General features: G+C 36.2%; 2 protein-coding genes across 4 annotated transcripts; both read left to right on the top strand.

The window, feature by feature from the left end:
* Window positions 1-55,925: 55,925 nt before the first annotated feature.
* Window positions 55,926-211,375, top strand: LOC149580306 (zinc ion binding/nucleic acid binding/hydrolase). 3 transcript variants are annotated; one of them, XM_089790281.1, is made up of 16 exons: window positions 55,926-55,979; window positions 56,144-56,236; window positions 81,177-81,393; window positions 98,186-99,024; window positions 99,127-99,231; window positions 99,665-99,932; window positions 100,027-100,089; window positions 116,864-116,938; window positions 117,129-117,250; window positions 117,784-117,883; window positions 118,591-118,685; window positions 118,767-118,907; window positions 122,418-122,638; window positions 122,727-123,000; window positions 210,076-210,312; window positions 210,415-211,375. In XM_089790281.1, exons 2-16 carry the CDS (start codon window positions 56,144-56,146, stop codon window positions 210,976-210,978), a joined length of 3,414 nt encoding a protein of 1,137 aa, XP_089646407.1. In that variant the 5' UTR covers window positions 55,926-55,979; the 3' UTR covers window positions 210,979-211,375. The 3 variants fall into 3 exon arrangements, with proteins under 3 accessions (XP_089646407.1, XP_089646412.1, XP_089646410.1); XM_089790286.1 differs by lacking the exons at window positions 55,926-55,979; window positions 210,076-210,312; window positions 210,415-211,375 and adding an exon at window positions 126,398-126,866 and having other exon boundaries at window positions 56,015-56,236; XM_089790284.1 differs by lacking the exons at window positions 55,926-55,979; window positions 56,144-56,236 and having other exon boundaries at window positions 81,260-81,393; window positions 98,130-99,024.
* Window positions 211,376-275,860: 64,485 nt separating this feature from the next.
* On the top strand, window positions 275,861-278,722 carry TMM (Leucine-rich repeat (LRR) family protein). Its single transcript, XM_089790279.1, has one exon. It carries the CDS (start codon window positions 276,982-276,984, stop codon window positions 278,464-278,466), a length of 1,485 nt encoding a protein of 494 aa, XP_089646405.1. The 5' UTR covers window positions 275,861-276,981; the 3' UTR covers window positions 278,467-278,722.
* The last annotated feature ends 9,636 nt before the right edge of the window (window positions 278,723-288,358 follow it).

Genomic DNA, 288,358 nt, shown 5'->3' with positions numbered 1-288,358 from the left:
ATCAAAACCTATATGGATGCTAAATCAACCAGCAAGGTCAAAAAATCATGGATATCACTACAATTGGGACTACAACACCAAGCATAGTTGTCACTACTATCAAGAATATGGACACATCCCTAAAAATTGCATAACAACACATTTCAGTGGAAACTATAGCAGATGGTTGAGGAAAACTACATGCTTCAGTTGTTTGAAGACTAGACATGTTAGCAAGAATTTCCCAACAAGGTCAAAGGCACCCAACTTAGAGTTCAACAAAGGAAAAGGAAAGGTGGATGTTGAACACATCAGAGGAGAAATGAATAAAACATGGAATAAGAAAGATGGAAGTATCACATCCAATGAAGGGATCACTTCACCCAAAAGGTCAAGTGGTCACACTTCATCCAACTAAGCAAAAGAAGGTATGTGGGACTGATATTTAATGTTTTATCATACATTAGTTCCAAGACAAGTAAGTATTGAAAAGGAGAGATCGACATGAATAGAGATGCAAAGTTAAAATTTAAAGTTTTCACAAGTGTTGCCAAGTTGCCTTCAGAAGCCGAGTAAAAACATAGTACAAGTCGAGTTGTCTACCAAAGTTAGTAGAAGCTAAGTGATTAGTTACAGTCAAGTTGGTAGTGAATGTTGAGTGAAGGTAAATTCTAGTCGAAGCCAAGTAAAACAAAATTGCTTAAGGAGCCGAGTGGATAGCTATAAATGCACTAAGCATTAAATGCTACAAAATAAGGGTATATGATTGCATTTTGAATCATTTTCCCCCATCACGAGCAAAGAGAAAAAGACAAGAAGAGCATAGAATGATTTCCAAGTAGTGTCCCAAGCATTTGAGTAGATTTCAATAGAGATTCAGCACAATTTCATTGATTTCAAGGTATTTATACTTGTGTCAAGCTATGCAGTTTCAAAATTTCTTCATGTTGAAATCCTAGATTGCACAAATGGCCTCTAGTTCTAGAAAACCCCAAGAAAAAGAGCCATTTGAAGTTTAGTTAGTATCAAATGAAGTTCAATTTTTTACCTATCCCTAAAGTTTCTTACAAGAATGACTTAGTTGAAGCCCTATCCATAATTCCTCCTAAGGTAGTAATGGTCCAAGATGTTAGGAGATGCTATAACTACAAAATAGGTGCTATTGGAGACATAAAAATTAGGGAAGCATATGATAGATTGTGTGAGAATGGAGCCTTGAAGGAAGAATATAAAATCATTGAGAAGAAGGGCTTAACTTGTGCCCTAGAATTTCCTACTGTCTTTAAGACTAAATCGATTAGAATTGTACTCAATAGGATACATGATGATAGTTTTTGGTTAGAAGATGGGCCAGTTAAAATATCAAAAAGAATTGTTCATAGGGCAATAGGGTATCCAACCCTAGATCAACCCAAAACCCAAAGGAGTGACTCCAAGGAAGCTATTGAGAAGAACACTGGAGCCAAGTGGAATAAGAGAGGCATGACCATAGATACCATTAAGGATCCTCTTGTTGATTTTGTTTTCAGAGTCATTTCCCACAAATTTTGTCAATCAAATAGACTCAAAAATGTACCATGTATTGTAGTAGATGTTAGCTATAAACTTGTTAAAAAGGATCATACCTATGATCTAGCAGAATTACAACTACAATAGATCAATAAAAATTTGGGAGCTATAAGGAGAACAAAGGGAGCTCAATGTAAATTTGGAGCAATTTTGATATGTATATTCTTCTATGTATAGAATGAATTCCCATCTTTTGGAAAGGTTAGCTGGAAAACTAATAGGTCCATAACAGCCCAGGTGAATGAATATGTTGAACAAATGGGTGCAAATTTTGAGACACTCATGACTAGTTATTTTGAAGATTTCAAGAAATCTATGAAACAAACACTAAGGATGCCTATTTCATTAGTGGAGCAGCATACAAATGACATTTGTTTTCTTGTTGATATTGATTACACTTACATTCAAGCAGCCATACCAAAGGTAAGATGGCTTAGACCACTTGGGTATGAGATAAATATTGATGCGACATTTGCAGCAATAACAACACTACTTGTAGAAGTGGATAAAGATGCCCAACATTTTGGCACATATGATGCAGTGAGATCCAAGGTGGATATGGAGCTAAAGACTGCTTCCACACTAAAGAAAAAGGATAAACTAGTGAAGAAGCTCCAAGAAAAATTTGGAGAAGGCATAGCAGAGGAAAAGGAAGAAGAAGAAAAAGAAGAGGAACAGTGGCAAGGACCACTAGCACTGACCCAAGGCATGGGTGAAGATGTTGAAGAAGAAGAAGGTGCTAAGCAAGAAGAGGAAGCACCTAAGGTAGAGCCTAAGAAGAGGAAAGCACAAAAGTGGCTTGCAACACAGCCTAAAGGCAAGAAAGTAGCAAAGCTAAGCCCAGAAAAGCCTATCACAAGGGTAGATACAAGGGCTACAACTAAGGTGGCCAAAGAATAAGAGAAGAATAAAACCATAGAACAAGGAGGGCCACTAGAGAAAAAGAGGAAAAAATATGTGGCACCGCCAGAATTAAATGAAGAAGGACAGAGTCTAATGATAATAACAATTTAGAGTGGTAAGTCACACCACAAAATAAGATTTAGAAAACATTTGTGACAACATTAGGGACAATGTAGACTTGTCAAGGCTAAAAGGAATTGATTTTAATAAGATGAAAAGAGAAGAGCAAAACATAGTGGAAGAGTCAATTTACACTATGATGGCCAAGTTCAAGAATACTCCACTTGAAATGGATAATACATACTCCATTGTAGAGAATAAATGGAATTATTGCCTAAATATGGAGAAGGAAATAAGAGAGTCAACATTGGCTCGTGTGATGTCTAACCTCACAAAAGCTCAAATAAGTAAGGTAAGTAAAAAGCAAAAGAGAAAATTTGCACCCAAATACAGAGCATTCAGTATTTTGCAAAATAAAATTGAAGATGTTGTGAACAAATCCACTCTTATGTGCAAAGTGATTTATGGCCTCCAAAAAGTCAAGGAAGGACAAGAAGATCCCTTTGAGGAAGGAATAATGATGAGGAAGAAGAAGAAAATGAAAAAGAGGAAGAAGGAGAGAAAGAAAAGGAAGAAGTTACAGTGGAGAAAGAAACACAAAAGGGTGATATGACAACAGCTGAGGAGCAGCAATAGCAACAGAGTGTGCAAGACACACAACTACCACCACCTAGTCCTCCACATGCAATACCTACACCTAAAGAGACAATAATTGTGAAGGATGTTCCTGACACCTCTAGTTAGAACATTAACCCATTGACTATAGAGGATCTTAGAAAGATTCTTCACCAGACTACCTTGCAATCACAATTGTGTACCAATCCAATCTTAGTGAGTGTAGAGGAACTTCAGAAGGCAGTAGCTGAGATAACAAAGGGGAAGGTGAATCCACAAGAACCACCTTCACAAACTCCAATAGCTACAAGTGGACAACCATAAGAGAAAGCAACACAAGATGCAATTGCTAAGGTTTATTCCATAGTCACAATGACTTCAACTATCAAGGAGCAAGCAAAGGAGCAAATAAGACAGAAGGATACCTCTAATCCTATAGCACAAAGTGAAGGTGCACCTCCTCAAATAACTATAATTGACCAAGGTAGAACTCAAGAGGACAAAGAAAAGGAGAAGACCCCTAAGGAGAAAGAACAAGAGGCAATACAAACATTAGTTAATTTGCCTACTATAGGGACTCCCACTAGAACAACACAGTAGTCAAGCACTAATGTAGTACCTTTACAAATATCAACACTAGGCTCGAGCTCTACCAAGGTAGCAAGGGTACTTCACTATGGAGACCCTACACTTGACGAGGAGATAGTCATACCAAGCTATGACTATAAATCAATGAACATAGAGCAAATCAATGAAGTGCAAGAGGCACTAGAGAAGAAGAAGAAGCAAGAGATACTCAGGAATGAGTATAGGCAAAGGCAAGCATTGATAGAAATTAAGGACATCTTTTTAGATTCTTTCAGCTTGCAAGTACTTGATGAGACAAAGCCCATAATGGAGAAATTATCCAACATAGTGGACCAAGTACAGAATGAAGACGTAGATACCAATGCTAAATTGCTTAAATGGTTTGAAAAGAAATTCCAGATGAAGTTAAATGAGAAAATATCTAGTGAAATAGCAATATTACAAGTGGAACTGGTAAAGAAAATAGAGAAGGTGAAAGTAGTACTTGAGAATATATTCTCATTATACTCCAAACTCTATGATTCCTCATACTTCACACAAGAAACAAGCCAGAGGATATTGAGCTTGGAAAGGAATCTCAAAGTATCTAGCATGTAGTTGCCAAAGGATCCATCTCAAAGTGAAAAGCATTTTGCTACAATGCTTCACACATAAAAGGAATTAGTTATACTCACAGCAGATGATGCAAACACCAAGGCCAAATTAATACAAATCCATTCTACCATAACCCCTCACATGGAATTTTTGCATAAAGAAATGGCCTATGTAGAGAATATCTTGAAGAAAGATCCCAGTCTTTCTACATTGGAAGGCCTGGTACACCTTGTAGCAAAGATAGCTATGCAACTTAAAGCACTGGAAATTGCATTAGACAATTGGGATGCTGCTCTAAAGATCATAATGGAGGTAAATAAATCTTTTTTGGCTAAGTATTCAATTAATTCATAAGAACCCTTTGACATAAGTGTCAAAAAGGGGGAGATTAATATTAATAAGACCCAAAGGGGGAGATACCCAAAGGGGAAGATAATAAAATTTTGAGTTTTGAGGAGAAATAAGGAGATAAAGCCAAAAGGATACAAAAACTACAAGGGAAGATGTATGAAAGAGGGAGTAGAAATAGAGTAGACATAAATAGAACAAACAAGGGAAAGAATGAAAAGGCAAAGATAAAGAGTATTAGAATAATCAGCATGAGACAAATCTAGCATAAGGAGTTTTGGATATAGAAATGGCACATCAACTCAGGGGGAGTTTACAAGTTTTAAGGTATATAGTCTTCTACAAAATTTTGAACAATTTTTTGAAGTTTTGTACATATACCAAACAAGATATATATTGTACTCATAGAGATTAGATTCATAATGCTTAGTAAAGTGTTTTTCACACTCATGTCAAAGGGGGAGATTGTTGGTCTCAGATTGGTTTTGACAATTGAGTGTCAACACACTTAAGAAAATTCTAAATTGATGTGGAGTATAATATAGATGTTGAGCTAGAATATGTGCTGAGCCAGAAGTTCAACAGGTGCTAACTTATTCAAGTGTCGAGCAAGTTTCAAGTGTCGAGTGACAATTGATGTCGAGCAAAGTATATGTGTTGAGCTAATATATGTGTCGAGTAAAGTATAGGTGCCAAGAGAGATAGAGTTACTATAGGAGCCAAGCAAGACAAAATTCCTATATGTGTCAAGCATCAACAATTAGTAAGTGTTGAGTAACACAGAATCAGCATATGAGTTTGTGCCTTCACAAACTCGGATATAAACCATTTTTAAGCCAACTCAAGATGAATCTCAAAGGATCTAAAAGATAAGTGAATCTATTACATTTCCTATGTAATCAGCATGCAACCAACCAGAAAAATGGAGAAAGCATGCAACCAATCAGGAAATATGGAAAGAATTGAGTGGGAAAGATGGATGAATCTCGATTGTAGATTGATACCTAACCCTAATTCTTGTAGCCTTTGTAAGGAGGTCAAAACCCCATAATTTAGTATTGAATGAGAGTGTAAGAGGTCATGTGGGAATGCATGAGTGAATGCTAGCAAATTTTTGGAAGGGGTAAGAAGACTTAGAGGTAGAATAGCTTTGCAGAATCAAGTTGATTAGAATAGAGCATCAGCACTACAAACAGAGCTATTAGATTAGGAAGGATTAGATCAGATTGGACTGAACAAGGATCTGGAATCAGTAATTGAAGATTGTAAGTCATAAGGTCAACATATTCTACTATACTTTCTAACCATTGTATTAGGAGAATGAAAATCCTATGAAGATAGGTTGGCTTAACGACTATTTTGTAGAACCTTTAACAAGGTGGCATTCCAAGTGAATGTTTGTAAATGCTTTAACTAGGTCACTTTTAATAGGGTGTAAAGCCTTTAACAGGGTAGGCCTTTCATGGGGTAGACCATTGATGGTGGTCAAACTGTGTAACCTTAACCAGTTATATATTGCTGCAGTGATAAGTTGTGGGTGTCATCCCCACCCCAGTTTTACCTTCTCATTTTGGAGAGTTTCTAGGTGATCAAATCTTGTGTTGTCTATTTTCATGCATATTTTTACTTTCATATTAATTAGATATGTTAAATGCATGTGATTGATCTTAGTTCAAATTTTGATACTTCTAATTCACAACCCCCCCCCCCCACCTCAAAAGTAAATCTTCCCACTTGTAAATTCCAACAATGTGGTTCAAGTGAAGAATCTCTTGCACTACAGTTGCCAACATATCCACGCTTTGAAACAACTTTCTACAAAATCTATGAAATCTTCTCTTCTTAAGAATAATAAATCAAAAACTATTAGGCATTTTCTTAAGTGTAAATATTATCTTTAGGAGTAATCCTAGCCACTTTTAAGGTAGTAACTTCTACAAACATTTTTTACAATGTGTGCCTTACAATCTAAGTAGAATACAAGGTTTGGTATTCATTATAAATTGATGCATTAGGGTAAGTGTAGCAAGATGGTGTACAAAAACGAGGGTATAAGTGGACACCTTTTTATAAAATCAGATAAACTTGAACTTGGATGAGACGTTTGAGGGTCATCCACTCAATATGAAAAAATGTGTAAAAAAATACAAATTGTTGTACTTTAAATCTAGTTTCTAAAATACTAGATTTTTTACATAATGGATAATATTAAGTGGGTCAAAACCTTTGCACATGGAAAATAGTTCCTAATTTTTTTAGAAAACTTAACATAAATATTTTCATGTATAGCACAAAAGACCTATTTATATTCAATATTTTGAAAATCCCTTCAATAGGATGATATTTAAGAGTGATATCTAGAATGTTTGTATTTTTCTATAATTTTCTTATGAGTATTATTTTTATGCATTACTGAAGTGACTGCATCCCGGAATTTTGGTACATGTACGTGTGTTGGGCATTACTTGCATCAAAATAATTGAAAATGATTTTTTTAAGTGTATAGAATGAAGTGTAGAACAATAATATTTATTTTATTTTTCATTTGGTTAATTATATTAAAATTCATTAAAAAAGTTATACATATGCATTTGAGGACTGTGAAGATAGTGATAATACTAATTAAAGTTTACAATATTAATGTTGTTCAAAAAATTTTTAAAAAATTATATGTTCAAAAAGCTAAGAAGATGTGTAAGATTATGGTGGTAATTTCAAAGATGTCCACTTTATTGTTTGGAAACCTAATGAAGGAAATACAAGAATTCATCTTAGAAGATGAAAAAATGTCTAAAGGATTGAAATTTGAGGGAAAATGAGCTCCCAAGCCTTTGGGTTAACTCCCAAGGCTATTACCAAGCCATAACTTGATATGGATTTAGATTTTCAAATAACTCATTCTAATTACTAAAGAAAAATTTGTGTTGTCATGTTTAAATAACCCAATTGGTTATATCTATCATAAGTTAACTAAATATTTATAATTTAATATTTATAAGTATATATTAAAATTCATATGTAATTAAATATTATATATGTATTTATAATTAAATATTTATAAGCATATAACTAAATTCATATATAGTAAAATATTATATATTTGATTAAATATTATATATAGCTAAATTTTTATAAGTATATAACTAAATTCATATATAATTAAATGTTTTAATTCTATTTTTGTATATATAATTAAATATATTCATAACCTCTCTCTCTCTCTCTCGTGTATGTTCTCTTAGTAACCCCTAACACCCACTCCCTCTAACCTGCAACCCTTCTCTCTCCAACCTAACCCCTGACCCCCTCTCCTCAAACCCCTAACCCCTTTGTCTCTATGTATAACTCATAATCCTCATCTCTCTATATTACTCCTAACCCCTAATCTCTCTCTCTCTCTCTCTCTCTCTCTCTCTCTCTCTCTCTCTCTCTCAAACCCCTAATCCCTAACCCCCCTCTCTCTATGTGCCTCCCTACCATCTCTATCTCCCAATTCCTTAACATACCTCTCTCTCTCTCTCTCTCTCTCTCTCTCTCTCTCTCTCTCTCTCTCTCTCTCTCTAACCCCTAATCCCTAACCCCCCTCTCTCCCCATGCCTCCCTAACATCTCTATCTCCCAATTCCTTAACATACCTCTCTCTCTCTCTCTCTCTCTCTCTCTCTCTCTCTCTCTCTCTCTCTCTCTCTCTCTCTCTCTCTCTCTCTCTCTCTCTCTCTCTCTCTCTCTAACCCCTAATCCCTAATCCATCTCTCTATCTCTTATCCTCCCTCCCTAACATATGTCTCTCTCAATCCCTTAATCTACTTCTCTTTGTCTCTCCTCTCAAGCCTCTCTCTCTCTCTCTCTCTCTCTCTCTCTCTCTCTCTCTCTCTCTCTCTCTCTCTCTCTCTCTCTCTCTCTCTCTCTCTCTCTCTCTCTCTCTCTCTCTCTCTAACCCCTAACCCATCTCTATATCTCCTCTTAAATATTGGCCCCTAACCTCACTCCCCCTCTATTTGTCTCTCTTTATCTATCAAATTTCTAACCCTTAATCCTTCTCTATTTAACTCTTAACCCCTAACATCTCTCTTTCTCTTATTGACCCCTACCCTCTCTCTAACCCCCCTTGTTCACTCCCTCTCACTCCCTTTCCCTTCCACTAAACCCTCATCTCTCTTTTCATCTTAGTTATACATAACTCAATCAAACTTTGTAAAACCCGATTGGGTTATGATATCCTATGGACATTTTAGTCAAGACTTAATAACCTGATTGGGTTATGAATAACCTAATAGGGTTATTGAAAAATATTAATATATAAACATGACAACAATTATTATACTAATTCATTATGTCCCACAGGGTCCCACTATTGTATCACATATTTTCTTGTAATAGATTTACATATGCTTAGTCTTTTTTGCTTGAAAATGATTGAATTGGTCTATTTTCTTGTCTTTGTATTATTTTATGTTTGTATCTAGTCATTCACCATAAGTTTATCTTATTTTTCACATTGTTAGTTTACTTCTAAGTGTTGCAAATTTTTTATTTTTTGTATTTTATTGTGTATTTTATTGATATTATTATTTATAGGGTGATTTGGATCTACAATGGGAAGGAACAAGAGAGGAAATATTGAAAAATAAGAGGTAGAAAAGGCACAAACATGGGAGCATATGAGGAGATTACATTAATGTACATCATCAAATGCACACAATGTAAGTGATGAAAATATAAAAGTTTAATTTGAAATAATCAATGCACCTAATGTAGAAAATAAAAATTAAGAGCATGCATCTTTTGATATTGATGTGACAAATGCACCTAGTTTGACAAACAAAAATATTCAACATACTACAATTGAAATTATTCTAACAAATACACCTACTTTAGCTAGTGCACCTATTATGGCATCTCAATTTGACATTGTGAATGCATGTAATACAAGTGATGAAAATATTGAGCATGCATGTACATTTACATCTCTTAGAATAATCCATGGAAAATCAAAGTTTGTAATTGACATTGCTGAAAATATTTTGAAGCTAGTGCATGATAAAATGCCAAAAAGAAATTGTAGAAGAATAGATTAAAATATTTGGGATAACTACTTTGAAAAATTAAATCAGAGTGGAAGATGCTAACTTGTTGTTTAAATGCTTAAAATCTAAAATTTAGAGAGACGGTGAGAATTTTGGTGTTAAGAAAATATGAAAATAGTAGTGAAAGAACTATTGTCAAAAACATTTTTGATGCATACTAATCAATTTGTTCAAAATTATGCACTAAATATGTTAATGTAACTCTACATGTCCTCACATCAACCATAATGGAAAGGAAATAAAACAAACTTGTATAATAAGAATTATAAGTAAATCATGAAGGATAAGTAGAACAATGCTAGTCAAAGCCTTCAAGAGGTAAGAGAAACTTGAGAATCCTAATGGTAGGTTTTTTTCATTCTAGATAACTAAAAACTTTTGGCATGAAAACAAAAGGGATTCATCAAACAAAAAAGATGTCATCAAAAGGAGAATTGGAAAAACAAACCATAATCCAAATGTAAAAACTTATTTGGATATGACTCAAACACAATTTTATGAAATATTTCTTCAAAGATTTACTCAAATTAAAAATAGTCAAAGGTTTTTTTAGATGACTAAACCATTCTATGTTAAGATAAATCATACACACACTACATATTGAAGGGTTCATGTTGATTTTTATGTGGTACAATGTTTATCATTATATAAATTATAATTTGAATAATAACGATGTATTGTAGGAATTTGATCTAAAAGTACTTCCTAAGTCATCAAGAGAATTTATTGCAAGTGTAGTATGTAAACAAGATGATGGGTGTATTTATTATAAGACCATGTATTTTTTAGAATGATTAAGAATAAATGAGAGTGGAGGTGAATCAATTATCCAAGGTCCATATGTACCAATTGAAATTTTAATCACTTCAAATACATCAAATCTAAACATTCAATATCTTGGTCTCTATAGAAAACAATCAGTATTATAAACTTGCAGTCCACTGTCCTAATAGTAACAAACTTGAAGAATGTAAAACATTAATAGTAAAACATCTTAGATAACATCCACACAAGTATGACAGTAGGATTTTACATGGAAACTCAATTTGGAAAAAAAAACTTGTAATATGTCACCAAATGTTCACTCTTGTGAAGTGAGATTTGTTAGGAGCGAACACTATTAAATGTTACAAAACACACTATTAAATGTGACCTTGATAAAGGATTTAACCACCTTGTTAGAAGTGGCCTTGTTAGAGGGATTAAGAACATTCCATTAGAATGCCTTCTTAATTAAAGGATTTGCATATGATTGTTAGGTCAACCTTGATTAAAGGACTTCAATATTGATACAATGGTTAAAAAGTAACAAAGGATTTGATCTGACAAATATAACTCACTTTGAAAATACATACCACAATTGGTTCATATGTTGATCCACTTGTTGATCTCATTTTGGTTTTGAAAAGGCAGTGATGAATCACTTAATTGAGTAAATAACAAAACTTTGTATGTGATGAGTAAGTAGTGTATGTCAAGCAATATATGTAGTTAGTGTCAAGCACCAGTATGTGCTAAGTCACTCAAGTGTCGAGAAGTCATATATGTCGAGTGATTCATATGCCAAGTAAAATAGTAGATGTTGAGTCATTCAGGAGCCAAGTTATAGCATTAAGGATATAGTGAATGTCGAGCATCAGAGCTTTCAAGTGTCGAGTAAATAGTTTTGCGCATAGTTGTTTGTAATGGCACAAACTCCTATGCAAACTACTTTTAGGATGACTTAAGGATTTTTTTAATTCTAGAAGATATATACCAAGGTATATTTAGAATCCCTATGTAGTGCATGCAACCAATCAGATTAAGGGGTGTTCTAAGTAATAAAATGGGTGAATCAAAATTGTTGATTCCTACCTAACCCTAGCTCACCTAAGTCTTCTTAAGGAGGGAAAACCCAAAAGAGTTTGTATGTGTAGATGAGAAGAGGAAGGTAAAATAATAAATGCAGAGAGAGAATTCATTGTAATTATGAAAATTATGATAGAGATATGAATTGCAAAATTAGTTAGAGAGAACAGAGCAGAGAAATTAAAGGACAGAAGAGATATATCTAATCAGGAGGATCAAGTAACATCAGGAAATAGGAGATCTGGTGTCTAGTAGAGAGGTGCTAACCAAAGGAACAAGGCTGAAACATTCTAACGGGTGAATTAGTGAAAATCTCTTAACCAAGTAGTCTTAACAGACTTTTGTAAATCCTTTAACAAGTTGCTTATTTTATTGAAAGTTTAAGTCCTCTAACAAGACACACCTTTAGCATGGTGTTGAAAACCTTTAATAGGGAAAAATTTAATAGTCTTTGTAAGCCTTTAATAGGGAAGACCTTTCACAAGATAGATCATAGTTTATGATCAAGCAGTTGTAACCTTCATTGGATACACTTTACAACTGTAGTAGTGAAGATTTATGGGTGTCATCCCCAGCCTAGTTTTACCTTCTCATTGGAGGATTTCTGGGTAACAAACTTATTGTGTTATGTGTTATTTGTTTCATGTTATGGATGAACATGTGCAGCTATACATTTCAATTTACATGATAAATTGTTAGATGGATGTGTGGTGAATGTTTTATGGTTAAAGTTTTGAAGTACTGATTCACCCCACACACCCCCCCCCCCCCCCCCAACTCTTAGAGTTTACTTTCTCATTGTTAATTCCAACAATTGGTATTAGAGCCTTGTTCGCTAAAAAGGAAAGCTTTGCAACTTTGAGGAAAGATCTTAAAGATGGAAGTCTACAAGTTGGGAAAGACCATTGAGAACTAGAAGATTGAAATTCAACTTGCCCTACACCAACTCATGGAAGCAAGAGATGAACTACATTGTTCATTGAAGAGAAGAAAAGAGATAGTTATTAAGCAAAATGACACTCATTACCAAGAGGAAGACACTACTAAATTGTTTGAAAATGGAGAATGGTGCCCTAACTAAAGAGGTTAGAAATCTTAAGATAGAACGAGAAGTCCAATTAGTATTGCTATGTGTAGTGACTGAGAAAAAAAAGAAGGTTGAGGAAGACAAAGTCATGATTGAAGATGACAAAAGAACACTAACAAAAAAATTGGAAAAGAAGACATCAGAGATACAAAGGATTACTAACATGCAACTGGATACAATGACTCAATTAATGATTTCAAATCATGAATTAAATGTAAAGGATATCGAGATCACAACCTTGAAACTACATAATGAACAATAGAGGAATAAATTGAGAAAAGAAGAATTTGTTGAAAGTTTCAATAAGCTTAATGAAGCCATCAAATACTATGAGAGATTGATGAGATCTCCTAGATATAACAATGATACTACTAGATTAGAATATACCAGCACCAAGGAAGGAGAATCATCTAAAAGTGGTGAAAAAAGAAACAACAAAGGTAAGAACTACAAACCCACTTGTCATAATTGTGGAAAGTTGGGTCACACAAAAAATGTTAGTAGGAACAACAATGCACATTAGAACCCCAAGAAAAAATTCAAGGGTTACTTTCATAAGTGCAACAAGCAACAACATCAGGCACATGAAAGCAAGACCAAGATCTTAAGCACATAAAGATTTGAAGGATATTGCCATAATTGTCAAAAGTATGGACATAAAGCATATGAATGTAGATATAATGCCAAGTGGACATCAAAAAAGTAGACAAAGGTATAGCACAATGGAAAATCCTACAATCAAGATTACAACACAAGTTGTAGTTGTCACTATTGTCAAGAGTATGGACATGTTCCTGAAAATTACATTAGAACCCATTTTAGAGACAACGACAATAGATGGTTGAGTGAGAGTATGTGTTTTAGCTATTTGAAGACTAGTCATATCAACAGAAACTGTCCAACCAGATCACCAGTGTTGAGTAATAGAAACAATAAAGGCAAAGAGAAGGTCAAAGTGCAAATGAACAAATCATGGAAGAAGAAGGAAGATTGCAGCACATCAAGTTTAGATGAGGTGACTTCATCCAATGAATCATGTGATCATGTCACCCCCAACTAGGAAATCAAAAGGTATGTGTGGGACTGATATTTCAAAGTTATTTCAAAGTTATTTCGTACATCAGTTCCAAGAATCTGAGTTCTAAAAAGATAATAAATGCATGAATGAAGATGCAATGTATTGGTTAGAACCTTGAAGAAATCTATAGTTTTGTTAGTTTTCATGTTGTTGCCGAGTGATGGAATCATGTTAGTAGTGGCCAAGCTCACTATGGTTGTTGAGCATAGTGGAAATCATGTGTAAGTTGAGTGAGTGGAAATCCTATGATAGTCGATCTTATAGTTGTATAAGCATTAAGCATTTATTGTCAAATATCGAGGGTTATATAATCAATTTTTGACTCATTTGCATTCATCAAAGATTGAAGAGTGCACAAAGAACATAAGATGAACTAAGGAGAAAGATTCTAGTGTTTTCAAACTTGATTCAACTACTACTCATCATCATTCATCATATTCATAAGGTATTTATTGAGTGTCGAGTTTCATTGTTTGAATTTTCGTGAACCCTAGATACATAAAATGGTGCCTAACTCTTATACAAATGTTAGGAAGGAAAAGAAGTTTTAATGTGCAATTAATTGGTAATCAATATCTATAACTATGTTGGATCATCAAAATCGAGCCTCTTTGATGCAATACATGGCTCGCCAAGTTTTTGCACAAGCAAAATTAAAATGCTATATCAATTATCCTATCTAAAAATAATATGAAAATAACTAAAAATTGGGTTGTAAATTGTTGGTAGCCGAGTTTTTTATTACCTCATATATTTTTCCCACACTTGGAATAAATGATAATAGTATTGGCCTCCTTTGTGGACAAGCAAGACTCCTAACAAAATGATGAGGTAGAGAGATGATGGATAGTCCTAAGGTGCCTATAGGAAGAAATGTAAAACAAATTAAAAAGTTGTAGAATTCAATATATACTAATAAACCAAAAAGGCATGGACTAATAATGGAATGTCTATCAGAGCCTCAGATGGATTTCCTATGCTGATAGAGGGAACAACTAATGATAAATTAGTGGTGGTGGGAGGAATGACCACTAATGAAACAAAGTTGGTATGAGGCACAACCTGTATGGTAAATAATAAAATGTTAGAATTGTAGACGTAGGTGTTAGGGATTTCTAAATAGATTAAAGAAAATAAATACATACTAGATCCTAAGATAGATCTCCAATGCTAGTGGGAGGCACAACTACTGATGAAACAATGCTAGTATAAGGCATAGCCTATATGGTAAGTGATAAAATGTTATATTTGTAGATGCATGTGTTAGGGATTTCTAAATAAAGTTTTTAAAAAAGTACTAGAGCCTAAGTTGGATCTCCTGTGCTAGTAGGATGCACAACCACTAATGAATTGGAACTGGTATGAGGCACAACCTACATGGTAAGTGATAAAAATGTTAGCATTGTAGACGTGGGTGTTAGGGATTTATATCACACAAAGAAGCAATGCAAGATGAGATCACAAGAGGGCTTCAGCTAAGAATATACATGCATACCACCTGCCTCTATCATGTTTGACCCCATATTTGAAGCTTTTGACTCCTAAAAAATGAAATGATAAAAGATTTGTAAGAAGTTGCAAAGGGTGCTATAATAAATAAAAGTTAATTAACAAGTGTTAATAACCCAAAATTATTGATAATTATTATAAAATTGAAATATACATATATTCATGTGTAAATGCACCTATTTAATATGTATATAGAATAATTGTGTGCCATAACCTCATATGCTTGTCCTATCCACGAAGGATGCAACACCACTAATGAGGCAGATTTGACAATTTCCCAGATTAAAAAACATAACATGCTATGACATAATGATGAAATTTAATTGAAAGAAAATATAAGATTTTTACCTCTTTCTTTTTTTGAACATTAGCAGTGTCAGGTGCATTCATTAACTCTACAAAACTCAATTTTTTCTACATTTATTCAACCAAAAAATCAAAAAATATTCATTAACATTGAGCACATGTATATACACTCATTCATAATTAATTTCAAAATATAAACTTAACTTGTATTTGATATGTTTTTGCATTTGGGTGTGCTTGCTAATTTCTTTCACTATTCTCCTGGCCTCGAGCTACATGGGGTACCCTAATATAGAAACACAAATAACATAAGATAAGTGAATAAGATACAACATGAGTTCAACTCAAGTTGTAAACTTCATAAGTGTGCAAAATATGATACCACATAGTTCTCAAGGCCAAACTTAATAGTAGAAAGCATGACAACATCAACTTGAGAAATTTCAGCCCCCGACAAGCACTATGAAATAGTAAAGAGAATTGTTATAAATAAGAAATAATGTTATAAATAGAAATAAGACGCAAGAAGGACTTGAATTTCATTGAATGTTTTATTGATCATTCTTCATCATGAGCATTGTTGTGTATACCTTGATATAAGGGATTTGATAATAGTGAGTTGATTCTTGTAGTGGATGATTGAAGGTGCAAATCAATGTTCAAAGATGTTTAATGGAGCTTAGACAAGGTGTGAACAAGATTGGAAAGATAGGAAAAAGGTAGTAAAAAGGCTTAATTGGGGCCCAAAAAGGCTACAAGGTCTAAATGAAAACAAAGAGATTGAAAAGGAAAAGAGAGATGGGAATAAATTGTTGGCACCTTGTCATGAAATAAAAGCATAGATTCATGACCTTCACACTCCCGTAAGACACACTAGGTGATATAAAGTTTGATAGGTTCTTCAATGGGAATGGGTATATGGAGGATAGACTCGTGAGGTTCACTGGATGGGGTTTGGGTAATGCTAGGAGCAAGAGATGTGGTTGGAATTGGATGGATTTGATGAATAGGAAGGTTTCAATGATGTTGGAAGATGGAAGGGGACCTATAAGATGAGTTTCAATAATGGTAGGAAATGGAGGTGGATATATAAGTAGGGTGAATAAAAGAGGGATGATAGCTATGAGAGGTGGAAGAGGAATGATGGGTGTCGGTGATGGAAAGGTTTCAGCACTAGCAACTTCACCTAATGCAATTAGATGACATGACTCATCAACTTAAGGATATGGATATTTGATTGGCTTCCTTGTAAAACTCCTTAGAGACTTGGGTGTTAGTTGATAAGGTGAAGGATTGGAAGATGTAGATGGTGGAAAGCTATATAAAGGTGAATTATATCTTAAGGCATATGATGGATGGAAGGCTTCAAGACAAGTCAATTGGAATATTTTAAGGCAAATAATGCCATATTGGAATAATGGGAATGATGTAAGGTTTCAAAGTACAAAAGGTCCTGGTAAGGAGCCTTGGATTGAATAGGGTTGGATAATGTAATAACAATTGAGAAACAACATTTAAGGAACTATGTATTGTTAGTGTCATAGAAATTAAGAAAAAAAAAATTGAAGTGAATGTATTATTGTACTTTTAAGAATATTTAAAAATATTTACCTCCGTTATTCTTTCTCATGGCCTCGCACCTCTAGGAGTGATGCAGGAGCATGTTGGGTTTTCTCGGTGGCTACTTTGAAGTTCATGGAAGGAGGTTTAGTAGTTTCTTTAGAGGGTGCTTGGACTGGTACTTAATGTAAGAAGAGGTGCTTAGTAGAGGTTACTAAGTCATCTCTTGGTAGTTCTTGATTGAGAACTCGGTGGATGTATGGACTCGGCGATCCTGGAGGTGCTTGGTTGTCAAAGGAGCTTGGCATAGCTTGGGGTACTTGGTCATCGAAGGAGGTCGATGATGCTTGTGGGAACTCAACACACATTGGGAGCTTTGTGTAGCTTGGCTATAGGGTTTCCTAAGTTGCTCAGTCATTGAAGGGACTTGGTCTACGAAGGAGGAGCTCGATAGTAGTGTTGCCTAAGTTGCTTGGTTATTGAAGGGACTCAGCATATACTTGCGAGTTTGGTTTGGTCTGCATGGTTTGGTTGTAGTGTTGACCAAGTTGGCTTAGTCAGTAAGGGGCTTGGTTATGCTTGGTGGAGTTGTTGATGCTCAACATGGTTTCTCTAACACTTAGTTTGGTCTCGACCTTTGTGGTGCTCGAGTTGTCTGTAGTGTGAGCTGGCCTTGGAATTTAATTTGTGTGTGGGGATTTAATTTTTGTAGTACCCAACTTGTGGCTTGCATGGGCATTTAATGTAAGGGTTTATTTTAATTTGCAATGGGCTAGGATGACTTGTGTCTTAGTTAGGTATAAGTAGGAGTGTTTTATGGAGTCTTAGGCATTCATTTAGAGGAGGAGGAGGAGTGAGTCAAATTCATTCAAGGGGAGTGGATCTTGAGTTCAGAGTGGAGCAGTTGAAGGGTGAGTTTCCTTAGTCTTTGGACTGAGCACCGAATGTGAGGTAGTTTACGATAGGATTATGGTGGAGTTGTGAGTTTGTGAGAAGGGCTAGTAGCTGAGACTTGGGAAATAAGGAGATTAATTGGTGGACTTGAGAACACAAGTTGTGATCTTCCTTGGAGGTTTCTACTAGAGCATGGATCTGGACTAATTAGTGTTGAGTTGGATTTTGAGGGATCTTGTATAACTATTTTTGTTGTAATTGCTTTTTTATTTGGTCGTAACCCGAAGGCCTTATAATCAGGCACATTACATGTAAACACTTATATTTTATGAATAAAGAGTTGCATTTGGTATTAGATTGTATATTTTTTGTTGTGTTTCTGTTGTTTGGTTATTTACAGGGATCCAAATTACCTCCATTAGGAGTACCCTCAAATTCTTGTTGCATCAAGGAGAATGAGTACTATGTAGTGTTCTTTTACCACTTGTTGCACCTTACATTGCATATTGTTCACATATCAATCTAGAGCACTCTATAAAATAAAGAATTATTTACTTTTACAATACTTAAGTGATCAAATAATAGCATGTGAAAACTCAAATAAACTTGTGTCTCCTCTATACCAAAGACCATCACCATGAATCATCTGTGAGCATGAAATCCCCACCTCTAGATGCATAACAAGTCTTCCCACAATGAATACATAGATGGGATGTCAATCCATCCTTGATCGCCTTAGTATCCAACCCATTACATAAGTGCTAGCAACTAAAATACACACGTTGATCGCACCCCAAAGACTCTAATGATGCACATGATGATGATGCATGTGGCATAAGTGGGGATGACACTGGTGGTCTAGGTGATAATGATTGAGTTATTGTTGTAATCACCCAAAAATAGTCATCTAGACTATGAGCCCCCTTTTTATCAATTTTGCATAATTTATCTATTGCTTATTCTTGATCAAATCATCATTTTTTCTATTTTAACCTATGGTTTGACCACTTTATCTTGCGTCTCTTATTTAATTAAAATAACTTGCTCCATTTTAATTAAATAAAAAGTGTCACTTCCAACTTATCTTAAGTGTGCACACATAAAGCATTACTCCTATTTTTAAATTTAAAAAAAAAAAAAAATTTGTCCCACATGAGGTGAGTACTTTCCAAGGTGCGTGGAATCTCCATTCTCCTCCACACATCTCTCACCTTTTGAATTCCACTGTTGATATCAATTTGGTGAGATGCTTGTGCACATGGATAACTCAATCTGCATCCTCCACCCTTGATTAAGCCTATCTTGGCTTTTTATCTTAACCGTCCATTCATCTTTAAAAGAGAGGGATCTCTCCTCATTCTCCATCTCTTATTCTTTATACTAAAGTTATGCTATAGGATTTCTAGGTGACTTTGGAGCTTTGGATAAATTGGAGCATTCTTGCATTTGCACTCACACACTTGCATCTCACATACTTTCATCATGAATTACTTGCATGTAGCTTATTTTTCTTTATAGTTTAGAATAGCTCACCTAGTCTAAATAAGAGGATTTGCAACATTTTCATCTTTCTAGCTTTAGTTTGAATCTTGCATATCACTCTAGTTTAGCTTGCATTTGCATTACATTGTATAGTGATTCTAGGATGCTATAATTCTTTCTCCCATCTTTGAATCTTCCATAATATGGTGCACCTTGCATGGGTTGCATAAGCTAGGTTCATTTGAGAGTCATCATCTCATAGCCTTTGATTGTCATAGATAGGTGTCTATGTGGAATGTGTCCTCTATTTAACACACACACTTCAACACGATCCTTGTATGTGAATTCATCCTAGAATGAACATGAGATTGTTCACCCAAGAGAAGTCCTACAAGATGACCTGTTGCCTTCTATCTAGATGGAGTTTACCTGCTTATGCTCTCAGATTTGAGGTATAGGTAATCAGACCATGCTAGAACAATGGGTTTTGAATGCAACTATATGATTATGCAAATTAATCTATATGTTATGCAAGAATTAATCTAAGAAGTAATAAAAGGAATTAAGCTACATGTATGCATTGTTTAATCTAAATGATACTAAGATTTTAAGCAAAAGCACATAAAGAGCCGTGAAAGTGGGTATGCAATCTGATAGCAATACAATAGCATAAAATTTCAACCCCCGTAATGAGGAATTATGAGCCCCTTAAATAGAATTCCTAGAATCCATCAACAGGTGAGATCAACTTGGATCGACGATCAAGATTGAAGCAAAGATCTAGTCAAAATGGAAGGTTCCTAATTTAGATGTAGTTAACTGCCTCAGATCTTGAGTACTAGAAATAGTTAACTCAATTTTACTTTAGTGTGAGAGTGAGTGATTTGAGTCACTTCTAATTCGAGAAGTAGTTTAGCTAAGAACTTCCATTTTGAACTGAGAAGTAGAATTTAGGAAAGATATTTAATTCAATAAAATGAGATATGATCTCATAAATACCCTTTTTATTTAATTGAATAATTACATTCAATTAACTAAAACAAGCATAATTATTAAATTAAATAAATTTAATCCCTTAGTACATTAGTCTTAGGAGATAATTTAATTTAATTAAAGTATAAATACTTTAAATTAAATTAAATCTTAATCAATAGGTTTAATGTGACTAATACGAGTCGATACTTTAGGAATTAAATAAATAGCATGATTAATGCAGATTAGAGTCTTTTGCATTTGACAATTAAGTCAAGTAGCAAGTGGTAGAATAAGAATTGCCTAGTGACATAGGACTTAGGATTGATAGACTGAAATTGGTGATCATGGCAATGAGCCAATTTTGGGGTATTACAATAGGAAGCTATAAGAAACCTCTTGGGATGCTCTTCATCATGGGTATTCTTAAGAACAAGGGTTTATAGAAGTGTGCTTGATTTTTGGTATACATTTTTGGCGCCCACCATGGGGCTAGAAAGCCTTGTCTAGCTCTTATTTTTACATTTTTATCACTTTTTTGCTTGTTGTTTCAAGCTTTTTTATTTTACACACAAAAATATTGTATGATACTTTCTCTAACTGTGGTGTGATATATTACTAGTTATTTTTTCATACTGATCTATGTATCCAGTCACCCTTCTGTTATGCACTTTATCACATTGTTTGGTATAGAGTATCACACCAAATAGAACTATAGCCTAGGCATACAGGGAACTATTGTACATTCTTGTTGTAGCTAGAAGTATCACTTGGTCTATTTTAGTTTGTTGGTTTGGTTCTCAGTTTGCATTTTTTGTTTTAAAAGATTTCTATTTCATATTCATGGTTTTCTAACAGTCCTAACAAGTGGTTGTGCATGGTATATTTCAGATTTCACTTACCTTGTTGTGCCCTAATGCTTGTTTTGTAGGTGATATTGCTTGCTTTTCTGAAAGGAGGAAAATTTGTAAAAAATGATAATAAAAAAAGGGGCTACTAACATTTGTTGCAAGGCTACCTAAACAAAACAAGAAATATTTTTGTATGCCTTCTTTCATTTTCAAGTGTGGCATTAAACTAGTTGTTTCTTTTCATTATGCACATAAAACCAACAAGTAAGGTTTCATTGTTGGTAGGAGAGTATGCTCTTCACCTTTAAGGTGAATAAAAAATCTTGGCCCTTCATTGAATTACAAAAGTGGGTGGGATACTCCACTCTTTAGTGGTTTTAATTAACTTTCTTGGTGTGTTTGGGGGAAACATTAGGGAGTGGGAGAGTATGCACTTCACTTAAAGGGTGAATCAAAAATATTGACCTCCTTGGTGTGGGTTCATTTTTTAAAATCTCCTAGTGAGATTCATACCTTTGGAGGGCCTTCTATTGGTGAAAAGATACCAATAGGAATGACTCAAAGTGGGAACAAGCAAAACCTAGCTAACCAAAACCACTATAATCACAAACCCCTTGAAAAAGGCTAAAGCCTTGGGGTGTGTAACACTTGACTTCACTCAGTGAAATTACTTGTGGGATTAAGACCATGAGGAAAGTACTAGGTGGCTATTCTTAAGGCACTCTTATGGTTGTGAGGCCTTCATCCTATATCAGGTGCAAGAAGGGTGTTACAAATGGGACCCTTACTAGACACTCTAGTATTTAGAGGCTAACTATTTTAGCTACTCAATATCTTGGTGCAAGGATTGATTCTTGTGGACTACATGGATCACCCCAAGATTTTATAGTCACCATGTATAACTTTGGTTTTGTTAATAACACTTCCATGACAAAGCCGATAACTATTGTGAACAATCACTTTGCATGAGGTGAGGGGGCATAAGTGTGAGCCAATATAATGAGTAATGGATTGTGACATTTAGGTAGATATTTCTTGGCATTTTTTTTCTTTGTTCTAGACATGTAGAAATCTATTCAACATACACATGATGATAGTCTCCATAGGATTTTTACGTTAAAACCTCTTAAGTGTTTGTATTGGAAAGGTTGCTTTGTCCCTTGTCCAATTGCTTGAAGATGTGTGTTTGTGCCACCAATTGCTTTCAAAATACTACATTTTTGTTAAAAATTAAAAACACTCAGCTACAACATTCATATTTTCCTAAAACAATAAAAAAATTGAGTCAAATCATAGGTATTTTAGGCACAAAGTCACAAAATATTGTCTCTATTGAACTTCAGTTGTACTGCTTTTCTGAGAAGTATCATATGGTACTTCTGGAATCTAAAAACTATTGTACTATCATACAAACTATATTGTATGACTATACTACATTATGCCATAATATGTCTAACAAACTATCGCATTGTCCTATTCTATCACACTGGTATTCTGTAAACTATTGCATGATATTATTTGTTGAATTTGTATTGCTTGGTGTTTTGAACACTATTACTTGAATTTTTTGCTTGCAAAATCTGAATTTTGATTGTATTTTGATTAAATAGGGGTGTCTACACTTAGTCCTATTATTTCCCTAAACTAAAATCTACACGTTTGGCTATATTCTAGACTAGAAAAATTAGCTTGGCTCCTTGGATGCAAACTTAATTTCATAGATTATTCACTTGTCAAACCCATATATTTTTCTTCTTTGGCTATTTTCTATTGGATTTCTTTTCTAACTCCCAACTTGGGTTGCTAGTGTCATAAATTGCTTAGACACTTTTGAAAAGCTACTATCTTTGTTATATTTCTTGACAAGTGAAGATCTTGACTTTGCAAGTTTAATTCCAAGTGCTTTATGTCATCTTATCAAGATAAAAATCTGCTATTACATGTTGGTTACAACTAGGCTTCAATTTGGTCAAGGTAGTCATCCTTCCTTTAGTTTCAAACAATTGGCTTCTTCAACTGGAATCCACATAAGAAATTTATTGAAGGAGAACCTATTTTTGATAAGGTTGAGGAAGACAAGTCCACCACTTTTATAACCATATTAATCACTTTGGTAGCTCCTTTGATACCCCACTTGATACTCCTAGAGTTTAAAACAACATGTCTTTCACCATGAACCAAGGGGATGGACTTTGTCATTTAGATGAGTTCTTCAATATTAGGATGGATGACATTGAAAGAGGGAAAAGGGGTGCTCAAGATGAACAAACTAGACTAGAACAAGAGACACTTGAACAAACTAGGTACATAGCTCTAGGAGAGCTACACATGATCATGAATAAAATGATGCTCCCAACAATAACACTCAAGGATTTGAAAATACTTACACATGTGGCTTTGAGAATCAAAATTCTAATGTTGCCTTTAGCAACCCCTTTGCAAATCATGCATACTTTGAAAACAATGGAAATAATACCCCACCAAGAACTCCAAGATCACATGTTGAAGGGTACATATCACCACCTAGATGCTCACAACCTTTACATCATGAAGTGAAGTAGATAAAGAAGTTACTAGTTAAGACCTCATTAGGTTCCAACAAGACAAACACCTACAAAGGCTCATGCTCAAGGCACTAGCACAAAACGATGATCAATACTTTGCATATATGACAAATAGAAGTTAGAGGATACCACATGACTTTCACATCCATCAAATCATTCAAAAAAAATAATCAACTAAAAATGAGATCCTAAAGAAACAAGTCCAATATATATAAAATCAAGTTATATGCATGCAAATGGAAAAAGAAAAACCTAAGACCTTATTCGTTGAGACTATATGTCCTCTTCCCTTTGAAAAAATTATTTATGTGATGTTGTTTCCAAGGGATATAGAGGCTCCCAAATATAATAAATATGATGGAAATGGTGATCCCCATGATCATGTTAGACAATTTTATGCACTTAGCATGGACTTTGTACAAGAAGACAATATCGCATGAGGTTATTTCCAATTATTTTAAATGGACAAGCCATGGATTGGTTTGCTAAGCTCTCCCCACCTCTCAAATATTTTGATGACCTTATACAATGATTTATGCAACACTATTTTTATAGCATACAACACCCCATCACCATGCTAGAACTATGCAACATTAAGCAAAAATAAGGGGAGTATTTTGTTACCTACTTGCAAAGGTAGAGAAGATTACATGCTAGATATCCATGACAAATCCCTGAGAATGATAAAATTGATATCTTTGTTAACACTCTTGTGTCAGAGCTATCCTACGACTTACAAAATAAGTGTTCACCACATTCAATGATATGATCGAGAGTGCTTATCGCATTGTGGATGTTGCTATCAAGAAAGGTGAAATAATTTTGAATAAATACACAATGGAAATGGTACTAGAAAGGATAAAAATAAGTCTTGGAATAAAAACAAATATGTTATCAATGATGGGGTGGTGGATGTTCCTAAGACAAAAGAACTCGCTTTTTAGTTGGATAATGTTATTCTTACCACCAAAAAACAATAGGAAACAAGATATAATGACTCTAACAAACCTCAAATGTATGATAAACCCAAGTTCACAAAGTCATCTAAGTCTAGGAGTAGCTTTACCCCATTGGTGGATTCATATGATGTGATCTTGAAGACATTTCATGACAACTTGTGGCCCTATGATCCCACTGTCAAACCTTCTTGGTGGAGACATGATCAATTTTGCAATTATCATAAAAAAAAGGGTCATAATATAGATAATTATCTTAAGCTTAAGGATGTGATACAAGATCTCATCGATGGGGGAAAGGTTGTTACTTGTGGGTTAGTTAACAACTCTAATCATAAAGCATTCAAGGACCCTATCCCACATTATGAACAAGGAGAAACTTTGAAAGCAAACAAAAAGGGTATTGATGCTAAGATCAGTTATGCATATACCAATACTGAAAATTTCATAAACACGATTAAGCCTATTGAGGAGGGTGTCTACATGATGGGACCTAAATTCAATGAAGAACCTAACTATGACAAAGATGATGAAAGGCCTAAGGTAATCTTGAGGACCCATGATCCCTTTCAACACTTTGATGGAAATAGACCTATGGTTTCACTTAAGGTAGAAGACCTCTCTTTTTTTCATGGTAAGACATTAAATGATGTCACTAGGGGGAATTCCAAGGTTGTCCTTAAAGTTGCAGATAATTATAAGAAAGCTTCATCTTCTAAGAAACTTACCACTTCTGCCATATCCAATTACGATCTTGTGAGTTAGTTGCAATGAAACCTCACTCAACTATCCATCTTCAAGCTACTATAATTGTCTCCTCTTCACAATGAATTCTTATAAAAAGCCTTGCATACAATTAGTGTTCCTACGAATGTTGATGTAGATAAGTTCTAAGCTATGGTGAATCATATATCCTCACCACATTACCTTATGATCTCTAAATAAGATCACAAATCACTTAGTCACTTGTACAATCTTGCACTATACATCAAGGTTCAAATCTACTATACCCAAGTCAAACGAGTATTGATAGACAATGGTGAAGGGTTGAATATTATTTCTTTTAGTGTTGTTCAACAATTGGGGTTATCCAAATTTGTTATTGACCCTAGGTGCAAAATCAGTAATAAAGCTTATGATGACATTGAACCTTCTTCCCAGGATCTTATTATGTTGCCTATTTGAGTTGTTCCTATGGAGAAGAATGTGGTGTTTCAAGTCCTTGACATTCCACTTGCATACAACCTTTTGCTAGGGAGACCATGGATACATGACATGCAAGTTGTACTATCAACCTTTCATCAATGCATGAAATTCCCCTTCAATGGTACTGAAGATATGGTTCTAAGGGATAATTCTATTTTCATAAACATGCTTATTGCTGCATAATCACTAGTTCCAAATAACAAACCTACTAATGAAGTTAGATCCTCACTTGTCGCATATGAGAAGAAGTTAAAGATGATGATCATTGGTATAAGGGAATATAATTTAGACTTTATTTTTGCATTGCCAATTTCCCCACGATCTTATGGCAAATCATCTACTGGCATGAAGCCCACATCCTTAGCTATGACCATCTATGGTACATTTTTCCAATCCTTGGTTCCCTTAGAAGATGGAAAAGAAGACCAGATTGTTAGGGATTGGATATAGAGAGAGGAAGATCTAGTTGATGAGGTTATACTTGCTACACCAGTTTCTCCCAAGAGATATGGAAAAGGGTATCAATTCTTAAGAAGATGGGTTACCCTTGACATGGGCCTTTGAATAATGATAAGCATGCCCTTGTTGAACCTATGAGTCATACCGAAAGACCACAAGAGTAAGGACACAACTAGCTTAGGTTATAGGGTTAAGAACAAACTTCCTATCTATGATGAAGACCCCCCCCCCCCATAGCTAGAAATTCAAATGACAAGGCTTAACCCATAGTTATTACAACTCTAGGGGGTGATTTCATCCCGTCCACTTCCATTCTTTGGGGAGAAGACAAGATACTTAATGATCACACTGTTGAGGCTTCCACTTCTAGGCAACCTAAATTTGATGAGACTGACACAAAAGTTCCAAATAGAGAGAGTTAGAAGAAATATTGCTCATCTTTTCACTCATAATCAAAGCACTAATTCAAATGAATATAAGTGGGACTCTCTTTCTAACACATCTCATGAGGTGGGAATATATGTTTTACATGCTTATACTAACCAAACCAATGTAGTAAATGATTCTTTCATAGGGTTTGATGAGTTAGACTTTTAACTTGCTTTAGTGGACCACATTAATGCTCCTAGGTCTTACCCCGATTTAGGTACCTTTGGAGATTTCCTTATAAAATTAGGCTCTCTCATCACTAGGGACAATTCCTTCCACATCAATAACCTTGAAGATTCCCTATCATTATCATTCATACACCCCAATCTCATTGATTGGTCCATAAAAAACTAAAGACTCGAGCTGCCATCCTTTCAAAATGACTATGAGATCACTTGTTATCTAAATATTATTGAACGAATAGTCTCTTCCACTAGCAAACCAATAATTAATATAATTGAGTTAGATATCAAGTAACTTAGTCGTAAATTAAAAAGAAAAATGAAAAAGAGGGGCTCTAATGGTGAAAACTACTTTGTAGCAATGCCAAAGCCAAAAAATAGTAAAAATCAAGATGTATCTGAGGGTGAAAATATCTTTGAGGCATCTAAAGATGAGGTACTTGGTAGTTTACCAAGATTTTTCTAAGATAGATCATCAATCTTAATTGAGCCTATACAATTTATTAATCTGGGTACAGAAGAGTCTCCTAAGATCATTTGTCTAGCTCAATCACTATCAGCTAAAGGAAAGACACAATTCACTCAATTCTTCCAAGAAAAGAAAATCATTTTTTCTTGGATGTATGCCAATATGCCTAGTCTTTATACGGATCTCATTATGCATCACCTTTCTATAACTCCTAGTGTCAAACTCATTAAACAAAAACTAAGGAAAATACATCTACATGTTGCCCTGCTAATGAAAGTTGAACTTGAAAAACTCCTAAGTGCAAAATTTATCAAAGCTATAGACTATGTTGAATGGATATCCAATAGTGTCGTAGCTTTAAAGCATGACAAGTCCATTCAAGTTTGCATATACTCCCAAGATTTAAATAAGGCTTGTTTTAAGAATGACTTTCCACTTCTAAATATTGACATGATAGTGGATACGACTATGGGCTATGAAATGTACTCCTTAATGAATGGGCTCTTTGGATATAATCAGATAAAATTAGCTTCTAAAGACCAAGAAAAGATAGCTCTCACTTGCACTTGGGGTAACTTGGGGTAACTTTTGTTGGAACATTATGCCACTTGGTCTTAAGAATATGGGTGCTACATATCAAAGAGCTATAAAGACCCCAAGTGGGTGTTTCCTTAGTTGAACATAGTCATTTCTCGTCCTACGCCTGAGGGAGAAAAAGAAGAAGATGATGTTGTTGTTGATGACGGATGGGCTCCCCCTGAGCCATCTGCACACCCCACCCCTAGGTGGGGATCTGATGATAAGGATCCTCCTCCCTTGGCTGGCATTGCACTAGCAGCATGAAGCTTTTTATTTTTTGAAGTTTTTTTTTTTTAGGGATAGCTAATATCTGACCTTTGGCCATATGAACTTGTGGGGTGATCTTGTTTCCCCCAACCCCTTTTTTTGTGAATATGTAACTTTATTGTATTTTTTAATATAAGGAAGGGAATATTCATAAAAAAAAAATATATAGGTGCTACATATCAAAGAGCTATGACAACTATCTTTCATGATATGATGCATAAAAATATGACATATTATGCTGATGACACCCTAGCTAAGTCAAAATGAAGAAGCACTCACTTAGATTACTTGCGTTTGATATTGGACCATGTGGAACAATTTCAACTTAGGATGAATCCTGAGAAATGTTCTTTTGGTGTCACTTATGACAAACTACTACGCTACATCATATCCTCCAAGGGCATTGAAATTGATCCAAAGAAAAACCAAGCTATAATGGGAATGCCACCTCCTAAAAATATAATTCAATTGTGAAGTCTTCAAGGACATTTGCAATCTATAAGGAGGTTTATCTCTTATATGGTTGATTAGTCTCAACCATTCAACAAGAATCTACATAAGGGATCTACATGTGTGTGGAATGATGAATGTGAGATCCTCACTCAAATCAAAGAATATTTGGCTAAACCACCTATTCTCGTGCCTCTTATTCCTAGAAAACCCTTGATACTATACATCTCACCTACAAACACTTCTCTAGGGGCATTATTAGCATAGCATGATGAGAATGGAAAGGAATAGGCCATATACTATATCAACAAAACATTGGTTACTTATGAGATCAATTATAATAACATTGAGAAAGCTTGCCTTGCTTTTGTATTTGCCTTTCAAAAGCTATGAAATTACATGCTTGATCATACTACCTATTTAGTGGCAAAAGTTGATCCTCTTAAATATATTCTAAGTAAAGTTGCACTTATAGGTAGACTTGCTAAGTGGATGATGATTCTATCCAAATTTAGCATTTGGTAAATTAAGCGTAAAGCCAACGAACAAGTTATTGCAGGCCAGCTCGCTAATTTTCCACTCAAAGATAATGTCCCTATACAAATATATTTTCCACACTCATCAGTGATGTATGTCACAAATAGAACTTGGAAAATATTCTTTGATAGGTATCACACTCAAAATGGTACCAGTATTGGTATTCTAGTCATTATACCTAATGGCTACACGATCCCTAAGTCATATAAGATATTGTTTCCATGCACAAATAATATAGCGAAATATGAGGTTCTTACCAATGCTATCAAATTGGCTATTGAATGGAGGATAACTGAGCTACACATTAATGGAGACTCACAACTATCATAAACCTTATCAACAATGACTATCAAACCAAGGATGGCAAATTGGTTTTGTATAAGAAATTGGTTGATGCTCTAAGGAACTACTTTACCTTTGTCACATTTCAAAAAAAATCTAGGATTGAGAATTAAGTTGTAGATGCTATGGCTACTTTGGCATCTATCTTATGGTTACAAGAACATGAGTCTCAGTTTGAATTCCTGGTGGAAGAGCCATGTTTCCCTACCTATGATTCCCCTGACAACTATGTCATTTGTAATGTCATTGGTCATGAATCTTCCCACTATGCTACCATTTAATCATACCTTCATGACCAAGTTATCCTTGATAATCTTAATCATGGCAAAAAAATGTCAACTCATCCACAATGCCTCTCATTACACCCCTGTCTCTAGTGACTTGTATAGGAAGGGTATAGATGGAACACTCCTTAGGTGGTTAGAGACAGATGAGTACGAATGGGCATTGCTTGAAGTCCATGATGACATTTGTGGGTCACACTCTAATGGCCTTGTGCTTGCTCAGAGACTACCTATGGTTGGTTATTATTAGCCTACCATAAGAGTAGGTGGCATACACTATGCTAAATCCTATAAAAGGGTCAGCTACATGGTAACCTAATTCACACTCCTAGATAAGAATTGATTCTATCTATCACACATTGGCCTTTTTATTAATGGGGCTTTGACCTAGTCAGCAAAATAAACCCTAACTCATCAAGTGGACATAAATTTATCATCACTATGATAGAGTACTTCACTAAGTGGGTTGAGGTTGTTTCGCTTTCTACTGCTACAAGAAAACACATTGCCCTGTTTATTTTGAATCACATCATTTTTGGCCATGGAATCCCCTCTTCAATAGTCAATAATAATGGAGGGAAGTTCAAAAAATAATGACCTGTAAAAATTTCAAGGTCAAGTAACATTGGTCCTTTGGTCCTTTGACTATTATCCCTAAGGAAATGGTCAAGTTGAGGCTTCTAATAAGATATTGCTAAAAATCTTGCATAGACTTGTACACAAGTCTAGGAGAGATTGGCATCTAAAGATTAATCTCGCACTTTGGGCATATCAGACTAGCATATGCGCTCCTACTGGAGCTACTCCATTTGCTCTAGTTTATGGTTCTAGGGTTTTTTTACCACTTGAGGTTGAGATTCTATCCTCGCAGGTCTCCTTGAAAGAGTTGATCACTAATGAAGATTATAGGGCTACAAGAATACATGAGCTTGAGGTCCAAGTTGAACGTCACGAGGATACTTTTGATCATACGAAGGCTTACCAAAAATGCATGTCTACTAGCTATAATAAGAAATTTCACCCTAGCTTTCAAGTTAGAGATCTTGTCCTTAGAGAAAATCCAAAAAATCAGCAAAACAGAGAACAAAAGGGCAAGTTCGAACCTAATTGGTTGGGTCCCTACATTATCACTGCTACATTTGGGTCTGGTGCATATCAGCTCTCTATACCCGAGGGAGAACAACTCCTTGAGCCCATCAACATATTGCACCTCAATAATTTCTATGCATAGTTCTCTTGTTGCTCAACACTTGTACATAACTTATGATATTGAAAAAAATACAATTTTTTAAAATAAGAAGTCCTAAAAACAAAATCCAAGAGGTGAAAACCTAGAAATGAGAACTACTTGAGATCCTTGCACCTATGTCTATCAGTGTCTCGCCCACACTCATGATCCCTTCATCTCATATTGCTTTTACCTTGCCTAGCTTGGACCTAACTCTCACCTAGGTCTAGGGGGTAAAAATTGTATAGCTTATCATGTGTCTCCTTTTTGCCTAGGTGTTTCTTTGGAAACTCACTAAACAATATTTTTCAACACTTCCCTTGATGTCGAGTGTTTCTCAACACTTATCAGATACTTTAGCTATAGTCTAGGATGTTGTGATACTTCTTGTTTACAAACTTAAGTCCTAAAGAGGTAGTCATGTGACTTCTACACACACACTTAAACTAAAACTGACTGAGACTTGTTGGCTTTATTTTTCTTTGTGTGTTGTCTATGATGATTTCTTTGCTAAGTGTTCTCTCCTTGATAGTCTCTTGAAGATATCATGGACTAGAAGACTAGGGGCATGGGGCATGCTTTCTTTTGCTTTCTGCTTATGGATATACCTTATTGATCTTGGGTATCTTGAGCTTCTTGCTTGTCCCGCTTGACACTTAGGATCTATAATTTATCATCCTTATCTATTTTGAGAGTGCGTACTATGGTGATCTCAACATTCTTTGTCTCGATGCAAGCATAATCTTGCTACATTAAACCTAGGGAATCTAACTGCATTAGTCATATTATCCTACATATCTTTGATGAATAGGTTGGATTCCCACATACCTATCTAATATAGATCATATTCATATCCTCATAGTTATACTAGTAATGATTGTATGATCTTCTTATGTCCCTAGTAAGGCTTGATGATAAAAACTAGGACCTATCTATATAACCCTTGCAATTGCACCTTTGATATTAGCTTACATTTTAGGGTTCATTTTAACTTAGCATTGAATTTGAATGTTTAGAGAGTACTCACTATCTTCTTATGTATGTGTCAAATAAGTGTTTTCACTTCCCTTTGCTTCTTCCTAATCATTTCTTTCACTTTTTCTTCAACCTTATCAACTTAACGCTTCTTTAATTCATGTCATCACCAAGGGTTAATCTCATCATCACATCTAATCTATCGATGTGATAAGTCTCAAATAATAAGTCTACATAATCATATAGAGATTAGTGTATAAGAGAGATATATCCATACATCCATGAGCATATAAACATAAGATGAGCATACATAAACATGAGCACACATATCAAAACCACATGAAAACATAAACACAAATGTTGAAATATAGATACATCCATCACATGAGCATGAAAAGAAAAGAGACAAGTACATAACACTAATCCAAAATCTCATATATATAATGGGGAAATATCAAGTATACATCCAACATGAGTATAAAATATGGATAAGTATCTCTAAAAATTATACATCAAAATGTTGCAAGGACATAACACTTAAGGGACCTATGAATCCATCACTCCCTCCTATGTAGAATGTGGCTGAGGAGGAGGTGTTTGTGCCTTATCTGGTCATTGTATAGCTCCCTCTAACCTCCCTGCTCTCTCTGAATAGAGAAGCACCTACTGATCTATTAACAGTACAACTATATACACACCCTAGTAATAGGCTACCCACGCACCTCGACACTCTGCCCCCTGTCGGGCCTCTACTAAATCATCTCGTAGGGCCCTCTATTGACTATCTACCTCCACCCTCACATCAATCAACTATTGATCTTGCATAGCTATAGTCATCCATACCTATTATAGCTCTACCTCTAGGGCCCTGATCCACTGATTCCTAGGATCCTACCCTCCATCTGGTACTAGCTTCTCCTACCTCTTCTCTCTACATCACTCTCTCTCCACCTGAGGCCATCTGATGAGCCTCTCCTCCTTTGTTGGCTCTATTTCCTCCTCCTCCTTTGCCACATGTGCCCTACTCTTACACCTAGTTTAACTATTGGATGAATCCCCGTAGTCTCTAGGCCTATCCCTGCCTCTCCCCCCTCTCTCTCAATCCCCTCCATCACCTCCCTCATCCATCATCGCCTTGTCACCCATCGTCCCTTGATAGTCCATCTAGAATTGTAAATCTGGGGAGGGGCCTCATCCTCATCTCTTGCACACGATCAGGAGATATTCCTACATCTATCATCATTGGGAGATAATCCTTGGCCACCCATTGTAAACCCTATGTCTCATGCAAACATGAAACATAATCTAGCATGGGTATCCATCCTAGATCCTCCTCCTCTTGGAACTAGTCATAAGGCATCATCTTTATAGGCACTCTCTGCCTCTGACCAAACTACCTCCACACATGACTAATGACAAATCACTACATGATCCCTACTTTCCTCCCTACTAGAGGCCTATTGTAGAACATATATCCTAACTCATTTTAAGTGTCTTACCATCCCTCATGCCTAACATAGGGCCTCCACTTGAATGAGGCCATCTCATCTGGTATCTACCTGTAGAATGACACATTGCCACTATGAGGTTGTGTAATGATCCCTGAGTACATTTATATATACAAGTATCTCCTCTCACATGGTTGCACCCATGGTTGGATCATTGCAATTTGATCCCAAACCTAGAACTATGCTAGTATGGCCTCGCATGTCCAACTCCTACCATCTTTATACACAATCTCACAGAGCTCATGGTACATATTTGCCAAGATGGTTGATCTTAATGCCATCTGTCGTGACATCCCCACTAGATCCATAACTAATCTTCCCCATCCACACGAGAAGTCCTTCTAGCTCTTATCTACAACCAAGGCATGTGTTATCATGGAGCACACTATGCATTTCATTAGATATTGATCCCCTTAGTCTATGATCAAGTGCTCCCAAATAATATATCTATCCAAGATGGTAACATCCTGAAATACCTCACGTAATATGACCCTGCCATATGTTGGAGACTGATCAAAATAAACATGTGACGCATAAACTTCACATTAGTACTAATACTCATGAGACTAAGTATATATGCAAAATGGACATGCTCAACACACCCATTGGATCTCTATAACATGATACTTGTAGGATTCAATATATGTCCTCTAATGTGATGCTCACCTTGCCAATCAAGAAATGGAAGGTGTTACGCTCACTATGCCACCTCTCTACTAGTGTTGTTAAGAGGCCATGGTTTTCCCGTATATAGGGAAAGCATAACAACCATCCAAATCCCATGGTCTCCAACTGCCCTCTATTGATGCAATCTAACTAGGGCACTAGTCGTAGCCCTATCACCTCTAGTGCTCTAATAAACAAGGCTAGAAATACCTCTTGCATAGAAAAATGTGTCCAAATGTTAGCACCTATCAAATGAGAATCAAAATGAAAAAAAAAAGATCATAACTCAACTACTCAAGCAAGAAACTAAGCCTTACAAATGATGAGCAACGTAAATTTTTCATATTACTCATAAAGTAGTTAATCTAGTATCTTACAATACTTTAAATTATACCTGTGTGATACTTTTTGTTGGTGCAATACTTTGTACAGTATCCTACGATTGGTGGGTGGGTCCAATGCGATACAACTCATAATAGGGGTGTATTGTGATATGGTTGCCAGAACTATCATGTGATAGTTCACATAATAGTGGTGTGATACATAAAGTATTGCATGATGTTTTTTAAAAGCCTATCGTAACCCCTAGAAGACATGATAAAATTCTAAAAGACACAAAAAAATGTTAGGATGTCACATACTTACTGGTGGACCATACTGCGGAGGCTGGTTGTGCAATCTGTTGCACTTGAATAAATTTCTCTTAGTTGAAACTCTCCTTTTGGCCATAGTACTCTCTCTCTACTCTAAAGCTCTCAAAATTAAATAAGACAAATGATTTTAAAATGACCCCTTGGGCTCCTTATATAACCTTTTGACCCTATTTTGACCTAATTTTTTAACTTCTTAGATTTACACAAAAATTGGACCCCTAGCTAATTTCAACATCTTGGATCCATTTTTGGGATTGAAATTAAAATCTAAGTTTATCTTTATGGTCAAAATCACATTTAAAAATTCTTCCTTTTTCTATGCAATTGGTTGACTTTTTGAGGCTTAATCTTTGAATGTGGCTGGGGCAACCATATTTCTTCTTTTCTTCCTCCTTCATGCTCTCTTCCACTCCTCTTTTTCATTTTATTTTACCTATTTGTCTTGTTTTGACCTATTTATGATGTTTTATATTTCTAGTCAAACTTAGTCAAACTGGGGCATCTCGTCATTGCTTGGTGGTTTCTCTTTGATTTTATTCGCTTATCTATCATCATGGACTTTGCTTTCTCTTGATTTGATCATATCCATCTCATTTCTACATCTCCTCTGTCTCATTTCAATTTTGATCCCGAGGGGGCAAGAATATCTTATCATCATTACAAATTGCTTTTCTACTATGGCTACCTATTTGCTCTTGATTTACCTGCTTGTTTTTTGTTGGTGTAAATAAGTATTTACTATTTACACTTTACTTAAGTTTACTTAGGATAATGTATATTCATATTAGTTTTCATGTAGACACCTAGGAGTTTGCACATTCATATGAGTTGTCATGTTGCCAACATAGTAGTTTGCACTCCAATTGAGCACATGTTGTCTACTACATCTCTTTATGTGATAAACCTCTGCATTCTTATCCTCTCATTGTTGCATGTACATTCATATACAATGGAAGATAATCTACTCTTGGTGGACATGTGCTTATTTTTTATGCTTATCTCTTTGCTAACTCCTAGTCATATCAATTACCTTTATATATAAGGTACTTCTATAATGTATTCATCCAATTATCTGATCAATCCATTCTCATTTAATCATATCTTGTCTCTCTTGTGTTGTGCTATCTCTTGAGCTTCTAGATCTTGGAATTTCATTCTTGCCTTAGGAAAATTCTTTCATGGTATCACAGGTATACCAAATTCTCACATGGTATCAGAGCCATAGGAGTTTCATTGCATAGCCATTGGAGATATTTTTTTAATAGGTCAAGATTGGAGCTTGCTGGTGCAATTTAGATGTTGGCATCACATTCAGAAGGTAAAAAAAACCCCTACATCAACTTTTGTTTCATCAAAATTGAACATCTAAGGTGAAATCTATAATCATTTTTTTTTTAGGGGCGATGGCGACAATTTAGGAAAAATAATTACAAAGGTGATTTTCAAACAATGATATCTCCCTCATATAGACTCCTTTTTTCGAGATTTTTTGTTTTTTTTTGGGTTATAATTTCATGATCTACACATTGGTGCAGGTTGGTTGTGATCTTTGTTCCTGAATTTTTTAGAAAAATTGTCAATCCCAATTTTTACAACTTTAGAGGTTTCATTCAAGCTCATATGGACACATATTTAGGTTCTATTTTTTTTTTGAGAGTGCATGATTTTTTTTCTACTTTCTAGATCTGATATCAGTTTGGAGTAATTTTGAGTAGACATAGTACTTTCAAATTTTGGTCTCATTTTGACCTATTACCACTTATAATTAATTAGATCCTTGAGAGGTCTTGTGTCTTATCTTGTTGAGTCTGATATAGCTTCATATTTTTTGTTGTAATCATCAAAATTAGAAGTTCACTTTGGTTTATTTTGACAAGTGACAATTATACACACACTTACTATAAAGTGCCAAAGCATCTATTTGAGGGGGTTGCATTGATTAGTACATCATGGATGAGGAAGATTTATTTACCTTGACAACACAAAACTATAAGCAATGGAGTGAATTAGTTCTCACTTATCTTAGTGATAATAATGCATTACCATATGTGAAAGGACTTTCATACAATGGTGACACTATTACAATCATTTCTCTCTCTTGTGCTATCTACTGAGCTTCTTGATCGTGGTGTTGAATTATTACCTTATGCTGATGTAGGAGCATCTTGCATGGGAAATTTTATAATAACTTAAAAAAATTGTGGAGGGGAGAGATTGTGATGAAAATAGAAGGAAAAATAATAAAAATTGAAATAAGGGAAAAAGGAGAAGAAAAAAAGGAATTTCTATTTTCAAAGTGCATAGGTGGCGTAAATAGAAAATAAAATAAAAATGGTTGCCATTCCATTTATCGAGGTGTGTAGGTGGAATTCTAGAAGGTTGTGGATATTGTGCAAGTGGAATCCTAGAAGGTTGTGGCTATTGTGTAGGTGGAATTCTAGAAAGTTGTGGATAAATCATGCATTGGGTGGTAAGTGCCTTTTTAAGCAAGGCATATGAGCATTTCTAATCAAGCTTTGGAAGGTCAAGCTTCAAGGTGTGAAAGCTCTCAAGGTGTAGCTCTTCAAGCAGAAGTTCAGGAAGTAGAAGTCTTCAAGTGTAGTTTCTTGTAGAAGCTCTTGGTGTACAAGGTAGTTAGAAGCTCTTGGTTCGAAAGCTCGCTCATACTGTAAGAATTTGGAGTTCTCTCATTTGGAGAATATTGTACAGATTTTCAAGTATAATAAAATTGCTTGGGAAGCATTTTATCTCTCTTTGTCTCCATATTGTTGCATTCTTGGTTATAAGTTGGTAGGGTGGTGTGGCCCTTCATCAAGTGGTATTAGAGCAGGAGTTCTTGCGCGTGTAGATAGATCACCGAAGCTGAGGTAGTTTGCACCAAGACTTGGGTTGGAGAAGTAGATCTAAGTTGGTCTTGATCTGGTAGTGTTGTGAGGTGGCAGACAATGGTTCTAAGTTGCAATTTCAAAGGTCTTACAAATGGATCAATGGATACGAAGATGGAAGACTGATCTTGTTGAGGCATGATTGTAGAGAGCTTGTGGATTGCAGATCCGTGGTCCTAGACTTGTGATGTGGTTTCTGATTGTTTATGTGAGGTGGCAGGTTGCGATTTGACTTGCAAAAAATTTGAGGTTTTCACAAGGAGCGTGGGAAGGATTTGTTGCAAAGGGTTTATGAAGATCTTAGGAGATGGCCCTGAGAGGATTGGACCCTAAGATGATTGCGAATATCCATGATATAGTGGAGAAGATTTTTTCTAAAATATCTACTAGGTTTGAAGCTAGATTGCCTGATCAAACTAAGGAGGTTGCTCTAGGTCAAGATAAGGACAAGATGAGGAAGGCATTTCATAGATGTTTGTGGAGCTGGAGTCTACCAATCCGAAAGAGAGTTGTTTGGCTAGTTAAGAGACTTGTTCGAGAGAGAAGATGGCATCACAAGGTTGAGGTGGAAGAAGTTGGTTTTGTTGATCAGATTGTGGAGCTTGATACATAACCTATAGAGCAAATAGAGGTTGTTGTTGAAGATGTTCCTAACCTTGTTGATGTTAGGATGGAGATTGGTTTTCATGATCAGTTGGTTGAGTCTGACATGGAGATTGTGGAGCACTCAGTCATGGATGATCTGGTTACTGTTGGTGGCAACTTGTATGTTGTAGAGCATCTTGTTGTGAGCAATGAGATTATTGGTGTTGTGAGTTTGAGATATGTTGTTGCTGATATGGAGTTTGTTTTTGTTGGTGTGGATTCACTAGTTGTTGATGAGGGTTTGTTGATGAAGTATTATGTTAAGTTTGTTCCTAAGAGTGAGCATGTTGATTGGATGGTTGAGATTCTAGTGTTTGACATATGGATGCAGATGTGGAAGATTTGCATATTGGTTTTCTTGTCCCCATTGAGGTGGAAACCTTTATTGAAGATGAAGATGGTTGTAGATCTTTCTTTTTGGCATCAAAGTGTGGGACACACTTTTCTATCTACCGGGGGATTCTGATGCAAGAGCATCTCGCATGGGAAATTTTATAATTAAAAAAAAATTGTGGAGGAGAGAGAAAGTGACAAAAATAGAAGGAAAAATAATAATCAAATAAAATAAGGGAAAAAGGAGAAAAGAAAAAAAAATGAATTTCTATTTTCAAGGTGCATAGGTGGTGTAAATAGAAAATAAAATAAAAATGGTTGTCATTCCATTTATCGAGGTGTGTAGGTGGAATTCTAGAGGGTTGTGGATATTGTGTAGGTGGAATCCTAGAAGGTTGTGGATATTGTGTAGTTGGAATTCTAGAAAGTTGTGGATAAATCATGCATTGGGGTGGTAAGTGCCTATTTAAGCAAGGCATATGAGCATTTCTAATCAAGCTTTGGAAGGTCAAGCTTCAAGGTGTAGCTCTTCAAGTAGAAGTTCAGGAAATAGAAGTCTCCAAGTGTAGTTTCTTGTAGAAGCTCTTGGTGTACAAGGTAGTTAGAAGCTCATGGTTTGTAAGCTCTCTCATATTGTAAGAATTTGGAGTTCTCTCATTTGGAGAATATTGTAAGGATTTTCAAGTATAATAAAATTGCTTGGGAAGCATTTTATCTCTCTTTGTCTCCATATTGTTGCATTCTTGGTTATGAGTTGGTAGGGTGGTGTGGCCCTTCATCATAGGCAAATTCTTACATGGTATCAAAGCTATGCCAAATTCTGGAGATAGATGAACTCAAGAACCTTCTTAAGAAGAAGCAAATTGGTCTACCATCAAGAATGACTACTTCATCATCTTCTTCACATTCAGATTTTGATAAAGGAAAGGATCACATGGGCAAAGATCAAGCCTTAGTAGCTACTTCAAGTCAAGATTCAGGAAGATGGCTTCTAGATTCAGGGGCTTCTCATCATATGACATCTTCATAGTCTATGTTTTCATTATTTGATCCTTGTCATACTCCACCTATTTTGATGGGCAATCATACTTACATGAATTTTTTTGGTAAAGGAAATATTGATAAGGGGGAGAGATACTTCAAAGATGTGTTGTGCATACCTTACCTAAGTCATAGTCTTCTTTCCATCTATCAGCTCACTCATGGAGATAGAGGAAGGACTATCGAATTCACACCTAATTTAGTTTTTATCAGAGACTTGGAGATTAGAGAGCACATTGCTACAGGGGTGGTTGATCATGCATCTAGGCTATACTACTTCTCAAATTTTTCTCATGATGATGACAGTGATTTCTCAACAGAATCTTCAGTAGATTTTGATCACACTTCTAGTGTTCATTTAGACTTTGAGGAGAACTTTGGCTACTTGAACTTCGATGTTCTCACATGCGATCAAGTTCTTGTGCCATCCATTGCTTCTCCTCCTAGTGATATTCCATCTACTATTGTTACTGATGATAGTTGTATTCACATAGCCATGGATTCAAGTGATTCAGTGCAATAAGATATTCATTGTCTTCCAGACTTAGTTCCATGGGATGACTACTTGACAGACATTTCCAGTTTGTTTGTGGAGTCCTACATTGTAGATTTGGGAGACACTGTTGATGACATTCATCTTCTCTTTGGTGAAGATGATCCTTCTTTAGTTGTTGTGAGGGAGTATGCTAACCCTCATCTTCATTCTCTACTTGATCAGTCTTTTGAGTTTGACATGATGGTAGATCCTTTCATACAATAGTTGAAGGAGGTCACTTTATTTTTAGAGGAGATATTTTAGTCTTTGATACATGTTCTACATTCATCCTCAATTGAGCCTGATTTGTCTTTTTCAACAGAGTGGCATAGTACACATGATTTGGAGGAGGCACCTTTCAGTATTGACATGGGGACATTTGAGCAAGTTTCAAAGATTCCATATATTTTGAGGTTTCTTCCTACAGGTGGGAGAGGCTTCACTGGTACACCTTTGGTTTGTTCCTTCTTAAGGGTAGGAATGTTGTTCTACACTCATGGCATAGTTTCTGCATTGATCCTAGAGCATCTTCTATTGGTGTACATTCTACATTGAGGGGAGGTTACTTAGTCTATCTTCCTCTTCTTCTCTCTTATGGGGGGGGATCTTTTCCTCACGTGAGGTCTTCTTCTCTCTCATTTTCTTTTATTGTACTTATCTCTCTTTTTGGAGGGGGTTTTTTCCCATGTGGTTTTCCCTCTTTCTCCACTTTAGGAGAGATAGCATTGTATATCTTTTGCACATGCAATTTGTACATGGGTACCTAACATGGCCTAATAACCAGGACCCATCTTGCATTATTATCTAGGTTTTGTGAGCTTAAGTACATTTCCCTGAGTTGCATTTAAGGGGGGGTGTTGGTGTAAATAAGTATTTACTATTTACACTTTACTTAAGTTTACTTAGGATAATGTATATTCATATTAGTTGTCATGTAGACATCTAGGAGTTTGCATATTCATATGAGTTGTCATGTTGACAACATAGTAGTTTGCACTCCAATTGAGTACATGATGTCTACTACATCTCTTTATGAGATACACCTTTGCATTCTTATCCTCTCATTGTTGCACGTACATTCATGCACAATGGAGGATAATCCACTCTTGGTGGACATGTGCTTAGTTGTTGTGATTTTCTCTTTGTTAACTCCTAGTCATATTAATTGCCTTTATATAGAAGGTACTTCTACAATGTATTCATCCAATTATCTGATCAATCCATTCTCATTTGATCATATCTCATCTCTCTTGTGCTATCTCTTGAACTTCTAGATCTTGGCATTTCATTCTTGCCTTAGGAAAATTCTTTCATGGTATCACAACTATACCAAATTCTTATACTTTTGACACTTGGCTTGACATATTGGTGCTCGTCTTGAGTATTGATGTTTTCCATCTCTCTCCAAATTTTCAACCCCGTTGGTAATAGGCCAAGCATTCCAGATTTTCTATCTCTCTATGCTTTGTTCTTCAGAAACAAATCTATCTATCTGTTGCATATTTGGCTTCTTCATTCTTTTACTTAATGTGCTCCTAGATCAATCACACATTAATCAAAGATGGGCAAATGTAATCATCAAAACTTTTTCAACTAGACTATGAGCCCCCTTTCTAGCAATTTTGCATAATTTATCTATTGCTTGTTCTTGACCACATCATAATTTTTCTATTTTAACCTATGGTTTGACCACTTTATCCCGAGCCTCTTATTTAATTAAAATAACTTGCTCCCTTTTGATTAAATAAAAGTCCCATTTCCCACTTATCCGAAATGTGCACACATAAAGCATTATTCATATTTTAAAAATAAAATAAAGGAATTTTTGTCTCACATAATGTACACATTTTCCAAGGTGGGTGGAATCTTCATTCTCCTCCACACATCCCTCACCTTTTTAACTCCACCATTGATCTTGATTAGGTGAGATGCTTGTGCACATGGATCATTCAATATGCATCCTCCACCCTTGATTGATCCTCTCCTGGCTTTTGATCTCAACTATTCATTCTTCTTTAAAAGAGAAGGCTCTCTCCTAATTCTCTATCTCTTATACTCTGTACCAATGTTGTGCTATAGGATTTATAGGCAACTTTGGACCTTTGGAGAACTTGGAGCATTCTTGCACTTGCACTCACACACTTGCATCTCACATACTTTCATCACGGCTTACTTGCATGTACCTTGGTTTTATTATGCTTTAGAATAGTTTACCTATTATAAATAGGAGAATTTGTAACACTTTCATATTGCTAGCTTTATTTTGAATCTTGCATATCACCCTATTTTAGCTTGTATTTGTATTGCATTACATAGTGATTCTTGAGTGCTACCATTCTTGCTCCCATATTTGAATCTTCTATTCTATGGTGCACCTTGCAAGGGTTGCATAATCTAGGTTCATTTGAGATCCATAATCTCGTAGCCTTTGCACGTCATAGATAGGAATCTATAAGCCACCTCTTGGATGCTCTTCATCATGGATATTCTCAAGAATAAGGGTTTATAAAAGTGTGTTTTATTTTTAGTATATAGTTGTAGGTTGCGATAACCCTAATGGCACATTTGATGATGGTGGAGATGTCATAGTTGAATTAAGACCACCTAATCATGTGCCATGTTGAATGCTAACATCGATCAATGATGCAACTGCATGAAGAGTTTGTAAAGTAATAAACCCCTCTACAACTGTTGGGACCACACCATGAGACACAATTTTTCATGTTGTATGTCTCCTCTCATGTGTTGGTACCACCCTATGAACCCTAGGTCTATCCTGTGTAGAGCATTTTCCCTCTACCCTAGAACTTGTAGATGTTAAAGTAATTTAGCTTCTCACGAAGGACGAACTTGTAATGTAGCTTTATCAAAAAATATAAAAGTACCACATAATTATTACACAATGGTAGGTCAAACACCATATGCCACATATCCCAAAAACTTGATCTCATCCCAATGTGAGTGCACCAATGAATAGGAAACATTTCAGTTATTTTTGATAGGGGTTTGCCAAACTTAGGATTTACGAATATATATAGAACATATAATACCTTTTTTTATGTCCTTGTGTTTAACTTAATAATATGATAATCCATCAGTATAAAGTGCACAACAACTATCCCTCCATGAGACCCCATTTTTTAATATCCCTAGACATCTCATTCGCATTTTGGGGCATTCCTTCAACTGGATCTGTCAGGGTTGAGTGGTGAGCAAGACTAGATGACCTGAACCTATTGGCCATTTGGTTAATGTGAGAGATATTTTGTATAAGGTGATTTGTGAGGTCATCTTGTGTATCATCTACATGATCTAATGGTATGTGTGAGGGGTTTATGGGTGGATGTGGTTGTTGAAGGGGAACATTGAGTGGAGGGTTTTTTGCACATGCTGCAACAAATGGAGGGTTTTGTGCCTATGTCACAGTGGGTGGAGGGTTTTGTGGCTGCATCACAATGGGTAGATGGTTTTGTGGTTGTCCTATAATCAATGGTGTGTGTGTGTGTATATATATATATATATATATATAGCAAACCTTAATTTTTAACAAATGGAACAATACAGAACCAAATAGAATCATAAACCGAAATAATGAAAAATTACCTTATTTACAAGGCAACATGGTCGAAAAAGGCTTAAAATATCTTTAAGCCTGATTGAGTTCTACAAGTTCCCTTCTCCTTAACTCATCTTTGCATTTTTTTAGGCATCAAACTGAGGCAACCCATGGATTTTTTTAAAAACTTATAGCTTTCATAAACTTGATTGGGTTTTTTTAAGTTAAAAGTTTTTAGTAACTCGATCAGGCTATTTATAACCAAACTGGGTTATTGTAGATTTGATTTTTTTTTGTGGCTATCCAATATTTTGTATATTAACTTGGTCCATACACCTAATTCAAGTGGGAGTGTTTGGTGTAGGTTGATCTTGTCAACTCAACTTCTTCACATTGGCCCCCACTAATAGGTGAAACATATAAGATAAAAATAAGATGAGAAATAATTTATATTCAGTATCAAACAATAAAGTAATGGGTATGAAAAATAATGTACTTTGCAGGTCTCAAGACCAAATGAAATGCCCAAGAATGTGACATCCTCCACTTGTCTCATCTCCTCCTTAATCATTAGTTGAACATAAAGGAATCACATACATGTACATAAATGTATAGATTAAAAAAAAACTAATAACATAAAAATGTATTTAGAATTACTTATGTTGTGACAAAAAAATGTATAGACTAATCATAACAAAAGGGGTCCATGGCTCTACATATTCCTCCCTACCTCTCACATGAGACATCCCAACATGAGATGCTACAATCATTGTAGCCATGTCTATTGTATCCTTAACCCCAAATACAAATTGATCTAGCCAAAATCACTCAGGGGACCCAAACATAAATTCTTGCACATAATGCAAGTATGGGGTACACAGACATATGAACTACTAGTTGATGTACTTGCACCAAAATCATCAACAAGAGGAAGCAATATTGACCCACTCTAGGTGACCAATAAAGTACTCAATATGTGGATGTCTCTAATAGCTTTTGAGGTATCCTTTGCAACGAGATTAGGATGTTGTACCAAAGGAGAGGGGATACATCAGTGGAAGGTATACATGTGACAACTTTATTCTGCTAGGCAAAAGGTATATCTTGGGAGCTCATCCTCCTATGACCATATTGTGCCTCATGCTCCAATAGTTTAATTTGTGCCCATTGTTTGTGTATGAGGTGGTATTTCATGCCTAACTAGTTTCCTTGGTTTCTTTTATGCATTTGATTATAAAATTAAACAAAACAAAAATATATCACAAACCTTAATTTTTGAACAAATAGAACAAAATGGAACTAAATAGAACAATAAACAAAAATAAAATGCAAAATTACCTTATTTACAGGGCAACATGGTAAAAAATGGCTTTAAAAACCTCAAAACTCGATCGAGTTTTGCGAATTCCCTTCTCCTCAAGCTATCTCTACATTTTTTAGGTATCAAAATAAGGTAGCCCATGGATTGTTTTATAAAACTTATAGCTTTTAAAAACTTGATTGGGTTTTTTAAAGTTAAAATTTTTTAGTAACTCAATCAGGTTATTCATAACTAGATTGGGTTCTTGAAGATTTTATTTTTATTTTTTGTGGTTGTCCACTTTTTTGTATACCAACTTGGTGCACACACCCGATTCAAGTGGGAGTGTTTGGTGTAGGTTGATCCTATAAACTCAAATTCTTCACACTGACCCCCACTAATAGGTAAAACATGTAAGAGAACAATAAGATGAGAAATAATGTATATTCAATATGAAACAAGAAGTAATGAGTATGGATACTTAAAATTTTAGACACATAAGAGTATCATCGGAGTGAAGAAGGTGGATTGATATGGGTGTTGCACATGTTTGAGCTACGTGCTAGGGCCCGTGTACCCTAGCCTTTAGTCCTTGCTCCTGCTCGTAATTGCAGGTTGCAGTTTCAAGTGCATCGGGGGGGTTTATTTTGGTGATTAGGCTGTGTGGATAGGATTGTGAATCCATATTTTTCTTTGGCTGAGGGTAGATGCATGTTACTACATTTTGTGGTGTTTGTTAGGTTCTTGGTTGAGGGTCTTTTTGGCATTGGAAACCGTGGGCTTCCTATCCCATTCTTTTTTGCTAGCTGATTGTTGGGCTTGCCTTATGGTGAATCAAGGTTTAGTTTTATCTCAGATTGCCTCTGAGGATATGGAGATGGTTGACCCATCTTCTTCAGTGCATGTCAATGGTGAAGATCAGCTGGGTAAACCTACAATGGGAGATGGGGTCTCATCCTCAAAAGGGATGCCTCAAATTAAAAAAGTAAATGGATGTTTGGCAAGATCTGATGACCGACCTATTCTAGTTATTCAACCTAAGCAGATTTCAGAGGATGTTGAATACCGGCATAATCATGCCCTTATTTGTAAATTTTTGGGCCTTTTTCTCTCTCCCTAGTTGTGTTGGATTCCTGGGCTTGTCAGTTTTGGAATCTCGAAGGCAATATGGAGATTATATTGGCAGCGAATAATTATTTTTTGGTTATCTTCTCATGCATGTTGGACAAGAATAGGGCATTTGAAAGAGGCCCTTACTTCTTTAACTAGTTGGAGTTTTTCATCAAGCCTTGGCACATGGGCTTCAATTCAGCTGAAGAGATCCCCTTGCAAGTACCTGTGTGGGTTCACTTGCTGAGACTTCCTTTGGAGTTTTGGAGGGATGATATTCTCCACTCAATCTCATTACTTCTTGGAAAGCCTGTGGGAGCAGCTACACAAACTCAAGATCGTAAGGTAATCTCTTATGCTCATATTTGTGTAGAAGTTGATTTAACTAACCCATTACCAGATTTTATGGAAATATGCCTGGGATCCTCTTCTTGGATCCAACAGCTGGATTATGAGACCCTCGCTTTCAGATGCCAAATCTGTCATGAATATGGTCATTTACTTTGCAAATGCCCTAGATTCAAGCCTGCTCCCTTGGATGCTTCCAAACCTCATAAGGGGGACAACGGGAAGGCTCTTGCATCTATTGAACCTGTGGACAATGAGGACTTTACTCAGGTTAAATCTCGCAACAAAGGCAGAGTTAAGAAGAGAACCTGGCTGGATAGACATAATGATGGTACTTTCAACATATTTGATGTTCTTGAAGACCTAGTATAGGAGGAAGGTACTCTGGTTGAGCTTTCTTTTGGGGATAAGGGTCTACATGAAGTTCAGGAAGAAGATGCAAAGAAGGAGGATTAGTTGCTATCTTTAGAGGACCTTTAGAGTGTACAGATTGATGTGGATCTACCTTCTCAAGTTCAGGATACCAGGGATCACAGGTTTTGATGAGTTTGATTGTGGTGGCTCTAGATCCCCCTACTCCTAAGGGGGCCTCAGATTTGGCTAAGGGAAGCAAAGCCCATCCTACTTTAGGCCTACAATAGAAATCATTTAAAAAGGGGTCTTTTGATAAACCATCAAGGAGTGGTAGAAAGATTGATTAGGAGAAGGTCAAGATTATGGGGGATACTTTGGTTGAGTCTGGGTTTGTGAAACCCATTGATTCCCACTTCTCCCAACCCCATAAATGATTTTTCTACCATGGAATGTTAGGGGTTTGTACAACATCCCTAGACAAAAGGTTGTTCGTAGATTAATTGATTCTCAATCACCTGATATGGTTTTTATTTAGGAAACTAAGCTTACAGTGGAGGGTTTGGCTAATTGTGCTTCGTGCATCTGGCCCTAGGGAAATTGGAATGGAGTGGGAGCTTGGAATAGTTCAGGGTGGATTGCTTGCTTCTAGAACCCAAGATAAGTTCTCCCCTTATGGTGTATTTCTAGTCGATCCTCTATCTCTTTGGTTACATCTTGTTTAGCGAATGGAGAAAGGTGCCTTCTATCCAATATTTATGCTCCTACTAATATTTCAGGAAAGTCAAATCTTTGGGCTCACATTAGCTACATTCAGGTCTTAGACCCATATCTCCCATGGATTTTGGCTGGTGATATTCTGTTACTATTTTAGATGAAAAATGTGGTGGGGTTGCCAGGCTGGATCCCTATGCAAATCTTCTCAGGGACATGATAGAGTCCTTGAATCTCATTGATGTGAAGCCAAATAATGGTGTCTTTACATGGAATAATAGGATATGTGGAGCTGAGGCTATCTCAGAAAGGCTTGATAGATTTTTGGTTTCTTGTTATTAGATGAACAACAAGTTGATCACTAGTTCAAAAATCCTTGATTGGAGGGGCTTTGACCACTAGCCTATCAAGCTCTCAGTTACTGCTTATGGAGTCACCAAAAACCCTTCTTTTAAATTTTAGTTAATGTGGCTAAGAGATCAGTCTTTGCAGGATTGTATGGTGGATTGGTGGTATGAGGGGTTGCCTCTCCATGGGACAACAATATTTACTTTTTGTAAGAGGCTCCAACATGTTAAGTATAGGCTTAAGAAGTGGAATAAACAATAGGCTCAAAGGATTGCTGCTTAGGCTAAGTTAGACAATATCACTCGGTTGATTTGGGATCGGACCCTTGATCTAAGTGAAGCTAAGTCCTTAGCTCTTAAAGGATTAAAAGAGTGGGAGCTCTGCAAGGAGATCTTTTGGAAGCAGAAATCTCATGTTGACTAGCTTCAAGAGGGGGATAGGAACATTGCATTCTTTCATAATTTGGTGAAGGCTCGAAGACAGGGGAATTCTTTCTCCTCTTTGATCTTGCCTGAAGGGGCTCATCTCTCTTCCAATTCTGATATTGTTAGGGCCACGGTCAACTATTTTTCAAATCTCTTTTCTAAGGAGGATCTTGATGTTAGGGATGAGGAGAGAGCAATTTTGGATTGCATTCCTCACCTGGTCTTTGCGGAGATGAATGGGGCTCTCTTGCATCCTATTTTGCTACTTGAATTGGAGAAAGTGGTGTTTAACATGAAAAAAGGCAAGGCTTCCAACCTTGATGGGTTTCCAATTGAGTTCTTCTAGGAGTTATGGGAAATAATAAAGTTTGATCTTCTTGAGGTGGTTCAAGAATCTCACAGGAATAAACAGATGCTCAGGTCCATGAATTCTACTTTTTTGGCTCTCATACCTAAGTAGGAGGGAGCTAATAAGCTAGCTCAATTTAGACCTATTGCACTATGTAATGTTGTTTATAAAATCATCACCAAGTTGATTGTAGAGAGACTTAAACCTCTTCCCAGTACTCTGATTTCTCTAGAGCAAGGGGTTTTGTTGAAGGATGACAAATTTTGGATGGTGTTGTGGTTGCAATGGAAGCTATTCATTCTATGGCTAATTCTAAGGAGAAGGATATGTTTATGAAGCTTGATATGGCTAAAGCTTATGATCGAGTGAGCTGTGAATTCTCACAGAAAATTCTCTAGCATTTGGCTTTGATGAGGAGTGGGTGAATTGGATTCTTAGTTGTGTGACCTCTTCTTCCTTTTCTATTCTTGTAAATGGAGAACCATTAGATTTGTTCAGTGCTTCTCGGGGACTTTGGCAAGGGGACCCTCTATCTCCTTATTTATTCATTATCATGGCAGAGGGTCTTGGAAGATTTATTAAATCTCATGTGGGGTGAGGTCTTATTCAAGGTTGGAGTTGGAATGACTCTCTCCCTTCCTATTCTCACCTTTAGTTTGTGGATGATACTGCATTGTTGGGCATGGCCAGAGTTAGTGAAGTTGTGAACTTCATAAGAGCTTTAGACATCTATTTGAAGGCCTCATGTCAGTGTATTAATGATGACAAATCTTCCATTTACTTCTTCAATACCCATCAACCTATTCAAAATAGGATTGCTAGGATCCTTAGATTTTAGATTGGTTCTCTTCCCCTGATAAACTTGGGGGTCCCTCTAGCTTTGGGTTCTTAGTATAGAGTGTATTGGCAAGGGATCTTGGATAAGTTCTGGAGTAAAGTCCATCATTGGACTTACAAGTGGCTTTCTTCTACTGGGAGAGTGGTTCTTCTAAAGACTGTGGTGCAGTCTCTCCCTATTTATAGGTGTTATGTGCAAGTTCCCCCTTCTACCTTTGTGAAGGATTTTGATGCTCTTTCTCGACAGTTTCTTTGGTCTGGCACTCTCTTTCATCGAAGTGGAGTTTAGTTAAGTGGGAGTATGTCTGTAGGCCAAAACATGTTGGGGGCCTTGGTCTTAGGACGATGACACTTGTTGTCACGACCCTGGCTACTAAGCTGTATTGGAGGTGGTGTAATAATCAACAATCAGATTGGGCTAGAATTCTTACTCACAAGTATTTTCTTGGTTTTGATAACTTAGATGTGCCATGACTCGCTTTGTTGGGTAAAAGTTCTTGTGTTTGGAATACCCTTAAGAAGGGAGCTCAGTTGATTAAGGAGGGTCTTTTGTGGATTTGTAATAGAGGCTCAGATGCTCTGTTTTGGTAGGACTCTTGGGATAGCCACCCAACCTTGATTTATAGCTTTCCCTAGCTTCAACCTCTGTGCCACAATTTTACTAACATTAGTTGTTTTAAGGTGGAGGTGACTTGTTGGAAAGATTCTCAGGAGTGGACTGTCGGTGGCTCTAATGAGGATCGCACTTTTCTTTCTCATGTGTTGGAGAATAGGTTTTGTAGCTTTCTCGATGGGGGGGATGTTTTGGCTTGGAGTCCTAGCCCAAAAGGCAAATTCTCTGCGGCTCAATGCTATGCTATACTTGACAGGAACCTACATGGTCCAGTTGAAGTGCATTGGTGGAAGAAGGTTTGGAATAACTTTTCTTGGCCCAAATGTAATTTTTTCTTATGGTTATTGGTTCAGAAGAAATGTCCCACTTTGGAGAATCTTCGCAAAAGAGGTTTTTAGGGACCTTATGTTTGCTTCTTATGTGCATACAATGAAGAGTGTACCTCTCATTTGTTTTTTCTTTGCCCTTTTTCGAAGGAAATATGGTATAGATGGTGGGAGGCTTGGAGTCATGGTTGCATTCATGCCACTTCTCTCATTGATTTTTGGGAAAGCTTGGGCAGACCTCCTGTGAAGACTTCTTTCTTGCAGATTGCTTGGACGGTGGGGCTGATTTTTATTCTATGGAACCTCTACTTAGAAAGGAATTGTATAATTTTTTTGTGGCTCTAAGCTTGATAGCCTTCAGTTGTGGAGGAAGATTCTTAGTAGGCTTCAGGAGTCTATTTTTGCAAAGTGTGATATGTCTAAAAGTATAGATCCTGGGGATCAAACTATTGTGAGGAATTTGAACCTGGATGGTAATAGTCAGAGATACACTCTTGGAAAAAGGCCTTGCCATGGCAAGAAATGTGTTAGTAGGGATGGGTGATGGATTTCTCCCTCGATTGGGATCTTGAAGATTAATACAGATGGGTCTTCTCGGGGGAATCTTGGTCATGTTGGTATTGGGGCTATAGGTAGAGGTAATGATGGTGATGCGATTTCTCTTTTCTCTATTTACAAAGGTCAACATTCTAATAATTTGATGGAGGCCCTTACTATTAAGATTGCTATTGAGAGAGGATTCTCTTTAGGTTGGAAAAAGATCACATGTGAGTCTGAGTCTTAGATTGTTGTTGATATGCTAAATACCTAGAGTTTGGAGAATGTTAATTAGAAATTAGCCTCTTTGGCTAGACAAATTTTAAGTCTATGTAGTTCCTTGGATTATGTCTCCTTTCGTCATATCCCTCATGAGTGGAATAAAGTTACAGATTGTTTGGCGAAGTGGGCTTCAGAGAATGTGGATAGTTGGGATATTAGCAGAAGGAATGAATTACCTTCTAAATATCATGGGATTTTTGATCAACTATTATTGGAAGATAGGAATATGTAGTGTTGTTGTGGGCCTTGGGCCCTTGCTCTATAATTTGGATTTGACTAAATAAATTTTTACCCCTTTTTCAGAAACAAAAGTAATGAGTATGAAAAATAATGTACTCTGCAGGATTCAAGATCAAATGAAATGCCTGAGAATGTGACATCCTCCACTTGTCTCATCTCCTCCTTAGTCCTTATTTGAACATAAAGGAATCACATACATGTACATAAGTATATAGATAAATAAATTCTAATATAAAATTTTATTTTAAATTAGTTGTGTTGTGACAAATAAAATGTATAGACTAATTATAATGGAAGGGGTCCATGGCTTTGCATATTCCTCCCTGTCTCTCATGTGAGACATCCCAACATGAAATGCTATAATATTTGTAGCAATATCTATTGTATCCTTAACCCCAAATACAAACTAATAACCAAAATCACTCAAGGGACCCAAGCATAAATTCTTTTACATAATGCAAGTATGAACTACTAGTTGATGCACTTGCACCAAAATCATCAACATGAGGAATCAATATTGACCTAGTCTAAGTGACTAATAGACTAATCAATATGTGGATGTCTCTAATAACCTCTGAGGTAGCCTTTGCAATGAGCTTAAGATGTTGTATCATAGGAGGGGGGTACATCAGTGGGAGGTATAGAGGTGACGAAGAAACATCTCCTCACCAATGAAAATAAGCATTTTGTTGATCATAAAGTATATCAATGTTATCCACAATTATGTTTAGGTTGGATAGCATGGGAGTCAAAGTAGAGATTTTTATATGTGTTTTAGAAGCTTGTTAGTTTGTTTAAATTATCTTGTATCAAATCCTTAATACGATGAGGTTTTAAGGGGGTTGGGGATCATTTGAGGGTGGTTGTGGGTCATTTGGAGGTGGTTCTAGATTATTTTTGAGATCATTATTTTTTGTGTGGTAGTATTCAGAGGTTCGTTGGTATCAACCATGCCTGATTAAATTACAAAAAATTCCAAATTAAAAATTGAATTGACAAATTATAATAAAAAACACAAAAACTCTTATTTTCATAAAAAACCTAAATTTGAATTAAAAAAAATATAATAAGCAAAAAGATGATAAATTCAACTCACCCTCGAGAAAATAGTTGATTTTGATGCAAAACATGGTTAGGTACCCGAAAAAAATTGTATACTCGAAGCCCAAAGAGAGAAACAAGCATTTTGATAGGAGGAAATGAAGATAAATGATGTTCATTTTTTTTAGTTCATAGGTATTAGGTACCCAGTATGTATTAGGTACCTGATATGCTTTGGTATTTTATTTTGTTTTGGTATCAAGATGGGTGGGGAAAAAGTCAACACAATTTTTAGTAAGCTTTTGGATATTTCAAAACTTATTTATTTACATATCGCCACTTTTGGCCCCTCCTGATCTTGCACATACCCATAACTATATATTCCTTTTCATTCATATTTCTAAATCTTTTTATTTAATACTAAAATAGTTTAAATATTTCAATACAATAGTATTAACTAAATTCAATAAAATAGAAAGTTTTTATTTTAAATTGTAATTACAGGTTAATATTCATGTGAAAAAAGACATGTTATTTTTTTCTTATAATTATTATTTTATTCATTACAAAATATTAAAATTAAAATTAAACATATTAAAAAAATACTCTAAAAAAATATAAATTTAGTTCAAGTTAAGTGGAAATTAAATTTTTAAGAATTTTAAATATAATATTGAAGTGAAATAATCCACAAATATTTTGTACAAATCAATATTTATAGTTTAAAATATATTATAAAATTAATAATACAAATTAAAATGCTAAGTTTCTTTTAATTATGCCAACCATCAAACTTATATTAAAATATTTTGATTATATATTTTATGTCATGTACAATTTAAAATTATTGGAAAAACATTATGTTTTTGTTGTCAATTTAATGATGGAAATACAATTTCTTTAATTTTTTATTTTTTATTTTTTGATAAAAGGCTATGATCATATTTTTTTATATTAATTTACAAGACCTGGTTCAAAAGAGTGACAAGAGGAAAGAATCAAGTAAAGAAAACCTATTGCTAATGCTTGCAAACACCCATAATATAGATGCCAAGTTGTAGAACAAATTAGGTTAAAAATGGGTGCATTCCATTAGAATGACCCAAATCCTAAATAAATCTATCTACCTCTGATCTATCCGAGATATCAATTTCATGCATTCAGCTATAAAGAGATGATTTTCAACACATCTAAAGTCTTTAATGGCTATAAAATGTGTATGACATAAGCTTCGGTAAATGAAAGCAATTTTGTCATTCTTCCAAATAGGACAAACCCCATCTTAATAACTCATAAGGAGACATGATAGAGGACCTCAAACCACCATTAATATAGAATACAAGACAGTCTAGATAATTAAAGCAAAATATGATCAATGAAAAGTAGAAGCACCAACATTTTGAAGAGGACAAGCACAATAGGGGCAAGCTAACCCCTCTCCTAACATCTTAATTATCAACATTTTTCAAGGGAGGCACTTCCTCCTCCCTTGGATCTTGATAACTTAAAAATATCATGCAAGGGAGATTTCTCCTATAAAAGCAAATGATACATTGCCAGGTGTTGATTTAAGTGTTTCTTAAAGGGTTTACAATACATTTATCCTCTTGGTGCTCTTACATGACTGTTCTACATTGTGATGTTGCGAGGTCACAATGTACATTTACCAATCATCTCCTTTGTATCACATACTATCTTGGGTAAGATGTTGAGGGTTTCTTTTGAAACCCCTAACTATCATGGTTTACATGTAGTTTGTCTATCATTTCCAAATGCATTTTGGAAACCCAAATATCCATTTTCTTTTTGGGTATTTCACAATCCTTTGTTGAATGGTTCCTTTTCCTGCATTGTAAACATAATTGCTTCTTTTCATCTATTTCAATGGATTTAACTCAACATTCCCTTCCTAGTGCTCTCAACCTATTTTTGTCTTAAATTCTCTTTATTGCTGCAATTTCCATTATGGCAAATAAGTAAAGATCTCCATTAGCAATGTCAACATCCAAATCAACTGAGGTGCCCAAAGATCTACCAAATTTTCCTAATGCATCCTTCGCCAAGTACTCCATTGGAAGGCGATATAGTCATATCCAAATATGGGAATCATATGGACCAATGTCTAGAGTATTGGAATTTGATATAAAGTGACTTGGTATTCATCAACCATACCCCCCTTGCAAAATCCTCTCACGTTCTTCTTTAGTTGCAAGGATTACCATGGAAAAACTCCTCTGCAAAAACTTAGTTATATGTGGAGTAGCCCATGTTTTGTCAATCCATTCCAGAATATATTTTCTATCTGACCTTGCACCAATGAATTAACATACAATTCCTAATCTCAATAGCACCTTGACATCCTCCCTGATGTCCTCTGTAACATCAATTGTTAGCAATTCATTGTCATTTTCATCTTCTAAAATTTTATTTGTTCTGTGTGACAGATTTTGTTCCATGCATTTAGGGTTTACTAGAATCTCATTTTTTGTCCACGACTTGCCTTGTTTTTTTCTAGTCTCTTTGTGTTTTACACCCTCCATTCACCTTGGTTTGGGCATCAACAATGCGAACTAGTTTTATACGGTCTCCATATATCTATGTTGCCCTTATGCATTCCACTTCAAATAAGATTTCTTTATTAATATGATTATATAATTTTATACAAAATAAAAGTACACTTACTAAAATACAATAAATTTATTACGATTTTTAGATTTGACTGTGTATTGTTTTTCCATAACTCCATATCATAGAACATGATCTATTATAAGAATATAATAAGGTGAAATAAAAACATGAATAATTAAATCTAATAATTTCAATGAAAACTTATTATTTAATAGTTACATTATTTTTTCTCATTACTTTAGATCACACTAATGATCTATCATCAAACGAGAGTTAAAAAATAAACACTATATAACACTTAATTCAACCCCCAAAAAAAAGGTTTAACGATTTTAAGTTCTTAAAACGAATTACCTATTTTATAGTAATATTAAAATGGCAGTACCTTGTTGAGGAAGCTAAACTACCCCTTGACGACGAAGCACTCAAACCCTGAATCACTATGGAAAGAAGTAAAATAGTGTCTCTCCATTTTTTCTTCCCGCTTCTCCATATTTCTGGCTTGAATTTTTATATTTGCTATATTTGTATTTCCCGCTAAAGTACAATAAAATTCGATCAAAAGACTCCTTGAAAAGCTCATGAATATTTTTCATTTACAATTCTATTGCAAAAGATGCTGCGGGGCAGAGAAAGCCTGATTCGAATGGTTGGGAAACGTCGTAGGATCGAATCACACGATGAAATTCTTTTCCAGATTAACGCTCAGGTGCTTGTTCTTATTCTCTTTGTCAGAAGATGGAAAATTGTTCTCTGCATTTGCTATTATATATTCAATTCAAGCGAGCCTTGGTGTTTCTTGAACATGCAAAAGGTTAACATACATTGTGGCCTTATCAGACTATATGAAATAACAAATTACATCTTCTCCGGTCTGGCAGTTGTCCAGCTTTCGTGATCGATTATTCCGTGATTTTCTCAGAAAACTATACCATCTCACTGATGAATTCACCTCCTAAGCATTAGTTTACATTAAATTAAGGCTCTAAATCAGCGTTAACAATTAGTTGACTGTAATGACTAGGAAGGTTAACGGGGAAATGACAATCATATTCTCAGGAGCAGACTGAAACTGGAACACAAAAAAACTAGGACAGCAAAATCAGGTGTAATTCATTTCACCAGGGTCATCATTGAGGCCTTAAGGCTTCTCTTTCTTCTCAATGCTCACGAAAATGTTTCTTTCAAATTTCCGCTGAGAGCAGCGGGAATTTGCCGTTCTCTCCTTTTCCACGAAGGCGATGAGAACCAGCTTGAGGTGGGAGTTGTATGAGGGTCCCCCGCACATATGTGCATCTCGACATTTGTTCCTGTTAATGTGGCACATCTTGTTTGAAATTCTCCGTGAAAGGGGAATGTTATTTTTCTCTGAAATGCTTGTTGAAGCCTCACAGCGTCTTTCAGAGAGGTCTTCTTTCTTAAGTTCAATTCAGAATCAGTCAGGGTGGTTACATCTTCAGTGGGAGACCTTATCTCTTTTTAAATCTATTTTTTTATACTAAGGTAGTTGGTTCTAAAGAAGCTCAATACCCTTACCGGATTAAATTCGGGTATGGCAATAATATTATTATACACAAAGTGTTTGCCTTGGGTGTCATGAGGATCAGCAAGTAAAGGAACTTGCACGGAGGGGATTTTAAGAGGCTCACCGCTCAAGGCAGTTAAAGTTCTTATCCATATCCAAGTTCTCCACATCAGTGATCGCATCATGGTCCGTGCTTTTAGAAGAATTATGCTGGCTTGAAAGCATTTCATTTGGTTGACTGGCCGATTTAGAGTGAGGTTGAGAGGTCAAATTTGGATTTGCTTGGGTCAAAGCTTATAGGAGATTTTGTAGGTAGCCCAGGGCTGTCATTCTTGAATCTAGTAGGCTGGAAGGACCTTTTTTTCCCTAGTTGTGGTGTGCACTAGAAACACAAAAGAAACAAATATAGCAGGAGAGAAATGGAGATTCCTTCTAGAAAACAAGAAGAAATTTAAAGGTCACAGAAGGGAATGAACAAACCTATGAACGTTTCTTCAGGATATCAAAGCCTCTAAGCTTGTAATTGTCGATTGCTGCAATTACGAATTATGTTTATTCATCGACTCTGCTCAGAACATGAAATAAATTGTTGAAAATATATTTTAGATAAATAAACAAAGAATTGAGGTTGTCTATATCCATTTCAAGCTTGAAATGCAAATGAGAGTTAAAAGAGAGAGGAAGACATGGGGAATTTCTGATGTTGCTGGATTCAATTCAGAACTTTATGTCTATCTAAGTCTGTGTGGAGACAGGTGTGCATGAAGCTATGTTTATCTGGGTGTGGTAGTGCCCTCTATATGCTGGTGTCCTCTGAGGCATACTGTTTCCTCCTATGCATAACTATGTCATTTACATGTTTTTGAGCTAAACTTGCATATTGAAACCTTTAATTGAGGGGGAAATTGATCAAGGCTATCTTTGGACACTGCTTCATTCAGAGCCAATGGCTGATTCAGTTTTTTTTTTTGAAGTATTAGGTGCGTGAAACTAGATGCTGATGTAAAAGGGTGGTGTGTGCAGCAAGAATGGAGCTCAAATGAGTTGCCGCTGGTTTTTGTTGTCCATGGAAGCCTACTGAAAATTTTGCAGTGGAATACCCAATAGCTTCTATGTAGTCTAATTCATCCTTTCTTTTACCTTAAATATTTGTTTTTTCCATAAACATTCAGGTTGTTTCTCATTGTTGGAGGTGAATTAGTATTAGGGTTGTGTGAGAGGTGTTGATTTTCCGAGGATCACTGCAAATGTAATAGCACTGTCATAATGTCTGGTAGGTGTGTTCCAAATGGCAGCAACCTCTTATTTATAATTAGAAAAGGATAAGAAGAGACATGTCCCTTCATGAGACATGTCTATTCTTCAATTTGATAATTAATATAATAACACATATAGTCATAGCTTTATATATATATATTTCTCTCACATAGTAAACTTATATCTCATATATAATTATATGTAGCCATAGTTTTATTTGACTGAAGCTACCAAACATCAGTGCTCCCTCTTAGCTACAAAGGATAAACACAAGACAAATTACATCACTAGCAATCTTTAGGAATGACATATTAAGGAAATCTTTGGTCAGAAGATTTCCTAGATATTTTGATATCACATATGATATCATGAGTGTTGGCCTTCAGAATATCAACATATGATATTCACCAAATACTCTAAGTAATGGTCTCTAGAATATCAACACTTGATATTCACCATGTACTCAATAAAGTAATGGTTTGCAGAACATCAACATATGATGTTCACCATTTTGATATCACAATTGAGTATTGGTCTCCAGAATGTCAAAATATGATATTCACCAGATACTCTGAGTAATGGCCTCCAGAATGAGATGCAAGATAGTCACCAAGTACTGTGAGTAATGGCCTCATAACACCAAGTCGTATGATATTCACCATGTACTTTGTGTAATGTCCTTGAGGATACCAATTTGCATAACATTCACCATATACTTAAAAAATGTCTATAAGGTATGTGCATACACATTCTCATAATGCTTACAATATAAAGATCCACCATGCATGGCATAATCTATCATGATCTGCATAGACATTGTAAGGTATTCATCATAATAGAAAATTAAGTTATTGCAAGATTGTCACCTTTCAACAACTTCTGCAAATACAAATGACATCATTTGGAAGTCGTCACTTCCTTATGATGTACACAGGGGGTAGGCCCCTTAAAATCACATAGTCACAAGGTATATTCATGGATCACGGTTCTCTTGTTTGCTACAATTTATTGATCATTAGAGAATCCATCTTGTTATGGTTTACTCCCTCTGAATCAATATGACTAAGATCATCGAAGGTTGACTGAATTATATCCTCTATTTGCTCCTTCTCTTTCAAGGTTACCTCTAATGAAATGTCAGGCTCCCTCTGAACATCAATCTTTTGAGCTTCTTAACCAAACTTGCCTTTAACAAAGTGTGAGACTCCTTCTAAATCTCAATTTCCCTCTAAGTCTGATATCGGTCTTCCTTTTCCTGCAAGAACATCCTTGGAGAAGATCAAGGCAAATAACTCTTATAGTATAAAAAAATATTTTCAACATTTTATTAACATAAAAAATCTAAGGTGATTAAGTTCACTAATATTTTGTTATGTCCCCTCTATAGTTTGACTAGTAGAGTCATGAGAGTTGGCTTATTATTGGAGTCTCGTAGGCTAGTAGTTGTGGATAGAGACTTGTACTGGATACTAAGTGACCAGAGTTGGTTCTACAGTCAGTTTGAGAGCCAGTCGGGGCAATTCCTTAATTTTAGGGATTTTTCTAAAATTAGGAGGTTGTGGCAGTGATTAGATTTGAGGCTCCTTGAGACCAGCATACGGTTTCAGTTTCAGGGTGACAAGGTATATTCCCTAGTTTCTAGGAGCACCCCTCGTTTTTAGGGATGGGACTACTAGTTGGCCCACATTGCTTGACATCAGTCACAGGACCTGTTTATTGATTATTTGGTTGGTTTGGCTTTTCAGTTGAATTTGGCTCTCCAGTTGAATAAAAGGAAATATTTTTATATTTCCTAAATTTGCATTTAAATAAATTAAAATAAAGCTATTTATATAGCTAGTTGGAGTAATAAGGGGATTTTGGCTTCATTTGGTTAGGAAGGCCAATGTGTTATAGCTTGTTGGAAAGGTCTTGAATTATTATAACTTATTTTCATCCTCCAGAGACCTTTGGGCACCTAGAGTTATGTTATTTGAGGAAAGGGGTGTTTTTCCTAGACATAAAGGCCTTTTAATTGAGAAGCTGCCATTTTATAATAAAGGGAAAGGCATATTCTCCATTTAGGGTTCGATTGGCTTTGAGAGGGAGATAAAAAGAGATGTTGCCTCATTCTTTCATTATCTTTTACATCTTCATTCTTGGTATTTGCGATTTTGCTTTGAGGAGTGATTCTAGAGGATTGAGACGCAAACCCTAGATCCTGGCTATTGGGACGCAAACACTGATAGATGGTTTCAGCAGCATTCTACAGTATTGTTTCAGTGGTTGACAAAGATTGTTAAGTTCAACGTTTGGGGGTGCTTGTGCATTGCACATTGAGGGTCTTGTTTGGCACGTTGGGAACTTCTTGCTGCCTTGGCGTGACTATAGCAGCCATACGGCTGCCTTTCAGCTGGCATGTGATTTGTTGGTTGGCTTACATCAGCCATCTCTACCCTTTTGGTGTGTGGCTGGTCAATTCTTACAGCTGACGTCTTTATTCCTTGTTTGTAAACACCTTTGCTGGCATATTGATTACATATCTTGCCTGGTACGATTTGTAGCTATTCTGGTTGACTTAATATTATATTATTTGCTGCTGTTGTTAATTATTGTTTTACTTATATCTGAAAAATACAAAAAAAGAAGAAAATATCTTTTTGCAAATTCTGTCTAATTCTCTAAGATCACAAGGAAAGCACAGGAAAATCTATTATTTTAATTAAAATTTACAGAAGTTCAGTGAAAGGATCTTTTTGGGATCATTCATATTTATAACAAATTGTTTACAAAATATATTTTACTTTATAATCACCATATATACTAGAGATTATATCAATCTCTTATTCACCAGTTTCTCATAAAATGATATGCTAAACTTCTTTTTATAAAAGATTACAACAATATTTTTCTAATTGATAGTCATGAATAAATACTAAATGAGATATATATCTTCATTAATAATGTGAACAAGAGTTTTGTATATATGCAACACTTAATTTACCTTTGTAGCCGCTTGGGCCAATGATCTTTCACATGCATCCAAAGTCAACGTTGGTGGTGTTTTATTATTTTGAGTCTTGACCTCCTCCTTATTACACGTCCTTGGTACTTATACTTAGCCGCCTCTTATTTGTGATATAAATGTAGATGTTCCTTTATCCTATCTCAAAGGTGATTGTCCTTTATGATGAGTAATTTATTTGAATCAAATATTTCCTGATAATCTGGCCACCTCCTTGAAACCTGCGACTTCTGATGACATGTCATATACCTCCATGGAAAATTTCGACCAAACGATATGATTTTTCTCAATGCCGTTCTGCAATACTCATGATATTTGTGTTGTGCCAGACTTGTATGACAAAGATCTTGGCCCTTGATTTGGACAACTGGAACCACGCTCACAGATTGATATTAAAGGTTTATCTTCGTGAGTTGCAAAATCGTAAGTCATGCTCACTGTCATGCTTGGCTGCCAGAAGATTTGCTTCTGGATGTGCATTTACCGGTCATGCTCTTTACAAAAAGTTTGGAGACATGTATGTTTTGACAAATCCCACACTCAAATACTTATTACTAAAGGATCTGAAACTATTATGTCTTGGCATAATACAACACAGTTCAATGAATATAGGAAATTAGAATATTTAAAATATTCTATGTGTTGTATTTTTGGCCATATTGCTTTTCTATCTATTGTAGGATCTATAGGCTATCAGTCAACATCGTTCAATAATTTCAGTAGTACTCAACTTGCCTAACATTGATCCTAGTTGAAAGCTACTTATATTTGGGGTGCAGAGCATTGTAAAAAAGTTTGAAATATTCAACCCATAGTGAATTTGGCCCAAGGCCTCCAGCCTGTGACAAATCCATTTTCACTTTTTGTGTGCCTCTCACCACTTTTTTTTGTGTGTGTCCGTTACAAAGCTCTTCTTTGTTGTATTGTCTCCAGCTTGTTCTTAGAAGCTCCAATTTTTGGTAGATATGATCTGTTGAGCAGCTTGATGAAATAACCCCAACGGAATTATTGACTCTTTAAGCACCAAAAATCTTTAAAACTTCAATGGTTAGGTATTTCGTCAAACAGTTAGCCAACAAGCTATGTTGCCATTGTACTAACTCTTACTATATGGGTTATTCAAAAATAATAATGAACTGAGACAATTTGTCAAACGCTTGTTATGCAACCTTCAGTTTGGTATTATTCCCAATAGGATTCACCAAATAATATAGATGCAACAATAGGTAACAATACCATCGATATTCAAGGAAACATTTTTAATTACAAAGATTCTCAATGTCTAATCACAAATACAATAGAACAGACCTGGACGGAATTGGAACAATATCAAAACCTCAAATTGCCGCCTCCATGAAATTTGCCGAGTCTGTTCAAAGTACTCCACATCTAGTTGGAAACGTAGAAACTGATGCCGCCAACTGATCCCAACGGCTGTCCTGACCAAACTTGGCTGAAATTCTCTACGAGGGATCCATTCCTCCTTCCCTAGGGAACATATCTTCTCTCGCCCTTTTAGCAATCTACAAGAATTCCCTCACTGGTAATGTTCCCAAAGCTCTCGGCCTACTTCCCCCGCCTTACCCAACTCAGCATCTCATATAATTATCTCACAGGTTCCCTTTCGGCAGAGCTTGGGAATCTTACAGTTTTACAGCTTGCACGAGTGAGGGAGAATTCCTTAATCGGAAATATCTCGGTCGAGTTCGGTCGACTAAAATTCCTTCAACTATTTCAAGCGGAACACAATAACTTCAGCGGGAGGATTCCAATGGAGCTGGGCAACTGTTCGTCCTTAGGCCTTGTCAGACTTCAGGGCAATTGAAGCTAAGCGGGGAAATACCCCCACAGCTGGGTCGATTACGCTTCCCAGCGGAACTCAATTTGGAGAAAAATCAACTGTCGGGAAAGATACCAGGATCCCTTTCAAACTATACCAATTTTCAGGATCTGTCCCTCGGCTACAATCTGCTATCTGGCAACATCCCCCCCTGCTATCGCAAGCCTGCGCAATATTGTTCATTCATTTTCACTGCCCTGTAATATGCTACATGGAAACATTCCGGCAGAAATAGGCGGCATGCAACTGGTTACTGTAATTGACCTCGCCGGCAATCATTTAGGCGGCGACATCTCGGACAGCCTTGGAAATTGCGTGCAGCTGCTGCAACTGAACCTCTCGAACAATCAGTTCAATGGTCACTTATTACTCTTACGGATTTGGATCTCTCTCTCAACAATTTATCTGGTCCCATACCAAGTTACCTTGGCGACATGGAAACACTCCGTTTTCTGAATGTTTCTTATAACCATCTATCTGGACCTATTCCCAACAGGGGCGTCTTCAAAAACTGGTCGGCCAGCTCTTTCGTTGGGAATCCAGATCTTTGGATTCCAAAATTCCCGAAATCTTCAGCTCACTCCACTAGCGATCTTCAATGTTCAGGGAGGAAGTCTTATTTCAATCAAATGTTACTATGCTTGACTGGATATGTTTGAGAACGGGTAATAATTTTCGGCCCTGTCTACAGAATTGTTTGATCAATGATGTGCTACCGTTAATTCCTCCAAACTTGGGGTTAATGCTTTGGGAATTCTCTTGAACTCTGCAATAATTTGTGGAAACATTGATTAACTCTATCCTTGTTGATCAACCAATGAATAAGGATTTGCTTGACGCTAATTGATTCCACTCTCGTTGATCCTTCAATGAACCGTGATGTCGGAACCACAAAATTGGCTTTAAGCCACAGATAATTGCCTTGATGAAATGACTGAATGTCACTTCCAATTTGCAATAATTCGGATGATATTTCACACCCTCAAAATTGCGTACCGATTGAGAGTTATCGTTCTCAATGGCCAACTGTGACAATTGTAGAAAACCTAGGTTCCACAATGCACTTGTGATTAAATCACAATCTGAAAATCAAAGAGAGATAATCAACTGCCGTCATTCGAATGGAGCCCCGGGGTGCCTATTTATTCTTTTCTCTCCACCTTCTCCAGAGACTTCTAGAACATTTTTGATCTTATCTCATAAGTGACTTTATTAAATATTTTCCAAGTCACTTTATTAAATACAAGGTTATCTTTTAATATTTATTTATTTAATTAAAATAATTAATTAGTCGTCCTTGGACAACCAGTATTAATTAAATTAATTAAATCGAACTGTCACCAAAAAATTTGGGGACATGACAGTCCGCCCTTCTTGAAATTGCTTGTCCCCAAGCAATGGCTGAACCATGAACCAATCAGTATGCCTGGGTCCCAAATGTAAATCTGTGTATCATCCCAATCCTCATCATACTCCCGTGGAGAAATCATCAATACCAGTATCTGAGAAACTGTACTCAACATCCAAACAACTGACAACTCTGATGAAATCGTCTGAAAACCAACTGTAGATGTCAGTAGAAGAACCCATTCTGCGGAACTCAAGCCAACTGAAACATCAACTCTATCAAAACTCAAGCCCCTGTCAAAAAGACACCTGCACCCAACTACATTGTAGATATGACAATAGCCATAGGTACCTGAATTACTGCCATCAAATCCAATTTCTGAAAAACTGCTCCGAGTGTGTCGATGCTGCAGGCTGAATAACTTGCTACTACCACTTCTTTTTTCGAAAGAAGGTGCCAATCTATCCCCTAATGGATGGTAAGAAACTGGAGCCAATCTACATCTGCGTGAAATAAAATCTTCTATCTTTGTGTCAAAAGAGAAATGATGAGCGTACCCTACCGTATAATGCCAGTAAGAACCTCCAAATTCTGCTGCTAGCTCATCATCACTGAACTGGTAATCAACATATGGCTCCAATCTCCGACTCCGGGTGACTGTAGGCTGGATAGGATCCCGTGCATTCCGCTCAACAAACCCTTCCTCGAGATCCTTGTGAGGTAGCATAGTAGCAAGGACCCCTATAATCTTCTCAACCAATCTGCAAATAACACTAGTATCATGGATGAGAACACCTTCTGTCACTTCATGGGAGTCTAACTGAACACATGCGCTATCCAACAAATACTTCATGAACGGTTCAGTGCAGTAAAAATTATATGAGGAAACATTAACATACTCCCCTTTACACCACAACTGGTCCTCCTGTAAGGGTGGCATACTCAACTGTACCACACTATCAACTATCTGAGAAGAATCAATCTGGAAACTTGACTCTACCGGTATCCCGAACTCATTAGAACCAGCTACTACCAAATCCTGAATATGTGTGTCAGCTTCAACAATATGCTCCTTAGTAGCAACTGCGGAAGTGTACTTACCATCATCCACCTCAATAGTCAAACGAACTGGGTCTGGGGCTGGTTTTGACCGCAAATGCTCCAACTCCACGGTCACCTCCTTCAACTGAAACTGCGACTTTTGTAGATCTCGCTGTGTGTCCTCTAACGCCTCAGTAGTCGCTATGAGCTCTTGGGAAAGCTCACTCACCTCCTCTTCACGATCCAAGAGTGCCTCATATGCTGTACTCCCCCACTCAACCAAGTGATCACGGTCGGCTACCAATCGTAAATAATCCTGCTTCAATATCCGAACAGCTTCACGCAAGGCATGAATCTCTGCCAAAGAAAAGTAACCACCGCTGGACTCATCTGTCATAGAAGAACCCCAACCAGTAACAGCCAACAACTGACGAGCAGTATCAAAATGCTCACAAGCGATAGCAATGTCTCGCTCACTAACTTTCAACTGGCTAGTCACACGATGGCTCTGGCTGAACTGTCTCCAACAATCTTCTTCTGGAGCTCTTTAAGGAGTATCCTCAATATTAACATCCATATCTTGTGAATCATCTACAGGGTCCATATCAATATCCAATTTGTCAAAAATTGTAGTACTGCTGTCAAGCTCTTCTGTACCCAAAGAAACTGACAAAGAAGCTGTGTCTTCAAAACTGTCCATTTCATTCTCCTGGATGTCATCAAGGCCAAAATGATCCTGGGACTCATCTGTACATGCTTCTAAATATGAAAAACCTCCAACACCCTTCAGCAAGAATGGTCGACTGGAAATATGAACCAAACCCAACAACGGTGCATAAAGACTAATACCAACATTGGACAAACTGCTGGTACAAGGAAAGACAACACCGTGTATTCTGCTAATCAAATCCATGATAGCACTCAAACAAACATTGCTACTATTAAGTGCTCTCCAGTCAATTGAATCCCAAACGCTGCTGAAACATTCTTGAGTCCATATTCGTAAACAAGGAACAGCTGGTAACTCAAACAAACTCCTTACCTCAATACCAATTAACTTCACATACCTGTCTGTCATTGTCCTTGTATCCTGGATGTGAATGCAAGATGAACTCGTAGCATTATCAGCAACCTCACATGATCCCTCTTCTGTCAAAAACTGAGTGCAAGATGAACTTAAGCTCAGCTCCATGTCGTGCTCATTCCCATGTCTCTTCCAGTCCTGTAATGCCAAAGTTGCTCGAGTGTCCTCAAGCTCACAAGAAAGCTTGACAACTTCCTCCTCCTTCCTCCTCAAGGCATCTGAATAGTCTTTGGCAAGGCTTAGAAGATGGTCACGATCTGATAGAAGATGTAAATAGCTCAACTTCGTCGTTCCCATTCCTTCACCAATTGCATGTAAGTCACAACAAGAAGATTTTGCCTGAACTCCCTTATGTCTTCCTTGTAATTGAATCATCTGGATGTATTCTTCTAACATCTCCCGCATCCTGTCATGATGAGATAAAGAAGCCACAATACTATCTTTGCTTACCTTCAGCTGGCTGGACAAATCATGTGAAGTGCTGCCATTCTCATCCTCATGTGACGAAGCATCTAACTGAGCCTGGTACTCTCTGTCAGCAAAATCATAAATGCTCGATGTCTGCTCATTTTCACCAGGTATCTCATCACCATGCACAATGACATCTTCATCATCATCTGAACTCACTTCACTGTAATCATTGCTTGTCGGAACCAAACTACCCTGAGTACATGAGACATCACCCTTGGGAAACCTGTATTCAACTATCTCAACTTGAGTGTCAAGTTGACAGTTACTATCCATCAGCTTAATATCCTTCACCACTTCTTCCTGTGACCGAACTGAAGCCTCTGACTGGTTGCACACTTGTTTCTCGAACTCCCCATTAAGGTTCCTAGTAGCATCTCTCATTGTATCAGTCAACGCTTTGTGAGAAGATTTGTCAAAACGAAATCCAGTTGATTTATTCACCTTAGCTGGGACGGACAGCCTGTCAAGCATACGGTGGTGTTTAACCAACAGTTCAGACATGTTATGTTTGATTTTTCTGAGCTCATCCTGAATGCCTGAATAGTCCTCCTTTCCACAATTCCGACTCTGAATACTGCGTCTATTACTTGTTCGAGATTGTGTCCTTGGAGACTTTGTGCTGTACCTGTCCATCTTGGTTGAAGTAGAGTGCTGATCACTCATGTAATTCGGTTCTCACCCCACAGGATGGCAAGAAAACCGCTCTGATACCACTGAAATAACCCCAACGGAATTATTGACTCTTTAAGCACCAAAAATCTTTAAAACTTCAACGGTTAGGTATTTCGTCAAACAGTTAGCCAACAAGCTATGTTGCCACTGTACTAACTCTTACTATATGGGTTATTCAAAAATAATAATGAACTGAGACAATTTGTCAAACGCTTGTTATGCAACCTTCAGTTTGGTATTATTCCCAATAGGATTCACCAAATAATATAGATGCAACAATAGGTAACAATACCATCGATATTCAAGGAAACATTTTTAATTACAAAGATTCTCAATGTCTAATCACAAATACAATAGAACAGACCTGGACGGAATTGGAACAATATCAAAACCTCAAATTGCCGCCTCCATGAAATTTGCCGAGTCTGTTCAAAGTACTCCACATCTAGTTGGAAACGTAGAAACTGATGCCGCCAACTGATCCCAACGGCTGTCCTGACCAAACTTGGCTGAAATTCTCTACGAGGGATCCATTCCTCCTTCCCTAGGGAACATATCTTCTCTCGCCCTTTTAGCAATCTACAAGAATTCCCTCACTGGTAATGTTCCCAAAGCTCTCGGCCTACTTCCCCCGCCTTACCCAACTCAGCATCTCATATAATTATCTCACAGGTTCCCTTCCGACAGAGCTTGGGAATCTTACAGTTTTACAGCTTGCACGAGTGAGGGAGAATTCCTTAATCGGAAATATCCCGGTCGAGTTCGGTCGACTAAAATTCCTTCAACTATTTCAAGCGGAACACAATAACTTCAGCGGGAGGATTCCAATGGAGCTGGGCAACTGTTCGTCCTTAGGCCTTGTCAGACTTCAGGGCAATTGAAGCTAAGCGGGGAAATACCCCCACAGCTGGGTCGATTACGCTTCCCAGCGGAACTCAATTTGGAGAAAAATCAACTGTCGGGAAAGATACCAGGATCCCTTTCAAACTATACCAATTTTTAGGATCTGTCCCTCGGCTACAATCTGCTATCTGGCAACATCCCCCCCTGCTATCGCAAGCCTGCGCAATATTGTTCATTCATTTTCACTGCCCTGTAATATGCTACATGGAAACATTCCGGCAGAAATAGGCGGCATGCAACTGGTTACCGTAATTGACCTCGCCGGCAATCATTTAGGCGGCGACATCTCGGACAGCCTTGGAAATTGCGTGCAGCTGCTGCAACTGAACCTCTCGAACAATCAGTTCAATGGTCACTTATTACTCTTACGGATTTGGATCTCTCTCTCAACAATTTATCTGGTCCCATACCAAGTTACCTTGGCGACATGGAAACACTTCGTTTTCTGAATGTTTCTTATAACCATCTATCTGGACCTATTCCCAACAGGGGCGTCTTCAAAAACTGGTCGGCCAGCTCTTTCGTTGGGAATCCAGATCTTTGGATTCCAAAATTCCCGAAATCTTCAGCTCACTCCACTAGCGATCTTCAATGTTCAGGGAGGAAGTCTTATTTCAATCAAATGTTACTATGCTTGACTGGATATGTTTGAGAACGGGTAATAATTTTCGGCCCTGTCTACAGAATTGTTTGATCAATGATGTGCTACCTTTAATTCCTCCAAACTTGGGGTTAATGCTTTGGGAATTCTCTTGAACTCTGCAATAATTTGTGGAAACATTGATTAACTCTATCCTTGTTGATCAACCAATGAATAAGGATTTGCTTGACGCTAATTGATTCCACTCTCGTTGATCCTTCAATGAACCGTGATGTCGGAACCACAAAATTGGCCTTAAGTCACAGATAATTGCCCTGATGAAATGACTGAATGTCACCTCCAATCTGCAATAATTCGGATGATATTTCACACCCTCAAAATTGCGTACCGATTGAGAGTTATCGTTCTCAATGGCCAACTGTGACAATTGTAGAAACCCTAGGTTCCACAATGCACTTGTGATTAAATCACAATCTGAAAATCAAAGAGAGATAATCAACTGCCTTCATTCGAATGGAGCCCCGGGGTGCCTATTTATTCTTTTCTCTCCACCTTCTCCAGAGACTTCTAGAACATTTTTGATCTTATCTCATAAGTGACTTTATTAAATATTTTCCAAGTCACTTTATTAAATACAAGGTTATCTTTTAATATTTATTTATTTAATTAAAATAATTAATTAGTTGTCTTTGGACAACCAGTATTAATTAAATTAATTAAATCGAACTGTCACCAAAAAATTTGGGGACATGACACTTGATTTAGTCTCCATTGCTGACATTGTAATCCTCAAACCAGTTAGTGCCTGCAACAAACAATAGGCCAAGCCAACATTAACTTGAGGACTGTAATCCACCATTCTCATATCAGACCGCACAGTCTTGGTGGGTTTTATATTCCTGGTAACGTTGTGACTCAGACTACTTTCCCTGGCAAGCCTGTGCCCCACATGTCCATCTGGATACACTATACCATTCACATTCTATTCAATTCGGCACTCTATTTGTGCATAAGTCGATCTCAAATCAGCTCAACATTTGCTTCAGCGTGTAGATCAATACTCAATGCAGGCTCTTCCTTCATTGATCTAATAACATTTGCATGACCATGAAATTTGGCCTAATTGTGAGCCCCTTTTGCAGTCATCATGACAAGGCACGCTTCGGATCCTCTTTACCACATTTGCAGCATGGCTCTGATACCATGTTGATTTTCCAAGGATCGCTGCAAAAGTAATAGCACTGCCATAATGTCTGGTATGTGTGTTCCAAATGGCAGCGACCTCTTATTTATAATTAATATAATAAAAAATATAATCATAGTTTTATATATATATATATATATATATAAAATATAATCATAGTTTTATATATATATGTATATATATGTGTGTGTATATATATCATTATTATATTAATTTCTCTCACATAATAAACTTATATCTCATATATAATTATATGTAGCCATAGTTTTATCCAACTGAAGCTACCAAACATCAACAAGAGGAATGTGTCTAGCTAGGAAACATAAAGATGGAATGTCGGGGACACTAGCACAAGTGGTCCTATCTAAGAGGACAGGAGTGTATTCTTGGGTATCCGAAACAAACTATGGTCAGGAATAGGGTATGAGGTTTATTTTGTAATTGCTTAACATGTTATAAAGGATGAATGGTTAGAAAACAAGAAAACAGTTCCATTTCCATGCATCTCACATACTTACTACGATTAGGTCTTCCTCTTCCTATTGTTTCTAAATTTTTTTCTTGGGTATTAGTGTTCCTATGTTGAGCTTGATTGAGGCCCTTGATTGGTATTAGGTTGGAGATTAGGCTCAGCTTCTTCATAAGTAACGCTCTCACTTTTCCTCAAAGCTGCAATTCCAATTTCAATTTATCCTGTCTTTGTGTTAGAATGTTGCCCAATCCTACTAAATGTTTTAACACTTGCAATTCAAGGTTTGGATTTTGAAGAAGCCCAGGGCAAATAATAGTTCTAACCATGGTGCTAGATTTGTTTTGCCTAAAAGGAGATCAAGAATTGGGGTACTGTTGGAAATTTTATAATTGTCTTTGTTTTGCTGATTCTCACCGATTGACTCTTTTTGAGGAGGTTGACTTGTTGGATTGGTTCTCCCTATATCAAGCATCAACACTGTTTGTGGAGTGTAAAGCACTATAGGTCAGAGTGGGAACAAAGGGAGGTGGGGTGGAGAGAAGAGAAAACTTGGAAAAGGAATAGCAAACAAAACATTGACGAAGGTTCATGTTGGGATCATTAAATATTTGTCATCATGAAATTGAAACATGTGATTTCTTTAGGTCAAGCTAGAGCAAGCTCAAAGAGGCCAAATAACAACTGTTTATTAGCAAGTTTGCAGCAGGTGTGGTTGTTGAGGATCAATAGGAAGAGCCAGTGGTGGTTGTCCATGCCCAGTCCTTCATTCAGAGCCATTTCAAGGGACCTGTTGGACCTCTGTGCCTCTGACTTGCTTGATAAGAGTGTTTGACAACACTTTAGGTTGTCCTAGATAATGAAAAATCTTTGGGCCCTACAGAAACTTGTGCATATGTGCGAAAATGGTTTTGCCTAAAAAAAGCTCATTTCAGTTTTTTTAATGCATGTCTTGACAGAAATGAAAAATGTTGAACTCAACCAAAACTAAAGAAAGTAAATTTTGAGCTAGATGTAAAAAAAAGGATGGTAAGTAAAATTTATTACTATCATTGTATTTCTTTTCAAAATGCAGATGTTTATATGATGTAACTAAAATGATAGTTTTATCATTACACATGGAACAAATACTGCACTGTGCTTTTTGAAAATATCAAAACAATGCATAATTCATGAGATTGAATTTTACATTTGAATACATCAAGCTGTATAAAAGCCATTTTGCAGTTCAACAACCCAAACCACCATACAGGGAACTATTTCTGTACAACTAACCACTAATAAACATAATGCTAATATTTCTCTAGTTACCAATTATGCTAACTTAAAAGCTAACAACTTGTTAGATTAGGTGAAAAACTAATCTCCCAAGAACACCTGCATGCATAACCCTGTCACATGGATGAAGCAAAGAACAGAGGCAAGGAAAAATCAAGGAGGCCAAAAAGCCAGATCCATCTTATGGACATGCAAAGAGCAATATCTCATATAATCCAATAAGTGAATATTTAAAATACAAAGAAGTGAATCCTTATAAAGGAATCACGAAACCCGAAAAGGGAAACTAAAGCCTAAAAAAGCTAGGGTTGCACAATATAATTAATAAAATATTAATTATATGCACTTACAAGATAGCTTAAGAAAACTAGAGTAATTGGCAACTTAATTAATTAAATCAAAGTGATTTAATTAATAAGTTAGAACAAATAATTACTCTAACACCCCCCCTTAAGCGAAGCTTGGGAGGAAGCTAACCTAGCACAGCTATGAAAGAGAATTGGGTCCCGGCAACAGGGCCAGATCAGGTACCCAATCACAACAAAATCTCTATAAAGAGGAGAAATAGAGAAAACCACATGGGAAAAACCCTACTCCAAAAAGAGATAGAAAAGAATGTTCCAGAAGAAGGAACAAAGAGATCAAAAGAGAATCATTGAAGCATGAAGAAGTTGCAAAGCTTTGTCAAAAGTAACTGCTGATCTGAAAGACCTCCACTGAAATAGAACCTGACCAGGTAGAGAAGACTATAATCTGCATCGAATCAGGAGGCACACAAAGGCAATCAACTGAACTCGAAGATACAGATGGCATGAAACACCAAAGCCTGAAGAGCTGATCAATCGAACCAAGGAAGCATGAGAGACAACAGAAGAACCCCCCCTAATGCAGACAAGGGTGAGGTGACAGGCACCTGAAAAAGTGGGCCAAAAGAACTGCATGTCAAGGAACCACGATCAAGATGCACAAAATAGTACATGTGTGTGTACTGAGGTGATCAATCTCAGACACGTCATGAGGCTAATGTCACGGAAGGGACACTCACTAGACAAAGGAAGATGGCAAACAAAGGCAAAAACATCAACCCCCCATGGCACTTTATCAAAGTAGTGCATGTACAATAAGGCACAAGATATAATGAATCCCAAGAATACAGTAATCTGTATGAGTGTCCTCAGATGACACTACTCGAATCAGAAGGCAAACAAAGGCAAACAACTGAAACGAAAATACAGATGTAGTATGGCACTTTATCTCAGTGCGTTGCATAAAAATGCTTACAATGAATATCAACAATGATCAGAAAAGACATAAGGCTGAAACAACAGAAGGTAACACCCAAAACGAAGCAACTGAAGCAACAAAATCGATCTCCGGACCTGAAACAAACAGGATATCCACTAGAATGCTAAAACGCAAAAGATTGAATAGGATGTGCCTGGAATAGAATCTGGAACAACAACTAGCATCACTGGAAAGAGCACAGAAAGAGCTTTCCAGTGATATAAAGAAGTCCAAGATTAGAGATCGAAAGCTCAAGATACGCCTCCCGGAGTGCAAAATAGAACATCCGGCTTTGACTGCCATAACAGGCAACCAAACTGCATCAAAACCCAAAAACACCTATATTAGCATCTCCGTCTCGGAACCAGCTTTCCGACGCATTTTTCGAATTGAAAAAATACGTCCGTATGCTCAAGTTACGGAGAAAAAACCTCTAGGGCCTCTGAAAATGCAAAAAATTATTTTTTTTTAATAAAAAAAAATAATAAAAAAACAAAAACAAAAAACTCCAAAAAAAAAAAATCTCCTCCGCCGGCGGAGCGGCGGCCGAGCGGCGGGAGGGAGGAGAGTCGCCGCGGGGCGGAGCTACGGCGGTGCCTGTCAACGGTGACCGCTAGCGGCTCCGCTGCGGTTAATTAACCGCCGGCGGCTTAAACAGCCGAAATAAGATTTTTTTTTTGCAATTTTTTTTGATATTTCCGCCTCGAACTGCGTGCGGGGGCCGTATGGCCTTGTCGGGCAAAAAATTTTTGCCTCCCAGACCAACGGTGTCCAAAATGGACAAATTTTATATGGATTCTGACTGCAAACGGCCTTCCGGATCCAATGGAAGTGTCCGTTTGAGCCCAAAGTGCCCCAAATTTTTTTTTTTTTGCAATAAGTGCAAAAAAGTTGTTCGTACGGCCTCCCACTGCTCCGAAAAACGTAGCTTCTGAAATGCTTCAACAAACCACGAACAGCGAGCAGCAAGCTAGCTCTAATACCATGTTAGATTAGGTGAAAAACTAATCTCCCAAGAACACCTGCATGCATAACCCTGTCACATGGATGAAGCAAAGAACAGAGGCAAGGAAAAATCAAGGAGGCCAAAAAGCCAGATCCATCTTATGGACATGCAAAGAGCAATATCTCATATAATCCAATAAGTGAATATTTAAAATACAAAGAGGTGAATCCTTATAAAGGAATCACGAAACCCGAAAAGGGAAACTAAAGCCTAAAAAAGCTAGGGTTGCACAATATAATTAATAAAATATTAATTATATGCACCTACAAGATAGCTTAAGAAAACTAGAGTAATTGGCAACTTAATTAATTAAATCAAAGTGATTTAATTAATAAGTTAGAACAAATAATTACTCTAACACAACTTACTACCAAAGGTGTAATATTTCTAACGTTCCCCTTGGTTATACCACTTAAACAAAGGTAGGAACTCTAATGTTGGACTGGGGCAAACAGAGCAACCCAGAACGTCAGACACCATTTAAGGACACACCTAACCAAACATATCAATGGTTGCCTTTACAGTCCATTGATACTTGTGAATCAAAACACACTCGCAATCCCCAAGTACAACACTCCTCTTTTGAATTGAAACATACTTTAGACCAGTACTTATTGACAATTCAATTCTTAATCTGTGAATGAAGACATGCTTTGAATCCACAACAACACTCCACCAATGAACTTGGATGTACTTTGCATCTATTTTTACAACCTCCACCAGTGAACTAAGACATCCTTTGTATATGCAAGTATAAAATTAGGGAATTTGTTCCCTCCTGAAATGAACAAAGGTAACGCTTCCTTTCTCACATGAAAAACCTCTTTGATCCAAAGGGAGACAAAGATTTGTTGACTCACACACAGTGTTCTTAATATGTGACTAAGAAGGCTATCAGAGATTGGAATTTGCTTCCATGCGCTTGGTGAATCATCCGACCTTATTTTTGATTTTTTACTTAGATCTGAAATCTGGCAACAAAAAATTCCTCATTTTTTACACTTGCTGTCGTTTTCAACTTCTGTCTCATGTTCAACTTGTAGCTTTCATTTTTCATGGTGCATGTGATAATGAGATAGAAATGGTAGGTAATATGGTAATCTGTGTGAGATGAGGTAATTGAAACTTAGCAGCCTTGTTTCTCTTAAATTTTCAAAATGTATGCAACTTCAGATTTTCTGTTTGATGCAAAATTTACAACTTGCCAATCCTTTTCTAATATGGCAGATTTTTTTTTTTCCTTTTTTCTGAATTTGAATGCAAACAAATGACTTTTTCTCAATCTTTCCACTTACATAAGGTTGAAAAATACAGGATCAACTTCAAATGCAAACTTAAACAATATTTCATGGTTCTTTTTCACTTGGGGGTGTTTTGGTATCTAAAAGATGTAATAAACACAGTTATTACAGGACCTAATGTAGGGATTGACAAAGTGAACTGATTCAAATGTGACGATTGAGGTTTTTGGCAATGGCAATAGATAGAGTTCCATTGATTTGTGAATGGATGCCCCAGGGTACGACTGAAGAATTCGTATCACAATTGAATATTCAAGAAAGGTAATTTGTTAAGGAAAAAACTGTTTCAATGAAGGTTGGACATACAGGACTAGGAATGCCTGTTCAATACAGGGATGGGAAAATGATAATGTTGCAGGCTGTTCTGGCAAAAGTAAGTGGTTCAGACAGTTTTGAAATGCATAAATCTGAATTGAATAGGGTTTTTGGTTCTAGAACAACAGGATTTGGTTGGACTGTCAGTTCTTGGTAAGATTTGTAGCTATGGGATGATAAAGTTTTGTTTGGCAGCCGTTGAGAGTGCAAAACGAGCTAAACACAAAGGATAATAATTGGAAAACACACAAAGTCAGTGTTAATCTAACAATTCTAGTATAAACAATGAAGAATTTAAATCTAATTAATTGAACTAAGAAGGCAAGAAAAATCTATACCTAAAGTAAACAGATGCAGGTTATGAATTAACAAATGGAGTGGTCTCTATTATCTTCAGATTGAACCTGAATCGATTTTTTATATGAGCAGCCAATCCAAGAAGTTCTTAAGGTTGAATGAGCAAGATGATTATGAAAACCAATCAACAAAAAACTGATGCTAGAAATGGAGTCATAGGGTTTGGGCCGTATTCCTGCAATTTTCATACTCAAAATTAAAGAAATGAAGGGATTTAGAATGGAGAGTAGTGGTGTTTGGAGGATTTACAGTGATCAAAACCTAGGTAGAAGCCTTGCCTAGAAAAAAAGCAGATTTGGCTTTATAATTTCTGCCAATTTGGAACCCTACAAAATTGTTGCTGCAGTCTTGCAATTATTGTGCTTTTTTTAAAAGCATCATTATGGTTATACAACCACTAGTTGTGTGATAGTGGTGGTATCAGCAGAATGGCAAAAATGCAAATACATATATCATGAAAAAGATAAAGAAAAAATAGGAAAATAAGGAGTTTAAACTATGCTAGACAAGCTAAGGAGTTTGATTGTTAGGATGACCATAGGAAAAGGGATCTTGTTAGCTTCTTATGCCAGAGGCTATTTTAGAGACTCATCATTCATTGTACTTGAAATGTTGGCTTGTATGGTTCGGGCACTTACATATTTGCCCCCTTAGAGTAGGCATGTTGCAATTATTAGGCAAATATTTCTTTCCAAACTAAGGTGGGGTTTTGGGATATTGACTCATACTTACCTTAGAGGGCTTGCACTTAACCCAACAAATCACACAACAAAATCAAGTGCAAATATAATAATCATTGAGCGAATCTCAAATCACTAGATAAATGAGGGATTATAGTTTTAATGTGGTTTAACATACTATTTGTTTAATCTTTTGCTTCACATCCATCCAGATCTTGCAAATAAAAAATAAATGAATTTAAATGTAGCATCATTGTATGTTTGGCAAATAGACTACTTATAACGAAAGACAAGAAGGCTTAACCATTTTTGCGGCGCTTAGGTCATTGTTGAGTAAGATTTAACTGAATAAAATGAATTAAAACCAAGTAATCTTAACAACTTTGACAATAAATATGCCATAAGAAGCAATTTTCACAACATAGGAAATTTTGCACAACAAGAGAAAACTACTATATTTTGTAAACAAGGGATGATGAGGGAAATCAAAAGACACTAAGCACAACTATAAACAAGAAAAAATGCAATGGAAGCTAAAATTGCCAAAATAAATATTGTCATGACAAAAATAAAATTGTTGCAAACATAAAAATGTTGCTAGAAATTAGGAACATTATCAGATCAAACAAGCCAAGAAAAGCTAGAGTCCTAATCTACTGAGGACTTAGGGTAGGGTTGAACATGCATATGGTTTCAAAATTTAATGCTAGCTTGCATGTTTTGAGACATCAAATTGCTCAAGCAAAAAAATTGTGCACTTACACTTATTGATAGAGATTGGATAAATTGCTAGTTGGTTTTGACTTACTAAGTGAAAGGTGATTTCATATGGTGTCACTATCCTGGTTATGCACTTGGATTGCTTGGAACTTAGTTTAATTTCATACCTACCTATTTCTACATCAACACATGAACTACTTCTAAACATGAAATTCAACAAATTGACATGATATGCAACAGCTCTTGACCTTCTTAAAATTTCTTGACTTGTCAAAACTAGTCAAGCAACAATTTTGTAACCATCCCTAGACTTTGGGATTTAGGGATGCTAGGTGTTCAAGGGTGGGGATGATTCAAGAATATAGGGAAAATAGTGGACAAAAGATTGATTTTAGTCCATACAAACATTTGCAAAGAGCAAAAAGTATGTTTTAATACACTAGCATCTTGTACACTTAGATCAAAGATGGCTACTAACCAAAGGAAATAGGGAAACCATATCAAAAAAATCCACCTAAATTGTGCATATGATAAAAGGTGTTTAGCTTATGACATTGAGGTGCTTCTTCTTTTCCTTGTTTTTGTTTTTTATTCTGACCTTTGAAGTCTAGCCATGTGCAACCTTTAAGGTTCAAGAGCTCATGATTGGAGGTCAAACCTAGGCAAGTAAGGGCTCTTCTTGCCCCCAGCCTTGCCTCCACACCTAGGCAAATCAATGGGCTCACCATTGAATGCCAAGGAAGATGGGAAGAAGGAATGAAGTGGAAAAATTAGGTTATGCCCCCAACTCTAATCCCACACAACTATAAAGATGCAAGGGCTCACCACTGAAGGTTAACTAGGTGAACATTTCATTGTTAATTATGTTTGAGGAATTTTGAATGGGTTTCTGCAGTCTATTTTATGGGTTTTGTGGTTGTTCTCCTTCAATACCACATGCCTACACTCCAGTAAATCCTTAGCTAAGGTTGAAACACTTAACATTTCTTTCTTCCATTCATTTTCACTACTTTCACTACTGCTGTTTCATGTTGTTTTGCGAAATAATATTATGAGTGTAAACTCAAAATAGAAAAAAAGAAAATCAAGCATTTCTTCATTGAACTTTTGAAAAATATCAGAAAAAACAATTGAAATAATTTCTTACTGTTTCTACTGCTCTTGCTGTCTTACCACTTACTGCCCACTAATGCTGATTTCTCTAGTTGTCAAACCTTGCTTCAAATAATTTTTTTCCAACTTGGTTGCAAATATTGTTTGGCATTTAGAAATGAACTAGAACAAAAGAGGTAGGCTTCTTTTTGTTCAAATAAGGCTAAGTGTGGTGTGGGGGCCCACAAAAAAAAAGTTTCTTGATTTTGGAATTTAAAAATTGTTGTGTGGATGATTGATTGTCCCAATTTAGGGCTAAGTGTGGTGTGGGAACTTACACAGAAGAATATTAAAATAATTGATTTACAATTTTGGACATAAAAAAACATGGACCACTTGCCATGGAGATGGTTGATCATACCTCAGATGGCTGGGGTTTATTTTCAGGATTGGATGGCTGGGTGATGTTTAAAACTTTAAAAGACATGCTTGCATCCTTTGTATGTGAATGACAAAAAGCTTAGGGATGTGTCCCTGATATGTGAATGACAAAAAAGATTCTTGGGGAACATAGGTAATATTTGTCATTATCATTGTATCTATGAAAGGACTCAGGAAGAATATGAGAATTATCAACTAATCCGGTGAGGATGGCAGTACAACTATACTGGATTTAATAAATCTCAGCAAAGAAATACACTAGAAAAAAAACTAGAAATGTAGAAGAGGAGGAGAAAGTGGAACAACGAAGAGTTACAATGCATTAGCAGAGTCGTGCTTTAGTGAGGTCTACATGTTGAATTTGGAGGACTTCTGGCAGCATGACCTTGCGCAAACAGAACATCTGATCTCCATCCCAAGTACTCCATATATAAACATAGAAGCCCTAATATTACAAGAATCGTTTCTAAAATGATGGGCTCAATACCATGAGCCAAAGTCAAGTTGAATTGACCCACATTTAACCTATGTGCTCCATTCCAAAAGTAACTCCTCCCAACATAGAAAGTAACTCCTCGGTTGTCCCCTAAGACCAAGGGGTCCAATGTAACTTTTTTACACATAATGTGGGTACAATACTTTTCAATTACACACCTTTTACAAACTGTGATAAACAGTTGTTCAAAGACACTATTCCTAATCACTAGTAACTCCCTATTCAATGATTGTTTTAATCGTCATAAGACCAATGTCATATGGCAGAGTACCAACAATGGAATATCAAGTGTTCATCCAAGATAGACATCCTTTTCTCTGTGGACACATTATTTTGCAATATTACAAATATAAATTAATTGAATGATTCACAACGTGTACAAGATCTAGTTTCTTAGCCCCAACAACATGTATGCATGAATAGACCAGAGTGCTATGTATAGACCCATTAAATGTATTTCACTCAGTTTTTGCCACCGATTGTTTAGTTTTAGAATTTTGCAATGATCTGTTTGATTATCCGAATTTAAGATTCCATGAATAATGTTATATTTGTGAATATCTGTGTAGTTGTGCTTAACACTGTTATGTAGTATACTATATAGAAGACTCTGCTTTTTGTTTGCTCTTTCACTCAAGGTGCACACCTTACAGATTCTTTGTTTTCAAGCAGTATTTGAGAGGGTTCTACCAGTTTCAATGTATAGTTTGTTCTTCTCTTCACAATCATGTTTTTTCTCTTGAGACTGGTAACTTGCGTGTATTTGTGCTTAAAAATATCACTAATACAAGCTCTTTAGGTTTGTTAGCATTGATAATATTTTATGTGTTAGGTCATGACTGATTTTATTTATAGGTGATTCTGCCCATCTTCATTCATTTTATGGTGGGAAAGTTAAAGAGAGTGTGTTTTATCCCATATTTTATTGAATTTACTTTACATATTCTTTGTTTGCATGCTTTTTCCGGTCTGTATATGAGTTCCACGGCATAGTTTGTATGGGTTGGTTATTTGTTTAGTACTCATGACCCTGTCTTTGCAATTTATCTTTTCTGTGTCTATTATTAGTCTAGAGATTAGTAGATATTATTAACTAACCAGTGCTTGAATTTACAACAACCATATGATGACTTGCACACATGGTGAATTTAGGGGGTGAGGATTTTGTAACCTCACTAGAGCTCAAGCTTGTGCTGGGAACATATCAACAACCATGATCAAAATAACTGACAACTTTTTTTTCATTTTTATAATTTTCAGGTAGCTTCTGGTCAAACAGATACAGAGTTGAATACAGAAAATGCAGATGGTTTTGTGAATATTAAATCGGCTCCATTTTCACATGGAAATTTAAATGAAGACGTTGAAGGTAATTGTATGAGTTCTGCGTGGAACACTGATGATAAAGACTGGGTTTTATGTCCAGTCTGTGGAAAGAGCATACAAGGAAGACACATTATCATAAATGAACATCTTGGTATGGGATTCATTATTTACTGTATAGTCATGCTTATGTTTCATAGATACCTTGTAGTAGGACACTGCTATTGCATGAGAGCAGAAAGGAAAGTAGTTTTTAAATGCCCATCATTGTGTCAATATTCAATTTGTGTTCATCTATCATTTAATACACACCCTTGATATGAGTGACCATGATGGCATTCACTCTAGATAAAATACTTCATGGGATTTGTTTTTAAATATCTAAATGACAAAACGTTAAAAGGAGGTAGAGGATTAACCTACCTCAGACAATAATTACCACAAAATACAAACTATTCAGGAAATTGTTAATCTTCTTTTTCATTTGCTACCATTTTATTTCAGTGGAGTAAAAAATTTTCTAGAGACTTGGGGTTGCCAATGGTTGGAAATGGTTTGGGAGATGAATGGTTGAAGTTGTAACTTGTTACTATTAAATCTTGGTTAGGGCAGAGCAGTCTCATGTTTGTACTGATCAAGAATTCCGACAGAGTTCTTACAAACACAATAAAAACTTGGAATGATTGGTTTGTTTTTGATGAAGTTATTTGGGGGTTCTATTGGGATCCTCTCTAAATGGAGCACGCTTTAGATTCCTTACCATACACGTGCACATTGGAAGGTATACCGTATCTTCTTGGTATGATTAAGGTGTTGGACCTAGTAAGTTCTTCACCTAGGTCTTAATCAAACGTTATTGATGTGACCTTTTCACACATAACCTCATTGCAAATGGGGACCCCTCTACTTTTCAGTTCGCTTGGCACTTTTTTGGATTTGTTTCTTGGTAGTTTTGGGACCAGTCTCCTAAAGTTCCTCATGTTCCAAGTAGGAAGTGATGAATTTGGCTCCCCACCTTTCAATATTTTGAATTTGAAAGCTTTTCTAATTGAGAATTGTGATTTTAGATGAGAATTGAGTTGAAAGCCCTTTCAAAGATGAGCAGTGAAATTTTGGGTCCTTTGGTGAAGTTTCGATTTTTTAGAGATTTATATTTTTAGTAAGTCTTAGATTGGCTTAATTTCAAGTTTTGAAGTGGTTCCTATTTTTTAAGGTTTCCTACTTTTTAGGGATGTCTATTTTTAGTAAGCCTCAGGTTGCCCTAATTCTACTTTCAAATGAACTTTCTATTTTTTAGTAGGTTGGTTGAAGACAGGTTGGGAATTAGAAAATGGATATTCAGAAACATGATCAAAAGGGCAGCCCAAAAAGCATTAAGAGGTGGAAAAAGTTCAAAAATTGAAAAAAGCACTAAAATGGGGCCAGTGCTCAATGCATTGCTCATTTCTATGAAAGTGTGAGGATGGTACAATAGGGAGACATGTTCAATCGTTGGGTGAGCTCCAACGTCAAAGGCAATGTAGGGAAGTCGAGACAAGAGAGCATGAAAAGTGAGCTATTATGGCGAAGTGTTGGTTAAGCCCAACACTAGTAAGCGTGGAAATGAGATAATTGACGAAGTATGGAGGCATTCTGTCTACATGCCTATTGTGCGCCCAAATAGGGAAGTTAGAAATTAAATAGAAAGGTGTGAAACATGGAAGCAAACGACTAAGTGTTGAACTAACATGAAATGGCTAAGTGTTGATTAAAATGATAGAGAGGATGTAATGTGCAAACATGACTTAAGTTTGTGTGAAAGGAAGAAGGTGAAAGTGTTAAAAAATGACTATAGAATTCATGTGTTCAAGGAATTCTTATGAAAGAAAAAAATCCTCCAGTACATGCAAAGTGTGGTCAAGGTACTAAAATGCCCAATGCATGGAATTTGTTTCAAAGTGTGAAAATTTCTCCACAAAGTGCTGATTATAGGAGGCCAAGAAATTTGTTTGAAATAGAAAAATCCACTACACTGTCTCATACACACCCAAGAGCACATGAACTATGCCAAGGAACTTTTTCCAAGGCTTTAAATTTTTTTTTTTCTTACCTTAGATGCATTGAAAGATGTGGTTTCCACATACTCGGGAAATCTGTTCAAATTTCTCCACAAACATACTTTCCTAAGGGAAGGAAGGGGTTTTAAGACCAAAGTTCCCAGTCTCGGACTTGGCAAGGCCAACTCGACTCATGACTTGACAAAATAGCTCGCCAAAGACTCAACAAAGTGAAATAAAAACCCTTGAAATTTAGAGATTTTAAGGATCTAAAACTTGTTTCATGCACCCATTATGAATAAAGCTTAAAGACACAATAACATCATCAATTATGTTAAACTACTTGATTGCTGCAAACGTAATAGCGCTCCCTGTGTGTAGTATATGTGTTTCAAATGCAACAATCTCCCTTGTATTGATATTGGGAATGAGATAGAGAGAGAAAGGGACATGTCTATTCATTATGGTGCGATTAATATAATAATAATTGATAATTTAATTATATATAAATAATATTAATTTCTCCTAATAGTATTTTAGGCTTATATTTATATATAAATAATATCTCACATAAGATATATATATCTTCAATATTTTAGTCTTAAAGGATTTATTTAACAAAAGCTACAAAACATCAACACTCCCTCTTAGCTAGGGAGTATAAACACAAGATAGATATTACACCATTGGTAATATTAGGAATTACAAATTTTAAGGATATCTTTGATAAGAAAATCTCCATCATTTTAATATTGATTTTGATATCATGAGTATTGACCTCCTGAATATCAACAACACGTGATATTCACCAAATATTCTGAGTAATGGTCTAGAGAATATCGACACATGATATTCACCAAGTACTTAATAAAAAGGTAATGGCCTTTTGAATATCACATTACATGATATTCACCAAGTACTTTTGATATATCTATATAGACAACTCATAGACCGTCAATTGAATGACATCTAACACTTAGTTGCTGATTTACAAGACATAATCTATCATGATCTACTTAGATATTGACCATGTGACATCCATCATGATAGAAGGTTAGACTATTGTAAGATTGTCACCTTACTATAGTAACCATAAACAAACATCAATGAAAGATTGTCACCTTCCATGATGTTTCCACAAAGTTATGCAGTAACTTACATGACATTCATTGTGAACATTTCCCAGAGGGTAGAACAAAGGCTTTCACCTCAAACTTCTTTCTCGTATAGAAGAATGCATTAAGGTACATTTAAGGAAATCATTGATGTTGAGGCTCCCTCTCTGTGAGGGCTTCGATCATAACTCCAAGCTTGTCTTCAATAATGTACAAACATCACTCTGGCAGAAGGCTTGGAGAAAATATCGGTTGTTAGATCTTCAGTGATAACTCTGAATGAATAGCATTCCAAATATCCATCCATGGTTTAGGCATTCACATAAAGGCCCTTCAGTCTAAACACATGGAACTTCATCTCATGAATCATAGTCCTCTGACTGCTATAGTTTCCTGATCATTAGAGAGTCCATCTCAACATGGTCTATTCCTTTTGAATAAATATGATAAAGATCTCAAGGGTCAACTCAAGCACATCCTCTATCTACTCCCTTTGTCATGGAAATATACCTTGATTCATAGTAACATGAGTGAATGTACTAAACTTTGGATTTATCCTCAAGCTTGGCAACACTCGACATTAGGATAATTTGGTCCCCTTCTGAAGCTTCAAGTACATGCATCGACTTCCTTACTTCTTTGTTCAAGGTTTCTTCTAATGAAATGTCAGGCTCCTTTTTATAGAAGGATACTCATATTCCCAATCGTACAAGATATCTTGCTCCAACAGCCTCACTCTATCTAGCATAATCAACATATTATTACGAAGTAATTGGTAAAAATCTTGCTTGTTATTAACAAAGACCGAAAGGTCATTATATACAAAAGAATAAAACAATGTTTCCTTAGGAAATGATCGTAAATAATAGAATCATTCTATTCTAACAGAGAAGGCTAAAAAAGCTAAAGCTAAGTAATGCTAACTAGATATCTACAATAGAGTACCATTAACTAATAATAGACGATTATCTATTATCATAATACCCTCCTTGAATGGTTAATCAATCTAGAACACCAAGTTGTCCTTTGAATTTGACAAACTTATCAGGATCAAGAGGCTTGGTGAGAATATCTGCAGTCTGATCTGTGGTAGGAACATACTGCAAGTCTATAGTCCCGTCTTCAACTAGATGTCGCATGTAATGACAGTGAACATCCAAATGCTTGGTTCGTTCATGGAAGATTGGATTTCGTGCTAAGTTGATAATGCCTTCATTATCAACAAACAAAGTAGTCGGTCCTGCTGGTGAGATTTGCATATCCCCAACCATCCGACGAAGCCAAACAATTTAACATCCTATCTTAACAGTCCCTCTATATTCGACCTCTGTAAAGGAGAGAGAAACTCCCTGCTGCTTCTTACTGGTCCATGTGACTGCACCGGGTCCCAAATTGAACACATCCAGAAGTTGACTTTTTATCATCAACATAGCCCGCCTAATTTGAATTTGTGAACCCACTGAGTTTACGATTAGAACTTCGAGAGTACAAAAGTCCATAATCGGAAGTGCCCTTCACATAATGAAGCACACGCTTTGCTGCCATCCAATGATCAACCTTAGGAGCTGTCATAAAGCGTGAGATATAGCTGATTGCGAAGCTGATGTCAGGCCTAGTAGCAGAGAGGTAGATGAGGTTGTCTACTAGTTGCCTGTATGTAGTATCATCAATAGAAGGAGAATTAGACTTTGCAGATAACTTGAGACCTTTCTCCATAGGTGTAGATGTAGGCTTGCAATCTCGTATATAAAATTTGTCTAATAGGGCCCTCGCATATTTGGACTAAGAGATGAATATACCAGAAGACACTTGCCAAACTTCAACACTTAGGCAATAATGCATGAGCCCAAGGTCAATCATATCAAAAGATTGGGATAAATTTTATTTGATTTGCTGAATTAGAGATGCCAAACTGCCAATGATGATCAAATCATCCACATAAATAACTAGAAGGATGATGTCACTGTCAGTAGTCTTGATGTATAGATTTGAGTTTGAAGAACTTCTCTTGAAGCCTTGATTACTGAGGCACTTATCAATTTTTATGTACCATGTCTGAGGGGCCTGCTTCAAGCCATAGAGAGCTTTTACCAATTTGAGAACCTGATGGTCTTTACCAGCAACCTTGAAACCAAGAGGCTGCGTTATGTAAACCTCTTCATGGAGATCATCATTCAGGAAAGCACTCTCGACGTCCATCTGATGGACCTTCTAGCCAAACTGTGCTACTATGGCTAGGACTAATTTGATGGTGCTCATCTTTGTAGTAGGAGTAAAGGTCTCCTCATAATCAATGCCTTGACGCTAAGAAAAGCCCTTTGCCATTACATGGGCTTTGTACTTATCCAAAGTACCATCCGATTTGTATTTGATGTTGTAAACCCATTTGCAGCGAATGGGTTTCTTCCCTGGTGGAAGATCAGAAAGGACCCAGGTGTTCTTTAGCAGGCTCTGGTGTTCAAATGTCATGGTTTGTTCCCACTTTGGAATTCCTTTAGCCTCAAAAAATGTTTGAGGTTCAAACACACTATGAATGTTGGCCATGAGAGCAAAGTTAATAGACTTTGTAGGTTTGCTCTTTTTTCAAGCAATTCTCCCATCAATGAGCTCATCATCACAAAGATCAACAAGTGTCTTAGCCCACCACTCAGGCCAGAGAGGAGAATGACCAACATTAGTATCAGGAGATGCTTGGTGATTGGGTTCCTCATTAGAAGAATCTGGACTAAATTGAGGCGTAGCAGCTACAAATCAAGGTGATCTTGCAAGAGAAGCCGAAGGTATTTGTACAGGGATCAGTAGTATAACTGGAGTTGTAGGAGCTACTAGAGCTCTCCCATTAGGTGGACCTAATGGAAGCCGAACTCCCAAATCATGAACCTTTATAGGCTGGTCTGCTGGATCAGGAATAGGAGTAACATGCATGAATGGTCCTCGCTGCTCATCAAAGACTACATCACTACTGTAGATGTGATGAGATGTCTCAACATCGATCAGGTGGTAGGCTTTGTGAAGACTACTGTATCTAGCAAGCATGAGTTTCTGACTCTTGGTATCCAACTTGGTTTGTGACGCATTGGGGATCCAAACAAAAGCAAGAGAGCCAAAAATTGATTCTGGGCTTGCGATCTGACTAGGCCTGGTTGGTGTTTTAAAATGCTACAGGTTTCAAATTACCCTGATGAGAATATGGTACATCTAGGGGCAGCTAACTCCCATCTTTAACATACTATTTCAGACATTGGGTCAACTATAAGGCTAGACCCTTCTTCTACTTCAGGCTCTGCAAAACTTAGGCGGGTGGACCTCAGATTCAATTAATATGGTACCAGTGCTAAGCATATTCCTAAATCTAACAAAGCAGATAACAACCCTTAATTCTCCTATTAACTCATGCAATGACATAGCTCTGCAGTAGCTAAATGCAAGATAATGTAATTCATAAGCTGAGTGAGGGTTAGACTTTTTAGCTCTTCAACATGAAAGGGGAAAACATTTGATTAATGATGTTGATTTAAGCAAAACCCCAAATATGTAGCAGTAAGAACTAAATGATCCTATAACTGATCAGTGCCTAATCCATTGGGCAATTTCATGAATTCAATACATACATTTGTGATATCCAGGACATATTTCATACACCCAGACATAAGATCTATCCTATCACTTAGTGAATCAGACATCGGTGTTCATCAAGACCTCATTTTCATGTAATATCCTTCTCAAATAACTAGCAATTTTGTCAAACACATCAACCATTTACTTGGCCCTTTGTTCCAACAACAAAACATATCTGACATACAACCTTAAAGGGATGCAAATGGATCTTAGCTCTTTGTTCCTAGACCACATAAGACTACAGATTACTAAGATAGGAGACGAGAATCAGAATGAAACTAATGAAATTCTTGCTCATTTGTATTCATTTCCTTGAAACAATACAATCAAATGCATGAAATCAAAACATGAAAACACCTAACATATTAGAACTAGCTATATTATCTTTCCTACTGCTATTCATACAAGAGAAATTGCTAAAGAAAATGTGGTGTCACAGTAATGAAAACATGTCAAAACTGGGACCTTGGTTTCACAGATCTGAGTTAACCCTAGATTGGAACACACATGGTATCACAGCAATGACTCATTTAAAAAAAAAAAATTGGAACCAACCCCTTCAATGGATGAGAGAAAGAGAGATATAGACAAGAAGTGAATTCTTGGATTTGATCTGAAGATGACATGTGTCCACTTGAAATTCCCTCCGTTGTTGTTGCAAAACCTCTTTTTTCTCTCTCCCTTTTGCTCTGATTTGGTTTTCATTAATATTCTGTAACTGACTTGAAACATCTCTGCTGAATGATGAAAACTTTTGTGTCACCAAAAATCTGAACTGCGTCATGAAATGATGGTAGAAATTTGGGTTTAAACTGAATGAAGGTGACCAAATTCGACCCTAATTGCATTTTTACCATGTTTTACCCACATTTAGCTCATTACGATGCTAGAAAATAGTTTTGAACTTCTTCACTTGAATACAGTTGCAAGTTGGGAATCTGGGAGAAAACCTTGAATAACTTGAATAGACTGCTTCCTGTGCAAAAACAAACTCCATAATCGGAAAGTTTGTCTTCTCCTGGCTCTGGCGATATATAATATCGCTATATTTGCCTCTCAGAAACCCCTTGAAAGTCGATTTGAAAAACAATGCCTCCTTGTTATAACTATCTAGTCTGCACTTCTAATTTTCAAAAATTAAAAATATTCTAAGTTTACACTTTAGGATAAACCATTCTAGATTTAAAAGCCTACATGTCCACCTTTTTTGAAAAAACATTTTAAAAATGACATTTTAAAATTATTTTCTTTTTTGCTTCACCCTTCAATTTTGAGGTCAAACCTAATTTGACCAGCTGCCACGTGGAAGCCTCCGATTGGCCCGCTTGTATAGTCACCATCCACATCATTTCTGAGCGGGGCCCACTGACACGTGTCAGCTAGGCGCTTCCGTGCATTATAGTCAACAACTACTGATTGTGCAAGCAAGGAAGCGCCGTTGCGACACGTGTCCCCTGTGCCACATTAGCACCTCGAATCTTGTGCCAGGCTGGAGCCTCTTACCACTTGTCACTTCAGACTCATTCAACAGATGCCATGTGTCACTCTCTTATTTGTTCGGACATCCACATCATTGTTGATGAACTCTACCACCTCACCACCAGCTCGGGCCCACTGCCATGTGGCGCCCAGGCGCTTGCCCGCATTATTTAACTTTTGCGCATCTTCGTGAAGTGGGGAAGCGTCGGTCGTTGATTTCGTCCATGTGGCTTCATCCTGTGCATCAGGTACCATGTCATCATGCGAGCACTTTGGTTTACAATTATTATGTCATTGCCTCCAGCTGGCTGTCCACGGGCCCCACGTTGCAAGTTTCTCTTGCCTCAAAAGGTGTGTCATGTTAACACTATGTTATTGCACAAAGGCGTATTTAAACATTTAAAAGCTTCCAATACGGGCAATGTGGGATTTAAAACCTCTCATAGTTTTCCCTCTCATTGCGAACTTCAGGCGTCTTCATTTGATGTGGTCTCCCTTGTGGCTTGTTTCTCTGTTAAGACAGTCTTCAAACCTTTAAATCATCAAGCTCCTGCAAATATTGTGAAGGCTGCTGCGTGGGGTTCCTTTTGACGTGGAACTCTCTCAAAAGGCAGTTCCTCCTCTGCTCCACACGTTGCCTTGTCTTCAAACGTTTTCCTCCAGCGGCTTTGACTACGTGGATCTCTTACCTCTGCTGCCTTTTGTGTTGGGATTGACCCCTCAGCTTCTCCTTTGCATACAACGACTTATGCTTTCAACATCTGGCGTCTTCTTTATTGGACGGGAGTGCTTTGTTATCTAGCAACTTCCTCCATGTCTATGCGTGGGTCTCTGACTGCTCTTAAACTCATGTGGGTTCTCCTTTTAAAATGGCCCCTTTTGTGGGCTTCCTTGCCCATCTTGGCGTGAACATTGCCCCTGCCGCTGAGGAAATTGCTCCTCTTGTGAGCCATATTTTTCTTCAAACTGTGGACTCCCTTGTTGATGCTTGTGTTCTCTCCCAATCTCAATGTGCCGCCTCCTCTCATGCGTTTTCCTCCATTTAGCTGGCGGCTTTTTGAAGTTTTCTTTCTCTTTGCTTTATTTCCAAATACCCAGGCATATTGTTTAGCCTGTTCGGCAAGCTTTGCCAACTCGTTTTTGCCAAAATAAAACATTAGAAAATTTCCCAATTTCTTAACCCCTTGTGTCTCCTTTAATGTGGTATTCCTCTTGATTTGGAGTGAGCTCTTCTTTGTCTGCTTGCTGCCGCCTTTTCTTGCTGCTTCACATGGTGGCTTCCTCATTAACCAATTCGATTGTGAAGATGGAAGGCTTTCAATCATCCTTGAGCTGTCCACGTTCAGAACATAACTATCATCACTCACAAAGCTCAAGCATCCACCTTTTTGTGCATCTTTCTCCCTCCTGCTCTTCTTTTGAAAGCTTTATATCACCATCTTCAGGCATCTCAGCTTCTGCCTGTTCTCTTTCATCCCTCTCAAACTTCTTGTCACTTATTTAAAAGAACTTGCCTAAACATAACTCTTTCATTGTCTCTATAGAACTCGGGCAATTTAGCAGCAAGTTGAACACAAAATTTTGCATACATTTCATAAAATGTTGGTTCCATCAATGCTTTGTCAAATATTTGAGATATTACACCTGTAAGGTAGACTGCAGAATCGATATTGGCTTCTTGGACCAACAAAAAGAGAGTCTCAAAATTTTGGGGTGTCAGTTTATTAAGTATGGACTTTATCTTTCTCTGTTTTGACTTTTCCTCTTCAGAAACCTTGCCAACTTCGTCAATACTCTCTTTTATTTCATTTGATAATGTTTCCCTTCCGATTGCTAATATGCATGTCTCCACACTTTTAATTGTTCAACTTGCTGATGACTAGGCACCCAAAGAAATTGTGATGTTAATTTTATCTTTTTAAACTCATAATGATTTAAACCATTACCAATTTCTTCTTAAACAAATCTTTTATATCCCAATGCCTTATTAATCTGTCAGAAGTAGCCGAGCCCTGAAGTGGGTCCGGCTAAATTTTTTTTTCATTTTCGGACAACTAACATGTCAAATTGATCCATAGAACATCTGATACCGATTTGATTAAGAATCAATCAGCTTGCATCATTTTTTCAACTTTTTTATTTCACCTTTTTCTGCAACTTGTCAACTTTGTGCCAGGAGGTCCTTTGACTGGCTTTAAAAACTGACCCAAACACTTGATCGGGCTTTGAAATCCAACACACTGATTCTCTGTTCTGCACACTTGTACCATGTCGAATCTCTTCTCATGACAAATTCTCAGTCAAAAGATATTGACTGTCAAAGTTGCCCTCTTAGAATTGCCTGCAAGAAAACAAGTCGGAAAATCATAAAATGCATTTGGATTTGGCTTTGAAAATTGGGTAAACGGACACTTGGGGAAATGAAAATTGGGGCATTGGTTCATTGTTACGAGGATAATATAAATGTACGATTAGGGCTCATGAGAAATAATTGGGTACAAATGGCGAGCGGTTAAAGTAGGTTGCTTAGAATTTGTATCTTGGAAACAATGTTAGAAAAGCGTTTTTTGCAAATGGAATGGACTTGGGAAAGTGTGCAAACGGATTTGTCAAGACTTAAAAATTGGCACACTTAAAATATTTTTAGAGGACAACACAATTGTATAATCCATTTAATCTCACCTATCATAGATCTCAAGTTATAACATCCCGAACAGGGGTACCGACCAATCTGCATTTCATGACACCAGTGAAACTATCTAAATTGCAAACAGAATTGCGTTTGAAAATTGATCAAATGGATAAGCTCAATATTGAAACATAGCAAGTTTTTGACCTCTAAAATGTAGCACAAAAGGAATTTTAGCATTTCGGTCAATTGGGTCGGAATTACAACAAATCAAACAGGGCTTCCTAGAATTAAGAATAAATTGCATTAGCATGACAATAATAAATGACCAACTTTGAGGGATTCAAAACCTAGTCAAACAGATTCGAAACAACTCGAAATCTGAAGCATAGGCTCTCTGTTATGGACACTAAACACTCCCAAAGTGGTGAGTCATGAAACATTATTGGGTGCTAGATATTCAATTGCGAACACAGTCTCCTGTTGCTGTTTGACACTAAAGCAAAAATGCAGATTTGACAAATGCTCAAAATGGGACTTCACGAAATAGCTCGAAATGGCAGTTTATCATCATGAAACAATTAGGCATACTGAATGAAAGGTGTTAGAAACATTAAACACCGCTTGGGGCTCAAAAGTATAGCCGGGTACATTTGCATCAAAAAGCGTTTAGAGGACTTTATTTTTCTCAATGGTACTCAAAATCAGGGCTTCAATTTTGAGTCCCAACATGCCTCTTCCAGAGTTTTACCTTTGACTATCACTGTGGGTGACCGGTTCAACAGATAAATTGCAGTGTTAACTGCTTTTGCCCAAAACTTCTTCGGAACATGTTTGTGTTCGAGCATAGATCGAGCCATCTCAGTGATTGTTCGGTTCAGACGTTCAACTACACTATTCTGTTGTGGCGTGTGGGGTGTGGTCAACTGGTGTTTGATGTCGTGTGTATGCAAGAAGCTAGAGAAAACATTAGAACAAAATTCCTCCCCATGGTTTGATCTAAGAGTAATAATAGATTTCCCAGATTCTTTTTCAACTAAAGGTTTAAACTTTTGAAATATAGGAAATGCATCTAATTTCTTTTTAAAAAAAGACACCAACATTTTTCTATTGAAATCATCAACAAACAACAAAAAATACTCGGATCCAAGAATAGGAGTGGCCATAGGGCCGCAAATATCGGCATGAACAAGTTGAAGTACCTAAGAAGCTCGACATGAATTGCCACTGGTGAAAGGTGTGCGATGTTGCTTCCCAGCCTGGCATGCATCACAAACTCCAAGTTGCTGAGTCTGAATCTCTGGCAATCCAAAAACAAGCTCATCCCGAACAAGCTGTGAGAGATAATACACATTTAAGTGCCCACATCGCTAATGCCAAAGTGGGCTGACAAAAGACCGCCGAGTAGCCATAGCTAAGTCTCGAGAATCACTAGAATTAGTAAGTCTGAAAGACCATGATCCTCAAGACTCATTGCAATAGTAGACTGAGTTACTCGATTAGTGATGGTGCACTGATGTGAATTGAAGATGACATCCAAGTGTGGAGAATGTCGCATCAACTGACTGACTGAGTAGATTTAGTTCCATTTGTGGAACGTAGTACACATTGAGGAATATGAGATTCCTCCCAACAAACTGAATCTGAATGTTGCCTTTGCCGACAACTGTGTACTCTTCTCTGCCACCAAAAATAATAGAGTCCGAATAAAGCTGGTAGTTAGTAAACCAGTCTCTGCGGTCAGTGAATTGACGAGAGGCACTTGAGTCAGTGTACCAGGCAGATGACTTCACATGATCTGTAGGTCTTTTAGCACTGTAGGCACTGTTTGCTTTGGGCTGCGAACTTGATTGCTTAGATTGTGCAGCTAATCGTTTCCAACATTCAACCTTCATGTGTCCAAACTTTGGAGCAGTAGTTGCATTGAATGTTCTTTTTTCGTGAACCATCTGATGTTGGAGCAAAAGACTTCTTTTGAGATGGCTGTTGAAACTTGCCTTTATCCTTTTGAAAGGATTTTGCAGCAAAGGCTTGCTCTGTGGAGGTGGAGCTGTTACCAAACTGTTGTTTCCACCGATCTTGCTGAAGCAGAAGTGTGCAGAGATTAGTGAACTTCAAATCAACACTAGAAGACATGATGTTGAGAGTCTCGATAAAATGCTCATAGGACTTTGGGAAACTCCAAAGAGTGATAACTACAATACCCTCTTCCTCCATCTTGTGATTGATGGCAAGTAACTGATCACGGATTTCCTGAATCCGATTTAGGTGTGCCTGGAGCGAGGTGCGCTCATTCATGACAATAGAGAATATAGTGTTCTTCAGAAAGAAAACACTGCTTTTGTCAGAAGTCTCATGAAGACCTTTGAGCTGTGTCCAGATCTGAGCAGCTGTCTTGCTGGATAGAATCTGAGCAAGCTGATCATCAGCCGTAGATAATTTGAGAAGCATCACTGTCTACAATTATTCAGGTCCCATATATCTTGATTAGGACCAGGAGAAGTCAGACACTTCGTAATACCCAGAACAAGTTGATTGGTGTTCCGATATTCAAAAATTGCAATGATCCACTGCTTCCAAGTGGCATAATTTCGACCATTGAATTTGGAGTTGTGCTTGAGCAGAATGTTTGTCAAAGATGCCATGGCACGATTTTCAATGAAAAAATTTCTCAATGGAAAAACTTGAAAATTTGTGAAGACACGTTCTTCAAGGCAAAAATTGGAAGACCTAGAAAACTTGAAGAGTGACCCAAAAGAGAGCTCGAAAAACCTAGAAGAAATATGTTGTTTTTTGGATCCACTAGCTTGAAAATCGAGGCATGAAAAAAATGGACGACAACCCAGTTGAGCTCTTGAAAACCCGACCAAGAATCTGTAATCAATTTTTTTTTCAAGGTCAAAAATTTGGGTTTTGAAAAAAAACGTAGTCGACAGCCGTGAAAGCTCGGATTTGTAGAAAAATGGCAGAATGCTGTAAAAAGATGCCCGAAAATGGATGATGCTAGTACTGAAAGAGGCATTTTGGTTGTAGTAGTCAAGAAATGACCCCGAATGCTGCAAGAAGTCGTGATTTTTGCAAGCATAGATCACGATTCGTATCAGATGTTTTGCTGCAAGAAGCGATTTTTGATACCATCTACAAATGGCAGAATAGGGTTTAGTTTATCAAACGTTGCAGGAGTTGAACATGCCATTGATCTGCCACGATGAGGTTGTGAGACAGAAGAAAAAACAAAATTTGAAGCTTGCGATTTGCAAAGGCAAAACCACAATTTTTGCTGCTCATGGAGTCCCAAACGGAAACCCTAGTACAAAATTTCAAAAAACAAAGGATTTTGATACGATGAAGCAAGGATCACAAAAAAATAATTTCAAAAATGGGTTTGATAATTTCGAAGAAGAAATTATGATTTTTGAAAAAAATTAAGAAATAGGGCTCTAATACCATATTACTAAGTAATTGGTAAAAATCTTGCCTATTATTAACAGAGACCAAAAGATCATTATATACAAAAGAATAAAATGATGTTTCCTTAGGAAACGATCATAAAGAATAGAAACATTCTATTCTAACAGAGAAAGCTAAAAAAGCTAAAGCTAACTAAAGCTAACTAGATATTTACAATAGATTACCATTAACTATTAATAGACGATTATCTATTATCATAATACATATGATTAATGAAAAACCACTTTGGAGCTATTGGGAAAAGATTGAGTGTATGTAGTAGTAAACTTGTTGGTTGACATAAGATCATAGTTATGCTTCACTGTCTAAAACTCGTCATGAATTTCGCAGACGAACAAGAAAGTGTTTGTCAGATTGTAGTCAAAGTCTGAGCTCCCTCTGCTGCTTGATCCTTCTTAACTAGCATAGAATGGTAGCTGCACCGCATCCACATCAGTCATTCTGCCTACTCCTGCATATGGGCTCTGCACACTAAGCACAATTTTCAATGTCACTAAAACATTGACACAAGTCAAAAATAAAATATATGCAGTGGCCATTTGTTGTACGTTGTACACAAACATATCAGTGATCTTTTCAATCCTTATAATCTCCTACCATTTTTTATTAGAATTCATAACTTTTCTTCAAATGATGGTAATAATAAGGTATCAAAGGACTTTGACTTAATGCATGAACAGTCAGTTGTTAAACCCCCTCTGTCATCCCCTTTTATCTAGGCAGCCAAACTTCTTTTCGAACTGTAAATAATAATTTCTGTGGTAACAAAGAGTTTCTTGATATATTTCACCATACAAAAGTGAGTGCCTTCACCATACAATGCTCATAAATTCTCACCAAAATATAATATACAGTTGAACTAGTCATTAATCAATATATTCGATGGCTCCCGAAAAATCCAATAAGTTGCATCCCTTTCTAGAAATCCATCTTTTGTGGGTTCAATATACAGAGTTCACTGTCTTGCTATAACTATTGGATATCTACTGTTGCTGGAGCATATCGTTCCTTATAGATGTTTTCAGGGGTACTTGACTTGGAAAGTTCTATAAGGGGCTAATTTATAGTGTCCTTCATATACTCCCCAGTTCATGATGATTGCTAAAGCCCAAATGTTAATCTCCATTAATACATATGATCCATTTCTTCATGCAAATAATAATTTTGTCATTTATTTTTGATCCATCTCCATGATATTTGAATTTGTACTTAATACCAACTTCTACTCTGCCAATCCTCTCAATTTGTTGACATCAATGGCAAACATAGCCATGAATGCAACACACGGTCATGCTGTCAATCTCTCCAATGTTCCAGCAATGGTAGGATAATCCCCCATAGGAATATCATCAACATTCATGCTAATAATGTCATCTTTCATAAATGTACCTAGTAGTAAAACTAAAGTTACTTATCTTTAGATAGTAAATATTAATAATAATTTAATAACGAATATTGAATTAACTATACTTGTAAGAGTGGCAAATTCCATCCACTCCGAGTTTCACCAGCGATCTCAACGTCAAACTTCTTACCAATGCAACTATATGGAAATCCTTTTGGGAGAAAAGCACTTAAGGACTGCTTGGATCTACTGTCCAAATCCAGCCACAAAGACGACATTGTTTCACAAATCATTGTAGATGCCACTCCTGGCTACTAAGCACCAGCTTAGCAAGATGACCACAAAATTTCTGCCTTCTTGAATATAGCTTCTTCAATGGATGATGATCATTTTATGGCAGCATTCATTAAACCTTCTTTCAGCTTCTTCACGAATATTTGCCTTTTCAAAAATCTGCTACAATAAGTTTTATTTGCTACAAATCTAAATAATATTTGCATTTAATTGCTAGCATTCTACCTTCCATTTCAACTTCTATTTCTACCCCAATCATGCCTTTCCACTTAATAGGGTTGGCCTTCTCAAGGCGGGCTGGCCACATAATTGTTTTTAACTCCATTTTTCTCAAGTTGGATGACCACACAAAGAGGGTTCAGCCCTTGCAGAAGAAGCCCCAAATCATATTAATTTAATTCTCTGAAAGATGAGGTTGTCTACATGTATTCAAATTAAATTTCTGATACGAGAGTCAGCCATTCATTCACTGATTTCAGTGCTGCCTTGAGAGAGAGTTGACCACCATATTCATCTTAATAGATGCATGAATGGAGCGATAAGTGGCCTTTGGGATTCGACATGCAATTTTCTCCCATGACAGTGTTGTGATGTACAGTCCTTTGACGTCAATGACAACAATATCTCCAACAATAAAGCTTTATTAGCTAATAATTAGGGTCTAGGCAAAATGGGCTGCTGTATCTTGTAAGGTTAGCTTTAGAGTTGTGACAAGATCTTTTTCTCAGATGCTCTTTTAAATACTCACTAGCTATTCTATGATTATAATGATCAATTGTGGGATTTTCTATGTCTTTGTTCAGTGTTTTTGTTTTCCTTTTTACATTAATATGCAGTGGTGTGTTTTTATGTTATATTGTTTGTTGCATCTATCCTAATTAGTAAATACATGATATCTTTCAGGACTCATATATGTGGACTGTGAACATCCTTCAGTGCCATTTCTTTTCTTGTTGCAGATATGTGCCTTATGAGAGGATCTAAAAGAAAACTTACTCAGTGCACGCTATTTCAATTCAATGTTGCTTTATCTTCCAAAAAGAAGACTGATGCAGATAAAGATATCAAGAATCAGAATATGGACAAGAAACTTGTATCTGATGCTATAGGTGCTGCAACACTGACTTCTATCACAAAAACATTAAGCAATGTTAAAAACGAAACTGCTAGTTTCAATGCTAGAAAATGTGACTCAAAAACTTCACCTAATATGAAATTTAGCACTTCAAAAACATGTATGAGTGTTGGTTTAGATAAGACAATGGCTGTTGAGGATTTTAGCAGCAAAAGTCTTAAAACTTTGTCTATCCTCGGCGAAGAAGATGTGGGGTACAGGGACATGTTATTAGATAATCAAATAGAAGTACATGATTTGGCAGGGTTTAAGGCAGGTAAAAGAACAGTAGAGAGTATAAAGACCTTGGGTGAATGTAGCACAGTTCATGAATCCAAGAACATGAATATTAATTGTGAGAAAGCTTTTGAGTATAATGGGTTGGTGACCATGTTATCTACTTTAATTGAAGAAGATGGGGCATATGCTCCAAAAGATAGCTTAAGTGGTCCAAGATTCTTCCCATTAGAAGAGACAGACATGATATCTAGTTCTTCAAATGCACAAAATCGAATGCCTAACGAACGAACAGATCGTAAAAATCACACGAACAATTTGTTTCTCGGGACATTAGATTCATTAATTGTTGGTCGCAAGTTCAACCAGGAAAGCAAGGTGGAGCAAGGAGCAAGTATTTCAGTCATAAGAGAATTACAGAATCCCAAGGATAAAAATGCCATCAAGGTTCTATTTGCTTCTGCTTTTTGCATTTATTTGAACATCAGATGTAATTCATTATTATAGAGTTTGAGCAATATTTCTGTTGTTCTGCTGCATCCTGTCTAGGTAATTTATCAAGGCTCTGAATATGGACCTGCACTTGGTCACCTTCCACGAGAACTAGCTCTTCATCTTTCTCTTCTTCTTGATAATGGCAGCGTAGATGTCCAGGTAGGCTACTCCTAAATCATGGACTGAAAAAGCTTAAAAAGCGTACAATTTATTTTGCAGAACATTTTTGGTTCTTGATAAAAAGGCAGTGAAATTGGGAACAGAGATTGCTTTCTATTTGAAGTGAATTCTTTTCTTCATATCAAAAGAAAGGGCTGTAAGGTCAAGTCCATTAGGTAACATAACATGTCGAAAAGCCTCTTGTGAATGATTAGGACTATCTTGTGTCTGGGTCAGATTCTTTGATTCTTTTTGTTTTGATATTTGCTGAATTCCTGTTCATTATACCTTGTAGATAAACCAGGTAGTATGCCTGTAGGGTTTTCTGATAATATTGGTGAAATAGTACCATACATGTTTTCTCACGGTCTTTCTGTGTGCTCATTTGATAATAGTTTATACCAAATCTTTTAATTGGACTAGGATTTTGCAGGGCATCATCACATGTATTCCAGATAATTCTTTTGCTCCAGTACCAATAAAGCTTTTTTGTCAGAAGATACAGACCAGTGATCAAGAAGGCTTTGATGAAAGAGAAAAACTGCTCAAGTCTACTTGGATGAAAGTTGTTCGCACAGTTAAACTATTGAACAGTTTTCCGTCAGATACTCCCAAGTATCAGAGGAACTTCATAATTATGATTCGAAGTGTACTGCAACATCATTCTCACTTGTTGATTGATGATGAGAAGTCATTGTTAGGTATATACTTACACTCATTAGTTTCTTAAATGCGAGTTTGTTGAACATTTTTGAACAGCTGGAAATACTTACATTTTAAATCATCGTCTTGCAGAATCTTTTCAGTCCTTGTCAGGCAATGCCCAAAGACTTTTTATTCGGCTCTATCAACGGAAAGGTTGTCTTGTTATTTTACTTCACTTGCCTTCAATTTCATTTAAAAGTAAAGAATTGAAAATGCATTATAGCTACCCATTGTTCTATCTTCCATGTTAACTTTAAATATGCAAGCAAGATGACATACGTCTTGTTTGATTTTGCATTAATTAGAAATAGTCAGTATGGAGGAGATTTAGGAACTGTTGAGATTACGTCTTTGCATTGAGTCAAAAGACATGAGAAGCAGAAAAGTGCATCCCACCAACATAGTATTAAAGTAAAAACAAGAGAATGAAAAAAGGTACAAAAATGTTTATCGAAATTTGTATAAAACATGCTTAAGAAGACAGATGAACTAGAACTTGTGATATAATGTTATTTTTGATATTAATATATGTACTGACAAAAGTTAAAAACATAAAAGCCTTGTATTATAAAGATGTAACCAGTACAATTCAACCGGCATTGCAAGGAAGACAATCACAAGCTGATGAACAGGCATAGGAGAACCAATCAAGTTTAGATGTCAGGGAGCAGAGTTCCATCAAGACAAACACGAGACAAACGTACAAGAAAAAAGGCCTAGATCTGTTATGGCTAAAATACAAGTTGACATGTGAGTTGTGGAAGATCTATGACTATACCTATTCATTATGCACTCCCCCCCTTAAATAAATGCAGTATAAATAAATTGGCTTTAGATTAGATGTTTGCAGCAAATTTAATCCAGGAAATCAAAGGGCAATTTATGTGCCCTTTCCTTAAGGCTATCCTCCAAATTCTTATGCATGCTCTCTGATAATACCCTACATTTGCTTAACGGATGTCTGTTCTGTGGATGGATGAATCTGCTAGTTGGTTGCTTGAGCTTGAGTAGGACTGGATCTGCCAGCCTTATTCTTCATAGTTTATACCAGAAGCATAATTAGATTGGCTTTTGTTGCATTTGGGAAAAAGTTTCAATGGAATCATGGAGAGATTTTTTCAATGGTCTGCATTTTGCACCTTGGAAAAGTCATGATTTGTTTTAAATTATCATTTGTCTCACTTTATTTTAGCATCAAGAGGTGAATGTTTAGCATGAAGAGATGTCAGTTCCGGGATACATTTTCATAGAGATGGCATGGAAACTCCCCAATCCTCAATGTTTTTGCACATCTTCTCAAATCTGCTTCTGGTTAATTGATAACTTAATGCAGAGCTATGTGTATTTTAGTAGCCTTTGAAAAGAGAGGTCCCTCATTGGTGGCTCCATTTGAAAATTACTGATCAGGATTACATCTTCTGTCTGTTGTATGTCGTAGGTGAGACTCTTGATATGTCAGTACTGCAATCTCTGTTGGTAGGCATGGAATTGGAAGCAATACAAAACATGTCACAGTTACTGCAGGACTTAAGAAGTACATTGTGGTAGCATAAGGCAATGTGCAGTACCTCTTAACGGCTGATAACAGACTAAGAGAGAGGGATACACCCGTACATCTTTATAAACTATATTAGCAATCCATCTATATTGGACAGAGATATGTAAAGAGGAAGAAGAAAGTACAGATGAACGAATGCATCATAAACATTAACATAAGATATATATCAGCAAGCAGGTGTCATTTATATATCTATGCTTGTGGTATGAATGTACATTGTTTATAAGAATATCTGATATTGATAAATGAATGGAACAATCTTATGATTTGTGTATATCTTTCTTTTGTTTACATGTTTTTCTGCCACAACTATTTTGGTTTCCTTCCTAATGTGTTGCCTTGTGGTTAACTTTTTGATTAATTTATCCGAACCTTGGATCTACATTTGTTGTCGACAATTTCCTTGATCTTGACCTCTTGGAGTTACTGGTAGAGTTTCTTTTCCAAGTTCAGATGGAAGAGACATTGAAAAAAAAGCCCATGGAAGGGTTAGTAATGGTGAAAATGGAGTTGTTATTGCTGGACATGTGTATCCATTGTGATAGGTTGTAAAGGGCATTTATATGTGTTTAGTTGGGTCATAACCTGTGCTAAACCCTATATGCTATGGCAAGTATTTTCATGAAAAGTCTTGATTCTTGTGAATATGGAAACCGTGTTTTAGTGTGACTTGACTATTTAGCATGAGAGGTGTGAGAAGTACATTCTTTTTCCTTTACAATATATGATTTGTTAATTGATCTTACGGTGTGATAGAAATGTTGATTAAAAAATTGACATATTTTTTTTTTTTGAAAAAACTTGTTATTAGTATCAAAACCATGCAATCTTGAGATGTTTAATCAATTAGGGAAGTAATTGTAGTTTGACAATACAAGTGAGGTTGTTTGGGGGATGTATTACAAGAAGCATGCAAATATTGATTAGAAGATTTGGCAGTGTTGTTAATGATTCTCATCTAAGATATGTAGGGCAGATTTAAAAGACCACCTAGAAAGTTAATTGGAGTGTATGCATATTAGTAAGTGGAAAAATGTGATGTTAAAGAGTGGGTAGGTATTGGCTATATTTTAAGTTGGTAATGGGCGTGATGAGTTGCGAGGAAGGTCTTGTAGCCTCTAGTGAAATGGGAACCAAGTAGACAAGTTGGGAGGAAAAATTTAATGAGTAATTGGTTATTTGTGTAGGTATAGGAATGATTACTTGGGGAGGGGGCGGGGGATGAATCAATAATCACCAATCCAATAAAACTTATTGCCTCGATTAAACTTAATCAAGCAGATTCATTGATTAGAACCTCTTTAACCTATAACAACATCTTCGGTTATATGAAATTCACATAACACACAACATATAAAATAACATCCACACCAGAGTAATACCATATATATCTTGTGGAAACTTGATTAGGGTAAAAACCACGGTGTGAGAACGATGCCCACAAATATTTATACTCTTGTAGAATATGCCCAGTTAAGAGCTTGCCCAATTAAGGGTTCAAAAAGCATTGTTAAATGCTACCGAATCAAGAGATTTCCTTGTAAACCTGTTAAAGCCTTTCCCTTGTTAGGAGTAACCTTGTTAGAGGATTTCAAGCACTCTTTTGAGAATGCCACTTGGTTAGAGGATTTTATAATAGACTTGTTAGGGCCATCTAGTTAAGGGATTTTACTGTCACAATTGTTAGGGAGTAACAACTAACAAAATGATCTGTAGTTCACACTTTCATTGCTAAATCAGATCCAATACAGTTCCTCAAACATCAACATACCACTCTCTGAACCTCTGTTCCGATTTTGTAACTTTCCTATGTGATCGCACCTTCCTTCGACATCCAAGCACACTAACAATACTCTCTGATCTGCAATGCTATCTTCTTCCTTAAGTAGCTTCACTTCAATCACAAACCCTAAATCTAAATCCAATGATCCAAATTAACTATAGCAAATCTAATCTTTGAGTCGGCATCACAATTCATCTTTTCTATAAGTTGTTTTGACCTTGTAGAAACTTCTTAATGAATCCATCCTTTAAACATATTACCTTGAGCTTTGTGTCATCACCTTATGCCTTAAATTATGCTTTTGCTAGAAGGTTGTCTAATACAATTCACTCTTCACAATCATGTCTCAATTCTTCATCAATTGTTCCTTGTTTGTCAACAAGACTTGCCTGTTTTCTGATAAGCCTTCTTGTATTCTGATAAGATCACTCATCCTTTGTTTCAATAAGTCCACTTCCAGTTTACCGATAAGAACTTTAGGTCAACGATAAGAAAAGATTCTTTCCTATAAGCCTGGCTAGTTTACTATAAGCTCTCATATCTTCCAATTGATTAAATCATCATCATCATTTGTACTCATTATAGAATCTTGTCTTAACTAAATCATCTCAACATCTTCATAAATCATATCCAAGAATCAAATCAAAAATTCCTTCATAGATTTGACAAATCATTTTAATCATTCAACTGTTCTCATTGTCTTGTTCCAGCTGTTACCTTGTTTGATTCCTATCTTGAAACTTTTACACAACATCTCTGTACTGTAACTCGTGGTTTCTTCCTATAAATATGTGATAACAAGTCAAAACAACATGCCAAACAGTTTGACATCAACGACATCAATATAATTGATTATCTTGATTGTGTAAGCCTTATACCAACAATCAACAATATCCATGCTAACAATATCAGTTGCAACTATACTCATCCAGTCAACATATTTAGCTTATTAATCAGTTATGCCAACAATTTGTACATGATTTGATGAATAGCCTCTCTAAGCTCACTGTGCTTTGGATCTTTGGGGTATGTTGCCTTAGTCTTTGTAGTTGTGGTAAGTATTCTGATAAATGCTATCTAGTGTTACATTGGTTCTGGGAGCAGGAGGAAAAAGGACCTCAATTTGGGGACAATATGGGGATGGCAGGGGAGGGGGAGGAGGTGCGTTGTTTTATATACTATATGCTACAAATCCGGTACTTGAAATGCTAGTTATGAAAACATGTATAACAATATAAGTAAAATAGCAAAATTGAAAACGCTAAACACTAAATACTTGCACATTGAACAATGAAACATTGAATTACTATTTAGAAATTAGAATACTAAATAAAATTTGTCAAATCAGCGAGAAGATTTCTATCATTTAAAATATGTCATATCAATGATTATAATGAGTAGTATGATATTAGAACAAGCACAAAATGTCAAAATGTAGTGAAGGGAGGCCTCTAATCATCCCTGAAGGAAACCCCCTCATCAGTGGAATTCCATAAAATGTGTATTGTTATGGTTGATAATATTGGTTATTTGTCAATGTATTTATTGTCTATATTAATTTTGTTAACACTCTCGGGTAGTTGTTGTATTGGTTGGTTGACGATTGTGCCCCTCTTGACCATAGTTTCGAGAATCGCAGTGATTCACGTGATTCGGCGACACATGTTGGGTCCTTTAAATATGTCATGTACCACAAAGGAAAGGGGAAGGGGATGGTCAGGTAAAATGTAATCTTTGGCAGAACATCTCTGGTCTTCTTCTATGCTATGTATTCCTGAGCTAATAAAGATATCTTTTACTCCTTTATCTAGTATGCACTGCCATTTGTATTAGTATTCCATATATGTAAATTACTAGGTACAATACTAAACATTTTTGTGACGTTGCTTTGAAAGAAATCAGATCAGCTTTGCGTGATTCATGCCCTTGGATCCCAATAAAGGCAAGAAAAGGTCATTGGGTGGTCAAGACCAAGTGATCAGACAATCTTCTAAGAATTGTAGAACAAGGAGAATGTAGATAAGAACTGTCCATACAAACATCATTAGATGAGGAATATGAAGAAAATCTTGAACTGATTGACATATTGCACGGTATTGAGAACCTATCCATCTCAAGAGGACCTTCAGACAAAGGGAGTAGGATCTAAGGGTTGGAAGTACTCGAGGTGTGGGGGACACTAAAGGTGTACGTGTGGAGGATGTGTCTATGGTTGAGAGTATAGGGAAAGCGCCAAAATGTAGTGGTCAGAAGAGTCTACTTAGGTTTGACACACAAGGGGGCAATTAGGTGAGAAAGATGGTGACTCCTTTGACTAGTTCAAATGTGGATGGATAGGAATTGCCAAAGTTCATTGGGAATGGGTTGGAAGACCCTACGAGGCATTGGAAGAGTTATGAGACTATTTGGGTTGCAAATGGTTAGGATGAGAAACTATTGGCTAAGAGCGTTTCAAACAATGCTACGAGGTATAGCCATCTACTGGTTTACTAAACTGCATGCTTCATCTATAGCTTCTTGGGATGCGTTGAGGAGGGTATTCAATGATGTGACTAAATTACTATGAGATGAGAATGATATTGTTGTTGAAATTTATAATATGAAACAAGGGAAGAATGAGAGCGTACAAGCTTATAATCGTAGGCTCAAGGAATCGCTAGGCAAGGTGGAGAATCATCCAACCGATGATTTGAAGAAGAGGTGGTTCATCGAGGGGTTGACTCATGGCATCGAGGGGTTGACTCTTTCCATGCATAAGAAGATGAAAGTAGTGCTTCTACCCTCGTATGTCGATACTTACAATCAAGGGATGGACATTGAGAGTGAAAACAAGACATTCTCCAGAGGGAAGAGGAAGAAACATGATGATGTTTGCATTGAGGGTAGTAGTGATGATGAATCACCAACAGTCTAGGCCCAAAGATGAGAAATGATGAGAATAATGAAAGAACTAAAAGTTGAGAAAAGGAATAGTAAAGAAAGTAAAGAATTGCGGTGTACAAGGTGCAGAATTGAAGGCCAAACGAAAGGTAATTGTCCTAAAATGATGTTTTGTAAGATTTTCCAAGTGATGGGTCATTTGATAAAGGAGTGTTCATATAATCTAAAGACAAGAAGCGCACAAGTACTATTCACACAGGAAGAGTCAACTCCTTCAAAACCCCAAAATGTATAGCTAGGCCGTCATGGAAATGAAAGCCCAAATCAAATACAATACGACCCTAGAGGACTCTATCATATAGTGCCAAATGTGTAACGAGTGGGGTCACTTCGCATGGGATTGACAAAACAACTAGAACAACAAGAGCTTTTTGTGAAAGTGGTGTGGTCCAAAGAACCATTATGAGATTGAGTACCCAAACGGAAGGGAGTAAATATGGTGGACATGAAGGAGGTGTATGAGGAAGTACTCACAATCAGAAGACTCCAAACTAAGAAGGCAATATATCCTTACCCTTGTATAGAGAAGGAAAGACTACAAGAAGCCAAGGTTGACAATGAACAAGCAATGGAGGAGAGGGGAGCTTCAAATGATGTCGCTAATACTCCACTACAGTTCTAGTCAAAGAAAACTACCATGAGACAATTGTTGCAAGCCATTGTACTAGTACGCGTACTTGACCTCTTGCTAACTATGCCACAACTAAAGATGGCCATTACCAACATAGTTGACAATGACGCAATTGGCTAGGAGCATGACAAATCAATGGAGAAGCCAATCGAGGGTTTGGCCACTGACCTGATTTTGTCAACAGTAGGCATTGGGAGGAACCCGACTTTTGTTGAGATGGATATAGTGGGACAAAAGTTGACAAATAGCCTTGTTGATGGAGGCTCGGGAGTTAATATGCGGCCAAAGGAAACTTGAAAGTGCTTAGGAAAGCCAATACTTTGGCCAGCAACCTTCCACTTGGTAGGTCTTGACCAACACAACATCAAACCACTTGGGACATCGATGGCACAAAAGATAACACTTTGCATACAATACTCTATCTTGGATTTCGTGGTTATCCTGTTGGAAAAGAAGGCGTATGACACACTTCTTGGTAGAGTAAAGGTGATAGTTGCCAAGGTGAATCACAACTTGAACTAGAACACACTCTTTGACTGTAAAGGGGAGATGTATGTCATTAACTTGAGGAGTCAGGTATCAAGCGAAGAACAAACACCCTCTGACTCAGGGTCTTGAGATGGTGAGTGGAGTATGAAAAGGAAGAAAATGAAACCAAATGAAGAAAGGGTACTTGAGTTGGAAGACTGCTTAGGTGATGAGACAAGTTCTCTGAGTGGGCTAGTTTCACTTGCAGATGGAAGATAATGAAGTCTCCCATCTCGAGTGCAACATCCTACATATTCGAGAAGTGGAGGAAGTTGGTGGAATAATAGAGAACACTACTTTCCCTCCTAAATACAAGGAGTATAGAGAGGGAATGGTATGTAGGGAGTGCACCATAGTGCCATACCAAGAAATTTAATTGAAAGGGATTATAAAAGTTCACTAGGTGGCCAATTGATTCCAAAAGTGTGCCGAATAGGGATTGAGTGAGGAAGAGAGGAAGAATTAATTAAAGCTGAGTATAAATTGAAGGGACAAAGGGAAGTTGATAATTTAGGAAAAGGGAACCACTCCATATAAAAGGCACACAGTGCTATGTAAAGTCACTTAGAAATAGAGAATAGTGAAAACACGTATATAATTGAATGAGAAAACAAAGGAGGATAATGTACAACATAAAGATCACATTGAAGGACATGGAAACTATTATGGCACCATGTATACAAGTCTCATTTGCAAATTGAGCCAAGGAATCATCAATCGTGTGTTATCTAGTGAAAGCACAAACCACATCGACCATATGAAGTATCAAGGGAAGTGGACAAACAACAAGTAAGCAAGTTGGTCGCACAGATAGAGAAGGGACAAGTATGCTAGTTGATTGCACGGTAACATGGCAAATGACCAAGGAGAGGAGACAAAAACCATTGTAGTTGAACAAAGAGGAAATAGAAGCATAAAGGGGAGTCACACCAATAGAGGTGAAGTAGAGTCTTACGGAGGGGAGAGGAATTGTACAAATTGTACAATGCAAAGGTAGATTCATATGAAGGTTGAGAGGAGGAAAAGTCACACTGTGATTGTAGGAATTGTGCTGTATGACTACCAGGCCAAACATCCATCACACAGGAATGAGACACTATGACTATACGAACTCTACCATATGATAACCGAGCCAAGCATCCATCATGTAGGAAGAGAGACACTGTGGCCGTATAGAGAGGGAGTGGTATGTAGGGAGTGCACCATAGTGCCATACCAAGAAATTTAATTGAAAGGGATTATAAAAGTTCACCAGGTGGCCAACTGATTCCAAAAGTGTGCCGAATAGGGATTGAGTGAGGAAGAGAGGAAGAATTAATTAAAGCTGAGCATAAATTGAAGGGACAAAGGGAAGTTGATAATTTAGGAAAAGGGAACCACTCCATATAAAAGGCACACAGTGCCATGTAAAGTCACTTAGAAATAGAGAATAGTGAAAACACGTATATAATTGAATGAGAAAACAAAGGAGGATAATGTACAACATAAAGATCACATTGAAGGACATGGAAACTATCATGGCACCATGTATACAATTCTCATTTGCAAATTGAGCCAAGGAATCATCAATCGTACGTTATCTAGTGAAAGCACAAACCACACCGACCATATGAAGTATCAAGGGAAGTGGACAAGCAACGAGTAAGCAAGTTGGTCGCACAGATAGAGAAGGGACAAGTATGCTAGTTGATTGCATGGTAACATGGCAAATGACCAAGGAGAGGAGAAAAAAACCATTGTAGTTGAACAAAGAGGAAATGGAAGCATAAAGGGGAGTTACACCAATAGAGGTGAAGTGGAGTCTTACGGAGGGGAGAGGAATTGTACAAATTGTACAATGCAAAGGTAGATTCATATGAAGGTTGAGAGGAGGAAAAGTCACACTGTGATTGTAGGAATTGTGCTGTATGACTACCAGGCCAAACATCCATCACACAGGAATGAGACACTATGACTATACAAACTCTGCCATATGATAATCGAGCCAAGCATCCATCATGCAGGAAGAGAGACATTGTGATCGTATAGACTGCACCGCACAACTATTGGGACAAACAATCCTTACTGTATGACGGGCCACTGTAGCTTGCCTTTCAATCAGGTCACGTCTGAGGCAGTGACAATCCTTTGCTGCTAGCCGCGAGGAAGAAGAAATAGCCGCTGCGGCGTTAGCAGGACGAGTTTTGGCGAGGAAGATAGCGTGGTGGAAGGTTGTGTGAGTGGGAGACAAAAGCGCTTGACATGCGTAGAGTGTAGGGCCCTCTTCTTTTGCACTTTCAAATAAAGGAGTAGGCAGTAGGCAGTAGGAGATAAAAGGAGCGAATAAAACAGGTAGATTACGTAGGTAGGATCACATTACATAGGTAGTGCAAATATCAAAGGTTTCTTCTCTCAAGGTAGGGCCGACAACAGCGGCAATCGGTGCAGGGGCAGATTTGGTTTGGTCGGCAGTCTTGGCAACTAGTGGGCCCAGCCATCCAGTGCTAAAGGCTTTGTTATTACTAGTGGGTCCATATTTGCGGGCTTCCAGAGGTAGATCCCAAGTACGCCTTTTCCCTTATTCTTACCTCTTACATTTTAGTGTACACCTGTTTGGGCTTCCTTTATTATTGCTCCTGGCTTTGGTAAATTTACAACGGTAAAACAACATAAAGAATATATCAAGGCACCAGTGTGTCCTCATGGAAGGAACAAATGAGGAAATCACAGAAACACCTGCAGAGAAGATACTTGTACAAGTATCATTGATTGATCAACCAAAGATAATAGAGACATAGCTAGAACTAGGTGGGTCCACCTTGCAAAACACAGGATTTGTCAGTAACAGGGTGGCAGAGAATCTGATAGTCAGGGCACCTGTAACAGCGGAACAACAAACTAATCTGGGAGAAACTACGAAACACAATGACATCTCTCGTAACAATGGCTTGGTCCTGACATACGGGGATAGTTTAATGCGCAGTAGCATCATCAAGTGGAATCAAGGGAGTTTCCTCATTCTTCTAGGACCCTCAGCCGGACACGCAAGTTCATTCAATCTTGGAGGGACAAATGGTAATTTACCCACAAACACTTTGAGCTTCTCACAAGCCAGTGGACCACCCACAGGAGGAAACTACACCTATGTGAATGCCAAGCAATATAAAAGAATAATTAGGCAGAGAAAGATATGAAAGTTTAAAAATGCAAAAAGAGGGAAGTTAGCAGCTTTACTTCCGAAACCGATTCCACATACCTCAGACAGCTCAAGGGAGGCAGAAATAAATCTGAGGCTGACTGAAATCTCTGAAACAATTAAGTGGTTTGATAATAGCAAAGATATTAACGGTAAAGAGAAGACAAATAATTCTCAGGTGATAGACACAGTGGAAGATGGGCTGCCAAATAATTACAGCCCCACAAGGACACCTATGACGTGGTATCCAGACATCTTTGTAAACGATTTGGTAGCTATGAAGGAGAGGGTGTGGGCGCTTGAAGAGAGGAGCCAGATAGAAAGTATCACAATGAAAAGAGTTACTGAGGATAACTGGAAATTGACAGCGGAGGTCAAGTCACTTAGAGAACAAATTCAAAAATTGCAATTTAATATGGAAAAAGGAGAGTATGAATTAATATTGTTAAAGAAAGAAGTAGGAGAAAAGAGGACAGCAGCAAGTACTACTACGGGAGAAGGAGAGGCTACGGAAAGAGATGAAACTCCGCAAATGAAAAATATACAAGATGCCATGGCCAATATGGAAATAAAAGAGAATCAACTTAGAGAACAAATTGAAGAAGTTAGATCATGGGCTAACATAGTAAAGGGACCAACAAACACTCCTATTGACAACATAGAAAAGCAAGTTCGGAAACAGATTAGAGAGGAAAAAGAAAGAAATGAGAAAGGAGCAAATAATATCATCAAAGGACTACGAGACTATGGAGAACAGGAGAAAACAACGGATTTAGTTAAAGACTTCTTTAAAGACCAATTAGACTGGCATGGAACAACCATACAAGCACAAAGAATCGGAAAATGGATTAGAGGAGGCAAAGACAAACATGTTAGAGTGACAATGAGGAATACATGAGATAAAAACAGCATTTTCAACAAGAGGAAGTTTCTTAGAGGTACACACATATATCTTGATGATGACCTCACCGTAACTCAGCAAGAAGAAAGGAGGAAGGAATGGGAAAAAGTGAAAATAGCAAGAGAAAACGGCAAGTGGGCGTGGCTACAAAATGGCAAAGCCCAAATTAGCGACAAAATCACAAACAATTAATAGGAACTCGGGCCCACCCAGGAACATTTAACTATAGTTAGTTGGAACTGTAGAGGTTATCCTTGGAGAAGAGGACCTGGGTTAGGGCCGATAGCTAAAGATAATGACATCATTATGCTTACCGAGACACATGAGCATGATGGATGTAGGGTTCTAGATTTTGAAGGGTATAAGAAGGTATCACTGTGGAATAAGAAGATAGATAATGGTAAGGGGCATGGAGGCATCACCGTTCTAATAAAAGAAACTTGGAGTAGATTTGTAAACTTAGAGAAAGAAGATGTAAACAAGCAGTATATTTGGATTAAAATAATAGAGAATCAGATTACTACGAGGGTGGCTATATGTTACTTCGCCCCAAAAGGCTCAAAAATGTATAAAAAGCATAGTTTGGATCGAGAAGACCCATTCGCTGCACTCAAAAAAGACATAGCAGCCTTTAGCTCTCTAGGGGCAATAATGATAATAGGGGATTTCAATGCTAGAACAAAAAACAACCAAACTCTCAATCTTAAGGAGAGCTACAGTGAAAGCAGAAACCCAGTTTGGCTTGAAGAAGAAGGGACACAAAAATGGGAAAGATCTTCGCAGGATAGCATGAGAAAGATTAATCATTTTGGTGCTGAATTACTAAGTTTATGCTGCCTATATAACATGTTCATATGTAATGGTTTGGAAAAGTGGCCTAAATCAGGTGGAATCACATGCAAAAGATACAATGGACAAAGTGTTATTGACTATGTAATATGCTCGCAAGAATATGTCGCAAAGATAATTAACTTTGAGATAGAGGACTGCCCCATGGAGCTAAAATCTGATCATAACCCCATTTTGATAAGGGTGGCCACTCACTTTAAAGATCAACATATTGTCCCAAAACCTTTACAAAAGAGGATTCCGATTCCGATTGGCAAAGTTTTAATGACACAAGAAAACCATGCTACTTTCCAAAACTCTCTTTTGCGGCTCTCTAGAGTTCTGGGAAACCATCCCGAGTCTGATAAACAACATTTCATGGACAAGGATAATCTTGTTCTTACTATCATTAAAGCATTGGAGGAGTGTAAAAGATCTAGGGCCACAAGAGAAGCCAAGAACACTTTTCCGTCTAATCTGTGGTTTGATGAAGAATGCAAAACAGCAAAAAGAAATTGGAAAAAAACATAAATAAAGAAAGTAGAAAGGAGTATGATCAACTGATTAAAAAGAAGAAAGGAGAGTATGTAAATAAGAGAAGAATCGAGTTGATTAATTTTGGTAAAAACAACCTCAGAAAGTTTTGGAAAGAACTTCAGTAGAGAAAAACTCAGATAGAGAACAACATAACAGGAACCAAATGGCTGGAATATGCCAAGACTCTCTACAAGTGTGATCTAGGAGAATGTAGAACCATGAAAACAAAGACTACAGGGGAGTTATTCAGCGAAAAGGATATTAGCCATGGCATAAGGAGGTTAGCTGCCGGTAAAGCGCAAGATATAGATGGGCTTCAAGTTGAATATTTAAAATGGGGTGTTGAAATCCTCACACCACACATCACTAAAATTTTCAACAGTGTCAATAGAGAAGGTTTCCCTGTAAAATGGACAACAAGTGTGGTGATCCCACTCCACAAAAGTGGAGATATAAATAATCCTTCTAATTACCGAACCAGCATGATCAATCCACTTTTTGGCAAGTTATTTGGCAGCTTGGTAGAACAAAAAATCAGCAACTGGGCTGAAACAGAAGGCAAAGGTGCAATAGGGCAAGCAGGCTTTAGACCGAAGCACTCTACTATAGATCATGACATCACTCTTAGATACTTGATTGAGAAAGTTTGGGACACTCCGGGGAACGAGGCTTTTTGTTGTTTCGTGGACTTTAAAAAAGCATTTGACATAGTGCCACGAAATAAATTATGGGATAGAATGGAAGAGTTGGAAGTTCCTAAAGAACTTAGGTCAGCAGTTTACAGATTATATGAGCAGGTCAAAGCTAAAATTAGAATGACAGAAGGGCTATCAGAAAATTTTGACATTAACATCGGGGTTAAGCAAGGGTGTCCGCTATCTCCAACATTATTCGAGCTCTATATTGACAAGTTAGAAGAGTGGATAAACAAGACTAATGGTGAAGGGGTGCAGCTAGCCCACTTTGTGATAAGATTGCTCTTATATGCGAATGATCTCATAATTCTTGCTAGAACAGCTAAAGCTTTGAAAGAGCACTTGACAGCATTAGAAATTTTTTGTCATGAAGTAGGAATGCAAGTTAACACTAGTAAAACCAAAATTATGATCTTCTCGCTGAAGAAGAATAGGGGCATACGAGACGAGTTTTTATTGGAAAATAGCCCACTTGAGATTGTGGAAGAGTACAAATACTTGGGCATCGATTTTCATAACAAACTCAATTGGGATACTTGCAGATCAAAAAGGATCCAAGGGGGCTGGAAGGCGTTATACTCTTTACAAAACAAGTGCAGGAACACAGAATTATGGGATTGGACGACCATGAAAACTCTTTTTGGTTTGCTGGTCACTCTGGTTATTTTATACGGATGTGAAGTGTGGGGAGGTAGTATGTCCGAACAAAAATGGCAGCAAGTAGAAAGAATTCAAAAACACTTCATCACATGCAATCTTAAAGTCAAGACCACAGTTCCGTATGAGATCCTTTTGGCGGAGGTGGGTTCCTATCCATTAGAAGCCGTTGCTTTGGTCCGAATGATAAGCTACTTAAAGAAAACCCAAGGTCTGGAAACACATCGTTGGCCCAAGTTGATCATAGAGGAAAAACTTGTGAGGCGGAAAAGCACATGGATGAAGCAAAATGACAAATGGATGCGAAAATGGGATATCAACATCCAAACTTGCCCGGATAACATTACAGAAATAAAAAAGTTTGTCAATGAAAAATTTCACAATATTCTATGGACAAGACGCATAGGGTGGAAAAAATCCTATTACATTAAAGAATTTAATCCCACTTATAGTCATGATGAAAAGGCCTATATAAGAGCACCTATTAACTGGAAAGCAAAAATGTTGATGGCACAACTTAGAACTAGTTCACATCAGCTTCGATGTGAAACTAGTAGGTGGCAAGTTCCAAAGGAAGAGTGGGCAGATAGAACATGTTTATTTTGTAATATGGGAATAGTTGAGACAGAGCAGCACTTTGTCAAGGACTGCCTGGCTTACAATGACATCAGATCTGGTTATACAAAAATTTTGCAGAACAAGGACTTCAACTATTTATTCGAGGAAGATCAAGTGAAGAGAGCAGCGGATTTGATTACCAAACTTCAGAGAAGGAGAGACAAGTTATCCAAAACTTTACAACTGACTAGTCCTGCTCCTGACTCGGGAGGGTGATTGCATGGGTCCCATAGACTACTTTAGTCTCGTGGACGTCATTAAAATCTATCATATCATATCATATCAATCTTCTACTGTACAGCTCAAGGCTACATGTACGAAGAACGGTTGCATAATAGAAACATACACAATCTATGACGCAACTAGGTGCAGAATGTCCATTTTATGGTCCATACAACCAATCGCACGTTCTATACCATCAAACGTACGACCCATCTTATCAATTGTACATGCCCTTCTGTACGATTCGTCTTGTATGTGGTATATGAACAATTCAAAGCCATACAAGCTTGTCTTCAAGCCGTACATACTCTTTGTTTCTATTGGGTCTAGCATAGTACTGTCACATTAGTACCACTATTTCGTACAACACTAATTCCTTGAGTTCTAGTGTCAAAATTGAAACTCGATCAGGGGGATAGAGAGGTAAAGGCAGTAGCCATGACAGAGGAGTATAGAGCACAAGTACACTCCTTGGATGTTGGTGTGAATTCCTTTGAGACATAGGTAGATATCACGGTTGCATAATCAATCAGGATCTATTTCAGATGCTCCCATAGGAGGGTTGAGCAATGCAGGTTTCTTTGAGCCATATACTTCTAATTTTATTTATAACTTTTGACGCCATGGATTTCATATTCCATTAGTTTTGTATACATTTGACAATATATATATCTAAATATGTATTTATACTTATGCGATTGATGTAGACCTTTGATGAATATACAATGTCTTTATGTATAAATCCTAACCTCCAAATTTAATTGTTTTTTTGAAATTTGTCAAGTCTTCGCCGGGTTTGGGTGATGAAGTCTATTGAAGGTTAAAAAATCAGCTTGTCGAGTCTTGTATCATTGGGATCTTGACTCTTGAAGAGCACTTGTAATTTTTTTGAAATGGTGAAAGAAACTTAAGGTTGTCTCATGTCTGATGTAATAATCATTTTACTGTTTTGTCAAGAAATTTGGTTTGGAAATAATTCTTCTGGCCGTAGTTATGACTAAAATGCTGCAGCTTTTTCTTATAGATGGGTTCTTTCTTGTTTGAGACAACACCTTTGAAGTCCAGGCTTTGGGAGTAGGTCATGGATTCCTCAAAGAGGGCTCTTTGTGGGGCTGATCAGCATAGCACTTTGATGAGCTAGATCGGATGAGGTGGTGGAGGTTGACCAAGAGGGGTGTTGCAGCATGCAGCAACAGATTGTACTTCTTCCTAATTCAATTAAACCAAGCTATATTTCAACCACTTTTAAACAAATGTTGATCCATATATTAATCTATTAATCTTTGGAATTTGAAGTCTGAATTATGCGTAGTTGACACTTTTTGAAGTTTACAGCTGTACATAAGTGTATGCTGGTTTAGCTTGCTGTTTTATTGATATGTCATCTTTGGCATAAATAATATTGGTAGAGGTTTTTTATATAGGCTGCAGGGGATAAATAGTCATAAATGCTTTATCCATCAATCAATTTGATATTTTTATCAAGTAAAACATAAGTCCTGGTCATTTTTGCAGGATTCTAAGACATAAATGATTAGTGAGGACAATCATCTATTTTGTACCTACTAAGTCATTTCTTAATGCTAAACAGCTTTTATAAAATGAAGTAGCAGCATTGTTATAACTTGCATGGATACACATGCAAGGTTTATTTTTGGTGTACATGGTAAGTCGTTGAATAAGTGTATTGGGTTATGTACCATATGCATGGAATTTTTGTTATGTTCTGTTGTAAAGTTAGTATTTAGAAATTTATAATATCAGAAAACTGAATTGATTTAGATGGAGTCATTTTACAGTGATTTTTATTTTGTCTCATTGGTTGTTCGTGAACTCTTGCAATATATGTTTCAGGTCCGTGGTTTCGTATCTCAACTATTTCTTATCCTGATATTGCTGATTCAAAATCAGCATGTGAGGAGCTGATAGGTAATGCTCCAAAAGTTTTGATCATTTAATTTTTTTTTATAAGAAAAGCATGAGAAGGCAAGGTTTTGGACCACCAAGGTGGCTCTAGTGATAGGGCTTTTATTTAGTAAAAAAGCAATCCTTACCATATTTGAAATTTTTTTTTAGAACTTAAAGTGAATTTTCTTATTTCATTAATATGTGTGAACAGTGTCTGGCTATTTTAGCTCTTCAGAATCTGAATTGGAAAGATTTCAAGATGCAATCAAGGAGATGTTTGCAGTGCTTTCTTTGCCTGAGCTCAGACGATTAGTTAGCGTGGGACTTCTGAAGGTAAACTAATTTACAATTAGAAAATTATGCTCTCTTCACGTTTCATTTTAAATTTTATGTTTCAATATTTTTCAGAAGCTTTATATTTCTTCCTATGGAAATGAGATTTGAACTTTGAATACATGACCTAGCCAAAGCTAGTTTCATTGTCTGCATTCTCTGAGTTGGAGAGGATGCTGGGAAAGTCTCATGGTAACATGTGTGGTTTAAGCTTTAAGGTCTTTTTAAGTAACGACAATGCCCTAGGATTATTGTAGAGGGGTTGGGATAGGTGAATGACGCCTTATGTGATCAAATATAAAGGTAGTTGATATTGAACAGTCATCGTGGCTGTGTATCATATCAAAAAAGGTCATAAGAATTTCACAATTCACATCTTCATCATCAAACATTAATAAGTTAATAAATTGTGACCCAATCATTTCTTGTTTCTTGGAGTGTGGAGTTTTCTGTTGAAACTTATCTTGGTGACTGGTACATATTTTTAATAAATATGAAATATGCCTTACATTTGAATTTCTTGTTTTGTACAGACGAAGAGTGAAGTCGGCTCAGCTAAAAAGGATGAACTTCTTCAGTTGTTGTTTTCTGCTGCTAACCAGAAAAGAGAGAACTATCTGATGGGTGCTTCAGGTGAGGCTTTATGGCAGCATTTCGCATAGATGTGGAGAGGTCGTTACTCACTTATCCTCTTAATTCTTTATTCATGTCTCAGAGACATTTCCCTTTTAGTTTAGAGGGGTACTTGAGAATGACCTGATGTTCTTGGGACATTGAAGGACATCACGAATCTACTGGGCATATTGATACTCACACCAACCATTGTTGAAAGATATAGCAGTAAAACAGAGAAAACAAAAAGAGGGATATTACTTGTGTTAGCTATGTTGGTCCTCAGTGGATAATGTGCTTTTTGTGCGGTCCCATAAAAACTCTCAACTAGTTAATAGAAAAAAATCAAATAATCATAATTACAATTTACAAAAAAAAATAAAAATAAAATTATAATAACAAACTGTGTTTGTGTTTCACTGTTGCACTCAATTTTGTTTTAGTGGTCAATTTTTAATCTTCACAGTTTTATATTCAATGTTGTAGATATTTCAATATTAGCTCTTTAGAAGGTTAATGATGCTTAACAGTTTGATTATAGAGTTGATAATTTGTGAAATGCTCTTTATAGTTTTTTAAAAATACACACACACATAATTGAACACCCCTTCTTGCCATCTAGTAAATACATCTCTGCACTATCCTGTATTCCCGTATTGGAAACATTGCTTGATGGTTGATCATTTCCTTCAAGCTCATTCTGTTCTTAAGTTCCTTCTTTCCATTAGGTGGTGCTCAATCATTGTATAAGCTCTTTGCCGAAGTAGCTGGACGCTGCATAAAGATATCTGATTTAGCAGGATTTTTGTTGTGGCGAGTCCAGGTGATTAATTTTTCTGTATCTGATTTAGTGCATATCCTTCTTACTATCACATTTCGATAAGATTGAAATGTTCGTTTGCAGAGATTGTTTTTCCTAAATGGAGAGCAAGACCTTTCTGCCTTTTTACTGGTTGATATGGGATTGAAGAAGTATCCAGATTATAGCTGCAACCAAAACCAATGTATCTTTACAAATCGTGCTGATTTGCTTTCATATGAACAGGTATGTGAGGGCATATTTCAATATGCTTTCAGTTTAGTTTAACTTTTGTTTCATGGTCTATTCTTCAAGAAATTAGAAAAGTAATAGACTAAGATTGTGAAAATCTGTAATGTCACTTCTTGTAGATGCTGCAGTTTTTGCCCTAAATCACAATTTCCGACTAGAACAAGAAGTGGAATAGAATTAGTAATGTAATGCACCTAGTTGAGATCATGTTATTAAAATATCTTGGAGAGTGATTTGTTAGGATTAAACCATGGATAGAAATAACAATTACATGCAAATATAACCAATATTAGAAAATAATAGATTAGACAGAAAAGAACACAAAACGCCAAGATTTAACGTGGTTCACTCAAACCCTGGGCTGCATCCACCAAATAGCAAGTCCAATATTTTTACGATTCAGTGATTACAACCTAATTACATCCGTAATCCCTTACAGCTCAATACCACCACAAGAACCAATTTTCGCATCACCTTATGAAACAATCCCTAACCCTAAGCCCTATTATACAAGTATTTTTACCGCTTCAGGGTTATAATTAATAATTACATGTTGGCCCAAAATTCCGATAAAATAGGGCCCAAATTTTTTTTTCTAGGGCGATGCCCCAAACCCCAAAGAATTTATGAAGTATGTACAGTACTTTCCTAATCAGTCACCACAAACTAACAATCTCCCACTTGGGGACTGATTAGGCTCCACACTAAACAACAATCTCCCACTTGGAGACTAATCTTGTAACTATGCTGCTACTCCATGAGTCTCCTACTAGATCAAACCACCCTGGACTCTACTGTTCTTTTATTCATGTTCAGTTTAGAAAACCAACTGAAGCTGAAGAGGAGTTCAACTTCTCCCTTGTTACTACCTTTGTAAACATATCTGTTGGATTGTCATTTGTATGTATCTTGTCCAGCTTTAATTGTCCATCCTCCAAAACTGACCGAATTGAATGGTACCACAATTGTATGTGTTTGGTTTTTGAATGTAGAGCTGAATTCTTTGCAAGATGAATGACACTCTAAACAAATAATTATCCTTCTGAGGGTGTCCCAATTCTTCCAAGAAGAACTGAAGCCGTATCATCTCCTTGGTTGCCTCTGTAGCAGTTACATACTCTGCCTCTATAGTGGATAAAGCATTAACCTTTTGTAACCTAGAAACCCAGCTCACGGTTGCCCTACCAACAGTAAAGACATAACCTGTAGTACTTCGCCTGGTATCAATATCCGCTGCCAAATCTGAGTCAACATAGCCCTGTAAATCAATAGTAGAGCCCCCAAAGTGTAAACACTTATTGGATGTTCCTCTCAGATATCTGAGAATCCATTTAACTACATTCCAATGCTCAATTCTTGGATGACTCGTATACCTGCTAACAACTCCCACTGCATGTGTAATATCTGGCCTGGTACATACCATAGCATACATCAAGCTTCCTACAGCTAAAGCATAGGGTACCTTGGACATGTTATCCTCCTCTTCTTGTGTCTTGGGACACATCTCCTTAGTCAACTTCAAATGACCAGGTAAAGGTGTGCTGACAACTTTAGCATTCTCCATAGATAAACGTTGCAACACCTTCTCAACATAATCAGCCTGAGATAGCGTCAATTTCCTGTTCTTTCTATCTCTGCAAATCTTCATACCAAGGATTTGTTTTACTGCCTGCAAATCCTTCATAGCAAATGCATGTGCTAATTGACGTTTGAGCCCCTTAATATGATCCATGTTAGACCCAGCTACAAGCATATCATCAACATATAAACATAAAATAATGTAGCTGTCATCATCTGACTTCTTAAAATAAACACAATGATCGAAATGACACCTATTGTATCCATGCTCATGCATAAAATTGTCAAATTTTAGATACCATTGCTGAGGTGCTTGCTTCAAGCCATATAAACTTTTCAATTTGCACACTAAGTTCTCCTTACTTTTGACCTCAAATCCCCATGGCTGAGCCATATATATCTCTTCATCCAAATCACTATGAAGGAAGGTTGTTTTAACATCAAGCTGCTCTAAATGCAAATCTTTAGTATCCACAATACTTAATACAGTATAGATAGAAGTCATTTTAACAACAGGAGAAAATATCTCATCAAAATCAATACCCTTTTTCTGTGCAAATCCTTTTACAACTAACTTGGCTTTAAATCTTTTCTTACCTCCATCCTCTTCTTTTAACCTGTAAACCCACTTATTTTGTAAAGCTCTTTTACTTGTAGGCAACTTGCATAAATCCCATGTCTTATTCTTCAGCAAAGAGTCCATTTTATCCTCCTCTTCTCGTGTCTTGTGTGAAAGAAGCGCTAATACTTAATGTTGCATGAACACGTATACGGAGACAATATCGGATGCAGATATGGCCATTTTTTGAGACCTCCAATATGGATATGGCTGTATACAACATAATAAAGAACACACATATATTTAACATAATTTTCTAGGTCGCTAGAGGAGATTTTCATTACTTAAGAAGCAACATAGACAAATACATGCTACATGATTCTGAGTTAATTTAACACTTTACAATATGCAAGAATAGTAGAGTTACATTGGAAGATAACTCAAACAATGGTCTCTGAAAAAGAAAAATATTTCATGTCTGTCTCATTTGATTTTTTTAAAATATCGCATGAATGAAGCTTTTTTTAATTATGTTTGGGAAGATTAGTGTCAAATTCTTAAAATCATCAAGTCACATAGCATTCGGTTCAGTTGGAAAATTAATGTTCTTTGGGCACACATGATGTGTTTCGGGTCTAATTGAATATGTATCCGAATTGGATATGGGGATACACAAACCCGAGGAAGGACAGAGGAGTTTCTAGCTACTATGCTAATATTAGAACATGATTTGGATTGCAGTTTTAATATATAATAATAAATTAAGGCAAGGCATACTTACAATTCTAAACTTACTCGTGGTTTCTCGATCTATGTTTACTTTATTGATAGATTTCTAAATATAACCATAAGCTGTGTAGGATACGACAAACTGAACTGCCTGGCTTTGTTGTGTCTGTTATGATATTTCGGGTTCTTAAAATCTAATGAAATATTGTTAACCATCTGCATACTTATGGAAACACACACCCGAGGAGGACAGAGGAGTTTCTAGCTACTATGCTAATATGAGAACATGATTTGGATTGCAATTTTAATATATAATAATAAATTAAGTAAAGGCATACTTACAATTCTAAACTTACATGTGGTTTCTCGATCTATGTTTACTTTATTGATAGATTTCTAAATATAACCATAAGCTGTGTACGATACGACGAACTGAACTGCCTGGCTTTGTTGTGTCTGTTATAATATTGTGGGTTCTTAAAATCTAATGAAATATTGTTAACCATCTGCATACTTATGGAAACAACTTTTATATAAATTTTTAATCATGCTGAGGTTTGAATGCATGTATGATTGTTTTGAATAGGGTTAAATTTGAAATTATTAAGTATGTTTACTTATAATGTAGTTTTCTGCAGGCTCTAGTGGTAGCTCAAATAATGGATGTGGCTCTTGAAGCTAATGACATGTCCAAGGTCACAAAATGTATGGGAATATCAAGCACTTACCTTGATAGGCTGAAAATGGACAAGAATGTGCAGACTGGATTCCGCTCCATCTTCCATGATCGCTTCTCAGCAGCGTGGGTTCACACTAAGATCCTTACATTAGGTGTTTCAGTCCTTGAGCGTGAACGCAGGTTTAGTTTTGAAGACCAGCTGTAAAAAATGTGTTCTGTTTCAGAATATTTCAAGTCAGAGCTAAATTCTTGCTAAACTATGTGACAGGTATGAGGAAGCAATTGAATTACTCAAGAGCCTTTTAAGTAGAAGCTGCTGTCCCGGACAACGAGGCTATTGGACTCTCAGATTATCGGTAGATTTGGAGCATATGGGGCAGATAGAGGAAAGTCTGGAAGTGGCAGAAAAAGCTATTGGTGATACCTGGATTCGAGCAGGTGATCGAATGGCACTTCAAAGACGCATCCTACGGTTAGGCAAGCCACCTAGAAGATGGAAGAAACCATTATTTGCAAATGTTGTTGGCAGAAAAATCAAAGAGGTAACTTGGATGGTCACTGCAGTTTGATGACTTGGGAAATTAAAAAGTTTTTTGTTGTTTTCAACTTCAAGTAGACCATGGAACTGAAATCTTGGTGTTTTTGTGCTGGTTAAGCTATTAATTTATTTACTGGGAATGGAAAATAGTGTTTTTAAAATCTACATCAGTTACGAGCATATTTTAGTACATCTGGCATGCAAAACACATAATTATTAAAGCATTCAATCTATGTATTGATGCTCCAGGGAAGCTTGATTTAAAGATTTGCAAGTTTCTGATAATAAGTATAAATTTCATTCACCTGACTGGTGGAGCAGTTGGGAATATCATTATTAGTTATTAAGTATGCAAGAGTTATATAATTATAAAGAATCCGTCATAAAACTATGCCTCTGCTACCCTTTGAGGAAACACTAGGATTGGTAGATTTTTGACTACCTACATAGCAACACTAGATACCAGAAATAATTTTTTGTCACTTCATCTATCGGTTTTATTTACCTGTGAATGGGAAATACTGATTTTAAAATCTACAAAAAAAACAAGCACACAATGATACATCTAAGATGCAAAACAAATAATTGATTAAATCATTAAAGTATGCAAGCTATGCCATGATATAGAAGAGAAGTTTGATCTAAACTTTTAGCAACATTCAAATATAAGGGTAGATGGCACACCTATGATCTATGTCTTAGTGTTTGCCAAATATTAACCATTAAGTTTCAAATTTGGCAAACATCATTGCGATTTCAAAATAATGTTTAGATTCACATAATATTCTTTTTTCATGATTTCACCAGCAAGCCTTGATTATGTCGTGTTCCTGCTCTGTTCAGAAATCCCTGTATATATATAAAGTTTGATCTAAACTTTTAGCAACATTCAAATATAAGGGTAGATGGCACACCTGTGATCTATGTCTTAGGGTTCGCCAAATATTAACCATTAAGTTTCAAATTTGCAAACATGACTGAGATTTCAAAATAATGTTTAGATTCACATAATATTCCTTTTTCATGATTTCACCAGCAAGCCTTGATTATGTTGTGTTCCTGCTCTGTTCAGAAATCCCTGTATATATATATATATATATATATAAATAATGTTTATATTCACATAATATTCTTTTTTCATGATTTCACCAGGGAGCCTTGATTATGTCGTGTTCCTGCTCTGTTCAGAAATCCCTGATATATATACACACTTTCTGGTAACCCTCACATCTTGGTGTAAAAACTAGCCAGAACAGCAGATTTGTTTTTAATACTTTGGTACAGCAATAAAAAGAAATCCTGCTGTAGTGTAGTTACTAATATTTGTAGTGGTTAAAAGACAATACCATAGGTAAGTTGAAACCAAAACACCATGATCATAATTAAAGAACATCTGATGACATATGAGAGCTTGAGTTCTCACATCTTTCAACTAGTTACTTGGTTCATGTGCTTAATGCAGGGGTGCAACTAACTGAAGAAAGTGGACCAAGTCTATTGAGGAGATAAGATAATTTATTAATGTCCAAAGTAAGACCAACAAGTGGGTCCAAGGGACTGCAACAGCCTGGCTAAGGAAAAGCCAACAGCAGGAGCACCAATTGGAGAGTGTTTCTGTTATTACAATGTCAAGGTCAGAATATGGGAGGAGAAAATAGAATTTGAGTTTCTATTAGAAGATGATGTATACAGCTCGCATCATATTTGCAATCAGACAACTAGGGGTCCATCTTCATTCCCAAAATTTATATTGGATTAAAGTGAGATTCCCACAAATCTATGAATCGAGTTGGCAGATTTAGATGCTCATCATGTCTAGGCCATTAGCGACAAATTAGTCCAGTTGGAATCGGGTAGTTCTTGACATATATCACCTAGGTGGCCTTGGTGAACAATCAGCTAACCCATGCTTGAATGAGTAGCTCTTGTATCGATCAGCTCCATGCTACTAGTAAGAATTGACTAACCATCGATACAATGCTTAGCTCATGGCATTTGTTGTTTGTACGCTATTTGTAACAATGGCCAAATTGTTCTTGTACAATAAGGATAGCTTTGGACGCTCCTCGCCTCAATGCTATTGGTGGAGGTTGGCTAATCTTGAAGATATAGCAGATAGCTCTTACCTATATCACTTGTACAATACAAATGATAGCTAGTTAATTGCTTTTGTATCATTTTTGGTTTAGATTTTGGTTTGGTCATCTATTAGCTAGGTATCCTAATAGAGTTTTAGCTGCAATATTGTTAGGATTGGTGTATCATGAATAATTTCCAACTTCAGTTCTTAGTGCTCCTACCAAAGGGCCATAGATTTTGGTTTGATCATCTATTAGCTAGGTATCCTAATAGAGTTTTAGCTGCAATATTGTTAGGATTGGTGTATCATGAACAATTTCCAACTTCAGTTCTTAGTGCTCCTACCAAAGGGCCAAGGGGTGTTTGGGCCTATATGTAATTTTCCCTTTTCTAGGCTATTAAATTTTGATGTGTTGTTAGCCTATTTTTCTTTGGTCTTGTGGGCTAACAGAGATTTCACAGTGATCAGAGTGAGTTTTGGCATAGGCAGTTCTAGTTTCTGGCCAATCAGGGTTGCTTCAACAATAGTAAGTCAGCAAGGTTCATTATTCTTGGCATTCTAGTGTTGGATTGGGAGCTTTTGGCCGAGACCTTTCCAATGAGCTATCGCACATGATTATCCAAGTCAATCTGATCCGAATATTTAATGCCGGAAGATTAAATGGTTTATTAAAAAAGTGACTGTTAAACTTAAGTGCATAATATTATGTCACTTTTTTTTTATTGGTAATGGGCTGAAGCGATTTTAACATTGGGCTCGAGTAGACTTGAAGCTAAGACTTCCCAAATGAGAGGCTCACAACTTACAATTGTGTCACGGGGTGCTCTGCATTATATGTCACTTTATTATAATAAGATCACTTTATCCAATTAATTGGAAAAAAGGATAGTTTAAGGGAAATAAAGAAACAGAGAAAGGAATGGGAAGAGTCACTAGGTTGTGTTTAAAGGAAGAAAGAGAGCTCATTTGCAACATGCTTGGATTATATTTTGATTTCATCTCTTGGAGTATTTGGAAACTCAACTTTCATCCAATTTGAGGGCAAAAACCCTTAAACTTGAAGGCAGTGGATGGAAACCCATTGTCTGCTGGAGTTATCACATGGGTATGTTACTTGTGCTTGAAGTCTTTATTTCATATTATCCAATCTGACTATAGTTTTTTGTGTTTACAATTGGATCTTGTTATTGTACTGCTGAAGATTGAAATGCAATAATATTTTGAGACTATTTTTATCTGGTTATTGTCTGGTATTTTGCTGGACCATTTGAAAACATTTTGCATGAATTATCTGTTTAAACCTCTGAGATATCTATTGCAGGGAAATATCCATTAGGGACATTACAATGGTATCAGAGCTGGTTTTCCTGCCAGTCTGAAGTTTTATGAGAGATAAATTTACAAAAATTTCGGTTATCAGAATTTTCAATATGCTGGCTGAGTCTATTGCATTTAGAATATTGAAAGAAAAGCAAGTTTATTGATACCTGAATATTTTAGACTTTGTTGGCGCAAAGCTTATAACAGGAAATGATATTCAGGATTTAAAAGTTGAAAAAACTCATATTAGAACAATTGAGGAGCTGCTTCCCAAATAGCCGAGAATACAATGTTTGGTGCTTTTCGATTTCTATATTGTGGGGACTGCAGGATTTAAAGGAAGCACATTGTTTCATAGACTCTTGAAATATTTTAACACCAAAAATAATTATTTGAAGGAAATTGTGAGCTATGTTTTATCAAAGACTTCATCTTTTGAATTAATAATTCATTGAAGGCTTTAATAGTTAAAATGGATTGATGTGGCCCATCTTATTTCCCGAAGACTAGTAAAACTGTTAGATTATTGTGCCATAAGGAGTAAAGTATCGGGTTTATTTGTTGTGATGTTTTAAGAGGTAAGGAGGAATACAAACTATTAAGGGAAATTGTTGTGAGTGAATGTGGCAATGTTTCAAATAGTGTCCCTAAAAGAAAGAAGCTGAGCTTTTGGAGTATTTCGATGATTGGAAAAATTAGCTTGTGAAAAGGTTTGCATATTGTTCATAAGAGGCTATTTGTGTATTCATTCTAGAAATATTAATTTTGAAACTCATTTTTGAAATTTACTTGTGTGCAATGGAATATATAATATATTTCATCTTGAAGCCAGTATATTGGGAGAAGTTTGAGTGCCAATGTTATTGCTTCTTCAACCTGGGACCTGAATATTTGCATTGGAGACTAATAAGTTCTCTGTGTAGTTTTATGGGTTGTAATGTCTACTCAGTCTAAACACTATTTGGGCATTATGTGGTTGGATGTCGACACTTGCAGTTACCGAAGATCAAACTACATTGCAAGGAAAAGTAACACTGCTATTGTGTGTCTTTCCCACGTTCATGGTATCATAATTGTACAGTTGGATGTTGGGAGTTCCATTTGGAATCATGTTGGCCATTTAAAACCGTATCTGAAAAACTGTCATTGGAAGTAACTGAGACCATGTTGGATTTGGTTGAAGGATATTTGATAGCAAAATATGAAAAACTACAGGCTAGAGTTTTCTTCAAACTGTGAGATTTTTGGCAGTGATTATGGGCAGCATTGAAGCTGTATGAAGACCTAGTAGTCACATGAAGGAATTCATCTTGGTAAGAACCATTTGATTTTTTCTGCAAATTTCTAATCTCTGAATCAGACTTTTGGTTCAGTCTTTAAATGCTGAGAATGGTCTTCAATGTTCTGAATATTTGTTGAAGATAACACTTATCTTGATGCAGATTCAATAATGAATAATATACCTTCGACTGTGAGGGAGTATCTCTGATATGATTCGCAGGATATAGATGCTTAGAGGAGCAGACTTTGTTGTAACTGTGTGTCCTGAATCTGCATTGATAACCTCCTATATATCCTTCTTGAAGGGTATGTCCCTCAAAGGGACATAACCCTTCCTAAACTTGCACTAAGTAAACTCCTCCTAATTCGGCGATTTGGGAAGACATAACTAATAACACTTAACTAACTATTTGTTAGTTTAGTTAAGCATTGTATTGTTGCAATCCTGTATATATATATATATATATATATATATATATAATGCCAATTTAGAGATATATCATAATGAGAAGAGGAAGTGCGGTCTGTACTATCAGACCTATAGGTGATCAGGTTAATATTCTTAACACTCCCTCTTAACTTGATAATCCTACAGAGAGGTATTATATCTAGCAACACCAATGCAGATGAACAAGCAAGAATTAATACTCTATATCTGTTTGATTCTTCTTAGTATGTGGTATCATAGAACACATGATACAAAGTCATATTACTAAGCTTGTGATATGACAAATCACTGCTACTAGTGATATTATACAGGATAAATTTGAAGAGTAATCTCTTCATTTATCCAAGTTGTGATTCCATAGAAACTGGTATTTCTATATCATAACAAGATCCTGAGTTTTAAGATTTACCTGAATACGGGATACACCTGGAGAATACTAAGATTCTTCCTTTATCCAATTTGTGACTTATGAACATAGCAATGTCAACATCACAATATGATCTAAAACTCATCTAGATCTTCTAGTAAAATTTACTGTTTAGTACATTATCTAAGAGATCGTCATCTCTCATAATGCCTTTTATACAAGTGTTCATTATTTCAGAGATCGTCACCTCTTTAAATAATGAATACACATGGTGGAGCCCATAACAATCAATAGCTTGACAAAATAAAAAATTATTTTATTAATAATCAAAAGAGTACAAATGGATTACAACTCAACCATACCAAGTCTCCTCCTGAAATGTTCTATCTTTACTCTAGATAGAGGAATACACATGGTGGAGCCCATAACAATCAATAGCTTGACAAAATAAAAAATTATTTTAGTAATAATCAAAAGAGTACAAATGGATTACAACTCAACCATACCAAGTCTCCTCCTGAAATGTTCTATCTTTACTCTAGATAGAGGTTTGGTGAGTATGTCGGCTGTTTGATTTGTAGTGCAAATGTATTCCAATTTTATAGAATTCTTGTCTACCATATCTCTTACATAATGGTAAGGAATTTCAATATGCTTGGACCTGTCATGAAAAAGGGGATTCACTGAGAGTTTGATGGGACTCTGAATATCGCAATGAATAATCGTGGGATTCATAGCTTGCCCAAATAATCCCACTAGTAACTTCCTTAGCTAGACTGCTTCTCGAGAGGCCATAGCTGCTGCAATGTATTCGGCTTCTGTGGAACTCTGTGCTACTGAAGATTGCTTTCTGCATATCTAAGATATCATAGCTGATCTAAACTGAAACAATATCCCGAAGTACTTTTCCTATCTTTAACACTTCCACCCAATCTGAATCAATGAATCCATGTAAGTCTAAAGCAACTTTCTCATATTTGAGTCCATAATTAAGAGTACCTTGTAGGTATCTCATAATGTGTTTAACTGCAACTAGGTGAATCTCCTTTGGTTCACACATAAATTGACTTAAGGCATTGACTGCATAGCAAATATCCAGTCTTGTATTTACTAAGTATATAAGGGACACAATCATCTGTCTATAGAGAGTAGAATCTATGGAAGGTGATTCTGCTGCTGCTTCCTTAAGTTTATGTAGATTAGTCTCGATTGGAGAAGACATAGGTTTACAATTCCACATTCCAAATCTCTTCAAAATGTCTGATGTATACTTTCCTTGATTAAGTATGATACTATTAAATTTTGTCGTACTTCTAGTCCTAGGAAGTAATGAAGGAGTTCCAAATCTTTCATTTCAAATTCTCTAGTTAGATCTTTCTTGCACTGATCTATGAGATGATCATCACCTGTTATTAGTAAATCATCGACATACAATATCAAAATTACCATATCATCTTTATCTCTTTTATAATATAAATTTGGATCAGCTTCATTCTTGGAGAATCCTAAGCTAGTGAGATACTTATCAATTCTTTCATGCTAGGCCCTGGGAGCCTGTTTAAGCCCATAGAGAGCTTTCTTGAGCCTGCAAACAAAAGCGTTAGGATCATGAGTTTCAAATCCTTCAGGTTGTTCTAGATATACTTCTTCTGAAATCTTTCCATTGAGGAATGCTGTTTTCACATCCATCTGATGTACCTTCCATCCCTTTGATGCAGCAATTGCTAAGATTGCTCTTACGGAGGTATATTTGGCAACAGGAGTAAAGGTTTCTTCGTAATCAATCCCTTCTTTCTGAGAAAATTCTCTGACTACAAATTTGGCTTTATACTTCTCAATACTACCATCAACAACATGCTTTATTTTAAATATCCACTTGGAAGAAACAACATATTTTCCTTTAGGTCTTGGATCAATTTCCCAAACATCATTTTTCATGACAGATTGGTATTCTTCTATCACAACTTCTTTCCAAGCTGTATGTTTAATAGCATCAGAGGGATTGGTTGGCTCTGTTTTGGATAAATCACTCATGTTTGTTGTATAACTAGAGAATCTTTTAGGTCTTTTGCTTTCTTTGACTGTTCTAGAAGGTGCAACAATGTCTTGAGCTGCTTCAATTGTTTTAATGACCCAAAGTGGTCTTTTCTTTGAATTTTCTTCAAAGTTCATATTTTGAATTTCATCTTTAATTTCTTTCAAGTTCTCCCTTTGGGACCCAGATTCACTATTTCTCTCAGAACTAGATAAAGGAGAAGGTTCATCAGAACTTATGGCTCTTTTGAATGCAAGATCTTCTTCAAAGAACATCTTTGCTAAGTTCAATATTTTTCTGTCCAGGAATGAAAATCCTATATGCTTTAGATGTTTCACTATACCCTATAAAAATACCTTTCCTCCCAGAGGGTTCTAACTTGGTTCTTTTTTCTTTTGGAACATGGATATATACAGGACACCCGAAAATTCTAAGATGACTTATATTGGGTTTTACTTTAGTAAATACTTCTTCAGGGGTTTTATCTTTAAGATAGGAGCGAGGGTTTTTGTTTTTAATATATACAACAATACAATAGGCTTCTGCCCAAAGATAATATTCTAGATTTTGGTCAAAAATCATAGCTCTAGCAACTTCTATAATAATCCAATTCTTTCTTTTTGCTACCTCGTTTTGCTCTGGGTTATAAGGAACAATGTACTCCCTCTTAATCCCTGATTCTTTACAAAACCTTTTAAACAAATCTGAGGTATATTCTCCTCCATTATCAGTTCTAATGATTTTAATTTTATGCCCTGAAAAGTTTTCAGTTAATGTTTTGAATTCTTTAAACTTTTGTAGGATTTCTTTTGATTCTTGCCTTTTAAAAAATAAATCCATGTTTTCCTAGAGAAGTCATTTATGAACAAGATATAATACTAGAATCCTCCAAGAGAAGGAATAGACATGGGTCCACATAAATCTGAATGAATTAATTCTAGTACATTATTTGTTTTCCTAGTACCATCATGAAAGGGACTTCGGGTGTTCTTACCCAGAGGACACCCTTTGCAAATACTAGTGTGGTCTTTATTTAATTTGGGTAATCTAGTAACCATCTTCTCCATAGTTGATTAAGTTTTGAAATTTAGATGCCCTAATCTTCTGTGCCATATTTCATTTGTATCCGCATCTTCGTGGACTAGGGCTTGAATGGATTGACTAGATTTTGTATTCAATTTATACAAATGTCCTTTTCTTTGACCAATTAACTTTGCTTTCTTGATGGAGGAGTTCTTAGCCCAAGTTAATACTTTGCCATCCATGAATGCAACATTGTGTCCATCATCTTCAAGTGCTGTAATTGAGATTAGGTTTCTTTTAATTCTTGGTACATAGAGTACACCTTTAAGAACAAGAGTATTTTTTGATTTTTGTTTCAAAGTACAATTTCCAATTCCTTCAATGGAGTGTGTTGAGTTATCACCAATGGTAACTTCACCATTAACCTTCTTTGATAAAGAATCTAGAGTTCCTTTGCATCCTGTTATACGTCTAGAAAATCCACTATTAATTACCCATGCTTTATTTGAAATTTCATTTGATAGAGAGGAATACAAAACACGGTTCTCAAGACCATAAGTGTCTTCTTCTCTAATAACATTTGTACAATTTGTTTGTTGTTTGAAATTTTCAGGACAGTTAGATCTATAGTGTCCAAATTTTTCACATTTGAAACGCTTTATTTTAGATAGATCTTTTTTGGGTTTTCCATTTTTTTGATTTCCCTTTTTCTTTTTGAAATGCTTCTTCTTGCCCTTATATGAGTTTGTATTAAGAATGTGAAGTTCTTCATCTTCTGCTTTTGGTTTCCCTCCTTTCTCAAGTTTTCTAGATTTCTCTTGAAAACAATTGTTCTTGAGTTTGTTAAAGTCCGAAAGATTATCTCTGGGACTTATTCCTTGTGCAAATGTCTCCCATGAATTTGGCAATCCATCTATAGCCATAAGTGTTAATTTTGTGTCACTAATGGTGGTTCCTATGCTTGATAGTTCATCTCTAATGCCGACAACTCTTAAGAAGTAAGAATTTATCGATTCCCCTTTCTTTATTTGAATGTGATTTAGTTGTTTTTTTAATGCGAGAACTCTAGTTGCATTGTTTACTTCATATGCATTTCGTAATGCATTCATCATATCAAAGGAAGTTTGATGTTTTGTAAGCATAAGTACGATATCATTTTTTACTCCATCCAAGATGATTTGAACGGCTTTTCTATTTCCTTTGCTCTAGATTGATTTGTGAGGTTCAACTGGAGTTTGTTTGGATGCTCCATCAACAAATTGTTTTACATCGTTCTCTTCAAGAATCATCATGATTCTGAATTTCTAGGCCTCAAAATGTTCCTTTCCATCAAACCTATCCTCGGGTCTAATTGTGTATGCCATAGAAGATAGGAGATTGTTGCTTGATGTATAAAAAGTCTGATTACTGAATTTTTTTTGCAGAGCCTAGGTTCAATAACCTTGCTTTGATACCATGTAAATTTTTCTGCAAATTTCTCATCTCTGAATCAGACTTTTGGTTCAGTCTTTAAATGCTGAGAATGGTCTTCAATGTTCTGAATATTTGTTGAAGATAACACTTATCTTGATGCAGATCCAATAATGAATAATATACCTTTGACTGCGAGGGAGTATCTCTGATATGATTCTCAGGATATAGATGCTTAGAGGAGCAGACTTTGTTGTAACTGTGTGTCCTGAATCTGCATCGATAACCTCCTATATATCCTTCCTGAAGGGTATGTCCCTCAAAGGGACATAACCTTTCCTAAACTTGCACTAACTAAACTCCTCCTAAGTCGGTGATTTGGGAAGACATAACTAATAACACTTAATTAACTATTTGTTAGTTTAGTTGAGCATTATACTGTTGCAATCCTGAGAAGTCGCTGGCCCCTAGAGTTATATATATATAATGCCAGTTTAGAGATATATCATAGTGAAAAGAGGAAGTATGGTCTGTACTATCAGACCTGTTGGTGATCAGGTTAATATTCTTAACATGACTTGCTAAAGTCGTGCGTATTGCAAATGAGATTCAGTAGTTGGAATGCAATATTAGCATGAGTTTTTACGGCTTTACTTGCATTTACCAGTAAACTCTCCACATGCTAAGTGGAAGGCAGGTTGTGTGAGTTATGAATGGTGATATTTTTTCTGGGAATTTGGTACCAATTTTGAGAACCAAATTAAATTAATCCTGGTCTGTAGATGTAATTTTGGAAGATTGTTTGGCAACATAATTGTTGTTCTTTGCAATTCCCAATGATTCAGGTATGTTCGATGCTGGGTTTGATCAATTTTTGCCATAGCATGGGACCTCAAGGATAAATGGTACTGATGGTATTAATTGCAACAAATTTTTGAGGCATGTGGCTTCATCGTTCTAACAACTATTAAGGAAGAACTGTTTTAGGTGCAAAGTTTTAATTATCAATTTCTTTGAAATTTTGGTATTTTGTATTTCTCAAATAATTTCCATATCAAACTGTTGTTTCCTTAATTTCTGATGTTGTAAATCAGCAAGCTGGAACTTTATGCAAAATCAATAGTTAAAGTACGGTCCTTTGCAAACATCAAGTACAAAATTAAATCTTATTTCGGGAATGTCACATGAAGGAATTTATTAGATTTAATCCTCAAGGTAGCTGATATATTTCCTGTAACTGTGAAATTAAAGAATGATTGGTACTTTATTGTTTGCAAATTCTGATATGAGGATTACTTGTGTTCATTGAAACTTTAGTGAGCCTTGAAAACAAATCTGAAACTGAACATTTAACATTGCAAACATACTGTTTGACAAAACACTTGGAAGGGAAAGTGAGACATGGCTGTCATCTGTCAGTGCCAGTGGTATCATGGGAAAATTGCAAAGTATAAAAGGATCATGAAGGATTTTGGTCAAGCTCAGCGATAGCTAACCCGGAATTTACAGCAAGATAGAAGGGACAAAGTACTCAACATGCTAGATGAATATGATACTCTTCCTATGCATGTCAAAAAAGATTTACTATTTATTGATTACATGGACTTTTATCAAAGGCTACAAAACAAGAATATCGTGGCGAAGAAATAATACCGTAAGATAGCTCATGCTCTACTTGCACAAGGAGTTTTCAAAGAGTTGTACGAGGGGTTTAGTAACAGTCAATAATCAGCCTACAGGTTACAGTTTCGCTGGAGAAAGAACCAACTACTAGTGATTTGCAGTCTCCACATGATGATGGGAAAGATGTTAAAGATTACACAGGTTTATTGATAGGTATGGTGGAGGTATCCTACAAGGCTGCCTACATTAGTGCACTTGATGATAGGCCACACAAAAAAGTGTTCAAATCAGCCTATGATGATGGCTCCACATCTTATGTGAGTGATGATGCTTACTTTGATCTAGGTTTAATGGTTCCTACATATTCTGTGAATTCTTTTTGGGATGGATCTACTGTTGACCTTAGCATTGATTCCACTTCCTCTATACAATTGGGCATGAAAGAATCAATTGAAAGTTACTGCATATGAAATTGTTGTAGCTTTGTCGCATTTAGATGACATATATGGGATGGTTGAAAAGCATCTTTGGAGGGAACAATTACAGAGGAGGCAAAAAGGATTCAGAGAGGAGTTGTTACATGTAGGTGATTAAGGAAGGGGTGAAAACAATGAAATCCATCTATCTACATCTTTTTTCAGATTGTGATCATCCCCTCAATCTTGTAGAGTTTTATTTAGAGGCATTAAGGAATAAGTACACACCCTTACCTCCGAGCCCTTGTATACCAAGGACACTCTGGAGGCTACCTTAGTAGCATTTCATTAAGTTGAAAACCAAATTGTTGAGCTTAATCATAAATTAAATCTGTCATGCTCTACTTTAGCTTAACATTTAGAAGTAATAGTTGAGAAGGTTGTCAGTGATGATAGCGCGAGGGTTGATGTAACATACACTTTTCCTGGGTCATAATTAACAACTAACATATCAAAGAAATATAGTTATTACTTCATTTTCATAGGAAGACAGTTATATCAGTTATGATCATGTGAATGAGATTAATAGTTACAAATACTTAAACGGAAAACATCTAACATTTGAAAACACCATCAATGAATTTATTATGGAAATTAAAATCTACATACCATGGAATTCAAACCGAAATTCAATGTAGGGATGCTTCTGCAATCACCTAGATTAGTCCATAGATATCACTTAGGATCAACTGACGATTACCATCAATTACTACTAAATCAAAATCAATGACGATTACCATCAAATATCACTATATCATTTAGGGCATCACATACCACTGTATCAATTAGGGCATCAATTACCATTGGATCATTTAGGACATCAAATACCACGGTATCATTTAGGGCTTCAGATACCATTGTATCACTCCTTTCCTTCCAATTTGCTAAATTGTGGCATTAACACAAGATTAGAAAATATCCTCATAATCATTATTCTTATATTAGAAAAACTGAAATAACAATCCTATAGATATATTCCATATTCAGTTAGAAGATCAACCGATTTAACTGGTTACCAATTATATTGATGATAAGAATTGCTTTGATTTAAATAAATAACTGTAACGATGATACAACTCAATGAATCTTACCTTCTACTTGAACATACATCATAAAAGTAAAAATACCTATTTTCGACATACGTTTGAATGCATAACTTATCTTTGTCTGGTGCATGTCTTGATATCTTGTGGAGAGGGGAAACATTGTTAGGGGCTTAACCACCCAACATCGGACCACAACTTATCCCCACACAATCTCTAACGAGAAAGGTCCTCCCTACTTGGAATAGACATGGTACATCTTGTCATCCACTGAGCATCCTGGTATCAAATCGCACCACTCAACTTGACAGTAGAATAATATAATAAACATGAATTATGCATGAGTTGTTAAATGATATTATTCCAATTTTAATGTATCATATTTGATTTTTATTTCTTTGTCATTGCAGATTCCATGTCACCTCTTCACCTTTTCCGTGGCTATACAGCCGGTGAAACCTAGGTGCTTGGATCTTAGAGCAGTCAACGCTGTTTGTTGATTCTCAACTAATTCATGAATATTATATATATATTCCAACTTATCACAATTTGTGATTTGAGAAAGTATTCTTAAAGATGGCAGAAAATATTGTTTAACTCTATCTCCATTGGCATAATGATTCATGGATTCATTTGATGGTTACTTGGCTTTCACTTGCCATGATCTAATCCATTTTAAAGAGAATGAATTCTGTAATATCAAACCAAATATCAAACAAGATATTATCATGATAAGTACTGTAGCTTACTGCTATATAAATTGGAAATGCTGTAGCAAATTTGGTAGAAGTTACATTGCAATATTTGTTTTTGGGTTAATCACATAACTTGATATATTCTGTAAGACATATGGAGTTTTGCTGAAAATTCAACAACCTGCCTTGAACACTGGTTCCCAGTATAAACGTTACTCATGATTTGTGGTTGTTAACATGGAAAAGACAGGTGCTTGAAACATATGGAAGTTGGGTGCTTGAAACATATAACAGTCGGGTGTCTGGAACTTGCTAAATGATTTTGTATTTGCACTTCTTTTGTTTTTCCTTTAGGCGTAACCACAATAAATATCAGTCCTCAGCAAAGAATGATACATACGACAAACTTGTAATCAAGAAGGGCGCTGCTATAAACTGTAGAGATTCCGAATATAATTTGCAGAGATTTGGTGGTGAATGGAAGCCGGAAAGTGAGTAGGAAAGAGCAGAAATAAGGAAGGAAGTCAGGAATGATAATTGGTCCTCTCTCTCCCCACTCATGATATATATAAAAAGGAAATAAAAGACTCTTTGGCTTCTGTAACTTAAAGAATATCTTGCCAATAAAAAATGCCAAGTGTTTAATTGGTTACAAACAAGGAAAATAATAAAAGATGGAAAAAGAGTTGGAAGGTTATAATTCGGTTTATTTTTATAATATATATTTACATACGTTCATGTAAATATATCAATGGGGTGACATCATTTTATTAAGTTATTATAATATAATGGTGCCATTTCATTTTTATATTTATATGTACATATATATATATATATATATTAATAATATGATAAAAGATCAATTAAAATCCCTTGAGGTATGTTTTGTATTTTAATAAGATTATTTTATGTTTTCTTAGATTATTTTCTTAATAGCTCATGCGGTTTCATTGATTGTATCCTGATATTCAAGTCGCTAGGTCCTCAACCCATTTGCCCAGTGATGATGATGCTCTCGTGCCTAATTCTTTTTTGACAATGCTTCCACCCATTCAACGTGCTTCCTACAAGGAAATTCCTCGTAGTTAAATCATATTACCATAACAAGTTATTTAATCATAAATAATCTTAATCGCTAACCACCTATTCAATTTTATGAATTCGTGATAAATAATGAACTAGCATGTTATCTTCGCATTATAACGACTAACCATCTTACCATTTCACAGGATTATAACAAATTTAACTGTCAACTGACTTCATGTGAACTTCAATGGCTATATTTTAAATTAGGTCAAAAATTGGGATGTAACATACCATTCCCCTTGTGTTTCATCGTCCTCGATGAACTTGAAATTGTAACGAACATTATAAAGGAGTATTAAAAAAAATTGGAATGTAATGTACCATTCTCCTTGTGTTTCATCGTCCTCAATGATCTTTGCAAATTAGACACTAAAAGAATATTCCAAATATAAGATGTATATATAGCATCGTGATATCATTTCTTTTCAAAATTGGATCAAAATCTAAATCATGATCAAAACTCAAGGTCTATTTTTGCTTAAATACATCCAGAGAGATGCTTGCATGATAATATCAAATTAAACACACACACACTTGAGTTCACTTTATCGTAGTTTTGGTCACCTCAACATCACTTGAGTTGATCATGTTGTAGGATATTCTATTTCATATTCTTGTCATATTCATGTGGATACTCAATAACATTAGTTTGATTCCCATATTGATATCTTCATTTAAAAGAATTTTCAGGGTTCATTAACTGAGAGTAAGATAAGTATTCAAATTGGAATTCTTCAACATATCTTAATTTAAGAGAAATTTCAGGGCTCATTAACTAAGAGTAAGATAAGTATTCAAAATTGGAATTCTTAAACTAGCAAGTTCTAGATCATAATTTAAGTCACTTATACATACCATCTGGCATATGACACTCATTAATGAGTAGATCATCCTTGTAAACTTACAGGTCACCTGGAAAAGGTTAATAGATCCATGTTTTCCATTTATGTAACCTTGGTCTTCATGCCTATCTCATCACAATAACATTTCATTAGAATAATCATCTCATGATAGAATATACACTTCATCTCCAAAACAATATACAACAGCTCAATATGTAAAGTCAACATTGCATGTGTATTATACATGTATAGCAGTGTGTCAAAGGGTAAAAACATGATATACTATGTAAGATCATCATACATCTAATCAAGATCATAAGCATCTGAAACAAATCATAAGTTTTTTATCAAGTAGCTCATCATTCATCTGTAAATATTTGGAAGTTTATCTTTTCCATTTGTGTGATCGAGGCTTTATGCCCATCTTGTCAGTGTAATTGTTTCAAGGAAAACTTAAGTCAAACAAAAGTTTACATCTATAAATAAGCATTGATAGTTTCAATTATGCAAGTGTGTTTACTCCATACTGAAGCACAAAATGATCTTGTTGTTTAATCAACATAAAAAAGGATCATGGTTCAAAATTTTGTTTTCCTTCAGTTCAAGTTAAAAAATAGATAACAAAATATTACTACCATTTCATATAAACAGGAATATAATTGCATAAAGTAAATGCTGGGAACATTCAATTGAAAAGAAATATTTAGCCATCATCAGGGTTTTAGATAACATCTCATCAAGGTTATAGGAGCTGGTTTGGATTGTGCAAGCCTCGCCATTTGGACCCATTTTAATTTTCTCATTCTCTACTGAGAATGGCCCTCCCTCCTGGGATAAGGCACACGTATCATTTTGGTCCTTCCACTTGAGCATACTGGTGTTTAGAATGTTCGCTCATTTAATAGGCGGGTCTTGCCTTATTAACTAGCACCTCCAACAATCTTGTGATCAAAACATGGCAAATGCGCCTTTAAACTACCTTGGCCAAGGATTTAAATGGGTGGATAAATGACCCGATCACCACTGCTCGTCTTGCCAATCATGTCATTTTCTTAGTTCTGTTTCATCTTTATGTTATTGTAGTTTATCCATCTGTCCATTTTATCTCAGCCCTTCCCCGACTATTTTGGATGATTTCTCGGTGTGATTTTTCCAGTTTTGATTGTAATATCTAGTTATGCAAAATAAATCTTTTTCAACATTTTCATTTTCAGTTTCTTAGAAACAGTGTTGGGCCCAAGGTTTCAGCGTTGAACCTAGCGCTCTAATACCATATGTAACATACACTTTTTTCGGGTCTTAATTAACAACTAACATATCAAAAAAATACAGTTATTACTTCATTTTCATAGGAAGACAGTTATATCAGTTATGATCATGTAAATGAGATTAACAGTTACAAATACTTAAACGGAAAACATCTAACATCTGAAAACACCATCAATGAATTTACTATGGAAATTAAAATCTACATACCATGGAATATGAACTGAAATTCAATGTAGGGATGCTTCTGCAATCACCCAGATTAGTCACAAATATCACTCAGGATCAATTGACAATTACCATCAAATACCACTATATCGTTTAGGGCATCACATACCACTGTATCAATTAGGGCATCATTGGATCATTTAGGGCATCAGATACCACTATATCATTTAGGGCTTCAAATACTTGAGGGTTTTCGAGCCTTTAGATGGACACTGGGATCTTGGAGATGGAAAAAAGGGCCAAAAATGGGGAGAAACTCAAAGAAAAGCAACAATTTAAGCATAAATGCATCCATGGACTCAAGAGATTGCTAAAAGGAGAGCTAAAAGGTCTTACATAGAAAGTGTATACTTTTTAAGTGGTATGTTTAACCCCCACTTTAGCGGGAGTACAAGCCTAACTCAAACTCATGGTAGAGTAGATAAAATGCATAAGATGATCTCATCAAGACTAAGGAGACAAGGAAACAATCAAGCTCCCAACGGACTTGAGTCCTCGTCAAGTCTAAAGTCAAGACTAGAGGGACATCACTGGCAAAAAAGGAGTAGCAAAAAAGGGTGTGATTAACTCACTCAATGAGATTTGTGTCTCTTATTGTGAATCATACAAAAGATAGAATTGAATAGTCTAGCAAGTTTTTGTGCTTGATTGTCAGTCGTATAAAAATCTTGCCCTTTCTGGTGGCTTTGCATGTGTGTATATGTGAAACTCATGAATGGGTTAGGATCCTTTGAATCCATGAGGGTTGATTTTTCTGTGCACCCTACAGATTGATCAATCAATCAATCCCCATGGAGATTTGATGTGTATACTAGGATAGGTCAAATGGTCTAGCAAACTGTGTTATGCTACTCAACCAATCCAAAATTTGTGAAAAGGGAGAGTAACTGGCCCTACCAAATTGTGTCATGCTATTGTAAACGAACAAAATATATGCAATAAGGAGGCTATGAATGCTCCCTTCCTTAAGATGGCAAAATAAGTCCTATTTTGTCATCTTAAGGTAGTGGTGAACAAGGACAAAGTAATTCCAACATCAAAGCATTATCCACAAGCAACACCTAATCCAAGTTAAAGAGATCACAACTTCTATGAGGCCATGGAAGAGATGAATGGAAAGAGATACCATGCAAGAAGTGCAGAAGGAAATCCTTGTGAAGGATGACACACTATTTAGGCCCCAAGGTAAGGGATTTATCTTCCATGAAAACTAGAGTTGCAAAAAACTCCTTTGTCCTTCCTTAGGCGTGTTGCTAGTAAAATCTATATTGTAGCTGATGGGTAGAATAGTATCCGAATGAGCGCGTGACAGTTGAGTCACCCCTTCAGAAAGGTATATGTACACCATCTAGAATGGACTTTGGATCATTAGAATTGTAATCATCATTGTAATCAAGCATATCGAATATATAGTATCTTCTGCATACATGTGAATAATAAAAGGAATACTTTTGTGTTACATACTCTTGTCTATTGTTTGAATGCATTAATAAACCGTTTACCTTGTACAGTAAACATTGGCGCTGTTGCCTATAAGGACCAGGTGCTATGAATGTCAGACACATTGAATAAAGATAGAAATAAGAATCTAGAAGATGATGGCATAAGGGTGGCATAGGAAGTATTAAACCGCACACAGCAAAGTGACCGAAGGCACAAACTCCAACAACTCGCTGAAGGGTATGATAGCGGTGGCACAGGAGGTGACCACGGTATCACGGGAGCATTGACGAATGGAGTGCAATCGCCAAGTCGATCAAGGGAAAGGTTGATAGAAGAAGCTCGAGAAAGGCGATGGGTGATCGAAGGAACAAAGGAAGAATTGGCAAATTGGTATACACCAAGGGGGAATTCGAACGGAAGGGAAAGGACCAGTGTGGCTCAGAGTGTCGAAGGAACTCAAGTGTGGGGTGAACTCTTCGTCCTTGATGCACCTGACAAGCAAATACAGTTTGGTTGAAACAGCCAAGTCCTTGAGGAAGCCTTCATGCCACTTGAGAACGTAGGTGTCCGTAATGCAAGTGTTCAAAGCAGTACGAAAGTACAGAACAATGCGGGGATAGACAATAGCACACAACAATAGAAAGAAAGGGTACCAATGGCCAGTTCAAAGGAAAAGTTACCAAAGTTCGACGGGGATGGCACGGTTGACCCGATCAAACACTGCAAAACTTGCGAAATGATTTGGACAACAAATGGAGAAAACGACCATGACGAATGGGTAAGGCAATTTCCAGCCACTTTATGAGATATAGCAATTGATTGGATTTTTGACACTGATCTGGCAAAGCTAATGACATGGGAAAACATAAAGAAGGAATTTATTATAGAGTTTCAATTGTTACGAGACGACAATGAGATAGTAGCAGAAATCTATATCACGAAACAAGGGAAAAATGAAATTGTCTGTGTATATGCTAGAAAGTCAAAAGAATTAGTAAATAAGATAGAAAGTAAGCCAACAAATGGGCTGAAAAAGAGATGGTTCATAGAAGGACTACGCCCAAAGTTAAAAAGGAAAATGAAGATTGTACCGCCATCGTTGTACACTGAAGCATACAATCGAGCGATGGACTTAGAAAGTGAATAAAAAACAAAAAAGAACAAAAGCAGTCCTCTCCTAAAGATAGTAGTGGTGATGAAAATGGCAGTAAGAAGGTCCGTGCTCTCTAGAAGGATATGATTAGGATGATGAAAGAATTTAAGAATATGTAGAAAGGAAATAGCCAGACTAAAGAAAATGAGCTATGGTACACATAATGCAAGACAAAAGGTCACACTAAGGGATCTTGTCCGAAGAATCAATTCTGTGACATTTGCCAAATTGCGGGACATTCCACAAAGGAATGCCGTTCAATATGAAAACAAGGGGGCATCAACAAGTGCTCCTGACACAGGAAGCATCCACGTCGGGAGGAAACAGAAACACAAACAATGACGGTGCTACCTCGGGTGGGTACAGAAACAATAGAAGGGGACAAGACAACACAACAATAATAAAAATAATAACGGAGGCTGTAGTCGGATTTAGTATGATGCGAACAACCGACTGATGGTTCAGTGTTGGGCATGCAACTTATGGGGCCACTTTGCACGAAACTGTACAATGACGAACATACCGAAGTTATGCAAATGGTGTGGTCCTGGAGACCATGAAGATGCCAAGTGCTCGAAATCGAAATCAGGAGTGAATTTGATTGGCAACGAAGCAGGAACGAATGAAGAGGAAGTCTTGGGAATTACACGTAAATAGGCAAAGCTGTACCCAGACCCGACGGAAGAAGAGACTAGAAGAAGCACGGGCGAAAATTGAGAAAGGGATGCAAACAAAGAAATCACAAACAGAGAAGGGGGATACTACAGGTACCTCAATGAGGAATTGCGCAGAACAGAACATCATAAGGCGGATAGTACAAACTGAAGTGCTAGTAAAATTAAATGATCTAATCCTCATAATGCCCCAACTACGAACAACACTCACAAACATGGCTCTAGTTGCTAAACTACTAGAAGAACCCAGGAAGGAGAAGGAAAGCAGAACAAGCGCGACATACCCAATGTTGCTAGCTCTCACATTAGGAAGGCATTCAGTGGTTATAGAAATGGGTATATTGGGAATAATCCTCTCAGACACAATTATGGACAGATGTTCAGGGGTAAATGTCCTACCAGAAGATACCTGGAAGAAGTTGGGACAGCCGGCGTTGTGGCCACCCACGTTCCAATTGCTAACTGCAGACCAACATGGCATTAAGCCTCTAGGGATCCAGAGGGCACAACCAGTGACTATTGGAACACAACTATCAATGGAGAGCAAAGGATAGAGATTTATTATTGATTTACACACAAATGGTGGGAGAAGAAGTTGAATCGTCTGATTGAGAAGGAGAGGATGAAGGGAAGAAGCAAATGGAACCGGATGAGGAAGGAGTCTTACGGTTGGAAGGTGGATCGAAGGACAATGATTTGGATTCGGTGAACGAACTATTTCATTGGCAGATGGAGGATTATGAACTCTTCCAAGGCTGCAACATAGAATGCAACGGAGACGGATTTCCAAAAGAATTTAGGGAAATAAAAGAAGGGAATGCATAGCTGGATGAAACACCTGCACATATATTGAGTGAGGAAAAGCCGATTAAATATAAAGAGGCCATAGTACAAACCATGAATTTGGGAGATGATACCGAACCAAAGAACATACTGGTGGGAGATAATTGAAATCCAGTATTAAAAACAGCTGCATTTAAAATGGTACGGTCTTTTCGGAGAGCAAACCAAGTACACTATATGGACAAGTGTCAAAAGGAATTTTGGCCATACGGGCACGCATGAAGGAGAGTAGAAGGGAGTACGTTCGCCATAAAACAGGGTTGTATGGCCTATCAGGAGGGTAAGCAAGAAAGGAAGGCAGTAAAGAAAAAATAAAACGTTGTACGACCTAGGAAGGATGCCGTATGGCCAAACAAAAGACGACAAGAAATCACAGGTGATCCACCGTACGGCCAAAAAGAAGAAGATATTGTACAAGACACATCGTACGGCTCAAGAGGGGAATAAGTATCACCATATGGGTAATAACCAGCTAGTGAATTAGACCGTACAGACTCAAGGAGAACACAAGTTAATGCATCATATGGCCATAAGGAAATCACAAAGACCGTATGGCAATTTGCATGTTCAAGAAAGATTGTACCAGAATACAGAGAGAGCTTTGACCCATGAGGAGAAGAGGAGAATGCAATGTACGGCTGGAAATTTGCAAGAAGAGAACTGGAGGTGCATCATATGGTTGAAGAGAGTAACACAATTGCCATACAGAAGTCCGTACGGCTTGGGAAGAGCATAGTACGACTAACTATAAAAGACAAACATTGTTGTACGGCTTGGTACGGTGAGCATAAACCAAGCCTGAGCATACCATTCGGCTTGTACGAATGAGCAAGAAGAAGAAAGGTTAATTGAAGGAGAGGTTATAGTACTGTATGGTTTGGAGGGATACATGCACTGTACAACCCATGCGGAATCCAGGAGTAAGTACAAATGCAAAGTAATATCATTTCACAATACGACAAGCTAAACAAGTTACCATCACCGTACAAACTTCCGAGGGACTAACGTACGATCGAGCTAGAAGTTACCGTACGACCGAGATAGAAGCTACCATATGGCCAGGATGAGCTTGCATGGTCCGTACAAACGTGGAGGGAAATATCATTCACTGTACGACATAATATTGCAAGAGTCCGTACGGGTATTGGAGGAAAGAGTCTTGGCCATACGACCCAAAAGGAATAAGGATCGCCGTAGGCAAGGAAGAAGTGCCAAAAGAGTGACAAACCTCAAGCTGTACATAAATATAGAATACATTGCAGAAGCATTGCATCATGTAGTTGTACACCGTACAGAGTTAAGTTGTGATATAATAAAACTAAAAGGGATCAAAGACCGTACCAGAGCATTCAAGAGGAAGGAGTTGTACTCTTCAAGAAGTAGGAGCGAAAAAAAAATGACGACAAATCAAAACAGTTCAAAATGAGTAACGTATAATACCAAAGGGAAGGGAAAGACATAAAAAGGTAGTAAAACATAAGCCATTGGCAGCAAGAGTGCGGGATTGGAAGTAAATCACAAAAATGGTGTGTTCCATGGACTTTTGTGTGGGTTTGAGAGTGCTACTTTGGTCTTTGCCCCAAGACCCCGTGGGGGCGTTGCCCCTCGACTCCGATGGGGGCATTTCCCCCTAGACCCCCAATTAGTGTAGTTATCAGTCGTGGGAAGCATGACCAGTTGATGAGATCCGGAGCTGCTGCAAGCATGAAGTGTCTGTGTCAGAGTTGGAGAGAGCATTGGAGCAAGCCTTTCGAAAGGGGTGCTACGTTTTGAGGCACTCAGAGTAGGTGTTGGACACGAGGCTGTCTTGGTGGATGCATAGAGAGCTCAAGAGGAGCTGATCATCCAGTTGGAGGTAGTAGAGTGACACTTGGCTCAGTGTACTTAGGAGTTGGAAGTAGAGAAGGTGACATAGGTGGCTATCAAGGTCAGATTGGCTGAGGTGACAGTATTGTGTTAGTGGAGGTTATAGATGCAACGTGTTGTGGAGACAAGTTTGGTGTAGGCACAGGAGGAATGTGAATGTGATGTGACGGAAACAAATCTATCCTATTATAGTTAGTCACAGTCAATGTATTTTGTTTTGTTAATCTGTCTCGGTAATTTTTGTAATTGTTGTCTGGAGACGACTTTTCTTTTGGGGGGATGATGTTGTCGATAAAATCTATATTGTAGCCGATGGGTAGAATAGTATCCGAATGGGTGCGTGACGGTTGAGTCACACCTTCGGAAAGGTATATGTGCACAATTCGGAATGGAATTTGGATCATCAAAATTGTAATCATCATTGTAATCAAGCATATCGAATATATAGTATCTTCTGCATACATGTGAATAATAAAAGGAATACTTCCATGTTACATACTCTTGTCTATTGTCTGAATGCATTAATAAACTGTTTACCCTGTACAGTAAACAGGGTATGCATATCCTCGTATCTAATTCGAAAATGTATCCGATACTGCTCGGATACATGTTGAATATTATATCAATGTTTGCCTAAAAAACTTGATTTTCCAACCATGTCAAATACTATAGGATTTGATTTTTTTAAAAAGATTTGATGTAAATCTTCCCAAATTTAATTTAGAAAATAAAATAGTATAAACAAAACCTACACCTAATGAGAAAGACAAATAACATGTTTTTCTATTTCAGCAACTTGTTTTTTGGGTTATCTTCTAATGTAACTCTACTCTGTTTAGATATTGTAAAGTGTTAAATTAACTTATAAATATTTGTGTAGCATTTATGTGTCAATGTTGCTTTTGAAGTAACAAAAATCTCTTATAATAACCTAGAAAATTGTGTTAAATAATGTTTGTTATTTATTAATATCGTATCTAGCTGTATCCGTACTGGGGCTCTTAAAAAATGGTTGTATCCATACCTAATATTGTATCTGTATTTGTATCTGTATCAATATCCATATCCATACAACTTTGATGAAAACCCAATTACAAACAATGAACAAGGTTACAATAAAGGATGTGTATCCTTAGTGTAAACCAACATGTTGATGCAAGATTGCATGTCACATGATAAACAAAAAGAACTTAACCAAGGGAAGAGTGGATCTTTAAGAGATTGCCTTCCAAGTATAGGAACAGGGACAAAATGATCTATTATGCCACTCACAAAGTCAACCATGCATGACAATGAATCCCCAAGGAATAGGTGAACAATGTTACATGGTGTGGAGAAACATAATAGGAATCTTAATGTTATCTTGAGAAATCAGGATTGAAATATAATTCATTGTGACAAGATTTGTGAATTACATTGTTATCAATGAGTTGTTTAATATTATATTGTAAAATTGGACATTCATTAGTAAAGTGTTCATAATACTTGTGATACTTGCAAAAAGGGAGATTTATAAGATGTGGACTGTTTTTTTTTGTGTTTAGGTCTAATAATCACTTAGTACGAAGAAGTTTAGACAAAATTATTTTGTGATTGAAAGTTAATGGAGAAGTGTTGGTTGACGAAAAAAAGGATGTGGACAAAGAATGAGGTTCAAAACTTTGTTTCACACAGCTTGATTATGTTTTGGAGTGTTATTTACGACAGTGTTAATTATTTGTGGTTGCTTATAAGGATTGAATCCTAGTCCATGGCCCTCATATCATAAGGGCATTTGAATTCCTTGTTCTTCTTTACTGCATCCATTCCCAATGAATCTATGTTTTGCTAATAAATGATAATTAAGACCATAACAAGCCATATCAAAAAGAGAGAATGAGATTTCATTATCACAATTAGGTGTAATAGATTCATTAGGAGTGGAAGTAGCGACTTCATCGTTACTAAGTTGTTTAGAAAGAGGAGTTGTTTTGATTTGTTTTTCAGATTTAGATTGCATAAATTAAAGGTCTGAGACTTTGTGCTTTCTATTAAAAGTTGGTGTCAAATATAAGGATCCCCAGTCATCATCTGAGAGAGAACTAGAGGAATCATTAGATTCTTGATCTTGTTTGTCCTTAAGAGACACAAAAGTAGTGCTTGATTTAGCATACAAACAACTATTTGGTCCTCAACCCCACAACTCTCAAGAATCACTTGCATGCAAACACTTGTCATAGAAAGAGAGAAGCAAAAGCTATGGAGGCTGGAATTCCTAGATCCATAGTTGATACATTTTTGATGAGCAAAAAGATAAATTGCTATAAATCAAAAGTGAATGAATTATAAAGAGATCAATACTTAGAAAGGAGATCAAAACCCTAACAGGTAAAACCAAGGTTGCATGATAATAATTAATAAAAGAATTAATTATTATATGCCTAAAGTTTAGCTTAAGTAAATTAGAGATAATATGTGACTTAATATTTAAATCAATATGATTTAATTAATAAGAAAATACTTTATTACTCTAACACCCCCCCTAAGATAAACTTAGGGAGTCGCTAAAAACCTAGAAACTACTACTGAAAGTAAATTTGGGTCCTGACAACAAAGCCTGATGAGGTACCCAAGCACAATCAAATCTCTGAAAAGGAGAAATAAAGAAAATCACATAGGAAAAACCCTATTCCAAAAAGAGATGGAAATAATGCACAAAATAACTAGTGAAGGACTGGAGAAGCCTCCAAAGTAGGGAATGTCTTAGAAGATAGGAACAACAGACAATCATGAAGAACATTGAAGCATGAAGTTGCAAACATTGCCAAATTGCTGATATGAAGAACCTCCACTGTATAGAACATGACTAGGTAGGGAAGACTAAGTTTGAAGAGCTGATCAATCGACGATGGAAGCTATCTTCATAGCCTCCAAAAACAGGAGTGAAGGGATGTATATATGGTAAATGATCCATCTCACCGAAATGCATAGGTATCCATCAACTGCAATCACATAGTACATAGGATCAAATACTGAATACATAGCTCACTCTATCGAACCAAGAAAGCAATAGAACCATTATAACCCCCTATAATGCTGAGAGGTAAGACATGAACATTGAAATTGAATGCAATATCTCCTGCAGAAAGAAGAACCAGGAAAATCGAGAGTGCAAAAGAAGTAAAATCACCTATAATGGCAAGTGTCATTGACACATCATGAGGCTATTGTTGTGGAAGGAACACTCACTTGAGAAAGATGACGAATATGGCCAACATGAAACCCCTTAAGGCACTTGATAATGTAGTGCGAGTACAACAAAACACAAAGATGTGCAAGATCCCAAAATGCAATAGAGTGACACTTTATCTCAGTGCGTTTGCAAAAATACTACAAAAGGATATCAACAAAGATCAAAAGAGACATAAGACGGATACAAGAGATAGTACAACCCATGAAAAATCATTTGAAGCGACAAAATCGATCTCCGGACTTGAAACAACCAAAATATCTACCAGAATGCATAAAAACAAAAAATTGAATGGAATGTGCTTGGAGTAGAATCTATATAAACAACCATCATCACTGGAAATAGATCTCAAAGACCTTTCCAATGATATAAAGAAATTCCAAATTGGAGATCAAATGCTCAAGATATGTCTCCTGGAGTGCAAAATAGAACTCCTAACTTTGACAGCAAAAACAACCATTAAAAAAGCACCAAAACTGAAAATAACTTGCATCACTGGAATGGGCTCGAAATCAGCTTTCTAGTGATATCTCATTTACGAAAAACAAAGTCCGAATGAGCAAGTTACGGCCAAAAAACCACATGTAGTTCAAAAATGAGTTGGAAGGGTAAACTAAAAGAATTTACTGCCTTGGGATTTGTGCCAAAATGCTTGGAAAGCATGTCCCCTAGTACACAATTCATTTTGGGAAACATGCCTATTTTGTACCAAAATTGTCTTAGGAAGCATGCACGTCTGTAGCAAAATATTGCCTCGATTTGCTTGCAAATTCTCAATTTGCATGCCAAAAGCCTTGATTGTCATGCAAAAGAATCTTGATTTGTGTGCCAAAATAATCTTATTTTTTGTGCTGAAAAATATCATTTTTTTGTGCCTAAAAATCTATATTTTGTATTTTTGAGCCAAAAATACCAATTTCCATTCCAAAAATCATAAAATTGCTGCCTCGGGAAATGTGTCCGATCTTGGAGCAATAATTTTTGCCTTAGATTTTCAACTGTGTCCAAATTGGACAAATTTTATATAAAAACAGGGGTTTTTGAGCACTTTGAGCTCAATGGTGATGTCCGTTTGGGCTCAAAGTGACTCGAAAATCAGTGACCCCCCAAACTCAAAATTTTTTTTCTAAAGAACCGAAACCCTCTAAAGAAAAAGCACAGATTTCAAAGCCAAGCCAAACTTCACATAAACAAAACAGGGGCATGAAGGTTTGGAGCTTTGATACCATGTTGAAGTTGATGAAAGCTCAACCCCAAAACTCTCGAGGATCACACACATGCAAACACCTTTCACAGAAAGAAAGAAGCAAAAGTTATGGAGGTTGAAATTCTCAGATCCATAGTTGAGACATTCTTGATGAGAAAAAAGATAGATTGCTATAAACCAAAAGTGAATGAATTACAAAAAGATCAATCCTTATAAAAGTAGATCAAAACCCTAATAGGTAAAACTTAGATTGCATGATAATAATTAATAAAAGAATTAATTACTATATGCCCAAAGTTTAGGTTAAGCAAACTAGAGATAATAAGTGACTTAATAATTAAATCAATTTGATTTAATTAATAAGAAAATAATTATGTAACCAAGGTCTACCCAAAAGAAGGTTCTAATTAAGAAATCTAGGCATCACATGAATAGGAGTATTGAAAATAATCGGACCTACTTCACTATGTAAAGTGATAATGCCTAAGGTTTTCTTAGAAACATTATCGAAGCCTCATATAGGGATATTACTAGGTTGAATAGTTGAAAGATTGGCTTTAATTGCTTTGAGCAATACAAACATTAAGCCCGAACCCATTATCAATTGAGGTCCTAAGATTACCATTGATACGGATAGCTACCATAAGAGCATCATAGCAATCTTGAATTTCTTTAGGTTGTAGTTCATCTTGATTAAACACAATTTTGAGATGGAACATAGGTAGTGTGCATGCATTACAAAAAGGAATTGATGTTATCTTGATTAGGTGGTGGAGTTAGAAGAGTGGTTAAACTATTTGCAAGGCTTCGTGTTATGTAGGAGATGTTTGAAGAAGTTCCCCAAAGAGAAATCTTGACAAGGGTATTACATAATTGGTCTACCAAATTATACTCCTTTCCAAAATTTTGGGGAAGACAGGGTGGAGGAGGAAGAACGGGTTGACAATGTGGGAGATAAGTAGGAACAACCAGATTATAAGGTGAGGATTATTTCTGATGCTAATGCCAACCTCCTCTCTCTAGAGATAGAGGCAAAGGCGATCAAAGGCAGATGTAAGAACTGATATGTGTGATGCTAGGGACTTTTGTGCACATCCGATTGGTTGGGAGTGGCTTTTCACCAGCATTCGGGTACCTTCGCGGGCCCATATGACTGGAAAACCACTTTTTAATTTTTTTTTTTTTGCCACTTAAAAGACTATCTGCACATGGTAAAATACATATTTCAACCTAATTTTTGATTCTAAACCCTAAGATAGTTCCAAAAGAGGTCATTTAACCAATCTTCATCACATTTTGTTTGCAACTAGATTCTTTTCTCATTTGGTTTCCATTTCAATCTTTTGAAGGCAAGGTGATTATTTTTGAAGAAGATCATTATAGGGTAAGAGATAGCTTCCACAAACGAGTTTTAAGCATCTAAGGTAAGCATTTGATCCCATTCTTGAATTTTTAATGATTTTTTAATATTTGGATGAATTTTTAAGTTTCTCAAGAAAATTTTCAAGTGTTTTTCATTTTTTTGAAAGAAGAAATAAAGAAACAAGTTTAGCTATCTATTTTAGTAGTTTTGTACCATTTTTTTTGTACTTGTATGCTTGATGTTCATAGTTTTTTCTAACTTAAATTTATTCAATTTCTTATTATACGCATATCAAGAAATTATATTGTAACGTGCAAGAATGGTTGCCATCGGTAGTTAGCGTTCAGGGGGAGGGCAAGGAGCCGATAGTTTAAAAATTGATGTAGGATCTCCTTTATGCAGACATACTACAAGAATTTCTTAGGTTTTCAAAGGTGGCTCATATATTTGGAAGTATAATTATTATCAAAGTAACAAAGGTGAGCCATTCAATAGCTCATATTCTTGGGTCAAACTTTATTTTAAGGGCTTTGTTGGTAAAGGATTTGCAATGTGCAAAGGTATTGATGGGAAGGAGCTGTCTAATGTGTAAATAGCTTCATTTGTAAAAGAACAAGAAGCTGTTGATAAATTGATAAAAGGATCAAAATAAAGTTTTTGTCAACCTCCATCCTCAAAGAAAACAATGCAATTACCCATGGAATCAATTGTATCCTTCAAACACTTGTTCTTGCAAGTACCTATACTGGGAGTGGAAGAGGAAGAAGTAGAAACTATTGTCTGCAAAATAGGTCCATTGATATCGCATTTAAAATGAATGCAAAAGAGTTTGTTAATCAAGCCATTGCACGTTGCCTATATGCCAACAATCTTCCTTTCAACATGGTGAGATCACCATATTGGAAGGAAATGGTGGCAGCCATAAATAAAGCATCGACTGATTACACAAGTCCCGGGTATGAAAATGTGCATACCACTTTATTACAAAAAGAGAGGGCTTGTGTAGAGAGAGCTATTCAACCAATTAGAAATTCATGGAAAACTTCAGGTGTTTATATTGTTTCAGATGGATGGGAAGATACGAGAAAATGACCATTGGTTAATGTGATTGTAGAGTCACCCAAAGGGGCATGTTTTTGAAAGTAGTTGATTGTGAAGGGGAAGTGAAAGATTCATAAATCATTTTAAAAATTCTTGTTAAGGCCATAAACATGGTGGGTAGTGAGAATGTAGTCCAAGTGATTACAGATAATGCAAAAAATTGTAGGGGTGCAGGTGCTTTGGTTGAGGGCCGATATGGCGATATTTTTTGGACCCCGTCCACCAGACACTCCCTAAACTTGGTCATGCAACAAATTGACACCCAAACCCATTGGGTGAAGAAAATATACAAAGAGGGAGAGGAGATTCAAATGTTTGTTATGAACCATCAAATGTCAAAATCCATATTTAAATCATTCTCCATTTTGGAGTTGTTGAAGGTAAATTGTAATTAGTAAATTTCATTTATTTATTTAATTTGAATATATTTTATGTCATGTTCAATAATCAAATTGTCTACAACTTTGTTTAATATTTATTTACATAGTGTTATGTTTAACTTACTTAGGTGGTTGAAACCCGATTTGCATCTCATACTATTGTTTCGAGACGACTTGTCAAGGTGTAAGGGGGATTAAGCCAAATGGTTGTTTCTAGTGAGTGGGGTATAGGCTTCAATTTTAGATAGGGCACAAAAGGTCAAGGCATTGATCTTGGATGATGACAGGCTTGTGTGCAATTTATATTAGATTTCACAGAGCCTGTCATGACTATGCTCCACTTTGCTAATTCAGATCAGCCTTGTTTGGGGGGATGCCTATGATGGCATGGATACAGTCGTAGAGAAGGTAAAACTTTCCATACAAACGCATGAGGATGACTCCACAAAATGTGAAGCCTTAGGCAATCAACTTGAATCAATTATTCATCATTGTTGGGAAAATATGACTACCCCATTGCACCTCTTTGCATATGCATTATCTCCAAGGTACTATAGAGAGGAAGTACTTTACATGTCAGATAGAGTAGCATCATATGCAATGAAGAAGTTGCAAGTGGGTGCACAAAGCTTTTGCAAGACTCTTCCTAGATGATGACCCTCAAAATGGTTAGGACAAAATTTGGGTAATTTGCTTCGAGAGTAAAACTTGGTCATCTTGCAATAAAGGACCAATGTGACATGGGATCTATCACATGGTGGTACCTCTATGGTCAACCATTTAAGCATCTACAACCTCTTGCATTCAAAATGCTCTCAGAAGTAAGTTTTATTTGTTTTCTATTTACCACATGTATTCTACAATTCTATAAATTGCTTTTAATTTTTATGTTTAATTTTAATAATTAATTTTGAAATTGTGAACATTGTGCAGGTTGCAATTTTTTTTGTTGTTGAATGGAATTGGAGTACATACTCCTTTATCCACTTAGTAAGCATAACCAGTTGGGCTATAAAAAAGCTGAAGACTTGGTTTACATTCATACGAACTTGTGTCTTTTGTTATGTAAGGAGGATCACTACAAGGAAAGGGCAACTAAGCTTTGGGATGTAGAACCAAAGTGTGCGATCTTAGATGCAACAATTCAAGAACTTACTACAATCACAAATGATGATGTCGAAAACATCATGATAGATAGTGCATCGAGTGCAAGTGGAACTATTTTCAGTTCAAATGATCTTGAACTTGTAGTAGTTGGAGGAGTTGGAGATGATGAGGATTTTTTTACGAAGATTTGGATTCAGGTTCATGAACATTGAATGATGAAGCATATTTTGATTTTGTAATTGTGACGTTTGCTTATTTGCATTGGAATTGTGAACACAAATGTATATGATATGGTTTATAATCTTCTAGAATATTTGACTTTGGATTTGAATATGTATTAGTGAAGTTACAAATTATCAAATGTTTTAATTTTCTATATTTCATTCATTTCTGTGCTGATACATAGTAAACTGTATATATATTAATGTAGTGTATCCGTAAAGGAGATGACCAAACCCCCAGCTAAGAGTCGCATAGTGGAAACAAGACAATAACACAAAGATTTGGACCAAATGCAAGAAGCTTTATTCATCATAATTAGGAAATTACATCAAACATGCCAAGCTGTAAGGCCTTCTTGGTTATGGCCAATACAATAAGAACCAACTCAATTATTAGATTTTGACCATCCATCTCAAAGCTATCATCTCGTAGGATGCCTCTAACTCTTGATCTATCTGTGTGCCCTTTTTGCTAATCACAAACCCTAGATTTAAACAAGAAGCCACCATAGGCCGACATTCAAGGTATTGCATATCCCTAGACAAATGTGTTAGACCAGCCGACCTTAAATTGCAAACAATTTCGACAATAAAAGAAGCTTCTAGAAATGATCCAATCACGAAGTTGGCCACACATGAATCCATCTCGAGATCCACACTAAACAACTTCATTGATCAAAAGGCTTCCAACACAATCCAAAGTCAACAAACCAGTGAATTCAGACCAGTAACATTAAGAACAATCGGTGAATACAAATGAACTAGTAAGAGAACAATCAATGACAACATGAAAACCAACTGGTGAACATACTGAACAATCAAACCGATCAACAAAACCGGTCACCAAGAATAACACCTGAAGAGATGCGATCATTGACATAGCTTCTATGAGCGCCAAGGAACAAACCATTTTCATTGCACATGCTAGGAATCTCCACAAATTGATCGCACTCAAGACCTTAGAAAACTGCCTAAAACAAGGAACCTCACCAAGACAAAAGGAAATTCCTCCAAGCCCATGCAAGGTTAGCAGGATCCTAAGATGCTCCTACATTAGACACTTGGGGTAGATAGAAAAGTGTGCCTTCCACATGGAAGCCATATGAAAATCAAGACACAACCTCATCTTGACCATCAGTTTTCAAATCCTCAAATGTAAGAAGACAATCCTACCACCTAGTATCAAATCAGCCTTTTCTTTCACAAACAAGCTCTATAACTCATCAGAACAAGCACAATTGCCAACCAACAACTCATCTATAACTAAGGGTTCAAACTGTCCACTACTTGGTCCCATAGGTCGGCATTCAAGATGTTACATATCCTTAGACAGGCGTGTTAGATCAATCGGCTTTGAATTACAAACAATTTCAACAATTAAAGAAACTTCTAGAAACAATCCGATCGTGAAGTTGACCACACAAATTCATCTTGAGATCCACATTGAAAAACTTCATCGATCGAAGGCCTCCAGTGCAAAACCGGTGAACACAAATGAACTGGTAAGAGAACAATCGATGACAACATGAAAACCAATCATTGAACATGGTGAACAGTCAATATGATCAACTCAACCAGTCGCCAAGAATAACACCTGAATAGATGCGATCATAGACATAACCTCTATGAATACCAAGAAACTATTATGAAGAAGCTAGAGAATTTATTAGAACAAAATCGGCCCCATTGTCTGATCTAAGAGTAATAATAGATTTTCTAGACTCTTTTTCAACTAAAGGTTTAAACTTATGAAACAGGGGAAATGCATTTGATTTATTTTTAAGAAAATACACCTACATTCTTCTACAGAAATCATCAGCAAACAACACAAAATACTTGGACCCAAAAATAGGATTTTCCATAGGGTCGCAATATTGGCATGAACAGGCTGAAGTACTTGAGATTGCCATGAATCGCCACTGGTGAAAGGTGTGTGATGTTACTTCTGAGTCTGGCATGCATCACAAATTCCAAGCTGCTTAGTCTAATCTTCGACAAGTCGAGGACAAGCTCTTCTAGAGCAAGTTGAGAGAGATAATGCACATTTAAGTGCCCATACAAATGATGCCAAAGTGTGCTAATAGAAGATTGCCAAGCAGCCATAGCTAAGTCTCGAGAATCACTAGAATCAGTAAGGTGGAAAAGACCATGATGCTCAAGACCTATAGCAACAATAGACTGAGTTACCTTGTCAGTGATGGTACCTTGATGTGAATTGAAGGTGACATCCAACTGTGGAGAATGTTGTAGTAATTGACTGACTAAGAGTAGATTTAGTTCTACCTTGGAACATAGTACACATCGAGGAAAATGAGTTCCTTCCAGGAGACTGAACTTGAATTTTGCCTTTATCGACAATGGTGTACTATTCTTCGCCATCAAAAGTAACATACTATGAGTAAGGTTGGTAGTCAATGAACCAGTCTCTGCGGTGAGTGAAATGACAAGAGACACTTGATTCAATGTACTAGGCAAACAACTTCACATGATCAACAGGTCTTTTAGCCATGAAGGTGTAAAAGGCAAATTTTGTCTACTCAGTGTGCTTTGCACTGTTCGCTTTGGGTTGCGAACTTGATTGGTTAGATAGGGCAGCTAAGCGTTTTCGACATTCAACCTTCATGTGACCAAACTTGTGGTAATAGTTGCATTGGATTTTACTCTTCCAGGAGCCTTCTGAAGTTGGAGCATAGGACTTTTGTTGAGACTTGCCTTTATCCTTCTGAAAAGATTTAGCAACAAAGGCTTTCTCTGTAGAGGTGGAGTTGGAACTATTGCCAAATTGTTGTTTCCATTGATTTTGCTGAAGCAGAAGTGTGCAGAGATTGGTGAACCTTAGATCAACACCAGAAGATATGATCTTGAGAGTCTCGCTAAAATGGTCATAGGATTTGGGTAAACTCCGGAGAGTGATAACCACAATGTCCTCTTCCTCCATCTTGCGACCAATGGTAAGCAATTGATCATGGATTTGTTGAATCCTATTTAGGTGAACCTGGAGCGATTTTCGCTCATCCATGATAATAGAATACAGAGTGTTCTTCAAGAAGAAAGCTTTTATTTTGTTGGAAGTCTCATGAAGATTTTTGAGATGTGCCCATATCTTTGTAGCTATCTGCCAAATGGAATTTGAGAGTTTATCATCAGCTACGGATAATTTGAGAAGCATCAATGTCTCTCGATTATTCATATCCCATGTATCCTGATTAGTACAAGGGAATTGAATATTGTGTAACAAGAATAGTTTAATCGGTATTTCAATATTCAAAAATTGCTATTATCCTCTGCTTCCAAGTGCCATAATTCTGACCATTGAATTTTGAATTGCTTTCAAGCAGAATATTAGTCAATGATGCCATAACACATTTTCAATGAAAAAGCGTGAAAATATGTGAAGGCATGTTCTTCGAGGCAAAAAAACAGAAGACCCAAATTTTTTTAAGAGTGACCCAAAAGAGAGCATGAAAAACCCAATAATAATATGTTGTCGATTTTCGAATCCACTGGCTTGAAAATTGAGGCACAGAAATCGAGGCACCTAGAAAAACATGATGACAACCCAATTGAGCTCTCAAAAAATGGACCAAGAATTTAAAATAAGAAAAAATTTCTGAGCTCAAAATTTAGGGTTTCGAAGAAAACCCTACTTGGCAACAATGGAGGCAAAAAATTGCAGAAAAAGACAATTTTAGGCAGAGAAATGGCCAATTTCTTCTACAAAGAAGGGTTTCTTGCCAAAACATCATAGATGAAGAAATTGACCGAAAAATGTTGTTATAGGCGTGTTTTTGAAGAAAAATGATAGAAAATTGCATCTGTAAAAAACATCTTAAAAAATGTAGGAGTTTGCTTCAGATCACGATCACACCCTTAATAATCAAATGTGATCACGCCCTCAATGTCTTGGATGTGAGCCATATACAAAACCACGTTTTAATTGAAGAAAAAGCTGCAATTTTTCCAATTGCGAGCATGAAAAATGACCATGGAAAAATGACCTCTTTTGTGTATAGGCGCCATTTGCTCTAAAAGAAAACCAAACAAACCCTAGGTCGAAGAAAATATCCCAGACAAATAATTTCGAAAATAGCTTTTGATAAATTTTGAAAAGAAATTTTTATTTTCGATTTATAAAAAAGCCTTTGCTCTGATACCATATTACGAAGTAATTGGTAAAATACTTGCTTGTTATTAACAGAGACCGAGAGGTCTATATATACAAAGAGTGAAACGATGTTTCCTTAGGAAATGATCGTAAATAATAGAAACTTTCTATTCTAGCAAAAAGAAAATTAATAGTTATCTACAGAGAAACTAAATATTAGAAACATTCTAATATTTACAATAGATTACAAATAAATAACCATTAACTAATAATAGAAGTTTATCTTTTTTTTTTTTGGGTCGGTTAATAGAAGTTTATCTATTATCATAATAGGAACAAACACTTTTCATTGCACATGCTAGGAATCTCCATATATCAACTGCACTTAGGATCCCAGAAAATTGCCTAAAACAAGGAACTTCACCAAGACCAAAGGAGATCCCTCCAAGACCATGCAAGGTTACCAAGAACCTAGGATGCTCTTGCATCACACACACATATTATATATGCATCCAAATCCCCAAAAGAAAATTTCACGCATCTGTGCACCCACTTCCCACATCTGCATGCAAATTGGTAACTAAGATTATTTCTTGTATGGTAGGTGTGAGACATCGCATGATAATCCTAAAAGAATTTCAAAGGACTCTATGTTTTGCTTTCACATTTATAATAGGTTTGTTCGGAGTTTGAAAAGAACTCTGAGGATTATATTGTTGAGGTTAACCCTTGATAGTAATGATAGATCGATAAGGATCTTGAGGTAATCCTTTAACACTTATTATATGCTTGTTGACTATCAAAGGTTGAACATGAATATTGACAACATTAACTTGATTAAGCTCTCGATTTCATTGGTTCATCATAAGAAGGGGGAGCATTAAGGAGATTGGCGTTATCTTCTTTTTCGAATGCATCCTTAGAATAAGAATTATGGACTTACTTTAAGGCTTCATCACTATTAGAGCATCAAAAGTGATATGAAGAAAAGCATTTATTGTGTCCTCTTGTGCTAAGATATCCTCATATAGTGGGGATGTCATAGAGAAGGATCATTACTTATTAAGTCACCATTGATAGAAGGGAAGTGATTGAGATGGAGAGAAGCTAAACTATCTTGAAGGGGTTGAACGATATCCTCATGGAGAAGATGCATATTAAGAGAATGATCAACATTATCTTGTAATGACACATCCCAAATAGGGAGATCATAAAGATATGGATTATTGTCTTGGCTTAATGTGTCCCCATGAAGAAGAGGGTCCTTAGGAGAATGAAATAACCTATAGAAAATATTCATGATAGCATATGCAAAATGAAATTATATGCAAACACATAAAGAACAATTGCAATGATCCATATGACTAAATGAGTGCATGAAATGAAATATTTTTGTATTTCTGAAACATGAAATGCAAGAATGCAATGACAGTAGCTATAGCAGTAACAAAGATGTAAATGAAATGCATACAAAGTAGATCTAGACATGCAATGCAAAGGAGATCTAACTACCAAATGGGAAGGTAGAAAGCATGAAAGCGACGGATTCACTAAAATGTAACATGAAAATTAGGAATTAATGAATATATGAGATAGGAATTAAGGTGTATATATTTATTACCCTTAATTTTAAATGTCACATTAGGGAAAGCAAAAGAGGGACCTTCAAGCATAATCTTCCAAAGGGCCCAAATGAGATCAACACTATCCAAAGTGGATGTTAGGGGTGCTAATGCTGAATCCAAGTCCTTTTTCAAGATGTATACTCAAGGGATCTCTTTCCCCATATTGTTGTGTTTTTGATTGATTTGATTATTGGTTTATTTAGTGCAAGTAGATTGACCAATTGAAATGCAAGTTATGAAAGAGCATGTATGATAGCTAAACACATGAAAGGATCAGATCTGATACATCAAAGTAAGCACTATGAAATGACAAATGAGAAACCAAACTCACCTTGAGGACCAATAGGAGAGACCACTTCAAATCTAAAAACTGGGTAGCAAACAGTGACAAAAACTAAAACAGATTTGGATTTGAGGCCTGAAACTACTGATTCTGAAAGTTTGGGAGCCTTTGGACAAGGATGACTTGAAGGTCAAGGACGAGTTGAGGGTTTGGGATGACTTGGGTCAAAGTTGAGGTCAACCTTGACCTACCTTGCACAAACTTTCAGAATTCGAAACTCTGCTAGAGATCTGAAATCCTAGTTCTGATATCTGACTTCGCTGCTCTGAAAAACCTATAGATCTGCACCCACATACAAGAAAAATGACATTTTTGTTGGTGGAGAGAGGCTTCCTTTTTGAGAAATTAATCTTCAAATGAAAAAAGATGTAAAAAAAGACATGTAAATATTCACCTCGCTTGTCAAATCTTTATAGATGGTTTCAGATCTAGCATCCACAAAGATGCATAAGTGCTTGTATGTAGATGTATGTAAGATGTTAAATTATAATGTAACATGTCTCCACAAATGCAATAGATCTACAAGTGCCAAATTATAGACCCATGATTGTAGATATGCTCTTGAATGATTGAATGCTTGTGCAAGGTGGATGAATGTGAATCTCATTCCTAAAAAGCAAGAAGCTAGATCTTGAGAAGGAAAAGCATGATTGATGACATGAAAATGAGGGCCTTCAACGAATCCTTGCTTGCTTGGCTTGAACCTCTTGAATGCACCTTGAAATCTTTCTTGAATAGATGATTACTTGAATTGATCTTGTTCTTGAAATTGATAGCATGAACATAGCATGGATGTGCACAATAAAAATGGATGAACAAATGAAGTGAACTAACCTCCTTTTATACTGAATCCAAAATCAAATTTGAAAGGAACTGACCTCATTCATGCAAGAAAAGATTCAAAAACCCAAAATTACCCCCAGATTCGAGGGAAAACCCCTTGGGTAAGGGACGACCTCGTCCTTTACTAGGGGGTAATGGATGACCTCGTCCCCTATCTGAGGATAAGGGACAACCTCGACCCTTACTAGAGGGTTTTTGAGCCTCGGGATGGCCACTAGGATGAGAAAAAGAAAGCTTGGAAATGGGTAGAAACTCAAGGAAATGCAGGACTTGAAAGTATAAATGCATCCATGGACCTAGGAGATTGCTAAAAAGAGTGCTAGAAGGTCTTACAAAGCAAGTGGACGCTTTTTAATGTTGAAATTCTGGTGTAGCTTCAACAAAGATCTCTCTACCTCCTGCATTCTCTTGTTAGTTTCCAGTCTATAGATTCAGTATTATAGCTGTGCTTTGTTGAAAACATTTGTTGATTATCGGTTGTAGCTGTATGAGACAGTTATCTCTCATGTTGTTTGTCTTCTACGTCAATATTTATTGAGAACACCTTCATATTGTTTGCTATTAAGAAGGCTGCTCACCTATTTGCTATTGGATGTGGTTGGTTGGTTGTATTTCAAAGATAACAGTTTTGGTCTTTTAGCTACCTCACAATATGTGTGGTCTTCACATGTTTGAAAGAAAGAAGTTTGGACAATGTTATTTCTTCTTCTCATGCATTCAAAAGTCTCAGTTTTTGGGCAACGTTATTTCTTCCTCTTATGCATTCGAAAGTCTTATGTTGGAGCATTGTTATTCACTTCATTCTTGCATTTGATATTGATGCGGGAGTTATTGTTCTTTGCAATAAGTTTGAATTTGTGGTGAAGTTTCCGGTTGCTTATTAGAAGGTGTTCAATTTGTCGGTTTCTATACTCACACGCATCTCATATTTCACTTGAAGGTGTTTTTGATTCAGGCATCAATTCATCATTAGATACTGAATTCTGAAGAAAATGGTCTTTCTATATTTTTTTGGCATTGAACGTCATTTCTGGAAGTTATCGTTCTATGCATATTGCCTTGTCTTTAGAAAGGAGTTTTGTTTCTCTCTAAAAGGAGGTCTTGTTTGTTTATATCTGATGCATCTATCATCATTTGTAAGGAATCGTGCTTCTTACAATATTGCCATAATGTGTCTTAGCTTTTGAAGCTCTCCGTGTAGACGGACAATGTTTCTTGTTTTATTATTCAGTTTCATCATATGACAATAATTGATTCTGAAAGTGAGATAGAAGTTTGTGAAAGAGCTTTGAAGTCTCTTCTTTGATTTTAATAAAGAGATCAATTTTGTGAGGCTAGATTGTTTCCCTTGAAGAGGAGGGTTTTTCCTAGGTTAAAAAGTTCTCAATGTGTTTTATATTTTATTTTTCTTAATCTGGTTTAAATTTAACATGGTATCAGAGCTAGATTGCTGAAGATCTGATTTGAACCAAGTTGCTTTGTTCTTTGATCCTTATTTCTCTTAGTATTTAAAGATGGTGAACGAACTTAAAGTCGAGGATAGATTGGAAGGTTCCTCAAACTTTTCATCTTGGAAACCCAGATCCTAGTTGCTCTTGAAGAGGCTGCTAAACGTCTGTGGAAGAAAAACAAAGTTTTGGCCAGGAAGATCATGATAGATTTGTGAAAGATAATCTGAGTCCAGTCATCTCCAAATTAGAATCAGCTAAAGAGATGTTTGATACTTTGAAGGAGTTATACGAAATCAATAACACCATAACGACTGTTTCCCTGAGAAGTCAATTGCTGCATGTTAAGATGTCTAAAGGAGAATATGTAGTTTTTTACTTCAAGAAAATTACAGATCTATAAGATAAACTGGCTTCCATAGGTGAAATTTTTAGTGACAAAGATCTGGTAATGATTGTTGTGAATGGACTTCCTCGCTCATGGGAATCTTTCATTCAAGGCATCAATGTTTGATCACTTCAGGGGTGATTGTGTTCAAGAAGAATGCAGGCTGGAAGCAAGAGGCATTAATTGAAAGTCTTTCTCTGAAGATGATCATGTACCTTCTGCTCATACGTCCAAAGGAAAAGGGAAGAAAGGAAATATTAAAAGGTCCACAGAGAAAGGCCTGGATTCCTCTTCCGACCCTTAAGAAAAAGAAAAGGAATCTCTCTCACATGTAGTGCTTCCGAATTGATAAGTTTGGTCACTTTGCTAGAGATTGTCATGTGAAACCAAAACCTTCTCATGGAGCTGTTGTTGTAGATGTGGAGAACTATTCTCCGAAAAAGGAATCTTGCAAAAATTTTGAAGGTTTTGTTTCTGCTCTTTCCAGCAATATTCCCTCTAATAGTAATACCTGGCTAATTCATAGTGGAGCCTCTCATTGCATTACTGGTTTTAAAAAACACTTATCAGACTTGAAGGTGAAAGACTCTCATCTGATTGTCATTATGGGTGATGACACTAGCTATTTTGTTAAAGTTGTTGGCTTTGCTTCTTTTCAATTGTATTTTGGTATTCTACTCCAAGTGATGTTCTTTATGTTCTGGGTATTAAGAGAAATCTGATTTCCATTTCTGCCTTACAAGATACGGAATTCAAGATAGCATTTACTGATGGGAAAGTTTTGGCTTGGAAAAGGAATTCTGATTTTACTTCAGCTTGTGTGATTGGTGTTCATCATGATAGTCTTTATCGTTTCTCTTCTTATCTTCTTCAAGGTCTTTCTCTGAATTCATTTGCCTCCTGTGTATTATGGCACAAGAGATTTGGTCACTTGAATATCAGGACTCTATCTTCCATGAAGAATGTTGTTATTGGTCTTCCTCATCTTAATCAAGATCATGAAGAAGTTTGCAAGGGTTGTGTCGTAGGGAAGAACATCAAGAGTCCTTTTCATAGTAGTGAGTCTAGATTTAAGGAAATTTTAGAAATCATTGATTCAGATTTATGTGCTCCTATGTCTGTTGCTTATCTTAGTGGTTTCTGGTATTATATTTCATTTATTGCTGATTATTCTCATAAGTGTTGGATTTAGTTTCTTAAATCTAAAGAATCAGATGAAGTTCTATCCCGGTTCAAATATTTTAAGGCTTTGGTTGAGAACTTGTCTAACGAAAGTATTAAGACCTTGAGATCAGACAATGGTGGTGAGTATGTGTCAAGATTTTTTCAGAATTTTTGTTCAGAAGCTGGGATTAAGAGGGAGTTTTGTGTTCTCTATTATCCTCAATAGAATGGTGTGGCTGAAAGAAAGAACATGACATTTATTGAAGTATCCAAGGCAATGATTCATGATCAAGGCCTTCCTATTTTCTTATGGGCTGAAGCCTGTAGAACAACAATTTATATTCAGAATCCTTATTCTCATCAAATTCTTGGCAACTTGACTCCGGAAGAAGCTTTCTCAGGTATTAAACCAAATATAAGTTATTTCAGAATTTTTGGTTGTCCAGTTTTTGTTCATATTCCTAAGGAGAAAAGATCTAAGCTTGAACATTCAAGAAAGAGAGACATCTTTGCTGGATATAGTGACTCATCTAAGGCTTATAGGATCTACATCCCAGGTCAAAAACAAATTGAAATTAGCAGAGATGTTACCTTTGATGAATTTAAAGCATGTAAACTTTCAAAAGACTCAAGTTCTGAAAATTTTGAAGAAGATGATAATAATCTTCAAGTCCCCTTCATATCTGATCCAGTTTCCCCTGCAGAGATTGAGAGGGAGTCTCCTAATGCAGATTTTTATTCTGGTTCTCCCTACCTTGTAGATATTTCAGTAGGTCCTAGCTCTTCTTCTAGAAACATCCTCTATGGACTAGGAATCTTGTGGAAGAAAGTGAGCCATTTGTTACTCTGCGTGGCACATTTAGAGAAAGTAAGAGGCCTCATAAGTTTGTTTGTTATTTTGCTCTAATGAATCACATTATCACTTGAGAACCCTCTAGTGTTGAAGAAGCTTCTAAATGGCAAGTATGGAATGATGCAATGATGGAAGACTATCAATCAATTCTTAAAAATGACATTTGGGATATTGTTGTAAAGCCCAACAGTAAGTTTGTGGTTTCTTCAAAACGGTTGTTTAAAATTAAGCATTTTGTTGATGGTAGTATGGAGAAATATAAGGCCACATTTGTTGCTAGAAGCTTCTCTCAAAAGGAGGGCATAGATTATGAGGGAACTTTTGCTACTGTAGCTCGCTATTCTTCTATTAAATCTATTATCAGTATTGCACCAGTGAAGGGTTGGAAACTTCATCAAATGGATGCTTAAACAACATTTCTAAATGGTGTTATTAAAGAGGAAGTCTTTATTGAACAGCCCGAAGGATTCATTAGTCGTGACAAAAATTCCTATGTATGCAAGCTGAAAAAGGTCTTATATGGCCTTAAACAAGCTCCTCGTGCTTGGTATGATAGGATTGATAACTATCTTCTTAGCTTGGGTTTTGAAAAGAATGATGCTGGTCCAAATTTATATTTTCAAAGGAAAGATAACAATTTTCTGATTCTTGTGCTCTACGTGGATGATTTATTTCTTACTGGTGATGATGGTTTGATTGTCAAATGCAAAGAGTATATTGCTTCATGATTTGAAATGAAAGACCTTGGTTTCTTGCATTATTTCGTTGGTCTTGAGGTATGGCAATTATCTAAGGGCGTGCTTCTAAGCCAAGGTAAATGTACTATAGATATTCTGAAGAGGTTTGGTATGCTGGATTGTAAATCCATTGCCACTCTAATGGAAGCAAATCTAAAGAAATTTTATGAGGATGCTGCTGGATCATATTTGATTGATCCTACTATGTTTAGACAACTCATTGGTTCCCTTATGTACTTAGTTAACACAGACCTGATATTTGTTATACTGTTAATACCTTGGGTCAATTCATGTGTGAACCAAGGCATATATATTTAGTTGCAGCTAAACATATTCTGAGATATGTTCATGATACATTGGGATATGGTTTATTTTTTGATGCAAAAGCTGATCTTACATTAATAGGTTTTTTTGATTCAAATTAGGCAGGATGTGCTTTTGACAGAAAGTACTTCAGGATATTGTTTCAGCTTGGGTTCAGCCATGACTTCTTGGTGTAGCAGGAAGCAATCTTGTGTGGCTCAAAGCACCGCTGAAGCAGAGTATGTAGTAGCATGTATGGCTATAAAAGAAGTTGTGTGGCTTTGCAAATTATTCACTGGTCTTTTTGGCCAAATGTCTGAAACCACTATGATTATGTTTGTGAATCCTGTTTTTCACGATAGATCTAAACATGTAGAAATTAAATATCATTATCTCAAAGATATGGTTCAAAGGAAAACTATTGAACTCAAGAATGTTTCTACTGAAGAACGAGTTGTTGATATTCTCACCAAGCCTCTTCCTAGGATAAAGTATAACTACTTTCGGAGGAAGCTTTACCTAGTGGAGAATGATATGCTTGCTGAGAAAGAGTCTCAACTTCAGTAACTATTACATGGCGAGTACTTCTTTGGGAGGGAAGTTATATAACAATGCTTCTTGTATCATCCTCTACAAGTAGGCATGATGAATGCATTTCACCCTTTGTGAGTAGGCATGGTGTATCCCATCCTTTGTGAGAAGGCATGATTGAAATATGATGCATAAATTACTTGTTTTCATCCTATAGGAGTAGCTATGATGAAACATGTTCTGATGATAAGTAGGAGATGATTTCCACAGCTAGTCAAATTGTGATGTGAATATCAGGATTTAACTGTGTGATTTTTGAGTCAAACTCGATGACCCATATTTCATGAGTAGTGATTCAACATGAATCCATCTCTCATGAGAATAAATGGAACACTTAGCACTCATTGGATCTAGGTGATGCTCACAGGGGTGAAGCACCGGGACTTCCCGGGAGGTCACCCATCCCAGTACTACTCCAGCCTGAGCGCGCTTAACTACGGAGTTTCCTCCATAGTTAAACCCAAAGCTTGCAACCCCATTTGCAAAACCTTCACCAAGTGTTGTGCCTTATGAACCATTCATTAGGAAGCCCCTTAAGCTCATCAATTGATAAGTAGGAGATGATTTCCACAGCTAGTCAAATTGTGATGTGAATATCAGGATTTAACTGTGTGATTTTTGAGTCAAACTCGATGACCCATATTTCATGAGTAGTGATTCAACATGAATCCATCTCTCATGAGAATAAATGGAACACTTAGCACTCATTGGATCTAGGTGATGCTCACAGGGGTGAAGCACCGGGACTTCCCGGGAGGTCACCCATCCCAGTACTACTCCAGCCTGAGCGCGCTTAACTACGGAGTTTCCTCCATAGTTAAACCCAAAGCTTGCAACCCCATTTGCAAAACCTTCACCAAGTGTTGTGCCTTATGAACCATTCATTAGGAAGCCCCTTAAGCTCATCAATTGATAAGTAGGAGATGATTTCCACAGCTAGTCAAATTGTGATGTGAATATCAGGATTTAACTGTGTGATTTTTGAGTCAAACTCGATGACCCATATTTCATGAGTAGTGATTCAACATGAATCCATCTCTCATGAGAATAAATGGAACACTTAGCACTCATTGGATCTAGGTGATGCTCACAGGGGTGAAGCACCGGGACTTCCCGGGAGGTCACCCATCCCAGTACTACTCCAGCCTGAGCGCGCTTAACTACGGAGTTTCCTCCATAGTTAAACCCAAAGCTTGCAACCCCATTTGCAAAACCTTCACCAAGTGTTGTGCCTTATGAACCATTCATTAGGAAGCCCCTTAAGCTCATCAATTGATAAGTAGGAGATGATTTCCACAGCTAGTCAAATTGTGATGTGAATATCAGGATTTAACTGTGTGATTTTTGAGTCAAACTCGATGACCCATATTTCATGAGTAGTGATTCAACATGAATCCATCTCTCATGAGAATAAATGGAACACTTAGCACTCATTGGATCTAGGTGATGCTCACAGGGGTGAAGCACCGGGACTTCCCGGGAGGTCACCCATCCCAGTACTACTCCAGCCTGAGCGCGCTTAACTACGGAGTTTCCTCCATAGTTAAACCCAAAGCTTGCAACCCCATTTGCAAAACCTTCACCAAGTGTTGTGCCTTATGAACCATTCATTAGGAAGCCCCTTAAGCTCATCAATTGATAAGTAGGAGATGATTTCCACAGCTAGTCAAATTGTGATGTGAATATCAGGATTTAACTGTGTGATTTTTGAGTCAAACTCGATGACCCATATTTCATGAGTAGTGATTCAACATGAATCCATCTCTCATGAGAATAAATGGAACACTTAGCACTCATTGGATCTAGGTGATGCTCACAGGGGTGAAGCACCGGGACTTCCCGGGAGGTCACCCATCCCAGTACTACTCCAGCCTGAGCGCGCTTAACTACGGAGTTTCCTCCATAGTTAAACCCAAAGCTGATAACAATAGTTGTTATGATAACTATAACTGTATTTTTGTTATTGTTATGATGCGATAACAATAATTGTTGTGATAACAATTGCTGTATTTTGTTATTGTTATGATGAGATATCAATAGTATCTTGTAATTGCAATTGTTATGATACTAGTAGCCTATTGTTATAATGTGATAGCAATAGTATAAATTCATGAGATATATTGAATTAACAACTTGACTAATTGCAGCCTATTGCTCTTGTCTCATAAAGACAATTTGAAGATCTCTCTCTTGCTGAGAGGGAGTGTTGAAATTATGGGACAAACTTCAAGAGAGATCTTCTCTCTTTGGTGGTACCTACTGCATTCTCTTGTTAGTTTCCAGTCTATAGCTTCAGTATTTTGGTTGTGCTTTGTTGAAGACACCTATTGATTATCGGTTGCAGCTGTTTGAGATAGTTATCTCTCGATAGTGTTTTCTGTTTGTCCTCTATGTCAATATTTACTTAGAATTCCTTCATTTTGTTTGCTATTAAGAAGGCTGCTCACCCAGTTGCTATCACACGTGGATGGTTGGTTGGATTTCAAAGATAATGGTTGTGGTCTTTGTTGGGACTAAAAATTGCATGGTCAAGTTTTAGTCACATATGGAAAATTTTGGAGAATCAATGCCCTAAAGTGCCTTTTATGCATATGTAGCCAATTGTTAGTCTGAGGCTTAGATGGTGTTTGAGTGGCTTAACACCTCTCATTTGACATATGCATGTGATTCACAATGTTATTTTGCCATCCTGAATCATTCGATGAAGTCCCATTTTGAGCTAATGTCAAAACTCGCATTTTTGCCCGTGTCAAATAGCGATAGGAGGCCTAGTTTGTCTTTGAATATCTTTTACCCAAAAATGTGTCATGACCTGCCACTTTGGGGATGTTTAGTATGCATATCAAAGAACATGTGTTCCAATTTTCAGACCATTTTGAATCCGTTTGACTAGGTTTCGAACCCCTCAAAGTTGGTCATTTATTGTTTCGTGCATTTGTGTAATTGTTCACAATTCTGGGCAGCCCTGTTTGACGAGCTATAACTTTGACCCAGTTGACCGAAATGCTAAAATTTCTTGTGTTGCATTGTAGAGGTCAGAGACTTGTTATGTTTTAAGTTTCAGCTCATGACGAATCCGTTTGATCAGTTTACAAATGCGATTCCAAATGCAATTTCTATCTTTTCACTGGTGTCATCATTTACAGATTTGTTGGTACCCCTGTTCGGGATGTTATAACTTGAAATCTGTGATAGGTGAAATCGAATGGATTGTACCACTGTTTTGTACTTTGAAAATACTTTAAGTGTGCCAGTTTATAAGTCATGACGAATCCGTTTGCACACTTTTTCAGGTCAAATTCCATTTGCAAAAATCGCTTTTCTGACATTGTTTCTAGTTTGCAAATCCAAGTAGCCTACTTTGACTGATTGCCATTTGCGTCTTGTTATTCGTCATGAGCCCAAATTGCAGATCCATATTCTCCTCGTGACAATAAACTAACGTCCCAGTTTTCATCCCCCCAAGTGTCAGTTTACCCAGTTTTTGAAGTCAATTCTGAACCCAATTTAGTGTTTTTTGACATGTTTTCTTGTAGGAAGTTCTAAAAGGTCAACTTTGACAACGAATATCTTTTGACCTCGAATTTGTCATGAGACGAGATTTGACAAGTGCCAGTTATCAGAGCCCAGTCAGGTGTTCGGATTAGTTTTTAAAGCCAATCAAAGGACCTCCTGATGCAAAAGTGACAGTTTGCAAATCAATTGTAAAAAGAGTTTCAATTGATTGATAAGGGGTCGAACTTAGTTCTAATTAGTATGATGGGTTCAATAGGCCCATTTCAGAAGTCAGGGGTTCGAAAGTGAAAATTTTTTAGCCGGACCCACTTTGGGGCCCGACTAATTTTACCAGGTTGAGAATCTAAAAGGGGTTTCTTGCTTGGAAGATGTTTTCTATATCTACTTTAGCATAAGAATGGATGCTCAAGTTGTTTATGGATTCCATCATTTACACAACAAGAGGTCATAACTTGCTTAAGGACCAATCTCAAATAAAATGATCTTTTCTAGATATAGTTGCACCCACTGTTCTACCAATCCTCGGTTCAGGGGGACAAATGAGTTTTTAGATCTCCATATCAAAAGAAAAAATTCTGAATGGGAGCAGATCACCATTCCATCATGCAAGCAATTGTGATTCTAAATCTTCACAATTATGCAAATGGGTGAAAGCCCAAGTCAATGATGGATTGATTGAAGTATTTGGCTTAAAGGATGGGTGGCATACATCATTTGTGAAGGTCAACTTAATTACAGCAAAGCACATTGCTCAAACTGCAATAATATGGTGTTCCATTCAGCTCACGAAATATACTGGAAGGTTTAGAACTCCAAGGAAGGAATTAAAGCTTTCAGCAATTGGCCTACCTTTCCACAGATCTTTATAAAAGGAGAATTGGTAGGAGTTTCAAACATTATGTTAAACATGCACCGGTCTGGAGAACTGAAGAAAAAGTTGAAGGATCTCATGCCAAGTGAATAATTCAGAGGAAGGTATTAGTGCATAAAGCAAGATGAAAACCCAGAGCAGCGTATGGGATGGGAGATGGCCAAGTGAATGAGTGTTGAAATAAGCAATATTAATCAAAGAACCCGCAGCTAGGAAAGGAGGCAAGGTTTATACAGCTCCCACGCCTATTGGAGGATATCCCACGCATGTAAAAAGAGGAAGCAGCCTACCCATGTTGTAAAAAGAGATCATGCCATGAAGAACATCTGCGAAGAAAGCCACAAACCCTGCTCAGGCTGTGAAAGCCGCCAATTTTCAAGGAAGACCATCGTGCTACGTTGAAATGAAGACTAGCGTAGACCATGAGAAGGAGCCAGCCAAATATAAACTGGCACAGAATAAAGGAACAACAGTCAGCTTTTAAATAAGACAAGTAGTCAAACAAGCAAAGAAGGCCATAACAACAGATTTAAAAGGGCAAGAAAAAATGCAAAGAAGCCTCATGCCAACAAAAGCAGCCATGCATTAACAAAGATCTGCCAGTAGACAGGGAGACTTGGTCCAAGTCGTTGGCCAGTAAAAGAACTCACACAAGCAATTCCAACAACCCATGCCAAAAAAACAAGAATCAACGCATAAAAGGAGATCAAAGATGCCGCTAGTTAAAGGGAAACAAGGTGCCATAACTTGTAATCTTGCCTCCTCAAACAGACAAAGCTTTCAGCAAAGTAGAAGAAGCTGCAGGCATGGAAAAAAGAAGCCACGTAGGCACATCGGAGGAACAGCTCACAAGAACCCGCATGCATTAAAAGGGAGGCGTCTGGTAGTAGAGGCCGACCATGAAGAGCAGCATAATAGAAATTGAATGTCCATAAATAGAGAACAACCCATGTTGAAAGGAACAAAAACAAAAGCCGCAGGAAGCAGCCGGCATCATTGAGAAAATGAAGGATATTCAAAATGAATTATCCCACATTGCCCGTGGGATAGTTTTTTATGTCTTTAAATACAATTGCACACGTTTAATTGGTGTCAACGAAAGAGAGGCTTTTGTAAGCTACGCGCTCATGCCAGAGGGCCCCACCTTGCAGCCGACCTGGACGTTGATAGTTGGTGGCGTAAGCAATGTTTTGACTGAAGATATAGAGACGCTAATGTGGTGAAGGTGCGCAAGATTTCAACACGTGTCAAGATGTGCGGTGCGCGCAAGCCCGCAAAATGAAGTTGCGAGGAAGATAAATATTGCGGGCATGCCGAAATGCACCACGTGGCAAGTGGGTCCCAGCTGGCGGTGAGGTGGCAATCAAGAGCAATTTCAAATGGAGGTCCTAGATCGTGACACGTGTCATGATCTGACGGACAACGCATTTCCGCAAAACAGAGATGCACACAGGTTAAGGAAAGTGGGAAAGCGAGATGCGAGCCCCGCCTAATGATGATGTGGCAGATGCAAGTTTTGAGCAAATCAAGAGATGACACGTGGCGCTAAATGCAAGGGTGGACCAATGATGGAGCAACAAGTGGCAATCAGTCAAACCTAGTTTGACTCCAAATTTGAAGGTTGGGGTAAAAAATTGAAAATTATAAAAAATAATTTTTAATTATTTTTCAAAAATATGGACATGCAACCTTTTTTAAATTCAAAAGAGGTTTTAATCTAAAGTTGATACTTTAGACTATTTTAAATTTTTGAAAATTTAAAATTTTAAAGCATGCAGACCTGTGTTTCATACCAGAGGAGTATCTTTCAAACTGAAATTTAGAGGGTTTTTGGAAGGCTACATATGTGATATTATATATTGCCAGAATCGGAAAAATCTGAATTTTTCGATTATGCAGTTAGTTTCTGCACAGGATGTAGTTTGTTCGAATTATAGGAGGATTTCTCTCAGGTTTCCAATTTGTAACTGTATTCAGGTAAGGAAGTTCATAACTGATTTTTTAACAAGGAAATGACCTGAATGTGGTTATAAGGCAATGGAAATGCAGTTTGGGTCAATTTTAATCACTTTTAAGTCAGTAAAAACTCAAATTTCACCAGCATTTTTAGTGGTTTTCAGATTTTGGTGACTCAAAAGGTTTTCATCATTCAGCAGAGAATATTTTCAAATCAGTTGCAAGTAATGATGAAACCAAATTAGATCAAAATGGGAGAAAGAAGAGAGAGGTTATTCAGTTATAGAAGATTGAATTCCAAGTGGACACATGTCAAGCATAGATCAGATCTGGAAATTCATCTTCTCCTATATCATTCTTTCTTTCTTTCATTGAAGGGGTTGGCAGTTTTTTCTAGGTAATACCAGCAGGGTTCCAGTGTTCTACTGTAAAACCATGGATGTGATTGGTTTTGCTTCCTGTTTATTGAGCTGAGCTCTAGCAGTGAAGGCCACACACCCGCACCTGTGTAGATTTTCAGTTCATTCTCATGTATTGTTTTCTGAGATAAATGGAGATTGATGCTGGATTATGTGAATTGTCTAGAGTTTCATTTAGTGTTACTAGTTTATGTATTTGATCTTTCCAAGGATAAATACAAAAGGGGATTTACAATGAATTATCTGAGTTTTCTTATTCTGTCTCTTGATTCTTCATATGCCATTAACTTTGTAATTGAGTAAATAAGGTTTATTCAATTTAAGACAGCTTGGATGAGTTGTGTATCAGATCTATTGTTGCTTCTAACTCAAGGAGATTATGTAAATGCTTCAGTGTTTTGATAGGGTTTTTGGGTGTGTGAAGGGGATATTTCGTAAGAATGGGATTTGGGGATTTCAGTTGATAAACTTGATTGTAATGCAAGCAAGTTAGGTCATCCTGCTGGTAATGACTCTATGTTTCAATGGATAAAGCACTGATCACTAAATCAGATGCAAGTTGATATTAAGGTTATTTGCACAAATCATTTTAATCAAATCAATTCAGTTCTTCATGTTTTGTAGTGGGCTGAAAGGAACTAACCCTCACTCAACTTATGTGATTCATAGATTTGCATTTAGCTACTGTATATCTCTGTTATTGCATGAGTTATTAGGAGAAATAAGGGTTTTCATCTGCAGTAATTAGGTTCAGATTTATGTTTTAAATGCGCTGGTACCATATCTCAGAACCTCAAGGTTAACCCGCCTAGGTCTAGTAGAGCTTGAAGTGAAGGAGTTATGCCTTGTAGTTGGTCCAAGACTGTATATTTGGTCTTCATGCGTTGGAAATAAAGATGTCCGGGCAACATTATTTCTTCTTCTCATTTATTTGGAAGTCTCAGTTTTTGGGCAACATTATTTCTTCCTCTAATGTGTTCGAAAGTCTTATGTTGGAGCATTGTTATTCACTCTGCTATGATGTTTGATATTGATTCAGGAGTTATTGTTCTTTACAATAAGCTCGTATTCTCTAGTAAAGTTTCCAATTACTTATTAGAAGGTGTTCGATCAATTTGTTTCTATACTCGCATGCATCTCATATATCACTTTGAGGCATTTTTGATCCAAACATTAAGTCATCATCGGATATACTGAATTCTGAAGGAAATTGTCTTTCTATATTTTTCTGGCATTGAACGTCATTTCTGGAAGTTATCGTTCCATACATATTGCCTTGTCTTCTGAAAGGAGTTCTGTTTTTCTCTAAAAGGAGGTTGTGTTTGTTTATATCTGATGCATCTATCTTCATTTGTAAGGAATTTCTCTTATTAGCAGATTGCCATATTGTGTCTTAGCGTTTGAAGTTCTATGAGTAGAAGGACAATCTTTCTATTTTTGATATTTAGTTTCATCATATGTTAATAATTGATTCTGAAATTGAGAAAGAAGTTGTGAAAGAGCTTTGAAGTCTCTTCTTTGATTTTAATAAAGAGATCAATTTTGTGGGGCTGGGTTGTTTTCGTCAAAGAGAAGGGTTTTTCCCAGGATAAAAAGTTCGTGTTTTAGCTTTTATCTTTCTTAATCTTGATCAAATTTAACATTTAAGATGGTACATGCATGGTGTTTGTCCTTGCGCAATTGCAAGGGGTGAGATGACCTAGCTTTCCAAGTTACTCTCTTTTGAGATGTTCACTCATACAACTATTGCAGGGTTACTCCACCATTTCTAGCATGACGACATGGTGATTGTGTCAGTTTGGCAGGTATTATTGTGTCAATTGGTGTAGGTATTACAAGATTTGGAGATATCAAGAACATTTTATCACTTGGGATCCAAGTTGAGCATTCCCATGGGTGGTTATGTATCACAGAGTTGGGTGGAAAGATTTGTTTCGTTCCTCTTGATAAAGGTTTACATACTATTGAGCTACCACCACCATTTGACATTAGAGGTGTATGTGGTTACAATTGGAGTGAGGCTCTCATTTGGATAGAGAAAAGTTTGTTTTATGATTGTAGCGCATGGGAAGTCGTCCTAAATGAGTATGCATGTGATATGATTTGGGACCTTGGCATTCAGTTGATTGGTGCATTGTTTCATGTTGAGTTGAGTTGTTTCACAACTTTGGGGTTAGAAATGTTTATACTAGTGTAGCACAACATATGGGAAAAGTATAAGTCTCGAGGCGAATATGGGATTCAAGCATTTGGTTTCAGCAGGCAAGTGTAGATTGCTTGAGGGCAAGCAGTCTCTGGGAAGAGAGGACTATAATGTACCTTTTCTAGGCTATTAAATTTGGATTTGTCACTAGTTCATTTTGCTTTGGTCTTGTGAGCTAACTGAGATTTCACAAGGATTAGAATAAGTTTTGGCCTAGGCAGTTGGTTGTTATCGGTAAATATGGTGTAGCCGACAGGGTGTGTGTCAGGATGTATCCCGTTGGTGTATGCTCCTTCGGGAAGGTTCTTGTTGTACTGACGGGCCCTTCGGTAATTGTCAGGTAGCCGATGGACCCCTTTCGGAAGGTTCCTCAGGATGTATATATACACCCTCTGGGTAATCATTGTAATCATCTTATCGAGCATAATGTAATCACTTGGCATATGCGAATAATACAAGGATGAAGGGCACATGATTATATTGAGAGGCGGGGGTGGTGAATTAGTATAATAATAAAATTGCCAATTTCAACCTTTTATCCAAACAATTATCTTCAAATGCTGAAATGAACAATTATGCACATGAACACAATAACACAACAAAATAATTGCTTTTATATAAACTTGTTCTTTTACAATGATTTGTAGGCTATGAACCACTAAACGCTCCAACCCCTAAGTTTATGAGTGCCGACTCACCAGAAGCTCCTACTCCAACATTTCGAAGGTTTCGACCTACAAGAAGCTCCAACTCCCTCTGCTATCTTTGTGAGTACCAACACACACTCTTCTGTTCCACCTTGATAATGTTGGTCACTCAACTGATGATTGATGTACTAAATTCCAATTTGAAGTGAGCCAATATTTATACTCTTTATTTCTTGTACTTATATCTTTGATACAAATATATTTCAGAGAAGTCTGAATATATATGTATTTTATCTTCCTTTTGACCCTTTTATTTATCTCTATAATAAACATATAAATTAGAAAAATCTAATTATATACATAGTTTACTTTTCTCCTAAATCCATCCACTTCTTATATATGTATATATCTTTATAATTTGCTTATTTCTCACACATTCTTCACTACACTTCTTTTTACCCAAAAATTGCTGACTTATCTTTTAGTTTTATATACTTCACTCTGCTTTTTCACATCTCACACTCATATTTCAAAATGACCATCTTCCTTATATATATCTTTTTGTTTCATTTAAAAGGCATGCCTATTTGAACAAAAGGATGTCTCTTTAAAAACATTCTTTATTATCTTTAATATAAATGCACTTTAGTTTGAACAGTACTCCTTAAATTCATCCATATACCGTGACGGTTCATTAAATGAGCGATTTGGTTTATGTTTTAAATATTCCCATTACTTAGTCTTCGACACTTATCAATATGCAACAACAATGTTTGATCCGTCGTACTTTATTACTCAAACTTTTAAGAGTATCCATTTACAAGCTCTTTACAAATTAAATATATAATAATTATGTGTTTATGAATCCAATTGATTGATATTAAAGCTTTAAAAACTCCGCATCTTCATCATTGCTTTCATTGATTCTTTTAATCACATTTTAGAATCATTGCATCTTCCAAATTTCAGACATATCTAGTGCCAAACATATCTTCTGCTAACGCTGCAAGATATCTACCATGTCTAACACTGCACAATACCCAACTTTGTTGCCATCTGTTTTGGGTGAGATTTGCTTTAATAATTATCTCTTTGTCATGGCTTTACCATTTTTGACTTTAAGCTGCCAGTGAATGAATGAATGAAAGATGTGAATAACGTCCACGAGGCTAGAGTAGCCTATGGGATCCACACAAGAAACCCCTCAGGAAGGAGACAATCAAATCTAGCTATAGGCTTTTGGTTAACTTGTCTCTTTGTCACTGAATTTTAATAATCAAAGCCGCTGTTCTCTTCACTTGATCCTCCTCAAATAAGTAGTTCAGGTCTCTGTTCTCTAATAGCTCTGCACACCTCGATCTGATGTCACTGTATGGTAGACATTCCTTGACAAATATCTTGTACATCGCTGCATTTATATTTATGATTATCGGGCACTTCTAGTGTTTTAGAAATCACCATATGTAAACATTAATCCACCGTTTCCAACCTTAGGTCAAACTTCTATGTGAGATAATTTGCACACAAGGTTGATAATAGTCATGTTATTGCATCGCTGTTTATCTATGTGTAATATTCGTTGGAGTCCGTCTGTGTTTGCTGACTACTTGTTTTTGTAATACCGCTAGCTTTACATGATGCAACATTGACTATTCCATCAACTTTGAAAGCTGAACTGCTTCTTCATCTCCATACGTATCTTTTTATTTTATTTTAGGTTGGGTATTGTATTATATCCATCCTCCGACTATGTGAATCGTTGTACCAAGCTGCTCCCGGCATGCCCAAAAAAAAAATAGGGCAAGAACATACGTAATTTTTAAAAAAAAAAAGGTTTAATCCAGTAAGGTTTAATATGTCTGTTTCGCAAGTGAAAGTATAGGTTCACTGCAATTCACCTTAAGTTTATAATCAACGAGTATACATAGATCATTAAACTTAAACTTAAATTATTTAATTGATTAATTAATTTAAACAATCCAATTTCAATTTACTAAAGAATTTATCACATTGTTACTTTTATATACTTTTAAAACCATTAATGAACAATGCAATTAAATCATTTAGATAACATTAGTTATTAAAGCATTAATTAAGCAAATTATTAAGTTACAAGATAAATAGTTCACTCGAATAATTATGAGTCTAATTATTTCAAAAAATAAAAAAAACTTCTAATTAATATAACATTTCATCCATAATAAAACTTCGTTTAAAATTTAATTCTAATAAAAAATTATTTAAATCTATTAATTATTAGAAATAACATTCCTAATAAAATAAAAATACAAATTAAACTAAATATGACACACCTAAACTAACCTAAACTATATGCTAACTTAACCCCAGACACACCCCTAAACTCCCTTAACCCACATCAACTTTTCCAACGTGGGCACAAGGTTCAAGTTTCCCCACGCTGCCCAACAAGATGGAAAGAAAGTATGGCAACCTTGGGAGGAGGCATAAAGTAATACAAAAAGGTTTTGGAAATTGTTTGGGATAAAATCTAACCTATGCATAACCAAAACTGCCCATATTTAATAGCTGATTTGACTTATGACAAGTGGAGGGGGTATATGAAATCTTAATTCCATGGTCAAGTCAGACAAAGGCATTAATTATATTGACTAAGTTTTTGAATATCATTTTCCCCAAGTTCAAAATTGGCGCTAAGGAAGGAAGGTAGAAATAGTTATGACAAAGTAAAGTGGGTAGAGTTAGGATATTTGCTTAATGCATTTTCTATGCTCCTTTTTATTATTATTATTATATTTTTTTTTGTATTTAAATTTTAAAGGAGTATCCATAGGGAATATTCCCTGTCAACACAAGGGAATTAATTAATTTTTTTTCATACAAACTCCAGAGAGTTTTTACTCTTAGGGGGCAAATTTTTTTTTTCTGAAGTGTTGGGAAATTTGCTTAGTGTAGATTTTTTTAAGCAAATTTTTTTTTTTCAAGGGGGATATTTTTTTTATCAATCTAATAGGACTTACTACATACTTAGTTAAACCAAGAATTTGAATGATCCATTTAAACAACAAAGTAAGATTGATTTTAGTTTTTCAATAATCACGAAAATGAATCTATGATCCAAACATAACATAATTTTTTTGGCTTTACATATTTGAACTTTGAAATTTGCATAATTGAACATCATTATTTCATCTCATTTTTGATGCACATACATATAATTGAAAATATGAAAACCTCATAAGAAACGATATTACTCAATCATTATTTTATTGACCACCTGATTCAAAGGCTCTGTCGGGAAAGAACCAGTAAGAAAGCCCGACATTGTTGCCGCTTCAACAATAAGTTTAAATAACAGTTTTACACAGGATTTCAATTCCCAAACATAATTGAATTTCAATAAGAAGTTAAATTTTCTTCTTGGCCCTCAACAAGGGATTTATTTCGAATTTTGCAATATATTACGGTGATTGTGGAGAGAATGAAAACTGACCAGGAGACAATCAAACATATCATGAAGACAAGATCAAATATTCATTCCCATATTGGGTTTTCACAACAAGTTCGACATTGAACCAAAACTAGGGAGAAGGTGGATTTTTCCAACAGGAGATGTCAGACACAACACCAAAATAGGTGCCCAATCGGTACTATAACTCAAGAACTTCCGTTCTTCCATTCTTACATGCCAAAATTCATACGTGGTTTGCCCATAACACCCTACCCTCTCTCCCTCTTCTCATCCTGAGAAGAGACTCTATACTGTTGGAGTCCAACTAAAGACCTTTCTCCGAGAATGGCCACTTCTGCCCTATCTGAGGGTGAGTAATGCCAAAACACCCATAAAAGAAACTTCAAAATTCAAAGCAAACACAAAGGAAAGACATTGAAGAAACACACACACACATACATACATAAACAATGAAACTGAACACATGAAGCACGACATAAAACCAAAAAGACGTGAAGTATTCCTACCTTCAAGAAATCAGGTTATGGCAAATGAACAAGTTTGAGATGAGCTTGCTTTCCTCTCCTTCTCCTTCAATTCTGAAAATCCCTGTAAAACTAGAGGTTGGGTGATCACCCCAAACCTTCTCAAAATTGCCTCTTAATAAGGTCCTAAACTCAACCACCTCTAAAAGCAATAACTCCCCCCACTTGCCCAAAATTTCTAGAGGCTTATAACTCAACTAGACCTAAGGCTAACCTCAAGGTGGAGTTAAAGTTCCCAACCCATGATGAAATCAATCAATTTTCGCAACAAAGTAAAAATTGAATTTTTGAGTGACCATAAAAATCAACAAAAGGGGTTGGGGGGTGGAAAATGCTCCCAACCCATACCCATACCCTCTGGGTATTTAGATTTCATGAATTTAGGCCTTAGGGATAAATTTGGGACCTAACAAATGCTAGGAAATTTTAGGATTATCTAACAACTTCAAAAAATAGATTAAACACTAATCTGGATTAGGGGCAATTAATCTCGATTATAAACTTATTAGCAAAAAGGTCACTTAGTCCGACTTAGATCTTTAGGTTACATGGTTAACCCTAAATATCATGCTGGGATGCAAATACAATTCATGAGTGTCAAGCGACACTATAAAACACTGTTACGAAACATTAACATAAACTGATTACAGAATGACACATTCATACATCTCACGATACAAATAAAATATATACAACGAGGTTTTCACAAATGGGACATAGGGATCAATTTCATTTCTCTGTTAGATTTCTTGGCTAAAATATCCTGCACTCTCATCGCACACATTAGTAGCTCAAGAAAACCACTTGCATATATGTATATAACGTATTAGGGAAAGCACATAAATTAAAACATCCATTTTCAAATAATCAATTATTAATCTCGTTCTACTCATATTCTCAATCATTAAAATTTCATAATCAAAGTGTTAATTCTGCATTTACTTCATCAGAATACATGTTCATAAAGCATTAAAAGACGAAATCATGTATTTTTAAAGTAAACATCACACAACATGAAAGAATATAATATGTTGAGTGGATCCGATAGTGTCTCGACATATCAAGTCATGAGTATCAAAATAATAAAGTATTACTATGCTAGGATGGGTCGGGGTGAGGCCTCACATCCTCCCCCACTGGGCATGAACTTCCTCCTAGAGTTCATAAGAAAGATAAGGGTACTGAGATCGCATCCGTGCTGCATCCTCCCATGAAGCTGTGACCTCATCGTAACAATCGCACTGGTCCCTAACCTGGTCCAGCTCTCGGCCTCGAAGAGCTAGGGTTTGTTGGGCAATAATATGGATAGGCTCTAGCGCTAGCTGTCCGTTCGACTCCACTTGCAAAGCATCTCAATCTATAATATGAGACTTATCATAAATGTATCCTCTAAGTACTGAAATGTGAAACACATCATGGATGCGTGACAGGCTAGGTGGCAAGGCTAAACGGTAAGCAACTGGTCCTATCCTTTCTAGGATCTCGAACGGTCCAACGAACCAGGGTGCCAACTTAGAGCCCTTTCCGAATCGAATTAGACTCTTGTGCGGTCGCACTCTTAAGAAAACTCTATCACCAACCTAATACTCTCGATCTATCCTCTTTGCATGAGCATACTTCTTCTACCTATCCTGAGCCTCTCTTAAGCGCTGTCTAATCAGGGTCACCTACTGCTCCATCTCCTTTACTAACTGAGGACCAATAGAGACTTGATCCTCGATCCTGTCCCAACTCAAGGGCGTTCTGCAAGGTCGTCCATACAAGGCCTCATAAGGCGGTATACCTATGGAGGAATGGTGCCCATTGTTATAGGCAAACTTGACAAGATGTAGGTATTCCTCTCATTTGACCTGATGGTCCATCACATATATACGTATCATGTCCTCCAAAACCTGATTCACTCGCTTAGTCTGACCATCAGTTTGAGGATGGTACACTGTACTGAAATTGAGCCTAGTGCCCAAAGCTGCCTGCAACTCTCTCCAAAACGATGAAGTGAACAATGAGTCTCTATCAGAGATGATCTTACGGGGAACACCATGAAGTCTGACAATGTCCCGCAAGAACACTTGAGCTATGTCTCATGCTGTGTATGTAGTACGCACAGGTGAGAAATGGGCAACCTTGGTCAACTTGTTGACTGTCACCAAGATGGCATCATGGTGGCGAGATGACATGGGGAGACCAACAATAAAATCCATAGATACAACATCCCACTTCCACTCTGCAATCTCATGAGGCTGAAGGAGCCCACCGGGATGACGATGCTCTGCCTTCACCCTTTGACACTCGAGGCATCTTGCGACTATGTCAGCAATTTGCACTCTCATGCTTGGCTAGTGATACAACTGCCTCAGATTTGCATGTAACTTCTTAACACCGGGGTGCGCTGCATAAGGTGCTCTATGAGCCTCAAGTACAATGAGCTCGCGCAAACCCCCAATGGAAAGTACATACATACGTCCTCTATGGCGCAAAAGTCCATTAGACTCCAAAGAATACTCTGAATACTTCCCTTACAAGGGTCTCTGAGAATGCATTATCTGACAAACTTTTGAATAAAGCTCATCTGTTGGTAAGTGCTATAGGATCCGCTCTCTGAAGTCAGTGCAAGTAGTCATAGATGAAAGCTCATGGCGCCTTCTACTTAAGGCATCTGCAACCACATTCTCTTTTCCCTTGTGTAATGAACATCAAAATCGTACTCACAAAGAAACTCCATCCACTTTCTTTGCCTAGCATTAAGGTTCGGCTGAGAAAATATGTAATGCAAGCTCTGGTGGTCAGAATGAAGCTCGAACCTATGACCTAGAAGGAAGTGTCGCCACCTCACCAAAGCATGAACCACTGCTGCAAGCTTTAGGTCGTGACTAGGGTAATTGAGTTCACGAGTCTTCAACTTTCTAGACTCAAAGGAAATAGGTAGTCCATCCTGCATAAGGACTGCTCCTATACCATCTAAAGATGCATCGGTGCACGCCAAAAAATTCGTGGAAGGATCTGGTATTGCAAGAATGGGTGCACTCATGAGGGCTCTCTTGAGCTCTTGAAAAGCTCTATCACATTTCTCCGTCCACTCATACTTCTTCCCCTTCTTCTGAAGAGATGTGATTGGGTGTGCCAATCTAGAGAATCCTAAAATGAAACGTCGGTAGTATCTTGCTAGACCCATAAAGCTCCTCACTTCAGTAACACCGGTGGGTGCTGGCCAATCCATGATGGCCCTTATCTTTGATGGGTCTATTGAGACACCATCACTTGTTATGACATGACCCAAATAATGTATCTCAGGTCTATAGAATGCACACTTCGACAAGTTGCCAAACAATTGATTCTCTCTCAACTTCTGCAATACTTGTCTGAGGTGCTCCTCATGCTCTTTCTCATTACGAGAATAAATCAAGATGTCATCAAGGAAAACAACCACAAACTTATCCAAAAAGGTATGAAATACTCCATTCATGAGGCTCATGAATACAGTTGGAGCATTCGTGAGGCCAAATGGTACTACAGTGAACTCGTAGTGACCATACCTCGTACGGAAAACAGTTTTGGGGATATCACTATCCACAATCCTCAACTGATGATAACCTGACTTCAGATCAATCTTTGAAAATACTTGGGCACCCTGCAACTGGTCAAAGAGATCATCGATTTTGGGAAGAGGATATCGGTTCTTGATGGTCACTTTGTTCAATTGCTGATAATCAATACACAACCTAGGTGACCCATCCTCCTTCTTTACGAAGATCACTGGTGCACCCCAAGGTGACACACTAGGTCGAATATGCCCCTTCTCTAAGAGTTCCTCCAACTGATTCTTTAGTTCATTGAGCTCATGAGTAGTCATCCTGTACGGCGCTCTAGAAACTGGCTCGACACCTGGCACAAGATCTATATGAAAGTCCACTGCTCTAGGTGGAGGCATACTGGGGAGCTCTAAAGGAAACACATCTGCAAACTCCTGCAGGATTGGAAAATCATCGAAGGATGGCTCCCCCTCTAAATCTTCCTCTTTGTCACTAATGGTGATAGCGAACAACTGACAACCCTTTTGCATGCGTCGTCTAAGTTGCATAGCGGAAATCATACGAAGGGATACTGGTCTCTTCACTCCAAAGATCTCTCTAGAGATACCATCGTCATCCACACATTCCACCCTCTTTTGTCGACAATCCAGCTTGGCGCTGTGGGCATAAAGCCAGTCCATGCCAAGAACAACATCGTAAGAACCTAGAGGGATAATGCATAGATCAGACATCATGGACATGTCTCCAATCTGCATCTGGCAATTATGCACCATGGAACTAACTGACACTCTGGCTCTTGAGGCTAACTCTACTTCCCAACTGACATCCTGTCTAATTGCCACTAGCTCGCAACGCTCCACTACAAATGGAGATGTAAAAGAGTTAGTAGCTCCAGAATCAAATAAAAATGCAACCATATGACCCTGTATAATACTTATAGCCTCGATAACTATGGCCTGATGCTCAGCGTGGCGGTTGTCAACCGCTGCAAAAACTCGGTGGGATCTGCCCATGTCTCTAACTGTCAACTCTGAAAAAGCTTCGCTTTGGCCATTGGATGACTGTCCCTGCAAACACTCTCTAGCTATATGACCCATGCCACCACAAGTGTAGCATGGTCCTCGAGTATAAGATCGTGCACCTTGTGATCCAGACTGCTGTGGGCCTCCTGACTTGCTAGATCCACTATATCCACCCTTGGAAGACTGCTGAGTCTTCACCGATTGCGACTGTGGGGCCTGTACCTTCTGATCCTGCTTGGGACCCTGTGACTGCCACTGCTTGGGCTTGGAGCCCTGATAACCCTGTGAGGGTTTTTGTTGCTGCTGCTACTATGGTTTTTGTTGCTGAGACTGTTGGTCCTTAGAGGACCCTGCTGTATAGTTAATTCCCTTTCCAAGGGGGTTTCTGCTGGGTAGAGTTTCGGTTCTAGGACCGATCCCGTGACTCCTGTCTACCTCGAGTATCCTCAGCAACTAGTGCTATCTCCACTACCTGTCTGAAGGTGGTAAGGAAGGCCAAACGGACTGGACCCTAAAGTGAAAAATTCAGTTCCATGATGAAGCGATGCACTTACAATTTCTCGTCCTTCATGTATTCAACATAAGGAAGGAGCTCGAGAAACCTGCTCTCGTACTGAGCTACTGTGAGACCCTTCTGATATAGAGAATGAAACTCCTCTATTTGCTTATTTCTGAAGTGCTCGGACAGGTACCTCTCTCGGAATCTCTCCAAGAATGACTCCCATGTGAGGGTATCCATCCTCACTTCTCCTATAGTCTCCTCTTGATGCCAGCAATTGGAGGCATCTCCTCTCAGCTGATGGACTGCTAGACGTGCCTTTAGATTACTCCCATAAGGACGTAATCCAAAGCACCACTGTAGGCTCTCTAACCAGGCCTCTGTTATTGTTCCCTCAGTGGAACCGGTAAAGAATGGTGGCCCAAGTCGTATTAACTCCCTGATATCATCTCCTATATGTCTAGGAGGTCTGTCAAGTGGGGGTCCTCTTTGGTGTATTGACTCACCCTCGTGCTCACCCTGTCCCTCTGTCTGCCTCGGTGGGGGACTCCTAGTCCTCTCTCTGCCTCCTCCGGGTCCTTGTGCTTCCACTATGGGAATTTGCTGTCCTGGCTGTATTACAAGTAGTACCCTCTACTGAACTACACCAATCAATGTTTGAAGGGCATCCAAAATGTCCTGGTTAGGGTTCAACGGTGGTGGTGGTGGTCCATCCTCCTGTCTTGCTCTACCACCTCTCGCCCTACGACCTCTGCCTCGTTGGTTGCTTTGTGTAACGGGAGGCATCCTACACAATTAAAAGTTTAGCTTGAGTTTCAAAAGCATAATGGTTTTAGGTTCTAGTGTTGAAATCAGGCTTTGATACCAAAATGTCATGCCCAAAAAAAAACAGGGCAAGAACATACGTCAATTTTTTTAATTTTTTTTTAAAGGTTTAATCCACTAAGGTTTAATATATTTGTTTCGCAAGTGAAAGTATAGGTTCACTACAATTCACCTTAAGTTTATAATCAACGAGTATACATAGATCGTCAAACTTAAACTTAAATTATTTAATTGATTAATTAATTTAAACAATCCAATTTCAATTTACTAAAGAATTTATCACATTGTTACTTTTATATACTTTTAAAACCATTAATGAACAATGCAATTAAATCATTCAGATAACATTAGTTATTAAAGCATTAATTAAGCAAATTATTAAGTTACAAGATAAATTGTTCATTCGAATAATTATGAGTCTAATTATTTCAAAAAATAAAAAAAATTCTAATTAATATAACATTTCATCCATAATAAAACTTCGTTTAAAATTTATTTAAATCTATTAATTATTAGAAATAACATTCCTAATAAAATAACAATACAAATTAAACTAAATATGACTAAAATAATAAAGCAAGACAAAATAACATTATCTATCGATCTAATGTATACTACACTAATAATTAAAACATTATTAAAAAAGAATACTAACTAAAACAAAATTCAAATAATAGTAATCCAAAGCACACTAAACTAAAACTAATTTGAATTTAAAACTAAATTCTAAACAAACAAATTTGTTAACTTACAACATTAATTACTAACACACTAATAGCAAATCTCTTAACATGAAACTAACTAACTTTTATTAATTAAATTTTAATAATATCCTACTTAAACCATTTTTAAACTTACCTATACTATAAAACTTTAATTCAAAAATAATTTACTAAGCTAAACAAACTACATTTAAATCTCTATTTAAAACACTAACTAATTTAACTTAACTAACCTAAACTATATGCTAACTTAACCCCAGACACACCCCTAAACTCCCTTAACCCACATCAACTTTTCCAATGTGGGCACAAGGTTCAAGTTTCCCCATGCTGCCCAACAAGATGCAAAGAAAGTACGCCAGCCTTGGGAGGAGGCATAAAGTAATACAAAAAGGTTCTGAAAATTGTTTGGGATAAAATCTAACCTATGCATAACCAAAACTGCGCATATTTAATAGCTGATTTGACTTATGACAAGTGGTGGGGGTATATTAAATCTTAATTCCATGGTCAAGTCAGAAAAAGGCCAAAGTTTATCTTGGCATTAATTATATTGACTAAGTTTTTGAATATCATTTTCCCCAAGTTCAAAACTGGCACTAAGGAAGGAAGGTAGAAATAGTTATGACAAAGTAAAGTGGGTAGAGTTAGGATATTTGCTTAATACATTTTCTATGCTCCTTTTTATTATAATTACTATTTTTATTATATTTTTTTTTTGTATTTAAATTTTAAAGGAGTATCTATAGGGAATATTCCCTGTCAACACAAGGGAATTAAATTTTTTTTTTCATACAAACTCCAGAGAGTTTTTACTCTTAGGAGGCAAATTTTTTTTTTCTTAAGTGTTGGGAAATTTGCTGAGTGTAGATTTTTTTTAAGCAACTTATTTTTTTTTTCAAGGTGGAATTTTTTTATTATTAATCTAATAGGACTTACTACATACCTAGTTAAACCAAGAATTTGAATGATCCATTTAAACAACAAAGTAAGATTGATTTTAGTTTTTCAATAATCACGAAAATGAATCTACGATCCAAACATAACATAATTTTTTTGCCTTAACATATTTGAACTTTGAAATTTGCATAATTGAACATCATTATTTCATCTCATTTTTGATGCACATACATACAATTGAAAATACGAAAAGTTCATAAGAAACGATATTACTCAATCATTATTTTATTGACCACTTGATTCAAAGGCTCTGCTAGGAAAGAACAATTAAGAAAACCCGACATCGTTGCCGTTTCAACAATAAGTTTAAATAACATTTTTACACAGGATTTCAATTCCCAAACATAACTGAATTTCAATAAGAAGTTAAATTTCCTTCTTGGCCCTCAACAAGGGATTTATTTCGAATTTTGCAATATATTACGGTGATCGTGGAGAGAATGAAAACTGACCAGGAGACAATCAAATATATCATGAAGACAAAATCAGATATTCATTCCCATACTGGGTTTTCACAATAGGTTCGACATTGAACTAAAACTAGGGAGAAGGTGGATTTTTCCAACAGGAGATGTCAGACACCACCAAAACAGGTGCCCAATTGGGGCTATAACTCGAATTTCCATTCTTCCATTCTTACGTGTCAAAACTCATACGTGGTTTGTGCTGACAAGTAGGGGCCCATAACACCCTACCCTCTTTGCCTCTTCTCATCTTGAGAAGAGACTCTACACTGTTGGAGTCCAACTGAAGACCTTTCCTCGAGAATGGCCACTTCTGCCCTATTCGAGGGTGAGTAATGCCAAAACACCCATAAAAGAAACTTCAAAATTCAAAGCAAACACAAAGGAAAGACATTGAAGAAAACTTGTTTTCAATCCCTCTCAACATACTCAACACACACACATACATACATAAACAATGAAACTGAACACATGAAGCACAACATAAAACCAAAAAGAGGTGAAATATTCCTACCTTAAAGAAATTAGGTTATGGCAAATGAACAAGTTTGAGATGAGCTTGCTTTCCTCTCCTTCTTCAATTTTGAAAATCCTTCTAAAACTAAAGGTTGGGTGAACACCCCAAACATTCTCAAAATTGCCTCTAAATAAGGTTCTAAACTCAACCACCTCTACAAGCAATAACTCCCCCCACTTGCCCAAAAGTTCTAGAGGCTTCTAACTCAACTAGACCTAAGGCTAACCTCAAGGTGGAGTTAAAGTTCCCAACTGATGATGAAATCAATCAATTTTCGCGACAAAGCAAAAATTGAATTTTTGAGTAACCATAAAAGTCAACAAAAGAGGCTAGGGGGGTGGAAATGAGATGAACCTCCTTATAGCAATATCGTGAGAATGCTCGAAATAACAGAATACAAAGTGATAGCAGAACTCAGAATGAATCTACTGATCGCAGGCCACTTCGAGGGGGTAACCTCCTTTGAGCAAGCTCAATACAATAAATTCGTCCGTGCCCATCAAGGGCCTCATCCTATTCTTATATACTGGGTACGATCTAGAAAAGTAATACTACCTATGCATGTGGGATAATAAAATATACTCGCGGGACGACTTACAAAGCATATGCGTCCAACAACACTACTCTAACAAAATAAACAGAAGGAACACACAGGTTCCTAACATTTTGATTAACAAGACTCATGAACAGAGGCAGTCAAACTAGAAACAAACCAAGCTAGATGCAGCACAACTCCTGAGCAAGCAATTTATACACTCAGTGCAAGACTTCATTTCAAAATTTGGTAGCAAATGAATTAAATTGAGTTTCAAGATAAGACCTGTGCTCAGAACTAATGCAAAAAGAAGCCTTGACAGATTACAATGGTCCCAAAAAAAGGTCAACGGGTTAGAAATTCACTGTAAGAATCTAGAATTGCTCTGTAGGTAGTCAATAATCTAACTCTACCACTGTTTCCTCTTCAACTGTGACAGATGCATTGTTTATGACTACATCATTACACCAACAGTCTTGCATCAATGTAGATGTTCCTTGTTGGTCAATTAATCATGAGCTATGCCAAAAGGTTCGTGTTCATGTACAAGTTCAACAATAATTTATTTTTTCAAACATTAGAAATAAGATATAGGGAAAAAAAATGAAAGGAATGCATTAAAGAAAATTTGGAGGAGAAAGGTAATTGGTTGTGGTTTTGTTTGCCCAGAAACCATGCAAGAAAGAAAGCATTAATGAAGGATCACTCCTTAATACAGTTATAGAAACTAAGGGAGGTCATGCCAATAATAAAGCATGGTATCCCTTTAATTGCTGTCCAAAATTTTAAATTGGAGGAAAGAGAAATTCTTAAATGGCACACAAGTCAGAGCAGAAACCTCACAATCTCCTTGAAAGAGTTATTTTGGCAAAGATTTGGAGGAACCCCAACAATGGGGTTGTTGTAGGTCAACCAGATCTGGCACAAGCTAGCAAAAGCAAATAGGAGTTGAGTGCGGCCAGCTGGAAGCTTTTCACAGGTAGATTTTCAACCTAAGTGACCAGGCATTGAAGATTGATCTTTGGACATGCTAATAGCTGCTAAATTACATATATTGAAGCTCAAATGCATTAATTGGATGCGATTCAGACAATTTTAGTTTATTCCATTACTTCTAATGTGTAGGGTTGCAAAAAAATTCAGATTATGGTGTATGGGATATTTAAAAAATTAGATTTTGATTGTTGCTTGCCAATATCAAACATATGACTGCATTTGCACCGAAAGGGGGTGCAATAGGTACGCTGATAGAAAGATATACACCTGGTATTTCATTGAATCGTAAAGTAACAGTAGAACTCATAGGAATGTAGATGTTTATTACTTTTTTTTTCATAGCTTAGAATGCATATTGACAAGTATTTAGAGTAGATGATTGCTTTGAATTTCAGGTCTTTGATTTGTTGCACAAAAAGTTTCTTTAAATAGGCTTCTTTTTTCTATAAAACTGGGGGTTGTTCTGCATTTTTTAGTACCTCTCAAAGGAAATTAATATATTGAATTGAACAAATGGAAAGAAATGGTTTCATTTCTTTTCAAGATGATTTCATTTATTTTCACAGAGAAGTGTAGCACAAATGCAAACACGTTAATCTTTGCTTATAAATAGAGGGAGGTTAATAAGCATTAGAAATTAAATAGGAAGAATTGAAATTTTTTAGGAATAATTATTTTGGATATAGTTGACTAAAAATTTAAATTTCAAATAACTGATAATAAAAAGTTATAAAAGAATTAACATTCATTCAACCAAATATTTATAATGAAAGATTTGATTTTTTAGCTCTTTATCATATATTAAAATTTGCAATTTATTTTTACCACATTCTTTTTGATTGATAATATTTCGCTTTCGACTGGAGGTACAAACCAATGAGGTCACAATCTAGGGGACCTCATCCCCGAAACCAACACTCAAGAACCGTGAGCACAGAAGCCCAACAAGGACACCAAGCCCGATGGGCACAACTACCACACTCCACCGTGGGTCCAGCACAAGGTCCGTGAGCACCCCTAGCCTAGCGACTATTTACCATATGGGGTAAATGAATTAATGCATGCAAACAATGAAACAAGAACATGTAACAGCAATACTCCTTTTATTCGCATATATGCCAAAAAGATTACATAGTGCTTCTAATGATTACAACCATGATCCAAAGTTATACATATACCATCCCAAAGAACCTTCCTGAAGGGGTTTGTCGGCTACATAACAAGAACCTTCCCGAAGGGACCCGTCAGCTACATAACAATAACCTTCCCGAAGGGACCCATCTGCTTCATAACAATTACCAATAACATCAACCCGTCGCCTACACAATATCTACCGACGACATCATCCCCCCCAAAAGAAAAAAGTCGTCTCCGAACGACAATTACAAAATATCCAAGACAGATTAAAAAAACGGAATACATTAACTGACTAACTACAACAAAATAGATTTGTTTCTATCACACCACTTTCACGTTCGTCTCGTGCCTGCACCAAACTAGTCTCCAAACCACATTGCATCTGTAACCTCTACTAACACAATACTGTCTCCTTAATCAAGCTGACCGTGATAGCCACCTGTCCTGCTTTCTCTTATTTCCAACTCTTAGGTACCCTAAGCCAAGTGTTGTTGCACTGCCTTCAACTGGATGATCAACTCCTCCAGAGCTCTCTATGCATCCACCAAGACAGCTTCACATCCAACACCTACTCCAAGTGCCTCAAAGTGTATCACCCCTCTCGAAAGGCTTACTCTGTTGTTCTCTCCACCTCTAGTATACAACCACTCTATGCCTGCAGCAGCTCCAGGTCTCACCAACTAGTCACACTTCCCACAACTGATAACTGCACCGACTAGAGGTCTAGGGGACATCGCCCCCAAGGGGTCAAGGGGCAGCGCCCCCACCGCCAAGACCAAATCAGCACCCTCAAACCCACACAAAACTCCATGGAACACACCATTTTTGTGATTTTCTTCCGATTCCACACTCTTTCAACCAACTGCTTATGTTTTACTACCTGTTTCTATCTTTCCCTTCCCTTTGGCATCATGCATTACTCATTCTGAATTGGTTTGATCTATCGTTGTTTTTTTCTTTACTCCTCTACTAACTGCTTCCTTCTACCTTCTCTTCTGACTGCTTCCTTCTGCTAATCTATGAGCTTATGTTGTATGGTTAAACAATTTAGACAAATCACTACGAATGCTCGCACACCCCTAAACATGGTCGTATTGTGGTTGGATGGAGGATGGCATTGCCATGAACGTGTTGAAAGTGCTACCTATATTCGCCACTTCAAATCCCTTGTCGTGCTCTCAAAACAAGCTCAACAAAACAAAAATGCAAGTACAAACCGTTTAGGGTTTGAATCCAACTACCACAACACACAACAAAATCCTCTGCAAAGCTTCACTCGGCCAATCTTCCTCTCCCAATTCGCCGTATGATGGAATACTGAAATCAGCCACTAGATAGCATACGATTACTCCATGAAACCGTCTTACGGTGGAACACTAAGAGCCAGAGAGAAGCCGTACGGTGTTTATACAACAGGAACCTAGGCAATTGCTATACGACAATATGAAATCCGCAAGACAAAACTTGCATCGACCCTTCTATCAGTACGGTAACAACTGCACATAAAGTGGGTCATATGGTGATTATTTAGCTCCTGCACACAAAAGTCTATACGGTGCTTGAATAAAAGGGGAGGTCGTACGGTGCTAATTTAAGATTTTAAACTCTTTTTAAAAGTCTATACAGTGGGAAAACAATCTTTGCTCTATTTTTCCGTACGGCTACAAGACACTTCAAATACTGTACGGTGCTATTAACAAGTTGCCATACGGCAGCCGTATGGTGACTTCAATCACTCTTTTTTTTTACTTTTTTTTTAAAATTTATTTTCAAAATTCTACTACTCCTTGATCTTCGTCGATGAGGGTATAGGTCGTGCCTAATATATTTTCAATTTCGAACTATTCACCGTTTCCAAAATTTCCTACCCGTCCAGTGTCCACAACTTTATTGCTCCGTTATCACCTACTTCTCGAATCTAGTGGCCCAACCAATTTGACTCTGAACTTTCCAAGTTTGATTTCATTCTGCCCGTTATACTTCAACATTAACTGGCCCGGTTGAAACTTATTTAATTTTAAGTGTTTATCATGTCGTGCTTTGCACCTGTTCTATGTCACCTCCATAGCCCATTGTGCCTGTAATTGTTGCTCATCAAGTTTATTCAAGTTACACAATCTCTCCTTCAAGTTTTCCATATCGCCCAGTTTGTTCTCGAAGCTCGGTACCATGAATTCCATCGACTCCCACTCCTTTCCATTAATAACTGTATTCTTGATTTTAGAACCTTCACTTCGTACTGGTGAAGTTTTTATTAAGCCCTTCCTCTTTGTTTCCTATGCAGACCGTACGATGTGTTTTCCTTGTTGTCGGCACCTTTCTAGTGAATTCGTGGTGCGTTGTAACCTTTTCTTTTTGCGTGGTCCATTCACTGTGTTCTGTATGGTGGGATCTTTCCTTTTTTTGGGTTCGTACTATACGTTCTTCCCTTCAGCTTCAGCCATAACCGCCTTTCCTTCTTCTGCTTCTTTGTATTCCTTCGGACATTCATTTCTCTCTTCTTTCTCAACTTCATCGACCCTTAACATATTACAGCTCGGAAAGAGCTCGTAATCCTCCATCTACCAGTGGAAAAGGCAATTTACCGAATCCAAATCATCATCCATCAATCCACCTTCCAATCGTAGGACTCCTTCCTCATTGGGTTCCAATCACTGTTTTCCTTCATCCTCTTCTTCAAAATCAGACGATACGGCTTCTCCGCCCACCATTTGTGTGTGTAAATCAATAGTGAATCATCATCCCCTACTTTCCATTGATAGTGTATTCTTCTTCCAATTATGCTTAACCTTTGCTTGTACGAGCCAACCCCAGACCAAAATGGCGCCATATCCTCTTCTCTTCAACGGGATGACAACGAAATCGAGTAGGAAAGGTTGTGTTCCAATAGTTACTAGTTGTGCCATCAGGACTCCCAACAATTTGATCCTATGCTGGTCTGTCGTGAGCAACTAGAAGGTAGGTGGCCACAACGTCAACTATCCCAACTTCATGCAAGTATCTTCTGGTAGGACGTTTACCCCTGACCCTCTGTCCACAATTGCATCTAAAAGGACCGTTCCTAATATACCCATCTCAACGACCATCGGATGTTGTCCGGATGTGAGCGCTAGCAACATTGGGTTCACTGCCCTTGCTCCACTTTCCTTCTCCCTTTTGTCCGTTGTACTTGCTCCACTTCCCTTCTCCCTTCTATGTTCTAGTAATTTAGCAGTCGGGGCTATGTTCGTAAGTGTTGTCCGTAGTTGAGGCATTGTGAGCAGCAGGTCATTTATTTTGACTGGTACTTCAATTTGTAATATCTGTCATATGATGTTTTGTTCTACACAATTCCTTGCTAAGGTACCAGTAGTGTCCTTCAAATGTGCTTTCTCCACCTGCGTTGCCTTCTCAATTTCAGCCCCTGTTTCCTCTAATCTCTTCTTTTCCTCCGTCAGGTCGGGGTACAATTTTGCTTGCTTCCGTGTGATTGCCAGAACCTCCTCTTCATCCATCCCAATGGTGATCAAATTCACTCCTGATTTCAGGCACTTGGCATCTTCATGATCTCCAAGACCGCAACATCTACATAACAACTTTGGTGCATTTGCCATTGTACAATCTCGAGCAAAGTGGCCCCACAAATTGCATACTCGGCATTGAACCATCGGGCGACCGTTTGCATCATACTGAATTCAGCTGCAACTCCCATTATTATTGTTGGCATTGTTGTTGTTGTTTTGCCCTCTATTATTATTTTTGTACCCACCCGAAGTGGCACCATCATTGTTTGTGTTTCCGTTACCTCCTGATGAGGAAGTTGCCTGTGTCAAGAGCACTTGTTGAGGTCCTCTTGTTTTCATATTGAAGGGGCATTCTTTTAAGGAATGTCTCATAATTTGGCAGATCTCATAGAACTGGTTCTTTGGACAGGATCCCTTCATGTGACCTTTTGTCTTACATTTCGTGCACCATAGCTCATTCCCCTTCGTCTCTTTCTGCATGTTCTTAAATTCCTTCATCATTCGGATCATATCCTTCTGGAGAGCTTGGACTTTTTTGCTGCCCTTTCGTCATCGCTGCTCTCTTCTTCTGAAGACGTATCATCATCTGAATCAAATGAGCTACTCTTCTTCTTTTTTGTTTTCTACTCGCTTTCTAAGTTCATCGCCTGATTGTATGCTTCAATGTATTACGAGGGCGGCACGATCTTCATTTTCTTCCGTAACTTTGAGCGTAGTCCGTCAATGGACCATCTCTTTTACAGCCCATCTGTCAGCTTACTTTCCATCTTGTTTATTAAGTCTTTTAATTTTCTGGCATATACTTGAACTGTTTCATTTTTTCCTTGCTTTGTGTTGTGTATCTCTACTACAATCTCATTGTCGTCGCACAGCAATTGAAATTCAGTGTAAAATTCCTTTTTAACTTCTGCCCAATTGGTTAATTTTTGGAGATCCATATTGGCAAACCAATCAATTGCTACACCCCTAAGGTTTGCCGGAAATTGTCAAACCCATTCATTTGTATCGGTTATGCCATTCGCCGTCCAAATTATTTCGCATGTCTTACAGTGTCAGATTGGATCGGTCATTCCATCACCATCAAACTTTGGCAATTTTTCCTTTGGTCCAGCCATTACTATTCGAGTTGGAAGTACTTGTGTACCTGCACTGTTCTACACACCCGCTTTGTTCTGCACACCCGAGTTGCTTTGAACACTAAAGCTGTTTTGAATAGTCATTTTATTTCCGACATTCGTGCTATTTGGTGAAAAAGGGTTTTCATCAAGCACAGCTATCCGTTCCGAAGGTGTATCTCAGACGAAGAGTTCACTCCATGCTCGTGCTCCCTCAGCACTCCGAGCCGTGCGAGTTAATCCCCTTCCGTCTGGATTCTCCTCCCTCAGCGTATGCAAGTTAAGAAATTCCTCCCTTGCTTCTTCCACCAAATCTAACCGCTATCGAGTCTCTTCTCGCAATTCCTCAGTGCTTCAATGTCCCTCGACAATCTATTGAAACCTTTGTCTACATTCCACTTGTTGTGCCAAAATTAAATTCCCTTGTGTGTATTTCATCTTTTTCCTTTAGCTTATTCTTATTTTTGTTCAACTGATTCGGCATTAGTCTTCATTCCTCTGCCTTCTTTCTAGGTCCATCGGGCAACGACACCAAATGTTTACCGTATAGGGTAAATGAATTAATGCATACAGACAATGAAACAAGAACATGTAACAGCAATACTCCTTTTATTCGCATATATGCCAAAGAGATTACATAGTGCTTCTGATGATTACAACCATGATCCAAAGTCGTACATATACCATCCCGAAGAACCTTCCCGAAGGAATCTGTCGGCTACATAACAAGAACCTTCCCGAAGAGACCCGTCAGCTACATAACAATAACCTTCCCAAAGGGACCCGTCGACTTCATAACAATTATTGACGACATCAACTCGTCGGCTACACAATATCTACCGACGACAGCGACAATTTTGAGAGCTAACCACCATTGTTTGCATCTTCATCAGCCTAAACATCGATCGGCATGAACACCGTCTAGCTAATGTCAGCTCCTTATACCTCCCTGCCATTTGTTGGTTCCTCAAACCGCAGATTGGAAATGCAAGAGCCTGCCACTTCTCCTATGGGATTCTGCAATCCGTTATGGCCAACGAACGGGAATACTTCTCGATTCCCCTACACTTCAAGCTCCGCTACACCTAGGCGGGTAGACCTTCTTAAACCTAATCACTTGGTTTAGAGCTTTTCTAAAGCGAATTTAAGCTTTGGAGTTCTTCAACTGGCAAGGTCCTCGAACTCAATTAAAATGAAAACTAGATGTTGAGTGTTTGAATGTTTTGTATAAAGTTTGTTAATAATGGATTTGATGCTTGTAGGAAGTTATAGATTTTCTGACTTCAATAAAAAAAAGACCAGTGCCTCTACTCATTCGAGCAGTAGAGTCAACTTCACATACAACTTTATAATGTTTTACACACTTTACTGCCAACAATTAAATAATCAAGATGCGACAGATCAAATATATACGCAATCTTTAATTAGTCCAAATTGAACTTTAACTCATCTTGTAGGGAGATAGACTGGACACAAATATGAAAACAATTAAATATTTCACAATATCTGTAATGATCGAATTTAAAATGCTAAATGACCATGTCCACTTATCCGATATTTAAATTGTATACAGAATTCCAAAAAATAATTACAAAGGATATTAAATCTCCACACCTTTAATAATAAACAAAGAACATTTTATTTTATTATTAAAAATAAAATAATTGAATTTATATTTATAAAGTCATATTAAGCTCTGTGTCTCCATACAAAATAATATAAAATACTTCTTCAGAATATCAATTTTTTCGAATGTTGTCTTCTTTTCCAATTTCTAGCCTTATTTATACCCTCTATATGTCTCCAAATGTAACTTTTCAAATGAAAGGTCATATTTCTTCTAAATAGATATTACACCTCCTGATTAATTAATTGTATCATTATAAACTCTACAGCAACAGTTGATAATATACTTTATCGAATGATAATTTTACTCATCATAATCACTTTGCTTCTAAACATTGCCAATGAATTTCATTTAGTATTTGATGATTGTTGTAAGTCTCTTTGTCTTGGTCCTTTGAATATATTCGGCAATAATATTTCTTTCTCCCGTGCATATTTTCCAACCTCCGACGGCTCCTCAGTCTTCATTGCGTATGAAGAAGTGTTGTCGTGAATGAAAGGATGACTTTTGATCAGGACACTGGATCTTCCTTCCTGCCGTTATTGCCATTGCGCATCTCAGTCATTGTTGACTTCGTGGCTTCCTATATTCTTCAGCTCTTATCTCGGATTTCACCATCCATTTCCTGATAATTTCCTCATCATCAGTCTATTTACTTCCTCATGAAAAAGAATCTACTCCAGATGCAAGTCTCTCCCACAGTATTTGCAATTTGAATTGTTGTATAAGCAGCTTCTTTCCTTGAAGAAAACGTGAACTCTCTATCCATCTGCTAGAGGATTCATTGCAACTTCCATCACCGCTCTCTTCAAACTTACAATAGTTGCAGATTATGGCATGCCAATGGAAAGGTCGGGGATTGTAAATGACATAACTCTCAACTTCATGTGTGCACCGCCTACTTTCTTGGATGAATGTTTTTGAAGACTTGGCTTTGCAAACCTTTGATGCACAAATAGGGGAATCATCATCTAGTCCATTGCTATCCCTTTTGTATTTGAGTTTATCAATAAATCTGAAACATGTGTCCATCTTTAGTCTGTGAATAGCACTGTGTATTGGTCCCAAAGAAATAACTAAATACCCCCGAAGCTGTATTATGGATCAGTACAATCTGTTACTTGGTAAAGATATACGAGCAACAAATATTTAGATTGATAAATTCCTTGAGGTCAGCCATTAGTTCTCCACCAGTATGTATCTGCAAACTGTTTGACAGAATGTCTTCATAGTTATACTTCAACATCATGTCACTTGATAAGGTTGCCACATTTATGTTTCTACCAAGAATAGCCAATCCCATAATGGACAAAGGTTTATTGATATTTGTATTTTCCTTCTAAGCATTCAGCTTTCAGCATCTGAAAACTTCTGCCTTCCTGGTATCAATTTCCTGCTTAATGGACTTTCCTAATTTTGCTTCCTAATTCACAACATAATATATCATTTTGTTCTCAAGTCTCATCTATAATGTATACTGTCACGAGGCTGTATACTCAAATCATCATTCTTTATTAGAAAATTAGAAATGGTACTTAAATGGAGGCTCTGATTTTTCCCCAAAAATAAGGCTCCATCACCACCTTATCTCTCCACTCTGGCGACCACCTTATATCTCCCTTCAGCGACGACGACACACACCTCCACCATGAATGAAACCATCATGACACAGTCTCCTTTTTGCAAGGGAGGGGATTCGAACATGGGACGCCGTATGAACACAGCTTGCAACAGAAATGACTTTGCCATTCCACTGCGGGGTCAACCCCTATTCTTACCACATTTTATTATCACTTACAATAAGATATTTTTCATCAGCTTGATGTTGCCAAATTTTTCATTCTTTTTGGTCACTGTTTTTTCTTTCTCCGGCGTCAGACATTAGATTCCAATGGGCAATCCCCACATCGGCTTAAAAGTATCTATAGTTTCAGATTATAGTTTAAACAAAGAGACATCAACTAGGATCTGTTAATCACTTGTTCTCATGCTAGATTAAGATTCAACAAACTTTTTAGACATCGTATTATAACAATCAAAGAAATGATGAATACAACTAATGAGACATCACATGATTGGTGTTAAAATATTGAACATTAAATTATAAAGTATATATATTAAATCCACAACTGGTATCGAATACCACTCTCAATATGAAAGCATTTACTATTAAAATTGTTGTCTCTGCTTGAAAAGGGAAAAAATTCAATAACTTTACATTCTCCTTGGAATTTTCTGTTATAAATTATCTTTGCTTGCTTGAATAAATAGTAGAATAATAATCATATGAATAATGATACTCAAATATTCCTCATAACTCTACTCTCTCATGTTTGGGGTAAATCCCAGTGATTTCAAAAAAGCATAGGATTTCCTTTATGAGAATGCTCACAGTAACCACATACATTATTTTACTGGAAACAGCCTTATGAAGCAATGGGTTGAGTAAACCCCATTGAAGTCAAGAGGGTTGGTAAACTTCTGTAAGTCATTTATAGTGTAGAACGGTATTCAAATAATACTCCGTAACCCACAACTATATGCTGAGAATTGGGTTAACATGGGTTAATAGTTTGCAATATATGAAAACAGAATGGTGGTTGTAAGAATTCCTTGTGTGTTTTCGTATATGTATATTCATGTTTGCCATGTGGTTGTCATTGTACAGCTTACTCTTGAAGTTAGAATGTGATAACACTAGGCCCCAAATATGGTCTTGAAGATGAAACTCCTAGTTGAAGCATTCCTCTGTACTAATCTGATATCATTTGTTTTTCCTAGCAACCTGTGGTCAATCTAGACCCCGTTAATTCGATGACAGTTAAACAGCTTTGATGATATTAATATTCAAAGGTCTTGTGATAGTAAACCTAGATGTTATAAATCAACTAATATTCTCCTCAAAATCTAGCCAAAATCTCAAAAATTGGGTGGAGTTGCAAGGGTAGAACTGAATCACAAGAGCTAGTTCAATAAAATGTTCCTTGAATTTTGTGACCACCCCCTATATGCTAGACCATGAGGTTTCAATGTAATGATTCTGATGATTCTTGCCCCCTTTATAGACTCTACCATAAGGTTGAATTTACATAAAAGAGTGGCCACACAACAAATAACCTTCATCCAAAACAATATAGATTTGTCTTTGTCAAGATCAAGGTTTACAACCTTCCTTTTGACTCAAAACATTGGGCTAATGCAGACTACAAGACTATGCCTAGCCCACTTGGAGGAGTAGACTGTGAATTTAAAATATAGGCATTTCTATAAAAGAGATAGTGTAATATCCCCAATGGATATTTTCCCCAAATTCCTCAATAGATATCTCAGAGATTTAAACAAATAATTTCATGCAAAAGGTTTTCAAATTATCCAACAAAATACCAAAAAATACCCAAATAAAAACAGTCTCGGAAATATTATTGCATTTCAATATTAAACTATACAATAACAAGATCCAATCGTAAACACAAAAAACTAGTCAGATTAGATGATATGAAATAAAGATTTTAAGCCAAAGTAACAAGAATCGGAATCAGATCGGAATCGGCAAAGGCCGAATCAAATTGTGAATCGGCCACGAATCATAATTGAATCGGCCACGAATCATAATCGAATCGGCCATGAATTGGCAAATTTAAAAAACCCTTGAAATTTAGTGGGTAACTTATTTCATTAAACCTTTATCGCTGATTTGATTCACCAATTCACAAAAAATCGTTTGGCTTAAATCAAATTGCCGGATCGCATGAATTGCATTAATCGTCGTGATTCTCAGAACTATGTTTAAGCACAAGTGAGATACTCATGTGATATCTCAAAAAGACAATGGGTTTCCGTCCTCAAACTAGATGAAAGTTAAGCTTCCGAATTCTCTAGGAGAAGAAATTAAAATACAGTGTTTTATCTTTAAATAAATACATGTTTCAATATCTTTAAATATCTTTTTTCTCACTTAAATGAATAGAGTGCTCTTATAATAATAAAGTGACATATAATAATATGAACTAAAGTTTAGTAGTCATTTTATTAATAAACCATTTAATCTTTAGGCATTAAAATTACCCATCGAATGCACTCAGATACCCATGTGTGATAGCTTGTTGGAAAGGGTCTCGAAAAGAAGCTCCCAATCCAATACTGAAATGCCCAGAATACTAAGCCTTGTTGACTTACTAAATAGTAAGTATCTGGAAACCTTGCTGAGACACCCTGATGATGGAACAATTGTCATTGATGTCAAAGGATTTCACAAGTATGTGCAAAGCTACTAATGTTAGCATTATCAATGTCAAAGCAACAAAGAAAGGCATAATACTGAGTTTAATGCCGGAGTCATAAAGACCACATAAAATAGATTGATCACCATGACAAGTGCAGTATTAACATATGATGACAATGGCAAGAATAGTCAAAGAATAAATAGGAGTTGACCATGACAAAAGCACAAAGATGTATAGATAGAAGAAGAGAGTATATATCAAACATCAGAAAGAAGCACCTATGTAACATATGTGAGACACAGACAACAATTTTATATAGTATTACAAATATGACCAAGTGACTGTGTATTTACAATAGATGAGATAGTCGTCCAAGACAAGTGAAATCTGTAAATTACAGTGATAAGTTAATCAAAAATGTATATCAACACGATTTGTTTAAAAGACAAGTTAGCAGTCCTATTAAGAAGAGACATTAATTCTTCATTAGCATCAACAAGTAATGGCAAGAATAAACAAACAATTTTCTATCAGTCAGTATGAGTTATACATATGGTGCGAATATCTCCTCAGTGAACACTAAGTATCAAACAATGGAATCAAGCAATGGATGGTTTCGCCAAAGTCCTGCCACATCACTGCTATGAAAGAAGACGGAATAGAAGTCAGTCTTGATGCAATTAAATCAAAACATTGTTGAAAGTATATGTCATTGACAAGTCACTATTTGGAGAAGCGATATATTGATCACCATTTTAAAAAGACACGTCAGACATCCATAATTCAGAAACAATGCAGAAGAAAATGTGGGGAGCTGTGAGGCCTCGCCCCGACCCATCGTAGCATAGTGATACTTTATTATTTTGATACTCATGACTCGATATGTCAGGACACTATTGCATCCACTCAACATATTATGTTATTTCATGTTGTGTGATGTTTACTTTTAGATACTTGATTTCGTCTTTTAATGCTTTATGAACATGTATTTTGATGAAGTAAGTAAATGCAGAATTAACGCTTTGATTATGAAATTTTAATGATTGAGAATATGAGTAAAACGACATTAATAATTGATTACTTGAAAATGGATGTTTTAATTTATGTGCTTTCCCTGATACATTATATACATATATGCAAGTGGTTTTCTTGAGCTACTGATGTGTGCGATGAGTGTGCAAGATATTTTAGCCAAGAAATCTAACAAAGAAATGAAACTGAACCCTATGTACCATTTGTGAAGACCTTGTTGTATGTATTTTATTTGTATCGTGAGATGTATGAATGTGTCATTTCATAATCAGTTTATGTTAATGTTTCGTAACAGTGTTTTATAGTGTCGCTTGACACTCGTGAATTGTATATGCATCCCAGCATGATAGTTAGTGTTAACCGTGTAATCTAAAAATCTAAGTCGGACTAAGTAAGTGACTTTTTTGCTAATCAGTTTATAATCGAGATTAATTACCCCTAATCCAAATTAGTGTTTAATCTGTTTTTTGAAGTTGTTAGATAGTCCTAAAATTACCTAGCATTTGTTAGGTCCCAAATTTATCCCTAAGGCCTAAATTCGTGAAATCTAAATACCCAAAGGGTATGGGTATGGGTTGGGGGCATTTTCCTGTTAGGAACCTGTGTGTTCCTTCTGTTTATTTTGTTAGAGTAGTGTTGTTGGACGCATATGCTTTGTAAGTCGTCCCGCGAGTATATTTTATTATCCCACATGCATAGGTAGTATTACTTTTCTAGATCGTACCCAGTATATAAGAATAGGATGAGGCCCTTGATGGACACGGACGAATTTATTGTATTGAGCTTGCTCAAAGGAGGTTACCCCCTCGAAGTGGCCTGCGATCAGTAGATTCATTCTGAGTTCTGCTATCACTTTGTATTCTGTTATTTCGAGCATTCTCACGATATTGCTATAAGGAGGTTCATCTCATCTGGTATCAGAGCACTCTCTTGGGCTCGCTGGGTGGAAATTACATCAAATTTTTTTTTTCTGTCGTGGCCTTCAGGTTCCTCTCACTTCTAATATCTCTTGTTATTGCAATAACTCTTTTCAGTTGTTTTGTCTGTGAGTGAATTTTTCTAAGTCGACTGTTCAAAAAAAAAAAAAAAAAAAAAAAAAAAAAAAAAAATATAGTAAAAATTTTTCTCTTTTTTAGTCGTAGCTTCCTTGTTTGCTTTCTGTTTCTGCTCATACTTCCGCAGAACGTCTGCAATTTTACATATCAAAGCCCTAAATCCCTCATTTATCTAATTTTAGGGTTTGCCCTATCTTTTTCACCTCTCATCCAATCGCCACCAAACTGAGCCACAAGATTCAATTCCTCATTTTGCTCCCTTATCCCTCTTGGACTGTTCGCCTCATTTCGCCTCCCTACCCTTGAAACCCTCATTTTTCTTTTTCCCTTGTCCCCAGATAGTCTCCCACCACCCGTCGAACACCCATTTCCTATATGAGTTTTACCCAAATCCAAGTTTGCCGTAACTAAAAAAGTTTTTGTTTCTCATCTTCTACCCATTCCCAAAAAAAAAAAAAAAAAAAAAAAAAAAAAAAAAAAAACCTTGTTTTATGGTTGTTACGCGTACAGGAGCAAAAATCATGGAAGAGGAAATTGCATCCCTCAAAACCAAACTTCAAGATCTGGATGACAAAATTTTGGGTCTTAACTTTCAGCAGTCAGCCATGAGCCGAAACCATTCAGGAGATACTGGGTCCTCTTCTGGCAATTTCCGTGGACCAAAGCTTGATTTTCCGCGCTTCGATGGTTCTGATCCGACTGGATGGATCTATAGGGCAGAGCAGTATTTCAGCTTGCATAATACTTTGGATAACCACAAAGTCCCCCTTGCATCTTTTCATTTGGAACATGAAGCTCTTCAATGGTTCCGTTGGTACATCAAGGCTAATGTAGGCCCAACGTGGGGAGAATTGTGCACCCTCATTTTGGAGCGCTTTGGCCCTAGTTCCTTTGATGATTTCACAGGAGCACTCACTAAACTGCGTCAAACAGGCACTGTAAGAGAATACCAGACAGAGTTTGAAAAATTAGCTAATCACACAGAGGGCTTGTCTGATGAATTCTTCCGTAGTTGTTTTGTCAGTGGTCTGAAGGATGCACTTCGCTCAGAAGTCAAAATGTTTCGACCTACTACAATGATGGAAGCCCTTGGGTTGGCTAAGTTAGCGGAAGACAAGATTAGTGCTCTACAACGCTCCAGATCTAATTTTGTTCCATTCAGAAATACAGGTTCTCACAACCCTCCAGTCATACCAGCTCCCAGAACTACTCCGATCAAGCACTTGTCTGAAACAGAGATGCGAGTCAGGCGAGACAAAGGGCTTTGTTATAATTGTGATGAGAAATGGTCTCGGGGCCATAGATGTGTTCAGCAAAAGCTCTATCTCTTGGATGTGGATTCTCCACCGGAACTGGAAGAATATGTAGATGCTCAGGAAACAGTGGATGATGAGGTTGAGCCTCACCAGCCTGAACCTCCTTCACCAGAAGCTCCACCAGAGATATCTGTCCATGCTTTGGCAGGAGTCACTACTCCACAAACCATGCGGGTCCAAGGTTTCTTCAAGAAGATCCCTCTTACTATACTCATTGATTCTGGTAGCACTCATAACTTCATTGATCCACGAATAGCCAAACAGGCTGATTGCTTTATCCATCCCTGCTCTAGCTTTGAAGTCATGATTGCCAATGGGGGCACTTTACCTTGTAAAGGGAAATGTCGCAATGTGCGTCTCTCTATTGGAGATTATAACATGCGCTCTGACATGTTTGCCTTACCCTTAGGTGGCTGTGATGTGGTTTTGGGTGCCCAATGGTTACGCACTCTTGGCCCCATTCTCTGGGATTTTGCTGAACTTTGGATGCAGTTTTCAGCCGAGGGGCACCAACACACTTTGAAAGGCTTACAACCAGGGTCTCTCAGCATCATCAGTTCACACCGTATGGAAAAACTTCTTAAGAAGAATTCACATGGTGTCATCGCTCAGCTCCATTCCATTCAGATGCAGCCATCAGCAGTCTCTAGCACTCCTGCCGATCTCCAACACATTTTGGACAAGTATTCTGGTATATTTGCTGAACCTGTGGGATTACCTCCTTCTCGTCTAGAGGACCACTGTATTCAGCTCCTTCCTGGCAGTGTTTCGCCCAACATCAGGCCCTACCGCTACCCATTTCATCAGAAGACCGAAATCGAGATACTTGTCCGTGACTTACTGAAGCAAGGTATTATTCGCCCTAGTACCAGTTCCTTTTCTTCTCTAGTTCTGCTTGTTCGCAAAAAAGATGGGTCATGGCGACTCTGCATTGATTTCCGAGCACTTAATCATCTCACTATAAAGGACAAGTTTCCCATTCCAGTTGTTGATGAACTTCTTGATGAACTTCATGGGGCTCATTTTTTCTCCAAGTTAGATCTTCGTTCTGGGTATCATCAAATTCGGGTTAATGAGGAGGATATACCTAAAACTGCCTTCCGCACACATGATGGTCACTATGAATTTTTAGTCATGCCCTTTGGCCTCACGAATGCTCCTTCAACATTTCAGGCAGTGATGAATAACATATTTCGACCATACCTCCGGAAATTCATTCTGGTCTTCTTTGATGATATCCTCATATATAGCAAAACTTGGGCTGAGCATCTCCATCATCTGGAGCTTGTCTTGCAACTTCTCTCTGATCATCAACTCTGTGCAAAACTATCTAAATGTGTGTTTGGCCAGGAGGAAGTGGAGTATCTCGGGCATATTGTTGCACACCATGGAGTGCGGGTGGATCCTACAAAAATAGATGCCATGAAAACTTGGCCGCATCCTAAAACTCTCAAGAGCCTTCGGGGTTTTTTGGGGTTGACTGGCTACTACCGCAAGTTTGTCAAAGATTACGGGAAAATTGCAGCACCATTGACAGCTCTGTTAAAAAAGGATGCCTTCTCCTGGACCCCTGTTGCTGAGACTGCATTTGAACAACTGAAACAGGCTATGTGCAGTACACCTGTTCTCGCGATGCCAGATTTTTCCAAACCCTTCACTATTGAGAGTGATGCTTGCGACAATGGATTGGGTGCTGTTCTCCTGCAAGATGACCATCCTATTGCGTTCACTAGCAAAGCCCTCTCTGGTAAGAATCTAGCCCTCTCTACTTATGAAAAAGAAATGATGGCTATTTTGCATGCTGTACAGAAGTGGCGGCCATACCTCTTAGGGAGTCATTTTTGCATCAGAACCGATCACCAAAGTCTGAAATACTTCCTGGAACAACGGGTATCCTCTCCTACACAACAGAAATGGGTCAGCAAACTCATGGGGTATGATTATGAGATCACCTACAAGAAGGGTAAGGAGAATATTGTGGCAGATGCTCTTTCTCGCACATTTGATAATCAAGCTTCCCTTTCCGCTATTTCTATGCCCATTCCCAATTGGTTAGCGTCTGTTCAGCAGGGCTATGACAGTGACTCTTCTTTATCTCAAATCATTCACCAGCTAGCCAATAATCCTTCTGCTATACCACATTACTCTTGGGATGGTGCTTCTCTTCGATACAAGGGTCGGCTAGTGCTTCCTCAGAATCCAGCTCTACATCAGGCTATTTTTTATGAACTCCATGCTTCTCCTTCAGCAGGGCACTCAGGCTTCCTCAAAACTTATGAGCGAGCAAGGAGAAACTTCTTTTGGAAAGGGATGAAACAGACGATTCAACAGATGGTGGCTGAATGTGATACTTGCCAACGCCACAAGGGTGAAACGACCCTCCTTCCTGGCTTGCTCGAACCATTGCCCATCCCTACACGGATTTGGACTGATATTTCTATGGATTTCATTGAAGGGCTTCCTAAATCCGGTGGCAAGACAGTGATCTTGGTTGTGGTTGATCGTCTCTCGAAATATAGTCATTTTTGTGCCCTCAGCCACCCCTATACTGCCTCCTCTGTTGCACAAATCTTCATGGACCAGATATTTCGTCTTCATGGACTCCCTTCTTCCATTGTCTCTGATCGTGATGCAACTTTTACCAGTCATTTTTGGACTGAACTGTTTCAGAAAACTGGCACCAAACTGAAGATGAGTTCGGGCTATCACCCACAAACTGATGGTCAAACTGAAATTGTCAATAAATGCTTGGAAACTTATCTTCGTTGCTTCACTTCCGAACAGCAACATCAGTGGGCCAAGTGGCTCCCTTTAGCTGAATGGTGGTACAATACCTCTTACCACACTGCCTCTAAAATGACTCCATATGAAGCAGTCTATGGTCAGGCACCTCCAGTGCTCCTTCCCTACACTCCCAACAGCTCACCAGTCCAGGCAGTTGACATAGTTCTCCGCAGCAGGGATCAGATTCTTCGTACCTTACAGGATAATCTTCACATGGCCCGTAATCGGATGAAACAGCAAGCAGATCAACACCGTTCTGAGCGCTCATTTCAAGTTGGGGATATGATTTTTCTTCGTCTACAGCCATACAAACAATCCTCCCTAAAGCTGAAAGGGCGTCATAAGCTGGCCCCAAAATTTTATGGGCCTTATAAGGTTCTGCAGAAGATTGGTTCAGTTGCTTATAAACTGGAACTTCCTCCTTCTTCCCGCATTCATCCAGTCTTTCATGTTTCTTGTCTAAAGAAAGTTCTGGGTACCACTGTCAGAGCACAAACTACTCTCCCTGAAATGGATACGGAAGGATCCATTATCCTGGAGCCGGTGGCAATCATTGACCAGCGCACTCGCCAGCTTCGCTCTCGCTCCATCTCTGAGGTCTTGATTCAGTGGCATGGCATGCAACCAGAGGATGCTACTTGGGAACCCCTTCTTCAGATTCAACAACAATTTCCACACCTTAAGCTTTGAGGACAAAGCTTTTTTCTAAGGGAGAGGGGATGTTAGGAACCTATGTGTTCCTTCTGTTTATTTTGTTAGAGTAGTGTTGTTGGACGCATATGCTTTGTAAGTCGTCCCGCGAGTATATTTTATTATCCCACATGCATAGGTAGTATTACTTTTCTAGATCGTACCCAGTATATAAGAATAGGATGAGGCCCTTGATGGGCACGGACGAATTTATTGTATTGAGCTTGCTCAAAGGAGGTTACCCCCTCGAAGTGGCCTGCGATCAGTAGATTCATTCTGAGTTCTGCTATCACTTTGTATTCTGTTATTTCGAGCATTCTCACGATATTGCTATAAGGAGGTTCATCTCACAAAACTGCAGTGTCTTTTCTGGAGTTTTGTTGTTGCTTGTGGGATTCTCATCCATTTCCATTGTTCTTCTTTTGACTTTACAAAATAATTATTACATGGAGGAGATTAGAAATATTTTTTTTCATCTTCTTTAATTTCAGACCTTTGATTTACAACAAATAGAGAAGATAGATTACATGATAAGTGTGTTTTTTGAGTGAATTTCAGAAGCATGGAAACAAAGTTTCTTTGCCATTAACTAATATTCTTTCGATGACAATACAAACATGCCCCTGCATGTGATACAATCTTACAAGTATGCAATATTGTTTGTTAAGAGGCTTGGTTTTAATGTGTGCTTCTTGTATTTATTCTGATAAGCCACACCTCTTTGTAATAGGTCTTTGTCAGGGGAAGACCTCTTAATTCTGTTATTGGAGCAAAAAGCATATTTTATGGATACGATGGGCAGCAATGCAGTGTAGAAGAGCTAGCTCTTCAGTATTACGCTGGGGAGCAAGGTGGAAGCTGGCAAGGAGTGCATTCAGAAGGTAGCATTTGGACAACATATTTTGGTCTCCTCATGTGGGATGTCCTCTTTTCTGCTGTTCCAGATGTTTTTTGGACTCCATTTCAGGTTCAAAATATTTTTCATGTGTAACCTATGCTTTATTGCCAGGGATAACATCATGTTTCAAAATGATTTTAATGTTTTTGGATTCTCTTCACATTGTCACAGACTGCACCACTTGACTTACGAACAGATTCCTTTTACCCAAGTAGAGAATTTCTCATAGAAAAACAATTGAAAAAAATACGAATGGGTGAGGCAGATGAAATATTGGCTTCATCGTGGGAGGCATATTATGGAACTTCTTGCCAAGGAGTGAATTGGGAACGCTTTTCTCTAACAGATCTTCAAACCATTGGTTCATGCATTGGAGGACCTGGTTTAGCTTCTGTTTGTAAGCTTCTAGCAGAAGATTATGCCAGCTGGTCATCGGGCATGCCAGATCTTCTGCTTTGGCGCACATTCCCAGATAAGGAAGGTCTTCCTTATAAGGAATGTTTCCATGTGCTGTCTCATGATGAGAGATCAGAACCTTGGAGTTGCTGTTGTCAGGATACATCAAAGAATCTTGGAATAGTTTGCTCAAGAGGAGAAGCCAAACTGGTAGAAGTGAAAGGTCCAAGAGACCAACTTTCAGAGCAGCAGCGTGCATGGATCTTGGTTCTCATGGATGCTGGCCTTTCAACTGAGGTCTGCAAAATTACTGAACTGCCCAAGGAGACTGATGATTGACCAATCTTTGTATGATTAGCTTATTATTTCGCATGGGGGTGTATGCACATGCCCCTTAACCATTTAATCAATTTATGGCCATTGATAGTAAATATTTATTCTTTAATTTGTTCTAATTCAGCATATTTAGATGCCATTAAGTTTGATGTGTTTGTGCAGCGATCTTGAGATTTTTAATTCAAAAGAATGGGTTACAAACTATATATTTCATACAGAATTTTAACAAGTTTGCAACACAAGAATAATCACCCATTCATAGTCTACATCTCATATTGGTTCCTTGTGGACGGATGTATGATTTGGTTACCTAGAATTCCCAAATGGTGGTAATTGTTGAGAGATTGTGGTATCCTTCTTTAATTATTATAATAAAAAAGAAATGTTTGTGGATGCTTAACATGTATTCTCTTGTTCTTCAATCTGGTTTCATCCATTGTTCTTTATATGCAAGCATTGATCCAGAAATGAATAGGTTTCTTTGGATTTTCATTTTATAACAGGTTTTTGGATATTTAGAACTTTCTGATTGACTTGGCTGAATATTCAAAGCTACTGTGCTTAAAAAGTCTTCTAAGTTATTTCTTGGCATTCCTCTATTGCCACTGTATTGGCATGCTTTTGTGAAATTAATAGCACTAAATCTTATGGTAGATCAAATAATAATGTTGTCCCTCTCTGTCATTGTTGGCATTGCTGTTAAAGGCAATAAGGTATCTTGCAGCATTGAAAGGTTACACTCCTCATATCTTACTTTATGTCTGTCAAATTTTTTGGTTGTTTGCTAACCCTAGTACAGGCATGATGAGCAAACAACATTATTTTAGTTCCAACCAAAGGCATGTTAATCATTCTGTTAATTGTCAAGGAAAACTTTAAAGCAGTTATGCAGTTGAAAGTATTTTGTTTTCAGTTCATCCTTTACAGCTGTACTTCTCTGAAGCAATTATTTGGCAATGGACAGTTTGAATTCATATTGATTTTTTTTCATCCGATTATCTTATTTGATAACACGTAGAAGCATATTTGAAGACATGAAGTGTTTATTTGAATGCTGCTGTTACACTGTTGGTTTAGAGGTGCGTTTTACAGAAGGTATATCACGTCGAAGGTTTAAACTGATTTTTGTAATTTTATTTTTTCAAGTGTTAATCAAAACAGATTATATAATTGATATATCTGATATTTTAAAGATTCCAGCGAATGAATCATTAAGATATTAAATGTATTAGATTGAAAGTCAAATGTGATTTGTAGAGAAACGAAGTGATCATCTGTAGTAAATGAGTTTATCATTAATATACAGAAATTGAAAATGATCAAGTCGGTGAGGTAGATGTGGGCTTATGATTTCTTATGTTATTGTTCAGATTGCATGTCTATATTTCATAATATTTATGGGTTTCCTCTTTTGGATCTTGGATTCAAATGCTTGACTACGAGGGCATCCCCTTCTGATGTCGGAAATGCCACAAAACCGGACACCTTGCTCGCTGTTGTTCAGATGTTTCCAGACCGAAGAAGTCTCCCTCTTGGTGCAAAGGGGTTTTAGACGATCACTACACGGTTCAGAAGGCCTCACCTATTGGGGTTGTTAGCTCTCCTCCGGTTTCTTTGGTGGCTGACTTGATTGGTGACATTGTTGCCCCGGTTGCAGTCTTGTCTGGTATTGTTGATGGCCCTTCGGTGGTGTCATCTTTTATTCCCCATCCTCCTGTGGTGGAGTCCCCTCCTTTGGTCCCCGCCTCGGTTGAGGGTTCCTGTCTTGCGGTTCCTTCTGCTGTGGATGTTCCTGCCTTGTTCCAGTGTCCTTGGGCTGCAAGGGTTGTGGGGGATGGCTACGTTGATGATGACTTTGCTTGGCAGAAGGGTGCCGGTTTGGTGGAGGACGGATGGACAACCGTCAAGAAGAAGAAGGTCAAGTTCTCCAACCCAGCTTTTGACATGGCATTACGTTCTCAAAAGGTGGGACTGAAAGGGAAATCTTGAGTCCCTGCCCCGCTTTGGCCCTCTTGGTTTTTTTGGCCTGTTGTCTATTGTTGTGGTTCATGGTTAGGGACTTAATGCTAATTTTTTTAACCATGGGGTTCCAGGTGCTTGGTCAAAACCTAGTGTAGTGGTTGAGCTGTATTGAGTTATCTTTGTAGCCACCTCGGTCACCTTTTTGGTTGGTGACCTATTTCTCCTTTGGTCTGTTATTACTATGTAATGGGGTTTTAGGGCCCTTTCAAATCTTGTTTTCCTTAATAAAAAACATGTGAAATACACAAGACAGTTCAAGAATTTTGCCTTTGAATTAAATGAAAATGGAAATTGTCTTATGACACAGATTCACCTCTCTTCCTCTCTCGAACAAATAATATATCTTTTGGCATTAATGATAGAAATTTCCTTTATGTAACTATCATGTATACAAATGTTGAAGATAAGAAGCACCATGACATCTCTTTTGGATGTGTTAGTGTTGTCCTGGGATCGATTTCCAATTTTAATTTCCTAAAATAAATATCCAACTTGGCATGAACCCTATGATCAAGGCTATTGAAATATTAATAGAATTTCTTTCTATACTTGGGGAGGAAACTTTGAAGTACTACACAAGCCTATTGAGACAATCTACTTCCTTTTTGAATAATCTTAAAGGTGTATGATGCATTTCTTCACTTTGAGTAACGTGCATTTTTCTTTTCAACTAGTCCAATCTTGACTAGATAACAAGAAAACTTGTAAGTTAGATTATACTTAAGTGATGATCTTTCCTCTTTTAAGTTTTCATCTCTAAAATTCACTTTTGTTTTTGTATTAAAAGTGAGCATTACTTGTCCTTCAAGGGCCTCAAGTTCCAAGCCTTTCCTTGGAGTATTAGGAGCAAGTCTAGCCCCAAGCCCAAAATAAACCTTAACAGGTGCAAATCCATTATATTTGAGTGAAATAAAAGAGAAAGTGATGCTTGATAGCCATAGGAGAGAACATGGTGATTATTATTCCCCAATAAGTCCCCAAGAGTAAATACATGGTGAAACTAAATGCATGTCCATCGAATTAAATTTGCATGTTTTGATAGCTCACCTAAAAATGTAATTAAAATTTGCATGTTAAGATAACTCACCTAAATCAAAGTATGTTTTTTTGGGTGATAATTGGAATTGAGATGATCAATAGAAAAATATTTTTGCACCTGAAGGTATTGTTTTTTCACAATCAACAAGTCACCTTTGCCTTTGTTTCCATCATTTAGATACATTTTAATGGTAAGCTATTTGGAGATATAATTCCACACAAGTTTGAGCAAACATGGACAATTTGAAGGGAGTTGGTTCATTAGGCAATTTTTTTGTTGAGGTCATTTCCAATAGCATTGAGAGCTTTCAACTTGCACAACAGTTCATGTAATTGAACCAACAAACTTATATGAAAATACTTACAGTGATCGAATGTTGGAAATTGTGGTTTAATGCAACAGTCTTTCTAAAGATCCAAAGGTCCATATTAAACCACCATCTCCTTATCTTTAAACAAATTGAGTTCAATGATGAAATTAAACCCTTGAATAGAGGTGTACAAATATTTTATCCTGAGTTCAACCACTTCTTAGTTATTCAAGCATAAAGATTGCACAACTTTGGATGTAATTTTGAAGAATTTAAAAATGAGAACATATTTTTGTAGACAATCTTCTTGATTTGTTGTTGCGCTACCTAAGAAATCCTTAAGACTATGATTGAAGGGATTATAGAGAGGAAATTTAACCCAAAGGATGAGGCATATGGTTTGATCGTAGAGTAGCACGTGTTATTGTATCTAGCTTGAATGCTCTTTAAAACCTAGATTCATCCCTGCCATGATAGACAATATCCCTTATTGGCACTGTGTTAGTAAACAAATTTGTCTTTTTCCAAAGTCCTTCACAAACAACTCCTAAATGCCCAAATTGAAAGACATACTCTAAAACCAACAATTGTGTCACTTGTATTTGTTATGCGAAGTGCTCTTTGAATTTTGACATGAAGGTACAACTCCCTTCTATAAGATAAGATAAGATAAATTTATTAATGTCCAACAAAAGACCACAACGTGGGTCTATGGGATTGGAAGCTTACAACAAGGAAAAAGCAGACAAACGGAGCACCAAACAGTGTTCAAAAAAGAACAAGCACAACAAAAGAAGAAAGCAGGAAACATCATGGAAAAGATTAGGTATCTGTCTTCACAGGGAAAAAGTCCAGCAGTGACTGATCTGTGCGGCTACCAGAAGCCCTGTGATGAAGCTGAGTGCCACAAGAGGAGTGTCGCTGGCAAAAAGGTCCCCTGTGGGGTCTCACCGATCTGGAATAGCCCGTGTTAGGGAAACTGTACGGTCGCTTCACACCCCGAGCTGGAGTTAAGGGCGAGAAGAAGGTCGTAATAAGCTGTGCTTGGGTCTGACTCTTGGGAAATGAAAGTTGTAAAGTATGGTCATGAAGCTGTAAGGACTCACGAAGATAGAGTGCAATGCAACGTTGATCGGTGTACCTGAAAAAATTTGAGAGGGATCTGCAATCTCTAAACAGACAGTAAAATCTCCCTCTAATCTCGTAGTATATGGGGCATCTGAAAAGAAAATGAGTCTCAGATTCTACCTCTGCTAAGGTACAAAGTGTACACACCCGATCCTCTCTAGCAATATGGTGATCGACCTGAATCTGGAGTTTGTGTGAGCCCACCCTAAAGGAGCCAAGGGAGATACGCAGGGTGTGAGTCCAGTATCTATGTAAGTACTCACGGCGTACAATAATCCCATCTCGGATAACTAAGAAGTGCTCAGCATAGAAAGCCATCCTTGGACGTAGTCCCCTTGGAGGATCCACCTAGGTCCGTGTGATATACTTCCTATAAATGTCAAGTCTGACATGCTCGTTCAACTCCTGCCGAGAAGGGAGTAGATGAGCAAGGGCATCCAATGAGAACTGGTAGGGAGGAAGATGATCAATGTCGATCCCAACTGAACTTAGTAGGATAGTAGCTTAAGCATACCAACCGCGGGCTCTAGTGGCAGGATCGATGTCAGCAATAGCAACTGAGAAGTAGTAGGCTAAATAAGGGTATCTGTGTTGGCCTTCCTCTGAGTCAGCAAAGCCACGAAGACGGTGGAGAAACCATATCAAGTCAAAAATGGTTGCAAGTCTAAATGGGTGAGCACCAAACTCAGCCAAAATAATATTGTGGGGGGTAGAACCGTGACATCTGATAATCTGACGGAGGAGCATAATCTGGGTACGCTTGATCATGGCCCAATCCGAGTCTAAAAGAGGACCCCAAACCACCGAACCATAGAGCACTGTGGGTCTTACTAAGGAATCTAGGAGGGATAGCTTAGACAATGTATCCTGAAAGTGGTGTCTGAAGCACTTTCTCTCGAGCATGGCAAGGGAACCCAACCCTTTACTGATCCGAGGCTGAATAGCTGATCTCAAGCTGAAACGAGATCCAGAAAACTTAACCCCAAGGTATGTGTAAGATGATGTAATCTCAACTTCCTGACCTTGGAAGTGAAAATGGAGATGTGAAGTCTTCAGACCGTTGAAGACCATAACCTGAGTCTTCTCAAGGTTCACAACCAGCTATCTCATATCACAAAAAGATGCAAGTCTATCTAAAAGCCTCTAAAGACCCTCAGGAGAGGAAGCAAGAAGAACCACATCATCAACAAAGAGAAGGATGGAGATCAATACTTGGTGTAGATGACAACCATCCCCTAGAAGCGAGGAGCCACTAAGAAAAGCCTCGAGTTCATCAATGTAGATCCCAAACAAGGTGGGCGAGAGAGGGCAACCTTGCTTCACCCCAATGGTGCTCTGGATAGGATCAAAGAGGCCCTCTGTGGTCCTGAGTCTACCAATCACAGTCTCATATAACCTCATAATAGCCGTCAATAAGATCTCAGAAATACCAATATCTCTCAGTCTTTGAAAAAGGGCTGCTCTGGGGATGGAATCAAAAGCCTTACGAAAATCCACAAAACAACAGTAGACTTTCTTTGAGTGATGTCGAGCCTCCTCGATAATAGCTCGTAGTGTAAAGATATGATCTATGGTCTGGTAGTTTGTCCTGAATCCTGCTTGACCCTTAGCCCTGCAATTCCTCCTATCAAGCTCACAGGATAAAATAGTATTCAAAGCTGTAGCATAAAGTTTGCAAATGTATGCCCAATCATGATGGTCCTATAGTTTTCGGGATTAGAGGTCAACCCAGACTTATGGATCGGGTGAATAATGTGTCTCAACCAAGAGTCCGGAAAACCAAAACAAACCACTCTATTAAAGAGCGTAGAGAGATAAGGGCCCAAGATTGTGGTACCATGTTTGAGGAGCTCCGCCTAAAAACCCTCCTCATCAGCCGCCCTGCTGCATCTCATAAGTCTAATGGCCTCGTAAATGCTGGAGGTGGAGAATAAGTGACAATGGGGGAGCGGGCTGGAAAGGGGGGCGAGTTGACTCGAGATGTCATACAACATGGAGATATGGGAAGTAAGGAGATTAAGGTCGCGGGTGGATTGGGGTTGGCTACGCTTGGGGAACATGATGCGCCAAAACAACTTGGGATACTGAATAAGCGTGTCTCAGAGGGATCTACCCTGTGAAGCAATAAATAATCGCTTCTTATGGCGAAGAAAGCATTTGTAAGAGAGCCGTAAATTGGTGAAAGCGGGGGAATGAGTATCAAAAGCTAAGTGCAAGGAGTGGTGGAAAGTTTTACAATCATCATCAAACCAGTGATTCATGGGACAAGTATTTCGTTGAGCCGATTTGTGAGTGGTGGAAATGGAGCAGTGAGGGATAGAGAGGAGAGCCGACTCCCAAATCGTGGTAGCTAGTGAGTGAACCATAGTGGACACCTGACTGTGATCCGTGAAGCTAGCTGGGTAGAGGAATCTTCTCAAATGGAAAATGAAGAGGTCTTGATCACTATCCTCAAAACAGAAACGAGTGTGGGGGCGGCACCGGGCAGGGTGAGTAGAGATGGGTGATAAAGGGTGGGAAGAAACACAGACTGAAAGGCTAAGAAGGGCATGATCATCCAAGGGAAGACGAGAGATAGTAAAATTTTGGATGGAGGGGAGGAAGGAAGCAACAACGAGGATGTAATCCACCACGCTTGCACCCCCACTATGAGGCCAACACGTAAAAAGCTCAGAACCCGGGAAACAAGAGAGGCCATTCAAAATCACCAAGTTGGAGGACTCATAGAGCTGGAGAAGGTGGCGACCATAACAAGTTAGAGGTCCACTATGATCCTCAGATAAACGCTGAAGCCCCATACTAGTAAGATCCCTCTCAATAGTACAAATCAAATCGGACCCACGGTCATATTGGGGGGTCTGGAGATCTTTTGTCCGTGCATTAAAATCTCCTAAGATGATGATGTCACCCATAGCCCCAAACTTGGAGATGCTCTTGAATAGGTCTGAAAAAGGGTTCCCATCCTCAACACTATGAATGGTGTAAGGTGAGGTAGTCGGCGGGAAGTAACAAACAACAATGAAGATATCTTTCTGACAGTGACTGGTACCTCCAACTCGGATCCACATAAATTTGGCATAAGTGTCAGAAAGAACCAAAGTGGTATTACTGAACATATCATCTCTAATCAAACAAGCAACTCCACCGGAACCACGCACACCACTCGAAGCTTAGATCTCCTCTCTGCAAACTGAAAGCCACTGATACCCTGTGTAACCTGGAAGGTGCCGAGCAAGACTCTCATGAGTCTCAGTAACAGCTAACAAATCAGCATCCCCAACTGCATCAAGAAGTAAGCCTGGCAAAGACCATAGGGAACCATTGCCATTCCAACAGTTGACAAGCAAAGAGCCAATGGAGGGTTTAGACTTGCCAAACTGTTGGTGCTCAGACTGTCATTTGGCTTGGGTATGTCTCTCATCCCAACCCTTGGGAGGTGAGTCCCGAATAACTGCCCATTTCCCATTACTCCTTGCTTCTACCACAAGACTCCTAGAGTGCTTTAGTTCAACTACTTGTGATTTTGTGAGGTCCTCATCAAGAAATATCTTTGTGGGAAGAAGGAAGAGCTTCTTCTTTGCCTTGAGAGCTTGTAGTCGATCAACCAATGAGAGAAACCTAAGAAAAAGGGTGCCATCGTGTCCAAACCATGCTTTGTCTAATGTAATATCTGAAATACCCAGTTGCTCGTTGAGAAATGAGTAGCCTGTGGGGAGAGGATCAATGGAGGACGAAGGAAGACCTCTAACCTGAAGGTTGAGTTCCTTGAAGCGCCTAACTCGATCTTCTGCCAACTTCTCTTGGACAATTTTTTCAACCACTGGTAGAGGCGTAGTGCTGGAGTTTTTGCAAGTAGAGGCCCAAGTTTTAATTTGCTGCTCTGTTTCAGTCAAAAGAGATGATTTTTTTTAACAAGCTCGGTCTGCTTATCCTTGAGCTTTCCAATGTCTCCAAAGTCTTCAATAATGGAGCTGATATCTTTTGTAATGCCTTCCGTTTGTGTGGTAAAAGTTTCAGAAAGGTCCTGGATGCGTGAAGAATTAGCTACAACCTGTTGGTTCAAGTCATTTAATGATTGAGATAGGGAGTGAATAGTATCCTGGAGAGTTTGATTCACTGATTCAAACTTCTGGAGTTGCACTAAGAGACCTTGGGAAACTGCTGAGAGAGAAAGAGTTGTGACTTTCAGAGCTGCATTATCCTTCTCTAATAATGCCAAGCGGTCAACTATCTGCTGTAATGTTGCTGGATTGGGTGGGGGTTCCATGATTCAAAACAATACTAAACAATATATGAATAAACAATACTAAGTCGTAATTGAATAAAACAAAGCAAAAACAGTATCAGACATTCTATCAGACAAATCATGTACGAATTGTCTTGTGGGTCATAATCTGTCTTGTGGTGTAGGTACGGACTGATTACGACTTCTTCATACTTAACTTGCACGTTCACTGTCGTAACCTCCTTGCCTGACATGAAGCTCAAACGCCCAAATACTGATGAAGACTAACTCCCGTGAGCTATGAAGTGACCCACAACTTCTCAAAAGCAATCGCAGATGGTTCCCGTGAATCCTAAAGTAACCTATGGCTCCAAAATTTCATACCAATCACTAGTCTAGACAAGGAGCTGACTAACAAGGAGCTGAATGCAACCACGAGAAGTGCTAAAATCCACTTGTAATAACTTTTTAGCGACTATTATTGTTGTATCTCAAGTTTATTGCGATGGCGTATCTGAATTCCCACGCGAATTATCAAGGCACGAGAGAATTTCACTGTGGTACAACAATTTGATCAGCGTTCCAAAGACATTTAGAGCTCCTTGTATAAGGTCCTTGCTACTTGCTCACAATCTTTCTCGTTGCAGATGAAACCCAGATGGAGAGGGAAGTTGTTGCAGATGAAACCACCGCCAGATGAAACCACTGCCAGTTGTATCTCAAGTTTATTGCGATGGCGTATCTGAATTCCCACACGACTTATCAAGGCATGGGAGAATTTCACTGTGGTACAACAATTTTCAAATCTTCATTTGAAAATTTTGAAATTACAAGGTTTTGAGAGTACTCAATATGATTTTTGGCTATCTATGTATTTCCAATGAATTAAAATATTGATTATGCCTTTAATCAGAAGGCAAATAAGGCACACTAACATTCACCCATAGACATAAAATGATTGCAATGATTAATTAAAATGATTTAGGAAGAAAATTAAATAGGTGACACAAACTATTTAAACAATCTCCTATTAATAGAGGAATAAAATGGAGACAATACACCTTGCATATTTGGTGCATAAAACCACAAGATTTCATTACACAAAACCCTTGATAGATGAGAGTAGGATAATGTTTCAAATATGATTAGAGTAACCACAAGATCACTTCCAACCAGAGAAATATAAATTCAAACCAACAGATCTCGAAATGCATTTCTCTTCATTCCAAATATATAAGCAAACTAACCACATGATTATTTTGCTCTTACACCATAAACAAGTCACAAGCTAAATACAATCCCCTTCCGTCACTTCTCATTTACACACTTGAACTTTAAAAATGTCTTTCCTTTTCTTAAGAAATGCACAAGCATCCAAAAAAGAGAAGAATCCCTTTACAAAATAATTTCCCCTTTTTAATGAATTTCCCCTTTAAGTGGTTGGTATCTTCCTATAACTTCTCGTCACAATTCTTCATCTTCTCAAACAGAGTACAATAACAATTAATTCCATTAAAGAGTTAATTATTTAACACTTAACATTCTTTTTCAAATTTAATCCACTCCATCAACTCACCTAATTTATTTCGTTTCACATTATAATAATAAGTAATTCTTGTAGAATTAATTATATGAGAGATTAATGTTAGTTTAAATTAATTTGATATTTAATTAATTTGTAGTTGAAAATGCTAATATTTAATTCTTTAAATGCAAGAGCCTCCAACACAATGGTAAATTGTGAGCCTCTTAATTGGGAGGTCTTGGGTTTGAATCTACTCAAGCTTAAGTAATTATCGAAATAATGAATCACAACAAATAATAATAATTAACCTTGGCTTTGGCCTCTTATTGATAATTTAAAAAAATAAGTCTTTAAAGAATTAAATATTATATAATGTAAAATAATTTATAAATAATATTTTAAAAGCTTCATATTTTACATTTATCACATAGTTGAGTGGGAGGGGAATACTTAGGGTTTCAAAACCCTAGATAATAGTGGCTCTAATTGGGGGTTGCATTATGTGCCAGGATGTAGAGGACTTCAGAATCTCTAGTTGCTTCAGTGCTATATACATTGAGTAGAAGAATACTATATCCAAAGTTTAATGCAACCAAATTCAGTGACAACTTCAAAATCTGCATACACTATAATAAGCCTTGAAACTTGCGAGGATTTTCTTTTATAGTTATTTTCCTCTAAGATAACTTCTTACAAGTATCTCAAGCCCTTAGAAGTGATTTCCATTAGAAGGATCAATATCGGCCCCAACTTTATCTTCTCATAGTTATAACATACATTTATCCTAGTGATATAGAATCATCAACATGATGATGATATTTAAAATTGTATAACCTTTTCCCACTAAGATCCACTCCTTCATAAAATATACCAATGTCTTGGCATATGGCTTCTATTGTGAACTTGTTATCTTTGATTGCTTCATGAACTTCTTCATGATGAGAATCTCTTAATCCAAGAAGACCAACAAAGGTTAAATTGCTCTCTATCTTTGAATAATTTTTCGAGTCTAACAGTTTCATATGAACAAGATGATTATTTCCATAGGTGGGGTTTTATGTTGTTCCTCTCACATGAACTTCTCTCACTGAACCTATAGTTTGACTGAATGTTACAAATTGAGTAACAAACATATGGTTTCATGTTGTGAGTGTGCTTGTCTTGTCAAAGGAAGTCACTATTGTACAACCCAACGTGTTAACACTAGAAAGCTTACGCACAATGCTATTCATTTTTTTCCCATCCTCCTAGTCTACAAGGCCAAACATGTAGTAATTACAATAGACAATCCTTCAAGAATAGTTGCAACAACCAAAGCAATAACAATCATTCATAAGTACCTCTTTTATGCTTTTAATCACACGGTGACTCTTGCTAGTGAGGGAGCTTTGTTCCATACTCAAGGTTGATGTCTTCAGGGATGCGATTCTGATGTTTGTAGGGACTTTATCTCCCACCCCAAGTTCAATTATATCACAAGGAACAAGTTCCCAGGCTTGAAGATGTGGAAAAATAGATCCATCCCTCAAGACCTTAGCTCAGTTAGTTTGCATTTCTCTGAGATCTTCCAAAGACTTCTTAGCATTAGTCTCCTTCCATATTCATACAAAAGCATTGAGCATGAGACTTAAGAGAATTACAAAAGGCTCCACACAAGCTGTTGTATTGAATCAAATCTCAAGATCCTCCAATGAGAGATCTGCTCTATAATTTCATTCTCTTCCATTGCTTTTCTTTTAATATTACCATCAAGAGTTAGTTGTAGTTTTCTTTTGCGGAAATCCATTATTTTATATAGCTTATCCTCCTCCTCAGACTATATCCTTTTTGTTTATGATGTCTTGTGATGCCCTTTTTTAACAAGCAATAGAGGATGATATCAATATAGTCTATTGTCAATCATGAAGGTGATAGATTAATGATGAATTATTTTTCTCTTCAACTCCAGAAGGTTAAGCTTTCAATAATTATCCATAGCATTTTCAAATGATGCATCGACCCTTCCTGCTGATATAAATTGAATTCCAAGTGAAAAATTGTAATAAAAAAAATACACGGATCTGAAGGGTACAAGGTTGCTTAAGGTTCTAAACGTGATATGAACTAATCTCTTCCACTTATATATGGATCACACAAGTCTAATTATCTTCTTGGTATTATAGGAATGGATTGAGCAATTTATCCAAGCTGCTAGAGATCATTTGGTATGGGCCAGTTTGATTTATATGTGAATATCATCCTTGACATGCCCATATAACAAATTGGAATTCATTTCTCATATATATCCACCACAAGCTTCTCATCCACTTCGCTAGCAAGAAGATTGCCATTGCGTATGTCTCATGTGAGGTTTTTGACCTAATAAAAAATAAAATCCATAAATATATTGACAACAATGCCTTTTCATCGATAGTCATCCCTTTCATCGGTGAACGTCACCAACAATTGAATTTTATAATGAGATCTCATGCTATTCAAAGTCTTTCACCTTACGTGCATCCTTATTTGCAGTAGCATGCTCATTGATGGCCAAAGGATTGCCCCAGTACACTTTATTTCGTTTTGCTAGTAATATTTTATTGAATTGTTCATTTTGTAGGACCTCTGATACTATTACGCGCATCTATTTTTTTTATTTAAAAAAATTTGAAATTTAATTCTTTGCACCTAGGGGAAGCCCAGTACTATTCCCTGCCACAATATTAATTTGCTTTGCAATCAAGCATACTTCAGAAACGATGAATCGAGCATCACAATTGACTCCAGCATACGCAACCATCACTAGTGTTATAATCATTAAATTGACATCTAGCAGAGAATGACATGCTGAAATGATTCTAAAAGGTTCCAGAGATCAAATTTTCACCCAATTAGTGATAAAACATACGTCAAATTTATCACAATACTGATAAGAAGGTGAATTTCCTAGACGAAGAAGTCTCAAAATTATTTCTATAACAAAGGAGCAACCAACAACTGCTGCACTGAAATGTATAATGTTTCTTGTGAATTGGAGAACTGCTATCATCCATCAGAGGCATAAGCTAGTGTTGTTGGTGTTTGCCTTGATTCATTACCATATATGCTCACATGTTTGGGCAATTAAACCTCCTTCATGCACAAAATATTGAGCCAGACGCTTAATATTAATAAAAGGTTGAAGTATTTCACCAATTTCAAAAAGAAAAATATAACTCCACTATATAGACCACCCACCACAATTTTTTTTGAAAGCCATAACTTCTTGAAATGAGAATTAGACCACCCACCACAATTTTTTTTGAAAGCCACCTTAGAAAAATATTTTTGCTAGCACATTTTTTTTAATAATTCTGGTCTCATCTAAAATTTCACATGTCACCTGATGCCTTTCATTGTGGTGTTATTATATTTTTGCACATGGCTCTTAGAAAAGGAATTTTTGAACAGGACATTTGAATCTGGCAACTTCGGATAGTGAAACTAGACGAGCACAAGATGTTGCCAATCAATGAGAGGGCCTTTATTTCTTGAATATTTTTAGAGTATGAATTGACTCAAGGAAAGGGGGAGGGTTTAAAATTGATGAAACCTTATTGAAGGGAGACAAGAAGAAAATAAACGAAAACAAAAGCAAACCAAAATTGCAAAAGGGATGGTTATTTAGAATGGAGAGGGGAAAAGACCCTAAAAACTAAATATGACCATTTACAAAGTGGTGAAAATATGAGCCTTTTCGAAATAGCTTTTGTAAAAATGGGTGCATATTTTGTTGAAGGGAAGGCAAAAGGACCAAAGCAATGTTCATCTCATCTATGAAACATGTATGCATAAGGGGGAAAAGAAACATAGAATCAAAATGTTCTTCCACTTTTTTCAAATCAACGAAATCTTTGACAAAGATGAAATGTGAACAGTTTTTCCAATACCTTGAGTCCCTTGATTTTTGGATTGCTCATGTGATTTTTCCTTTACAAATTGTTGCACCAATCTTTCCAAAGGAAAAGAGGAGAGATCTGCAGGGGGTTGAAAAATGCATGAATTTTTTTCTTCTCTTGATCGCCACTTGATTACCTTTCAGGGTCTTTTTGTTTCTTATTTGTCACTCCTCTAACTTCTTTTTCTTCACATACTTTCTCTACCTTATATCTCTTGCACATGAGATCTTTTCTGGATGAGGATAGCACCATATAGAAAGATCTTAGAAATCCCACTTGTTTTTCCAGATCCCTTATGATCCCTTTGATTGTATTCTCTCTAAATGGAGGTATAAAGATAAAGATATCCACATAATTTTCATTTCTTGTAGGAATCTAATTTATCAAATTTTTAAAATATTTTTGAAATATTTTCTAGTATTTAACTTCAAAAGAGCCATTCATCCATCTCATAAAACAATTCACCATTCATCTATCTCATAACTTAACATGTAAATTAAGATAAGTAACCATACATCACATCCATAGCATAAAGTAAATCAACACATAGCACATAAGATTTTGGTTACCCAGAACCCTCCATTGAGAAGGTAAAACTGAGGTGGTGATGACACCCAAAAATCTCCACTATTGCAGTTGTAAAGTGTGGCCAATTATGGCTACAAAGTTTTGATCATAATCTATGATCTACCCTGTGAAAGGTCTACCCTGTTAAAGACTTACAAGACTGTTAGGTCTCACTTTGACTAAAGGATTTAAACTCACAACTAAGTAAGCACTTTATTAGAAGATTTACAAAATCCTGTTAGGACTACTCTATTAAGAGATTTACTCTGTATCACTTGTCAAAATGATTCAACACTTGATCCTTCGGTTAGCACCTTGCTTCTTGATGTTAGATCTTCTCTTTACTAGTTATCTCTTGATCCTCCTGATCAAATCTATCTTCTCTATCTTTCCACTTCTTATCTTTGTTCTTCTCAAATAGATTCTACATTGTGGATCCATAACTTAGCCATCATTTCCACCATGAAATGCTCTCTATGCTCTTAGCATTCCTCTCCTTGCACATGTAATACTTCTCCTCACATCATTGTTATTCCCTCTTAGGGTTTACCTCTTTAAGAAGGCATTATGGAGATGGGTTAGGTCATAATCAATGACGGTGGTTGAGCATTATTGCCACCTAATTCTTCCCTTTATTTGATTGGCTGCATGTATTTGAGAGGGATTAATAATATGACTGGATCCTTATTTCTTAATATCAAAAGTTCATGTTCATGTCAGCCAAAAATAATTTACATAGAAGTTTGTGCCATCACAAACATCTATGTCAAATACTAGTAACTTGACATTAATAGATTCTTATGCTTGACCTTCACTATGCTCTTTATACTAATAGTCGACTTCTGAATGGCGTGACACTTACTCTTGCTCGACACTTGAATCACTCGACACACTGTTTGCTCGACTCCTTCTGTTTGCTCAACACTTGAGAGACTCGGAACACATTGACTACTCGACACATACTAGTGCTCGACACTAATTGTCATATTACTCGACATGTATTGTCTGGAGGCTTATACTCGACATACCCTATGCACTCGAGTTGCACTGTTATTTTCTAGATAATGACTGTGTTTTGTCACTATTTTGTCAAAATCATAATGAGATTAACAATCCCTCCCTTTGACATGAGTGGCAAAAACACTTTGTCATGGCATATACAATCTTATTTTATGCATAAGTCAAACAATGTATCATCTCTATTCATCTTCTATATAAAATTTCAAAATCTCAAAATTTGTCATCTCCCATACCTTTTCACTCCCCCTGAGTAAATACTTCATTTCATTTCAGTAACTCCTTTTGAGTAGATATCTACCTCGACAAAGTTCTCCAAAAGTTACAAAATCTTCAAAATCTTCAAAATCCCCCTTTTTTGATACTTATGTCATTTGGGCGGTATACTAATAGTGTACTTGTCCAAAAATGGCTTATGTAGTTCCATTATGATTCCAAAAGCGAAATCCCAATTCTCTCTTGCTGCATCTAAAGATTGAATATGTATTTCTAGATTTGCTGCCATATCTACTAGACCTTCTCGTGTAGAAAGATGAGAATCTTTCTTTAACAATGTTTCTGCAAAGGCTAGTTCATTCTGCAAAACTTCCATGTGTGGGGTCAACATGGACTAAATGCTCATCAAAGTTGATCTTCTATTTGCATCCTTTTCTTGCAACTTGGCAAGCCTACTCCATGTCAGCAATAATTCCTAAAAATGAACTTGACTAGTGCCAGGAGATTGCCTCAATGTAGTACCTATTAATTACCAGGATTTAGAGGACTCCATAATCTTTGGTTGCTTTAGTGCTATATCCATTGAGTAGAAGAATACTATATCCAAAGTTTGATGCAACCAAATTTAGTGACAACTTCAAAATTTGCATACACTGTAATGAGCCTTGAAACTTGCAAAGCTCTTTATAGTTATTTTCCTTTGAGGTAACTTCTTACAATAATCTCAAGCCCTCAAAAGTGATTTCCATTAGAAGGATCAATATCGGCCCCAACTTTATCTTCTCACAATTATAACATACATTTATCCTAGTGATATATAATCATAAGGATGACAATGATATTTAAAAGTATATAACCTTTTCCCACTAAGATCCACTCCATAAAATATACCAATGTTTTTGCATATGGCTTCTCTTGTGAACTTGTTATCTTTGATTGCTTCATGAACTTCTTCACGATGAGAATCTCTCAATCCAAGAAGACCAACAAAGGTTAAAATGCTCTCTATCTCTGAACAATTTTTCGAGTCTAACAATTTCATATGAGCAAGACAATTATTTCCATATGTGGGGTTTGTTGGAATTACTTTAGAATAATTGGGGGGGGGGGGGGGTTGAATCAGTTATTCAAGGACTAGATGTATAAATAAAACTTTATCACAATTCAGTGAACCCATAAAACATTCATACCCATGCATGCATCCATTGTGTATTTACTAAAACTTGTATGTTACTGTCAAATCAATATGTATAATATAAAGCAAGAAACACAAGACATTCATCAACACACTTGACATAATGATTTACGTGGAAACCCAATTTGGGAAAAACCACCAGTAACATGCTGCTCCTTTTTTCACTCTTCTGAAGTAATGCTCTATGAAAGGCCAACCCTGTTAAACGTTACAATACACACTGTTAAATGTGACCCAGTTAAGGAATTTCAATCACCTTGCTAAAAGTGAGCCTTGTTAGAGGACTTTAGGCCATTCACTTAGAATGCCACCCTGTTAAAAGATTTTCTAATGAATGTTAGGTCAACCTTAATCCAAAGGATTTACCTTAGACTAATACAATTGTTAGAGAGTAACAATAGAGCTTTGATCTGACACAACTTACAACTTCACTTGCAGATTACAAATCTCTATTCAGCACTCAAATCTACTTGGCTTTCATACTTTGCAACTCTGATAGCTTGTTCACCCTTCAAGCATTCATCTCCTTAAGCCTTCTTTCTTAATATGCCATTGCAGACTCTTCTCTTGGGTCACTTGATGAAGCAAAATCCTTAATTCCTTCTCCTCCTTAGGTTGTCACACATGACACCAACCTCTCTAACCTCTTTGCTTCATGACCAAACATTCCTATAAATAGGAAATTATAATATTTTCCTGCTCATTATCCATCGTCCAAATTAGGGTTTTTGGATGGATTAGGTAATATACAATGTATCTACCCCATATCTTGTCTTTTCTAGAAACTCCTCCTAGAATCCATTTGAATTCACTTAAAAATGGTTTACATCAAATTCAGTGCCACCAGCTCATCAATCTTATCTTCCTCCTAGTTCGCAAGTGTCAAGAAACAAACTTGTCGGCTTAGATTCGGCGAGTCTTCAATCTTTATCATAATGTAGTGGCTCAACATTATCAACCTTCTGATGCTCGACACATATTGCGTTACTTGACATCAACTGTAAAATCACTCGGCATCAACTAAATTTTACTCGACATCAACTTAACTTTACTCGGCATTAATTGTCTTGCTCGACATCTACTAGAATTTGCTTTCACTCGGTTGCAACTAAATTTTTGCTCGGCTTGCACTAATGTTGCGCGACACCTATTGTCCACTTGGTCAAGCTTGGCAGATAAACTTTGTTTAACTTATTCTTCTAAACTTTCTATGTGTAGCCAGCCATTTTGTAACCTTTAAGTAGATCATCAATTCATCATGTCATCTCTATCTTAACTGATCCTTGTACTTCATTACATAATCATAACTCAACCTTTCCTTTAGGTGCTTTTGTTACATCTTGTTGATCAAATCCTCCTCATCAACCAACTAAGTGATAGTACTTGAATCTTATAAGCAATTTTCTTACTAGCAAATAGTAGGTTTGACATTAGTGACAAACAATGATTGAAACACATAATTTTCTTCAACAATCTCCCTCTTTTTCAATCAGATTTCAACAATCTCCCTCTTTGGCATTAATGGAAAACCAAACTGATCAACCAAGTCAATCAAATGATGAACATCTTGTTCAACCAAATTGACTAGGTTAAAATAGTAAGGAAATACCAAAGAAAGAACTTGTATTTCTCCCTCTATCAACAATTTCCATCTTTTGATTAGGTTACAAAATTCTCTCTTTAAACTCCCTCTGAGTTCCTTCTTGTATCTCCCTCTTACTAGGTATATTACGATTTCTCCCTCTTCTTTTATTCTAGATTGATTAGCAGAGTATCTCCCTATGATGTGATCTTTTTGGCTTTCTAATCAATGTCTTCCTCTTACTTCTGACTCGATTCTTGATATCTTTCTCCCTCTCTGATCAACAGATCGGTTTAGGACATTCTCCCACTTTATCTCTTACACTTGATTAGATACAACTCTTCTTCTGCCGATGATCAGTTTAATGTACTTTCTCTCTCTTTGATAACAATGCCAAAGTCTTATACCAAATTTTTTTCATCTTGAATATATGTAGATCTAAGCTTTACAGATTTCTCGATTTCTCCCTCTATCACCTTGCTTGTGATTGATTTGAATTTTCAGCTCTATGATTACTATAGGTGGTTCCTAAAGTAAAATCCACTGCATTAATTTTTATTATATGAATATTAGCTTGTTTGATGCAGGGCACTCCTTTTGTTTCTTACAAAGCCTTTGATAGGGGCATCACCCCTAGTTTACCTCTTAGATATTCAAGAACATCCTTATGTAATGGTTTGGGGAAGATATCAACAATTTATTCCTTTGAGTTAACATATTCCATCTTCACCTCTTTGTCTTGAACTAATTCTCTTATATAATGATACTTGATTGCAATGTGCTTTATCTTTGTATGCATTATTGGATTCTTTGATATATTGATAGCAGTTGTATTATCACAATAAAGTATCACTAGTTTTGTGATTTTTTCCTTCATTCCTTTGAGTAGCTATTTGATCCATGCAATGTTTGTGCAGTTTACAACAACATCAACATATTCTGCTTCAGCAGTAGATTGTGAAGTACAACTCTATTTCTTGCTTGTCTATGTAACTAGTCTTTTACCTAAGAAAAATGCTCCACCACTGGTTCTCTTTCTGTCATCAATGTTTCCGGCCCAGTTAGCATCAGTGTAGGCTCTCAAGTCAAACCTTTCATTCTTCTTGTAGTATAAACCAAACTCTTTTGTTCCTTTCAAGTATTTAATTATCCTCTTCATAGCCATTAAGTGATTCTTCCTGGGATTAGCAGAGAATCTTGCAATTATCCCTACAGATAATGCATTATTAGGTCTGCTATGTACTAAATATTACAATTTTCCAATCATAGACCTGTACAATATTTGATTCACCTCAACTGAATCATCATTCTTTGACAACATGTGTCCTATTACCATATGTGTACTTACTAGTTTGGAATCCTCTAGTCTAAATGTCTTCAATATCTCTTTGACATACTTTGATCGAGTGATGTATATACCATACTTCATCTAATATACTTGTAATCCCACAAAAAATTTGATTTCTTCAAACATAGACATTTCAAATTCTTGCTTCATTTGATTTGCAAAGTCTTTACATAAAGCATCTTGTCCCCCAAATATGATATCATCAACAAATATTTAAGATAGCAAAATACCTTTGTCTTTTTTTGCCTTTATGTACAAATTGTTGTTATCATCAGTCCTTTCAAATCTAATTTTCACAAGATAAGTATGAAGCCTCTCATACCATGCTCTTGGTGCTTGTTTCAATCCATACAGGGCTTTGTGCAGTCTACATACCATGTTCTTATTGTTATCATCAAAAAATCCTTCTACCTATTCTATGTAGACTTCCTCTTCTAGTATGCCATTTAGAAATGCAAATTTAACATCCATCTGATAAAATTTGAAACCTTTGTATGCAGCATAAGCAAGTAGAGTTATTACTCCTTCCATTCTTGCAACAGGAGCAAATGTTTCCCCATAGTCAATTCCTTTTTCTTGTGCATATCCCTTGCAAACTAATCTTGCTTTGTTCCTTGTGATTTCACCATTCTCATATAGCTTGTTTTTTAATACCCACTTGTTGCCAATCACATTCTTGTCTTCTGGTCTAGGAACTAGACTCCATGTTTTGTTCTTATCTATTTGTTGAATCTCTTCTTCCATGGCCTTGTACTAGTCATTATCTTCTAATGCATCTTTTATCATTTTGGGCTCCTTCATGCTTAACAGACATGATTCACTTCTCAATCTATTTCTTGTCATTGGCCTAACATCTTTGTTTCCAATGATTTGATCAACAGGATGATGTCTTTGACATACTTAGACAATCTTGGCTCAGCTCTTGTTTCTACATTTTGTCTTTTAACTTCAGAGTCACTGTGTACATTTCTACTAGGTATCTCAGCATCTCTTTCATGTGTACTTATCTCAAAATCAGAATGTGCATTTTCTTCATTTTGCAACTTAGCATCTGAATGTAGCTCGATTCTCGAATGTAACTCAACATTCATAGAATGTGACTTGGCAGTCACTGAAACTTGTTGATTTGTTACTTGATTTTCAGCATCTCCTTCAGTAGGCATTCCTTCATAAAAGTATACAAAAAATTTGTACTCTTCTAGTTCTTCCATAGGCTCAGCCTCATGTATTTCTATAAATTCATCAATATTCACATTTTCTCTTTCCACAATTTTGTTAGTGTTAGTATTTAAACATTTATAAGCTTTGCTTCTTGTGGAGTACCTAAGGAATATACCTTCTTCACTTTTTGCATCAAACCTTCCATTCCTAACACCTTTAAGAATATAACACTTACTTCCAAATACCTTAAAGTATTTCACATTAGGTGGATATCCATACCATAGTTTAAAAGGTGTTGAATGAGTACCTTTCTTGACTTGCACACAGTTCAAGGTATATATAGCAGTACTTAGACCTTCTTTCCAATATTTTAGAGCAACATTCTTCTCCATCATACGTGTTCTGGCATAGTCCATTATAGACCCGTTTCTCCTTTCAGCAATTCTATTTTGTGGAGGGGTCCTGGGTGTAGATGTCTGCCTTTTGATTCCTCTATAATTATAGAACATCTCAAACTCATTTGAAGTGAATTCTCCTCGTCTATCTGATCTCAAACATTTTAGACTCTTACCTATCTCTTTCTCAACTCTTGCCAAATACCACTCACACATTTGAAAAGGATTAGATTTCTATTTCAGAAACATGATTGTCATCATCCTAGAGTAATCATCAACAAATAACATTATGTACTTATCTTCTCTATAGCTTTGCACTTCAATTGGTCCACATAAGTCAGTATGAACAATCTCTAGTATTTCTTTAGAGGTATAAGCTTTACTCTTAAAGCTTGAATTTGACATTTTGCCTAGCTGACATTGTTTGCACACTATATTATTAGGTTTCTTCAACTTAGGAAATTCTCTAATTCTCTTCATGTTATTGATACTAACCAAGTTATCCAAATTAACATGACATAATCTCTTGTGCCAAAGCCATACATCATCAAGTTTTGCAACAAGACAAGTAGCATCCTCTATATCAAGATAGAATAGATTACTTCTAGTTTGATCACCTTTTTCAATCAGTTTCCCGTTTGTGTCATATATCTTGGTAGTTTTGTTTCCAAATTCAACTTTGCATTCTAGATTATTCAATTGTGACACAATTAACAAGTTATAATTTGGTCCTTCAACATAGTAAACATTGTCACATGAAATCTTGTCTGTGAGTTTGATAGAACCTTTTCCTTTTATCAAACATGGTGCATCATTACCAAATCTTACACTATCTCCATCGTAACAAGTTAAGTTAATGAACTTACTTTTGTCTCCAGTCATGTGATGTGAGCATCCACTGTCAATGATCCATCTATCATTCTTGTTCACACAAGTCACAAGTGCATTTGCCTCATCTCCATCATATTCATACTTCATACCACTTCATCATCATGTTCATCAGAGTCATGTTCATCAGCAATGTAGCATGACTTCTTGCCTTTGTCTTTGTAATCTCTGCTGTCATCGTCTCTTCTATTTTTATACTTGTTTCCTTCTCTATATTTCTTCTTCTATGTACATCTTGCAATAATATGTCCAATTTTATTGCAATTAAAACAAATGATGGGTAACTTACCTTTGAACTTGCCTTTACCTTCATGAAATCTTCTTGCCAATAGTGCTTCCAATTGTTCAATATCTTCCTCATTTGTATAATTGTCACTAGATGCATATTTTATCTTTCTTTTCTTCTTCTTTTGCTTCACCTCATCAGAATCTTTCAATAACAACTTAGCTTTGAAAGTAGATTCAAGACTCTCTAGTTTGTAATTTCCAAAGTCAAATAGCTCAAAAGCAATGAGTCTACCTAACATACCTTCAAGAGTTAAATTATTACCTAGAATACATCTTAATTCTTGAATTGTAGCAACTCTAATAGTATAAACAAGTAGTAATGTTCTCAAGACTTTAGTTAACATAGTATCATCATCTATATGACAAGTAGCTCCTCTTATTGCACTAACAACTTCTTTTATCATAGCAAAATATTGAGCAATACTTTCACCTTCTTCCATTCTCATATCATCAAACTTACCTTTGGGGCTCTCAGATTTGGCTCTTTGAACATTTTTGTCTCCTCCATAGATGGTATTTAGGGCATCCCACATTTTCTTTGCAGTGTCATAGCCTTTGATATCATCAAACTCAACATAACTTAGGGCAGAGGAAATCTTCAACATTGCCTGATTGTGTTCCTTTTTCTTCTTCATATCTCCAGTAGTTAGGGCTCCTACTGGGTTAACATGTTCCACTATAATGGTCGATTGTGCATGATCTCCAAGTCCCCTAAGGTGTAGCTTCATCAAACTTTTCCATGCAGGAAAGTTATCTATATTGAGCTTGGGTACTTCTCTTTTAGACATCTTGATCTTTGTGCTTCTAATACCTTGAAACTAGTCCTCTTAAGCAGATGACTTTGATACCAATTGTTGGAATTACTTTAGAATAACTAAGAGAGGGGGTGAATTAGTTATTCAAGATCTAGATGTATAAATAAAACTTTTTCACAATTTAGTGAACTCATAAAACATTCATACCCATGCATGTATCCATTGTGTATTTACTAAAACTCGTATATTACTGTCAAATCAATTTGTAGAAATATAAAGTAGGAAACACAACAAATTCATCAGCAGTCTTGACACAATTATTTACGTGAAAATCCAATTTGGAAAAAATCGCTAGTAACATGCTGCTCCTTTTTCACTCTTCTGAAGTGATGCCCTATGAAAGGCCAACCCTGTTAAAGGTTACAATGCACACTATTAAATGTGACCTAGTTAAGGGATTTCAATCACCCCATTAAAAGTGAGCTTTTTTAGGGGACTTTAGGCCATTCATTTGGAATGCCGCCCTATTAAAGGATTTTCCAATAACTGATAGGCAAACCTTAATCCAAAGGAGTTACCCTAGACTAATACAATTGTTAGAAAGTAACAATAGAGCTTTGATTTGATACAACTTACAACTTCACTTATAGATTACAAATCTGTGTTCAGTCCTCAATTCTGCTTGGCTTTCATACTTTGCAGCTTTGACAGCTTGTTCACCCTTCAAGCATTCATCTCTTTAAAGCCTTCTTGTTTAATATGCCATTGCAAACTCTTCTCTTAGGTCACTTGATGAAGCAAAACCCTTAATTCCTTCTCCTCCTTAGGTTTTTGCACATGACACCAACCTCTCTAACCTCTTTGCTTCATGACCAGGCATTCCTATAAATAAGAAATTAGAATATTTTTCTGCTCATTATCCATCGTCCAAATTAGAGTTTTTGGATGGATTAGGTAGGATACAATGTATCTACCCTAGATCTTGTCTTTTCTAGAAACTTATCTTAGAATCCATTTGAATTCACCTAAAAATGGTTTACATCAAATTTTGTGCCACCAACTCATCAATCTTATCTTCCTCCTTGTTCATAAGTTTCAAGAAAACAAACTTGTCAACTTAGATTTGGTGAATCTTTAATCTTTATCATAATGCAGTAGTTCAACATTATCAACCTTCTAATGCTCAACACATACTGCGTTACTCAACATCAACTGTAAAATCACTTGGCATCAACTAAAGTTTACTGGTGCTTGACATCAACTAAACTTTACTTGACATCAACTATTTTTCTCAACATCTACTAGAATTTTCTTTCACTCAGCTCCAACTAACTTTCTACTCGGTTTACATTAACGTTGCTTGGCACCTACTATCCACTTGGTCAAGCTTGATAGAAAAACTTTGTTTAACTTATTCTTCTAAAATTTCTAAGTGTAGCCAGCCATTTTGTAACCTTAAGTAGATCATCAATTCATCATATCATCACTATCTTAACTGATTTTTGTACTATATTACATAATCATAACTCAACCTTTCCTCTAGGTGCTTTTGTTACATCTTGTTGATCAAATCCTCTTCATCAACCAACTAAGTGATAGTACTTGAATCTTATAAGCAATTGTCTTACCAACAAATGACAAGTTTGACATCAAGGACAAAACAATGATTGAAACACATAATCTTCTTCCACAATCTCCCTCTTTTTCAATTAGATTTTAACAGGGTTTTATGTTGTTCCTCTCACATGAAATTCTCTCACTGAACCTATAGTTTGACTAAATGTTACAAATTGAGTAACAAACATTTGATTTCATGTTGTGAGTGTGCTCGACTTATCAGAGGAAATCACTATTGTACAACCCAACATGTCAACTCTAGAAAGCTTATGCACAATGTTATTCATTTTTTTGATCCTCCTAGTCTATAGGGCCAAACATGTAGTAATTACAACAAACAATCCTTCAAGAATAGTTGCAACAACCAAAACAATAACAATCATTCATAAGTACATCTTTTATGGTTTTATTCACATGGTGACTCTCGCTAGTGAGGGAGCTTTGTTCTATCCTCAAGGTTGATGTCTTCAGGGATGTGACTCTCATGTTTGTAGGAACTGTATCACCCACCCCAAGTTCAATTACATCACAAGGAACAAGTTCCCAGGCTTGAAGATATGGAAAAATAAATCCATCTCTCAAGACCTTAGCTCAGTCAATTTGCATTTCTTTGAGAGCCAAAGACTTCTTAGCATTTGTCTCCTTCCATATTCATACAAAAGCATTAAGCATGAGAATTAAGAGAATTACCAAAGGCTCCACGTAGGCTAGTGTATTGAATCAAATCTCAAGATCCTCCAATGAGAGATCTGCTCTATAATTTCATTCTCTTCCACTACTTTTCTTGTAATATTACCATCAAGAGTTAGCTAGAGTTTTCTTTTGTGGAAATCCATTATTTATATAGCTTATCATCCTCCTTGGACTTTATCCTTTTTGTTTATACTATCTTGTGATGCCCTTTTATAATAGGCAACAAGCAATAGAGGATGATATCAATTTAGTCTTCCGTCAATCATGAAGGTGATAGATTAATGATAAATTATTTTTCTCTTCAACTCCAAAAGATTGAGCTTTCAATAATTATCCATAGCATTTTCAAATGATGCATTGACCCTTCTTGCTAATATGAACTGAATTCTAGGCAAAATATTGCAATGTAAAAATACATGGATCTAAAGGGTACAAGGTTGCTTAAGGTTCTAAATGTGATATCAACCAATCTCTTCCACTTATGGATCCCACAATTCTAATTATCTTCTTGGTATTATAGGAATGGATTGGGCAATTTATCCAATCTACTAGAGATCATTCAATATGAGCCAGTTCGATTTATATGTGAATATCATCCTTGACATGCCCATATAGGAAATTGGAATTCATTTCTCATACATATCCTACACATGCTTCTCATCCACTTCACTATCAAGAAGATTGTCAATGCGTAGGTCTCATATGAGGTTTTTGACATAATGTAAAATGAAATCCATGAATACATTGACAACAATGCCTTTTCATCGATAGTCATCCCTTTCAGACTGACTAGGAGTTTTATGTGGGTCCCTTAGGCTTATGGTCTCGTGGATGTCATTAAAAATCTTTCATTTAATTTAATTTCATTCCATTAGTGAATGACACCAACAATTGAATTTTATAATGAGATCCCATGCTATTGAAAGTCTTTCACCTTATGTGCATCATTATTTGCAGTAGCATGCTCTATGATGGCCAAAGGATTGCCCTAGTACACTTTCTTTCATTTTTCTAGTAATCTTTATTAAATTGTTCATTCTCTAGGACCTCTAATTCTATCACGTGCATCTATTTTTTCTAATTAAAAAATATTGAAATTTAATTCTTTGCACCTAGTGAAAGCCATATGAAATATTTAAAATCTCTAATGATCCTAGTACTGTTCCCTACCATGATATTAATTTGTTTTGCAATCAAGCGTACTTTAGAAATGATGAATCAAGCATCGCAGTTGACTCTAGCGTGCACAACCATCACTAGTGTAATAATCATTAAAATGGCATCTAGTAGAGAATGACATGCTAAAATGATTCTAACAAAGGTTCTGAAGATTACAATTTTCACCCTCACACCAACTATAAAATTCAGGCACAATTAGTGATAAAACGTATGCCAATTTTATCACAATATTGATAAGAAGTTGAATTTCTTAGACGAAGAAGCCTCAAAATTATTTCTACAACAAAGGAGCAACCAACAATCGCTGCACTGAAATATATAATGTTTCTTGTGAATTGGAAAATTGCTATCACCCAGCAGATGCATAAGCTAGTGTTGTTAATGTTTCCCTTGATTCATTACCATATATTCTCAGATGTTTGGGCAATTAAACCTCCTTCATGTGCAAAATATTGAGCCAGACCCTCAAATATTAATATTAATAAAAGGTTGAAGTATTTCACCAATTTCAAAAAGACAAATATAACTCCACTATATAGACCACCCACCACAAATTTTTTTTTGAAAGCCATAACTTCTTGAAATGAGAATGTCGAAAGTTTAGAGCCTTTATGCATAAATATTTGAAAGCCACCTTAGAAAAATATTTTTGCTAGCACATTTTTTTAAATAATACTGGTCTCATCTAAAACTTCACATGTCACTTGATGCCTTTCATTGTGGTATTATTATATTTTTGCACATGGCTCTCAGAAAAGGAATTTTTGAACAACGCATTTGAATCTGGCAACTCTGGATAGTGAAACTGAATGAGCACAAGATATTGCCAATCAATGAGAGGGCCTTTATTTCTTGATTTTTTTCAGAATATGAATTGACTCAAGGAAAGAGGGAGGGTTCAAAATTGATTAAACCTTATTGAAGGGAGACAAGAAGAAAATAAACGAAAAACAAAAGCAAGCCAAAATTGCAAAAAAGGATGGTTATTTATAATGGAGAGGTGGAAAAGACCCTAAAAACTAAATATGACCATTTACAAAGTGGTGAAAATATGAGCCTTTTCGAATTAACTTTTGTAAAAATGGGTGCATATTTTGTTGAAGGGAAGGCAAAAGGACCAAAGCAATGTTCGTCTCATCTATGAAATATATATGCATAAGGGGGAAAATAAACACAAAATCAAAATGTTCTTCCACCTTTTTCAAATCAACGAAATCTTTGACAAAGATGAGATGTCAATAGTTTTTTCCATACCTTGAGTCCGTTGATTTTTGGATTGCTTATGTGATTTTTCTTTACAAATTGTTGCACCAATCCTTTTAAAGGAAAAGAGGAGGAGAAATCTGTAGGGGTTGAAAAAAGCATGATTTTCTAAAAATTTCTCTTGATCACCACTTGATTTCATTCAGGGTCTTTTTGTTGTTTATTTGTCACTCCTCCAACATCTTTTTCTTCACAGACTTCCTCTACCTTTTCTATCTCTTACACATGAGATCTTTTCTGGATGAGGATAGCACCATATAGAAAGATCTTAGAAATCTCACTTGTTTTGCCAAATCCCCTATGATCCCTTTGATTGGATTATCTCTAAATGGAGGTATAAAGATAAAGATATCCACATCATTTTCATTTCTTGCAAGAATCTAATTCGTCAATTTTTCTGGATATTTTTGAAATATTTTTTGGTATTTAGCTTCAAAAGAGCCAACAATATCCATCTTAGGGGAGACACCTCTAAATTTGGGAAATCAACTTCACAAGGCACTCTGAGATTCCCCAGCGAAGTCACCAAAAATTTGTTAGTAAACACTATTATCTACTTCCAAAATCCTTAACAAACAACTCCTAAATGCCCAAATTGAAAGACATATTCTAAAACTAACAATTGGGTAACTTGTATTTGTCATGCCAAGTGCTCTTTGAATTTTGATGTGAAGGTACACCTCCCTTCTTTGTAATTTCAAGGAATTAAAATATTGATTATGCCTTTAATCAAAAGGCAAGGAAGGCACACTAACATTCACCTATAGACATAGAATGAATCCGTGATTAATTAAAATGATTTAGGAAGGAAATTAATGTTGGAAATAACAATGGGAAAGTAAATTCTGAGGGGGGGGGGGGGTGGTGGGTGAGGGGGTGAATCAACACTTAAAACTTTTACCTCTAAAAAAATTCACCATTCATCCTTCTCATAACTTAACATGTAAACTCAAATAAGTAACCATGCATCACATCCATAGCATAAATTAAATTAGCACATAACGCATAAGATTTTTGTCTCCAAAAATTTGTTAGTAAACACTATTATCTACTTCCAAAATCCTTAACAAACAACTCCTAAATGCCCAAATTGAAAGACATATTCTAAAACCAACAATTGGGTAACTTGTATTTGTCATGCCAAGTGCTCTTTGAATTTTGATGTGAAGGTACAACTCCCTTATTTGTAATTTCAAGGAATTAAAATATTGATTATGCCTTTAATCAAAAGGAAAGGAAGGCACACTAACATTCACCTATAGACATAGAATGAATCCGTGATTAATTAAAATGATTTAGGAAGGAAATTAATATTGGAAATAACAATGGGAAAGTAAATTTTGAGGGGGGGGGCGGGAGAGGGGGGGGGTGTTGAGGGGGTGAATCAACACTTAAAACTTTTACCTCTAAAAAAATTCACCATTCATCTGTCTCATAACTTAACATGTAAACTGGAATAAGTAACCATGCATCACATCCATAGCATAAATTAAATTAGCACATAACACATAAGATTTTTGTTACCCAGAAACCCTCCAATGAGAAGGTAAAATTGGGGTGGGGATGACACCCAAAAATCTCCACTACTACAGACGTAAAGTGTGGCCAATTATGGCTACAAAATTTCGATCATAATCTATGATCTACCCTGTGAAATGTCTACCCTATTAAAGGCTTACAAGACTATTAGGTCTCACCTTGACTCAAGGATTTAAACTGATAACTAAGTAAGAATTCTGTTAAAAGATTTACAAAAACCGATTAGGACTACTCTGTTAAGAGATTTACTCTATACCAATTGCCAAAATGATTCAGAACCTGATCCTTCGATTAGCACCTTTCTGCTTGATGTCAAATCTCCTCTTTATTGGTTATCTCTTAATCCTCTTGATCAAATCTATCTTCTCTATCCTTCCACTAGTTATCTCTATTCTTGTCAAATGGATCCTGCATTGTGGTTCTATAACTTAGCCATCATTTCCACCATGAAATTCTCTCTATGCTCTTAGCATTCCTCTGATTGCACATGTAATACTTCTCTTTGCATCATTGTTATTCCCTCTTAGGGTTTACCTCTTTAAGTAGGCATTATGGAAATGGGCTAGGTCATAATCAATGGTTGTGGTTGATCCTTATTGTCGCCTAATTCTTCCCTTTATCTGATTGGCTGCATCAATTTGCATAGGAATTCGTAATACAAATGAATCCTTATTTCTTAATGTCAAAAATTCATATTCATGTCGGCCAAAAATAGTTTACATAGAAGTTTGTATCATAACAAACATCTATGTCAAAGACTAGTAACTCAACATCAATAGACTCTGATGCTTGACCTTCACTATGCTCTTTATATTGATACTCAACTTCTGAATGGCTTGACACTTACTCTTTCTTGACACTTGAATCACTTTGAACACACTATTTTCTTAGCTCCTTCTATTTTCTCAGCAATTGAGTGACTCAACACACACTAATTGCTCGACACTAATTGTCATATTACTCACCATGTATTGTTTGGAGGCTTATGCTCAACATATACTATACATTCGGCTTGCATTGTTCTTTGCTAGATAATGACTAAGTGTTTTGTCACTACTTTGTCAAAATCATAATGAGATTAACAATCTCCCCCTTTGACATGAGTGGCAAAAATACTTTTTCATGACATATACAATCTTATTTGATGTATAAGTCAAACAATTTATCATCTCTATTCAACTTCTATAAAAAAATTCAAAATCTCAAATTTTGTCATCTCCCATACCTTGTCACTCCCCCTGAGTAAATACTTCATTTCATTTCCATAACTCCTTCTAAGTAGATATCTGCCTTGACAAAATTCTCCAAAAGTTACAAAATCTTCAAAATCCCCCTTTTTTGACACTTATGTCATTTAAGTGCTACACTAATAGTGTACTTGTCCAAAAATGGCTTGCGTAGTTCCATTATGATTTTGAAAGTGAAATCCCAATTCTCTCTTGCTACATCTAAAGATTGAATTTGTATTTCTAGATTTGTTGCCATATCTGTTAGACCTTCTTGTATAGAAAGATGAAAATCTTTCTTCAATAATTTTTTTTGCAAATGCTAGTTCCTTTTGCAAAACTTTCATGGGTGGGGTCAACATAGATTGAATGTTGATCAAAGTTGATCTTATAATTGCATCCTTTGCTTGTAACTTGGCAAGCCTACTCCATGTCAGCAATAATATTTGAAAATGAACTTGACTAGTGCCAAGAGACTACCTCAATGTAGTACATGTTAATTTTTAATCCCCTTGCAGCTAGTTAATGGACTGTTGAGTTTCTTTAGTAAAGATATCAAGATCACATAATTTTCTATACACAGAGAAAATGTTATCCAAAACTTTGTTCACACTCTCCATCTTAGTTGCTAAATCAACTTGTCTTTCTGCAATGACACTAGATATCTTGTCCATAACCTTGGTGTGAAATTTCCTTTTAGAAAATTCCAATAACTTTACATTTGTCTCTATATCTTTATCCTTGATCTTATCAACTATATGTAAAAGTTTCTCTAAGATTGGCTTATTGGAAAATGAATCTGAAATATCAAAGGCATCTTCAAAAATATCTCTAATATCATGTAGAACCTATTTTTGCTTATGCTCCCTTGTCAATATTTCTTGCCTTGATTTCCTCTATAGAGCCTCTTGAAGAACAACCATTTTTTCAAGTGTGATTTTTGCTGGATCAAACTGTGATAGAACAATCACTTCATCTAAACTCACATCCTCAAATGATGTTGTCTCATTACTCTTAGGTGTACTTGTACTTGGCCTTGATATCTGCAATGGTGTAGCTTGAGTACTCAACCTTCGAAGAGTTTGGCTACTGGGAGGAGGTGTAGTGACTAGTGTCCATATGGCTACCTATTCCTCTGTCTCAGCAGTTGTCTTATTCTCTTCCTTTTGTTCAACCTCCTGTTGATCTTCAATGGGTTTTAGTGAGACGAGTGTAGAATTCTCTTCCTTATCCTCTTTCTCTTCATTATCCTCTTTGTCAATTATGACAAGTGTTGGCAACCCTAAGCTTTGTAGACTAGGTTTACACTTTGATCTGTTGTGTGTTCATGTGATTCCTTCTCCTTAACTTTTGCAACATGTGGAGGCACAATAAATGTGTCTTGCCATTGTTTCTTAGTAGATGCAATCTCATCCTTTTGAGATTCATCAATCCTTACCAATATAGGATTTGTGCATGGAATAACAGTATTGGTGGATTCCTGTTGCAATATCTTTAAATCTTCCTCACTCAATAGATTTACATTTTGTGTAGAGTTATCAGGTATGTCCTCAATAGTCACTGAGTCTTGTTGACTCTCTTTCTCTCCTTGTGTAGGATTAGTGCTTCACTCATTAACATCCTGTGCATCTTCCTCAACTGTGTCATCCCAAGTTGGTGCTTTCTTCTCTACCTCTATTCTTACTATTTGTGTGATCAACCCATAGATTGTTTTCCAAATTAATTTTCTTTGGCTTACCACCTCTTCAACTCTACTTCTCAAAATATAAAAGGCTCTATACTTAGGAGAAAATCTCCCTTTGTGTTTCTCTACAATCTTTCTGATCATTTTCTTATCAAATGCAGGCATAACTTGAGCTAAAGTAGCCTCCCTGATTTGTTTTTCATCTCCATACTAAACTTCCATTTCTGCTCAACTCTTTCATATAGAATTTTAGGTAATGAGTTAGGAATCTGTAATGGAGTGGTCTTAAAAGTAGCCATTATATCATAAATAATATCTTCAATATTATGCTTATCTCCATTATCTAACTTATCAAAATCAACATGCTAAAAACCTGACAAATTTGCATTTTTTTTAATATTGTCACATAGGTTTTCAATATCAGATGAAGGATTGTGGCTTAGCACTTTGAATTGATTGATGTCATTTGATTCTATCCTTTCATGATTTGATTCCTCTTAAAGTTTTAGACTCCTTTTCAATCTCTTAGCAGACACACTCGACTCTACTATATCATCCTTCCTTTTCCATTTTGCAGATTGTGCTTCCTTGGCTTGTACAATGGAATCCCTTGTGCTTGAGCTTGTTAAAGGTGCAGGTGGCTTTTATTGTTCCTTCTTTTCCACTTTCTTTGGTTTCTTTACTTTCTTTTGTTGTGCCTTCCTCTTCTTTTTAGTTTTCTTTGGTTCTCACTCAACTTCCTCTTCATCCTCTCAAGCTTGATCTTCTCCATGTCCTTTTGTAAGCTATAAAGGTCTTTAACCTTCTTCTTCTTCTTCTTCTTCTTCTTCTCCTTCACCTAACTTTTCTTTCAATTTCTTCACCATTTTTTTCTTCTTTCTGATGATGGTTATAGTTATCCTTGATTTGCCTTCATCATAATAACCAAAGGATATAGAATCCTTGTCAATCTCTTTTTCCAACAATGCAATGATGGTTGCTGATGCCTCATTAATATTTATCTCATATGATAATGGTCTCAATCATCTAACCCTTGAAATAGCCGTTTGAACATAGGTATAGTCGACATCTACTAGAAAACAAACATCATTATAATGTTGCTCCACTAGAGATACAAGAATTCTTGACCTCTACTTCATTGATTTCTTGAAATCTTCAAAATAACTAGTCATTATTGAATTGAAATTTTCTCCTAATTGCTTAATGAATTCATCTATCTATCCAGTAATAGACCGACTGGACTTCCATACTACCTTTCCAAATGTAGGAAATGTGTTTTGCACATAAAAGAATATACATATAATGAGTGAACCAAACTTACATGAATAACTCTTTTCCTTTCTGATAGTTTCTAGGTTTTCTGGTAGTTTTTGAAGTTGTAGCTCGACTAAGTCATAGGAATGATCTTTCTTTATGATCTTGTAACCTAGGTCAATGACAATACTGTTGAGTGGGCTCAACTGGTAGAATATGTGTGCTATCACTCTCATCGCGAATGCGATAATAGGGTCTTCAATTGTATCAATTGACATTCCCCTCTTGTTCCATACAACTCCAATATTCTTCTCAATTACTTCTTTTGCATTTCTCCTCAATGTCTTTGGCTTGCCTAGGTTAGGATACCTTATCAATTTGTGAATGATCCTCTTTGATATTTTGACAAGTCCATTCTCTAATCATAGATGATTGTCATGTATTTGGCTCAATACAATCTTTATCCATTCTATTTTGAAAACTTGGGGAAAATATAGGGCATGTATTAACCCTTTTCTCTCTACGATTTTGTTTTTTTCTTTCAAAACACTATTCTAACATAAGTTCTAATAGGTCTCTCTAATCCCTAAGTCTCAAACTTCTCCAATCTTGCATGTATAGCAACATCTTACATCCTAAATCATCAAAACCTTGGGTAGAATAGTCAATAACGCACTAGATGGATCTCCTTTATATGTAATCTCAGGAATAGTGCAAAATAGTGGTTGATGAACATCATTATTGATTAATTGTACATTGGTAACATCTTTACATTCCTTTCTTACTTTCGTTGATGAACTTACTGCCATTTTTCACTTGCTAGGGTTTGCAAAATTTGAAACAATATAACTTGACATAAGTGAAATACCTTTCAAATCAATGTAAAATATCGTGTAGCAGTTGAGTCCAATATGCAGTCATTGGAATCACTTTCTCAAATCACCTTCGTGCTCTTTGATCTTCTGGCAAATGCAAATGACTCAAAAAATTGAGTATATAACCTTCAAAACCTTGCAATTAATGCTTACTGCATACACAACTGTAAGCTCAATCGCTATAGGGTTTTCAATTCACTCGGCTATCATAGCTAGCTTGACAGTCACTACAATACCTCATTACTCGACACTTACTATAATACTTCCAATACTCGACAACAACACAAAATATAACATAATGATAGAATATCTCTTTTTTCTAGCCACTTCATTGCATCTTAATTCATGCTGATAAATATTTTCATTCCTCAAATGCTTGGAACTGATACAAAATATATCATTTCAAATATCAGTGCCACACATACCTTTGATTGCCTAGTTGGGGGGGATGTGATCACCTGATCCATTAGATAGAGTGACCTCATCTTGGTTTAATGTGTTGCAATCTTCCTTCTTTCTCCATATTTTGTTCATTTGCATCCTTACCTTCGCAACATATTCCTTTCCTTTATCTTTGTTGAATTCATTGCTAGGTGCAGGTGACCAAGTTGGATAGTTTCTGTTTACATGATCGACCTTAAGACAACTAAAGCATACAATCTCATTCAACCATCCATTGTAATTACATTTGAAATGTGTCCTAATGCAATTTACAACAACATGACCATACTCACCACAATAATGACAACTGTACCTTGTATTGTAAACCTAATCATAAGAATTCCCATGATGATGTACCTTGGTTTGCTTGTTTGATGTCCACTTGGGTTTGGACCCGCATTCACATGCCTTGTGTCTATACTCATGATAGTTGTAACAATATCCTTCAAATCTCTGAGTGTTGTTGGTCTTTGTTCCACATTTATTGTGTTTGATGTCCTTGCTTCTTGCAATTATGGCAATGTCCCTTGAATTTATGCTTAGGGCTTTGATTTCTAATGTTGCTCTTGGAAATATTTGTTGTGACCCAATTTTCTATAGTGATGACAAGTGGGCTTGTTGATCTTTCCCTTATTGTTCCTTTGTTCAACACTTCTAGATGATTCTCGTTTCTCAATGGTAGAATATCTGAATCCAATAGTATCATTATTTGATCTTGGTGCTTCCATTAATTTTTCAAAGTATTTTATGGCTTCACTAGGCTTGTTAAGCTTTTCCTTTTCTATCTTTAGTTCATTCTTCAATAGGACACTATTCTTTTCCATTAGATCTACAATTGTTGCATCAAATTCTTTGGAGTTCTTTTCCTCAAACAATCCAATAGTGTTTTCTTCTTGATATTGAGTGTCATTTTGTTGAATGGCCAATTCCTTTCTTTTCTTCAATGACTACTACAGTTCATCTCTTGCTTCCTTAAGTTGATATAGGGAAAGCCGTATTTCAATCTTCTGGTACTCAATAGTCTTTCCCAGTTAGTTTGTAGACTTCCATCTTCAAGATCTTACTGCCAAAGATGTCAAACTTTCCTTTCTAGAGAGCAAAGCTCTAATACCAATTGTTGGAAATAACAATGGGAAAGTAAGTTCTAAGGGGGCAAGGCAGGGGTGAATCAACACTTGAAACTTTTACCTATAGAAAAATTCACCATTCATTCATCTCATAACTTAACATGTGAATTGAAATAAGTAACCATGCATCACATCTAGAGCATAAAATAAATCAACATATAAAACTTAAGATTTTCGTTACCTAGAAACCCTCCAACGAGAAGGTAAAATTGGGGTGGGGATGACACCCACAAATCTTCACTACTATAGTTGTAAAGCTTGGCCAATTATGGCTATGAATTTTTTATCTTAATCTATGATCTACCCTATGAAAGGTCTACCTTGCTAAAGGCTTACACCACTATTCGGTCTAACCTTGACTGAATGATTTAAACTTACAACTAAGTAGCACTCTGTTAGGAGATTTAAAAATCTAGTTAGGACTACTCTGTTAAGAGATTTACACTGTATCACTTGTCAAAATGATTCAACACCTGATCCTTTGGTTAGCACCTTGTTGCTTGATGTCATATCTCCTCTTTAATGGTTATCTCTTGATCCTCTTGACCAAATCTATCTTCTCTATCCTTTCATTGCTTATCTTTATTCTTCTCAAATAGATTCTGCATTGTAGTTCCATAACTTAGCCATCATTTCCACCATGAAATTATCTCTATGATCTTAGCATTCCTCTTCTTGCGTATGTAATACTTCTCTTCGCATCATTGTTATTCCCTCTTAGGGTTTACCTCTTTAAGTAGGCATTATGGATATGGGTTAGGTCATAATCAATGACTATGGTTGATCCTTATTATCTCCTAATTCTTCCCTTTATCTGACTAGTTGCATGTATTTGCATAGGGATTTGTAATATGGATGGATCCTTATTTCTTAATATAAAAAAATCAAGTTCATATTGGCCAAAAATGGGTTACATAGAATTTTGTGCCATAACAAACATTTATGTCAAAGATTGGTAACTCGACATCAATAGACTTTGATGCTCGACCTTCACTATTCTCTTTATACTGATACTTGACTTTTGAATGGCTCAACAATTACTCTTTCTTGGCACCTAAATCACTCGATATACACTATTTGCTCGGCTCCTTCTATTTTCTTGGCACTTAAGTGACTTGACACACACTAGTGCTCGACACTAATTTTCATATTACTCGACATGTATTATTTGGAGGATTATGCTCAACATACACTATGCACTCGGCTCGCACTATTCTTTGCTAGATAATGATTAAGTGTTTTGTCACTACTTTGTCAAAAAAAATAATGAGATTAACAATTCAATATATGGCACACAAATCATTTAAACAATCTCCCATTTACAAAGAAATAAAATGGAGATATAATACACCTTGCATATTTGGTGCATAAAACCACAAGATTTCATGACACAAAACCCTTGATAGATTAGTGTAACGAAAGGATCACTTCCGACCAAAGAAATATAAATTCAAACCAACAAATCTCAATATAGATTTCTCTTCATTCCAAACATATAAGAAAAATAAGCACATGATCAATTTGCCCTTACACCATAAACAATTTGAAAGCTAAATACAATCTCCTTCCTTCACTTCTTTGTTACAAATTTGAACCCTAAAAATGTCTTCCCTTTTCTTAAGAAATGCTCAAGCATCTGAAAAAGAGAACACCTTTACAATAGAATTATCCCTTTTAATGAATTTCCACCTAAGTGGTTGGTAAATTCCCTTAACTTATTGTCACAAATCTTTATCTTCTCATACAATTATTTAACATCCTTTTTCAAATTTAATCCACTCTCATTAACTTACCTAATTTATTTCTTTTTACATTATAATAATAATTCATTCTTGTAGACTTAATTATGAGAGAGATTAATTCTATTTTAAATTAATTTGATATTTAATTATTTTGCATTTGAACATGTTAATATATAATTCTTTAAAGAATTATATATTATATAATGCAAAATAATTTATAAAAGCTTTTAAATTTTTTTTCTTACATAGTTGAGTGGGAGGGGAATACTTAGGGTTTCAAAACCTTAGATAACACATTGCATGTGCATGTGTAATTATGGACTGATTGTAGAGATTTATGACATATTGCACCCCCTTAAAGATCTATCAACATATTGTTTATCTAGTTTTTCTCTAAATGGATCCCCAATGGAGTTGCAAGTAATAGTGTGGTTACCTAAGTTCATGGGTTCCTTCATCTAGAATCATGACCATCACCTTAAGTATTGCCAACTTGAGCTTCAACCATAACATTCACAAGAATCTCCTCATTTGACACATGATTCTTTTCAAAATGGTTACAAAGCCTAGTTTTGTTTTGATCCCTTTTCATGTGCAAAGAGATGTAAAGCATTGCAAGTTGTTTCATTTAAAAAAAGTTACTCCTAGTAACCCATGACTATAAATCAAGCTTCTTAATAATTAGTAATAAACATGTTTTTATAGTTCTATTTGTTATGTTTCCTGATAGGATTAACCACATGCAGAAATAAAGTTTACATGCAAATATAACCAATAAAAAAAAAAAATAGATCACATAAAAGAGATACAAGACACAAAGATTTAACGTGGCTCACCAAATCCCTGGGCTACGTCCACCAACAAGTCCAATATTTTTATTATCTAGTGATTACAATTTACAATCCCCTTCTGCTTTATACCACTGCAAGAAGCTACAATAACACCATACATTATGAAATCCCTAACCCTAAGCCATTTTATATAAGCTTTTTCTACTTACAAGATTAGGGCTAAAATAAGTTGTCCAATAGAAAAATAGCAACTGAGGCCCTTACAATAGAAGGGTTATTTTTGGCCTTGGGAGTGCTACCCCCAACAAACCCCATAGGGGCATCACCCCTCGACCCCACCTTGTACTGTTGCCCCTTGACCTCGTCTTGGGGGGCCAAACCCTTGTAGAAATATTTTGGGCAAAAACCACACCGAATAAACCTTTGAGTTTGATTAGGCTCCACATCACAACATTTCCCATGATAAAACCTTTGTTTTGTAGCCACAACAATACATGAGGAAAACAATTTTCTTAACGAATAATACAATTGGAATATATTGCAATATATGCATATTATTATAGAATAGACTATTGAAAAGAATTTGAACTGATAATTTTTTTCTAACTATCTGTGTTTGATCCATAGTTTTGATTGCACATATGGCATTAGTTTTTAGTTAACTTTTTATTTAATTAGCGAACCCAAGTGGACCCTTAAACCTATGTTGTCTAAGTACTTCCTTTATCATGTTATAAGTTATAAGAGACACTTTGTTTAATATGTGAAAAGGCATAAGCAAATTCCACAAGGTCACAAGAGTACTAAGTGTGTTTCTTGTGGCAAGGGTTGTATGTCTAGACACTAAAAATTTATCTTCAATCAATTTTTCCAAATTTGCATAATTTTATCCCTAATTGATTAAATAATATTTGTTCGATGAATCAATTGATCCTATAACTTTTTTATATGTTAATCTTTGACCTTTGCTTGTCATTCACAAATGGGTCTTAAATTCTTATAGGTCTCTTGTCTATGGCAATAATGAGTTCTTCCCCTATGTAAAGTAATTCTTCATTGTTGCCTCTACTTCTTAAAAGGATAGAGGTTTGAAGCTTGATGATAAGTTTTGATCTTGGGAAGAGCACTCTCTTTGTAAAGCTTTTGTGAACTTCCTTTAACCTCCTTATAGACACTCATCATGTCCATTTAATGTGGGCTAGACTCCAAACTCCCTTGTCCAATTTTTGGAGGCTCCATCCTATGAGACCATAGGTGATTCTACAAGACACTTCTTGAAGGTTAATGATTTCACATCCTACATTGGAAAATCTAATTTTACTTGAATTTAGTAGATATTAACATCTCTAAGCCTCTTCATGTCTCATAGCTTTGATGGTGAGTGATATAATTTGTACTCAATTAATTAACTATAATGCCCTCTCTTTCAAATGCAAACAATGGTTTACTATTATTTATCTACACACATATTTTTCTCTTTTGATGAAAGGGCATGATTACTTGGGGAAGAATTCCAATGAAGATCACTTGACTATTCATGGCTCTAATTCCTTGGATTGAATGTTGATTCTTCTCATGAGAATGAATCTTTAGCTTTTAGTGTGGTTCTAATGTGCCTTACTTTACCTTACACTTTTTCTTTCAAATCCCTTAGGAGAACCTCTTGCTCCAACCTATCCAATTGCTCTAACTTTGGCTTTAGATCAACTTCACACTACTTATGTGGTGGAATGCCACCATATTTGTTTGCATCATCAATTTATTTCTCATTCAAACTTTGATGAGTTCTTTGTGGGAGAATCCTCCCCACTTTTGTTCAAGGTACTTGGAAGATGTTATCTCTTGGGCTATTGCTAGAGGCAAAAGAGGTCTTCAAGTTTTCATTATTTGAAACTCTTGCCAAAGTGAAAGGTTTGATGTCATCTAGTACAAAGTGTGGAATTATTGAAGGGGTACCTTGAGGCCTTATCTTTACCTTTATATTGTATTTTTTTTTGGACCTTGGCTATAGTTGTACTTCACTATTCTTAGTCTTGTTGAGTGATTTGGCTTGTTTCATTTCTCATTTTACATGTTCCATCTATTTTTAGTTATATTTGTTTTATATAAAAATTTTGACCTTTCAACCTTGCTTATCAATACAAAAAACAAATCATTTTCTCTAACTAATTAATCAATTTTAAGGGTCAAACTCAAATATTTATTCATTTGAGTGTACATATTTATCTAGAAAGTTAATAATTACATTTATTTAATTCTTTATTTTGTATGCTCTCTTAATCCTTATTTTAATGCTCACTAATCATTTCCGCAATATTAAATGTGATTGATTATCTTAATCACATTTCACATCTCAACTTATCTATTCATAAAATCCAATCACAAAATCTTAATGCTTTGCTCTACCTTACAAAATTCTAGTCATTCACACTATCTTATGTAATCTTTCAAATATGTGAGGGATGGAATATCAAGTCACATTATCCCATGTGATTTGTCACATTTGTGTTATATCACTTATCCCACTCACACCTTCCCCTAAGGGATGATTATTGTTATCTCCTCAATAACTTAACCATCATAATCAATACGGGCGCTTCATTCATCTAATCAAACTTACCCATCCAACCTCTCATTCAACCCTATAAATCAAACCTCTTAGATTCCCTTTGCATCATCCACCATCATATTCATGTTGTTTTGGTGATCTAGAGAGCTCACTACATTCATACCACTCAATCCTTCTAATATTTGAGATAAATTGACGAGGGCATTGGGTGTAACTCCTCTTGATCTATTTCAATTTGAGGTTGTGAAAAGACATATTTGAGATACAAGGAGCTTGCAATTTACACTTGTTTCTTTGTGTTTTACAATTTATTTATTTTTATTTTATACTTTCCAAATATTCTTAAGGTTATACTACTTAGTCTAGAGTGAGCCTTATCCATTCAAGTGTCATGAGTAATTGTTGAATTCAATATCCTATGTTTGATGTTTAATTGAAAGCTTAGAAATTTGGTGTTTTGCTAGGACATCTTGGTATTAATATTCAAGCATCAACAATCAAATTAGATCTTTCACATAAGTTTTAATTTTCAAATAAGTAAAATCATTAACTTTTTTATATGATCGTAAATATTTTATGAAACCTCAAACTAATGATGAACTCGTCTCATCTAGCTATTTCTCTCTTTAATACTACTCCAAGTTTTTAATATTCTCACAACTATTGAGATTCAATATTTATGTACCGAGTCATGACCACCTTCGAGTTAATTCAATCCCTAGGCCATGCTATAGCTATAGTTGAGGTCTCGTTGTCTCATTCGTTTAAGGAATTTCAAACACATTATTAGACACTGATGAAACATCTATATTATATGGATTAGTGCATTGTGTAGATCCATCAAAAATGTTTTCTATTGTTTCACGTTCAAATCTTCGAGGGTCATTTGGATTTATGCACTGTCTTCCTTTTTACTTTGTTATCCCTTGCATTTGCACCACTTCTTTTCATTAAAACAAGTTTATTGTATAGTTGAATGTCAAAAAACCAATTTTTTTAGAAAGCTATAAAATAAATATTACTCACTTCCCTTTCTTGTGTGTATAATTGTTCATATGGTTCATATTCTAGATTCTAGAAATCTATATTTTTGCAATTGTTAATTTTTACTTTCTATTTAAGCATGTTTGTGCACATAACTCTAAATACATACTTTGTGTCCTCAATCAACTAGTTTCTTAAGTGTGCATTTTCTTAAATTTGAGCAAGGTGGAGCATTCTTATGCCAATTTTTAATTATGGAAAAATGACATTTTTAAATCTCTCCCTACTTTATTGGTGTATATCTATTTATAAATTAAAATCTGGTCATGGAAAAAAAGGAGGGACTAAAAATAAGTTACAATCACATATATGACACAAATGTGGCTCTACATAATTTCTTTCCCTCCTTTTAATATCTTTCCTTCAAAATTTCCTTCCAAACATTTTTTATTATGATTATAATTTGAAGGACACAAAGTTAAATTAAATGAATTCTCAAAATAAGTAAAAAATTTCAATATTCATTATTTTAGCACAAAACCCTAAACTGTCACTCTTATATGCCAAATACTTTATTTCATAGAAAAAATGACCATTTTCCTATGTTCTACATGCTTGAATTCAATCATATATGTTATTAAGTCCCATGGACAAAACCAACACTTAGCCTTGTCCTTCCATTATGAAAGTTGAGTTTCACATTTTCTCAATGATTATGCATAGGTTTTATTTTAGAGATCATGAACTGTGTGTTCTTAGGACTTGTATTGAAGCACACCATTATTAATTTTTTATGCTTCTAGATAAAACTATGTATGAATCACCTGTATCAGTATTTTAGATCACTCTCTATGATCCATCCTCAAATAAGAGTCTTAGAGATAATATGATGAAGCATAGAGTTTGATATGAAATGTTGATACTATTAAACATTCCACAACTTAATTTAGAAGCCTAGCAAATTAATCATTATGAATTGTGGAGATTTGTTATCTCTCACACCATCGCTATTCATTTTCACCATTTCATATGAAAAATAAATTTTCATTTAATCAAATTGGTGTTTGTAGTTTTTGTTTGATAAATTTTCAATCTTGTCATTCTATCATAGATCTACTTATTATCAAGAAAATCCTCAATGCTCTTTATCTATAACAACACAAGATGATTTCAAAAATGACTTATTTCTCATATGAAAATAAAATATAGACAAACAAATTTTATAGATCCCAATTACAATAATAACATGTGCCACATAGTGGCATGTACTTGCCATTATAGTTTTTAAAGTAATTATTTAATCTTGAATATTGTGTCACTTATAATTTCGTTTGTAGTTTTATTTTTTGAAAAAAATGAAAAATTGATTTATGGAATGAAAGTAAATGATACTAATTTATTATGGATTTGATGAAAGGATGGTTTATGGAGTGAAACTAAATGACAATGCGCCAATTTTACTCTTACTCACAATACACTATGAATTTGATTTTGTAGTTTTTATTATAATAATATTTAATTTTAATGTATTATTCTTTTTTATTAATAAATTTAAACATGATTATAAATTTTTGCTTACTATTTATTATAAGTGTTTACTTGAATGCTTTAATAAAGTTTTAGAATCTAATAGATTTGTTACACATTATAATTAAGATGTTTTGGATGAGGTAATGAAATATATCCAAGTCATAAAACAATTCTTAAATTCATTTATTTATAGTAATAAGGAAATTTAAAATATATTTAACATACTAAAAACATCAACTTAAGATAATATAAATTAATAGTTAATAAGTGTTAAAAAAAATCTCCTCTACAATTTATAAATCAAATTAATAATTTTTTTCTCAATCACGCAATTTTATAAACTCCTAAATTGAAAAGTAACTTCAATACATGTAATCCCTTTTAACATATCTAAATTTAAAAAATATTTAAAATCAAAATAAAATTTAAATCCATAAAGATGAATCTATGTTATTTCTATTAAAATATTATTGATCTCATTCAATATATTATAAATCTATAGAGTTATTATGATATGTGAATAAATATATTTATATATTTATATAATTTTATGAAATATGATTATATATTTTAACAAAAAGTAGAACCTTGCCAAAAATGAGCTCATATAATTGCCTTGCTATAATATAGATATTTATTTCCAGTAAGAAATTTTATTATAGTTACTTCCCCTAAACAATGAAATCAATATTAAATTTAATATATTTTCTGTTATTGTATGTGTATCTATTTCTCTATATTTTATTTAGAATTGATCTTTATAAAATATATTAAATTCACTTAAATTACTATTTCATATTTTTGATATTAAATTTAAATTTACTTTTTAATAGACTTCCATGTCTTCTTTTCAACAAGGTCTAACATAACACAATTTTACTAATTATAAATAAAATATTCTAACATTTTTAATTTTTTTTTTTACAATAATCCACATATACATGAAGCTAATTAACTTTATTATATTATATTTTACTTTCTACTTAAAGCATATAGATTCAATTCTAGATAGTAATTTAATCTTCCTAGTGTATATTTATCTATATACATCTTAATGAAATAATCTAGATTAAATATAAGAGTTGTTTATTTTTATAGCTTTTGTTATCATTTAGTTTTTAAAAATTAAGCTTTTCATTTATATGCCTTTTTATATACATAGCAATGTGTTTATTTTCACTTTAAAGAATTTCATTATTAATGATGTCTTATTATAAGTGCTATGTAACCATCTTTTTATTGTAGAGAACCTTCTAAAAAAGGGTTAATACAAACCCAATTCAGCCAATCATACAATTTGTATAAAATATAAAACTTGTAAATGAATAACAAAACTTTATAAATATTTGAATTATTAAAAAATAATTATTTGTGATTGACGAATGATAAACTAATACAATAATTGTGCAAAGTGAATGCAATAGTACTAGTGTAGCCTAGACAAGTACCATAATGAATTAAATTGCATAAAGTGTACAATGATAGAACTATGAATGCCTAATCCTAAAACTCAAAATTGTAAATTTCGTGTGTACATGATAATAATTGTGTGTTGAAATTTAGTTTATATATTCCTATGACATTGTCTCATCAAACCAAAGATTGAAATTAACCACACACATATCAAATAAACTCTCATCTTTATCTGAAGAATTTCAATTTTTTAATTTTAGTTACTATTGTATATCTTATTGAAAGAAATATTGATACAAAAAGATTTCACACAATCAAACAACATAATACAGTATAGAAATCCAATATAATTAATATTCTAAAATCTACTGAAATTATAAATCATTAAAATTTTATTATCTACATCTACTATTACCATTTAAAAATAATTTATTACAAAACAAACTCTGCAAATTAAACAAAGTTTTGTCAAGAAAAGTAGAAATATGTATTAGAGAGAGGATACAAAAAGAAAGAGGAGATATGAAAAGGAGTTAAAAGGAATAGAAATATGTGTGATAGATACATAAATAAATATAAGATATAGGTAAAAAGTGATTTATACATAATATAATGATAAGAAAGTTAGAAAGGCAATTTAGAAGTAAAAAATTATCAAGTTTTTAAAAAAGTATTATGTATTTTATAAATATTTAAATAATAATTATAACTTTTTTTACTTAAATAAGAGTGAATTATTCAATTTTTTAAAATAAAAACATATAATGAAAGACTCTAATAAATTATTTTGAAATTATGTATCAATTTTTTTAATATTTTAATTTAATTTATTACTATTTTTATTTATTTAATAAGTGTAATATTTAATATTAATATATATTTTTTATCAGTAAATGGTCGAAGTCTTATATACTATATTAATAAAGATAAAATTACAAATGTCTCTGTTCAAGAAGAAGAAAACCTACAGTCTTGCCCCAAACCTTAGTCCTTTTCAAAATACATATATAAAAGGGGTATTCCCCAGTTTTAGAGTTTGATTATCATGCTTCAACATTCTATGCTAAATTACTCCTTTATCTATGATTCAATAACTAATTCTTTGATATAATTGTATTTTTGGAAGAGCATTCTTCCTTTTCTTCTTTTTGTAGAATTGTTTAAAAATCTGTCGATGTATTTGATCAAGGCCATGATCATCCTCTTAAATCTCTATTATACTTTATGCTATCTTGATGAGGTGTTTCGTATTGATTCTTTGCAACCACAAACCACTTCAAACTTGTTTTTTAAATGTTAGTACTTTCTATCTATAAATATTATTATTTTTATTAGAAAAAGTTGATATCTAGATTTAATGCAGGACTACTTTTAAACTTGATGCTTAAGAGCGAGGCCATATTAAGTTAATTTAAGATTACATTACTTAAGGTCTACTACTTATAAACTAAGCTCTGATTTGTCTTCTAAATTTTCTAAAATCAAAAGGTTGAATTGGCTTGTATTAATTATATAATCCTTATATTAGTTCTATACTTTTTACTAAATTATAATTTATGATTTCAAATGTTATTCAAGTCACCAATTATAATTAAGAAACCTTCTACTAAATTTGAGAAGAAAGTATACTATAATTTCTTTTTAAGGGTTAATGACTAAATGTTAAGGTCTACTTATTGATTTTTTAAAAACTATATTATGATTCGGAATCATTTTTATTTTGGTATTCTTTAATGTTTAATTATTACTCAATTATGTCCCATTCTATTGACCTATTGATTGCTTACAATCATAATTGCATGTGTCCTAATAAAGGCCGAAAGTTGGATTTATACTTTAATTTTAAAATTTGTTCAAAATCGTCCTTACTCTACCATAATGGCAATTATCCCATTTTTGTTACTAGAAATCTATCATTACCTAATTTCAATTGTAGATATCTAATAGTCTTGAAGGCTAAACTACTAATGGAGATAGAGGCTAAGAAATAAAAGACAAAACAATTTGATAAGCATGAAATTCCAATAATACACCTTAAATAGAGTGATATATTATATTAAACTTTTGTATCTACATATGACTCAGTTTCAAAAAAATAAAATTCTATGTACAAGGATTTGGAAATTAAAGAAACAAGATCCCTTAAGCCAACAAATAAACTAACACTAAACACCAAAACCAACTTGACAAAAGTCTAGAAACATACTAACCAAAGGTAAAATCCTGACAATACACTCCAAAATTCCTCAACTGAGTCTAAGGAGATCAAGCCCTAACTAGAGGAGATATCTTGAACAACCTACCCATTATAGATGAAAAGTAAAAAGAACAAAATATAACATAGGACTAGCGGGAAGGGGGGAAAATTACTCCCCCTCTCTTTTCCAATTAACCATGATAAGATCATCTACTTCCTCCAATTTAGTGATCATTCCTCATAGAGCTAAAACTTATGTTGTTTTTGTCTTGCTAGATTTGATAAAGTTGGGGAGAGAGAAATCCAACCTATCCAAATCTTAAAAATCCACCCCAGGTTCAATGTAGGCATCAAAAGCATGAAGGTATTAGAGAGCCAATCCTTGTTCTGTTTTGGAACAATGCCCCTCCAATGCAAGAGAAAATTGAAATTGGCCTTCATCTCGGGCCATTCTCTATTAAACTAGTTAGAGTCCCTAATATGTAGAATTGGTTGCCTAATCACATTGGCTTGACCCAAATGACCCAGAGAAACTGTCATATACACTTCAACAAGAGGAATTTCCATTTGACAGTTGATATTAAGCACTGGATGTTTGAGTCCCTCAAGCTAGGATGTATCAAATATATTTTTGCATAACATAACAATCTCCAAACGAACCACATGTGTTCTCAGTAGACATTCTATAAATGAACCTATAATCGAGCTATTGGTACACCAAGTGAATTAATAATTGAAAGCATACTCCCCAAAAACCCTACTCACATAAACTCTAGACATATCATCTATTGGGTTTAAAATCCTATTCCATCTTTCATGTTTGGCAGGTCCCCTGAAAGCCATAGTATGAGCCTATTGTGTGTAGAATAACGAGATAATTGACTCCATTTATATCTACACTCACTTGAACCAGGCACCTTGTAGAGAGCCTATGAAAAAAACTAGAGAGAAACAAAAGAAAGGCCTGATTAAGTAATCAATGAAGTCCTAATTCCTTCAAATACAACCTAGAATCTTCTAGATATTGAGATAATAAACCTACTTAAGACAATGCTTAGGGTTGATTATTAATGATTATGTTTATTACGTGTGATGTCGCTCCCTGATCCTAGCATACTTATGTTAGTTTTATAATTAAAGTTTAATCTTCCTAAAAGCTCAGCAAAGATTAAATCGGAAGAAGCATAAAATATGACTCAAACAGTTTATAAAAAATGACGTCCGAAGTCTAAAACTTAATCAGCAGATGAAGCTTAGGAATAGGGTAAAAAATCAATGTAAAAGATGATTATCTATTGCTTGAGTAGTAAAGTCCTCTCCTTCTCCACCTTTGTTTGCTAGAAGATCTACTTCTGTATTACCTTCCCGATATATGTGTTGAACTCTAGTTTGTTCAAATTTATCAATGAGGCTAAGTACATTCTCAAGCTTCAAGTTTATTAACCAACTAGAAGTCTTTCTTTTTCTTATATAATTTAGGATGATTGAGAATCCCCTTCTACAATTAGTCTCCATATTCCCAATTGAAGGCTCAGTCTAAGTCCTTCCTGGAGAGCTCCTAGTTCTGCCATATTATTAGTTGTGATTCCTAATGGTTTTGCTCTCTTGATAATCCAATTTCCAGAATCAAAACATATAATGCATCCTATTCTTTCCATACCCAAGTTTCCTCTTGATTCTCCATCAAAGTTTAATTTCATCCACCTATATGGTGGTGTTTCCCATTTGCATCCTTCGTTTGCTTTCTGGTTTTTCTTATGATGGACTAATGGCGGATTGATAAGGTTGGCCTGATTATTTTTCATTAAAGCATCTCATTCGTTAAAAGATCCTTCTTCTTTAACTAGTCTTTTTAAATAACTATTCATGACTTTTGTTATGCTTGCTTCTACTTTATTAAGCAAAAAAGTATCTATAATCTCAATACCACTAAATATCTGCCTATTTTGATCTTTCCAGATCTCCCACATCAGAATAGATGGAGGTATGTTCCATAATTTATTATAAATCTTGGAATTATTACTGTCAAGCCATCCAATTAGATGATTATCCAGGTCCCCATCTATAGGAAAAGCCTAATTTAGATTTTGATGAAGCCCTTACCAACATTCTTTTGCATAGGCGCATTGAAAAAGGTGTTCTATTCTCTCCTCATTTTCTTTGCATAAATTGTATCTCAAAGGGCGTTCAAATCCCATCTTTCAAAATCTATCAATTGTTAGAATGCTTTTTGTGTCACTGTCCGTAAAAAGACACCCGCCTTTAGTAAGCAAGCTTGATCCCAACATAATTTAATAGGCATATTAATCATTTCCCATCTTTGAGAGTTGATTATAATGTTGTACCCTTTCTTTACCCTATACTGCCCATCCTTAGAGGCCCCCCATATGAGTTTTTCTTCTTTATCTTTATGATTGACCTTTCGCTATTTGAGAATTTGATCTAAGATCTCTTTTTATTTAGAGGTTAGGCCTATGACTTCTAGAGATTTCCATGACCATATATCTTCCCCATTCACCCTAGTTCGTTGTTTATAATTAGCTACCTATTTACCCCCATAAATTTACTAAAATACTTTTAATGTTTGGAGGAATGTTGAGACTGTATAGAACTAGAAGCCCATCCCAAGAATCTTCCCAAAATAGGGCTTCTTCCCCTCTCCCTATATCCCAATTTACATATTTACTAATCAAAGATCGACACTTAATCATAAAGTTCCATGCCTCTGATCCCTTAGGTGGATTCCTGATTTTCAATAACGAGGATGGGTCTTTTACATTCAAGTATTTGTTGTATAGAATTTTAGCCCACTTATTGTCTCTCTCTTAATACATTCGCCAGACTATTTTTTCTCCTAAGGCTTCATTCTGCCAGTTAATGTTCTTGATACCTAAACCACCTAGTTCTTTTGGTCTACAAATTTTCTCCCATTTAATTAGTGTAGATTTATTTTTATCCTTTGTTCCACTCCAGAAGAAGTTTCTAAGTTTCCCTTCTAGTTTTTTATTGATATTTTTAGGTAATGGGAGAAACAACATTTGATATGCAGGAATAGCTAAAAGAATAACTTTGATTTTTATCACTCTTCCAGCCTTAGTCAACCATTTTCCTTTCTAGCTTTTTGTTTGTGTATTGATTTTGTCCAAGATATTGATATAGGTTTGAGTTTTCCTTGCCCCTTTTTCCAAGTATATACCTAAATATTTGCATGGAAATGAACCCTTCTTGTATCTCATGCAATTGCAAATGCAATCTTCCATTTCAAATGGTGTGTCGAGGAAGAATATTGCTGATTTCTTAGCATTCACATTTTGTCCTGATGCTTTTGTGTAGTTTTGTAAGATTTGTCTAAAGTTTTGAGCTTCTTCTATTGTAGTCTTTCTTGGTAAGATTGTGTCATCAACAAATTGATGATGAGTAACATTTGTGGTGTTTTTTGCTACAGTAATTCCTAATATCTTGCCTTCAACTTGAGTTTTCTTTATTGCTCTGCCGAAAGCTTATGTCATGATGATGAATAAAAAGGGGGAAATTGGGTCTCCTTGATGTAATGCTCTGGAAATGTTGAAAAAGCCTTCTGGAGTACCATTTATAAGCAGTGAAATTTTTCAAGTTGAGATACATTTGAATATCATATTAACCCCTTGATGTGAGAATCTAAAGGCTTCTAGTGTTTTACATAAAAATCTCCAATCTACTGCATCATAATCTTTTTGTAAATCTAATTTCATGAGCATACATGCTTCCTTGTTCCTAATTGCTAAGTGAATGGTTTCATGAATGATCAAAATGCAATCTAGGATAGATCTTCCCAGGAAAAAACCAATTTGTTCTTCCAAAATGAGGGTTGGAAGAATTTTTTTGATATGATATGCTAATGCTTTGGATATGATTTTGTATATTGTATTACATAGCACTACAGGTCTAAAGTCTCCGGTTTATTCAAAGATCATTTTCTTGGGTATCAGAGTAAGAAAGGTATGATTTTAATCTATGATAATAATTATAATGCATTTCTTGATGCTTATATTGCCTTCCAAAGGTCCATGCCTATGATCTCTTGACATTTTTCAAAAAAGAAAGCTTGAAAGCCATCTAGTCTTGGTGATTTGTCAAGGTTAAGATTGAAAAGAGCATTTTTTTAAATTTCCTCTAAAGTGAAGGGTTTATTCAGAAAAAGGTTATCTTTTCGAGTTAGCAATTTTGGAATTACTTTCAACATCTTTTCTTGTGTTATTCAGTTGGAACAGTCAAAGTTATTTAAAATCTTTTTATAATAATCCACAAAAATCTCTGTTATTTTTGAGGGATCTTCTTCTATATTCCCTTATTTATTTTTTATTCTTAGTATTTTTTTTATTGATCTATGATTAAGGGTACTATTATGAAAAAACTACATATTTTGATCCCTTTTTGCTAACCATTTCTCCCTTGACTTTTGCCTCCAAAAACACCTCTTCTTTTGCTAACATGTCTTCATGTTTTGCTAATAATTCTTTTTCTTTATTATTATTTTTCATTATCCATACCTTTTTGGATGACTTCTTTGCTTAATTTCTTAAGTTCTTCTTCGTTGTTTAATTTTTCTTTAAATATGATATTCAAATGTATTTTATTCCATTTAATTTTGTTTTCTTTAAGCATTTTTAGTTTGGAGACAAAGCAATACATTTTTTATCCTTTGATGTTTCCTTCTTGCCACCATTACTTAATATTATCCATGAATTTGCTTTCTAAGAACCACATTTTTTCGCATTTGAAAGGATTTCTAGACAATTTTATAGGTTTGACTAGTTTTATTCTAACTAGGTAATGATTTGATCTTGCATTTGGCATAATAAATGACTAAAGTGCCAAATCTGTATTGGTTAAATTCTCCTTTAAAGAAGAACCTATCTAATTTTTCTGCTATGTAATTGAATCCTTTTCTTCTGTTGTTCCGAGTGTAAATACCATTGTTGGTTGACATATCCAATAAATTATTTTTTTTAGCCCGATTTCTGAAGTCTATAACTGCTTGTGTTACCACCTGTGAGCTCCCATACTTTTCCTCCAAATTCAAGATTGCATTAAAATCACCTCTAATGATGAAGTTGTCTCTGAGGTTTGCTTCCATAAAACCATTAATCTCTTCCCATAAATTTTTCTTGTCTACTGTTTGGGTAGGCACATAAACATTAATAAGAGTAATTTGAAGATTATGTCTAATACTTTTTATTTTGCATCCCATCCAATTGTTGTTCATGACCATTATATTGAGTGCTAGTTTCTGTGGATTCCAAATGAAGCCTATACCTCATGATGCCCCATTAGATTATAGAAATGTTGTTTTCCAGTTACCAGTTTCCTTTTTAATCTATCTCCTTCTTCTTCATTCAACTTAGTTTCTTGAATTAATATTATATTTGATTCAAATAAGTTAAGGTTATGTCTTAATAAGCATATTTGCTAGGGGCATGAAGACCCCTAACATACCAAGTTATGATCCTCATTGTTCTATGAGAAGGCTCTTCCCCTTTCTTGCTTTTAAAATTTTATTTATCTTTTTCTGTTCCTTTGCTTGTCCATCTGTATATCTCAATTCCTTGAGAGATTTCCTTCCACACTTCATTTTCGGTTTACCACACTTACTCTATACTTCCTAAGTTAAATTAACACATTATTAGAATAATAATAATAATTTGAATATATTATGAATAAATTGTATTTAAAAAATTAAATTTATAATTAATTATTGATATATAATTAATTATTTTATTAATATACTATGTTTTGATTAGGTAAAAGTAGGTTTGAAGGGAACCCGAAACCCCAAACAAAAAAGAACCAAAGTCAGGAGATGGTTTTTACAATGACCAACAACCAACATAAATCAACAAAACAACAGGGACCAAACTTCTAGAAAAGACCTAGATAAAAATTTAGATAAGATCTTCAATAGCACCAGTAATAGAAGTGCCTAAAACAACAACCTCTTTGAGATAGTCTTGAATATTCTTCACAGGAAGCTGGAGGCCTGCTTTCTTAGTACTTTGTTTGGCTCTTCTACTTAGACCACTAGCCAACAATGGTGCATGACCGGTCGAGATAGCTTGATCCATAGAAACTTTTCCAATAGAAGCAGCAGAAGCCAGAATGGGCAAGGTGTTGCCAAATGCACTATGTCATATACTAAATTAATTCTTTCAATGTAACTTTTTTCATTATTAATTAGTAATCTGTAAAAAAAAAAAAATCAAGGTTTTTGATAAATCTTGCCATCTTTTTTTTTTTTGGGTTTGAAACAAGTGCCATGTAGCTAAAAATATTGCATTATGGAGAACCTTCAAAAAAGGGCTCCCATAACACAAAATGAGTTCAACCAATCATATATTTTGTATGAAATATAAAATTTGTAAACAAATTATTTTTTTAGAAATATTTTCAATTATTCAAAAAGTGTTACTTGTGATTGGTTGATAGATTTTGAACTAATTTGCAAAGTGAATACAATAGTACAAAAATGATTTGGAATTTTGGACGAGTCAAAATAAAAATGTAATCTTGAATTCTCTAGTTTTTAAATAATTTGTTTATTTTTTTTTTTTTTAGACATAAATAAAGTTGCGCATGTATCATATGGTAATACATTTAATACAAATGGTATTTACATGTTATTTATTGTGAAAATTTTGTATTATTTCTTTGGGAAAAATATTTTTTTCTTGCAAAAATTAGAATAAGCCAATCAAATGAAAGACAAATAAGAATTATATAATCATTAAAATGCAATATAACTACAAACATTAACAACTGCATTTATGAACTAAAAATTCTATCATGTATCAATTTAATTGTAAAATAGAATTGATAATAATAATTTAACAATAAAATTGTTTTTTAGTATTTGTCGTAAGGCATATAGTACTATTCCAATCACTTTCTCCTAATTAGTGATTAAATTTTCTAATATCTACCAATCAAAATTAAGGAATTTTAAATAATTTTATATAATTAATATTTTATATAGTAGAAATGCACATTCCTTTCATTTATAAATCAATGAAATTAACTAAGAGCTATTTGATTGATTGAAAAAATTGGGGTCTTATACACGGATTTCCTGGAAGCACTATGTACCTTGAAATATTCAACCAACTTTTAAGACACTTCTAACATTATAGAGCTAATTGGCATAATATAAACATTATTATTTTTTGTTGTTAAAAGTGAAACTAAAAATCAACACTTAGACATTTTTGGTTTGATTATTATCTAAAAAATAGATATATTATTATTTTCTTATATGATTTATTGGACATTTTTCTCGTCTAATTTTACTCATCTTTGCTAAAAATATTTTATTGTATTTATTGTGAGATTGTTGGGTGCAATTTAGTTGGTGAATAGTTACATAATTTGATGAATGTTTAGTTTATATAGAATATATTTTTCCTAATGATTGCTTATGTGGATCTCATTAAACTTTCATCTATTTAAGTATCTAAGGGAATTAAGGTACAATTTAAATTAATGTTCACAAATTGAAAAATACTTTCAATTTTATTAGATTAGAAGAAATTCATTTGAATAGATTAAAGAGGGAAAACACCCTCAATTTATTAAACATTATATCACACACAATATACTACTCTTACATTTTTTTTTTAATGATATTATTATTATATAACAAAATAATTAAAATTGTTATACCTTATACAATATAATTCATATAAAATATCAATCTTTGCAAATTTTTAAAAATCATATAAATCTAACCATTCAGATAATCTAAATAGCATTTCAATTAAATTATTCTCATAACCACGTACAATTAAACTTTGTTTTAGAGTTTGAATTTTACTATTTCAACTACACTTATTACTACCCTAACTTCAAATTAAATAAATGAAAATACTTATTATAATTTTTATTATTATACTATGAAAACAAATTACTATATTGTTAACAAGGCAAGTACTAGCTACTATGTGGCACTTGTTTCTTTTTCCTTCTGTTGTAGATAGATTTCCACAATCCATAAATAATGAGAGATAATAAAATTGTTTATTTAGCCGATAGTTTAGCTGATGGGCTATATGTGGAAACTTTGTTCTTGTAAAATTACTTTTTTGGCAAGAAAATTGTCAAACTTTGATCAGAAAACTATCAGCCCTTACCATTAATTATTTGCCTACCAATTTTATCTCATTCCAACTTTAACTCTTGGGTTTTTTCCTATTTATTTATTTTAATTAGCTATTATCTACACTGTTAACTCTTATTTTTTTTATTATTTATTTATTTATCTCCATTTTTAACTCTTGTATTTAATTTATAAATTAATTTATCTATACTTTTAGCTCTTATTTTTTTCTATTTATTTAGAAAATTAATTAGTTGTTATCTCCACTTTTTAACTCATGCTTTCGTTTCTTTTTATTTAATTTTGATTTTTTTATTGATTGAAGTTTTAATTTTTAAATTATTTAAATTAGTTTAGTTTTTTACTTAAAATATTAATTTTTAGTTTAGTCAATAGGATATTTGTGGGAGGGGTTCCTATTTTTTTACTATATTTTAAAAAAATATTTCTCATATTAATTTTTAAAGATATTTTTTCACAAGTAGTTAAATTGTGATATTGTTTTTTATTAAGTAGAACAGGTTTTAACGGGTGTCTAAAACCTCACAGTAAACAAAATAATACCGAATTAAAGTTTAGAACATAAAGAAGAACAACAATAAACAATAGGCCAAGGAAGGCCACATACCAGTCCTATGAGTAAGCAACCTCTAAAGGAGTAGACAAACCCAGCTAAACTACAAAAACTAGGGGAAAAAAATAGAAAAGCCAATAGAACAAATCAAGGCATCTTTGACCAACTCAGCTGTCTTGAGCTCCAACTTCTCCATGGTCTTTGTTGCTTCAGTCATCAGCTGATTTTCTTCTGGGCTATCCTCCTTGTCCCTCTTCCTCTTATTCGATCTCGCTTTATAGCTTGGGCTGTCATCCACTTTAGGAGCCCTATTTTCCTCGCTGACCAAGTCAACTTTCCCATCTGTACCAACCTCCATCATCTCTTGCATTTTTTTAATATTATCATTTAATCCTTTGATAATATTAAGGCTCTAGTTAGCCAAACTGTGAAGAGTGCACTCCATCCTATCCAATCTCTTATCCATCTCAGTGACCCTAGTTTCTAGAATGCTAATTTTGTCAGAACCATCATTTCCTTCCTTCCCTTCCAACCCCATAACCCTATTCTTTAGCTCTTCAGTTTCATGGAATATCCACTTGATTGACCCAAAGTTATCCACCATGTTGTTGCAGACATTATTGAGGAGATTCATCCCCACTTCCCTAGCATTGTCGCTAAGAACCACCATTGTCGGATCAATTAGTTCCTCTAGATGGATTTTACCATCATCGCCCTCTAAGACCTTAGGATGTATAATCTAACAATGCTCATCTTTGCAGTTCGAGACTCGAAGTTCTGCCAGACCTTTTCTTGCCCTTAGAGACGAAAGTTATAGTGGTTTTCTCCTTACCATAATCCTTATTCCCAAACCTTGCCAGAATCCTGATCAGCTTCACTTTCAATTCCCCTTTTCGTCTTTGTCGGGCTTTCCACCTTCCTGTGAGCCTAAACCTTGCTAGTACCCTCCTCTTTCATAGCAGTCTCCTCTTTCATATCCATCCCCTCATCCTCTTCATTATAATTGCTGAATTAACCTCAGACTTGAAACTTTTACCTGTCGAGCCTTTTCCAATCCTTTTCTTCTTGCGCTTTCCCAAATCCTTAATTATCTTGGCCACCTCCTCATCATTGTCCAAGTGGAGCCCTGCACTATCCTCAATGTTAGAAGGGAGATACGAGCTTTCTATGTCATCTGAGGACTCCACTTTGTGGGTAATAGATCTACCATAGGTTTGAGCCTTGAAGTGCTCGTAGATTAGTAACAACACTTCCTCATGGAAAGCTGGATTAGCATACGACTTCTTCTTATAACCCATTATATTCTTATTAACAGAGGAGAGGAGGTAGTAGGGTATGGAGATTTTCGTGCCGTACCTGAAGTGGTTAAGGATGACAAAGTGATGAGTACGAATTTTGTCATACCTTGTATCCAATGTAATGTAAGAAATAATCGCCCTCAGGATGAACCTCCAGAGTTTTTTAATTGAGTCTGGTTCATAGTACGCTCCCATCTTCACCAGTTCTTTCATCTCCTTGGCATCTTTAACAAAATCTTTCAAAATCTTTCATTACATTAAGGGAAACTTTCTTGTCCTTGAAGAATTTGATTCCCTTGACAAAAGAGCTAGTGACCTCCGCTATGACGGCTTCATTTACCCAAAAATTGACCTCGTCAATCTTAACTTTCCCATTTTCCAGGACGTGACCATAAGATCAGTTGCCTTAAGGTTCTGGTCATGCAATTTCTCAATGAACTTGGGAAATACCACCATCCCTTAGTTTCTCTCATACCTTTGACCGCCTTTTCCATTTTGCTACCTTGTCCTTCAGCTCTCTACGATGCCTTTCACCCACCATCTTGTTGTTTAGAGTATAAATTTTCTACAACCTCCGATAACTAAGAACTAATTGCATATAAACTCACCGAAACAAAGCATGTCTTTGTTCTTGGGAATGTAATAGAAATTATGCTTATCAATCACCCATAAAGCATGCCAAAAAGCCTCTTAATTAAGATAACTCGTGTTCGGCCTGTGCTTAGCTCTCAATAAAATTAATGTGATTTTGACATCATTACCTTTCATTATTACTCTTAATATTACCCATCCTCCCATGGATTTTGTCAATCTCTATCATGCTTTTTACTACCACCAGAATCACGTCGTTGTTAATCTACTTGTATGATGTTTCCCTTTTGACCGCCTCTTTGGCCATCCAGTTAGCAATTGAGTTAGCCTCTCTGTACTCATGCGATACGTGAACCCTTTCGAAAGTGAGCAGGATTTGTTTGGTTGCTTCCACCTTCTTGATTGACCAGGATGAAGGATGCTCACCTTTTAGGCATTTTATGATGTTGTTCAAGTCCCCCTCAAGCCAAAGGCATTTAACGCCAATATCCTTAGCCAACATAGTAGTTTGAAGGGCAACACATGCCTCATCGAAGTGGTTGGTTTGGTGCCCCAGAGGGAAGGTAACTATTGCTATACCATAACTGTAGCAATTACGAATCACTCCACCACTGTCAGCTTGCCCTAGGATCCCTATTGCCGTCCCATCAAAATTTGCTTTGTGCCAACTCACAGGGGGCAATGTCCATTGACATTCCTCTCTTCTTTTTTGTGTGGCATTACTACACCTGGTGTCTCTTGCAAATAGGTTGGAACCCTTGCAAAAAATGGAGTTCTCCAAAAGGGCATTAAGAATTTTACCCGACACAATCTTGGTGGGAAGGCTAGCTTCCCTGAATATTTGATTATTGTGTTCTTTCCATATTCCCCAACTAAAGTAAGGCAAAGCCCATTTGCTGATGTCTTGAAGACTAGGACCCTTTCACAAGTCATCCCATTGCCTAAGGAATGCAATAATCATAGCAGGGGCACAACGATCCAACCCAAAAACTTGGCTGAAAAAAGTCCAAACTTCTCTCGTGAAAGAGCAATGAATAAATAGGTGATCCATAGTCTCGGCCTGATTTTTGCAAAGGACACATCTATTAGGGATGTAATGACCCCTTTTGATGAGATTTTCAATAGTACGCACCTTGTTCTGGAGGAAAAGCCAAAAGAAAATATTGATTTTAGGTAAGGCCAGGGTGCCAAGCCTTTGCCCATATTGGTTTGGAATCCTGTTTCAATTGAGCTTGGTACCCCAAGGCCACTGAGTAGATGCCAAAAAAAGTTTTCTCCCACAATTACTGGTCCTAATCCTCATTCAAAATCACAGTGTCAAGGATAATTATCAAAGGTTTGAGCTCCTCGGAGATTAAGGAAAGGTCTCTCCATTCTTTGCCTAATCCGTAGTCATTGACTTTGCTGCCAAACCTTTGAATGCAAGTATTAGCCCATCTATCAAAATCTAGAAGATTGAGGAGAGGCCCCTAGATAAGCCACTTTTTCTACCAGAACATTATCTTTGTACCCTTACCCACTCTCCATTTCGCCTTGCTTTTGGTCATTTCTCTAGCTTTGAGCACACCATTCCAAATGTAAGGGCCCTTAGTATTGGCGTCTTCATTGAATAATTGTCTAATGGAAGGTCTCCCAAGGTATTTATCTTCCATGATATCACACCAATCTCCCTTGCTAGAAAACATTCTGCAAATATGTTTGGCTTGAAGGGCTTTATTGAAAGGTCTCAGTCTTCTGATTCCCAAGCCCCCTAAGTGTTTGGGGAGGCATACATTGTCCCAGGCAATGAGAGGAAATCTCTTGTGTTCCTCCAAACCATACCAGAGAAAATTCCTTTGGATCTTCTCCAATACGTCAACATATTTGCAAGGAATCCCAAATAGGCTCATTACATAAGTTGGAAGATTCTGAAGGGTACATTTAACCAACTAAATTTTGCCAGCTTGGCTTAGGGTTATACCCTTCCAGCCAACCAATTTCTTATTAAACCTATCAATAAGACTAGTCCAAAAAGAATCAGGGGTTTGAGGCCCATAGGGAGACCCAACTAGGTTGAGGGAAGGCTACCTATGCCACATCCCAAAATATCAACTATCTTCCTCTGTCTCATAGCCAAAGTATTGATGAAGAAGACAAAGCTACTTTCAAAGCTCCATATATCCTATTTACAGAAATCATCCTTCACAAGCACTTAGTGCTAGAATGATGAAGAGAATGGGCAAAAGGGGGTAACCTTGTCTTAACCCCCTTGATGTTTTTAAGAATGCAGAAGGAGATCCATTGACCAAAATAGCCAAAGAGGAAGTCTAGATCAGCTGGTTGATAAGCTTGCAAACCTTTGAATCAAACCCAAAGGCTCTAAGGACCTTAAAGAGAAAAGACTAGTCCACCTGATCATAAGCCTTGGACAGATCAAGCTTTAGGAGAAATCCTTCTCTCTTGCCTTCTTCCAAGGAGTGGATGACTTCACAGACAATGATAATAAAATCCAGGAATTGTCTTCTTGGAACAAAACCAGATTGCTAAGGAGCAATAATCAAAGGGAAAATCTTGATAATCCTATTAGTCGGGACTTTAGAAATAATCTTATAGAAAGAATTTTAGAGGTTAACGGGTTTGAAATGATCCATAGAGTCCACCCTTGACATTTTAGGGATAAGCACTAAAAAGGTAGCATTCACCTCCTTGAGCAAACTTTTAGCTCCAAAATACTCTTGAACCATGTTGATAACATCCTGATGGACCACTTCCCAGAACAAGTGAAAGAAGAAAGTAGGAAAACCATTTGGGCCTGAAGACTTGTCTGCAAGGAGAGAGAAAACAACTTGATCAATTTCCAGAGGGGAAGGAATAACCTCTATCATGGAGTTATGTTCAAGCCAGATAAAAAATGGAATGTTGGCTAAAATATCCTGCTAGTCCCCATCCTCAAGATTAATGTCTTTGGTTAGAAGATTGGAGAAGAAGGAGACAGTCTCTGTCGCAATGTCTTTTTCATCCTCCAAAACAACATACCCCTTCTTGATGCTATTGATTATGTTATGAACTCTATGCTCTAGAGTGGAGATATGGAAGAATGTAGTGTTCTAGTCCCCCTCTCTAAGCCAAACAACTCTTGATCTCTGTCTCCAGAAAGCCTCTCTTGCCCAATTATATTGTGAAGATCAGTAAGAATGATTTTTTCCTTCTCCAACCTCTCCTCATTATAACCCTCCTTCCAAATAGAACCCTGAATAATATTGAGGTCCTCTGAAATCCTGGCTTTGGATTGGAATATGGTACCAAAATCTGACTTATTCCACTTCTTAATATTGAGTTTGACATTTTTAAGCTTCTTGGTCACTCTAAACATGGCAGTGCTCTCTATGTGAATGTCCCACCACTTTGAAATATGAAGCGAGATATCTGGGTGGGAAGTTCATATTCTTTCGAATCTGAAGGGGAAGTTATGTTTAATAGCAACGAGATCCAAAGCGAGAGAAATAAGAGAGTGATCTGAACCAATCTAAGCCATAAGAGATAAATTACAATAGTAGGAATTCATCCAATCTAGAGATAAGTTGTGATATTGTTATCAGGGTTTAATTGTGTAGTTTTTTAGTCAAACTCATTGACTTATGCTTAATGAGTAGTGATTTACAAAAATCCATCTCTCGTGATAATAAATAGAACACTTAGCAATCATTGGATAATAATTTTTTAGATAATAATTTATTAATATACAATAAATATTATTTATTTGATTTATTACAAAATTAAATTAAATTTTACTTAAGTAATCAGCTCCTAGTTGCAAGCACAAAAGTAAACAAGGACGCATAGCGTCAAGTTCCTGCCGAAAGCTTATATGATCAACCTATTAAAAATATATGCAATATAGCTATGTTAGTAGAATTTCAATTGATTTCTTTATACTTATGTATGTTTAAAATTAAATTGTGATCTAGAATGTTCAATTTGCTACTTTTAGAAAGGAATTTTATTCTAGCACTAATATATTTTTATTAGTATTTTACAACTTTTATTAAACGTTATTGTTACTTTTTGTAAATAGGAAATATAAAGATATAAAAATATGATATAAATCTTTATTGTTTTATTTGTTAAATTAAATCACATTAATGGTAGCTATAAAGCTTTAATTGGAAGGGAAATAAAATTGGAATAGGTATTCTAACTTTGGCCCAAATCATTTTACCCAATAAGTTTGCTACAGGAAAGCTATAAGAAAGAAAAATTTAGAACTACAAAATACATGCATACAACCACGTTTGGAGTTGCATGTCAATCAAGTTGCATAGGATTGGGGGAAAGATTGTAGGTATGAAATTGTATATATAACTGTGGATGCATTTCAAGGCAATAATTTTGTATGCATTTTATATCATCATTCTTTTCTCTGACGTTGCTCGGTGCTAGTCAGGCTATGGAGTTTCCTAATCTTTTCGCTAATGCTCAATACTTCTTATTATTTACTTTAAGTAGCTCAGTGCTCCTTAAGGCCATAGATATTTCCATTCACTTATTTCTCTAGTTTCTGGAATAGTTCCATAGACAACTTCATTGCTAGAATCATAATTCCTTTCAAAACATGTTTGAGGAGCACATGAATGGTGTCTCAATGGTCTCAAAAGGTTTTGATCATCTTCATCCTCATAGTGCAGTTTTATTTGTGGCCTCTTATTATGGTGGTTTGTAAAAAGAAAGTTGTTCATACTTCAGCATCCCGACAAAGTACTTGATGGTTGGAACTTTGTGAAATGTGCAACCATAAAATCATATAATTGAATGGTTACCAACCATTGTAAATCGATGAACACACAGATGCTTTGAAAAAGCGATGGTGCTCTTTCAGGAAAGAGTGATTATATCATTTCCTTGACACCTGTAGCAAAACATATTGCTAGGGGCGGATGGATTTGAAAGAGTAAATTGATTAAATTTTGGCACAAGAATTTCTGATTTGTTTTTTGTTTGATTTTGTTGTCCGTTTTCAACTATATTAAATTACATAACTCAAGAGAAACCCCTAAATCTTTTGCCCCAGCTCTAGTTAGTATTGGAAATTTGTTGAAAAATTAGGGGGCAATAAGGATGATGTTGTCCAAGCTTATATTAGAGATTTTCCCATAGAAAAGCCCCAATAATCCACATGATCCTGGAAATAATAAAGATAATAATAATAATCAGCCTGTCCAGAAGCGACTATTCACACCGGTTTACCACAACTGCTGCTTTCATGATATAGTTTTTTTTTTTTTTTTTTTTCAGACAAATTATCTGTCCAAAGTTGACGCATGGTTATCACATTCATTACACAATCCTCACTAAAATCACTATTGCGATCTTTTACATCTTCTTATGAACGACAAAATGAGAAAACTTCTGGAACCCTAGCAAAATTCTTTGTGTTTGGCATTGAAGCGGTTGATGACTAAAAATTACTATTCTATATTTCTAATTTCTCAGATTGTTAATAACATGGAAATGAATGATTTAGAGACAACAATGGAATTGCATTGTAATCGATGGGAAGAACATATATCCAGGTGAAAATTGAACATGTGGTGTGAAGAATGAAATTAAAATTAAAATTTGTAGGAAAAATTCCAAAAGTCCCTTGAAAAATAGAGCTTTGAAAATTAGTGCATACCTAGAGCTCATGATCCGTGTGGTTTTCTTCAAAGCACAAGCTTGAAATCGCTCAGAAAATTATCTGAAAGGAATCGTCAATTTTATTTTTTCTTCCTGAAAGTAAGACATGACAATGCACAAAAATATAAATTAGCTCAAAGTAAGACATGGCTATGCGCACGAAAAACACTGTAATGATCTTAGACAAAAGGACCGACTTTTTATTTATGTCAAAGAAAATGCTGGAATGATCCAGATAAAAGGAACCACTCTTTATTTATGACAATTTAATGCCAAAACTAAATAGGACGAGCAAACAAATATATATTAATGTCCAACAACTATTTATTACTGTCAATTTAATGTCAAAAAGTAAAAAAGACACACCAACCACTGGCACACTGACACACATTGAATCCAGATTGATTTTCGTAGAACACTGCATTAAATTTTAATAGTGACCACTGCACAAATCTTTTGTGAAGGCACACCGACATCAGAAACAAATCTTGAGTACAGATCTTTCCGACCCTTTCAAAGTGCAATTTGACTGAGTGAGTTTTGACAGTATTAATAATTGTGACTGTGCTAGCACTAGCACTAGCACTGTGCTATATGTTTGCACAATACAATTCAATAGAAAAACTTTATTTTTTGATCAATTAAAAGTTTCAAAGAAAAAATTGAACACTGACTGTTCACGGACTGTTCACTGTATGCACAAATATTTATATAATGAAACATCATATTTGAATAAGAATATGTAATAATTCAAACATTTAATTGGTTGAAAAAATTCAGAATAAGCATCTCATGGATTCTATAGTATCCTGCTAATAATTATAAATTAATACTTATAAATTAAAACCATATTGAAGAAAGCGCATATGATCATTTCAGTGTATGTGCCTATTTAATATGATTAATGCTATAAAAAAACAATGTCTGCAATCATATGCGAATCAACAACAAAAACTATTTAATACATTTAATACGCTTGCAGTAAAGATACGTTACTAGAAATCTACAGAGAGCTCTATGCTCGTGAGATCAATAAAGGACTGGTATGAACACATTAAATATGTTCCTCCATTTTTCTTTATGGCTCATAATACCCGTGATTGCTATTACTGATGAGGTTTTGCCTTAAATGCTCCCCTCCCTGATACCCACGGGAAATGCTTGAGAATATTGATGAGGATATATATACACATTGAATATCTCCTCTGATCAACAGCAGAAAGACGTTTGATCGGATTGGCAGGCGCAGCAAACATTAAAATAATAGGGGATTTGTTGAAGAATTCGTCCGTTGAAAGTGTTGGTAATCAATGCAGATTTCCCAACTTCATTATCATGAGCGATGATTCGGAAGAAAGGTAATCCATTTCAAATGCCACCAGATCTAGCAGAGCCCTAGAAAATATGTACTTACATACTCATATTATATTGGATGTATTTATACAACTACCAAATGAAAAAAATCAGATTTATCAGAACAAAAGAAGATTGTTAATCTAGGGAAAAATTCCCCAATTAGTAATAATTTAAATGCCTTCGAATTTTGGAGATCTTTACCAATCATATACTGCATCCATACATCACGGACAATATTTATATCCACATGAAAAATGGTGATATAATTTCCTGTAAATTCTTTGGTAACCTACTAATTCTTTTAAAGTATTCTTGTCTTTACTTTAATGGAGTCCCCTATGATTGTTGGGCCTTTATTTGTTTCTTTGTAAGCCAAGCATGCTCACCATCAACAGTCACTGAAACACTGCTACAATTAAAAACCTTTTGTGCCCTAGGTAGGTTAGAAAAGCATAAACCCTAGACCCTAAAACTGGACCGTCACTCTGGCTTTATGAACCGTATAGATTTCAGTAGTACCGTTTTCTACGTCTTCAAACCCTTAGTCATGCTTTTGTTTTTCAAAGGAGTTTAGGCCAATTTAACTTAGAATGCCCCCATTAAAGACGACCCCATACTTGAGCCCTTTTAAGCACACTCTTCTAGGCTGCCTGATGTTCTTGTATCCGTGATCTCTGCCCTTTTAACTTATCCTCGAAAGGAGAGATGGAAGCTTTCTGGATTAGTTTCTTCTTATGTTTTTCTCATCTCTTTCCTGCATCCCTAGGATTTACAATTATCTTACCAGACTCTCCCGGCAATCTGGTGAACACCCCACAAACGGGCTACACCATGAACATGGACAAGGCCCATACAGACTCTAGAGAGCAAAAGGCGGTCTATGAAATCATGGCTGCCACTGGCAATGGTTGGGCTAGCAGCATCCCAGATGTGTGCAAAGGCAGGTGGCATGGGATCGAGTGTATGCCTGATCAATCTAAGGTCCTCCATGTTGTTTCCCTTTCTTTTGGAGCTCTCTCAGATGACACTGCATTCCCAACCTGTGACAACACTTCTTTCATCTCACCCGCCATAACTCACCTCCCCCATCTCAAGAGACTCTTCTTTTACCAATGCTGCAAAGGCAATCCCCAGCCCATACCCAATTTCATAGGGTTGCTGAACAATTCTTTAGAGTCATTGGTCTTGAGGGAAAATGGTCATGTAGGGAGCATCCCTTCAGGGTTAGGCAACCTCACCAAATTGCATACTCTTGATCTCCATGGCAACAATCTCAATTCCGCCATCCCCACTGAGCTCGGTGGGCTGACTCGTCTACAACTGCTGGATCTCAGCAAAAACATGCTGGCAGGTCAGATTCCTACAAGCTTTGAATCCCTTACCAATATCAATATCCTTGACCTTAATCACAATCTTCTCTCTGGACCTATCCCAGACCAGCTTAGAGGCCTGAATTTGTTGAGAAAGCTGGACTTGAGCTTTAACCAATTAGGTGGCACCGTGCCACCATTACTTGGGCATTTGAGGAGCCTTATTTTATTGGATTTAAGCCACAATTGTCTCTCAGGCAGGCTGCCTGACTCCCTAGGGGACCTCAAGTTATTGCAAGCACTGATTTTGCAGGGGAACTCCATTGATGGACCAATTCCGGAGGCTGTTGGAGGCCTTGGGGAGCTGATGATCATGGTCCTTTCCAATGCGGGGCTCAAGGGACCTATCCCTTGGGCTCTTGGAAGTTTGACAAAGCTCAGAGTCTTGCATTTGGACGGGAATAAACTGAATGGATCCATACCCACAAGTATGGGGAAGATGAACCATCTCAGCGAACTGAAAGTGAATGGAAATCTACTTACAGGCCCTGTTCCATTCAGTAGGGAATTCATGTGGAGATTAGGTAGAAGGTTGAAGCTTGCCAATAATCCTGGCTTATGCTATGGGCCTATCGATGCAAGGGAAGAGACAGATTCTTCTTTTCTCTCTGGCATCAAGTACTGTTCTGAACATAGGGCATCTGGTCATGCCTCAACTAAAGCAGCTCCTCCAATAGCATCTCATAGGCCAGAAATATCCCCGGATTCAGCAAAACATCCTGAAGCTTCTTTAGCCCATTTAAAGTCATCTTATTGGCCCATGTTGGTTAACATCTTAGAACCACTATTAGTTCTCATGACTCTCCTGCTTCAGTGCTAACAAGGCAATACAATATATGTTATTGTCGCGATGCTGACCTGCCAATCAATCAAATGGTGGTGTGTTGTAAATAATTGAGTTATTAAAGCTTAATAGCTAGAGAGGGGTTGCCTACAGTCATGGAGTCCCTTATGGTGGCCATGTAAGGCAATGAGTAAATAATCTATCGGAAGTGTATAACCCACTGTATAAAACATCATACTGAGTAAGTATTTATGCTTATCTTTTGGAATGTAGATGCAGTCATTTCCAAGTAGTAGCCCGTGTCTTGATTTCATTCAAATAAGCTCTATCAAAATATCAATGGAATCTTCAATCTCTAGTGATGACGAGAATACGTTGTATGTTTCTCTTTTAAATTTAAAAAGAAGGCAGAAATGTTAGATTGGTGATTTTCAAGCTCATTTGTGGTCAAGCTCATCTGTGGGAAAGAGAGGCCAGTGCATTGGCAATGCAAAGGATACAACCAGACACGATTTTATGGTCTACTAAGTTATCATGATAAAATATATTACAAGTGTATATTAGTTAAGCAAGAAAATCATTTTAAGATTTTGTTTAGCTGTTTGGTTAGAGTTTAGTTTTATGATTATTATAATTTTAAAAATATGTTATAAAGAAATGTGATAATTAAATTTTGTTTTTGATTTATAGATGTGGTGTTTTTTTTAACTTTCTATATATGTATATAATATCTACAGCTACAGAGATAAGTAATAAAATGCTTGTGTGACATTTTTTCTTTTGTAAAATATCATGTTTAATTTTTGGAAATGAATGCATAATTATTGGAGTATTTTGGTAGAGCGACCTACACTTCAACCCTCCTTATCACACATTATAGATTGTGTATGGTTTTTGCTAGAAATGACTCTTATTTTAGCTCAACATATTTGTTTGATGATGCACTTAAAGATTAGAAGAAGAAGGTTGAGGATGATCAATCATCACATAAGATTACAAGTTATGGAAGTTAGTGTCTTCTGTGAAATAAAGTTTGAAGTGATCTTAGATTTCACCAATAGGTTCCTATGCAAAAACACCCTTATTTGGTACATTGAACAAGGTTTGGCCTACTCTATATAGTTTGAAGGCATGTATTGATAAGGTGTAGAGGCCTATATTGAAGGGGGGAATTATTATGATACCTTGCCTTGAAGGTTTCCTCACAATATTGTGTATGTATGCATTTGACCACTACAATATTGTTTCTTTAGGACTATGGTTTTAAGAGGACATGTTCTATACTCCAAAGAATGGTACTTTGGTATTCAATTTTGTCTACTCCTATTTAGGTTACTTGCTATGTCTTCCTTGTATTCTTTGACACGAGTTTGGCTTGCAATAATAGATAGGGAACTCCTTCCACAAAACTTTGAGAATTATTTTCCTAATTCTATGAATTCTTTTAGCATTGCCTTAAGAAAAATTGTGTTGAAATGGATTTACCAAAAGATTTACCTAAATTGGTTTCATTAAAAACTTTGTATGTTCATGGTCTCAACTTTTCAATTTTGTGAACAACTCATTTAGGAGCTCACAAATGTTTCAAATATAGATGCTTTTCCTTTTCTTGCAAAAGTTTGGAGAAATTCAAGGAAATTGTGGCTAAAAGGATGCAATTCCTTTCCTATAAAGAATTGAAATGGTAGAGATGTCTCCAAATACATACTATTTGCATATCTTTTTCTTGGGGTGGATGTTCAACACCCTTCTCTATATTGTAGCAAGTTCCTTGTTAATCTTATAGATTAAAAAGAAATCAACAAATTAGATGTTGGTTAAAAAGTAGAAATCTCCTCCCGAAAACTATAACCCTCAAGAAAAAATGACACTATTGATTCATTCAAAAAATACTTAATTGTTTGTCTAGATAAGATAAGATAAATTTATTAATGCCCAAGAGGAGACCAACGAGGGTCTAAGGGACTGGAAACAGTACAAAGAGCAAACACCAACAGGGGGGAACACTAAATGGTGTTAGCAGAAATAACTTGAAAGCAAAACAACAAAAGAACCAAGAAAAGGAATAACAACAAAAGAACCAAGAAAATGAATAACAACTAAGAACTCCCCACAGGCGAGAAGTAGTCCATAATGGAAAGGTGGGCATTAGAATAATCAGGTACTATGGAAGGTCGCCTCTAAGGTCTACTAAGGACGCTGCCTGGTGTGATCTCTATGGGGTTTCTCAAATTTGGTGTGAATCGAGAAAGTGTAGGGAGTTCGCTTCAATTGGTAGGGACCGTAGGCCTAAAGAAAGAGTGATGAGTTGTGTAGGGGTTGATGTCGAGCAAAGTTGGAGTTGTATAGTGTGCTCACGAATCTGCATGGTCTCTTGAAGGTAGAGTGCAAGATAGTGTTGGTCAATATATATGAAGAATGAGGGAAGAGACCGACACTCTCTAAACAAATAGTAGAATCTCCCTCTTATCTCATAGTAAATGAGACAACGTGTCATGTCCCCATTTTGGAGGCAATTTGATTTAATTAATTTAATTAATTAGGTTGTCCAAAATAATGAATATTTTATGAGGATGACTAATTAATTATTTTAATTAAATAAATAAGTGGTATTAAGTTAATTATTTATAAAGTTATCAAATAAATAAATATTAAAAGGTAATTTTATATTTAATTAATTTAATAAAGTGACTTGAATTATAAAATATTTTATAAAGTCACTTAATATATAAAATAAAATAATGTTCTAGAAGTTTCTAGAGAAAGTGGAGAAAAAAGAATAAATAGGCACCCTGAGTTTCATTCTGATCATCTAGTTTTTTATTTCTCTCTTGACATCAAATTGTGATTCAGTCACATAGTCTATTGTGGAGCCAAGTGGTTTCAGATAGTTAGTTGATCTTTGGGAACAAAAACTCCCTTGGATTTGCATAACTGAGGAAGTGAAATATCTTCTGAAGGGTTGCACATTTGGAGGTGATACTTCAGTCACTTCAGCTAGGGCATCATTGGGCCTAAGGCCATTTTCAACATTTCAGCATTTCAGGAGGCATTTTTAGCAGAGCCGAAATTATTGGAGGTCATTTCTAGTAGGTCCGAAATTATAGAAGTCATTTTAAAGCAGTCTGAAAAAAGCAGGCCAAAAAAGAAGTCCGAAAAAAGAAAAGCAGAAGGGGCAACATTGTAGAAAATTATTACAGCCATCTACAATCAGGTTTTTCACTTCTCATTTGGCATATTTTCTAAGAAATGTAGGTTTTCAGCTGAGTACAAAATATAGCTTCAACACTTCACTATTTTCATATTGTACTTGTCTTTGTTTGCCATTTGACATTATTGATATCAAAGGAAGGCTAAGATTTTGCAATTGAAAGAGCATTGTAATTTTTAGACTATCTATATTGCAAACCTAGAGTTTGATGATCAGCTTATTAGTTTGCATGCCAATTGTTTGACAAAATGTCAATTGGCTGTAAGTTCTCTTTTTGGCATAAATAATGTTATAATTTTGCATACTAAGTGTTTATATTAATGCCACTTGGTTGTAAGTGCATTAATGCCATCCTAGGTTGCATCCAAAGTATTTGTCATAATTAGTAATTGCTGTAGCTGCATATTGCAAGTAGTTTAAGTCACATATTTGTATTGAATATTGCCAAAATTAGTTGCACATTCATGTTAGGTCATTGTTTAGACAATCTGGAGTCTTTTGTAAGCTTTCTCTTTGATGCAAATCGAAACAAGAGTTATTGCAGCAATCTGAAAAGTTATATCAGTCATATGACCCCTTGTATGCAAAGTGTTTGACGAAATTTCAAACAACTGAAGTATAAAGATTTTTGGTGTTTGAAGAAGTTATAACCTATTGGGGTTATTACAGTGTTATCAGAGCGGTTTCCTGCCAGCCTGATTGGGTTATTTCAGATTGAATTCAATTATTAGTATGGCTTTAACAGGAGACACATATTTGGAAGAAAGAATGCACAATGTAAAGAAGAAATTAGATTGTCCATTTTAGCAAATAGAGGACCTTCTAAGAACTTTGGAGGAGTTGGAAACTTATTTAGGCAAGTTTGATCAGTCAAGACCTGATGCTATGCAAACAACTTTATCTCCAGCATTTGGTTCGTTGGTTAAGCCCCGATTATTGAGACATCATGATGAGGTAATAAGACTTACAACTCTCTCTTGCATTAGTGAAATCATGAGGATAATAGCCAGCCTTGATTCTTATGATGATCAAATTATGAGAGAGATACTTCATGCCATGGTAAAAAGCTTCGAAAAGTTGGACAACATCCGGGACCCTTATTTCACACAGAGGGCAAGATTACTTGAAGTATTTGCGAGGTGTAGATTTGAAAATATTATGCTGGCAATAGGTTGTATTGGTGACATTCGCAGGATGTTTAATACATTTTGGAATATTACAGACAAGTTTCATCTCAGCAGGGTATTGGCATCAATGCACTCCATCATGTTCACAATCCTATTTGAGGAGGAGGATGAAATTTCTAAACTTTTGGCAAAAGACTTATGGTATGTTTGGACAAAAGAGAGGAATTTGTCACCTATGGCACGTATGTGGTTAAAGAGCCTGATTGATAGGCCTAAGGATCATACCTTCCCTATGACAAGTAGAAACTTGTATGAGGAGTTTAACAGACATGCAGATTCGATACAGGGAGACATTAGTACATCTTCAGGTAATGGTTTATCTGCATCATCTTCACAGGCAGAAGGGGTTACAAATGTTGTGTAGGTTGAGCCAGTTGCATCAGAAGGTGATATCACAAGCACACCGGATTGCGTGATTGACACAGATAGTGATTACAATACAATTGGGCTGGATGAAGTTACAACAGTTGAGGATACTGTCATGTTTGAGGATAGTACAGTTGATCAAAAAGTGAGCATTTAGGACTTTGCAGAAAATGAGTATTAGGCACAGTTGGATGCTTCTTCACATGAGATAGAGGCTAGTAGCTCTTCACTTGGTTTGGCAAGCCAGCTGAAGACAAGGGACAAGGATATTGTCGCGGCTTTATCTCATCATGACAGGATGCATGGATTGATTGAGAATCACATTTGGATGATTCAACTACAAGAGAGACAGAAAGGAGTCACAATAGGTTCTTCTTGTGTTGACTTACAGGCGATTAGGGAAGGAATGGGAACGATGAAGTTGAGTTATTTATATCTTCTATCAGATCGTGACCATCTTCTTAGCTTTGTCGGAGACTATTCAGATGCCTTGAGGAGGAAGGAGGAGGAAGTTGACAGGCTTTCTCGCGAGCTTGAGGACACTCGAGCTTCTTTGGTGAATACTCCATTGGCATTACAGGACTGGGAGAGACATGGGGATAAGCATGGCATGGAGTTGAGTTTAGTTTCATCTTGCACTCCTGATACTCATCTTTTTGCAGCACATAAATCATATGTGGTCGTTGATAATGTTGTGAATTCATCTTGCATTCGCATACAGGATACAGGGACAATGTCAGATAGGTATGTGGAGTTAGTCGGTATTGGTCATATTACTCAGCTGAGGAGTTTGCTTGAGTTACCAGCTGATTCTAGTTTACAGATATGGACTCGAGATTGTTTCATTGGCGTTTGGGATTCAGTTGACTGGAGATCTTTAACACTTTTTGGTAGCAGTGAATGTTTGGGTGCTAGCATGGATTTGATTAGCAGATTACACGGTGTTATTTTTTCTTGTGCCAACAGCTTGTTCGATGTTGGTATTAGTTTTTATACACCAGTGTTGGGCTTTGTTCATATATCCAGTCAACCATTCTTGCTGGAATGTGTTGACGATCTTTCATATTTAGCAGTGTGTACAGATGAGTCCCAGGATCATATTGGCATTGATGACATCCAGGAGGATGCAGTAGGCAGTTTTGAAGACTTAGTTTCCTTGGCAGTTTCTTTTGGTATAGAGGAGTTGGACAACAGTGCTACAGACTTTGATACTCCCTATGTTGATATGGGCTTTGGAGTTGATTCGCAGGATATGGATGGTAATACTCTAGAGACCAGTAACTTTGAGGATACTCCTTTAGACAGTGCGTCAGAGGAGGTTTGTAGGAGACAATGTAGCCAGTGCCATCATGTGTCTAGTTAGTTGAGAGTTAGTGAGTGAGACATTTCTATCGCTTGCCAACATTTTGACGCTGCTCGTCAGTTGTTAGCAATTTATGGATGGGGTTCTCCTACTAGTGATGAACAGGGAGGTAGTTATCTTTCCTTGATAGAGATCCACTCTTTATGGGAGGCTATTCGGATTTTGAGACAAAATTATATGCAGTTGGTAGCCGACAAAGATTATCTTATGGAGTGGGGGCGTACAACGTACGATGCATTATTGGCCAAGGAAGATGAGGTGAGTGAGCTTACTCAGCAACTTGAGGTGACTTCTAAGATTCTTGAGAGTACACAGTTGGCTTTCAAGGAGTCACAGTTTCATTTGGCTAAGGTGACCATGGAGTTAGAGCGATTGTAGTCTTTACCATATTCTGTATAGTCACAAGCTGTGGTGTCTGGTGATCCGAAGATGTCCATGGTTGAGATTGTCAAAGACAATGGAGATGGGGATGCATCCATCCTTGATACTAACATTGGCATATTGGGTTCGTTCCCACTAGAGTTAGGTTTAGTTGAGTTGGGTGCTGCAGCAGATTGTTGTGGTATGCCTGACATGGTGGTGGCCTCTAGCACTGATGGGACAGAGACTAGAGATGTATCAAAGATCATGTGTGATTTTGGTGAGCCGGCAGTTGGCATGATTCCTGCTAGTAATACTACTCCCTTGGCGATGTCTTCGGAGGTAGTATTCAGTTCCAGTTTGGTTAGTGATCGATTGCAGTTAGTTTCCTCTGGATTGCAATCTGAGCCACTGATTAAGATTGGCGCATTCTATCGGCATTACACTGTGAGGTATGCTTATCAATTTACCTTTGATGACCATGTTGATGAGATGATGATACATAGATGTACTTTGGTTCCTAGTGCTTGTCATCATTTATGGGATGGTTTGATGCCTCGGGATGAGAGTTGTGATGGGCATGACATGGCGATAGGTTCTGCGGTTGACAACTTGATAATACATGACTTAGAGTAGGAGTTTGGGAGTGATGCTTCAGCGGTTGTTGTTATTGATTCTACTCCTTTGGCTATGACATCTCTTGACTTAGCTGGTGATCAGTCACAGTGGGTTGTATCACTTGTTCATGGTGAGTTGTTGACTGAGGTTGGTTCTTTTTATCAGCATTATACTGCAGGGTATGTACATCAGTTAGCATTTGATCCTTGTGTTGAGGAGTTGATGGCAGACAGATTTGGTTTGGGTTCCATTTTTTGCTGTTTATCTTGTGATGTCTTTTCGCCATCAGCGGTGCATGGGAGTTATGGTTATGAGATAGTGGCTGGTGATCTGTAGAGTTGTGTTGACTGCAAGAGTTGTACAGTGTGTGGATTCTCCATACTTGGTACAGTTTCATTCGGGAGTGTTCACCATTGTTGCAGAGTTGGATTGTACATTCTGTATAGGCCAGTGGGATGCATTGATGGAATTTACTGTGTTGGCACCTTGATTTGTCCACTTTACTTGGGTTCTGATGTTCTAAGAGTCTGTGTCTCGTGGGTTTTTGACTGTGGCAATTGTGATTTTGGAGTTTGGTTGAGCTGTAATTGTCAGTTTGATTATGGATTCCTCTTGGTTATATTGCAGAGGATATTGTAGGAGCCTATTTTAATTGATAGTAGTATAGTTCATGACTACATTTGGGATCCAAGCGGATTGATTGGTTTATTGTTCAGCCATTGCTTTGGGACAAGCAATTTCAGGAAGGGCGGACTGTCATGTCCCCATTTTGAAGGCAATTTGATTTAATTAATTTAATTAATTAAGTTGTCCAAAATAATGAATATTTTATGAGGATTACTAATTAATTATTTTCATTAAATAAATAAGTGGTATTAAGTTAATTATTTATAAAGTTATCAAATAAATAAATATTAAAAGGTAACTTTATATTTAATTAATTTAATAAAGTGACTTGAATTATAAAATATTTTATAAAGTCACTTAATAGATAAAATAAAATAATGTTCTAGAAGTTTCTAGAGAAAGTGGAGAAAAAAGAATAAATAGGTACCTCGAGCTTCATTCTAATCATCCAATTTTTTATTTCTCTCTTGACATCAAATTGTGATTTAGTCACATAGTCTATTGTGGAGCCAAGTGGTTTTAGATAGTCAGTTGATCTTTGGGAACAAAAACTCCCTTGGATTTGCATAACTGAGGAAGTGAAATATCTTCTGAAAGGTTGCACATTTGGAGGTGATACTTCAGTCACTTCAGCTAGGGCATCATTGGGCCTAAGGCCATTTTCAACATTTCAGCATTTCAGGAGGCATTTTTAGCAGAGCCGAAATTATTGGAGGTCATTTCTAGCAGGTCCGAAATTATAGGAAGTCATTTTAAAGTAGTCCGAAAAAAGAAGGCCAAAAAAACAGTCCGAAAAAAGTAGGCTAAAAAAGCAGACCCGAAAAAAGCAGGCGGAAAAAGTAGCTCCGAAAAAAGCAGTTCGAAAAAGCAAAAACGAAAAAAGCAAATCCGAAAAAAGCAAGTGGAAAAAGTAGATCGGAAAAAAGCAAAGCAGAAGGGGCAGCATTGTAGAAAATTATTACAACCATCTACTATCAGGTTCTTCACTTCTCATTTGGCATATTTTCTGAGAAATATAGGTTTTTAGCTGAGTACAAAATATAGCTTCAGCACTTCACTATTTTCATATTGTACTTGTCTTTGTTTGCCATTTGACATTATTGATATCAAAGGAAGGCTAAGATTTTGCAATTGAAAGAGCATTGTAATTTTTAGACTATCTATATTGCAAACCTAGAGTTTGATGATCAGCTTATTAGTTTGCATGCCAATTGTTTGACAAAATGTCAATTGGCTATAAGTTCTCTTTTTGGCATAAATAATGTTATAATTTTGCATACTAAGTGTTTATATTAATGCCACTTGGTTGCATACAAAATACTTTTTTTTCGCATCATTCAATTTTTTGCTAAAATATGCAATAGGATTACCTTCTTGGCTTAATACAGCTCCAATAGCACTGCCACTAGCATCACAATCCACCTGGAACACCTTTCTAAAATCTAGAAGTGCCAACACAGGTTGTTCTGTCACCTTCTTCTTCAGCAATTCAAAACTTCTCACAGCTGCCGCAATCCATTTGAACTCTTTTCTATCCCCTCTTATTGTGTCAGTCAGGGGTGCACATATACCACTGAAATTCTTAATAAAATTCCTGTAAAAACTAACGAGACCATGAAATGATCTTACCTCAGTAGTAGACCTTGGTGTAGGCCATTCCAAGATGGATTTTACCTTCTCTAGATCCATTTTCAGACCTTCAGGTGATATAACAAACCCCAAGTAGACTAACTCCCTTTTTGCAAAGATACACTTCTTCAGATTAATTAACAGTTTCTCTTCCCTTAACCTTTCAAAGACACTACGAATATGCAATAAATGTTCTTCCAAAGTCTTGCTGAAAATTAAAATATCATCCAAATAGACAATAACAATTTTTTTCAAGAACTTCTTAAGTACCTCATTCATAAGCCGCATGAAGGTGCTTGGGGTGTTTGTCAATCCAAAGGGCATGACTAACCACTCATAAAGACCCTCCTTGGTCTTGAAGGCTGTTTTCCACTCATCTCCTTCTCGTATCCATATCTGATGATAGCCACTCTTGAGATCTATTTTTGTGAAGTACTGAGCTCCACTCAAGCAGTCCATAAGATCATCCATTCTTGGCAAAGGAAACCGATACTTGATGGTTATCCTATTTATAGCTCGAGAGTCTGTACACATCCTCCACTCTCCATCCTTCTTTGGTGCCAGTAC

Source organism: Cupressus sempervirens, chromosome 1 (genome assembly GCF_028749045.1).
Source record: "Cupressus sempervirens isolate cs-2001-9-10 chromosome 1, ASM2874904v1, whole genome shotgun sequence".
Classification (NCBI taxonomy): domain Eukaryota; kingdom Viridiplantae; phylum Streptophyta; class Pinopsida; order Cupressales; family Cupressaceae; genus Cupressus; species Cupressus sempervirens.
This window is presented reverse-complemented; position numbering and strand designations above follow the sequence as displayed.

Bases quoted from the DNA above. Each gene is read 5' to 3' on its own strand.
- LOC149580306 (XM_089790281.1), top strand. From the start codon at position 56,144: ATGCTGCGGGGCAGAGAAAGCCTGATTCGAATGGTTGGGAAACGTCGT. The intron at 56,237-81,176 runs GTGCTTGTTCTT...TATAATTTTCAG, and splicing joins TTTTCCAGATTAACGCTCAG to GTAGCTTCTGGTCAAACAGA. The intron at 118,686-118,766 runs GTGATTAATTTT...GTTCGTTTGCAG, and splicing joins TTTTGTTGTGGCGAGTCCAG to AGATTGTTTTTCCTAAATGG.
- TMM (XM_089790279.1), top strand. From the start codon at position 276,982: ATGGAAGCTTTCTGGATTAGTTTCTTCTTATGTTTTTCTCATCTCTTT.